Source organism: Sciurus carolinensis, chromosome 13 (assembly GCF_902686445.1).
Source record: "Sciurus carolinensis chromosome 13, mSciCar1.2, whole genome shotgun sequence".
In the NCBI taxonomy this organism is placed as follows: Eukaryota; Metazoa; Chordata; class Mammalia; order Rodentia; family Sciuridae; genus Sciurus; species Sciurus carolinensis.
In genome coordinates this window covers 9475108-9763465 of record NC_062225.1, presented here as the reverse complement: position 1 = coordinate 9763465, position 288358 = coordinate 9475108, and the positions used below count along the sequence as shown (strand labels likewise).

At 44.4% G+C, this 288358-nt stretch overlaps 1 protein-coding gene across 2 annotated transcripts; it reads left to right on the top strand.

The window, feature by feature from the left end:
- Positions 1-120583: 120583 nt before the first annotated feature.
- Nck2 (NCK adaptor protein 2) lies at positions 120584-260956 on the top strand. Of its 2 annotated transcripts, none has more exons than XM_047523318.1 (5): positions 120584-120851; positions 189983-190171; positions 217491-217729; positions 242577-243298; positions 259770-260956. In XM_047523318.1, exons 3-5 carry the CDS (start codon positions 217504-217506, stop codon positions 259962-259964), a joined length of 1143 nt encoding a protein of 380 aa, XP_047379274.1. In that variant the 5' UTR covers positions 120584-120851; positions 189983-190171; positions 217491-217503; the 3' UTR covers positions 259965-260956. The 2 variants fall into 2 exon arrangements, with proteins under 2 accessions (XP_047379274.1, XP_047379273.1); XM_047523317.1 differs by having other exon boundaries at positions 120585-120851; positions 217488-217729.
- Positions 260957-288358: the final 27402 nt, after the last annotated feature.

The following is a 288358-nucleotide window of genomic DNA, read 5'->3' as shown; positions in this document are numbered from 1 at the left end:
AATTATCCTCGTGACTAGAAGCCAGAGCCTCACCACCCTCATGGCATGCTGCGCGGCTATGCTGCTGCTCTCGACCGGCCTTCCCAGGGCTGGCCGCGTGCTTATTTAATAAAGCATGACCATTTCCTTACTGTCGTGGGCAACAGCCGGGTCTTCCCCTCACTTCATCTGCAGGCATCAAGAAGCATGCAACACCTGGTACTGGAAAAACCTTGTGTTTGTGCCCAAGATCGTTAAATCTAAAATGGGGAGGTGCAGAAGATATCACTTAGAGTTTATCAGGGGATTCCAGGGACTTCTGGAAACCCACAGTCTTTGTCAGACCAATTGCTGTAGATCACTTGTGACTCAAGTTGATAATATTCTTTTAATTGAAAGAATAAGACAAAGGAGATTTATTGAACACCATCATTTTAAATTATATGTTATGGTCACAGAAAACACTACTACGTTTCACATATAAATCTGTATGCAACTAAACACCTTGGAAGTTTGGTGAAAAGGACTAAATGAATGGGGTTGGAAATAGTTGATGAAGACATAACAAGAAATACAAAACTGCAGAGACCTTGAAAGGACTGGTGGTTATCATGACAGTTTGACCAATAATTAAGTAACTGAATTTCATCAAAAATAAATTAAGGACTGGGGATATAGCTCAGTTGGTAGAGTGCTTGCCTCACAAGTGCAAGGCCCTGGGTTCAAATCCCCAGCACTGCCAAAAAATAAATAAATTAATTAATTAAGAGTTGTGGCTCAATGGCAGAGCACTTGCCTGGCATGCGTGCGGCCCTGGGTTCAATACTCAGCACCACATAAAAATGAATAAATAAAATAAAGCTATTGTGTCCATCTACAACTAAAAAAAAATTTTATTTATTTGTTTGTTTGTTCTATTCAGCTATACATGACAGCAGGATTTTCCTTTAAAAATAATATGATTAATTAAGGAAGGAATAAAAGAAAAATGAAAAACAAAGAAAAGGTACACTGAAAGAATCATGTTAGAAGGAGAAAAAACACTTGTTAATAAAATATTAAAGTGAGAAGAATGAGTACTGAGTCCAAATTTTACATTCATAATTTCAAGCAAAGAGACTTTCTGTTTTGGTCCCTACCATTTCGTCTGCCCTGGATGGATAGTGAAGAAGATCCAGATGACAGAATTATGATCCTGACTGTTTGTGGGTACATGTTGTAGACCTCTAGTCAATTTCTGTACTGGAGCTGTATACATTAAGGTCTCACTGGACTTGCATTTGATTTCTAATAAGCAGGCTAGAGTGCCTCAGTCTCTGCTCTCTCATTTGTACCTCCTCAGCAGCTGTCTCTCACATAGCAGTGTTTATAACATAGGAATACCTACATACTAAAACTAAGAGGAGACTCACAGAATTAACCAGCTCACGGTAATAGTGAGCACTGACCAAAAATTATTCCATGGAAGTAATTCAAGTTGAAAATATTCTCCATGTGAGGACTTTATTCTAGATCAGTGGTTCTCCTCCTTGAGTTCCCCTGAGAAATACCTAGAGTTCTTTTAACACTATGCTTTAGCCCGGTCACTTCTTTTTCCATGCTGAGGACTGAACCCAGGACCTCACACTTGTCAGATGAGAGCGCTACTACTAAGCCGTACCCCACCCCCCCTAGCCTGACACTGCCAGGGAACTTGTCAGAATGCAAACTCCCGGGCCCCACCCCACAGGCACCGATTTAGAAACTCAGGTGGCAATCTGCTTTAACAAACTTTTTAGGTGATTCTAATGTCCACCCAAATTTCCAGAATGTTCCCCTACCTCAGAACAATTAATTCAGAATGCCTGGGGTGGGGAGTTGGGTGGAGACAGCATTTGCTAAAAGTGCCCCTGGTGATTCCCATGTGCAAGGACGTTTGAGCTAGCAAGCGTTTAATAAATGAGAGTTATAAAAAAGTGAACAACAAAACAATGAACTTGGAACCCGAATTGAGATAAGAGGCAGTGAGTCAAATATGACTTAAGTTTTCAAGCTTCAGAAAATCTTAAAGCCACCAACAGAAAAGTAGTAGGTGAGCAGACTGGAAGAGCAGGTTACCCTGAGAGAGAAAATTGGTTGGAGCAGTGAAGGTCACACCTGAGGCTGGGTTGGTTGGTGGAGGGAGAAAGAGATGTTAGTGACAGGGAGACCAGCAAGGTCTAGAGATGGCATTTGGATCAAACAGCTTATAAAGACCGTAAAAAGACGGACCTTCTGGAAAACAAATAGTAAATTCTCTGGAGAAGTCAAGGAGATCAAAACCCTTAGCTAAGCAGGTATATCACTTTGTTCTGTGATCACCTGAACAAAAATAACCCCTCCTCTTTTCCACACACCTGGCAGATCTGCTGGAGGTGGAGACCATCTCTTGCACATCTCCACTTTCACGGGACTGTCGTGATGTATAAGGCAATAACTCATTTTTCCACCGAAGCATTGTATGGGTACATCTATAGGGAGGTATTACCACCCCAGAGAAAGAATCCCAGGATTACCCACCTGTGTGTTTTCATCTCATTTCTTCATGGTCTGTGATGCCCGCTGAGGTTGTCAGTACAATGAAATCAAACTGAGGGGATGGGAGCAGATTATTCTGCCAATTTTTCTAAATGGTTGAGTTCTAGATATCAAACCTGGGCCTGATCATTCCATTCCTGTTTTACCTGTGTTTTGAGGCTCCCAACAATATTCCCAGCTCTGTGATCATCAGAGATCTCAAACTCACCGTGCTTCAGCATCAAAGTCAGAAACCGACAAAGACTTTGGAGCACAGCCCAGTAAAATCCTGGCCCTTGCCTCTCTTTTTGGCATGGTAGATGCTCTTAAGAGTGTCAGCCAGGACTTTCATGCCCACCATTATGGCAGTATGGAAAGTTGGCGAGAAGAGCTCAATAAAGATCAGACATTCCCAATTGAATGACATTGAAACGCAGGGGTAATTAGGGCACCTTTCAGTGCAGAAAAGTGATTTAACTTTGGGGAACAGTATTCAGATTTTTTTCTCCTTCACCTGTGGTGTGTGTGTCTGAGTGTGTAGTGTGTGGAGGAGGGTGTTACAGCAAGAGCAACCCGCACGCAACAGCAGGCAGAACAAAACACACAAGGCAGAAGGCACTGAGCCCGTCCTTCCTGAAGGACAGCCTGGCAGAGCCACAGGCCCAGCCTCTGGAATTAGTATGGCATCTAATTGACCATGTGACCTGGAGCATGCTCCCTCATCTATCTTGATGTTGCTATCTTCTCAGAGACACTATGATGGTACTGCTTGAGCTTATGATTAAGAATTGAGATCGTCTGGAGCCATAGCTATTTCTAAAAAAAAAAAAAAAAATTTGTTGAATGAATTTATATCTCATTCTAGAAGAATATATTCCTTTCTCATTCATACTGTAACAAATTACCACAAGCACAGTGGCTTAAAACAGCACAAATTCACACACTTACAATTCTAGAGGTCGGATGTCGGACATGAGTCTTAGCTCGCTAGGATCAAGTGCTGGCCGTCCCTTCTGGAGGCTCTGGGGGAGAACGGCTTTCCTACTTTCCCAGTTTCCAGAGACTGCCTGCTTTCCGTGGATCACAGCTCCTTCCCCATCTTCAAAGTCTGCAATAGCCAGTCAATTTCCCAGGCTGCCGTTTCTCTGCTTCTGCACTTCCCTTATCTCATCCCTCTCTCTGACTCCGACCTCCTGCCTCCTTCCTTACCTTATAAGGACTCTTGGGATTGCATTAGGCCTAAGCAGAATCATCTTCCCATCTCAGTGTCACTCAATCCCAACTACAAAGTCCCTTCTGTAGGGTATGTATCCATTGTTCTGGGAATCAGAACGTGGGCATCTTTGAGGGTGGAGGTGGGGAGGGCATGGCCCTGCCTCATGTCACCATGAGCAAGGCATGAAGACACACACAGGCCAGGCTTATCTTAAGGTATGCAGAGACATGCAAAGATGGTGTCTATCCTTAGGAGTCCTGCCTGATATCATGGAAATGTGGGGACAACTGCCTTTTTACTGGTGACTCACTCTCGTTTCCTAGTGGGTGAGTGAGTATTGATGGTCAGTGACAATCGGTGTGATAAAAATGTGGTAATTTTGGTTTGCATTTCTGCCAACAGGGAAAGAAACATTTACCTGAGCTTGGGCAACTTTTTAATCTTCTTGTGGGTCAGGAAAAGTCATTAGCTCAAGAATGCACCTTACAGAATGCTCAATCTTCAGATACAGTCTAGAGACCATAGATCAAACAGCCCTGTAACCTAAGACAGATTGTAAGCCTCAGGCTCACAGCCTCACTTGTGAAAACTGAGACTGAAACAGGAGAGAGAAACTCCCCAGAGCTGGGAAATGACTGTTCTGAGCATGTTTGACTTAAGTCTGGAGGGTGGGGCTTTGTGTCAAGAGTGGTGGTAGAGAATAATTGTTTTAGTTAGAAGCATCTAGGCAGAATGAGAAGAAATGAAATTCCATTTTCAGTTTTCATTCTGTTTACAATATGCCACTTCCCTAGTGCATTAGTTTGTTTGTATTAGTATAATGAAATACCAGAGGAAGGCTACTGTATTAAGAAAAGAAGTTTAGTTTGACTGATAGTTCTGGAAGTCTAAGGTTGAGGGCCTGCCTCTGGTGATGGCCTTCTTGCTAGCAGAATTCCAAGGCAGTGCCAGGCATCTCATGGTGAGAGACAGTAAGTGTGCACACACACGTGTATTTTCTGGTCTCTCACCCTCTTCTGGTAAAGCCACCAGTATTCAGTTATGGAGACTCCACTCTGATGGCCTTATCTAATCCTAATGACCTCCCAAAGGCCCCACCTCTAAACACTACAGTCAGATTGTTTCCACTCTCTAAATACTTCACCCTGGGGTTTAATTTCCAGCACATGAACTTTTGGGGGACTACCTTAAAACACATTCAAATCAGAGCACCCAGGAAGATGATGTTATCGGGAATCCAGAGGACGTGTGCATGTTCCTCCTGAGGGAATGCTCGATTCACAATAAAAACTTGTTCAGCCCCCTTTGATCTCTGCCCAACAAGCTATGAATATGCATCTTCTCTAGGTGTTGCTAAATGAGCCACCAATGGAGGGAGTAAGAACCCACCCAGTGTTGTCCTCCAAACTGTGTCTCTGCTCCTCTGACCCAGGGTCCTCTGCACCCAAAGCTCTACCACTGCAATACTTTCCTTTGGGTTAAGCATTGCCCCCCCGCCCCCCGCAGGTGCACAGTGAAGGCTCACATTCTCTGGGTAGGAAAGATCAGAACCAACTCCTATCTTCATTTGCAGTCCTACCAGGTGAGCTGGTAACAGAAAAGAAATGCTGAAACCTAAACTTGGAAGATCCCGGAAACTCCTTTATTCAAGATCTTGGATCCACTTGGTCCTTTGCTTAGCACTCATTTAGTCCTTTTGACAAACCCTATATTCTCAGGTATTGTTGTCCCCATTTTAGAGACAAGACAACTGAGGCTCATGAGTCCCCCCAGCCCTTGATTACTGGCCTACCTATGTGGAGAGTGGACCTGAGATCTGGGTCTTCTCAGAAAGGTCTGTAATTCATGAATCCAAAATATTTGTCAGGTCTCCCTCTGCGTCTGGGGACCTAGTGCTTCTGAGCAGAGGTCAGTAGACTCCTAGGGCTCCTTAGATCTCAGGAAACAGTTTGACTTGCTTTTGAAATGCTGAAAAATCCCTTTGATAGAAAATGCAAAATGAACCTGATTCACATACACACCGTGTGGTGTAAGCTCCTTCTGCTATTTGAATGTTATTCAAATAAAGGATTATAAGCCAGCCCAACAGTTTATGTTACCATTTTCAAATGCAAAAACAAAAACAAAAAATCCAGTGTTGGGAACAAAGGATTTGTTATTTGACCATAAGAAAGGCATCTTTCTGCTTTAATTCAAAGTAATGGAAACCCAGGTTGGGAAAGCACAGAAGAGAACATTCTAGACAAATCCATTCTCTTTGCCCCACCTCCCACCCATACAGAAGCAGGATCTCTTCCTGAATCCCTGACAAGTGACCTTGATCTCCTCCAGGGATAGGAATCGCCTCTCTCCCGAGGCAGTCAGCTCCTCTTGGATTGATGATAGGATAAGCCTATGATGAATATTTTAACAATACAGTGAGAAGCAGAGCTGGTAAGTTGGTGCCCTAGTTCTTCTGCTCTGCCCCTCCCCAAGAAAACAGACCTCTATTCAGCTCCTATTACTGATATAACAAGTTCAATGGCTTAAAACAACCGAAACTCACTATCTTATGGATCCAGAGGTCGGGAGTCTGCAATGAGTCCCACTTGGCTGAAATGCGGGTGTCACAGGGCTCTGTATCCCTTCCATAGGCTCCAGGGGATAATATTTCCTGGCCTTTTCAGCTTCTAGAGACCACCTCCTTCCTTGACTCATGACAGCAACATAGCATCTTCAGACTTCTCACTATTTCATCCGTAAGGACCCCTGTGACTTCATGTGGCCTGCCCAGAAAATTCAGGATCATATTATTATCTCAAAATCCTTAATCACTTTTGCAAAGTCCCTTTTATCATATAAAGTACATACTCAAAGGATCCAGGGCTTAGGATGTGAATACCTTTGGGGACCATTCTTCAATACCACAGAAGCCTCACCTTGGTTTTAAAAGCAGGCAGAGGAAATCCAGGTGGAACCCTCCCGGGGGGAAGGAGATAGTGACAGGCCTGGAGGGGTAGAAGAGGAAGCTCATGTGGCACCTCAGTACCCTGGGAAGAGGGGGGCCTCGGTGGGAGATACTGGTTGTGATTTCTTCCCTCCAGGTAGAAAGGAACCTCAGGCCAGCAGCTCTCCATGGGATCCAAACAGTCCTAATGCCTAACTTGACTTGGAAGCAACAGAGACGCCTTTCAAAGGATTCTAGAACTTAGGTGCTGAAGTTGTCCACAGAGAGAGAAAATCTGCCATCAGATCCCCTCTTTCACTGAAAGAGTTTTGTTTCTTGTTTCTATTCATCAATAAATCCTACTCTTACACTCACTGAAAAAAAAAAAAAAAAAAAAAAAAAAAAAGCTATCCACAGGGAACAACTCACACTGGAGGAAAGTTCCAGGGCCCTGGCGTGGCTGAGAACGGTGAAGCAGGAGCCTCCTTCATGGCTAGGCCTGGATTTTTCTGCACTCTGGCAACTGAGACTTGAGCATGATTTTACTCTGAATAAGAAAAATCAAGTACTGTGACATTTCTCCACTCGAGTGCACACATCCCTCATCTATAAATGTGTCCCACTGATGGCTCTGCACCAAGAATCACTTCACAGTGGGCAGCTAAGACTCAATCAGCCAGAGCATTTCCTTCTGCTGGCAGAAGTGGAGAGACCACTCAAGACCCACCTCCAGCACCACCTCCTCTAAAACTCCTTCCCGACCACTCCAGCTAGAGGGACACGTCCCTCCTCCCACAGCCCTCGCTCAACCTGGCTTTTATTGGGCATGTGGCACATAGGCCCTGGCATTATCATCACATCTTAGAGCACACAATTTTACCACTTTTACAGTGCAATTGGAGACAACCAGAAGGGCAAATCTTCAGGTTTTCACTCTTGAGCTCCCTTGAGAGCCTGGTGCCACAGCTAGCATGGAAGGTTCTAGAAAAGTATTTGTATGTAAATATTAATGAAAATTCCAGAGAAGCCCAAGAGGATCCCATCCGGGAAGTACAGGTCCATGCTATGAAACAGGAAGGCCACAGGAAACTCGGGGTTAATGGCACTGGTCTCCATACCTTTTGTTTAGTTTGCAGCTTTCCGGTTACCCTGGATCTCTCCACTGCAGTCCATCTTTGGTCCAGCTCCTGGCCTGGGCTAGTGTGACCCATACTTTGAATCACCCCTGTTTTTTTCCCATCTTCTTCCTACTCCACTTGGCCAGAGTTCCTTCTTCCCTGGTAACCACACACCTTTTAAAATGCCCACATGTTTTCATTCATCATTTTTCTTAGCAAACTTCTCATTCAAGAAGCCCCTCTTAAAGCTAGTTACCTGTCCTACCCAGTGCTTCTCAGGTCTCAGAGTATGCAAATCCCCAAGGGCATCTTGCTAAAATGCAGATTCTGATCCAGGAGGTTCAGGAACCAGGCAGACTCTGCATCTTCTTAAAATATTTATTTGTTCCTTTTAGATACACAACAGATGAATGGATTCAGAAAATGTGGTATATATATACACAATGGAGACTCTGCACAAGTGACTGGGCACCAAGTTCAAAGCACACTCTGAGGAATCAGGGTCTGTAGAACAAACAAGACCTTCCTGCGTTTTACTATCATTTGTTTATATGTAAACCTTTTCTACAGAATGAAAGAGGCCTGAGGCAGAAACCTGAGCTAACTGAAGCATCAACTAATATTTGTAAATGAAAGAATGAATCTCTGGGTTTATCTAATGTTTAGCTCAGTGCCTGAAACACAGCAGGTGCTCATGAGATGTTTATTAAGCGGATGAATAAATGGACTTCACAGGTTTTTAACAACAGCTGCCTTTAAAATCCTTGGGTTAATTCCATCATCACTTTTCAAATAAGAATATCTGAGAGGATACATGTATGTCATAATATAAAGCAACTTTCCATTGCAACAACAATAAAAAGTCAATTATTTAACAGAAGAAACTTAGGATACGCTGAGTTTTGCCATTCATTTGAATAAGAAGTAAAAGCGAGGTCTTGCCTCATTCACTGAGGTCAGGACATTAGGAAGGAAGAAGACAGTGGTCCTTGCTTTCTGGACCTTCTATTCTTTTCCAGTATCATCTGATGCTGTTAGCGTTGCTCGTAGAAAAGTGAGGTCTCTGGCTGTTGATGTTTCCCAGTCAATAAATGAAGCTGGAGAAGGTCAACTGATTTATGTATTTCCATATCTATTTCTATCAGTGAATAGATTATGATTCTAAAACCTCCCTGTGCTAAACATGCGCACTAAAACATGCATGACAATTTTTTCATAGTTTTATTTGAAAGTCGCATTCTTTCACTCTAAAACGTGTGGAAGATCCTGTTGTTGGTTAAATCTACTCCAAAACATAAGCAGAACATGCCACAACTGGGAAGAAGGCACCCAAATGCAACTGCTGTGGGGTAGATCTGGAGTGTCCCCAAAAGACCCACGTGGTAAAGTTGTGGTCCCCAGAGTGGGGTTATTAGGAAGTGGTGGTATCTTTAAGAGGCAGAGCCTAGTGAAAGGTCTTTAGGTTATTGGGGTTGATGTAAACCCCACCCCCAGTCCCTTCTTCTCCCTGTCTTTCACTTCCTGGCCATGAGCTAAACATTTTTCCTCTGTCACAAGCTCCTGCTATATATGATATGTTGCCTCACCCAAAGCAACAGAGCCAACCTATCATGAATTGAAATGTCTGAGACTGTGAGCTGAAATAAACCTTCTCACTTTATAAGTTGATTATCTCAGGATTTTTTTATAGTAATGGAAAGTTAACAGAGACACTCACTAAAGAACAGGTATATGCCCATGCCCCTCAGTAGGATGTGTTAGTCAAGATAGTTTGGTCAAAATTCATAAAAACTCATTCTGGCTCACTCAATCAGAAAGGATATTTGAATGGAAGATTGGGAAGTAACTGATAATCTGAGAACAGGTTGAAAGGACATGACCCCAAGCAGATGTGGGATGTAGGGTGTGGGAATCAAAGGATCACCTGCTCCAGGTGTGCTGTTTGGATAACTCAGCTATATTCCTTCCTTTCATCTCTCAAGAGTTGCATTCCCCGGGAGAAAATCCAAGAGATCCAGCTGATGTCACATATGCATCCTTTATCCTTAATGGAAATGCCATCAACCATGCCCATTGTGTTGGAGGGGTGGTGGATTTCTCAAGAAAAACCAGGCAGTGACATCAGAAGGAGGAATGAAGGCTGAAACAATACAAACCTCCCACCACGGACAAAACTTGGCTTCACCCCTAGTGCTCGGAAAAATGCAATTCCAAAATGGCGGCATTTAAAATATAATCAGTCCTCTTTATTTGTAGATTCTGTATTTGTGACTCCTCCTACTCACTAAGTTTTGTTTGCAACCCCAACTCAATAGTCTTTCAAGATCAAAAATCAAGATGCTCTCGAAGTCTGCCACAGACGTCTACATGCAGAGTAGTGAAAAACATGAGCTGCCCGAAATGCATGTCCCCAGCTGAGATAGAACCAGGAGAAGCTCTGTCTTCTTGTGGCTCTCATGCTGGAAAAAGCCTCTTCTTCCAAGTGTATTTGCAGCCACTAAACTCATCACATTTTGTGCTTTCGAGTGGTGATTTCACTGTCTAAAATGGCCCCCCCAGTATAGTCCTGAAGTGCTGTCTAGTGTCTGTAAGTTCAAGTTTGTGATTATGAAGAAAAGACACAGTTAGAGAAGCTTCACACAGGCAAGAGTTAGGATGCTCTCGTCTGTCCGTCCAATATTAGTGAATCAACAATTTGTATGAAATTAGGTGTCTTCAAGCAGGAACATGCATTAAAGGTTTCAGTTGACAGAAATGTGACCGGAAGCACACAGGAACCTAACCCTGTGTTTCTAGGAGCAATAGTTCAGTGTTTGCTAATTCAGTGCTCAGGGTGTCTTGGCAGACTGTAATATAAGTACTGCACATAATGAAAATCGATGCAGGATTATGTTTAGGTTCTTGGTCTTTGGTCTTTTGATGTCTAAGCTACATTCTTCTCAACATTGTGGTTATTTCATTGCATTTCAAACCAGCTATTTCTCACAACTTTTACATATTTATGAATTTATTGCCTTTTAATTTAATGCCGAGTTAGTAACCGGAGCCTACTCACCCCAGTGCAGGGAGGGGAAGCATTGATCAGAGAGACAGGCATCAGGCTTGGCCTTCTCATCAGGTTTAGAAGACAGCAATCTTTTTCCCATTTAAGGAAAGCAATCAGCTCAGCTTGCAGAAATGCTGTATTTCCCTTGCAAATGAGCTCCATTACCAGCTTGTATTATGACTCTTCTCTTAGCTAGAGTGAGCTTCTTATGGCTCTGTATCATAGAAAATTGTCCCAACCCTGAATTATGTTCATCTATACCTACATTTAATTGTGAACTTCACTGTGAGGGTGTAACTTCACTGTGAACGCTTCTGTGTAAGAGTCCTTTGGAAGAAGCTCTCCCGTCCAGAGGGATTCCTCTCAACTAAATACTTACCCGGGGCTTACAGGAAATATTCATTTTACATGTATTATTTATCTTCAACATTAAATTGATTAATGCCAGAGTTAGCATTATTCAGAAACATTATCAAGTGACTGCTCGAGCTAAAACCAAAACCAAAGACTGTCCAAAAGTTTGGATTTATGCTATTCCCTAATGGTACTACAGGACTTGATTGCTAGTTTTCTACTCTGGGCATAGAGCATTATATAAATAGCTTGTCTGCTAGGGGGAAATTTTCTTGCCATTGTACTCATACAAGTTTTATTTTAAATAGCAGTGTTTTCAAATTCAATCTATCTTAGTCTATGGATACTCACACTAAAAACCTGCAATGAGAATGAGTTATAATGTACAGAATAAGAAATGCAAATGATCAACAAACACGAAACATGAATGAGTTCACCAATAAGGACATAATACGAGAAATTAGACAATCATAATTGTTCACATGTTTGATAAATGCTGTTTATTAAAAATATAAAACCAGTGTGTATGTGAGTACATACCAGTAGACTCATCCAGAAGTTGCTAGGTAGTGGGTATGGGCACCTGAGGGACATGAAACAACATGTCTCGGCACTTCGAGTAATGTGTGCCTTCATAAGTTTATCTCAAGGAATGGTCGTCCATCATTTGGTTAAAAATTTTTGTTTGAGGATATTTAATGAAGCATTATTTATGTAGTAAAAATTTAGAAATACTATATGTACAATATTAGAGTCAATAAATTGTGATCTTTTGTTATCATAGAATATTATTATGCATTTATTAAAATTTGTTTTTTATGAAATGGGTAAGTGCTAATTAAAAGCACAGACATGTACTATTTTACAGCCATAAGACTGGTAGGTACGAGTCTGGTGATCTTGTTACTCTAAGTGTTATGGTTTGAATATACCGGGCCTCCAAAAGCTCATGTGTGAGAAAATGTAAGAACATTCAGAGGTGAAATGATTGGGTTATGAGGGGCTTAACCTCACCAGTGGATTAATGAACTATAGGCAGGCAGTGTGTAGCCAGGGGAATTAGGTCACTGGAGGTGTGCCTTTGGGTTTGTATTTTGTTCCTGGTGTAGAGTTTCTCTCTCTCTCTCTCTCTCTCTCTCTCTCTCGCTCTCGCTCTCGCTCTCGCTCTCGCTCTCGCTCTCGCTCTGATTCCTGGTGGCTGAGTTGCTTTCCATCTCCATCTCCATGCCCTTCCACCATGATGTTCTGCCTCCCTCAGACCCACAGCAAAGGAGCCAACCATCTATGAACTGAGACCTCTAAAGCCATGAGTGCCAAATATACTTCCCCCTTCTCAAATCATTTTCTTCAGGTCTTTTGCTCACAGCAGTGAAAAAAGTGACTAAAACACTAAACAGTGTGAATTTTATGCACTGGTTGTCAGAATAAAACTGTTACGAACACTTGGAGATCAATTTACCAATACCTAGTGAGATGGAACATGTATGTGCCCAGTGATTCCATCCCGGGTGTATTCCTCAGAGAATCTCTCACATATGTGAGAAAAGAAATCTTGTCCAAGGATGCCAGGAACAGTGGTATTTGTAACAGAAAAAAAAAAGCTCTTGGAAACAATAAGAATATTCATTATGCGATTGAGGAGTGGATACATATAAGGGAAAAGTATAAAGAAATATTTAGGACAATATCAAAATCCAAAAGGAAGTGGAGAACTGGGAGGGACAGACAGGGGTCTTTAGCTACATTGGGATTTTTTTTTTTTTTTCTTTTCTGGGGGTTGGGGAGCATGAGAACGTTCTTCCTATCTTTTTGGAATATTAAAAAGCACAATATTTTTTAAAAGAATATAGGATGTTATGAGAAGATATAATATTAACTAAAAAAGGAAAGATGTGAAAGTGCATTCCATATAATTTCATATATATGTGCAGAAATGTGCAAATATATTTATAATTTATATATAATATATATACACCCCACATATCAAATGCCCATAGTTATTATCTTTAGGTATTGGAATTATGAGTGATATTCATGTTCTTCTCACGTTGTTTTAGTCAGCTAGATCTGTTACTGTAACAAAGGCCTGAGGTAAATCAACTTAAAAATAGCAAAGGTTTATTTTGGCTTAGGTTTTCAGTGCATGATTGCTTGGACCTGTTGTTTAAGGCCTAGGCCTCACCTCCTTACATTTCACCACCTTCTAATAGCACCAAGCTGAGGATAAAGCCTCAGTACACGGGCCTCAGGGAGATATTCCAGGCCCAAAGTTCAGCACACATTCATAGATTTCTATTAAATATTTCATTTCTGTCACCAGTAAAGATAACTTTTATTTGAATTTCCTAAATTTGGAACTTGTGTCCTCTTGGGCCTCTGATTGGTCTTTGTCCTAATCAATTTCAGTTGCCAATTTCCTAGGAACACTCAGCAACTCTCACTCAGAGTAAAACTCTGATCCCATGGAAATACCCGGGGAAGCTCTTAATTACAAGGTAGTAGTCACAGTGGTCGGAATTGAGGAAAGACACTTAGCAGTCTTGGAAAGCCACTTCTTAGAGAGGGACCCAGTGCCTCAGGGTAGAGGAGGGAGCTCTGGTCTCAGTTGCTCTGAACCCCTGTCCACTCCTACGGAAAGCCGAGGGGAGACAGCATCTAGGAACGGGCAGGGATTACTTCCATCTGGCACCTCACTAGCGGAAGGAAAAGAGGCTTATCTCCTGGCTCCTGTTTTTCTGTAGGACCTCTTCACAAAGCTTTCATACCGATGGAGGATTTGAGAAGAGGAAGCAGGGTTTGATTGATGGGAGGTCTTGAACTCCAGCTCCCCAGCGTCGTTAGAATTGAGGAGTTTGGGGGAGTTTTACTCAGATAGATGTAGTGATTCTCACGTCTCCTTATTCAACATGCACTCTTTTTTTCAGAATTGTTTCAGAATATGTAGGTCACACAAACGAGCAGAATAATAGCATCAGTTAGCTTTGCTTATAGGCTGAGAAATATTTTCAGCAGGCTAGAAACGTTTCCTGCATCCTTGAATGAGCACTACTTTGTATCCAGTGCCTGTGTGGCAATATCACGAGGCTCAGTGTTGGAGAACTGATGGGATTTTCCCTGCGTTCATCTGGGGCCACCCCTCCTCTTTAATCTGAGGCATGCTTTCAGCCAGGGGCACCGGGTTGTGTCTGTTAGGAACATGGCAAACCAGCTCTCTGGACTCACTGGTGCTGTGATAGCCTGTATGAACCCAAGAGCATCAGTCTGACCTTCAAGGGAGGAGCAAAGCAGCCATCTTGCCCCGTCCAGAAAGCCTCAAGATTCCAGTTAAAGACCAACACAGGGAAAGAAAAAAGATTTTCATGAAAGCTGCTGATCTCTGATTTGTATAATAAGACCCTTATCTATTTTTATCATTTTACTGCAATATAACAATTGCAAAAACGTTAGTATATATCCCAATTTGCACAAGATGGCCCTAGGTTTTAAATGGTCGTACTCATCTTTCCTTTCGTCCTCCAGTGAATATGCACACTTGTTAAAATCATCGCCGCCGAGCCTGAGCCATGGCTGAAGGCAAAGCAAACCCGAGGCCACTGCCTTCCATCCCAGCAGGCCACCGGGCCCACCCAAAGGATACCTGTGAAATTGTAAAGTCTCAGCACCAAAACCAAAGCAGCTGAAGCAGCCACTGCCCCTGGGAAGTCCCCACAGCCCTGGTGGGCCAGCACCTGTCCAGACCCATGTCTCTGCCCAGCTCCCACTTCTTTGTTTTAATTTGTTCTAATTAGTTACACATCACAACTGAATGCATTTCAACTCATTGTACACAAATGGAGCACAACTTCTCATTTCTCTGGTTGTACAAGATGCAAAGTCACCCCATTCGTGCAATCATGCATGTAATAGGGTAATAAAGTCCATCTCATTCCACCATCCTTCCCACCTCACACACCCCTCCCTCCCCTCTGCCCAATCTAAAGTTCCTCCGTTCTTCCCTTGCCACTCTGATTATGGATCAACATCCACATGTCAGAGAAAACATGTGACCTTTGGTTTTGAGGGATTGGCTTATTTCACTTAGCATGAGAGTCCCCATCTGTTTACCTGCAAATACCATCATTTCGTTCTTCTTTAAGGCTGAGTAATATTCCATTGTGTTTATATACCACCACTTCTTTGTCCATTCATCTGTTGAAGGGCATCTAGGATGGTTCCACAGTTTAGCTGTTGTGAATCGAGCTGCTATAAACATCGATGTGGCTGGGTCAGTGTAGTGTGCTGATTTTAAGCTCTCATTTCACCCTCCTTTGTTCCCCCTGGCTTGGAAACCTATTGCAGAGATCAATGTGGTGAGTGAGGCCACCGGATTGGCATCCAGCCCCAGACCAGGGGAGGCGGAGGCGTTGGGGGTAGGAGGACGGTCTGCTCACTCCTGCCCTCACAGGAGTCTCCGCAAGGTATCTCTGGCTACCCCTTCCCTCCCTGCTGCCCTGACGCTAGGTTCTTCCTCCTCCTTCCCTGGTGGCCTGGGTGAGGAGCACCAATGACAGGGCTTTCGTGTCTGTCATGACGATCTTGCGGGGAGATATGGAAAGTGGCCTCTATTTCACTGCTTTTTAATTCCCTAACTCGGGCTCTGGGTGAATAGAAGTGATACGAAGTAAGGAAGGCAACAGGAGGCTAGAGCCATCATGAGTGAAGGAAGGAAGGCAGGAAGGAAGGAAAGAAGGAAGGAAAGAAGGCAGGAACGAAGGAAGGTAGGAAGGAAAGAAAGAAGGAAGGAAGGAAGGAAGGCAAGAAGGTAGTAGGAAGGAAGGAAGGAAGGAAGGAAGGAAGGCAGGAACGAAGGAAGGTAGGAAGGAAAGAAAGAAGGAAGGAAGGAAGGAAGGCAAGAAGGTAGTAGGAAGGAAGGAAGGAAGGAAGGAAGGCAGGAACGAAGGAAGGTAGGAAGGAAAGAAAGAAGGAAGGAAGGAAGGAAGGCAAGAAGGTAGTAGGAAGGAAGGAAGGCAGGCAGGCAGGCAGGCAGGCAGGAAGGAAGGAAGGAAGGAAGGCAGGAAGGAAGGAAGGTAGGAAGGCAGCACCCAGCATGTCGGCCTCCGAAGGGCGCAGAGAATGTCATCTGAGATGCGATTCTGCCAAACCTCACGGTGCCATCTGGCAGATACTGAGGATGCTTCATGCTTATCCCCTCCACCCTGGTCCCCAAAGACCTTCAGTAGCCTCTGCTGGCAGGGCCTCCGTGAGGTGCCTGCTATGAACCATGGCTGGCAGCCCTCAGAGTAAGACTACTGGAGCATTCCTACCTTCTCATCAGGGCGCTTCTAAGGTGTGAGCCTCGCTTTCCAGAGCTTCCTGTGGGACGGAGGGACTTCGCCTCCCGAGGGCCTTTGCTTGATCCTGAGACTTTGCTTGGCCTTCTTCCCTCCCCATGCCCCAACTGCAGGGTTTTGCTGGGATTGCTAAGACACTCCTCTGACATCTTGTTTCAGGGTCTGCTTCTGGAGAATCCAAACCAAGAGTATTTGGACTCAAAAATATATATATATTTTTTACTTTTTATGGAACTCAGAAAATTAATCTTAAACCACTTTCCATTATTGCTGGGTGGCACAGGCTTGCCAGCCACAGTTAAATCTGAGGACATCTGTGAGTTTTACTGGCTTAATGATTTTCATGGAAATCCTGCTCTGAGACAAAATTTCAAAGATGTCTGATGTTTAAAAGGATATTATCTTCTGCCTATAAAATCATAACCAAATTCCCTTCTGATGTGTGACTCAGGGTCCATCAAAATTTAAGACAGAATTTGCGTTCTCTGGAATTTCCATTAGCTCGCCAGGGATGAATCTTTGAAGGATAAGTTGTGCCAGACCCTGCCTCCCAAGCCCCACAACAGTCTAGGGTAGCCACTCTCCCACCTTCCCTTCCATGTGGGACACACTTGACCTTTTCACCAGATAGAAAGGTGAAGATGCAGGGGATAGGACCAGGCCCTTCCCCTAGCCCTGCTCTTCTCTGCACTCTTTGATTTCATCCCCTGTGCCACCTGGGAGCTCAAAGAGAGCCGGAAGCAGTTCATCTTCATAGACCGGTAGTGTTTTGCTACAATGCTCCACTCCACCTATGAAATTCATGATTTTTTAAAAGGAGGGCCCATGGATAAGATATATTCTATCTAAACGTCTAGTTCTGAAAGGGCATTTTGTTGTTGTTGCCAGGGAAGCGTTTGACTGAGGCTTTGTGGGGATCTTATGGAGATGGGAGGATTGGCTCAGAGCTCTCTCGCTGCTGACCCAAGCAGAACCACTGCTCAGAAGAGAGAGCAGCTCAGCCAGAGCCATCCGATTTTAGAATAAGTAGGAAATCTTTTACAGTCTCCTCAAGTTGGATGTTTTGTACAAAAGAACATGAAAGCAAAGAGGGCAGCATAATCACGAATGCGCCCCTCCTTCCCCTGGGCCAGGGACTGATGGGAAAGAATAGACTGCGTCCTCACTCCTTTGTCTCCTTCTGTTTAGCTAAATCACTTGGGAGGTCAGAAGGCAAGCAGGAGTCGGGGTCCCCTAAACATTTAGAATCAAGTTACTACAGGGCAGTCCCTGCTGCCTGGTTATGCCCTACATGCTGTGCTAGGTGACAATACTCATTGCTTAATTACTGGCATTTGGGGACCTACTTATTCTATTGGCTATGGCCGGCTTCCCCCCAAATCAAATGATGTCAAAGGTGGAAACATTCATGCTGAAGAACAAACACAACAGATCATGACACTAAGGATGCAGGAAAGGAGCAGAGTTCGCTGGTGAATGGGGACAGTCAGGACTCCCCTCCCACTGGGCTGAGCTCTGCTGGGAAGTGGTTGTCCACCCCTATTTCCTTTATATCAGGAGAGGCTGTGGGACTATTGCTTGCCAAGGGAGTTAGCAGAAGCAAGTATGTCACCTCTAAGTCAACCAATGTGGCTGTCCTGGGCTCTTTCTGCCCAGCTGCCAACCAGTTGTCAAGGCTCAGGGTTAATTGAAAAGTTGTGTTGAAGGCAGCAGAGATTTCATCAGCCTGAGTCCCTGAGTGACTAAGTGGATCTAAGCCCCACAGCACTGCTGATTGGACTAGCTGATAAGGAGACTTCCATTTTGCTAAGCCAGTGAGCCTTGGGATTCACCTGTTAGAGCAGCCAGATTTACTTTAATACTTAAACTTTTTTTGCCTTCTTAGATTTTAGCTTCCATGTATTATAGCCATCTCAGCAAGAGATATGCCCCTGGACTTCCTTTCTGAATCCAGGTCCACAGCCTTACTCTGTGAAGAGGGATAAAGAGACATCCCTAGAGACTTGCGCTCAACGTGTGGTCCACAGATCAGCAGTGTCAGCATCACCTGACCTAGAAAAGCTGAGTACCAAGAACTATTGAATCAGAACCTGCCTTTTTGTAAGACCTCCAGGTGATTGACATGCACTTTACAGCTAGCAAAGAGCAGTGACCCACACTGAGGTTGTCCTCTTTACCAGCTGGAACATCTTCCAGTTATTCAAACCTTTCTCAGCCTATCAAGTGGCCCCCCAGTATCTGGAGGAATAGGTTCTAGCACCCCCACAGATGCCAAAATCCCCAGATGCTTAAGGCCCTAACAAATAATGGTGTAGTATTTGTGTGAAACCTATGCACATCCCCCTACATACTTTAAATCATCTCTAAATGACTTATAATTCCTAAAACCATGCAAATGCTTTGTAAATAGTTGTATGATTATATTATTTAGGATGACAACAAAATATTCTATGTATGTGCAGCACAGATGCAATTCATTTTTTCTAAAATAGTTTCAATCTGCTATTGGTAGGATGCATGGATGCAGAATGTTCCAGCATGGAACCTGTGTAGAGAGAGAGCTGATTGCATCCTGAAATGAGCTGATGAATGACCTCCAGGAGCTGCAGAAGTTGGTGGCAAGTGCCTCTGAGGATAAAGAGGTCTGGTGGGCTTTGGGCCTTACTAGGATCCTAGAGAGAAGTGGCAAGTTGGCTGGTAGGGAAAGTAGGATTTCATAGGTCAGTAAGTCATGTCTGATCAACCAATGAGACATGCCATTATGGCTTTGGGCTTGTAAACTTTCTGTTGGATTTTTATATCTAGGTTTTATGGTATAACTACCTGTGGCAAATCCCCTGTTTTCCTTGGGAGTATGTGACACTCCTGACACCTGCTAAAAGTAGATTTTTCAGAGTAAAACATTTTGGAAGGTAGTGTGGAACACTGTGTAAATGGCACCCTAGACACACAGTGCTTTGAAGTGTGGGTTCTAGCTGATTGCCAAAGTGGCCTGGGACTTTATTTTAGAAAACTGATGACATATTACGCCTGGGAGGTATTTGCTTTGTTTTTTAATGTCTCCCTGGTTTATAAGGCAAAAACCAATTTCTTCTAGTACTGCCACTAAATGTCCTGAACATTTGAGGACGAGCAAGGCACTTGTCCCTAACATCACATAACGTGCTTACGCATTATCTCAATCAATGAAATAGAAGTTTAAAGGGAAAGAGAATGGTTGTTTGAATGGAAAGCAGGTCACATGCTTTGGAGAGAACTTCTCCAAAACCTTGAGTCTCCATAACCCACAATTAACTTACATTTACAAGTACAACACATGACAATCACACACAGATTTTTTTTAAAAGTTCAATTGTTAAAATCTTTCAAAGGGGGGTTAGAGTAACGGTTAGTAAAGTCACCTCATAGGCAAATGATGCAAAGGGCTAATTTACAAAAGAAGCTTCTCTATATAACACACAGAAAAGGTAACCCCAAGGATTAATCAGAGAGGCAAATCAAAACTAGAATTTACTGTTTCATGTAGAATTTACTGGAGAACAAGTAAGACCAAGACTCAGTGCTACAAAGGAAAAAAGGTGTAATTCTACTCTTGAAATGACTCTGTTCTCACAAGTTTTTTGGAAAGAAATTGATCCACATTTATCAAGAGTGCTAAGCATCATTAATTCCTTTAAGTCCAATGATCCCACTTTGAGTAATTCGTTCTAAATAAATCATCAAGTATTTGGTCAAAGAGGTATGCAAAGACATTTGTCACAGCATCTTGCCAGCAAAAGATCTGAAGTTACCCAAACATACTAAATAAGGATAAATATACATGTATAAATATGTATACATAAGAAATATATGTATCTGTACACATGCACACACACAAGCAGTCTAGTCTAAAATACAGTTCTGGTAGTTAAAAATGGCAGGTGTCAGAGAAAAGGCTCGTTCCATGCTGGGAAGAATACTGGGTAGCTCTAAAGTCAGTGAATACATGATCTCACAATATATCCAAATGTCTTTTTCCAGATTAATTTCACTTACTATAAAGAAAAACACCTAGTACTGGGTTTACAGAATGACACAGTTAAAGCCAAGTATTAGATGGTCGAATAATTTATGCTACCTTGTCTTGGGCTCTGCAGGCTTAAATTCCATCCAATTTTCCTGGTTGGACCCTCTAAGTGTCTCCCTGGTGAGAACCCTCTAAGCATCTCCCTGATAAAGACCACCCACCTCTGGTTCTAATGATTTTAGCAAATGAAAACTAAAAGGTCTCAGAGTGCTGCTCAAAATTAAATTCAGTCTTGAGTTAACAATATAGTGCTGACTTGTTTCTACTTAAAACCAACAATTCCCCAAACAAGAAATTTACCAAAAAGTACAGATGGATTTCAAAATGTCTACAAATTCAGTAACTTCAAAACTTCATCTGTGAGTTTCATAATTAATTTTGTTGCCAATTAAGCAACCCAGAAAGCAGCTGAGTGCTCCTTCCTATCAACATCACTTAATTACCAATCATTCTTTGTTCACTTATCCTGGTTTTTCCAAACATGACAGGCTGCTAGAGTTGGAAAGATCCGCACACTAGAGTAGGAGAAATGAGTGACAGAATATAGGTTCACGTTAAATTCAGAGTTCCAAAGATCACAACTTCCATTTATTCATGTAGAAGAAACATGAGTTTAGAAATGGAAGTACTCAAAATTGTTCTTTTTTAATAAAGTTAAAGTATTATTTAACTAACATAATATTCAAAAATATTTTTTTAATTTTATGCAATTTTCCATTACAAAATAATCACCATTTTAGTTCAAATAATCAGTAAAAGCTGGTAAATTTTATTTAATAAAAAAATTAAATTAGAAAAAATAATGCCTGTTGATGGAACCGAGGAGACAACTTGTCTTTTCTTCTAAAAAAAGGCCTTCAGGCTTTAGTTAACCATATGCTTATTTGGAGGAAAAAATGGGTCATGGCTGCCAAAGAAAGCCTGGATGATTTTAGGCTGTATTAATGAGTCCAGTGTCCATTACAAGGGGGACAATAGGCCCATTGTCCTGTGTACTTGTTGGAGTGCAGCCCATCTGGGGTTTGTGGCCAGCTCTGACAAATGAAGCCTGCCAGGGCAGAGGACCTGGCGTCCCAGGCGACCTGGAAGGACTTCAAATGATGAGCAGATGCAAGGGATGGGAGAGGTGGGTGGCAGAAGACATCCACAGTCTAACATGTGACAACTTGTCAAGACAGAGGCAGAGACCACTGGATGTGTGCTTTGAAAGACAGAGCTAACGGCCGGGTGCGGTGGCACACGCCTGTAACCCCAGCAGCTGGGGAGGCTGAGGCAGGAGGATTGCAAAGTTCAGAACTGGCCTCAGCAATTTATCGAGGCCCTAAGCAACTCAGTAAAACCCTGTCTCTAAATGAAATACAAAATAAGGGTTGGGGATGTGGCTCAGTGGTTGAGGGTCCCTGAATTCAATCCCAGGTAACCCCCAAAATAAAGATAGAGCTAAGAACCAAAGGATGGAACTAACCAGTGAGTGATTTGGGGGATCAGCGACATAGAGAATGTAAAGAGAGCTAACAGTACAGGGGTGCCTTCGTGAGGAGAAATAACTCTCCAAATTCTCTAGCGCAGTATGGGAACCCTAATTGACAGCAATTAACCTCATATCTCAAAATAGCCAGTAGAGAGGATTGGGGTGATCCTAACACAAAGGAATGATAACTGTCTGCCAGTTATACATTGTAACATGTATTGAAATGTCACACGTACCTTATAAATATGCACAATTACTAAGCGTTGATTAAAATTTTCTTTAATTTTTAAAGGGGAGAAGCTCAGCTCTACATAACCAGGCCTTCCACACAGTAGAGTAATGGAAGAGCAGAGCACCCCACTGGTAACAGAGTGGGCCATGGTTGGGCAACCACAACAACTTTGAGGCATTTTGATTCTATAGTTCCTTCTTTTTTTACAAGAAAGAGTATCCTCGATATCTTCAGAGGATTGGATCCAGGACCCCCGACAGATACCAAGGTCTGGGGATGCTTAAGTCCCTTTATATAAAGTGAAACAATTTGCATAGACCCTACACATCCTCTTGTATACTTTATCTCGTGATTACTCGTAATCCCCAATGTAATGTAAATGCTATGTAAGCAGGCGTTCTGCTGTATTGTTTAGGGATTAGCAATGAAGAAAGTCTGTGCTTGTTGACAACAGGTGCAATTCTTTTCCAATATTTTTCAATCTGCAGGTGGTTCAATCTGCAGATTCAAAACTGCAGGTGAGGAGATCCATTCGCACCAGTGTTTATTAGTAGAAGTTTAGTATTAGAAGAGACCTCTGAAGGTCTTCTGAGATGATCCCCTCACCTTGCAAGTGAGAACAACTTGAACTGGACAAGGTGAGAGCAGTTAGACAAAATGGCACCTAGGGCACTCCTGGAGTGGAGTGGACACCGGGACACACCTCTGCAGAGGCAGAGGCAGGGCCCTTACGAAAGCTTTATGGCACCTCTGAACCTTGCTGTATTGGGGGAACTCATTTTTGAAATATGAGCTTTTCAGGGACATTAAAAGTTCAAACCATAACAAGAGGATTTTGTTGTATAATGCATTCTTTCCCAAAACTAGATGGTGTAGCCTACTACACAACTAAACGATGTGGTGTAGCCTATTGCTCCTACACTACCAATCTACAACGCAATACTCTATTGGACACTATAGGCAATTGCAACCCAGTGGTATTTGTGTATAGTAAAAACACTAGGTGATAGGAATTTCTGCAGCTCCACCTTAGTTTTGGTTTTATGGGATCACTATCATGCTTCTGGCCCCGAATTGATGAAAACATCATGGTGGGTCGTGATCATATTCACTTCACCCAAACCCAAGCAGGCTGCAGGTAAGGATTTGGGCTCATCTTAAAAAGCACCTCCAAAGGACTTTTGTGGGACTTCAGAAACTCAAACTGACAACTTTGACTACCCTAGCAAAAATGTGGAGCCTATCAAGACATGGTGTCCAATTACCAGGCACAGCCAAAGAAAGGCAAGCTGTCCACCTCATTTAGTTAGAAAGAGATTGTTCTTACTGTCAAGCCAAGTCAAGAATAAATGACACACTCTGAAAGTCAAGGCAGATGGAATGACTGACAGCAGCTATTAGATTCCCTCGTGGCTGGAGTTCTTCTCTTTCTCCAAATAATTAGAATGAAAACAGGACGGTAAGTATGAATTTTACAAGCTGCATCTCTTACATGTAGCATCTTTTTTTTTCCAAACTGAGGGAACAGTGATCACCCACACCCCTTGGTCATGAAGCAATCGCTCTGTGCGAACGTTCCAGTCGATTTTCAGAGCAGACCATCGGGGTGTCGATGAAATAGCTTCAAGCAAGAAAGAAATTCTTGAGATGAATTAAACAGCTCCAGGTTCAAATGAAGAACATTCCCTTGGATGCTACTGCCCAGAAGCACTTGGATGTTTCTGCAGGAGAAGATGGTATTTTTAGCTCAGGGAACAATTTTTTTTTTTTTTTTTTTTTTATTGAAAGTCTTGTTTATCTGCTTGGTTTTTCTCTAGTTCCTGGAAATAGTGAACCGTGGAGACTGCACTTTTAGGCATCCTTGAAATGACACTTTTCTTCCTGTTTCAAAGCACTTGTTTGTATTTATCCCTAAACAACACAGTGGCGGTTTATTCAGTGACAATCAAATTGCAGTTTCTAAAGAGTCCTGATTCCAGGGAGAGAGAGAGCTCTATTGTAGTCCCCTGTCCACATGCCTGCCTGGTGGAGAGGAAATTAATGACTTTGGAGACTGACATTTCTGCAACCCTTGGGAATGGGGCAAGTCCCTGTTTTTCTGTTTTTGTTTATGTTTGGTTGGTTTTATTTTTTGTTTGTTTGTTGATTGGAAAACTTTTTTTTTTTTTTTTTTTTTTTTTTTTTTTTGCTGATCCTGTTTTTTGCCAATCAGAAAACTTTGACGTGAGATTTTTGTAATGCTTATTTAACTGTTCTGCCTCGGGGATGCTATTTTACCAAGCATGGGAGAGTGGATAAACCAGGAGGAGGGAAACTTCTCCCCACCTAATTTTTTGTTGAAATGATGACCCATCCCTGGTATGATTCCTTAAGTTCCAGAAGACACATGTCACCAGCTCGTGCTTGAGGACCTCGAGCAGACTCCACATCCTTTATCGCCTAGACTGTGCGACAGCACGCACAATTGGAGGGAGAGGTACGAGCCAGGCAGGGGGTTAAGGCAGCTGTGCCTAAATGGAAAATTCACTAGACTTGGCGCCTGAGAACTTGAGTGTGAAACTGAGCCTTGCACACAGCGGATGTTTAATTCAAACAAAATAATGTCAACAATGAAGGCTTGAAACCCACATTTAGAGAAAAACAAACAAAATAGCAAACAGGATGGCTGTAAGGTTCAGCATCCTTCCTAATGTATGATTCCTTCTCAGTTTTGAAATCCACGGCAGCTCTCCCTCTTCCAGCGGGTGCTTCTGTGGCTGCCGACCGTTCTCGGTTGGGTCGCATTAGAAATAAACCTGTATTCAAAACTGGGCTCTGTCGCCTTCCAGCTGTGCCACTCAGGATGGCTCACTTTGCTGAAATGTGGATAACAGATGCCTCCAGGCAGGTTGGAGAGCCACCGTAGTACCATGGGAAGGGGTGCTTTCTAACAGTGACGGGCTGTGCACATGAAAGGAATTCTTCTATAAAATTATGCAACGTGGGACTAGAAGGAGGGGACAAAGGACTCCTCTGGACTGTTGAGCAGAAGAGAAGGGGCACATTTAACTCCTGCCTGGTGGGAGACCACAGCTGTTCAGACAGCAAGAGCATCAGCCCCCGGTCCAGATCTCCCCGTGGCTTTATTCTGCAGATATCTATTTGTAGTGGCTCATCATTCAAGCCCAATTTGCTGGCAGGATCTGGTGGATGCATTTTGTATTGCCAAAGAGGCCGTGGCAAAGAGAGAGCCTTCCTAGATGCTCCGAAACCTGCATCCAGGAGGATCCCAGAGCATCGGAGCTAGGCTCCTGGCTCCCGCCGCTCCCTCCCCTCCCGGGTTCTCAGGAACATTCACTCCCTACTCCTCTTTGCATGCCCCTCTGCTCTGGTGGTGGCCCTGACATTAATGCTGAGTCCCGACAGCTGTTAGCACGCTTACTGGAACACACTTGACACCAGTCAGCATTTTCAGGGACCTACTCTTTAGTAGGTGGCTCTGGGGAAGAGGGCACAGAATTTGTTCAGAATAGCAAAATTGTCACAGCCTGTGAAAGCTGCTGGAGAAGTGTTAGAGAAGTTGTCTTCCAATCGGGAATCTTCCATCTTTCCTCATATTTCAAATCCACATCGCCGCCTCGCCTGCCTGCCTGCCTGCCTGCTTCCCAAGATGTCATCTGTATCAAGTGAGAAATGGGAACGCGCTCGGAGCCTGCCAGGCGCTAGGCAGATGGCCCCTGTTACTCTCCTTGCCCCACGGTGCCAGCCTTCCTGGCTGGCCTCCATCTCCACATGATCACTTCCTGGAAGGCAAGGGGATCATGGAGGATTCTTATGCCTCTTTTGGTTTCTGTTTTCTAGCACACGCCTGCTTTACAGGAATAAATAATAAATGAATAAGTACTGAAATACATGAATGAATAGGACTGTTACAAAGAGAGGAGCCAAACAGTTAGCAAGCCGAAGTCCGTGTCAATCAAAATAACAGGAGGCATTACAGCATTCAATGCACCTATTTAATTGTGCACCTACTATGTGCAGAAAATTCAGTGAAAAGAAAAAGGCCTTCACGAGACTCCCCTCACATAGTTCAGACACGTCGTTCCTTTTTATTGATACATATTACAGAATAGTGGGTTTCATCGTGGCATATATCACCATTTGATCAATGTCGCTCCTCAATATCTCCCCTTATTCCTCTCCTTCCCCCTCCCCAGACCCCACCTTCACCCTAATGACCTTCCTTTTTCTTTCATCAGATACAGGTTTTCCAAAAATAGGTATTCTACGGCATTTCTCTCATGTGGGTTTCTCTCTGTGGCCCCGGAGAGAGGCAAGAAGAAAAGGAAAAACTGGAATTTACTCATCTCATGAAGAATTTATTTTAAGACTCTCTTGGACTAAATGAGGCTGCCTCTCATCCAATTCCTGACACACCTGTTTATTATGTGAAATGAGCACTGCCTGCTCCTTTGCTCTAGTCTCCAGGGTGTTAGGACTGTTCTGCAAGGAGTTGCAGCCCCTGAACTGTGGGGTCAGCACCAGGTGTGTAAGATCAATGCATGACAAATGTCCCAATAGGTTTTTATGTCTTCAAGCCAGGCTACTCAGGGCAATGGTAAACTCTAACATCTCTCCACACAGGAGATCATTTATTTCTAGTGCCCAGATGTTGGATAAGAACTAGACTGTTAAAGATGGGGCAGAGAAGATTCCACAGCTTTGCTAAAATAAGTACTGGCAGGGATCTGTTCCCAGCCGGCTGGGAAGGTCCACGCCGGAGTGCAGAACATTATTGATCTATCTGGAGAGAGTGTGGCTCTCATTTATTTTAAGACCTTGGCAATTAATCTTCAGATCTGGCCCAGGAGAGACTAGGTGCCCAATAAGAAGAAAGAATTGCTTGCAGTGAAGGCTTCTGGGGTCAGCCCTGGCTCAGTCTCTCCATGTTCTACTTGCATGTTGGAAAGTCTCCCAAGGGTTTATCACTGTACAATAGAAAGAGTAAAGTGCTTTTCACACCATGGAGATGTATTCAACTGATTCAGTGCAATGATTCTAGGGGCATCAAGCACCCCAGAAGAGACAGTCACATAGTCATGCACTGTGGCTCTCGGGCTTTAGTAGGCATAGGAGTCACAGGGGGAGGGAGCTTAGAGACCCACAGTGTGCAAGCCCCTAAAGCAAGCCCCCTCCAGTTTCTGATTCAGTAGATCTGGAGTAGGCTGACAATCTGCATTTCTAATAATTCCCAGGTGTTACTGCTGGGTGAGGCTGCTGGTCTAGGACAGTGCTTTAGGGTTGGAGATGGAGCTTGGTGATAGAGTACTTGCCTAGTAGGCACAAGGCTTGATCCCTAGCACTCTGCATGTGTGTGCAGAATAAGGAGAGGGAGGAGAGAAAGAGGCAAGGAGACATGAAGGGAAGGGGAAAAAAAATAAAAGAAAAGAGAGAAGTAGTTCCTCAAGTCTAGAAGGTTTCACAGCCCTAGAGCTGATTGTCAGGGCTCGAAGTCCTGGTTCCTCTTTGTCCCGGAAGTATCTTGGGCAACTTCCATATCCTCTTTAAGGTTCAACTTCATCTGTCAAACAAGGACAACTACCCACCTGCTTCACAGGATGGTTGTGAGAATTAAATGAGAAATTTTGAGTAAGGTGCAGCAACCAGCACGTATTCAGAGCTCAATGTGGTTCTTGACACCTGACTATCATTCTGATGAATAGAGAGGAAGAGATGAATAGATATGAATAGATAGGAAGATTAAATATGAATAGATCAGGAAGGTGGGGGATTCCATAGCCTTCCTGCCCACAGGAGAGTTCAAGTACTGCTCCATAATTTTGTGCTTGAGAAGTGAATGAAAGGAAACAAAGTCAGAATTTCTGACTGCTGAGGCTTAGGAGAGCAGAGAATCAGATGTCAGGCAGGGTGACCAAAAAGGGAAGATGGAATTCCCCAGGATAGGAGGACAGAATCTCATGTTGGCCAAGGTCATGGCCTCAAGGGTCAGGAGGTTGGCGTCTGGCCCCAGTCTCAGAGCTGACCAGCTTTGTGAACTTGTCTTCCCTTAATGTCTCTCTAGGACTCAATTTGCTCATTTGCTAAATGAGGAGGTTCAAGAGGATGACCTCTTTAACCTGTAAAGTTCCAAGCATCAGACACTGAGTGAGAGGGGTGATGAGCAATTCCTGAGAGAAGGTTAGGGTCCTGGGGATGTGTGGGGGGAAGTGACACAGAAAGAGATGACAGGAAAGGGAAGTTCCTTCATAATTTGTCAGATCTCCCTTGATAAATTCCATGGGGGAAGGTGCAGAGTGTCTTGTCTCCAATCTAAATTGGGCTGAATCCACAAATGGCTCCTAAGTCTGATGGAACATGAGAGGGGCCATGGGAAACAGGAATCAGGGCAAATGTCAGAGAGAAATTTAGTTTTGTGCCAAGAGAACGAGATAGTCCTCAGGGACCTAGGTTCTCCACAGAGCCCACACCTTGTCAGGAGTCCCTGAGGACCTGGTTAATGTGGGTCCAGAGGCCATAACGATTGAAATATCACTAGACTTGAAAGAAAAATTGTGACTTCTTTAAAAATATTCCTGTTATGTTTCAATCTCGCCTTTTCTTCTTGGAGAGAGAGGGCAAGCTACGTGGGGTGCCGCTCCACACGGGGCCAGTTTTCCATGGCTTGAATTCCAGCGGGCTCTAATTTTGAGGTCCACAACTCTTTGCCCTTCGTCATATGAAGTAATTCATGGGTAGATGATAATAAGGGGTCTTTGAGGGTGGAAAGGGCTAAAGAAAGGTCTCCTTCCATTTCAAGTGGAAACCAGTCTTAGGTTGGGAGGAGTGTGAGGGGCTTCCCGATGGACGGTCTTAGCTGGAGGGGGAGAAAGGGGAAGGGGACAGGAAAGCAGCTGATGCTGCTTCCAAGGAGGCCACTGATGGACATAGGATCAGAAGATGAGGAACCAGAGCTTCAGGTAAAAGGCAATACCTGGGCAGGATGGAGGACAGGTTGCCCTAACCCTTGGCCATCCCAGCTCACCCCAGGCTGAGCCTCCTTGGAGTCAACAGCTCCGCTATGACGTTGTCTGCATGTCATTAGCTCATTAGAGCCTCAGAATGGCCCCATCTTTATTGTCCCTTCTTCACAGAAGAGGAGATGGAGGAACAGGAACAAATGAGCTTGGAGACTCGTCTTAGACGCACAGCTGGGGAAGAGCAACGCTGCTGTAGGACCTCTGCCTTGAGCCACCAAGTGGCCCTCTGAAGTGGAACGTGATGAGCTGGTCACTAGAGGAGTTGGTGGTCAGAGAAGAGAGAAGTGCTTGTAGCTGAGATGGGGAAGCCCCCTACAAGGGCCTGCTTGAGAAGCTGGAGAACATGCAGTCAGGATTATCCAGAGAGGAAGCTTTGGATACCCATCCATTTGCTCGCAGACATTTTCTCAAGTCCTAAACCGTTATCCCAGGTCCGCGTCTGTCTGCTTGGGAGATGAAGCAGGGAGGCTTTCTCCCCGGGACCCTTCCGATAGCCCTGACTTCTCAGGGTTCCCTATCACATTCTCCCATCCCCACATGAACAACTGGTGGACCAACCTCAGTGAGCGAGTTGTACTTGCAGGGAGATGCGGTGGTACCATCAGAGAGAGAAGGGAAGTGATGGGATGGGAGAGGGCGGGGAGGCCCAGACTGAGACGTCAAACCGAAGCAGGCTTTCCCTTGGCTTCATTTGCAGCTTTGTCTTTTCCCTTGGCTGGTGCTCATGGTAATGGGAGCCATGCTCAGACCATGGCGTAGGCGGAGGAGGACTCGTGGTCCCCTGGGTTAGCCTTCACCAGAGCTTGGAGGCAGGGAGGGTGAGCATCCGCCGGGTAAGGAGATGACAAGAGGCGAGGCCATGTGCTGCAGCCCCGCCCCTTCCTGGGACTCCTTGCACTTTCTTCTGAGCCTGCAAATAGGCAAAGCTCGTGTTGGGCTTCAACATCAGCCTTCCTTCTCTTCTGGAAGGATGGGGTGGCCATGTATTATGGATAAATGTGTGTGTGTGTGTGTGTGTGTGTGTGTGTGTGCGCGCGTGTGTAACTATCTAGTTGGCCATCGTTTTCATCATCCATTTGTCTATTCTCATTTATATCTGTTTTATCTATCACCTCTATCTCTCTCTGTCATCTGTCACCTCTGTATCTCTCTTTTTTTTTTGTACCAGGGATTGATATCCCAAGGGCACTTAACCACTGAGCCACATTCCTGGCCCTTTTTATTTGTGTATTTATTCTTGAGACAGGGTTTCCATTAAATCGCTTAGGGTCTCCCTAAATTGCTGAGGCTGACTTTGCACTTGCGATTCTCCTGCCTCAGCCTCCCAAGTCACTGGGATTACAGCTGTGTGCCATGGGACCAGAACCTCTGTTTCTCTTTATCTATCTATCTATCTATCTATCTATCTATCTATCTATCTATCTGCAGTAGGGAATCTTCCATCTTTCACCTCCAATCCCATTTCTTCTACAGCACTAATTCCTATATTTCTAAATACTTCAGACCAATTGTCATCAGCAATTCCACCTCAAAGTGTCTGACACCAAATTTCAATCCCTCTTTTCTAAAATGCCCTTTAAACTCTTTCTGCCTCATTCCCCTTTATAGCACTCTGGAACAGAGGTTTCCCACCTCCCTTTTGGGAATGACTTCCAACCTCTTCTGGCCTCAGGGACTTTCCGCTGCCCCTGAAGACTGGATCCCAACTTCTGCTTCCTCCACGCCAGCATGACATTCCCACTCTCCCCTTGCCCACCGTCGTCTCTTCCTTCAGGAAGAAGGTCTAGATGAGACGACATAGGTCTCTGTCTACTGTGTAGGAAGCCCATCTCCAGCCTCAGCTCTCTCATTGCCTATGTCCTCTCCTCCTCCCTACAGTCCACTTCTCTGTCCCCACCTGCCTGTTTCCCTTCTCCTCTCCTCTGCCCACCTCTGTCTACCTTGCTACCTGGGACCCAGCAGCCAGTCCCACCTGGCCTTCCTATCCATGTATTCTCCATAACAAACATCAGCTCCTCGCCATGTCTGGTCCCAGTCTCTCTGTTCCGCCCAGGGCTGATGGCATGCACAGTGGCACCAGGGCAGACATATGGCTTACCATCTTCTGTCAGTATTTCCTGCATGTTTATGTGTTACCTAACCAGCTGGCTTACCAGTTCCTCCAGGGCAATACTTTCCAAGAGCTAGTACAAAGTGAAAAATAATCATAATAATAAAAGTAATACAGTAGCTGAGTAAAGAAACTGCCACGCACACCAGACAATGGAATATTATTTGATGCTAGAAAGAAATGAGCTATGAAAAAGAAACAGAGGAAATTTAAATGTATATTACTAAATTAAAAAAAAAAAAGCAACCTGAGAAGGCTACACACTATTATTCCAACTCTGTGACGCCCTGGAGAAGGCCAAACTATGGAGACAGTGCAGAGATCAGCGGTCGTGAGGGGAAAGACTGAAGGAAGGAGGAACAGGAGGAGCAGAGGATTTCCAGGGCCATGAGACTCTCTGTAGGAACAGCGATGGTGGATACAGTTATCCAAACCAAGATGGTACCCCAACTCGAGTGGACCCTGGTGTGGACAGTGGACTCCGGGTGGTAATGATGTGTTAGTGCAGGTTCCTCAGTGGTAGCAAATGCTCCATTCTGATAGAACGGGTAGACATTGATAACAGGGGAGGCTGGAGATTTGTGGGCAATCTGTGCCTCCTGTTCAGTTTTGCTGTGAAACAAAACTGCTCTAAAAAGTAACATCTACTTAAAAATGTGTATTTATGTAGTAGCTATATTAAGGACTCTCCTGTGTCCTCCTATAAAGCACTCTGATATCTCATTTAATCCTAACACTCTTTGAGGAGAATATCATTGTTAGTCCTATTTTACATAGGGAAAATGAGGATCAGAGAGGTTTAGAAAGTTGTTCATGGGTACACAGAAAGCACTGGCTTCATGGGTTAGAAAAAGTGGCTTTCTTTTCAAACCTGGGCCAAGCTTGAGTTTTCAGAAGGTTCTAGAAGGGTCAGATGCTTTACTTGTGTGATAAATGGCTGACTGCATCTCTGTGTGGATGCAACTGAGGTTTATTACAGAAAACTGGAAGTCTCCACTTCTTATCATCAATCAAGACACTGTCAGTCAGCAACTGGGCAAGATGGAAATAAGATCACCAGGCACTTTGTAAGTAAGCACTCTCCCCTCCCCATGCCCATGAGTCATGTCAAGCAGAGAGCTAGAATTTCTATTCCCACCAGACCTACCCTGTATTTTTGTGCTGTCTGTCTGCTTCTCCTCTGTTGTTTAGGATAAACAAATTCTTAGGTAATTTAGTCTACTCCTATTTTTGATATGTGTTTTTTTGTGGTACCTCGGATTTTCTTTCCAATTTTTTCTGGAAAGTTCTTTCCCAGCTTCTCAATGATTAAAGAGTGGTCTGTAAACTTTATTGTCCTCATTCACTCTCATTTTCAGTCAACTGGTAGTGTACAGCTGGGCCAGGTCTAAAGAAGGCCCAGGTGGGAGTGTCAGGTGGAGGTTCAGAGGCCTCCCAAGCCCAGGTTGGACGGGCTTTGAGGCCTGACTGGTGTGAGTGTCTCATTCCCCAGTGGGGACCCAGGGACTTAGGGAGATTTTCTGATTGCCTGAGCCTCCTCGGTCAGGGATAGAGACAGAATTAAACCCAGGGCTTCTTATTCTCAGTCTGTGGTCTTTCCCTTAAATTATGCCCTGAATTTCTCTCACCTTTTCTCACTCTGAGCCTCACAACCACCCTTAAACATACCTCCTGGTCCAGCCCAGGGTGTGCCCCTCCCTGCCTTAAGCTGTTTGGTTTGCAAGTGAACATTTCAAACTCCTCTGCACAGAGAACTGAGGTCTCATCAAAAGTAGCTCACCTAAAAGGAACCTAAGTTCTTTGTGGACAAACAGATTGAGCAGTGGAAAGGGTCTTAGCTGTCTGTGCAGAATATCTGCTCCTGGTCTTCCTTTCTACCACAAACCCAAGGGCAAGGAAGTTGGGAGGGAAAAAAAAAAAAAAAGACACTTGTAGAAATTTTCAGCAGAAGATGCTTGCCTTAAATAGTGCATTCACTTGATTGAAAGATACAGTTTTCCTTTGAAAAATAAAGCAACATCAGTGAGAAAACATTTAATGATGTGGGCTGAGCCTGCTGCCAACTCAGAGAACTGATAACAGCTAATGGAGCCTCTTTGAAGTATTAGCTAAGCAGACAGGTGTTGACCGGATGAGGAGAATTGGGAGTGATTCTCTATTAGTCCATTTTGTGTTACTATGACAAAAAACCTGAGGCTGGGAACTTTATGAGTAATGAGGTTTATTTGGCTCACAATTCTGATAGTTGGTCCTTACAGCACAGACCCATGGCTGCATCACAGTGGAGAAACAGAAAAGGAAATTGTCACATGCAGGAAGGGCCAAATGTGTGGGGTGGCCTTGCTTTTTAACAACCTGCACTCACAAGAAATAATCCACTCTTTCAAGATACAGCCCAGTCCACACGATCAGCATTAATCCATTCACTAGGGTGGAATCCCCATCACCTAATTACCTTCTAATAAGTTCACACATTTTTTTCTTTCTTCCTTTTCAAACCTTTTTAGTTCATTATTTTATTTATTTATTTGCAGTTCTGGGGTCAAATCCAGGTCGTCTAGCACATGCTGGGCAAGCGCTATATGACTGAGCTGCATCCCCAGCCCCTAGCGCCCAACTCTTAAAGGTCCCAGCATCTCAACAACGGGGTCCAAGCTTGCCATACATAAAACTTTGGGAGACAAACCAAACCCAAATCAAGGCAGATCTCTGACTCCCAGGAGAGCTTGTTCTCAGATGAATCTAAAGGAAGTTTCCGCTCCCTACAGGAAGCCTGAGCTCTCCCTTAGGACTGGTGGAAGATTCTGTTCATTTACTTGAAGGGACTTGGTTTGGCTTGGATTCTCCAGCTGGCTCCTTTCCCAGCTCCTCGAGTGTGGGATCCCCACTGATCCTCCATGGCAGAAGCATACACCCTTAAAGTCTCCTCCTGCCCATGTCCCTGCTTCTTTATCACCAAAAGCTTACCCTTCGATGCCATGGCCACCTCCCACCCTCTGTGGACACCAGTGTGGATTCCCCCAGGGCTCTCCCACCTCCTGCTCTACCCTCTGTGCCCAGGTTTCCACGTCTAGGAGATGCACATGGTAGAACTCAGTACCACAGGAAGTCTCGTGGCTAACTGAATCAGGCACTTCAAAGTCACGATCCACATCTACTCTGAGTTACCGCTACACACTATTTTTATTAAAAGGGGTACAGATGTGGAATTCTAAATCACATCCCAGGGGTGACTTGAGGATTATATTGTGACTGTAGAACTTCAGAAGAGTCTTACAGATGGATCTTGGTTTTCTATGACACAGCAGTGTGTGTATGTTATGGTTTTGATCTTAAATATCCCCCAAAGGCTCGTGTGCTAAAGATCTGGTTGCCATCCTGTGGCACTATTGGGAGGTGTGGAACCTTTAGGAGGTGGGGCCCTGTGGAAGGAAGTTAGGTCGTTGGGGGCGGGCCTTTATGTTGGGGGCGGGCCCTGAAGGGAAGAGTGGGAACCTGGCCCTTACTGTTTCTCTCTTTGTTTCTGGGTCAACACATGGTGAGTGCTTCTTGCACCATGCACTCCCTATAAGGATGGTCTGCTCACCTTAGTCTAACTTCTATATTCTCTTTTGTTTTGAAGTTGTATTGCATTTTAGCTAAATATTCAGTACATATTATTCTCTCTAGCACATCCCATTTATTATCTGAAAAGTTCAGCATTTGCTCTTCACTGTTGCTCCAAAGGCAACAGTGCCAAGTAACTATGAACTGAAACCTCTGAACATTAACTTAACTTTTTTTTAGGTACATAGTCACAGTAACAGAAATCTGACAAGAGTACAGTGTGCATACACATGTGTAGTGCCTACGGTTGCAGAATAGGTAATTGCCTAAGGAGTAAAAGATTAATATACAGCCTCCTGGGAACTGACTCTTATGACCAGGGCAGATTCCATGCAGGAACTTGAGACTTTTGTCTGCCGGAAAGTTGCAATGACCTAAGGCCTAGAAAGATAAGATACTCATATTGAATATACTCTTGGGCTAGCCAGTTGTATGGCAGCAGATATGGTTTCTCTGAATAAAGGAAACCAGACTCTGACAAGATGACCCCCTTAAGATAATCTGCAGAGAGGGAAAAATCAATCTTTTTTTTTAAAAGAAGCAAATATGTTTTGAGTTTTCAACTCCCTGCCAAACAATGATACACTATTAAGATCTTTTCTTTTTCTTTTTTCCAAAGTCAATTTTTAGGTGGAACTCTCATTATCCAAAAATATGACCTTTTCAAAAACAAGATTCCAGAGTTAAGTTGCAAGAAACGCCCTATAATGATATAAAACCACATGATATTTAGTTTACAACTGTTTACTTGGTTATTGTTTTCTTTTGTGAAATATATATTCATAGAGATTCCACTGGATTTCCAAATTGAAGGTCCATAAATGCCACATATGTTCTTAGTAACTAATATCAGAAAAATCTGGCTACTGAAACTAGTTCATGCATTATGGGGTTGGAGAACAAACTTTGAGTGAGACCCTGTAAAACTTCATTTTCTTGACACAACTCCAACTGGTTTTTGAGATAATTTTATGATATTATAACCACAAGCTGCAAACTCAATCTTTGAGATATTTCCTTTTGTACAAATCTTAGAGTCCAGAAAAAGTTTTTATATGATCAAAGAAGAGAATCCCTTTATTTTTATTATAACTAAGAAGAGAATCTTGACATAAAAATTTCCATTGCCTTCTAGGGTGGTTTTAAGGGAGAAGGAGGGGGAATCACCTTAGTCTAACTTCTATATTCTCTGACTTAATAAAGTTAGCTTTTGTTTTGAAGTTGTATTGCATTTTAGCTAAATATTCAGTACATATTATTCTCTCTAGCATGCCCCATTTATTATCTGAAAATTTCAGCATTTGCTCTTTAAAAACCAATTAAATATTTTTGTATAAACATATAATTAAATATTTGGAAATATGCGTACCTCATAAAAATATCCAAAAATAATTGCCTTCATAAATTTTCTTCCACATTTTCCACAAAGAAGACTTCAAAAAGTAGTACCATGTTTTAATTCAACTAGGGAATAAATACAGAATGCATTTTAATAAAATAAATATCTGATCCATAATTTAATGTGTTTTTAAATGCAAGCTTCTCAAATCTATTTTACATGAATTTCATGCTAGAAACACATTTTAATGACATGGTTATTCTGGTACTTTCTCCTTATTTAAAAAAATTACCTTAACATTTGTAATTAAAACTCCAGGAGGCATAAACCTTGTAATTATAGCAAATCATTATCATAGAAAGAATAATTCACACTTTTAAGGACAAAAATTTGAGTGAATCAACAAATTGCATAAAACATTATATTCTAATTTCACATTTTTCATGTCATGCACTCAGTGGTGAATGGTGAGTACTAGTGTGTTTGTTGGGTTGGGAGAGGAGAGAAAGTCCAAGACCATGCTCTTTGGAGTTGTTTGTTTAAGAGAGCTTCGTATTTTCGAAAAAGGTTGGGGAATTACCTTGTGCAGAATGGCATCACATGGCATTAGCCCCCTCTCTCCCTTCCTGGATGGATGAGCCAGGGTTTTCTGTAGTGGGATGGAGAAACACAACGATCACAAGGCCTTGCCTGCATATGTCATTGACCTAGAGTTAGGCAGAGCATGTAGATAAAATGTGGGTTTTCTATTCCCAGGCTCCACCAATATAGAGGGTGGGGAGAAGCCACTGAGAGCTGATTCAACTAGGATCTCAAGTCTCTGCAAATCCATAGAGGTCTTAGCCAGCTTCTTCTGCAGAAGGTAGAAGGTGATCCTGCACCAACACTACCTATGGAAGGTAGCCAACTGAAAGTGGAAATTCAGTAAGAGTCTGGAGACCTGATTTCTCGTTCCTTTTCCAGCATTTATATATCCAGGTGACTTAGGGTAAGAAATTACTCTGGGAATCTTCGTGTTTTTCAGTCTGTAAAAATGAGGGTTCTTCATGGTAGCAAATTCTATTCTACTTTAAAATAATCAGTATCTGAAATTATGCAACAAATGGAGTGGACTTAGTTGCAGGCCCATCTCTGGGTGATAATTCTGAGAATTTATGTCTGTTAAACTTGTTCAACATTAACTTTCCTAAACTCAAGTGAAAATTGGAAGACTTGGAGTCAATGCAAGGAAGCATGAGTTGTACAAAGGAAGCTAAAGGAGACAGCCATACCAGATGTTAGGTCTGGCTACACTGCAGTTCATAGTTTTCGATAGAGTATGTATTTTCATTGTATAAGCCATTGTAGCCTTTTAGTTAGAAGGAAAATTAATTTTTTTCTCATTGTTTTCGAGTCTGTTTTTTCAGTAACCACAATCTTCAAGAAATAATTTCTCTCTTTTAAAAAAAATGCAACTTTAAAAGAATTATACACCATGACTAAGTGGAATTTATTCCTGGAATACAGATAGGGTTTGACGTACAAAAACTGATCAATGTAATACACTCATTAACGGAATGAAGGAAAAACCCACATGATCGTCTCAGTTGGTGGATAAAAAGAACTGGACCAAATTCAACATCCTTTCATCATTAACAAAAAGCAATCCATAGACTACCTCAGTACAATAAAGGCCATATATGAAAAGCCCACAGTTAACATCATACTGAAAGTTGAAAACTGAAAACTTTTCCTCTAAGAACAGGAATAAGGCAAGGATGCCCTCTCTCCACTCTTCTTCTTGTCCTAGTACTCAAAGTCCTATCCTGAGCAATTAAGCAAGAAAAAGAAAAAAAAGAAGGTGAAAGAAAGCATTCATGGCTTTGAACATCTTTCCTCCACACCCTGTGCTAGGGTCAACTTCCCTCGCACAGGGTCCTAACCATTGTACGTTTTAATTTTAGTATTATTAACTCTGGGAAAATACTCTTAATGTATCAATTACATAATTCAGCTGATATTTTATCTCCACAAGGCAACATAAATGTGCAAAAATTACTGCAGAAACACCAGAACCAAAGGAACTTTGAGGCGTGGGGCAGCTTGGGGCTGTGGTAGGCTTAAGTGGGGGTTGTGGAGGGTTCAGAACACCCAGGGGTTACTGAGAGGGGGAAGAACACAAGATCAAACAGGAGAGGATGTTCCATCCCTTTCATTTGTCTGTTCTTCTGTGGAAATGCACCCCCCAGTATTCAAACAACCAGCTCAGTCATTCTCTGATTCAGTGAATCATACATTCAGTAGAGTTCTTGTAATTTACTGTATCCCCTTCCTCTAAATCTTAAACTATGAAGAAAGAAAGTAGAACTGTCACTGGCAATTTATAGATTTGATTTTCCTGTCCTAGAGTTTCATATGGATGGAAGCCTGCCATATATAAATTTCACATCTAGCTTCTTTTCATCAAAATCATTATTTTGAGATTCATCCTTCTTTTTGTGTGAATCAGTAATTTATGGCATAATATTTCTGAGCATGAACACACCACAATTTTCTTAGCCATTCATGTGTCAATGGATATTTGTGTCTTCACCAGTTTTTTAGCTGCCGTGAATGAATCTGTACACTATGTAAACATTTTTATACACATATTCTGTGGAAATTTGTTTCCATTTGTCTTAGTTGTTAAGTCATGTAGTAAGAGCATTTTTTACTTTATCAGAAACGGCCAAAAGCTTTTCCAAAATGGTCATGCCATTTTACACTGACACCAACAAAGTATGGAGGTTACATATTTTCTTTGATATTTGGTATTACCAGTCTTTTCAACTGTAGCCATCCTAATGGATATGAACTGGTAATATTTTACCTTTCATGGACTGTCTGTTTACATGTCTTCTCTTGTGAAATGTGTGTTCAGATCTTCTGCTTGGTATTTTTGTTTTTGAGTTGTTGGTCTTTTATTTGTAATCTGAAGGCATTCTTCATATATTCTAGCTATGAATTCTTTGTCAAATGTATGTATAGTGAATATTCTCTACTGGTCTGTGTTTGCATTTATATTTTCTTAATGGTTTTGTAAATAATAGGTCTTTAATTCTATGAAGTTCAATTTATCAATTCTTTTCTTTTGGATTTAGGGCTTTCAGTGCCCTCTCTAAGAAACTTTTGACTACTCAAGGTCATGAAGATATTTTCCTGTTTTCTTCCAGGAGCTTTAGAGCTTCACATGTTATGTTCAGACTTATTCTTGCTCTCAAAATAACCTGACTGCCGTGTGAGGTAGGGGTCTGCTCTCCTCTGCCCACATGCATACATAACACATGCACATCTGTCTAGTTGCTCCCTCATTATTTTAAAAACCCTTTTATTTTTCTCCTATTAAATTGTTTTGGCACACTTGTTAAAATTCAATTGACTACATGAGTGTGTCTAATTGTGTCCCACTGATCTATTTGTTCATCATGATGTTAATATCACACTGACTTAATCTATGTAGCTTTACAGAAAGTTTTGAAATCAGTATGAGTCCTCCAATGTTACTCATTTTTTAAGAATTTGACTATTCTAATCCCTTTATCTAGAATCAATTTATAAATTCTAGAGTGAAGTTTAAGGGATTTTGATTGAGATTGAGTTAAATTTATAGACTTAAAATGCAGAGAATAGACGTTTATCCATAATGAATTTTCCAAATTCATGAGCATGAACTATTTCTCCATTAAAGTAATAATTTACTTACAAAATTAGAGTGTTTTAGCAAGATTTCTGTGTAGAGGTCTTATATGTCTTCTGTTAAATTGTCTAAAGTACTTTCTATTTTTTGGTGGAACTTAGTAGAGAAATAAAATGGAACATATGAAGAAAATAAAATTGTATAAAAATTTTTACTAAAATTGGTTTTTGTATGGTAGCCTTATATGTTATGATCTTGTTAAATTTATTGGTTACTTCTAGTCATTGTTTTGTGATTCTCAAGGGATTTTCCTACGTGAGCAGTCACATCATCTGTGATTCACATTGGTTTCATAGTTCCTTTTCAGTCTTGGTTTCTCATTTCTTTTTTCTCACCCCCCTACACATGAGCGAGGTCTTATAGCACATGGTAGCTTGTTTCTGAGCATTCAATATTTCACTTCTAAATAAAATAAATAGCTATAGGATTTTTCTAGATCACATTTATAAATTTAAGGAAGTTCTTTTCTGTTTTAGTTTGCTGAGAATTTTTATAATGAATTGTGTTGGACATTGTTAGCTGCTTTTCTTTTTTTCTTTTTTCTTTTTTTTTTTTTTTTTTTTTGGTCTCTATTAGGATGACTATTGGATTGCTCTCTACTTCCTTGTAATATGATAAATTTATGCTGATTGACTTTCTTGTGTTAATTACAAATATCCATTTAAGCATGTTAATTTTCTTTTTATGTATTACTAAATTTGATTCTCTTGTTGATGAATTTTGCATCTATATTCATAAGGAATATTGGTCTGAAAGTTTCTTTTCATGTAATCATATGTCAGATTTTCTTATTGGTGTTATAATAGCCCATAAAAGAGTTGGGAAGTCTTTCTTCTTCCATATTCTAAAACATTTTGTAAGATAAACAACATTTTTCATTAATGGTGTGATAGAATTCCTAAGTAAAATTATCTGAGACTGGAGAGGATTTTTCAGGGGAACGTTTGTTTGTTTTGTCTTTTGTTTTTGTGAGCAAGTGTTTTTCATTTTGTTTGTTTGTTGTTTTTTTGGGGTACTAGAGATTGCACTCAGGGGCACTTGACCACTGAGCCACATCCCCAGCCCTATTTTGTATTTTATTTAGAGACAGGGTCCCACTGAGTTGCTTAGCACCTCACTTTTGCTGAGGCTGGCTTTGAACTCACAATCCTCCTGCCTCAGCCTCCAGAGCCACTGGGATTACAGGCATGTGCCACCGCATCTGGGTGCTAGTTTTTGATTATGAGTTCAAGTACTTGACTTATTAAATTAATAGTTATAGCAACATTCAGAGTTTTATATATCAGTTAAGTTCCATTTTTCAAGGAATTTGACCATTTCATACAAGTTATCAAGTTTATTGGCATAGTCATTTATAATATTCCCTTATTGTCCTTGCAATGCACACAGTCTGTGAGGATAGAATGCCTGCTATTCATAATTGTGCTTTGTATCATTTTCTTATGGTTAGTGTTGCTAGGGGATGACCAATATTACTAAATTTTTAAAGGAACTAATTCATGACTTACTCTCACTATCATATTAATCTTTTCTGCTTCATTGATTTCTGCTTCCATCTTTGTCATTTCCTTCCTTACCCTGACTCTGACTTTAATCTGCTCTCCTTGTTCTGCTTTGTTAAGTGCAAGCTTAGAGAGTTGATATTGGGTCTCTCTTCTTTTCTAATGCTATCGACATCTAGGCTATGCATTTCCCTTTAAGCACTGCATTAGCTGCTTCCCCATAACTCACTCTCTCATAATTTCATCATTATTTAGTTTAAAGCATTTTCTAATTCCCCTTGTGATTTCTTTGACACATGGGTTATATAGAAATGTGTCATCTAATTTCCAAGTACTTGGGACTTTTCATCTTCATATTTCTAATTTAATTCTGCTGTGAAAATAATTTTGACCTTGAGAAATTTCAGTGGCCTTGATTTATAGCACAGCATATTTCATGAGAATTCTGTGTGCAACTAAAAGAGAATGTATGCTCTGTGGTTGTCAATTTAATCAATGCTGACCGGGCTCAAATTTGCTACCTTTGTACTGATTTTGCCTAGTTTTATTAGTTTCCGAAAGGAGGTTAAAATCTCCAAATAGAGTCAAACATTTCCTATTTCCCCTTTCTCCATATATATTTTGGCAGTACGTTATCAAATGTATAAATAGGTATAAAATACACCCTTTCATCTCTGGTAGTACTCCATGTTGAGGTCTTCCTCTACTATTGTTTTTTCTGGTACCAGGGATTGAACCCAGAGGCACTTAACCAACAAGCCACATCCTCAGCCCTTTTTAATATTTTATTTAGAGACAGGGTGGTGCTGAGTTGCTCAGCACCTAACTAAATTGTTGAGGCTGGCTTTGAACTTGAAATCTTCCCACCTCAGGCTCCAGAGCCGCTGGGATTTCACCTGCTATTTTTAGAGCTACACAGCTGCCTTCTGCCTGTCACTTGCGTGGCATATCTTCTTCCAGATTGTTCTTTCATCTTATTGATTCCTGTAGTGTATACCATAGAGCCACACCTTGCTTTTATCCAGGCTGACCATCTCTGGTGTTTAGAGTGTTGGTTTAATTAGATTAAATTTAATCAGTTACATGGTAGTATTTAAATTTTTCATTTTGCTCTTTATGTTTCTTTATCCCATGTGATCTTTTGTTTCTCCATCCTTGTCCCCTCCCCCTGCCATTTCTTTTTCTTTTTTTTTTTGTTTAATAAAATTTTATCATCCTAGTTTTTAATTTCTCTGTCAGTTTTTAAATTATGTCTCCCTCTATTGGGTTTTAGTATTTCCTTTAGAAAACTCAATATACATCCTTAGCTTATCATATTCTGCGTAGATTTTCTTAAAAAGCCATAGTGTAATTCCACGTGCCCCTCCTCTGTGCCTGTGCTCTCATGTATTCTGCATCAACATGCAATAAAGACCTCACAACACAGTGCTATGAATTTTGTTTTATACAGTTTTCTTTTAAAGAAGTCAAGAGGGGCCGGGTTCAGTGGTGCACATCTATAAAACCAGCAGCTCCAGACGCTGAGGCAGGAGGACTGTGAGTTCAAAGCCAGCCTCAGTAACTTAGTGAGGCCCTAAGCCACTCAGAAGACCCTGACTCTAAACAAATTATAAAAAAGGGTGGGGACGTGGCTCAGTGGTCAAGTGCCCTTGGGATCAACTCCCAGTACCAAAAAAAAAAAAAAACCAAAAAAAAAAGTTAAGAAGGAAAAATGTAGTGTTTGTTGTTGTTGTTGTTGTTTTTTAACATACCAACACATTTGCATTTTGTGCTCCTCTTTCCTTCCTGTAGAAGTAATACCAATTTCATCTGGAATCATCTCCCTCTACACCAAAGGGCTTCTTTTGACTTTTCTTGTAGCAACAAATTCTCTCAGCTTTCATTTATCTGGAAATATTGCTTATGTCATTCTAATGTGTAAAAGATATTCTCTCTGGATTTCGAATATAGAGTTCCCGGTTACCATTTTCTTTTGGCTTTTGAAAGATATTGTTCTGTGGTCTTCTGGCCATTGCTATTTCTGATGAAAAATCACCTGTATGTAAGGCATCTTCGTAGCTGGCTGCTTCCAAGGTTTTCTCTCTGTTTTCGGCTTTCTGTGGTTTGACTACAATGTACCTACCTATGGTTTGTTTGGTTTTTATTATAGTCTGTTTGTTTGTTTAAGTGTTTATTCTGCTCAGTTTTCAACCAGATTCTTGGAACTCTAAGTGGATGTTTTTAATCAAAATTGAGATATTTTCTTCAATAATTTCTTGAAATATTTTTCTGCACCATTTTCTTTCTTCTCTCTCTTTGGAACTCCAATTATGTACGTGTTAGTTGGCTCAATTATGTCCCCCTGTTCACTGCAATTCTGTACATTTCTTTCACCTTTCTTCTTTCTGTTATTTAGATTGGATACTTGCTTTTTATCTGTTTTTTGTTTGACACCAAGTGTATCCATTGGATTTTTCAATTTAGATACTATACTTCTCAGTTCCAGAACTTCCTTTTTGTTTCTTTTTAATTTCCTTTTTCTGCTGAGATTCTCCACCTATTCATTCATGAAGTGCATCTCCCTTAAGTTCCTTGATTATCTTTAGACTGACACCTTCAAAATTCTTTACTGCTAACTTCAGTGTCAGGTTCATCTTGGGCTCACTTCTCATTGACAATTTTTATTCTTGACTATGGTTCACATTTTTCTGTTTCTTCATACACCTAGGATTTTTAAAAGATTTCTTACTAAACACTGTGGATGATGCATTATAGAAAACCTGCATTCTTTACCTTGCTGTTTCATTCTAACAGGCAATTAAATTACTGGTTGATCACCTCGAACTTGCTGAGTCTTGGCTTATGCTGTGTTAGGGTAAGTCTGTTATGGTTTTGCTGTCAGTACTGGAGTGAATCCTTTAGTCCTGGAGCACAATATTTACTAAGGTATGACCTTCCTCAGGGTTCAGTGGAAAGCTCAAGGTCTTTACCAAACCTTTCCAACTTTTCAGGACTCAGAGTCCAAACTCTGTCTCCCTTGAGGAGGTTACCAGCTAACATGGGGTGATTCTTTCAGCCTTCCAGCTGTTGCTTTCTGCCACACTTTGAGATCCTCCTATAAACATGAACAGCTCAGTGGTCAGTTAAGGAGTTGAGGGACATGTATGTGTAAAATTAAGGCTCACCCTCTTGTGGGCCTTTCCTTTCAATTACAGCATAGGGAGACTTGATACCTTAAGCTAATATGCAGCCTGCAAATCCAGCTCTTGGACTGGGAATACTCTTGGGAAGAATCCTTATAAACATGGATCTCTTGGTCTCCCTTTTTGAAACCCAAATCCCTTCCTGTTTCTCCCTGATATTGATTGTTCTCTAATGCCTTCAAATAATTATTTTCTTCAATACCTTATTCAGATTTTAGAGTTGCCATCTGCAGCAATGTTAGTCCACTATGAGTTACTCTACCATTTACCAGATCACTGAAGTTTTACAGCACATCACCATGCCAATGTTCACGGAAGCAATCCTCAAAATACAAAATCACATGTAAAGTATAAAAACAAATCCATCTGAGTACACATTTCAAACACAATTATATAGTTCCAAAATTTAGATTTATATCTTATCATTTTAAAATTAATTCGGATTTTTTAAATAAAATTATCTGAGCATGGAGTCAAAGGTAGACAGATAAAAAGCTAAAGAAAAATGGCTTGAAAGTAGAACAGTAATCACTAGAGATTGGGAAAAGGGTGAGGCGGTGGGGAGAGGGTTGGGTCTGATGGGTGCACACTCTATGCATGTATGGAAATACCCAATGGAGTCCTATTAACATGCATAATTAATGTGTGTTAATTAAAAAGGATACATGAGGATGTTTGCATTTATTTTCTATTACTGCATGATAATTTACCACCAATTGAGTGACTTAATATAATATCCATTTGTTGCTTCACAGATTCTGTAATGGCAAGAATCTGAGTTCAATTCAACCAGGCTCCTTGCTCAGGGTCTCCAAGGCAGGCATCAACGTGTTGGCCAGGCAAGGATTCTCACTGGAGCTCAGGAGCACCTCCTAAGCTGATGTGGACCACTGAAAAAATTTAGTTCCTCAAGGTATAGAACTAATGGCAGCTTTCTTCTTTGGGGCTAGCAATAAAATGTCCCTCTGATGCTTCATATTCTTTTAAAGGACTGATCTGATTAGGTCCAACTCACCCCAGATAATTTCCTTATGATTAACTCAAAGTCAGCTGATTAGTAGCCCCATCAGAGCTCCTGTTCACATTCAGTGTTGGTGGTGGTGGTAGTGGGGGTTACATGCAATTTTATGACCAGGGATGGGAAGCTTGGAAAGCAACAGAACTCTGCTCCACCACAACATTCACTGCGCCGTTGCCTGTGGTAGCAAAACATGAGGAACTACCAAAGTATTAATCACTGGGAGATGATCAAACAAATTATAACAATTTTATACTAAGGATACAAAGTGAAAAGGGTGTTTAGGATATTTTAAGTGAAAAAAAATACACTCACAGATGATTGTGGTTTGTATAATTACATTTGTGTAAAAAAATACATATATGCATGAGATGTGATATACGTCTTGTGCTGTTGTTCACTCTGTGGAGCCCAGAATGATATCTTACATTTCTCCATGACTGAACCAAATTTGGCTCACAAATGCTTAGGTCTGCTAGCAGCAGAAGGCAAACCTGCTTATTTTAAATGTGGGAAATGCACATTTAAATTTAAGTCAAGTCATGAGTCTCCCTCTGCCCTGTTTTCTCCTTTGTTCTCCCTGGTTAACTGCCAACGCTGGAGGCTATATACGCCTAGGTAGCAGAAGCACTGCTCTGCCCTGGCCATCTTTGCTGTTCTGGCCATCACTCCTGGACTTGGTATTGTCCACATTGGTGTCTCTGTCCCCCACGGCCCACCCTACGGCCTCCTTGGGCCCACAGGAAGTGTCCTCCACCCTTCCATTGCTCCCACCAGAGGAAAGAGGCTTCCTAAAGAACTCATGCCCAGACTGAACCTTAGCAGGCGCCATATTGGATATGAACGTCACTCTGAAACTCACAGCCTCCCAAGATACACCAGACAGTAGTCCCCAAGCTTCCCTGGCATTTTCATGGCACCTCCCAACAGTTTTGCCTCAGGACAGGCAGAGTGAGGGGCTTCACAGAGACCCCACTGCCTGCTGCCTAAGAACTTCACCCATCCTGCTCTTATGGCCCTATGGCAAGTCTTAATTTTCTTTTCAGAGCTAAAATGCCCCAATTCTTTCCTGCTCCATGGATTTGGCCATAAATGTAATGGTTTCAGCAATGGAAACAAAGACCACTCTAATGAGAACAAGCAAAAGCTGTTTATTCAGAGCTTGCAGAGCAAAGGAGTCTGCCACCATCTCTTGCATTTTGGCAGAGGCTGAAAAGTAGGAAGAGGAACTTGAGAACTTATAGCAGAGGAAAGGGAAGGAAGTGGATCTGCCTGATTGCAGGCTGTTGGTATGGGGGAGCTGCAGTTAGGCTGACTCCGTTTAGGGGAGCATATCAGAGTTTTTTCCAGCTAGCCCTGAGGTGAAGTGGGAGGGAAAAAATAAGGAAGGCAGCAGGTGTTAACCGATCTTTCTGAGGACTATAGTCTGGCTCTCTGGATTGTTGCCGAGGTAGTGGTCTGAATTTCTATCAGTGGGATCTATAGATAGCAGGGAGATTCCTGGACTGGTTACTGTAGAAGTAAGTTGGCTTCCTCAGCTGATTGGGCAGGTGGTGGGTCAAAGTCCATTTTTATATATGCCCTGGCCATTGTCTGCTTATATATTCAGTCTTTCACGGTCTTTAGCTCTTTATGTCTGAAGGCTTATCTCTCAGAATAAAGGCTGACTGGTGAAAAATCGATCAGCATCAGTCAGAACCCACTTAGGAAAATGGAAACAAACCTAGATCATTTAAACTCAAGGACTGTAATACGGGGGAGTCAGTCATGTGAGTGACAGAAGGATGGAGGCACAAACAGAAGATGCCGAGGTAACAGAATACTAACCTAAGAAACATGGGGGAAGAGGTGGTGTTACCAGGAGATAGAGACAGGGCTCTGGAAGGAGCAACTTTAGTCCCCTGAGGACTCTGAGGCAGGGATGTGACCCAGGACATGAGGGAACATGTCACAGCTTGTCTTGGCATATCTGGGGGACTCAGGAGGTTGTTCCTGGCAGTCAGGTTACTGGCAGTGTTGAGAGAAGCCCACCTCCAGATGTATCTGCGACCGCTGGGAAGGCTGGCATCAAAAAGAAAACGGACGTCTTCTCTCCCTCCTTTCATTTGCCTGCTTCTTCTAGGGCCCTTCCACTGGCAGAAACCAAGTGGAAACCTCATGGAAAGAGGTTCTGGAAAATAGAGATTTTTAAAGTCCCAGCCTCTGAACTACAGAACAGAGGCTGGGCTTGAACTAAGGGGCTTGTGGTAAAGGAAACAGCAATGATGGCCAAGAGGGCAGCTCAGATTGGGGCTGCTGTGACTATATGTGCAAGGAGAGAGGACAAGTCTTCTTTAAATAGCACCAAAACCATCCCGTCACATTAGCATATGCAGATTCACATGATCACACATGATGTGTATAGTGCACATTAACATATGCATGAGTTGGCTGCGCAGGCACAGATTTCCATATTACATAGGAAACGACCAGAAGGAGATGCACATCATGCTAATAGTTTCCTCCTAGGGATGACAGCAAAGGAGACAAGACAGGGATGTGACCCAGTTAATATCAAGCTAAAGCACTTGGGTTTTGGAAGAGTATATTAATACTACAACTTTCAAAAATCCCTGTCCTGAGTAGTGCCTGTTGACGCTCCCTCTGAGATGTGCTGGCACTCACTGTCACAGGTGGCTGCAGGGAGGCATGTGGCAGAAATCCTGGCTTCTGTGATTCAGAGCCAGCCTCTGCCCACGTTCCCCACTGTACCCATCTCAGTGGCAAGAAGGGAGCAAGGAAGATCTCAGGTAGATGTTCTGCACAATGTGCCTGCAGGGATCCTAAGCAGAACCTTCCAGAACATCTGCAGGAACTATGCATCTGCTGATGGTCAGGTGAAACACTGTGAAAAGGGTATATATATATTCTAATTTTGTTTTAAGGAAATGTGGTGTGCATATGAATGTGTAGCAATGAATCCCACTCTTCTGTATAATTATTATTCTCAAATAAAAAGGAAAAAAAAGAAAATGTTGTGGGAATTATGATTTTTTTTCTTTTGGTTTCCCTCATTTTCCAACTTTTCCCATTCCTATCCTCTTTCTTCTAGCCATCATAACCTCCCCCAGTATTTTTATTTTGTGCCTCTGAGTGAACTTAAGATCCATGAAATATACAGCTGGAGAAGTGAGACTCCTTTTTTTATAAATGCATATTTATTTATAAGTGCTTATTCCTGGGTGTCAACCAGACTCCATAAAGGAAGGGTAACCTGCGCTGCAAATGTCCCGAGCGAATACAAGGACGATGCCCTGTCCAATGACCAGTCTTTGTAAAAACTACTTCAGAGAGAAAAAAAAATCTAATTCAGGGGGTTACCATGATCTATTCCAACACATGGCCAGCACCAATTTAAGAGGGACTACACTATGTTGGTTCCACTGCTATGGGGCACTTTTATTAAAAAAAAAAAAAGAAAGAGGATATTTAATGTATTTTTGCCCCCAAATTTATGTCTTGGTCCATCTATTTGTGCTCCCTAAAGACATTACTGGGTTGGAGGCGTAGCTCAGTGATGGAGTGCTCGCCTAGCATGTGTAAGGCCCTGGGTTCAACTGTAGCACTGCACAACATAAAACAAAATAAATAATATATAATATAATATAATATTATTTTTAAAAAGAAATTGCCCAGCTGGTTTATGGTAGCTAGTGTTCCCTTGGTCATATGGACCTTTCCAGGACGGGTTCACGGTCTCCACAGGTCAGGTAGGGCAGCGGATCTAGAGACGGGCAGCGAGGAGGGGAAACTGCACATAACAAAGCCTTCACAAGATGTCATCACCTGTCAGCTGCACTCCCGTGCTGCTTCCCCTCTCCTTGGGTTCACAGGAGTCGATCTTCTAAATTAGAGCTTTTTATTCTGCAGCTGATTCTCTCCTTTCACCCCAGATGGAAGTCATATCCCTGGATTGCATTGCTGAATTATGACTGCTTTCATCTCTGCTCTCCATGATGGCAGATGCGCAGATCTGTAATTTTCCTTGAAGGTGACGTGGAGGTACCATCGTCCATCCCCATGGAAGCATGAAGCACTATTGTTTAGCACGGTCTGTATGCATGTGGCCTGCTGGGCCGTAAGGAGACCTAGCAGGACCACATTGTAGCTCAAGGCAGTTTCCATTCGTAGTGGCTCTAGTGAGAGGCAACAAAGATTTTAGCAGAGGGGCTGTGTGGGTGAAGTCTAACACGGTCGGGCATGACTTAATGGCAGGGATACATTTCAATAAATGCATGATTCATCATCGTCTGAATGAGACAGAGTGCACTTACATGAACTGAGATGGGAGGGGTCAATCATTTGGCACGGCCCCTTAATGCAATCAGGAGATACCATAAGAATAAGAATGAGGCTGCCGCTTAAGGTAACACAGCAAACCCATTTCCCAGTAAACACTTTTTATAAGGAAACGAGTACATGCTAAAATAGCCTTATCATTATCAATTATTACGAGCTCCGCATAATTGTATTGCTCTACTTTCATATGGCAGGTGGCAGAGTTTGGTTACCCGAGTGTCACTATAAACATGAGGAATGCATTGTGCCAGGACACTAGACGGCTGTGACGTCACCAGGCAATAAGCATCTTTCAGCCCCATTGTATTTTAGGGATCACAGAACATCGTTAACTGAAATGTCCTTATGTGGCACATGAGTGATCTGTCTGCCCTTGGTTTCAATTCTGATCATTTTGCTGATCAGTTGCTAATGAGGAAGCCCCATGCCAAGAGTTTCATGGCAACTTTTCATTGATAAGACTGCACAATTGGCCAGGGAGCATCACAGAGGGCCTACTATGTGCCTAGCTCCATGTGAAACCTTCACTCAAGGATACAGGACTTAGAAACTCCAAGTCTGCCAGGCAGGGCTCCGTGGGAGGCCTCTGGATGTTGCAGCCTTCTGGCTCTGTACTTATGCGATGGGGGGAAGCCCCGTAAGCTGATCTGGCCATCCAGCATCAGGCACCAGGCTGCACGGACGTCTAGCCACCGCTGGAATGAAGGAAGGCTTGGTTACCAGTATGGACCCTACTTTTTTCTTCTCTTTTCTTCTTTTTGAGAACTCTTGTTTTTTATAGATTCCATTTAAAAGTTCTAGTCTGCTCCATCCTATCTCTAATCACTGAAGAACTAACATGCCACCATGTTTTGTTATAATGGCTGCCTTGGTTTCCTGCAAACTACAATATATCACTGTCGATTTTCCAACCAGTGGGAAAATACCCGTGTATTGATTGGAAAAGACTCTGGTTTCATATGAAAGAAGTGGAGCAGGAACAAGGAGCTGAGTCCGGTAGATACTGTTTTCAGGGTTGCCGTCACTCTGAGAAGGGCAGGTTCTGGAAGCTCTGAAAACGGAACCTGCCAGTCCCTCCATTCTTGGGATATCGGGCTGGTGCGTATCCTTTCTAACAGCAGATGTATTTTCTGAGCCCATGTGTCGCTCCCCAGCTGTTGGTCAGGTTCCTGGCCACTGTGGATGGAGGAGCCCTGAGCACAGAGCAGGGAGTCAATGCTGTCTCGGGGACTTGCAGCCCCTCAGACCCACAGCCGCTTCTGTGGTACAACCTCTCCCTGGACAGATAATCCAGGCACTGCCTGGCACTTCCTTTGTAAAGATTCTCCACTCGCTGTCCTGCAGATTTGGTTAGCTCAAAGGTAATGGGTGTCCTGCCATTCATTCTTTTGAAATCTTGATTCCTTGCTAAGGAAGAGAAAAGCGTTGAGCCAAATGTGGCCTGTGACTCTTGAACACTTTTCTAGGATCCTTGATTTCATGACTTAGAAACCTGAAGCCAGTCTTGCTTCTCTTTTGGAGTGGGGGGTTTCCTAGCAAGACCCTCAGAAAGTAGTCTAGGGCCAGTAATTTTTCTGAAAGGAAAGGAGAGATGTCCCCAAAGAGAAGGGAAGGATAGGACAGAGAAGGAACTAACTAAGGGTAAGCACTAGGAAGTGAATGTGTGACCCCCGAGCTTCAAATGTGGGAGCCCTGACCCTCCAGGTTTGGCATTAGGAGATGGGGTCTTTGGGAGGTGAGGAGGTGTTTGGGTGGAGCCCCTAGAGTAAGATTAGTGCCCATATTATACAGACATGACACAACAGTGCTTGCTTCTCTCTGTTCCAGATAAGAACAGAGCAGCAAGGTGCCAACTTTAAACCAAAAAAATGGGCTGTCTCCAGGAACCAACTCAGCCAGCACCACGGACTTTCCAGCATCCATAACTGGTGAGAAATGAATATGTGCTATTTAAGACTGCCAGTCTATGGTATTTCGTTATAACAGTCCCAGCTGACTAAGGGAATGCTATTAAGAACTTTCCCTTGAAGGCAACTGGTGCTCAATCCATCTGGGGAAGCCCTGAGAGACCTTCTGGAATACGTGCCTTCCATGGAGAGAAGGAGCTGTAGCATATATTTATCAACTCAGTCACTGGAGATGGGCAAGGTGTTCATTTTCTGGCCCTTCCAGCTTGACAGGGCTCTGGAGTTCAGAGAAATGTCCTCAGGCTAAGTGCCATAGTTTGCCTCGTGAGTACCCACCAAAGGCCCGTTGTTCAAGGCTTGGTCTCCAGGGTGGTACAGCCGGGGCAGGATGGAACCTTTCAGATGTGAAGCCTAGTGGGAAGGCTTTAGGTCACTGGAGATGTGCTCTTGGAGAAGACCAGGGGACTCTGGCTCCATTTTCTTTTCTATGATAGAAGATAGCCAAGAGTGATGAGAGAGGGCACAGAAAATTTAAAGGCACAAAGGAGAAAACACCAGCAGGATGAAATGACTTCATTCAACTGATTAAGGCAGTGGTTTGTGCAATAACAAATAAGTCCTTCACAACACGATGCCACATCACGGCACTCAGGTGACCACGTTACAATAGTTATCTGGGAAGTTATACTGCATACACCGTAAGCTGCTTACGTGATAAAGGCAACAGACAAATAGGTAAATACACGGAAGAATACAACCCCCAGTCATTCCCCTGTTGTTCTATACCATGCTTATCACTAGCTTCTTCTATCAAATACCAATAAAGGGGAACCACCATTTGACCCAGTTATCCCACTCCTAGGTTTATACCAAAGGACTTAAAATCAGCATATTATAGTGACGCAGCCACATCAATGTTTATAGAGCTCAACTGACAATAACTAAACTATGGAACCAACCTAGGTGCCCTTCAACAAATGAATGGATAAAGAAAACATGATATATATATATATATATATATACACACACAATGGAATATTACTCATCCTTAAATAAGAATGAAATTATGGCATGTACTGGGAAATTGGAGTTGGAGAATATCATGCTAAGTGAAATAACCAAACCCAAAGAATCAAAGACCAGATGTTTTCTCTGATATGTAAATGCTGATTCACAATAAGGGTGGGAGTGCTAGGGAAGAATGGAGTTACTTATATTAGGTAGAGGGGAGTGAATGGAGGGCCAGGGATATGGGGGTAGGAAGGACAGTAGAGTAAAACAGATAGTATTACCTCATGTACATGTATGACTGCATAATTGACATGATCCCACAATATGTATAATCAGAAAAATGAGAAATTATACTCCATTCATGTATGGTTTATCAAAATGTCTAAATGCATTCTAGGGTCATGTACAACTAATTAGAATAAATTAAAAATTTCAAAAAAAAACAATAAAGGAAAGTTAAAAATAAAAAGTCTACCTGTCTCCAGACACGAAGGGTTATCTGTGTTGCAACCATTTAAAAAACACAAAAATAAAACTCAAAATTCCAATAAGTAATGCAAAGTCTAGATATATGGTATCATCCGAGCATATATTAGCAGGAATGAGCCCAGCCAGGGAGGTTAGGCAAGACTTCCCAAAGGAAGTGAGGATGCAGCTAAGATTAGAAGGAAGAGTAGGAGGAACCTGGGTAAAAATGGAGGGAGGGGCCTCTAGGAAGAGTGAACATTCCAGACAAAAGGCCATGAGATGATATTTGCCTGACTTGTGTTGTATAATCACTGCATGTGTAATAAAGATAACAGACATATGTTGCACACACATATAGACACACACCCCCACCAGCCAGGCTCAGCTGGGAGGTGGTTTTGCAGAATGAGAATGAGGCATTGGCAAAGTTTTCCTTCTAAATATCTTGCAAATATTTAGAGAGGGAAATCAACTAGACTCAATGATGAACTGGTTCAGGAGGACTAGGGCACTTATGGCAGCTGACCTGCTGCATCGTCTCAGGCCTGACCCTGTAGCTAGAGCCACAGACAGCAAACTTTGACATCAGCATCTCTCAGTGTTAGTCAGCTGTCTGTAACTATAACAAAATACCTGAGACAATCAACTTACAAAGTTTTGATGTTAAAAACTATGACAGATTAGAAAACTTGCTTTTCTTTTGTAATCAAATAAACGCACTTCCAGAGCACCAAGCTTCCTATCCCCCTGTGGAGAAGAAGGGCAGCAGATGGTGCCCACTCAATACCTCACGTCACTCCCCACTCTTTTGTACCCTGGTGACAAGTTCCTGCACATTTTATCCAAGGGCTCCTCCAGCTGCAAGAATCCATGCCACCTACCCACAAACAGGCCAGATGCTCCTGAGAGTTGATCCCACCTGGGAGCAGCCCCTGGCCAGTGCCTAATGGGGCAGGGTGAATTGACTCCCTTGTCCCTGCACTCTGAAGGGTCACAGCGCGGAGCCCACAAGGTCACTTGCTTCAGGGAGTGCCTTAAGTTGGCACCATCCTAGCTCTTTCTCTCCTTCAAACCCCTGCCAGTGTTCCCAGGGAATCCCCTTCCAAATATGGCTACACCTAAATCGTTGCTTCTGGAAAAAACCCAGAAAGGGGAAAGCAGTCTGGTAAGTTTAATATTACCTAGCACCCGTTATTCAGTGAATACGGCACAATCTCAAAAACTAGGGCTGTCCTGGCTCCCGTTCATATCCCACTCACTACTCTACAGTTATTACTGTTCTCCTGGGCACAGATTGATTTAAAAAGTGTCCTGAACTCATGGACAGAAACTGCCTCTCCCCTAAAAGGAGTTAAAATCAGGCTTTCTACTTGAGACATCCCAGACCCACCTCTGTCCCCCGAGATGCCATTTCTGATTGAGGATTTCCCCCCTCTCATTCTGGTGGCCTTGCCCCTGGCTTCTAGGAAACAGTGTCTCTCTTAGTCACTCTGGTCCTGTCCGGAATCCTCCAATGCCCAGCAGAATGCCCAGGAGTGGACCAACAGGACTGGACTCTGCAGAGGCTGGCCCTTGGCGGGTGATACTGACCTGTGCCTCCTTGACCCTTTGCTCCCTTCACGCACACGATTGCCCTCCGGGTCCTCAGGATCCACATCTGTGCGTTCAACCAACGGCAAATTGAAAGTATTTCTGAAAAAAAAAATTGCTTCTACACTGAACACGTGAATTTTGTCTGTCTTTATCCATTACACAATGCCACAGTAGAACAACAACTTACATAACACTTGCAATGTTTTAGGTAGTATAAGCAATCTACCCAATGAGATGATCTTTTTTTACTAATCAAAATTTACACTTACTTAGACAGCATTCAGAATGTCTACAGAACAGCTTCAATTTCTTTTGGCAATCACAGAATTGTATTTGGTTAGCAGAACAATTATTTTGTATAAGTGGCATTAGAGACAACTGAACATGAAAAAACTCAGCACCCCTATAGAGAACTAATTTGTGCTGTGCACCAACAAGACCGCACTTCAAGTTTCCGTGCCAATTTACAGCCCCCAGGCTGCACCAGGCAAGGTTAGTGGCTATTGAAAATACCAGCAAAGCTGGGCACAGTGGCGCACACCTGTAATCCCAGTGGCTCAGGAGGCTGAGGCAGGAGGATCCAAAGTTCAAAGCCAGGCTCAGCAACTCAGCAGGCCCTAAACAACTTAGTGAGGCCCTGTCTCTAAATAAAATATAAAAAGGGTTGGAGATGTGGCTCAGTGGTTAAGAGCCCTAGGTTCAATCCCTGGTACCAAAATAAAAAAGAAAGAAAAATACCTCCAGGACAAGGCTACCTAGAGACACATTTGGCCATGTGTTAACGAGATTTAGAGAAAAAAAAATTAAAGACAAATTTTACACAGCCTTACATTTCAATTTTTCTTTAAAAGAAGTGAATTGTAGCCGGGCATAAGGCAGCTTGTCCCCTGCAGTAGAGTTATTCCACGTCTCTCCCAGTTTCTTTGCAGCATCCCTGTTGCGGGGGGTCAGGATATATGCCTCTGATTTGGGGGTGGTTTTCAGAACAGAAGGAGAAATGGGCCCAAGAAGCCCTCTTGGATGCATGGGATTCTGGACCTTCTCGTGTGTGTGTGTGTGTGTGTGTGTGTGTGTCCTTTGGCAGGGATAGAGGGTTACCGTTCTCTCTCCTGACAGCCTCGCCCACTGAGCCGTGTCTTCCAAGTTCCCCGTCTCCTTTGCAGACATGGTCTCCCCCTTCCCTGAACACTTGTTAGAAACCCTGAGAAGCTGACTGAAGCATCTGTCTGAAAACCTGGCCAGTTTTCACTGTGAGCCTGCGAGGACATTTCCCCCTCTCAGTTTCTCAGGGTCTCCTTTGCCTATGTTTGGTTGTTTGTCCTCAGTGGGACCCAGAGTCACCCAGTGCCTGTCCGGTTCCCACTTGCCCTGGTGCTCTCTCTCAGGAGTACAATGTACAGCCTGGGGGTGATTTAAAGTCTGGATGCTCTTTGACTTACAAAGGGGTTATACCCTGATAAACCCATTGTAAGCCGAAAATGTTGCAAATCAAAAAATGCATTTAATATACCTCACCTTCTTCACATCCTGGCTTGGCCCAGCTTACCTTAAATCTGCTCAGAACACTTACTTTAGCTAACAGTTGGGCAAAGACATCTAACACAAAACCTAATTTATAAAGCAGTGTTGAACATTTCATGTAACTTATTGGATGCTGTGCTGAAAGTGAAAATCAGAATGGTTATATGGGATCTCTTTGGTACCATCATAAATCCTAAACTGAACCATTGTAAGTTGGTAACTGTATACGGAAAGGGATGTATGTAGGTTCTATGGAAATACTTCACCATTTTTATATAAGATGCTTGAGCAGCTGCAGATTTTGGTATCAATGACAGGTTCTGGGACCAACCCCGTTGGATGCCAAGGGATAACTGTATTTAATGGGAACCACTCTTTCAAGCACTCTTCTAGGTGCTGAGATTGAGCTGTGAGCAAAAGCTCCAAAACCCTCTAGCAGCCCAAAGGAGAAGCAAACAAGGAGAGTAGGGACTGTGGGCTGGTGCAATGCTAAATAAGATGACAGCAAAGTCTCATCAAGAACATAACTCTGAAGAGTTCTGCAGGTAGTGAGAGCCTACAGGTATCTGAGGGTAGAGCATCACAAACAGGGGTTTCAGCAAGTGCAAAGGCCCTGGGCAAAGGTGCCTGGTATATCCTGGTCCCTCAAGGACATCAGTGCAGGTGGAGTCATCCAAGAGTCCAGGAAACAAGGTCGTGTGAAAATGAAAGGTTAGATTATTAGGGCCATGCCGTGCAGGGGTCCTTTCTGCCACGTCCCATGTGGATGAGAAAAGGGTTAACTGCCAGAGGAGGATGTTGGCTGTATGTCACTCAATTACCCAAAAGCTTATCTACTCAATAAACACACAAGAGCCAATACTCTTTTTAAATGACACAGGGCGTGACGGGTCTGGCCATACCAGCTCTGGCCTCTTACGACAATCACTCACCCAACTCTCCTTTATTTATAACATACAGGTAAAGGGGGCCAGGACCAGGTGGAGTTAGGGGAGTCATTATCTTAGGGGGAAAATTCCAGAAGGAGACAGGGAACCACTCCCATGAAGCACCACATGCTTCCCAGCAGTTCCTGGAAGCCAGGCCTCTGCATCCCATGGCTCAACTTAGTTCGATTCTGCTAAATAAGGACAGTTTTCCACAATGCAGGGCACAGGAATGACTATAAGCTTCATGGAGAGAAGCTGTGGTAGGACTTGAGCAGAGTCATGATGCTTGGTATAAAGAGCCCACCCACACTGAAACCATACCATAGGAGGAAGGGTGGAAGAAGCAAGGAGACCTCCCTCCTAGGAAGCTACTGCAGGGTGATTCTGGACTGAGGGTATTACCAGAAGGGTCTTCCAAAGTGTCCCCATTTCTTCTTGGGAATATTTAAAGGACAATTGTTTGCAGAATATGCCTGATAAGTTTACCAGCTAAATAAGACCTGTTTCTACTGCAGAGAAGGGGAAAGATGAGACTGGAGTTTATTACAACTGACTTTCAGGAGACACGAGATCCAGCCCCAGCTTGGCTATTACCAAATGCCTTGGTTATGCAACTTGGGGATAAATCAACTGATCGCTTTCAATTTCAGTCTTCTCATCTGCAAAATGAAAGAGATCCATTTGACTTCAAAAAACCCCAGGTTCTGTTTCATTGATATCCTCACTGATAATGGAATTTGTCACTACTGCTGGGATTACCCACAGGGCAGAATCCTGCTGTCCCTGCACCCCTACATCATGATCCCTGGTTCTCCTACATCCTGTACACTTACTGATGTCTCGTTCTCTTTCTGATGCAGTGACAGTTAAAAATTAGGTTTGTACTGCCTGGTTGAGAGGTAAAGCAGGAGGTAGTCCCGCACTGCCCACATCGAGCCCTAGCTAATTCTTAATGCTTTTATTAGTGTGTTATATATAAGAGTTGGAAGCCTTAGCTAATTTTAAAGACCCCAGATTTGGGGGAGGAAAAAATCTGGAGAAGTAGTAATGAGAACATAGAAGTAAGGCACCAAAATACCATGTTTTACAAAGTGGGTTCTATGAATGATTTGAATGTGCCCCCTCCAAAATGCAGGTGTTAAAACTTAATGGCCAACGCGATGGTAACATGAGGTGGAATTTTAAGAGGTGATTTGTACATGAGGGCTCCTCCCCTTATGAACAGGATTAAAACCACTCATGTAGCCTGAACACTCTATCCAATGGTGGGCTCTCCTGTCATGTGAGAACTCAGTGTTCCTTCCCTCCAGAGGAGGCAACAGGCCGCCATATTGGATGCAGACAGCAGCCCTCCTCAGACAACCAGACTTGCTGGTTCCTTGAACCTGGTTTTCCAACCTTCAGGTTGAGAAATGAATTTATGTCCTTTAGTAATTACCCAGTCTCAGGTATTTTGTGATAATAGCCCAAGTGGACTCAGACAGTAGGAGTCAAACAATGGTGTCTAATTGTTTTAGTCATCTATTTCACTTCTGTGACTAAAAGATCTGACCAGAACAATTTTAAAGGAGAAAAAGTTTATTTGAGGGTTCACAGTTTCAGAGGTCTTAGTCCATAGAAGGCTGGCTCCATTCCTCAGGGCTTGAGGTGAGGTAGAACATCATGGTAGAAGAGTATGGCAGAGGGAAGCAGCTCACAGGAAGCAGAAAGAGAGAGAGAGAGACTGCACTCTCCAGATACAAAATATATACCCCATAGCCAGACCCCCAGTGAACTATGTCCTCCAGCAACACCCCACCTGCCTCCAGTTACATCTCAGTTAATCCCATCAGGGATTAATTCACTGATTAGTTTAAGATTCTCACAACCCAATCATTTCTCCTCTGAACCTTCTTGCATTGTCTCACACATGAGCTTTTGGGGGACGCCTCACAACCAAACCATAACACTGGTGGGTAAAACAAGAAATAGAGATTTTAAGTTACAAGGCTTACCAAGGATGGAAAGAACTAGAACAGAACCCTCCTTCGCAGAGAGGGGAGGAAGACAGGTGCAAAGTAAGGAAGCAAAATCCTTGTCCAATAATTAAGTCTAAGGTGCTGAAGAAAGAAATCTTGGTTGAAGTCTATGATGAGCTGTGTATTAGGGTTACATAATCCCAAACAGAAGAGTTCAAAGTTATTTCCTCGGGGGGGGGGGGTGGCATGGAGGGAAGCAGGAGAAGACGTGTTGGACTCTGGGATTCTGGGAACCTGCACAAAGCTCTGAGACCTGGGAGCAATGTTAACAAGATCCTCCTGGCAACCATCCCTGAACTCTTGCTTGGTGCTAGGAACACACCAGCACTGTGGGTGCTCACTTCCTTCCCCTCTTCTGGACCATGATGGAGGAATCACAGAGTTATTGGAAACTCTTTCAGGCAAACAAGTCTCAGAATTCAGAATTTTTCTGAGTGTAGAATGGAAATGGGATATAAGTACTATCTATTTCCCAAGCCCCCTGTGGAGGCTGGTGCAGTCTCTCACCTCCACCTAATAGGAAATATAGAATATATTCACCAGGATAAATAAATAAAGATAATAAATAGCCCCAGTCTAATACATAGCCAGGTTCTGCCTGCACTTTTTTCAAACTTTCCAGATTTCAAAATTGAAGATGAGGGACTAAGAATAATGGTAGCTGCCTCTTAAAGATTATGAAAATGGAACAGCAGAGAATGTCGACAAACTGCCCAAGGTCACAACCACAGGGGGAACAGGAATGGGGATTCTGGCTCAGGATGTCCTTCACTATGATTTCTAACAAAACGAAGCAAACATTAAAAGGCAACCACATTAACATTCATAAACATTTTATTAAATGTCTACAAAATGTAGCATGACGTCACCTTCATGAGTTATTGAATTCAGTAGGCACAAAAACTTGAATTCACTTGAAAAGAACTTATAGATGTTTTACTTGGCAAAAGTCCCCTAAAAGTTACCAGGTTTGCTGAGTCACTTGAAGAGAAATAATTTGGAAAGTTGAATTATAAAAATTATGTTACTTTTTTAGAATCAAAAAATACATTTAATAGTGAGGTAACTAGCTTTTAATATTTTTCAAAAATAATATTTTATGTCTAAAATATTTAATATTAAATATCTTACAACATCTTGTGGGAGAAGTGGAAAAATATTTCCTTGTATAATACATTTCTTTTTTTTTTTTTTTTTTTTTTTTTTTTTTTTGTTACCAGGGATTGAACTCAGGGGCACTTAGAGACAGGATCTCACTGAGTTGCTTAGCGCCTCACTATTTTTTTTTTTTTTTTTTTAGCGCCTCACTTTGATGAGGCTGACTTTGAACTCGCAATCCTCCTGCCTTAGCCTCCTGGGCCGCTGGGATTTCAGGCATGCACCCCCTTGCCTGGAGATGCACTCTTTATTCTACTTTATTCTGACACTATGTCTGATATTGAGGGTTTTCTTAAACATAAGAGAACTTTCAAGCAGAGTAGAAAGCTGGTGGCCAGTGACTGGGGAAGTGGGGGGAATTAGGAAGTCCTGGCCAAGGGTACAAAGTCACAGTTATGCAGGATCAATATGCAGCCTGGTGACTATAGTTATCAATACTATTTTGAATGCTTGATATTTGGTAAGAGGGTAGATCTTAACTGTTCTCACCATACACACACAAAAATAGGAACTTTGGGTTTTAATCAGCCTTTTCATTGCTGTGCCCAAAAGACCTGACAAGAACAACTTCGAGGAGGACAATTTTATTTTGACCTACAGTTTCAGAGGTTCAGTCCATGGCTGGCTGACTCCACAGCTTGGTGAAGCAGCATATCATGGCAGAAAGGCATGGCGGAGGAAAGCAACTCAGGACATGGCAACCAGGAAGCAGAGAGAGCTCTGCTCAACATGACAGAACATAAGCCCCAGAGTCTCACCCCACTGAATCCCTTCCTCCAGACACCCCTTATCTACCTACTCACCTCCCACAGCCCAATCATTTCACTTCTGAAAATTCTTGCATTGTCTCACTGAGTTTTTGGGGGACACCTCATACCTACATCACACACTGTATGTGAGGTAATGGATATGCTAAGACTCTCAACTGTGGGGATCATTTCACAATGTTTACACATATCAAATCATCACCATGTCGTACATCTTAAATTTATGCAATTTCCTTCAGTCATACCTCAATATAGCTGGGAGGAAAGATATTAAAGGAGTTACAAACTTAGAAAATTAGAAATGTCTAACTTTCCTAGATTCCAGGATGACTTATAAATACAAAACTATGTAATTAGAATATGTTATATTTTTGATAAAAATGTACTTTAACAAGTCTTATTGAATTACTCACATTGAATCTTAATGAAATGATTTAACAGCTGATCTGTGCTGTCATTGGAAAAATGATTTAGGTTTTTACTTTTTTTTCAGAACCGTCCTAGACACAGCACTAACAGTATGACTTCTATCATCACTCATGTCTCTAATCAGCTTTTAACTTGAGACCTGCAATAGATGGAATGTATTATAACATCGAATGATAAACCAGTACATCACTATTAAATTAACTCTATAAATTACTGAAAAATTAAATGCCTGTTGCCTGGCAGAACACACGGACTGGTTCCTTTACAGTAGAACTTGACTATTCTTACCATAGTGTGAACAGGACACTAATGAGCTCAGAGTATTTGCAGTAATTTAAAGTGCATGCACAAAAGCAATTCAATCTGTGACAACGTAGATACCACTCAAGTATTTACTTAGGACAGAAATTTGGAGGTCTTCCTTGGCATTTCCCCCAACATTCAGTCCATCTCATGATCCAGATGTTCCTTCCCACCTTTAGCCACGTCATCCCCTGCTCCAAACCTCGTGCATCCCACAGTGCCTGGAAGAAAGCTGACTCACTGCGAGGTTCACAGAAACCTTAGCCTTGACCTGGGCCTTCCCCCTGTGCCCACGGCATGCAGCCACCTTGCCTCCCCCTACTTGCACCTCCACATGCAGACCTCAGGTTACCAATGCTGCCGCTCGGAGGCTGGCCCTCCCCGACCTCCGTCTAGGTCAAGTTGCACCCTACTCTCCCGTCAAAGCCTGCCCTGCCCCTCTGCCGAGCCACATACTGGAGAGACTGTACTTCCTGCAGTGTGAATATCTCCTTTAGAAATGCATTTCTAATAAAATATGACTGTTCCCACTTAACAAAAAAAAAGTGTATCAAAATCTAAATTCACAGTGATTCAAACGACTGTGTGCAATCTGGTGCCACATGACAACGTTCTGGTCAATGACAGATTGCATGTAGTCTCCGGTCCATAAGATTATGAAGGAGCGGGAAAATCTCCTGGCCCCCAGTGACATCCTAGTGCAATGGGTGCTCATGTATTTGTGGAGTTGCTGGTGAAACAACCCTACCGCTGTGCCAGTCCGATAAAAGCACAGCACAGACAAGTATGTATGGTACATCGGAGTTGATGAGGACAATAGGTGACCCTGTTACTGGTTTATGTGTCTACTGTATGAGGGTTTTTATGGTTGGTTTAGCGTATACGCCTTCTACCTACAAAAGCATACTTGCTATAAAACAGGATGCCACGTTACACCAGCAGCAGCTTCAGGCATCTCTGGTTATGGTGCTTCTCGACTGTGTCACACTGAGTGCCCTATACCGTCTAGGTTTGTCTAAGGACACTGAGTGGTGCACATACGTGGAGAAAACCACCTAAGGGCGCGTTTCTCAGGATGCGTCAGCAGCTCAGTGATGCACGACTGTTCCAGCAGTCCTTGTGACACTTACATGCAATCGGATTCGATTTCCGAGTTTCGTTTTTGCAGAGAAGTATACTCAACATACCAATGGCAGACTCTAAGCATAAAATACATCATGATACTATCGGTGGGAAAAATTCTCTGGTTATTTGAGGCCAGAAGGGACAGGCATCGAATTTCTGTGCATTAAGAGCTTGAATGTATTGTGGCTTGTAATTGATGAAGCAGATATCAGATCTCAGTGCTTTTAGATTCCAGTTGGTACGTCTGAGAGAGTGAAGCAACAGATCACTTTAAAAGTCAATATTTACAAATGTCGTAAAATTTTTCAACACGATAAAAAAATGAAACGGGGAGATGGAAGAGTGAAAGTACATCAGAGGCCACTGGGGTGCGAGGCGTCCCTTAGGGGTGGTTTCCAGCTTCATCAGAGCTCTCTGCTGGTGGGAACCCTCTCAGGCTGGCTGGGACTGCCCTGAGCTTGCTCAGGTACCCCCGCCCCTGGGCTGCTCTGAGATGGGCACTCCCTCTCTTGACTCCGTCAGCCACCACAGCACTGTCCCCCTCCCCAGGCCTCCCTGTTCCTTCCTCTGGAGCTGTGGGAACCTCCGAGTCCTCTCCCACCTCCTGCACCCCACACAGGCAGTCATGGAACAACACACAGCTGGTGGCATCCTTGCATGACATGGTTGTCCACATGGTCTTCCTAGGCACACCGTGACCACAGGGGACACACGCCAGGTTGTCCTGAGTAGCTGGACCTCTGACTCTGCTGTGTTGCAAACACCCTACCTGAAGACCAGACGCCAGGGCCCTCCTTCCTCACAGATGATTTTCTAGAAGCTCACCTCTACAGGGAGACGAAGGAAAATTTCTCATGGCACACCAGCCTCCCAAAAGGCTAGAGTGTGTGTGTGTGTTTTTATGTCTGGGTTGTGTGTGTGTTGTGTGTTGAGCTTTGTGTATGCATGCTTGTGGGTGTCTTGTATGTGTTTTTATATGATTGACACGGGTTGACTATAGATACTTTTGTATGTGTGTGCTCCAGGTGTGAATGTTTGTGTGTTGTGTGTGTACGTGTGTATGCCTATGTCTGTGTGTGTCGTGTTTGTGCTTTGTGTGTTTGTGTGTGTGCCTCCCATTATGCTTTCAGCTCTAGGTGCTAGTTTCTAACTCCGACTCAGGCAGCCCACATCCCTGAAGCACCTCGGCTCTCTATCATAACTGGAAATAGAGTGTAATTTATTTACATGTCAGTCTATTTAGCTCATTTCCCCCAATTGCTGTAAGAGTCAAGGACAGCAGGCACTTTGTTCTCCCCTGCACGGTCCCTGCCCCACCTAAAGCGCCCAACCTGGACAGATGGGGTGGATGGGTGGGCAACTAAAGTGAAGTCTGCATGGGTCTTTGTATGTGGACGCCATGTTTTTATGCTTGTTTATTTTTTAAATCAGTCATTGTTGAAAAAATTTTAAGGTCATTCTTACTCTTAACAAATATTAATGATACTCCTTCAAGGAGACTTTTCTAACATTGAAAATGATGACTTTCACTTCAATGTCTCTGGTGTGGAAAAGGAATTGAAAAGAGCCAGTTATTCTCATTTCAAAAGGAAGCTTTAAAGTGATAAAGCCAAAATGAACACATTGCTGTATAGTAAGAGAGAACTGTGCATAGTTTTCTATAAGGCTTCTTATTTCTTCTATTTGTCTTTTTTACCCTGCATGTGCAAAATAAATTTAGTTCCATTTTTCTCAGACTACATACGCCCTCCTATTGTGAGTGGTCTCCAAAATTGCAAATAAGAGAAAAATCAGGGAAAATTATTTTATAGATTTTTTTTCCCCTCCTATCAAGAAGGTACGGGGGACTGGGGATACAGCTCAGTGATAGAGTGCATTGCCAAAAAAGGGAAAGAAAGAAAGAAAGGAAAGAAAAGAAAAGAAAGAGAGAAAGAGAGAAAGGAAGGAAGGAAGGAAGGAAGGAAGGAAGGAAGGAAGGAAGGAAGGAAGGAGGGAGGGAGGGAGGGAGGGAAGGAAGGAAGGAGGGAGGGAAGGAAGGAAGGAAAAGAAAAGAAAGCACCCCGTTTATTGCTTCTTTTCTTTTAGTTGTGGGGGGGGTGTTTACCAAGGATTGAACTTGGGAGCACTCAATCACTGAACCACATCTCCAGTCATATTTTATATTTTATTTAGAGACAGGGTCTCACTGAGTTGCTTAGTGCCTCACTAAGTTGTTGAGGCTGCCATTCAACTCACAATCCTCCTTCCTCATCCTCCCAAGTTGCTGGATTACAGGTGTGTGCCACCACGCCTCGCCCCATTTATTCATTCTTGATTTTACTTCTTGTACTCGATATGTGGATGCCAACACACAATAAAGGGTGGAGGCGGAAGAGAATTTCACTGGATTAGACAAAGGGGAATGAAGGGAAGGGAGAGGAGATAGGGATAGGAAAGATAGTAACATGAATCAGACAGAACTTTCCTATGTTCATGCATGAATACCCGACCAATGTAACTCCACATCATGTTCAACCACAAGAATGGGATCCTAATTAGGATAAGTTATACTCCATGTATGCATAATATGTCAAGATACACTCTACTGTCAGGTATATCTAAAAAAAACAAATAAAATAATAATAATAAAGGAAGCAAAATAAAAAGGACAAAACCTACCAGGATAGATTGGCCTATTCAAGGGATCTAAGTAAATAAAAATCATCATTTGTATTGTTGATTTATTTCATGCCCCCAAAACAAACAGAAAAGGCAGATATCAAGCAAGCAACTCTAACTGTGGGAATTGTACACATCTTGTACAATGGATACTTCCACACTAAGACAACTATGTCTTCAATGGAAGAGAGGGAAGTGACTAGCCTTGAGACACACGTTGGATTCAATTTTGCTTGTAGCAAAACAGACTTAAAATGATGTGATTGGCATTCGGAACTAGGCCAACCCACAGTGTGCTCACTGAGAAGAGAACACATGCGCACTGGTTTTCCAGATCAGATTTCATAGGGAACCACACTCCGCTCTATTCCCACTGAAGAGCTGCAGAGTTCGTGCCTCTCTGCGTTGATTCATCTAGCATTCGGTTTGGCGGATGCGACCACGTTCTAGACATTTGGAATCTGTCAGAGCAGACAGAAAATCCCTGCTATTCATGCAGCTTTCATTTTAGCAGGGAGAGGATGACAAACAGCCTCTCCAACAGAATAAATAGAAAATGCACTTGAGGTGCTGTGTGAGAAGGAAGCAAGTGTATTGAGAATGTTTTTGAGAAGTGTGTCAGAGAGGAGCGCAGGCATGGGGGAATGGATGTAGCTATAATTGCTATTAATTTATTTTGAGACAGATCTTGCCATATTGCACAGACTAGTTGCAAACTCCTGTGCTCAAACCATCCTCCAGCCTCAGCCTCCCAAGTAGCTGGAACTACAAGGTGTACACTGTCACTACAGGCTGGTTATAATTATTTAAAGCAGGTAAGGATGGGCTTCAAGGCGACATTTGAACAGTGGCTGTAATGTGGTAAGCCACGGGGGATCCTAGAGAAGAACCATCTAGGCAGAAGGATCAGCCAGGACAAAAGCCCTAAAATTGGAGGTGAGGGATATCACAGGACGGGGGATAAAGAGAGGGTGTGGGAATCAGCAGATTGCAGGTCCTGATGGGGTCAAGGGATTTCTGGAATGTTTGAGGAAGTTTGTGCACCTGACTTCCATGTGGGAGGAAAGTCAGCCTCTGCTCAGGATGTGACTCCATGCAACTCACTCCTGAGCCTGGTCAGGGGAGACCAGTACAGGTCCCTGCAGGTCACCTTACTGCTGCTTGTGCCAGAGCCCACAGGAATGGCTCTCCCTTCTTCTGTTGGGAGAGCACAGTGCTTTCCTGCTGCCCCAGACACAGGACTCTCCTGTCTCTGGGCATCTCAGTGAAAGTTCTGCAGGCTCTGAGGACCAGCTCACCCTGACACAAGGACCCTGTGCTTCATTCACAGAAACAAGCGCGTGTGTTAAACAGGAATTAATGCCTGGGAACTTGGAGTCTTGGAATTGCCCTCAGCTGTTTCTTTGCTTGCTGATCAAAACAAAATAAATCCTTAGTGTGAGCCGCAGAAAGGTGAAACCAATACAGTAGCCTCCTGTTTCAAGTTTTGCTTTCCGTGGTCGGCTGAGGTTCAAAACTACTGAATGGAAAATTCCAGAAATAAACAATGCATAAGTTTTTAAAAGCTTTTACCACCGTCTATTGTTCTAGTTGTTCCGTTTTATTATTAGTTATCATTGTTAATCTCTTATTGTGCCTAATTTATAAATTCAGCTTTATCATAGGTGTGTGTAGAAAAATAAAAAAAAGATGTAGGGTTCAGCACTATCTGGGGCTTTGAGCTGTCACTGGAGGGTCTTAGAACATATGTCCTATGAGTACAGGAGGACCCCTGTATCTGCTTTATTTATCAGTACACTTCTGAATGAATGCATGACTTTCTGGAATATATTTTACTTGTATTTCCAGATCCTGGGTGTGGATGTAGAGGGTACCAGCCACTCCTTGCTTTTAGGCAAGCTATCTCACCAAAAATGCTGTCGGCCCTACTTCATGTGGGGGAAAAAAAAATACTTGTAATTATTACAAATGATTACATTGTCATATTTTTTCAATGTACTTTAATCAGGAATCTCTTAAAAGTTTTGTTATAGATTTAGTCTTAGCTGCTCATTTAAAATTATGACACAAGGCTGCTCCATTGGATACGGGAAACCCCCAAACTCCACATCTCAGAAGTCCCATGTCAGTTTTGCAAGTTTCTGATGTTCTTTAAACTCCTCTACCAGGCTGACAAAATGTCATTTTGTCTTAAAGTGATCAGAAAAGAGAGCCAGCCACAATCTCAATATCTAAGTTTCAAGGATGTTTTTCCCCTTACCAGATTCTGCAGATTTTGGAGATAATTTTTAATCTCATTTAAAATTCTCCAAGCTATGGACCTTTCACTATCTGCTTGGAGTTTTAATGCTATTTTAGGAAGAAATTTCCAAATTTCCTAATTTGGTCTCTAATTTGGGTGCTGACATCCTCAAATCAAGAACTTTGTCCCCATTTCTCCTGCTAAATTGGCCCTCTTTTTAAGGGGGTACTTAGTCCTTGATAAAGATGTAAGTTCATGGGCCAACATAGCTCCTTGGTTAACGCTCGGTCAGGCTAACCTTGGAAATATTCCTCTGAGGACACATGTGAAATGGCCTGTACCTTTCTGATAATCCCACCTGATAATTTTTAACCTTCAAAGAGGGTGTCCAGCTCGGAGGATTCTGAGTGAATTTTGACCTTCAAAATTTTAGATCAAATCAGCATAACATAGAGGGGGGACTTTTCCATCATCTGTGGAATTGCTGAAGAGTAGAAGGTAATCCTTCTAGCTTATCTGGATTGAAATGCCATCCAGTAAGATCTGATTTATATACAAAAAGCCACTCAAAGCTACATATTAGGTTTGGCTCAAAAAGAAGTTTCAACATTGAAAGTAGTGGTATATGAGAATCAGTCATCTATGTCTTCATTTTCTATTTTAAAAATGAAAGAAAAGAAAAATTATTTAGTATGTTAAGAAATCCATTAATTTTTTCTGTGCAATTTGTTCAAAGAGAAGAATCAGTGCTTCATGGGTGAGTGGACATAAAATGGTGGAGCCCTGGTATTGGAAGAGATGATAAATGCCCACAGCCCAAGACCCCGGCTCCAATGAAGGAAGAAAAGCCCAGTGGGGGGCAGCTAGTTCACCCTTCCTAAAGCCCCTCAACTGTGGGCTTATCCATCCTTCCACTCTCAGAGCCAACATGGAATCCTTGCACAGAGAATCAGTATTCACAAAGAGACTCCCACCCTGCTTCCACATTCAAATTTGCTTGCAAAATTTAACCCTTTCCGTGTCAAAGACATCTTACTGTGTTTTTCCTTCTGGAAGGTTCTGCCAGGGAGATTGCACCATTAGCCTCCTACTCTGGTTCAGTGGCCACCTGTGTGGGACTCTCACGAGTTTTTCTGAGGCCCACACCCATGCTCTTTCCAAACCACCATTGTGTTGAGAAAAAATAACAGGCAGACCTGGAGTCATGGAGTGGGAAGACCTTGCACAACTGAAGGCCATCTTCCCACAGCAGCTCCGGGCTCACCGAACGGGATGCTGCCTCTGAACTCAAAAGGCGTGGTGGGATCTGCTGCTGCCGCAAAGGCATGACCCCTCCCTGAACCTCCACAGTTCACTAGTCTTGTTGTCTTGCAGAACAGAAGCATTTTTTCCTAGAAACCAGAAACTTAATTTTGAACAATGCAATGCCAAATACTCTAAAACACTTGACGCTGTCCCCAGATTGTTTTCAGAGTATTTTGGTCTTGCCCACACCTTTGACATTGACTTTTACGATTCATTTTCACATCTGATTTCCTTAGTCAGAACAACTGATGAACCTCAGGGGCCATCTGTTATGCTTTACAGAGCACCTTTTTTTCCCATATATTATACTATAAATTTAGAGTTTGGCTCTGTGTCTGATTTTGACTCTTGCATCCTGAGTACCTGAATACAGTTGACCCACATTGAGAGGAAGACAGTTTTTGATCTTCATCATTTGGTCCATACCAAAGATTTCAAGGGTACATTCTCACCAAAGTATCTCTCTTTGGAGATACAGAGTTTGGATCTCAGACTTTAGAGACATAGGGAGAACATATTTCATGGCAGACTTTTTTTTTTTTTTTTCCTGCAACTTTCCAAAATTTTTAAAATTTTTTGATTTAATTTTATTTTTTCCACATTTTTTGTTGGTTCATTATAGTCATGCATATTGATGGGATTTTTTGTTACGTATTTCTACATGTACACAATATAACAATATAATTTGACTATGGGCTTGTGAGACATGTCAGTGTAGGGTTTATCTTTTGGTAGCTTTATGAAGACGTGGGTTGACATTGGCTCCCCTGCTCTCCCCACCCTTCTTTGTCACCCTCTCTTGGCCCTAAGCAAAACAAAAACAAGTGAAGTTTTGGCCAAGATCCAGCTAATTTTATTCATAGGACAGGTTACCTGAATAATTTAAACTGCAAAGTGGATTTTTTTTAAGGCACTAACTCCTTCCACCTTGCTAGTAGTGTACGTTTATCAAATTAAGTGGAACAGTGCCAAAGATCCACTTCATGGCAAAGCTATAAAGTTACAGCCCAAGGCACTGACCAGGTGGCCCTGAGTTACTTGAGGTCTGCGATAAAGACTGAATGAGACTTTCAGTTTTTCGTCCCATTATTAAAATTAGGGCTTATTTTTCTTTTTGCCAAAGATTTCAAACTGAGTCTTGGTTGTGACCTTCTTTTATGAATGGAACGTTAGGGAGAAGTCCAAGAGGTAAATGGAGATGCTCTAACTGATCACACAAGAAGAACCCCACTCACCTTACAGAGCACTCTGAAATGTACTGATTTCCAGAAAAATATCATTGACCAAATCCAGTGAGGTAATTTGTGTGGACTGGGGGAAAAAAGATAGGAATAGGTGACACATTCAACTGGGGATACACATAGGAAGTTTTATTTACAAATAGAGCCTTGGTTAAGATGTGGCACGGTATAGGAGAGCCACCCGGGCAGTGCGGGGATTGTGGCTGGCAGCAGTGGGATTGTACCCCCGTACCTAGAGGAAGCTGGGAAGAGGTTATCAGAGCCTGGGAGGGGAGCCATACAAAGCGGGCCTCTTTGAGAGGATCAGTGTGATTTTTTGAGGTGTAAAGGGGAAGTGATGGAGAATCAGGTAATAAGTACCCTGATCCCACTCCTTCCAGTCTCCCCACTGACTAAAACAACCCAGGTGCCGAAGGCCTGGCAGCCATTGATGGAGTCCACATAGATCAGCCTGGCAGGGAAGCCAGCAGGTTGGCTGTGTACAGGGACCCAGCAGCCCGCTTGTCTTCACTGCCTGGCTCTTCCTTCCCACCCCCTGACACAGTCCGACCAAGACCCACAGCCTCTTGGTGCTAGATTATTCCAATGTCATCCTGACGTCGCTTCCCACGTTCATCTTCTGCCATGCAAAGGTGAAATTAATTGTCCTTCAATATCGTGGAAGGACAAGATTGGAAAGCTGCTTAAGATGTCCTTGTTTGTCTCATTTATGTCACTTGGAACGTGCCAGAGCAGTCTGACTAGTAATGATAAGCCACTGCTTGTATATGTCTTCAGTCCTCACAGGAGACCATTTCAGTTTTCTGACTTTGAGAATTTGATAGGTCCCCTCGTGTTGAACTAAGATCCACTTCTCAAAAACTTGTGCTCACTGGTTTATTTACAGGTGATGCAGAGGAGAGTCTCTTTCACACAGAGCCATTCCCCTCTATCCAGTGGCCACCGACTTGGATGCTCCTGCCTGCCCCTTCTGTTGGGTGACCCCCTGTCACCTCCCTGCAGTTGCCCTACATTCTGCAAACCGGCCAGTTAACTGCCTGTGACTTTGATGTGAAGCTCCTGTCACACAGAAATCCCATAACAGGTGTCACTAATGAAGGAATGCTAGTAATTTCTTCTCAGCAGTTTGCTACTATTTAAATGATTTAAGGAATTAAGTTATACACAACTGCAGCCTGAGACTCCTGCTGTGTTGTTAAATGCTATAACTTGTTATCTTCAGTGTTATTCTGGACTCCAACAAGTAAGCTTTGGTTTTTTTTTTTTTTTATGTTTAAATTGAATAATAGAATCTTAGAAAGTTGTGAGTGTATTAGGCAGACTGCGTGGCTTAAACAACAGAAATGTATTGTGTCACAGTTCTGGAGACTTATTAGCCTTCAGTTCCAGACACCAACAAGGTTGGTTTCTTCTAGGGGCCTCTCCTTAGCATGTAGGTGGCCATCTCCTCCCTGCGTCCTTACATGGTCTTCCCTCTGTGCCTGCCTTTGTCCTAATTTCCTCTTGGTACAAGGATACCAATCTTGTTGCACTGGGACTCACCCTAAAGACCATGTTATCACTTAATTACCTCTTTAAAGATGTTATCTCCAGGGTTGGAGGGAAGAATAGAAGCTCATTGAATTAGACAAAGGGGAATAAAGGAAAGGGAAGGGGGATAGGAATAAGAAAGACAGTCTATTGAATCAGACAGAACTTTCCTGTGTTCATACATGAATACATGACCAGTGTAATTCCACATCAAGTACAACCACAAAAATGGGAGGTGATACTCTATGTATATGTGATATGTCAAAATACATTCTACTGTCGTGTATACCTAGAAAGAACAAATTAAAAGAAGAAGAAAAAATGCTATCTCCAAAGAAGGTCACATTCTGAGCTACGAGGTGTTCCCAAGGCTTCAACCTATGAATTGTAGGGGAGGGGACATATTAGCATACAACAGAGGGTCACCTATTCTACCCATTTGCTCTGTTCCCTTTGCTGGAATGGGTTCCTGGGAGTTCCCCATGTCACAAGATAGCCCACTCCTTTGTTGGACAGATTTGAATATTAGAGTTTTGCACTTGTTGAACTAAAAGATGCATCTCTATAATATTCCCGTTTGGCTTTGGTTTTTGCGCCGGGAATAGCAAGGGGTCTCTTTTCTCTTCCTTGTGTCAGCTCTTTATGAATGGATGGGCTCAGTAGTGACGCAAAGGCCATGCCTGGATTATATCCTCCACTGAGATCTGCATTCTGACAACTTTACTCCCGAATTCACAACTGCTTAGCAGGGAGAAGTCCAAGAGGTCTCTTTTCTCATGCAAAAGTGGAAAATCAAGTTACTGAACCAGGATTCTCTTCCTACCCCTGAATTTTCCCAGGGGTCACAGTTAGAAATAGCCCACTTCCCTCCCATACATCTAACAAAGATTGGTCCATCCCTGAGTGCCATGCAGGAATCCAGAATCTGTAGATCCCCGTAAGTTCACCTACATTTTTGTAGGGCTTTGATGGAGACACAGTGAGCCAATCCTATAAACTTTGGTTTGTTTCCTTGGCGACTTCGCGAATAATTAAGACTGGACAGTTTTCCACACAGGACTACTGTAGCTAGCTAATACTGTACAGGCAGGGCAAGGTCAGGACAAGGTCAGGGCAGTTGGGGGCAGATCACCCACTGCTCTGTATGTCATGGTCAGAGGAGGCAGTGCCTCAGCTCTAGCAGCCAAGACCAAAGGGCGTGCAGAAATTCTGCTTTCTTCTGGCTTTAATCAACTACATATCAATATTTTCCTCCACTTAAATTAATTTTTAATATGTGACAGCTTAAGAGTTTTCAAAGTGTGGCTCTAAACCTTGACTTTCCTGCTTAAAAAACCACCAGTGGTTCATCATCGCCTCCGGAATTTAGACGAAACTTCCCACGAAACCTTCGCACTCCCTGACGACGCAGCTGACCCTCTGCGTCTGTGGTTCTGCGTCCATGGGTGGAAAACAAATCTCCTCTGAGCTGCACATGTGCAGAACCTTTTCCGATCGTTATTTCCTAAACACACAAGGCAATCTGATAATTTCTAACTTGGCGTTTACATTGTATGAGCTATGATAAGTAATCTAGAGATGATTTAAAGTATATAGGAGAATCCCGAGGTTGATGCAAATACTATGCCACCTTCTATAGGGGACTCAAACGTCTGCGCATTTTGGTATCTGTGGCGCTCCTGGGACTACTCCTGATCATCCCTGTGACAGCGTTCTATCTGCCATCCCTCCCGCCATCTCTGAGGCCCCCTCCTTCACCCCTTGCCTACCTGTGCTCTTTGGGAGGCTGACCGCATGGACAACATTGCCCGGACTTTCTCATTCTGTGGCCTCTAAGTGGATTTAACCAACTGAAAGAAGCAGACAGAGACTGACAGATGGGAAGGGACAGAGGTCCTGTTTTATTTCCCCACTCCCTCCCTGCTCAGGACCAGGCTTGGCCACGGCTTTGTTCTTTCCAGGCTACAACCCAACCGCCCGGCTCCTCTTCCTGGATCCTGCATTTTCTGGGTTCTCATATTTCTTTCATTCCCTTTCCTCTTTCTTCTCCAGATCCAGGGACAAGGGGCTTCCCTCTGTCTACCCTCTCTGGATGCCTTAGTGTCTCTTGTTGAATCCTCTCATGCTGCCCACAGCCCCCTGTAAGTGATCAGGGGCTCTTGAGCTGGCGGACTGGGACTCTGTTTCCTTCCAGGACATATAGATACAAATGCTTCTGGAATATGATGCTGATCTTTTTTTCCATTCTTCTCTCTGACCCTCCTGACTCCCACCCTGAACTTCAGCAACACCCTTGTACCTGCTGCCTGAAGTCAGAGGTCTTCAGCTCCACTTGGAATTACTTGGGGGAAAAAAGAAATATCACCCTGTGGGCCCCACCCTTGGAGATTGGGAGGCTGACCTCGGTGGCCCCAGGGCAGGGCGGAGGTGGGGAAGAACAGTGTACATTTGCACCAGCAGAGTGTCTGTCTGGGGGCTTCTTCCAAGTTTTCCAGGTGATTCTGATATGTAGCCAGGACTACTTTACTGCCCTAAACCTTCCTTTCCCTTAGTGCACAGTAGTCCCCCTGAATGGAATATGTCCCTCTGTCCCTCCTGCCATCACATCATGAAATCCCACTTTCGAGAATATTTCAAATGGGCTTCTCCATGGAGCTTTTCAGATCTCCCTCTTCCCAACCAGGTCTGAAATTCCAGTCCACTGAAGATGCTTGGTATTTATTATTCCCTTGGGACATTTCCCTCCATTTTCCTCATGTGATAATAGCAGGCCAGGTGGCTTCATTGCACAAGGACCATGTGAGACGCTGTGGCGCGTTTTTGGAAAGAATCTCAGCCTGCTGGCCTCCAACTACTCCCTCACTGCAGGAAGCTCAGACTCCGGCAGTCGCCGGTCTAAGGTCTCCCGTATCACAGGCCTGTGCTCTGTCACTGCTTTTCCAAATTAGAAAGCCTGGCATTGATTCCAGTTCAAATTCTAAACCTGCTCCCGTTACGTCTTCCTAGCTGTGTAACTGCACATCTCTGTGAAAGGTGTTTGTAGAAAATCAATTCTATAATCATGTTGTAGGACAGAGGTGTTTTGTTTAGTTGTTACATGTGAGTATTTATTAATTGAAACAAATCACAATCAATAGATACAAATACTGTGTTCAGAACAATTCAATATTTTCTATAAAACCCTGATTTACATGGATTTCCGGCTCTAAGCACACACACAGGAATGCACGTATTTCCTACACTGCTTCGTTGATTCTGGGAGGTGAAGGACTGTGAGAGTTTCCCACGCTGGTCTAGAGCGATAGCTCTCCCCATTTATCGATGAACAAGGCAGCCCTATCTTCCTTTTCGCGCTTCCTTCTCCCACACGTTGATATTCATTTAACCTTGTCTAGAGACCTGTATGTTGGGCTCTCATGCTTCTGTGATGGGGATCTGACAGTCGTGAGTGAATGACAGCCACCTACTCTTCCATAATGGTCACCATGTTCTGCTCACTCATAAGAACTCACCCTTCCATTGGATCTAGGACACCAGCAGTTGAAACACGCACCATTATAGAAGGAAAAAGTCTCCAATAAATGAACTGTGGCAAGTTGTCCACAGGTGCCGTTGATTCCAACACACATCGCAGTGCCAGAGGTGTTAATATATGAAACGATGTGTCTTAAAATCTGTGAGCTCTATTGTTTTAGGACACCACTGCCGCAAGTTGATACCATTGCTACCTCCAGTGATGTCCAGGGTGGACTCTGGGTACCAGAGTGATGGTCCTTAATCATGGCTGTCCACTCTCTTCTTTTTTTGAGGGGGTGGGGGTTACTGGGGATTGAACTCAGGGGCACTCAACCACTGAGCCACATCTGCCCCCCTATTTTGTATTTTATTTAGAGACAGGGTCTCACTGAGTTGCTTAGTGCCTCACTTTTGTTGAGGCTGGCTTTGAACTCTAGACCCTCCTGCCTCAGCCTCCCAAGCCTCTGAGATTATAGGTGTGTGCCACCGTGCCCGCTGCCAATCTCTTCTTGTTCTTTTATCTATTATATCCGATTAGGTCACATTGCACCCAAGGAGGCATTTCATTGCACAAGAAGCTTTTATCCTCTATGGTATAGCATGGAAAAGAGACCAGAAGACGTTGTCTTTGAAATAGTCAAGTTCATTGGCAACATCCATCAGTTCCTCTGGGAGTCTTCTCTGACACACTTGATTACTTCAGTTATGGGAGCTAAAGCTGTTTGCTGTGTCGGAAAAGTTCACATGGTCGATAGCATTTTGAAATGCCACATTGTTTCTCAGTTGAAAAAGAGTAGTAAATAATAATGCATATTTATGCTCATGTTGCCCACAAACTCAAATCTCTTTTTAGTTTCAACCGTTCTCAACTAAACTTTTTTTTTAACTAAACTACAGAATACAATAAAAAAAAATCTATTTTGTCAAAGTCCCATTTTTTTCTTATAAGAGTTCCCACCAGTTCTAAAATGTTCGGAGACATTAAAACAAATACGGAGTACATTGGAATGTGTTTTCTGCCCTTTGACATAGAGGGGCTGTCCCCTAAAAATAGAGTTTGATGCCTATTCTAGGCAACATGTTGCCTTAGATGCTGAGAGCAGTGTTTAATGCTGAGCCCCTGCACAGCAGCCCATCTAGATTTTTCTTTTCTAACTTTGGTCATGCTTTCTTTTGATGTTATATCTTTTGAAAATCAGTTTAATTTGATCTTATTCTAAAAGGCTAATTTCAGGTCAAAGAAAAATTTGAGAACTTGCAAGGGAGGACCTCCACACATACGGCTTTTTTTTTTTTCCTTGCAGAATATACCAGAGAGACGGTACAGATCCTAGCTATGAGCCAGAGATCTCATGCAGAGATCATCCAGTTACTAGCTGTGTGCCACTGAGATTCACAGTTTCCTTATCTATGAAATAGTGACCATAATAGTTCGCTGGGTTGTTGCAAGCGTAAGATGGGATATATACAATTAGTAACAGCTATCAACCTTTCAATGCACCAACTCTTTGACCCAGTAATTCCTCTGCTGGGAATTTGCATTACAGATGTAGTTCAATGTCATACACATGACAGTGGAAAGATTGGATATACTTCTGTATGTGAAACACAGCACCAGAAAGAAAATTAAAAGGCCAACTATAACGTGAAGAAAATCTGGAAAAGGATAAATGCTCTTCATGTATGACAGCTCAAAGTAAAAAATAATCTTATTAGGAAAATGGGCAAAAAATATAAGTGTTTGGATAATTGAAGAAATTTAGATAACTGCTAAATATGTGAAATATGTTAACATTCACCAGGAATTAAAACATACACACACACAGGCAAGTGTGATATAAAATAAATTAATGACATCAGATGTTTTCCAGTTTGCGTCTACCTCCAGAGTATACACTCTTGGAGGTCAGACAGAAACAGGCTCTGATTTCTTCTTGGGACAGCCCGGTGTCCACAGCCATGCAGGCCTAGAGAAGGGGAACTTTGACATGATTCATTTGGAGCAGGAAAAAATGTATCTAACAAGATAATACTTTGAAATAGTAATCTACGTACTTTTCTTTCCCAGAGTTCTTTATGTGGACGTTTGTTCACAATCAATTGCAGATATCCCAATTGCTAAGAGGAAAATTAGAATTTAATTTAAGGCTGTAGCAGGAATGGAAAGAAACAAATGGCCAGTGTGTTTTTTTTTTTTTTTTTTTTTTTTTTTCCTATCTCCAAAATAGGTTCTGGAAGCCCACATTGGAAGCCAGCCTTTTGAAAGTAAGCCCCAGAGACAACGTTTTGGTTCACTTTATGGCACTAGAGCGATACCTGACACTGAGTCCTTTATAAAGAACAGAGAGTTAGTTCTTTTGATTTGTGAGTACTGGGATTTAAGAAAATATTCTTGAGGATCAAAAGGGATGGCCAAGGAAGAATAAGCCCTTGAGATTGCTGTTCCTATAAACTGGTTGAAAACCAGAAGAAGATTCTGAGAGGGATCACCTGGGGAACATGTGTAGAAAAGACCTGGAAGGGGACAGTGGGATCTTAGCTTGGGTGGCCATGGAGAGATGACCCAATGTTGCTGGTCACCAGCACTGGATAATGACCCTACGATCCCCAACTGCCACCGGGTGAGTGCTTCATGACACCCATGCCAAGGAGCCCAGAGACACTGTCTTGGTCATTTTATGGCACTATAGCCATACCAGACACAGGGCCACTTAAAAAGAGTTATTTCTTAGAGTGCTGGAGGCTAGGAAGTCCAAGATCAAAGGTCCTGTGCCTAGCAAGGGACATCTCGCTGCTCCATCATCCCTTAGCGGAGGGCGAAAGGTCAAGAGAGCAAACTTGGCTCAAGCTCTTTGGGAGTTAGAACTGCATTCCTAAGGCTGACCTGCACCCTTCCCATCAGGTCCCACCTGGAGCACTGTGGCATTGGGGACCATTTATTTCCAACCCGTGCTTTTGGCAGGGGGCACATTCAAACCATAGCTATTATTTTCTCTGCTCTTGTGTGGGGGTAACTTTGCCAAGTCTACATTTTCTCGAATATAAAATGTGGTAAAAGGGCCTAATCTTCCAGGGCCAGTGTGAAGAGGTCATTTTTGATGTGCATTTGACCAAGTAGATAATTGACCCTAGTTGTTATCCTTGGTGTCCTTTCAACGTTTAATTTTTGTTGGTTTTATGTTCTATGTGTGGCTTCCTAATTTATAATATTTACGTAAAAATGAGAGTTGATTACAAGTTCACTCCCTGAAAGTTAAGATCCTTTTTTCTCTCAGTAATCACTAGATCTTTGGTGCCATTAAACTGCATAGAGCAAGTAATTGACTTTTATTCCTTCCCTTCTGGGAAAAATCTAAAAGACCTCAAGTCTATATTTTCCATTATATCTCAACTTTTAATTTTGTTTAGGAAATCATTTTTCCATATCTTCCTATGCATTTTTCTAAAATATTGCTAATCCACATTTTGGTCTTCAATCCATTAGAAATTGGTTTCTGTGTGTAATGTGGAAAAGGAATTCAAATTTATCTCTTTCCAAATTGATAACCTATTAATAATCATCATTTTTTCAGTAGCCCAGGGCCCACTGCCTGTGTTTATAAATAGAATTGTCCTGAAATGCAATCTCATCTATCTTTCATGTATTATTTAGGGTTGCTTTTCCACTACGGTAACAGAGTTGAAGAGTTGCAACTGAGACTATGTGACCTACCAAGTCTAAAATATTTATTATCTGACCCTTTACATAAAGCTTTACCATCCCTGGAATGTTCTATTTTTCCTCCATTAACCTGTAACACTGCATCTGCCATCTATCAAGTAATTCATATTTATTTTCTAGTTTTTTGCTGATCTTTCTATTCTGTTTGGTTAATCTAATTATCTATACTTGCACAGATTTTATCACTCAATTTAGCATTATTTTAAGTATTGACATCTAGAATGTAGTTCTTCAAAAATGAATTTGAGTTGTGTGTGTGAGTGTGTGTGTGTGTATGTGTGCGTGTGTGTGTAAATCAACTAGTCAGTTCTGTGGGAAGTATTTTGGGATTTTTATTGGAATTTCATAAAATTTATTGAATAATTTGTAGGTAATTCATATGTTTACAAGATTAATTCTTCCTACCCATATGCATGGTGTATTTATACATTTTATTTAAGTTTTTCATAAAGCCTTTCAATAAAAATTTGATTTTTTTCTGTAGAGTTGTTTCACGTTTCTTATTTGATTTGTTCCTAGGGATGTTAATTTTTTTTTTGTTTTTGCCATTTTATCTTTCTTAAATTATGTTTTCTGCTTTTTGTTATATAGCAATGGAATATTTTCAAAATATAGCAATTATGATGCACCTTTTTTTCTATTTGGATTCCCATATTACATATGAATAATGATCTTTTCTTTCACATGCTGATACTTGGTCCATATTCTTTCACATCAGCTAGGACTTTTAGTACAATGTAGATTAGAAAAGGTGATAATGAACATTCTTGATCCTTCCTGATTGTAAAGACAAATTCATGATTTCTACAACAAATATGATGTTTATTACAGGTTTTTGATAGCAACCCTTTTCACTGGCCAGGAATTTATATGATAAACAGCTTTTGATTTATAAAGTACCCCTTTGTACTCACATATTAAAATATTCACCTTTTCTTCTTAATCTGTTAATGCAGTAAAATAATAACATCCATTTAATAAAATGAGTTTGACCTACAGTTCTCCTGTCTTACAAAATTCTTATCAAATTTTATTATCTATCTTATGACCTCAAAAATGATTTGGGTTTTTTTTTTCACTTTTCTTGCATAAGATTAGAATTCCTTGAATATATGGTAGAGCCTGCCTGTAGAACCATATGGATTAGTGGGGAGATTCATAATACTGATTCAACTTCTTTTATCATAGTATATTCCAGCTTTCTTCTTGAGTCAGTTTTTTGTGATTTTATATTTTTACTACCTTTCTTTCTTTCTTTTTTATTTTATGAATTATTTGCAGATTACTGTGGGATAGAGAGCATGAAGTTCCAAAGTAGCAGAACTTGTAATCACAATGAAGGTCTTAGTAGGGCACAGCTACGTGTGTACACATGTGTATATGTTTGTAAGAGAGAAAGTAATCTCTTTAATCTCTACTTTTCAGCCACAGAAATCAGCAGCTACAGCAACTTGGTCAGCTGCAATTCAGACTCTCTTCTTTACCCTGCCTCACTAACAGACCGCTTCTTACAAAGATGGCATATTTACCCTGCCTCACTAACAGATTGTTTCCTACAAAGATGGCATGTTTATGTGCTTTCTCTGTCACTGCTTCCATCTGGGGAAAAGGAATTCCTTGTGAAGGGTTGTAAGTTTCTTTTCCCCCACTTACACCACTTTGAAGAATTATGTACCACTGACTTTGTCTAAGTTCAGAACATCGGGCATCATATCTCTATGTCTTATCCCATATGTTCGTAGTTCTTTTTTAAAACAATATGTTTCAGATGTTGATAGATCTTTATTTTACTCATTTATTTATATGTGATGCTGAGAATTGAACCCAGTGACTCCCACAGGCTAGGCAAATGCTCTACCACTGAGCTACAACCCCAACCCTGTTTGTAGCTCTTGATCATAAATTTTAAGTGGGATTCACTGATTTCTATACTTTATTTTTAGAAATATCTTAATACCTGTTCGTCATTATTTTTTTTTTTAATTTGTGGACATTTCCAAAGGAAGAATGTAGATATCTTCGGAACACCATCTGAAAATTGGATGTCTACTCTGACTTGAATATGATTGTTCCCCCAAACTCATGCAAGAGTTTAATCTCAAAGTCTTAGATTAGTGATATTGAAAGGATGAAAAAATTCCACTATGGTGTCTAAAGTTCAGACCTTTATTAGGGTGCATCCCCCAAGATTGAATCTTCATGATTTTACAAGGAGAGAGAAAAAGACCAAGTACATGGACACAGAAATATACACACACTCCTGCCATGATATAATGCAGTCTGGGACACCCTCACCAGAGTTTACAAAATGCTGTTTGGACTTTCAGCCTCTGAAACTGTGAGCTAGAAAAAGCAACTTTTCTTTATAAAGTAGACTGCCTTGGGTATTTTGTCAGAGTAACAAAAACCGGCAAATTCAGCATCATTCTGTGTCCTTAAAAGAAAAATAGATCTAAAAAGCATGTCTTCATCCTTATATCACTTTCCTACATTCTCTCTTCTAATATTTGTTACCATTTCTCCTTTTACACTATGTAGTCATTATATGTTTGTAAAGATGCCTTGGTTCCCATTGGCTCTTTCACATTTGCCTATTCTGAGATATCATAAATTATACCATAAATTCATTCAACAGTTCTTACTTGCCTTGTTATACTTAATAACAAACACTGCGGTGCCTTCTGTGATGATGAATCTATTCTTTTCAGGTGCTCAAAGATCATGGAAGATGATAAAGGGAAACAGAAGACCAGTGGTTTTTCCCATTGGCTATAATGAGAAATGCAAAGGATTTGCATAAAGATTTTGGTCTCAAATTCTACTTCTTCCACTCACTAGCCCTGAGAACATATTTAGTTGTTTGCTTTTGTTTTGTTTTGTTGTTTTTTGTTTTTTAACTTTCTGAGCCTTATTTGACTCCATTGTCAAATAAGGATAACGATGACACACAGATGTTGTGAGGATTAAATGTTAAACGTCTCCACATAGTACCTAGCACACAGGGCTCATAAATGCTCCCTTTCTTGCTCATCATCACCCCTCTGCAATTCTTCAAGTGCCGATGCCAACTTTTTCTTAGTCATGCGATTTAGAGCCTCCCTGTGCTTTCTTGGGCACCTAGATCTGTATAAGTTAGAAAGAACACACATGAAAGAGAGTGTGCAGATGGGATATGCCAAAGGCAAGCCAAGGCTGGGGTGTGTAGGAGGGATTCTGAAGTCCCCACTGCCTCTGCCCGAGAGCTCATTCTGCCTGAAGGGCCCCAGGAGAAGGCAGGCAGCAGACCTTTCCTCTGCAGCTCTTGCAAAATGAATTTGTCAGTAAAAGTCATTTTATAGAACAGCCAAAGACTCCCCATAGATTCAATTATATGGAACAGAATCTGCTGGTGAATGCAAGAAAAGTGTTGCTGAATCGAATAGGGGAAATCAGTGATTAGATTCTCACCACCCCTCAACAGCTGCCTTCTGTTTTGGAGACACTGGAAGAAACTTCTGGGGCTCTTGACGCATCCATATTATATTACATGCCTATTGGTTTCATCAGAACAATATGCTTCCCTTGTTCTAGTTATTTTCCTCTGCTATTTTATTACGGTATGGATTTAAAGGGGCACCTGGGCAGGCTCCAGACACTGAGATGCATAATTCACAGATCAGGCAGTAACTTAGAAGGGGAAAGAACTAGCCTCCCTTCATTCTCTGACTTTATCAAGAAATCCCCTTGGATTGAATTTGAGTTTCGCTTTGTCTTTTTTTCTTGTAGAAAACACATTTTTTAAAAAACTTACCTTCCTAACCACTTGGAAGTGTGCAGGTCAGTGGCACTAAGGACAGTCACCCTGGTGTGTGACATCACCACCATCCACCTCAGAACTCTTTTATTTTCCATATTCAATCTTGTGCCCATTAAACACTAACTTCCTGTTTCTTTCCCGCCAGCCCCTGGCAACCACCATTCAACTTCCTGTCTCTATGGCTTTAACTATCCTAGGGACCTCCCGTAAGTGGAGCCAGGGTTGTCCTTTCCCAACTGGCTTATTTCACTTAGCATCATGTCTTCAAGGTCCACCCATGTTGTAAACGATGCCAGCCTCTCCTTTCTTTTTGTTTATCCATTTATCCATCAAAGGACATTGGGATCGCTTCCACTATTTGGCTATTGAGAATAGAGCTTTTAAGAAATGTCATCTAACTTTTGAGAGAAGATGGGTAAGAATGTAATAACATTTTAAAAGCTCATTGGGGACATAACTGAGTGGTAGAGCACTTGCCTAGCGAGCACAAGGTCCTGGTTTGATCTCCAGCACCATAAAAAAAAAAAAAAAAACTTATTGGGGTGACTCGTTGTTCATCTAATGCAACAAATGACAGTGCTCACAGGACTGCTGGAGGACACAGTTGCGCCTCTGGTCTCTGCTCTTAGTCACTGCATTGACTCATGGTTGGCCTGGTCCCAGCTTTCTCCCAGAAATTACAGGAGGGAATGATCTAGGGGAGGCTTGATGGCAACTCTGCTCACCAGGCTCCCACACAGCTTTGTGTGACACTAGCAAATACCAGGATCATCAGGAAACATCACAAAGGCATTGATACATCTGTCGCCATGGGACACCAAGAACGTTCAGACACAGCTTTCATAGGTGACATGTTTAATGTGGGATTCTCAGTGTCTATGCCTTGATTTCGGCCCTTTGCCATTGTGCTTTGTATAGACATTCTCTTTTAAAAGGCACAATCAATATTGAACTGTAGCTTTTCATGCTATGGACTGGTGAAGTAGTAACCAAAGCCAAAATGCAGCATTAATATAAACCAGAAGGTTGGCATTTTGGAAGACTTAGTTAATATTGTGTGAGATAATAATATTGTATTATTATGGCAATATTATGCAGACCCAGGTCTGGTGTAGCAGAGATCCTATTAACTAACATCTGTAGAGTCTATACAGCCTTCATAGTCCTGGGACAATGCTACCGGGTAGGTTGTATCACCCATATCTTGCAGGTAAGGAAACTGAAGCTTTTGGAATTAATTTCTCCAAGTTAACAGCTGGTAATTGGCAGAGCTGGAGGTAGCCTAGGTTTGTCTTACTCTAAAGCCAATTCTTTCCCCACCATATTCCAGCTCAGTTGGGTTTATAAAAAGTAGGAGAGATTCACAGTCCATGATCAGTGGTTCTCAAAGGGTGGTCCATGAATCAGCAGCATCAGATTGCCTGGAAATGTCATGAATGTAAATCCTTGGGACCCAGGCTTTTGACTTCTAAGCTGTGAGGGGAACTGAGCATCTGTCTTTAGTAAGTCTCCCTAAGGAGTCGAACGTCCACTCAAAGTGAGAGCCCTGGATAGGTGATTCCCTCCTGCTGTGAGCAGAGACTCATTTGTTGTTGCACTGTGATCAGGTAAAAGAACAGAGAGTGCATGGGAATCATGAGAATTGGAGCGTGAACACGTAAGGCAAATGCAGGCCAGGCAGGAATTCGATCCTCAAAAGATTTTAAGTTATTTAAGATTGCACTGTGAGTTTCCCATGGGGGGGAGGCTTGACTCTGATCTCAAGTTTAACATAGCCAATTATCCTCCTCCTCCTTCCCTGCCCCCGCTGCCACTTCCTGTAGTGAGTGACCTCAGGCATCTGGCATTTATTGAATAGAGACTACCTTCCGTTTTTGAGGAATGTAATTCTCATCAGCCAGCACTCCACTGTGGTCTTTTTCTGTGCTCACACGTGCTGGAATTTCGGGACAACAGTTTTGGTTCTGTCTGTGTATGGAGGTGGGGAAGATTCTGAGCAGAGGAGATGAGGCACAGGAATTGCTGATATAGCCCCGCTGACATCCTCTTGAGCACCAGAAACAATAAGACAGAGGAGTTCAAATGTTTGAACGAGATTCAAAGGCAGTGTTGAGTGGGTCAGATGTCAACAGGGCTAAAAGAGATGAAGCTGGGGACTTAGCATTTCAAAGCCTTACAGATCCTAGGGAAGTCCTTCCAGAAATGCTCTGAAATTTAACACCTTCCAGCATGAGGTAGCTGTGACCTATGTATGCTGGCATAAGGACTCTGACACCTGACATGCCTCTGTGGAATGACTGAAGGCACTGATTTGCTCTGAGTGCTGGAGCCACTGAGCAGGATGTGAACTGACAGGATGGTTGGCAGAGTGTAAGTGATGGAACCGAAGGAAGGCGTTCCTTAGAGTCCCTCCTGTGGGGCTGTGACACAATAGGACAAGAAGAAAGGACCTTTGGATACAATGTTTGTCCAGATAGTCCTGCTGCAAATCTAGCTTCCAGGAAGGCTTTGCCTCTACATGCCACTTGTTTGCCAATGTCACTGTCAGTATAATCATCACACCGGAAGGGTGAAAATAGATGTGTCAGAGTCACTGTGAATTAAGGTCTCTGCATGTGCCTAGTCCATAGGGCTGACTCAGCAGGTGCTACTTGTGCACTTGGGATGTGAGTGTCCTTTGATAGGGTCGTCCACGTTCCCAAGGAGGGAGTGTTCTTAGTAGATAAGCAGTCACAGAAAGGCAGGGTCGTGCAATGGGGAGACCCAACCTGTGAGTGAAAACCCTGATATTTTTTTGATCCAATGCTCAAAACTTACCATGTTGGTCAGATTTCCATCACTGGAACAAAATACCAGAGAAAAACGACCTAAAAGAGGAAAAGTTGATTTTGGCTCATGGTTTCAGAGATCTCCGTCCATGGTCGGTTGGCTCCACTTCTTTGGGCCTGAGGTGAGGCAGAACATCACAGCAAAAGGGCTTGGTGGAGGAAAGCTGCTCAGCTCGTGGCAGGGAGCAGAGAGAGGAAGGGGACAAAATATAGTCCCAGGGGCATGTGCTCAAGAAGCCACTCCCTTCCACTAAGTCTCACTTCCTACAGCTTCCACCACCTCCCAAGAGTCCATCTGAATTATAAAGCCATCAATGGATTAATCCACTAAAGAGGTTAGATCCCTCATGATCCAATCATATCCTAAAGACCCCACCTCTGAACCTCACTGCACTGGGGACCAAGCCTTCAACCCATGAGCCTTTGGGGATCATTCCAGACTTAACCATAACACCTTGCCTCTCCCCGTTCCTGACTGGTCCGTCACAGAGGCATTAACTTCCTTCCCTGTGACTGCCGTTTCTCACTGTAGGAGGGCAGTGATTCTCTGTTCCCACCTCCCAAGCCTGTTGTGTAAATATACATCAAGCCTCTGCTGGTACTACGGAACTGTCAACTGTTGTCACATAGCTATTCAGCCCAGTTATCTGAGAACCAGGATGAGAGTTAAGGCACATTTGATGTCAACAAAACCTTTTGCCAACCACTTCCATGTGGGGATTTATTGTATCAGTAACAACTCCAATGTTATAATATCTGAAGAGGGAAATTAATATTTACTGAGAACATAATGTATCACACACACACACGTTCCAAACTTTCAAAGTCCTTATGTCACACACAACACACGCACACACACACACACGCACACACACTTGAACCCTGTAGGGAGGGTTCCCCAGTTCATAAACGAAGACTCAGAGATGTCAAACATTAGGAAATTTGTTTTGTGTCACAAAGGGCAAGGACTTGAAGCCAGGATGGCTCATGCCAGACCCCCCTGGGTTCGGTCACCCTCTCGTTGATGTGTTCTCATTCCCAACATTCCTCAGACCTGCTTCTACCTCCCTTGTCCCCACAGCCACAGGAGGTAAAGATGCTGGGCTCAGACTTCTCTTTCCATCTCCTGCCCACACATCCATCACCATCTCCTGAGCTCCACTTGAAGGAACTGAGCTTCTTGTCTGAGAGCTAAGGGATTCGGATGGCAAGAAACACACGACAGGTGTTTCTGACTTATTTGTGACCTGGCTCATCTTAGTGGAGGAGAGAATCCAGCAGTACTGTGTGAAGCACCACTAGCGATTGTAGGTAAACCAAAAACTCATGTGTGAGACAATGCAAGACGGTTTAGAGGTGAATGGTTGGCTTATGAGAGCCTTAACCTAATCAGTGCATTTACAGGGATTAAGTGGGAGGTAACGAGGCAGATGGGTTGTAGCTGAACTGAAGGAGGTGGGTCATTGGGGACATGCCTTTGGGGTGTATATTTTGTCCTTGTTGAGTGAGGCTCTCTCTCTGCTTCCTTGGACCGTGTTCCCAGCTGCTTTCCCCTGTCACAACCTTCCACCATGATGTTCTGCCTCACCTCAGGTCCCAGGGAATGGACTTGGTCATCTATGGACTGAGAGCTCTGAAACCAAACCCCAAAATAAAATTTTCCTCCTCTAAAGTTGTTCTTATCAAGTCTTTTGGTCACAGCAACAAAAAATGCTGACTAAAATACAGTCCCAGGTCAGACTCTTCCAATCAATGTATCTGCAGTTAATTTTGAAGGTAAGAAAAATAATGGACTTCTGAAATTTAAGAGGTGTTCAGACAATGTAACTCAACCGCAGACTTTTCTTAAAAATGTAGAGGAGGACTATCAGAAGTACCTCACATCTTCTGCCATTTGGGTATATTTGCCTTCCCAGGTCTTTAGAAATTTCACCAGTAAATATGTAATAAGAAGATGGGGGTGGGATGCAGCATTTGGTGGACCCTGAACAATCCGAACAAGTTACCAAATTGTGGAATACCATGGCTGTTTAGCAGAACTACAGGGAGATGGGTCTGTGCTGTGGTTTGCATGTGTTCCCCCCAAAATCCATGTGTTGGAAACTTAATTTCTCCATGCAGCACAGTTGAGAGGCAGGTTATGGAGACCCATCCTTGTGAATGTAATAATGCTTTATTTTTCCCTTTTACTTTTACAGTGTTGGGGATGGAACTCAGGGCCTTGCATACACCAAGAATATGCTATGTCACTGAGCTACAGCCTCAGGCTAATGTCTTTCTTTCATGAGTGAGTTCACATGCTTCAGGGGCTAGATTAGTTACCGCAAGATCAGGTTGTTATAAACATAAGACCACCTCTTATGTTCTCTCTCTTCTGCACATACCTGCTTACCCTCTTGCTTTCCCCATGAGTTGATATAGTATGAGTTCCTCATCAGAAGCCAGCAATTAATGGCTCCATGTTCTTGCATTTCCCAACCTCCAAATCATAAGCAAAATAAACCTTTTTTCTTTATAAATTATCCAGTCTCAAGGATTTTGTTATAGTAACAGAATAATAGGTAAAGACAATCTGGATGAGTTGCAAAGGGTAAGAAAGGGACAATGGCAGAGATTGGGCTGGAAAGGTAGCCCAGGCCTCGGAGTAGTGGTGTTGCCCCCTCTTCCAGTCCACTGGCTCTACCACAGACACAGCACCCAGGGTCAACAGACTCTTCAAGGATTTTGAGACCTGAAAGCCAATGACTGACTTTAAAACACGGAGAAAACTGCAATGGAAGTGGAGAACATCACACAGCACTAACTAGTCAGTAAGAAGGGAGCCCTTCGAAGGCTAAGAATCCATATTAACTTCTATTTAAAATGCAGCATGGTGTATCTTCCATGCTGCAGAGTCCCCCAGGACCCATCTACACCGTATCACCACACAGGGGCCTAGCAGGCATCTCAAACTCCGTGAGTTCACCGCAAATCTTGACAACTACATCCTTTATTTGCTGAAGCCATAAAGCTGAAAGTTATCCTAGCTTTCTCCTCTTCACTCGCACATCTCATCAGGACACTCTGAAGCTCTGCTTCAAGAGTCAGAATCCACTCATTTCATTCCACCCCAATCCGAGTCACTGTCTCTCACCTAGACCGCCAGAGGAGTCCTCGCTCAGCCTCCAAACTTGAACTCTGCCCGCTTCACTCCCTGAGCTACCAGCTCCATCTTATGGACTGCAATCTATTGACTCGTGTGGGCTGTTCATCTCCCCAAATGTGACATCAGCCCTGTGAGATCAGAGATCTTGGTTTCACACAGTGAAGTAGACCACACCTCTGGAACTCTTCCTGGCAAATGATTAGGACTCATTAAATAATTGTTGAATAAGCAGTGGATGCATTAATTTGGAAGATTCACTGGAAAAGGGTAAGATGTGTCCAGGTAGAAATAGCCATCTGAAATCCAGGAATACGCCGCAAAGGCAGGATGGGGCTGAAGATTAAGGAGGGACAAGGGAGGCACAGACAGTGACAGCAAAATGAATGTGCACATGCTTTTTCCACCTAAAAAACACATCAATCTTCTTGTCATTTGTTGCAGTTTGGAGAAGAATCACTTTAAACAATTGCTCCATATTCCATTGGATAGATACATAATTACCATTTCTCTTTCCTTAGACCTCTTGATTCTAACTTTTCACTATAAGCAAGGGTATGGGTGTGGGTATCTTCAGGCATATAAACCTTTTCTGAATTTTGGACCATTTCATTATAATAATTGACAAAGACTAGTAAAAAAGGATTTCATGGTTCTCCAAAAGAGTGGCACTGAGTTTCGTTTCGACACCTGTTCTCCACCAAATATTGGCAACATGGTAATGCTGGCACAATTTTTTCAGTATGTTTTTCCTTTTCTCTGATTTCTGTGTCTTTTTCTCGTTTACTTTCTTGAAACTTACTGTTTCTGTGTTATCGGTTTGTATTATTTGCCAATCCGAGAGGTGAAAAAAATTGTCATTTTAATTTGTTTTCTTCTTATTAAGGGTGAATTAGCATTCTTGAATATGTTCAAGAGCTATTCAGATTTTTCTTTTCTATTAACTGTTGATGTCTTTTGTCTGTGGCCTCTGTTTTTTATTTTCAACTATTCATTAGAACTCCATAATCACATTCTTCTGTGACATCTAGCATTTCAGGGAACGATGGCAGGTCAGGAGAGGCTCTGCTCCAAAGGATCACCCAGGAATCCAAGCTCCTTCCCTCCAATGGCTCTGCCATCTCCTGAGTGGGTCCTCGTATTCCTGGACACGGCTGACTCACCACTAGAAAGTCTGAATTCTAGACTATCAGAAGCCAGAAAGGATAAGAAGCACACAGTTTCCTTTTGTTAAAAAGCCCAGGAAGTTGCACGATTTACCTATCGGACAGGAGGCTGGAGAAATGCAACTGGACATCAAGGTTCCCCACTAAAACCCCAAGGATCTATTGTTAAAGAAGAATGCAAGATCAAATCTGGGAAAATCTATCAGTTTTTACTATAAGGTCAAGTGGATCCAACTCCTCCAATTGCCAAACATTCATCCCAATATCTTTTATTAAATAAAACATGATTTTTCCCATTATTCATGGATAACTCTCTCAATATAATATGGATTCCCATAAAGATGTTGTTTTCTTTGACAATATTTTTATTACACTGGTCTAATTAGTTGTTAATATTTATCAAGGGGACATACAGTTTTCCAACTTATCAAAGTTTGTATAAGCATATTACCATTACATCATTTAATTTAAATTATTTAGGTTTTCTAAGAGAGAGCATTTACTTCTCTTTACAGATGCATCAACAAAGGTAAAACCTGATTTAATTTCAATGGATAATAACACAGACTCAAAAGACATCTTAAAATTTCAAACTTGTCTTATCAAGGAAAAAGCATGCTTAAAGAAAGCCTTGTTTAGGGCAGGTGTTAGATCCTCCACGCAAGTCCTGATAGAAACTTAATTTATTGGAATCTAAACAAAGGCCTGATATAAGTAGGCTAATTTAGATTTTTGTGATGGGAAAGAATAGAAGAGTCATTTCCCTCTACACTGAAAATGGTACCAAAGGATCCATTTTGGTGAATGGTGAAGGATAGATAGGATTTAAAATTTGCATAGTGAGGGTGGTAAGGGATAATTTTTAAAAATTAATACAAAACGAACTTGGGAGAGAGGATGTTTAATGGACACAGGGGTGAGAGACTAGCTTCTCATGTTCTACAGCACATTAGGGTAACTATGGTTGAAAACAATTGATTGTATATTTCAAAATAGAGAGAAGATTTTTAATGTTTCCAACACAGAGAAATAATAAATGCTGAGGTGTTGGATATGCCAGTTACCCTGATCTGACTAGTACACAATGCACACAAGTATTGAAATACTACATTGTAACCCACAAATTTATACAATTACTATATGTTAGTTAAAAACAAAGACATAGGGCTGGGGAGATAGCTCAGTTGGTAGAGTGCTTGCAAGGCACAAGGCCCTGGGTTCAATCCCCGGCACCACAAAAATAAATAGATAAATAAATACAGATAAATATTTTAAAAAACGAAGTCATGTTTCTCCTGAGTTCCCTAGGGTTCAGATCTGTCACTCGTGGTAGCTCTTTTCACACTGCATGGAAACCTTCATCCTGGCCAATTCTTGTTATCTTGGTCCTGGGAGGAAGGAAGAGGGTAGATACATCATTGCTGGGAATTCATTAAGTATTCACACATAGGCTGGCAATGCCAGGGGACTAAGATGGAACATTTTCAGAAATTTAAGGAGAAATATTTTTGAGAAATAATTACCTAAAGGGAGTAAAATTTTTGAAAAGTGTAGCTTTGTGGATTTTTCTCAATAGTTAGTCAATTAGGACTTTTCCTCCTTACCTCAAGTGTGGACGAGTGACTTGACATCCGACAGTCACTCTCTCAGAAAGCCTTCGAGAGATGTCATCCAATTCATCTGGCTGCCGTGGGGCAGGATAGTAATTAGATTCTCTCATGGAAATGGGACTCTATATTCTTTTTCAAACTCTTTGGAGAAGAATCATTTGTGAGACTTTTATCAACTGGCAGAGGTTGATAAAACCTCTCACTTGGGGAAGCGTGAAGTTCCAGGCAGCTAGAATGAGACACAGAGATGGCAAAGAGTGCTAAGGAGCAAGTTCTGAGGACCCAAAGGCCTGCAGGAAGTTTTACGATCGTATCTTTCCCTCAAGCAGAGGGAACATTCCAGTATCAGAGCTGTGGGCCACACAGGGAGACTCCCACAGCAGAGGGAATGATTTTCACAACACCAAGTCAGGATGCAATTTCCAGGCTTGACATACCACAGCTGCTGCAGCTGCCAGCACCTGTCCCTTCCTGAATTAGAGAGGTGCCCAGCATTGTCCCACGGGCAATGGATGACGGAGCCAGAAAGTTCTGGGGGTTCCTGGCAAAGGTAGGCCAAGGTGAGCAATTCTTTGAGAGAACACAAAACAGGCCACAGGACAGGGTAGTCAACCCACAAGCCCTCTTCTTCCTTCGCCTGTCCCAGGATTAACCTGGTCTCTGCCCACAGAATCAGATGGGACATAGAGTCACTTGGTTGACAGAGGCCCAACAGGCAGGGCAAAGAAGGGAAACAGCCCCAAAATGAGTTTAGAGTCAGAGAAAGGATGGTGTTTTCATTTACTTTTTATCTTATCTGAAATTCTAGAAAATGTCACAGCTAAACACAGGAGAACCTTAAACAAATGAATGTAATACTCATCAAGATCCCAAGGGAGGAATAAGTTCCTAAGCACAGAGGTAATGCAGTGTATCATAAAAGAATAAACATTTAGCACTCTTTCTGGAAAACCCAATACAAGAAAGTAAATGATAGATTAGAACAAACTTGATAGCATAATGCTTAATATGTTTATTAAATAATGTGGTCACAGGAGTGAGTAATAGCCAAATGCAAAAGAACACAAGTAGACCATTCATGGACAGTGTGATAGTCAGTCTTTTATGACAAATACCTGAGTAAATCAACTTATAGGAGGAAAAGTTTATTCTGACTGATGGTTTTAGAGGTTTTTGTCTGAGGTCACTTGGCCCATTGCTTGGGCCTGTATAGCACAGTGCATTGTGATGAGAGCACATGGTGTGGGAGATGCTGCTCATGTCAACAGGAAGTAGAAGAGAAAGAGAGGAAGGGGATGGTTTTCAATGCCCATTCAAGGACACACCCCCAATGACCTAACTTCCTTCCACTAGGCCCCTCCTCTTAAAGGTTCCACCCTCTCCCAATAGCACCATGGGCTAGGGACCAAGCCTTTTGAGTTTTGGGGACCATTTCAGGTCCAAGTCACAAAAGACAGGGAAAATAGGATTCGTAATCAAAATTTGAGGGAAAACTCAGTGATTCTAACTTAAAATCAAAGTCAGGTAACAAATTGGCAAAGTCATATTTTTCACTTTTTATATTGAATTAAGATATTTATGTATTACTCAGTTCTTAATCAGAGTGTAGTAAGATCTTTAAATTCATTGTTACTATATTGTAATTTATAAAAGGAATTTGGAAATGTGTATAAAGAAGAGTAAAAAACTTCATATCCTCGTTCTAATAATCTCATTTATAAAATTTTAGTTTGAGAAATATTTCCAAATATGGAAAAACATAGACAATTAACTAAAAATTTATATATGTTATTGTTTGGATATGAGATGTCCCCCCAAAAGTTCAAGTGGCAGGAATGTTCAGAGGAAAATGATTAGATTATAGAAGTTGAAACCTCCATTTGATAGATTAATAGTCTGAATGGATCATTACTCTGTGGTACCTGTAGGCAGTTGGGGCAAGACTGGAGGAGGAAGTCACTGCACGTGTGACTTTGGGGATTGTATTTTTTCCCTGGCTCCTCACTCACTCTCTCTGCTTCCCCAACTACTACAAGCTGAGCCACTTTCTCCCCACAACCTTCTATCATGATGTTCTTCCCACCTGGGGCAGACAGCAATGGAGTCAGCCAGTCACGGACTGAACCTCTGAAACCATGAACCCAAAATAAACTTTTCCTTCTCTAAGTTGTTCCAGTCAGGCATTTCAGTCACAGCAACAAAAAGTTGACTAACACAATATGCAAAAATCAGCTGGAATCTGACTTGTGCATTTAATGGCACAATGTAGGGAGCAAGTAGTAATAAAAATATTGATATAATTATAAAAATTATAATGCAACATGGGGGAAATATGTCAAGTAAAATTATAAGGCATTGTATGGACAAAAAAAGCACAATGTTTTTGTCCTTTTGGAGTGCTATAACATAAATACCATAAACTGGCAGGCTTCTAAGCCACACATTCATTTTTTATGGTTTTGGTGGCCTTGGCAAATTCTGTGTATGATAAAGTCCCATTCCTCACAGGATAGAAGGGAGAATGAGACTCCCTTGCAACTCTTCTTTTCAAAAAAATTTTTTTAGTCATAGATGGACACATACCTTTATTTTATGTATTTATTTATTTTATGTGGTGCTGAGACTCGAACCTAGTGCCTCACACATGCTAGGCAAGTGCTCTACCCCTGAGCCACAACCTGAGCCCTCCCTTGCACCTACCTCTCTCATAAGAACATTACAGTGGTTTGGATATGATTTGATTGTGTCCCCCAAAGTTTCACTTGCTGGAAGCTTGGTCCCCAGTGTAAAAAGGTTGATGTAGTGAAAATGTGAAAAGGTGGGACCTCATGGGAGGGGACTAGGGACACCACCTTCATGAATGGACTTCTGTTTCTGTGCCATGTTGTCACATAACTGGGAGGCAGGGGGGATCACCAGAGCTGGCCCCATATTGCTTGAACTTCAGCCTCCAAAACTTACCCAGCCCAAAGCATTTTGTTACAGCAATACAAAGTAAACTGATGCATACACAGATCTTGCCCAAGAGGGCTCTACCTTCATGACCTAACCACCTGCCAAAGGTCCCACCTCTTTATGACATCGCTTTGAGGGATAGGTTTCAACATAAGAATTTTAGGAGTACCCATTCAGTCCATAGCATAAATCAACTGTAAAAATAATATCCATTTGAAGAATCACAGCATATAATGAATTATGAAAGTAATATCCAGTTAAAAAAAAGAAAAAAGAGAACACCCAGGAGAAAAATAAGCCAGAAAGGTAATACGACTGGGTTTACTTTACTTTCAAAATTTTGGTGTGAATCTTATAAAACATTAAGTTTAAAAAAGATTTACATAGCAGACTTCTTAAAAGGTAGAAATTAGGGGATGCTGGTTCTTTCAATTCTGAGAGCATGCTGGACTGACAGGGACCATCCCTATCTGATTGAACTTCTTGAGTGACCATAAATCCATGTCTTTGGTCCATTCTGTCTTTGAACCCAATATATTTGCTATAAAATTATTATTTCGAATTAGTCAAAAGATACCTGTATTAATTTCCCATGGCTATTATAACCAATTGCTGTAAATTTGATAGTTTAAAACAACAGGAAGGCTGGGGCTATAGCTCAACAGCAAAGTGCTTGCCTAGCATGTGTGAGACCCTGGAATTGACCCTTAGCACCACATTAAAACAAACAAATGAAGGCATTCTGTCCACCTACAACTACAAAAACATTTTTTAAAATAAAGTCAAAAATTAAAAAAAAAAACAAAAAACAAATACCTACTCTCACTGTTCTGTAGGTCAAAAGTTCGAAGTGAGTCCCATGGGGCTTAAAACCCTGGATTCAGCAGGGTTGAGATCCCTCTGGAAGCCCCAGGGAAAAATCTGTTTCCTTATTCTTTCCAAAGCTTAGAACATCGCTGCCTGTATTTCTTGGTTCCTGGTTCCTTCTTCCATCTTCAAAATCAGCACGTAGCACCCTCTCTGACTCTGCTTTCCTCTGCCTCCAAGGTCACATGGCCTTTTCTTCCGTCTGTGGTCAAATCTCCCTGTGGTTCCCTCTTTTAAAGGCATTTGTGATTGCATTTAGGGTCCCAAATCCAAGATAATCTCCCATCTCAAAATTCTTAACTTAATCACAAGTGCAAAGACCCTTTCTCCATGTGTGGGGAACAGTCACAGGCTCCGGGGATTAGGACTACACTGTCCCTGGGGGCTTTTTCTCACCCTAGCTTCCTAGATCTTGTTGACTAAAGGTGTTCTGTGCATGATAGATATGTTCATTTCTGTTGATGACAGTTTCTTGGGTGTATAAATACGCCAAAACTATCAAATTGCATAGTTGAAAAAGGTGCAATTTGCTGGGCACAGTGGCACACACCTGTAATCCCAGCCACTTGGGGCTGAGGCAGGAGGATGGTGAGTTCAAAGCCAGTCTTAGCAACTTAGCGAGACCCTGCCTCTAATGGGGATGTGGCTCAGTGGTTATGTGCCCTGAGTTTAATCCCAGTACCAAAAGAAGTGCAATTTTTGAAATGTCAATTATATATGAACAAAACTTATAATATAGAATAGTTTTATGTTACCTGGTAAACATTCTCTGAGTCAACATGGTAATGTTCCCCTGGAATCAGTTTTGTATGATTTTAGGGAGTTGGGAACTTGTCACACAGGGGTCTGCATGACAGCCAATGAAACCTGAAACCCAGGCAAGACTAAATTAGTCTGTAACTGATCTGAGTTCTCTTTGGAGGGTACAGTCTCCCAGGGGACAGAAACGTAAACTTGGTGGCTTTAGGGTGCCCACACACACATGCAAACACATTTATAAACATAAAGCCACACTCACACACACATGTATATGCAATCACTGATGTATGCACACATACTTCACACACATGCACACATTTGTGCACATGGTTGCACTGGTGCGAGCTCGTGTGTGTACACTCACACATCCACATGTGCACATTTCCTGAGGCTGATCATCACGTGCAGGTCAGGGGATGGCAAAATGGACTGTCTGGGCAGTGACACCTATCCAGGCTGGCCCTGTGGGATGTCCACCCTCCTTAGGTGAAACAGGTCACTGTGGAGTCCCACTGGAGCTTTCCAAATCTCACAGGGGCATCTGTTAAAAGCACCCATGTCACCACCCTCCACCAAATACGCAAATCTGGTCTTACACAGGGAGATTTCAGATATAGTGGAAGGGTTTTGCTCTACCTCAAGTGGTGAGCTCCAGAGCCTTCTACACTGAACCTTCAAACTTCTACCGGATTTTCTTCTTCCTTCTGGGCCAAGCTTAGGAGAACTTTGGCATAAGGCACTCCTTGCTCATTCATTTCTTACATTGCTCCAGCTTGCTGGGAACAGGAAACTACCCTAGAAACTTCCAGATCTGTTGGGTTTGTCTGGAGTGGCTGAGATTTTTGCAATTTACCCTATGTTCAGCTACAAAATCCTTCCCACAGACCATAAGGGTGGGGTTTACTACATCACAGAATGGGACACAAGTTTATGTGGGGAAGTCAGGAAGGAATGTGAGCTTAGGTTGGCACCTGTCATCATGCAGCCTGCTTGTCCATTACTCTCCTCTTACGCTAGGGAACAGATCGATTTCACCTCAATTGCTTCTCCAGCACACACGCATCAAAGGCAAACTCTCTATCCACTGGTTTCCTTTGCGAAGTTTTTCATGGGACGATGATTTTCAGAATGCTGAGTAGAAGACATTGATGAGAAAAGTGACATTAAATATAAATACATCATAGACTACACCCTGGAAACTATTTCATTTACAAAAGAGAAAAAAAACCCAAAACTAATTCCCTATTTTGTCAATCCTGAAAATTTGAAATTTATCCTATCTTATAAGGATTTAAAAAGGAACAGTTATATTAAATGAAAAAGTATTGAATGCTATAAATATCTTGCAATCTGGAAACAAAATGGAGATGCTGAAGAAGCGTTAGAGGCACACAAGGTACGTTCCATCTGAAGTCTGCTGTTTACCTCCAGAATGGCTGGCCTCACTTGTCATGTTCTGCCTTTTAGTTCTCACTTTGGTTTTAATTTCAATCTCTTTATTTGGATCTGTGGTCACCAGACTTCATTTGAAGTAGAATGGTATATCCCTGGCATTTATGGCAAGAGATTAGGAGTGTTGGGTGCCTCCTAGGTTCCGACAAACTTGAAAAGTCAAAAATAATGCAAGTTGAGCCAGGCGCAGTGGCACATGCCTGTGATCCCAGTGGCTCAGGAGGCTGAGGCAGGAGGATTGTGCGTTCAAAGCCAGCCTCAGCAAAAGCGAGGTACTAAGCAACTCAGTGAGACCTGTCTCTAAATAAAATACAAAATAGGACTGAGGATGTGGCTCAGGGGTTGAGTACCCCTGGGTTCAATACCCGATACCCAATAATAATAATAATAATAATAATAATGCAAGTTGGAGGAGCTGGTGGGAGAACTCTAATAGCTCCATGGTTCCAGAGTGAGGATCTGACATGCTGCCAACTGTTGGCATTATGAACAGCTAATTATCATTTTCCAGAATTCATCTCCTACTTGCTCAAGAAGGTTTTCTAAAGACTTGAAAAGAATGGACAACAAGGACTCATCTGTTCTCCCTGATCTTCAGTCTTAGGTTGAAGATAAAGGTTTATACATTTGGGCTAAGAATAGTTACGCCTCTCTAGTTAATGCACGTAACCTTAAAATAGCTCTCAACAGAACTCTTCCTCCCCTGCAATCTGTGCTGAGGAGAGGCGGGGGAGCTCACATCTCACTCAGGGAGTCAAATTGCTCGCCACGGCAATCCCTGCACGGCTACAGCTCTCCGACTTCTGGCAGGTAGGCCTCAAAGGCTAGTGAAGTCTGAAATTGCAAATTAGCTTTCAGGAAGGGAAAATGATCTTCACTCAGAATGAGTCTGGAACCACATACACATTTTGAGTTATAATGCTGCTGGATGAAATCCAAAGTTTTTCCTTGTTCAGTGATGCTATGCTCCCCTCCTTGGGGGGTTCGTAACAGAGTGACACTCCATCTCGTCCGCAGATTGAGGCTCTCCTCTCCTCTCTGACGACTCTGCACGTCAGGATCTGAGTCAACACATGATACTGGCATTTCCATGTAAATATACATTTTTTTCATGCATATATTCAGTACTCTGCCTGACTCCATCACACAGATGCTATTTTTCTTAGCAGTGGTCGCTGTCAAGCAATCAGGCTTTGCCCAGGTGGCTCTTTGTGCCGCTGCTGTTTAAGGGGAGGCAGGGACTTGGGCCATCCAGAGATCTTGGCTCTTTCAGGTGCTGCTTTCAGTAGCAGTTGAAGCAAGCATTGACTGAAACCTGGGTGCACATCAATTAATAAGCTCCAAAAACTAGCAAGGCAGCTCTGCAGCTTAGAAAGGTTTGGCTGCTGTGTACCTGCTGTCTGTCGACCTCAATTTGGGGAAAGAATTATTTTAACCTTAAAAAGTCATCTTACATGCAGTGAGGCCTGGTAACAATCTGACAGCTGGGGACAGGATAAGATGACAGAGGAAAAGAGAAACTCTGGACCTCTTTCAGCATGCCCTGCAAATTTCACTGAGTGGCTCATCACTTTCAGTTTGGCGTGAGTTTGACTTTTCATTTCTGGTTATGGTGAGACACACTATAGGACTGTTGGGTGTCTGGTGACAGAAGCACTGGGCCCTTGATCACCACCACACCCATCCCCATGTTTGACTTCGATGGTTACAAAATGCTGGCAAGAAAAGGATAGGGAAGCCATGGTTTCCGTGTCATTACGGGAACAGATTGATGTTAGCCACTGGTACCTATGTCTTCGTCTGTTTTCTGTTACTATGACTGAATGCCACAGACTGGGTAACTTATAAAGGCTAGAGGTTTACTTAAGATCATGGTTCTGGAGGTTAGGAAGTCCAAGAGCATGGTGCCAGATGCTTGGTATATGGTAAGGGTCTTCCTGCTGAGTCACAGGAAGGGTATCACATGGCAAGACAGCAAGCCTGCCAGAGAGAGTTTGTTACCATTTGAATGTCCAAAGTCCAGGTCCTTGGTGTCAAGAACAGAGACTTGAGGGAGATACACAGAAATAGCAGATAGAGAATACAGATTTATTGAAGGTGAAGATAGCACTCCATTAGGTAGAATGGAGTAGGCCTAGTGGGAGAGAGAGGCTCAACATCTCAGTTGTCTAGAAATTGGTGTCTTATATCATGAATTATGGGGCATTCTCTTCCGTATATGGACCTGATTGAAGACTTTACCCCATTTTCTCCCCCGGTTATCTTTTGATATCTGATTAGAATATTTTCCAATTTTCTCCTCATTTGTTACTTCAGAAAACCTAATGAGAATACTGCCCACTTTACTTCCATTTGTCATTAAAATTAGAATCTGTGGCGGGAGTTGCCATGGTGATAAGTCCTCAGTGGCAGGAGCTGTCATGGTGATGGGATTTATTATAAACAGGGTCAGGATTCCTTTCCTCATCTTGTCCTCCAGTGGCTTCTTTCTAATACCCTGTCTCTGCCATTTTGGTGTCCCCAAACTCCTACCTAACTAGTTCACTTTATAACAAAGTCAGTCCCAAGATAAACCATTAATCCACTAATCCATTAATCCACAAATGGAGTCATTCATTCATTACAGCAGAATCCTCATGGCCCAATCACTTACCAAAGGTCCCACTTGCTACCCCTCACCCCCACTCTTCTTTTTCTGCACTGGGGATTGAACCCAGGGGAGTTTTAACACTGAGCTACATCTCCAGTTCTTTTCATTTTTTTGTTGTGGGACAGTCTCACTAAGTTTTCCACTAAGGCTCCAATTTGTAATCTTCCTGCCTCAGTCCCCTGAGAAGCTGGGATTACAGGTATGTGCTAACATACCCAGCTGGTCCCACTTCTTAATACCATCCACAGGGCTTAAATTTCAACACAAGTTTGGGAGGGGATGTCCAAACCATAGCAACCTACTTGGGACTTCCTTAGGTTGCTACCTACTAGGTAGGAAGCTGGATTGTCTGGGAGAGTAGGACTGTGGGAGAGGCATGAAAGTTCTCCAGAACACTCTGTGGTAAGCGGTCTCTGAGGTGATCTCCAGTGAGCCACGGCTCCTGCCTTTGTGTAATGCCTTCCTCCAGAGTGTGGTTTGGACCTCATGACTTGCTTCTAACAGGTGATAGATGTCACCTCTGCTATTAGATTACAAAATGTCTCTGACAAGCCACGTGTGATGGCTCACGCCTATAATCCCAGTGGCTCAGGAGGCTGAGGATTTCAAGTTCAAAGCCAGCCCCAGCAACTTAGTGAGATCCTAAGCAATTCAGCAAGACCCCGTCTCTAAATAAAATATAAAAAAGGACTGAGGATGTGGTGCAGTGGTTAAGCGCCACTGGGTTCAATCCCCAGTGCCAAAAAAAATAAAAATTTCTGTGACTTCTGTCTCAGAAACCCTCCCTTGGTCTTCCTCTTATTCTACCTGAGGGATGTCAGACGCCATCTTGTGATCTGATCTATGGAGAGGAACTGAGGAAGCCCCCTAAAGAACACCTACTAAAGAGCTGATGTGGTCAGTTCAACAGTCTATTGAATCCGGCCAACATTCCCAAGGGTCAGCAAAGAATCAGGTCCCACCCCCAGGAGAGCCTTCAGGTGAGACCACAACCATAGCCAAGAACATCACCAACCCTCCTGGAGATCAGACTCAGAGGTCCCTGATCAAGGTATATGAGGAATTTTGACCCACAAAAACCGAAATAATGCAGGTGTATTGCTTTAAACACTAAATTCTGGAGCACTTTGTTACATATCAAGAGATAATTCATATTAGAGGGACATGATACAGGATCAACTATGTGAAATAAGCTTTTTTCAGAATCTTTTTATCTAGCAGACATTTTTATATTACTACAGGATATATTAAAATATCATCCCAGTCAATAATTCTAAACATTTGCTCCACTAAAAACTTTTTGTTAGAATTAACAAAATACCAAATTACCCAATTTCCATCTTTGTTATTGTTGTTACATATAAATTATTGCATTCATCTTTTAGCAAAAGTATGGATGAAGAGTGAATCCAGACCAGACAACTGGCTGGAGGGAAGAGAGAAGAATAATTACAAACTGGATCATCAGAAAAGTTGGTGCCTCGAATTTAGACAGTGACTCAAGAATGCAATTGGATTGCATCAGGGAAGGTAAAGCTGAGACAACAAGACAAAAACACTTGTGTGTGTGTGTGTGTGTGTGTGTGTGTGTGTGTGTGCGTGTGTGTGTATGTGGAATGTAGAAATTGAGTATCCCTAATTTCAAATACTTGTGATAGAAGTGTTTCAGATTTTGGATTTGGGAGATTTGGGAATATTTGCGCTTACTTAATATCTTGGGAATGGAACCCAAGACTAGACATAAAATGAGTTTATAGTTCATATACACCTTATCCACACAGCCTGGAGGCAAAGTTATACAATCTACAGTCCTTGTTGTTTGGGCTGTGTGTCACCACACAGACCTGTGTTTGGGCTGTGTGTCGCCACAAGAGGTTCAGTGTGGAATTTTCCATTTTTGGTGTCATCATGTCAATGCTCAGAAAGTTTTAGATTTTGGAGAATCTTGGATTTTGGATTTGTGGGTTAAGGATGTTCGACTTGTACATCTAATTTGAATAACATCTCAGACTTTGGGAATATATCTATATATTTGGTTCAAATTCTAATTAGAGGAACCTAGTCTTTAGAAATGAGAGAACCTTAAAAGTCAACTAGTTCATGGGGGTAGGAAAGATGTGAATGAGATGAACATCATTACCCTCGGTACATATGTGATTACGTAAATCGTGTGACTCTACATCATGTACAACCAGAGAAATGAAAAGTAGTGTTCCACTCGTGTACAACGAACTAAAAACTCATTCTGCTGTCATCTACAACTAATTAGAACAAATTTTAAAAAATCAACTAGTTCAGAGATTTTCAAAATATTCTTTACCCACAGAAGCTTTTTACTACAATGAAATCTTAGGTTGAACTTCACTATGCATAATAGAAAATATGATATTTTGTCAGCACAAATGTATTTTACATGTTAAAACTCACAGCATTTACTCATAATGCAATTCCCTCAGAACACTAATATGAATACAAAATTTAGGAACTTGGTACTTAAGGATATCAGGCAGAGACTTACCACCTTTTTCAGTGTAATTGGAATGATTATAATTCACCAGCAGAAGTACTTCTAAATGGTTAAGAGGTTTAAAAACAGCTCATCTTGTAATCTAGGATGCATATCAATTAAACTAATCCAGAAACTCGATAGAGAAAGAGTAAGGCAAATAGTATTTAACAATATCATATAAAATGTTATTCTTCCTTCATTGGTAGCTGTTAAGTTTAAAGTAAAATACCGTAGTGAATTTCAATTATCTTTGGGCAGAAAATACTTTTTAAGTGTATCTTTGAATGATATAAAATATAAAACCATGTTCATTTTTCCAAAATCAGTTACAGTAATACAGTGTGTGGTCAGATCATAATTTGGGGTTTCTAAGCCGTCTAATTTCCTTCGTTTTGCATGTTATGTTGAGTCCAAACTTTATCTTTCAGTTTCATTGCTGACATTTTAGCTGTCATGGCAGCCCTGATAACATAGGGCCTTACACTGCCAAATTTAGTTCTTTAAAAATATCACCAAGATATGCAAAACAACATAGTCATGCTATATTTGAGAGTTTTCACTAAAAGGGTTTCTATTACACAACAGTCATATTCGGTCTCATTTGAAGTAGCCATGGCTCAGTAGAAGCAGAGAACTTCAATACCAAAAGTAAATTCTAGAATTCACCACATTTATCTTTGTAAATAGCTGAAAAGTCTGCAAAGTGAAGACAGTCCTTTAATAAAGTTGTCAACTTGTATGACATTACCCAATGCTTAAAAATCAAAGTTGGCTTTTTTTGTATTTTGCAGCTAGAACTTGTTATGCAAATGTACTGCTTGTGCACATACTGGTAATGATTTTTATGTGAATGTTTTTTTTTTTTTTAACCACTGCTCTCACTCATTATGTAGACCTTGTTACATTTTAATACAATTATTCATGGTGTCTCGTTTGTGCCGTAAGCATTTGAAATTTTCATCTCTTAATAGGTCTGGGATGATCGTTTTTCTACAGTGATAAATTTCCCGTTTTCTTCAAGAACATATACAAAAACAATCAAAATGAGAAAATTGTCAACATCCACACATTTGCCTATTTGGAATGTAAAGATTTTATTACTCTCAAATTTCAAGCCAATTATATAAGAACCTTGGACCGGGCATGGTGGCACACACCTGTAATCCCAGGGGCTCAGGAGGCTAAGGGAGGAGGATAAGAACTTCAAAATCAGCCTCAGCAGCTAATTGAGATTCTAAGCAACTTGGCTAAATCCTGTCTCAAACAAAAAATAAAAAGGACTGGGATATGGCTCAGTGGTTAAGTGCTCTGATTTCAATTCCTGGTGTACACACACACACACACATACACACACACACACACACAAACCCACCTTGGATCTGCACTCACATTCTAATTTAAACCATCTTGATGGACAATAATGATCATCCTGTGATAGAAACCTCCTCTCAGCCTACATTTTATTGGCAATACCAATGGCAGGATTCCTTGTACAGCCTAAAAGAATTCAGTAATATTTTCTGAACATGAAGTAGTAAGAAAATCTTGATTTCAGAGTAGCTTCTCATCGTGTCATGAATGTTGGATACAAGACACGAGATTCCTGAGTCAGGGACAAAGAGCTTTAGTACCCATGGTGCAGCAAATAGTGTGAGCTGCACATCCTCTTTGGTTCTCCCTGCCTCCTGAGTCCCAAGGGGGTAACAGAGAGTGACCCTGGTAGATGTCTGTACACCCAGAGGTTTATATCACCACTAAGGGACCCAGGGCTCAGGGAAGATGAATTATCTTATAATAGACTCCAAGGAAATAAACCTGGTCAACCATTGCACTGGAAAGAAACATTATCACATTGTACAGTACACAAATCTACCTGTGGCCCTTTGGGAGACACTACCTCTATTTTCCAAGGCTCTTTACTATACAACATTTTTGGAAAAGACAGTAGGGAGAAAAGGTTGTCCTGTTAATAAGACGTGCAGAAACACGAGAGATCTATGGAGAATTTCCTCTTATCACCCAATGGAGTATTCTTTCCCTTTATCTGCAATTTTGTGATTTAATTTGAATAATTTTATAAATGACTTTCATTTTCACATTTCACTTTTGTCTAGAGAATTCTTCAAGAATATGACAGGAAATCTACATTTTGAAAATCACTACTCTAGTACAAACTTTTATTTTTTAATAAGGAAACTGAGGCATAAAATGGCCTTTCCAAGTCACAGCTATTTAACTATCAACTCCAAGTAACGGAATTTAAACCCGAGCAGCGCTAGGCAACTGCCAAAATACATTCTCCTTTAATCTAGAAATAAATTGTTTAAAGTGCACAAGGGCAGAGAACTTTCCAGGGCATCTTAATGGGTTTTTTTTTTTCCCTTCAGCAATTTCTGAGAAGAAGCCTAAGTTCAACAGGGTCATTTGGGAAGGGATCCCGGGAAACATCATTAGTGGAGAAGTGAGGGAGAAGGGAGACAATTGAAGGTTCATCATGAAGCAGATGAGTTAACCCCTGATGTTAAGCTCTGGGGAACACCGAGTGACCTCGGTAGATGCCTGTGCACCCAGAGGGTTTATATCACCACTGAGGGATCTCTGGGGCCACTTAGCTGGAATCCGCATCTCAGAGTTACCTGAAGGAGGAGAGGGCTGGGGTGTCTTTCACACATCAGTTCCCATCAGCCTTTGGTGGAGGTGACACTGGAGGTTAAACGTCCTGTACTTCTGCCCTGCACTCAGGTAGATGAGACTACATTGGCCAGAGAGCGGTTCAGGTGGGGACAATTGGAAGATGTGCAGGAAATGGCACATGGGGAAGGATGTGGTAGCACCAAAGGTACCTGTCACGCTGGGACAGCTGCCCATTAAGAATCACTATATCTGCTGGGTGCCATGGCGCATGCCTGTAGACTTGGGAGGCTGAGGCAGGAGGATGGCGAGTTCAAAGCCAGCCTCAGCAACTTAGCGAGGCCCTAAGCAACTCAATGAGACCCTGTCTCTAAATAAAATACAAAGTAGGGCTGGGGATGTGGCTCAGTGGTCAAGTGCCCCTGAGTTCAATCCCCAGTACCCAGAAAGAAAGAAAGAAAGAAAAAGAATCCATCTACATTCGAGTGACCCTTTCCTCATCTCATTCTTCATCTCTGCATTTAAGTGAAGGTCTTCAAGCCTGACAGGGACACACGTGGATGGAGTTCAGACAGCTTTTTAATGAAATGGAGATTCAGGGAAGGGGTCAAGAATACAGAGAGTGTTGATCAAGGGGAGGAGGGGAAACGTACCTGAATGGAATGGAAACTCTTGTCTGGAGAATGTAGCAAGGCAGAGAAGCGTAAGTCGGGGACAAAGAAGGCTAGAACAGAGGAGCCATGGGCTCAGGCAAATTCCAAGGGAGGAAACTGTTCTGGAGGGGCTGTAACAGGAAGCAGGTTACAGATTCTGGTCCTAGTTCCTGTCCAAGGAGACTCAGAAAATTGGACCCATCTCTTGGTCACAGAGAACAATGATTCCAAAATTTTGTCGGAGGATCTCTTTTTACATAAACAATTTTTGGAGATCTTCATGTGTTAGTGATTGTAGTTTAAATATATTCTGATTTAAAAAAAAAAATCCTGAGTAAAAGCTACCATGAATTCAGTAAGCCTGAAGAATGAAATTTGTGTTTTATTCATCACTGTGGCATTGCATATATTTCTAGATAGTAGCTTACACAGGTACAAGGGGCCCGTGTAGCTTGTACGTGTGCCAGGGGTGAGGTATGTTTGGAACCCAGGCTGGGAGATGCACGGATTCTGGTATGACCACAGTGACACCTGGGGAAAGATGAGACCTGGTTGAAGGTGGTCACGTCGGGAGGAACCTGAAAGATCTAACCCTGAACTGGTTTAGACAATGTGTCAGCAAAGCATCACAGAAAGCCTCCTGAGAGGAAGACCGCTGGGTAATCTATCTCCCGAATCTCTTCCCATGGGTCAAACTTGGTCGCACACACAACTACTTTTGTGTAGAATGGTGGCCACAGGGAGACAGAAAGGAACTGAGTGCAGAGAAGGCAGAACCTTTGCATCCACACTTGCCTTCTTTTAAGGAGAAAGCCTCTCCCTCCCACCCCTCCCCTGCTTTTATCCTTAGGGGATGCAATTTGAATCTGCAGAAACTGGCTTGGGATATCAGATGCGAAGAATTACATCTTTGTCAAGCCTTTGTACGTGCGTGTGTGTATCCTTTATGACAACTTTGGATTGCTGCATGACTATAAGAATTTGTGTTTCAACCCTGAAATAAGAATTTGGCGAAAGCAATTCATTTGGAACTAAATTTAAACTAAATACAATTCACTGCTATGATCTGGATAAATGTTCCCCAAAGACCCATGTGCCTGGTCCCCAGCCATGACACTACTGGGGACTTGGAGGTAGAGCCTAGTGAGAGGTCTTCTGGTTACTGGGGGCATGTTCTCTAAGTGGGTATTGGGAAACGCCTGTACCTTTCACCTCTCTCTTTCACCTGCTTGTCATGCTGTGAACCATTTTTCCATGTGATTTTGACATTATGCGCAGGCCCCACAGCAATGGTAGTCAAAATACCATGAACTGAAATTTCCAGAACTGTGAGCCAAAATATACATTTCCTATTTTTAGATTGATTGCCTCAGGTATTTTGTTACAATAGTAGAAAATTGACTAATATGCCTACCCAAATGCATATGTTAAAGCCCCTAATCTCTAATCTGACTATATTTGGAGATAGATCCTTTAAATAAGTAATTGAAGTTAAATGAAAGACTGGCATCCTTATAAGAAGAGGAAGAGACATCAGGGATGTGTGTGCACAGAGGAAAGGTTATGGGGGGCACAGCAAGATGTCCATCTGCAAATCAAGGAGAAAGACCTCAGAAGGAACCAACCCTGCCAACACCTAGATCTTGGACTTGCAACCTCCAGAACCACAAGATAAGAAATGTAAGCAATGTCTGTTTTCTGAGCCACCCAGTCTGTGGTACTTGGTCTTGACATCCAAATATATTAATACAGCAGGTGTCCCAGGAAGCACAGAGGGGAATGAGAAGAGAGATGGGGATAGAAGGAAGGTGACCAGGAGGTATCAGCTGTGGGGAGCTGGGTTTCAGACCTGCCAGAGAGCCTCAGAATTGCCACACTTAAGGGGGAAGAAGCTGGGTTACCCATCAACGGATGCGTACCCCATTGGTTGGATTGCTCATGGGGCTTAACTGCCTGGCCCTTCTGCCCTGGCACCCTTCCATCTCGCAGAAAGTTCCAGCAAGAGCAACCAAGGCTAGAGTAGGAAGTCATGGGCGTGTAAGGACGTGGGAGGCTTGTCTAATAGCACTGCTGTGACCCTTAGGGAGGATGTGGGACTGGTGCTGACTGCCTCTGCTAAAATAATCTGAGTTAAACAATAAAATCTACTTTTAGATCACTTAGGCGTTTATTCGATCTGCATAGGTTTTAGACCAGTTTCTTCAACAGCAGTATTTTTCCTTCATGCTGTTCATACTAACCGGATAGGAAAGGCAATTTGTTAGAGTGCCACCTGCTAGGTTCTGTTTTATTTTGGGAATGCATCTATAAACAACATGGGAATTCAGGGGTTTCAGGGTGTAAGGCAAAGCATCCTGGGGATATGTGCTTATTGTGGACAGCAGGCTTAAATGACATCTAGGAGTAGCTTGGAAGAGAAGGGCAGCCTCACAGAGACAAGTGGAGTAGGGTCTGGTGGCCCTGGCAGGGCAGAGGGCTGGGCAGGACCCCTGAGCTTCAATATGGGAGCTTCAGCTGGCCGTTGATTTCCAGAACATCTCACTGTTCAGCCTCAGCGGCATGAGGCACACAGACATGGTATGAGCACCTCAAATAAGCAATCCCCAGGCAGCCTCTGCAGGACTCCCACAAGAGGTGGGGCGACCAATTCCATCCTCCTTTCTTCGATAACTCTGAGCAGTTACTAAAGGTTCACCTGCAGATTTGTTAGCCACAGGGATTATTTCCCCTAGTCGATTGATGAAGGTGCAATTTCTCTTCATCTCCAACCTGAAGCTCAGATTGTTGCTGAACCTCATGTCCTAATGAGAACAACTAGAAAAACCAAACAAAAATACTGGCACCTCTTTCAGAGGGCTTTAGGAACAATGGTGTCAGTGAGAAGCCGTGGGACCAATGACTGGAGAGAAGGTTCTCAAAGTGTCTTTTCATCCTGGCACGTCGTGTCCCTCCCGGCCTTCGTTTCTCTCTGGGCATCACCCCTCACATAAACTGCTCTCACATAAACCTCTTGTCTCGGCTCTCCAGTTTTGGGGAACCCTGGTCAGGCTGCCTGAGAAAGCTGCTGACGAGCTACTATGGAGACAGAGGGAGACCTGGGCGGCAAAGCAAGGGGCTGGGTCTCAGCAGGTGAGAGCAGGTCTTCACGTTGGATGCTTCCTCCAGGCAAGTGGAACAACAGAACTCATGTCCCCCTGGTTTGTCCCCAGCATGTAGCCAAGTCACTTCCTCCTGTCAAGTGTTATCTACACAAGACACATCCCTCTTCTGTCAGTTTCTACTGTGACAGGATCACTGTTCATCTGTCACATCTGACCCCAACACCATGACCTCCAGGGCTTCTTTGTGTCCCCCCGTCTGCCTGCATTCCACCATCTCACCATCTGATCAATTCTCCCAAGACATATTAACGTTTAATGTTTTCATTGATGAATATAGCATACCTACAGAAAACCACATACAATAAATGTATGTGTTAATGAACGCATACGGCAAACACCCTGCTGTGGCTTGGATGTGGTTTGAGGGTGAGCCCCAAGGTTCATATGTTGAAATTAATCCACAGTAAGAGATATTAAGAGGGTGGAAACTTAATCTGAGTATGGTGTTTAGAGGCGATTGGGAGAAATAAAGTAATTAGGGTAGAGTCCCCATGATTGAGTACTTGGTGACTTATAAGAAGGAGAGAGACCAGATGGCACACATGCATGCTCCTTGTCTTTTGCCATGTGGTACTTGGGCCATCTTGGAACTCTGACCGAAAGAAGTCCATCACCAGTGTGGCCCCTCATCCTTGGATCAGAACCATGAACCAAAATAAAACTCCTCTTTTTAAATACTCAGCCTCCAGAATTTCAACAATAATGAAAAATGGACTAATACATACACTTATAGCCACAGCCTTTGTCCAGTGTCTGAAGTCACCTCCCACACTCTCTCTTCTCCCCATCAAGACAACTCTCTCTTTTTCTTTTGTCAAAACTTATGAGCACACAGCCTGTGTTATTCAACTTTCCCATCACTATGACAAAATACCTGAGAAAATCAACTTAAAGGAGGAAAGAGTTACTTTGGTTCATGATGTCAGAAGTTTCAGTCCACGGTCAGCTGACTCCATTTTTTCTGGGCCTGAGGTGAGACAGTATATCACAAAGGAAGGGTATAGTATGGTGAAGCTGCTCATCCCGTGGCAGCTGGGAAGGAGAGAGAGGCAGGTGGGGAAGAAGCAAGGATAAGATATACCCTTCCAGGGCAGGCTGCCAGTGACCTGCTTCCTCTAACTAGGCCCTACCCGTCTTCTATGGTTTCCACCACTTCCCAATAATGCCATCAGCTATGAACCCATCAAAGGCCTGATCCAGTGAAGAGTGCAGAGCCCTCATGATCCAATCACTTGCCAAGAGCCCCACCTCTGGACATTGCTGCACTGGGGACCAAGCCTGTAACACCTGAGCCCCTGGGGGACATTCCAGATCCAAACCGTAACACATCCCTAGTTACACTGTTTACCTTGGCCTGTGTTTTTTAAAAATGCATTGTGGGTCTCTTACTTTTCCCAACTATAGCTGATAGAAGTGTTCACGTCTTTTAACCTACAGATTCCACGTGCATCTCTTCTTTAGATTGGTTAGCAATACTGCTGGCAGGAGTCAAATCTTTGGTCCTTCAGGGTCCTCACAGTCTGGATTTTGCTAATTACATTCTTAATATAGTTGGGTATGTACTCTGTCCTATGTATTTCCTGTAATTTTGTGGTTGAATCCAAAATATCTTTTTAATTGTGTCACTTCCTTGCTCAAGAAACCAAGAGCTTCCCGAACGCGTCTGAGTGGTTCTTAAGTGGGGTAAGTCCTGAATGGAGGTGGGCTTTGCCCAAGAGGGCAAAGAAAGTGTCCTCAGATCTCCTAACCCACAACGCTCATTTGGGGCAAGGAGCTGCAGAAAGTCCTCATTTCCACACACACAGCACACTCATTCCCTGCCCCATGCCCCTGAGGCCAGCAGATTTCCTCTTCTCTCTAGCCTCAGCATGTGACATTCTGGTTCTGCCCCAAATCCTCCTCAAAATCCCTCCAGGATTTAGAGCCTGTTCCATGAGTAATGTCCCAGAATCACGGTCCCTCAAAGGTGCTCCCACCCTAGACCCCAGACTCTATGTCGCCGTGCACAGCACAGGGCATTGGTAGTGGTAAGCTCAGGTATGAGGCTTGAAACAGGGGGATGGTTCTGCACCCTCCAGGTGGGCCCACTGTGACCACATGAGTCCTAAAGGGAGGAAACCTTTCCCAATTGGAGGGAGAGACTGCAAAGTGGAAGCAGAGTCACACCGTGGGCTTTGAAGATGGGGAAAAGGCTTTCAGAACAGAAAGTCAGTGGCCTCTAAAGGCTGGAAAAGGCAAAGAAGTGGATCATCCGCTATGGCCTCTGAAAGGTCACGCAGCCCTGCTGACCCCTTGGCTCTAGTCCTGGGAATCCATGTTGATTTCTAACCTACAGAACTGAAGAAGCCGGCTCTGTGCTGTTCAGGCCCCTCATTTTGAGTTCTTCTGCTAAGCTGCAGTAGGAGACTAACATTCTATCCAAGCAGTGTGTTTTACTACGGTCACAGTCTGTGTAAGTGAAGGCACCTGCCACATCTGTCACCTCCCTCCTCCTACCAACTCTGGTCCAGTGCCAGCATCAGATGCATTTAGAAATGGGGGAGAATCAGTAGCTTTGTTAATAATCCAACATAAAAGTGATTAAATAGGATAGGAAAATAGGTGCCATTTATTTTTCTTGGCTGTAGTGCTCAGACATCTTGTAAACTAAATGTTACATATGAGAGATCATGAAAAAAAAAATCAAATTCACTTGCAAACTTTGTGACCTTAGGCAAGTTTGAAGGTTTTAACCTGTTTCCTTACCTATAAAATGGGAATTATTATGCATCCTTCACTGGGCTATAATAATTTGACAATGTGCTTGGTAAATAAAGAACATAATGAGTGATGGCTATTAATAACCAGAGTGTTAATTCCAACTTACGACGCAGGTTGAACATCCCTTATCAAAATGCTTGGGAAGGTTGAGCATCTCTTATCCAGAATGCTTGGGACCAGAGTGTTTAGGAATTTGGATTTTCAGATTTGGGAATATTTGCATGTATATAATGAGATATGTTAGGGATGGGATCTAAGTCAAAACACAAAATTCATTCGTGCTTCATATACATCTTATACACAGATAATTTTATATTATATTTTTAGTGCACCTGAATTTTGATGATGACTCATCACATGAGGTCAGGGGTGGAATTTTCTAGCTGTAGCACCAGGTTGGTGCTGAAGAAGTTTGGGATGTGGGGGCATTTTAGATGGGGGATTTTCAGATTCAAGATGCTCAACTTGTAGTACTAAACATGTTTGTCTTTAAACTTGATGTTTCTAACTAGTTACTATTACTCCACACCTTTCCTTCAAAAATAATGATTAGCTTCTAGCTTCATATGAGATGTCAGCAAGATACTCTGAGGGATTCAAAGAAATCAATCATCCTTACCCTGAATCAGTGTATCATCTTGGAAGTTCACCGGGACATAAATTACTAGAAAACAGGGCACTTTTGGTTATATGCCCCAGGGATGTTCAGAGAATAAGAGGAACTTTGAGGAAAGAGGTTGGGGACATGTACCTGGGGAAAGCTGTCTGGCAGGGAGGGACTAGACCACCGGGTGGTAAACTACACAGCATTAGAACTCCAACCAGCTGACGGCTAGTTTGACATTCTCCAAATTCACAGAAGCTGCTCTGAGCAGGGCACCCCCCACGCAGAGTGGAACGGGGTCAGGACACGGATCTCCAAAGCGTGCATTCCTATTATTTGTTCTTCAGTGACAAATACACCATCCTATTCACTAGTGTTCTAGTGGGGAACTGCTTTATATTTTGGAAGTTCTTCATTTAAAACATGCATGTAAGCCTGGATAACTAGGATTCTTTAGAAAACTCGTTCAATGGAAATAACACTTTGCTTTTTTAAGAGTGTGTGTTGTGGGGACGGGGAGTGGTAAATATAGAGAAACAAGAGGTTTCTGTTCTTTTTAAAAAAAGTAGTCTGAGGTGTGGTGGTGCTCGCCTGTAATCCCAGTGGCTCAGGAGGCTGAGGCAGGAGGATCGCAAGTTCAAAGTCAGTCTCAGCAACTTAGTGAGGCCCAAAGCAACTTAGGGAGACCCTGTCTCAAAATAATAAATAAATAAATAAATAAATAAATAAATAGGACTGAAGATGTATCTCAGTGGTAAAGTACTCCTGGGTTCAATCCCTGGTATGTATGTATAGATAGATAGATAGATAGATAGATCAATCTTCTTAGCATATGGCTCTGGCTTCATGTAAATTCCACATTTTGGTAAGATGAGTATGCATGTTCAGCATGATGATTCTGAGGCATTATAAGACCCCGACATCATAAAAAGACTCATACTATACTGCGCTTTATAATTGTCAGTTTGCAATATACATATTTTTAAATTTTCGATTTACATTCCATTTGAAGGGACTTTCTGGTTAATCCTTAACTAACAAGAAAATGTCGTTTAGCAGAACAGCTCCTTCCTGAGGCCTTCTGATTAATCAAGAGCTCATTGCAGCTAACAGAAATGTCTCACACATGATGAAGACCTAAAGGGATTTCAAAATGGAAATTTGAGTAAAATCCTCTTAGCTTTTCTAAAGTTATAGAGCTCTCTTAAAGTTGCTTTTATCTGAAATAAATTATTCCCTGCTGCCAACAATCAAAAACAATTTAAGTTTTGATCATTTTTATTTTTCAGAGAAAGCGAGCCTTCAAGTTTTAAAATCGTGATATATAATATCTACCACTATCAGAAATACTTTGACAAAAACCTACTGAAAGATCAATTAGTGTCCGAGTACCCTTACATTCCTTTGCTCCTTTTTATTTTCAATTTTTTAACACAACTTTGTCTTTTTTCCCCTTTATTTAGACAAATAGATAGCATATAATTATTTCCTGAAGGTCAGATCATAATTCAGAGCTGGAAGCAGGAGAATTATATCAATCATTTTCAGAAGACATTTCACTTTTGGAGGCAGGGATTGCGTGAATTCAACACTTTGCAATTGTGATTTTTTTTTTTTTTTTTGCCAAGGCCTCAGGCATGCTAGGCAAGCACTCTAACATTGAGCTACACACCCAATCCTACAATGTGATTTTAAAAAATGTTTATCCTGTCAGCCACTGAGAGATGGATGTTAGGGTTTGAATCTGGAATGTTCCCCAAAGTCTCCATGAGTTCAGAGGTGGGGTTTAGGAGGTGATTGGATCATGAGCTCTCTGACCTCATCAGTGGATTAATCAACTGACAGCTGAATGGATGACTGGCAGATGGGACCTAGTTGGCGGAAGTAGGTCACTGAGGGTGTAACTCCTTCCCCTCTTTCCCTCTCCCTCTTCTTCTCCCTCTCTCTCTCTCCCTCTCCCTCTCCCTCTCCCTCTCTCTTCCTCTCCCTCTCCCTCTTCTTCTCCCTCCCTCTCCCTCTCTCTTCCTCTCTCCTTCTCCCTCTCCCTCTCTCCTTCTCTCTCTCCCTCTCCATCTCCCTCTCTCTTCCTCTCTCTTTCCCTCTCCCTCTTCTTCTCCCTCTCTCCTTCTCTCTCTCCCTCTCCCTTTCCCTCTCCCTCTCTCTTTCTCTCCCTCTCCCTCTCCTGGCTAACATGAATTGAACAGCTATCCTCCTTCATGCCCTTCTGCCATGATGTTCTGCCTCTCCTCAGACCTGGATTGATGGAGATTCCCTACCATAGACTGGAAGCTCTGAAACTATGAGCCCAAAGATATCTTTCCTCCTCTAAGTTGTCAGATATTTTGATTATGGAGATGAAAAACTAACACAATGGGTTTCATAGCTATTGAACCCTCTCCCTCTTGAGTCTGAGAAGGTAATAAGAAGGTCCAAAATAGTTTGGGTAAGAAATCACTGTGCCACCTTAACATTCTTGTGACTGTCCCATCCCCTTTTGCTAATGTAGATAAAAGGAAATACCAACATCTGTAAGTCTACCAATATTTGTTTTGAAAATCTTTTAGTGAGTTCCCAAAGGCCTCTCTTTAGGTCTCTCCACTAATGCTCACAAGCCTCTGTCCCTACTGGCAAACTTTTAAAAGAGTGGAATTTTCATCTACCAGGAAAGATTTATAGTCTCTCTGCTCTGTACTGGGTAGACAAGAAAGGGATGTGGGGTTGTACATGAAAATCAGATGTGGTCCCTGCCCTCAGGCTGTTTATATTGATGCAAAGATGGATGAGACAATTAAAGAGCAAGAAGGCTCATTACTCCAATAGAATATTTACAACAGTAACAGCTAATTTTCTTGCAAAAAGTCACCTGAGGGCAGGAGCTATGGCTTGCTCATTTGTGTACCTCCTGTAGAGTTCTTTCTGCATAATGAGTTGGTAACAAATAGTAAATTCAGCACAATATTCAACAGCAAAAATGCTCATCCTTCACAAACTAATTTCCCAAACTTTTCTGATATTGGCACCATTATCTTCACAGTTACCCACATCCAAAGTCTCAGGTTATATTTAACTCCCCATCCTTGTTCTCTTCAGTCCCCCACATCCAATCTGCTGTTAAATCCTTTTGAATCCTTCCTCTCCGTTTCTCCTAAACCATTTTCCCCTCCATTCCCTCTGCCCTAGTGTGGCTTATTCTCTCACTAAGCATTGCAAACTTTGGCCTGTTCTTCCTACTTCCTACATTCTCAGGTGCATGCACCAGAGTTTTCCTGACTGCCAGCTGAGCCGGGAATATGTGCACACTTGGCTGCTTCTCCACAGGATCCTTTCCCAAAAACCCCTGCTTCATGAAGGCAAAGGGCCATTCATTCCCCCTCCCATGAAATCCTCACTTATTTCCTCCCTTTGCAGAGTTCTAGGGTCCCTCCACTTGGAATTTCCCTCCTGCCAACACCTTTCAAAATCCTATAGTCTGTATCATTCTGGGGTTTACAGAAAATGCCCCTGAGCAGAACAGAAGGGTTTAGGGGAAGGATATCAAGTAGCTCCAATGAAGTGGAAGAGACTAGAACCAAGCGGGTTAATTGCTGCTCTAGAGAAGTGCTGGGACCATTTCAGCCACAGCAAATTGAAACCAACCCTCCCTTGTCCTTGTCACCCTCTTCAGTTTCAAAGACTGAGTAGGAGGGTCCTATTGGCCAATCCCAGGTCATTTTCTCTCACAGGGCTCCTGGGAATGGAGAGACCAGGAGCCCCTGACTCCTTCTGGGGTTCATACAGGGGTTTCTCTACAATAAAGAGGAAGCTGGATGTGAGAGTCAAATTATGACACCTTCCATGGTGTGGCCTCTGGAGGCCCGTTTCCAATGCCACCCCCTTTCACAGAGCCTCTCTCAGTTCTCAGGATATGTCTTGCTTGGTCCTTTGCCTATTTAGCTTTATATGATAGTTATTTGTGTGCTGGTTTTATCCTTTCTGAGTCTTCCCGCTAGATTTCTCCTAAAACATTTTCACACTCATTCCCTTTACCTCCGCTTGGGTTACTTCTTCTCTGGGGAAGGCAAACGGATATCTGCTCTTTCTTTCAGGTGTTCTTCGGTGTGTGCGCCCAATGAGTGAATCCTGGATTGTATCTTCTAATGCCTTACGATCGGGAATATAGATATGCTTAACTGAGTTCAGGGTTAAGACAGAGATTGTGGGGACTGAGTGGGGCACTGTGGGGAGAGAAGAGTGACCAAACAAATGGTTTACATTGTGTACAGTTAAAAAGGAGATCCTTACGGAGGACTAAGTTCTAGAGGTCTTTGAACAATAAATCGTATGCTATGATGTTAATTGATTTTAGGCAAAAGGTCTACACTTTTTGCTCTTTCCATATTGCTACTGAAGACATTTGGATAGTAACACAATGACACATTAATGAAGGAGGATGCAGAAACAGATGCTGCGGACACCATTAGATGACATGTAGACTTCAAAGAAATGTCTCTCATCTTGGGCCCTGTAGTGGGTTGAATGGTGGCCCCAAAGACATATTCACTGGGAAACTGTGACCTGATTTAGATAAAGGGTCTTTGTAGATACGTAAGGTAAGGATACTGGGATGAGGTCATCCTGGCTAAGTGCGGGCCTTACATCCACTGTGTCTTTGTGGGAAGAAAAGGGAGAGGACACAGGGGACCAGGGTTGTGAAGACAGAGGCAGCAATTGGAGTGACAGTGCCATAAGCCAAGGAATATCTGGGGCCACCAGGAGTTGAAAGTGGCAGGCAGGATTCTCCAGCATTTTGGAGAGTCTGGTACCTTGATTTCAACTCTTGCCTCCAGAACTTTGAGAGAATAAATGTTTTAAATCGCCTAGTTTAAGGCTGCCCCAGGACACGGATGCAGGCCTCTGGGGGCTAAATTCCTCAGCCTTCCTGGGAACACGTGCTCCACACTTCTTCCATGAAAGGACTTTTGAGGAGACTGTAGTGGGCCATGGGGAGTCCTGGGACGTTCTTGAGCAAGTGTGTGTGAGGGACAAGATAGAAGTCACTTTTAGGAAGGTTAGGATGACACTGGCCTCCAGTATAAGTTGGGGTATGGAAGAAGTGAGCAATGGGAGACCAGTGGGTGCAAGGAAAAGGTGAAGGCAGGGGCAAACTGTTGTACCCCAGCCCTTTCATTTACTGTTTTGTTTTTCTTCATCTGTAAAATGGGGATAATACTATTGTGAGTGGATTAGAGTTGACAGGTGCCAAGAATTCACAAAGCTTCATCATGAGTATTGCTAGGAATGAGGTATATGTTAGGATGTCGTATAAGAAAGGTGCCGTGAAAAATGATTCGGAATCACAGGGAATCACAATCATGGAATTAGACTGAAAGGGGTTCTGCAATTATCTAGGGTACTTTCCTCGCTTCACTTGGGTAGAACTTGGAGAGAGGAAAAGAAGAGGTCTGATGGCCATGAGATCTCTCCTGGGAGCAGAAGTGGACTCTGGGTCAAGTCGGAGACCGCAGGATGAAGAATGGGATTGGGAAGGAGATCAGTTCTGTTTTGATGTGGAGACCCAGAAGAGATGACCTGCAGGGAGTGTAGGTAACCTGGGGACTTGCTAAGTCAACAACACTAGGGGTTTCAAGGGAAGTCCAGACTGGGAGCACATAAAAGATGACAAAGTCTAAAAAAAAAAGTGCCTATCAGAATAAAAGTGAAGGGTCACAACTTATTCCTTATGAGGAGAGAGAGACAGGCAAGTGAACATGTAAGAGAATCAGAGCCCAGTATGGTGGCACAAGCTTATAATCCTAGCTACTCAGGGAGGCCCTAAATTCAATCCCTTGCAACACACACACACACACACACACACACACACACACACGAGCATCAGAATGAAATGTCAGTGTAGGACAGACATTGAGAAAGGACCAGAGTTTAGACAGAGGATGACATTGGTAACTTTACAAAGAATCAAAGAAGGAAGAGGATTTCAAGAACCTTGACTCCATGAAAGTTTACAAAGTAAACAAGTTAACAACTGGGTCAGTGTTGTTCTGCCAATATTGAGCAAACTAATTTAAAACCTGGTTAGATAGTGGATTAGAATCCTGTTTTCCTTATTGAAAAGCAAGATAGTAAGCTGAGGTTTGTACAAAAGGATGAACAGAGGTAGCCCCTGCCAAGGTCAAAACAGAGAAAGAGGCTGTCAGATTTCCTGATCTAGTACCTTATCCTCCCAAAGTCCTGTATCTCCTTCCACCTACTGAGCCATGGAGGGTGACCAACTGACAGGCAGCATGCCAGGTACTTTACATTGGAGGTAGGCAAATATTATGTCCTCTTTGATACATTTTAGAAAGGTTAAGAAACACCTGTGCGAGCTTACACAGTTCAGGAAGCCCATAATCAAACCTTTCACGGTCTGACTACAAAGACACACTAACTCTGGTTACCCACTCTCGGGTACTTCCTTTTGGAAGGTGGCAGGCAGTGAGTCAATCAAATAACACTGCTTGGTCACCTTGGGTGAATTATTACTGCCTTAAGAAGCAGCAGCTAGGAGCCCAAGGAAGATTCTCACTACCATGGGCTTATCCCACCAGGAAATCAGAATCATTTGAATATTAGGATTTCCTTTTGGAATCCACAAGGGAAGTAGATTGCAGAAAAAACATCTGGGTTCGGGTGCTTGTGAAAGGGAGACGTGTCTTTCCCCTTCCTCCTCCTGTGTTTTAATCTTCCAAGTTTATTTTCAGGTTAGCCACCACTCGAGGCAGACGGTCCCACTTTAAGAGAGGACTCCCAAACGCCTTCCCACCCCGCCTTGGGTAGGCTACAAGAATCAAGAATCCCACTGGCTGGAGGAGGCGGTGGAGGCCGGGTTTCCTCTCCTCCCCTTAGGAAGTGCCCCACCAGGGAGGATGAGGTAAAAACGTGTCTGGTTGGGAAAGTAAATAGATGCAAGGCAGATAAATAAAAATGCCCACAAGCAATTAGAGAGAGGAAGTGACATTTTTATGTAAGCCACTTTTCTGATGGACAACAGGCCTGCTTTGCTCAGAGTGCCGTGGGAATGCTTCCGGGAGGGGGACCGTGGCCAAACAACTAGCGCGTCGTGATAAGAAAATCAAACAAACAAAAAAGAGGATGCAAAGACCACCCGGTAGTCACCGCAGGCTGGAAGTTGCTGCCTGCATTTTCCCTCTTGTCCCCATCACCCTGCCCCCACTCCCCGCGCGGGCAGCTTCAGGCGTGGGGACCGTTTTCTCCCTGGGCGCGCGGGTCGCGCTGCGCAGCCGGAGCCCAGCGTTCCGGGGCCGGTGCTGTTGGGCGCGCGTTCCGGGGCCCGGCCGCCGGGCTCGGCGGCGCCGGGTGCGCCCCCAGGTGGGTCCAGCCCCCGCCCCGCGCGCTGCGCCTGGCCCGGCCCCTGGGCGGCGTCACGGCGCGGCCGGGGAGGAGCGCGGGAGGAGGAGGAAGAGCGCGGAGGGGGCGGGCGCTGCGCCGGGGGAGGGTCGCCGCCGCCGCCGCCGCCGCCGCCGGGATCGTCAGGCCGGAGCCGCGCGGCCAAGCGAGCGGCGGGCGGCAGGCGGCGGGGAGGGCTCGGCGGCGGGGAGGCTCGCGGCGCCCGGGCCGACGGGGTCCGCCCGGGCCGGCAGCGTCCGCCGGGCGGCGGGGAGGAGGGAGCCGCGCAGACAAAGAGCGGCGCCTGGGCGGGCGCAGCGCGGCCGCCGCCCCGGGACCCGCGCCGCTGCCCTCCGGCCTCCGCGGGCGGCCCACTGCGAGGTAAGCGTGGTCCGGAAGGCGCGGGGCGGGGGCCGCAAACTTGGGGCGGTTCGGCGGAGTTGGGAGCGCGGCGGGGCTCGCGGGCCGGGGCGCGCCCGGGAAGGGGCTCGGGGAGCCGGTCCTCCCGTGCCCCACCGGTGCCCTCGGCCCCGTCGCGGCCTGGGCGTCCCCAGCCGCAGATTGCCTGGTTTCTCCGGCTGCACACCTTCCTGCCCGCCCTTCCAGGCTCCCCACTCTCCCAGATGGCACGGGGGCGGGGGCGCCCGCCAAGGGCGCGGGCGGGGACCTGGGCAGGGGTGCGCGCCGCGGGGCCCGGGGACTGGAGATCCCCGGGAGCGCAGGCTACGTCTGGCCTGAGGCAAAGCGGGGAACCCCGAGCCCGGGGTGGGCGTGGGACCGTGTGGTGGCCGGGGTCGTCCGGGCGCGTGTGCTTGGGAAGAATAGCTGAGGATCGCCGGGCCCGGCGCCGGCACTCGGGGGGCTGGTGTGGGCCGGGAGAACTTACTGTGTTTATTAGAACTGTTTATGATCCCGCACGAAGCTGCCGTCACATCGCATAAAGGAGGTCCTTGCCTTGGCGGGCCAAGGGCGCTTTTGTGCCGGGTTTCAGTCTCTGCGCCCTGCCTCAGATTTCCAAGACTCTTAAGTCACCTGAACCAAAGTTTCTCCCAATCGCTCTATCCTCTTGGTTTATTCAGGGCGATTTAACCACCAAGTGTTTCTGTAAGCATTTGTTGTGTGATTTTTAACTCCCTTTTGAGCGCGGTTAGCTTGGCGTGGTGTGGAGGGGTTTAATTTGCAAAACGCTTTAATTTGTAGACAATAACAGTTCGCCTGGAAGGTCTGCTCGGGATGTTGGGGGTCAATGGTTAATGGACACCAGGCACCTGACTTAAAACTGGTATTATAAATAGCTTCAGGGACAAAGCAGGACCCTGTTTGGAGTTGGCTCCAGTCTCTTCAGACCATTGAGGCTGGCACTTTCTCCTCTGTTTGGTTTTGTTTATTTTGCCAACAGGTTTAAAGCTGATTCTGCCAAATTTGTGTTTAGTGGGATGAGCAGGCCCCTGTGTTGGAGTGGCCTCATACATCACAGGCCAGGTCCTGCATTGACCTAAAAAGAAACCAAACCCAAAGACCAGAGGGTGTGGATTGCCAGGGCCCCACAGGTAGGGGAGTCCCTTCCTGTCTCCGTTCAGCACACGCTTCTGGAAGGGATTTTGTATAGAAATGAAAGTAATTCTGGGTGTGTTTCATGCCCCTGCTTTTGATCTACTTATCTACAGTGGTTTTCAACTCTTAGAAGTGACTGGGGAAAAAAAAAGAAAAAAAAAACCTGGGCTACTTTAACTTATCAAAACAGATCTAAACTGTGCTTCTGAGCACACCCTTAGTTCACTTGTAAAATGCTCAGATAAAACCAGTAAATTAATAACAGGATTTTGAAGCATGTGTGATGTTGTAGAAGGAGATTGGCAGTCGTGGACACAGGGTATTTAACCCAGTCTGGGCTTTGGGTGTAGTTTTAGAATTTGGCAACAGGAATTTCCTAAGAAGCAGGTGTTATCCCTGTTTGTGAGCTGGGTACTGCAAGGGAAAATCCTTTCTTTAGATTTCTCTCCTCGAAGTTAGTTTGATGTAGTTTTGATTAAAGAAAGTGGCCGGATCTGTGGCCACCTGAGACTGAAATTGAGACCTTTAAGCAGTGGGAAGCCGGTGGAGATGCTCACTCACTTCCTCTCCCTGGCGCCTAGTCTCTTAGCTCTCCCCGTCTGTCAACATTGGGGCTGATCATGACACACAGGATGAAACTGGGCCACAAATTGCCACCTGGAAAATTGGCTCCTCTGTGACTCCCTCTGCCCACTTGTGGAGAAACTGACCCCTTTTAAATGGGTGGGGCTTTCGAAACGTGCATTTGAAGCAGCTGTGGTCAGGTTTAAGGCTTTGAATTTTGCATTATTACATGCTACATCCTTACATTTTCTTCATCTCTGCTCCATTTGACCTTGTCATAGTTTTATCCTCTGTCATTTACATTGAGGGGTTACTGCACTTTTCCAACAAACAGCAGATCTTGTGTACACAGTATTTGAGAAATGTGCTATCTGTCATCCATAGTAAATGCACTGGAAATCATCTTGCGTGTGCACACAAGGGATAACCTTTCAGAATGCCCTAAGACTCCCTGATTGCACAGAATGACCGGAGTCCTTTCCTTGACTACTTGCATTAGAGGAGTTTGCCCTGGCTAGACCAGACTGTGAGACTCTGTGGGACCCAAATGCTTCTAAAGGCTCAGACTGCCTTGCAGTGTGCCCTGGGGAAGACAGGACTTGTGAAAGTGGCTGTCAGACGCTGAAAATGAAGCCTCATGACTGAAGGACTCCAGATTGCTCTCCAGAATGGCAGGAGAGGGTGGTGAGTGATGTTTGGGAAAAACTAGTAAGCTAACTTTTTCCCTCAAATGAAGTAGAAACTCCCTGATAACTACCCCAGAGGCTTAGAAACTCCCTGACAGTCCCATCCAGAGGGACTGCAAATGGCATTTCCAAATTCTTTCTCATTCCTGAAATGAGTGATGGAAACACTTCAAAGGGACTAAGCTAAAAATAAGGTGTGTGTTAAGTGCCTGGGTTAAGGCAACTCAGAGGGAGGTCGAGGCAGCTTTTCAACAGGTTATCAACGCTTTGCAGCTACAGTAAAAATCATCTGTCATTTCCTTGGGCTGTTTTAGTAGTGCAATTTAAAAGTTTAGTCGTTTTATTTTACTACCTTTCACCTTGAACTTATCCCAAAGTATGCTTTTTTCCTGAAGATGCCACATTAGCAAGTTACCTCCTGCCTGATCACACACCGACACACGGACTGGCACAACCATTTCTACCAGCAGTTTCTCGGTGTTCAGAGCCAAAGAAATGAGAGGGTTCTGATCAGCACAGCAGTCTCAAGTGGCTTTTCAGTGGTGACCCTGTCCCAGACCAGCCTTTGTGTTCCCTGTGGGTTCCTTTGCTCAGCCCCCTGGGTGTCTCCAGTTCTTGTCCTTCCAGTGGTCATTCTTCCCCACATCTTACCAAATCCTCCCCGGCTAGAGATGATGACTTTGCCCTTGAACCTCCCCAGCACTCTGTATCTGATTTGACATTCGTGACTTTCTTCTATGGGTCGTTTGTATTTTCTTTAATAGATTCCAAGTCCTCTGAGAGCTACAGGTGTTGCCACTTAGTGCAGTAGCTTATGCACCTTTTATGTGCAAATGTACTTACTGAATCTGAGCTTGGGTTGCTGGAGTGCTATGTTCCCAGCATCCCAATAGTTTTTGTAATAACAGATCTCCAGAATCCTGTCACACTGCAGATAGCTTGGTCTCCAGGATGTCCAGACACTGGGACAATTTGGTCCGATGACTTCTCTGTTTGGCAAATTCTCTTGTCAAATGAGTTGTTTGTAGACTTGAAGCTAAACTTACACAAGCAAGACAGACCCTGAAATTCATTAATTTTTCATGTACACCTTAAACACGAAGCCTGAGGAGATATATACACACACGCATACATACGTACATACCTTTTTTTTTTTTTTTTTTTTGGTACTGGGGATTGAACTTGGGGCACTTGACCTCTGAGCCACATCCCCAACCCTAGTTTGTATTCTTTTAAGAGACAGGGTCTCACTGAGTTGCTTGGCATCTCGTTTTTGCTGAGGCTGGCTTTGAACTCACCATCCTCCTGCCTCAGCCTCCCCAGCTGCTGGGATTTTGTCTACAACAAACCAAACAAACCCAACTATGTAACTAACTGGTGGGCTGGTAGAGAGTTCAACTTTTCCATAGATCAGTCTGTGCATGTCCACCTGGACTGGATACTGAGCAAAGCATTGCTAGTTGCTGTCACCTTCCTTCTTTTACTATTTGTAATATTTTGAAGTATTTGTAATGCTTTTAAGAAATTTTACCCTTAAAATTTCAGTAGAGGTTGAATATCACTAGTTCGAAAGTCTGAAATCCAAAATGCTCCCCAATCCAGAGCTTTCTGAAATGCCTGAATGTGGACAGGATGCCACAAGTGGAAAATTCCACATCTGACCTCATGTGATAGGTCATGATCAAAATGCAGGAACACTAAAAATGCTGTATAAAATTACCTTCAGGCTGTATGTGTAAGGTGTATGTGAAACAAGTGAATTTCATGTTTAGACTTGGGTTGCGTCCCCAAGGTATGTATTCTAAAATTAGGAATTAAAAAAAAAAAAAAAAATCAAACACTACTTCTTGTCCCAGGCATTTTGGATAAGGGATGCTCAACCTGTTTTGAAATGTCTACTTTGGAAACAGTTTTGGAAAAAGGATGCTTTTTCTGGTCAGTTTGTTAATGAAGACCTAATATGCCATAATGAGATAAAAATAATGTATACTAATGCTTGCATGATAATTTGTAGTTTACAAAATACTCTGCACATACACCACCATATTTAATATTCTAAATAACATGGCAAAATTGACTCCACTCTGTATTTCTATGTGAGGAGACTGGGGCTCAGGGACAATATCAGGGATTACAGGACTTAAATTTAGGTTTAAGCCCTTCCCTTTGGAGCCCTGTCACTGCTGAGCAGGTAGTAGATGAGGCTGTTGGACTGTAGCTGGGTAGAGTTGTTTTCTTAGTAGGCAATAGACGGAGCAGGGTGTCATAGCCCTTGGGTGTGTGCCTTAGCCCTGTTGCCAACATGTGCAGATATTGACGGAACAGATTTTAGGTGTGAGTTGACTCATCTGAAGATGAACCATTTGAGGGGAGGCAGACAGAAGCACTTACAGTGAACTTGTGTCCTTGCTTCGTTGTTGGAAGCCGGAGTTACCCTGCAAAGCCTCCTCCAGTTGGAGAGTGCTTATTCCCGCTTAGTGTGTGTGTGTTCTCCATAATAGAATGCCACAGACTAGGGAGCTGCAGAGTTTATTTTCTTACAGTGCTGGAGGCTAGAAGTCCAAGATCAAGGTGCCAGCAGGGTTGGTGTCTGATGAGGGCTCACATCCTAGCTACCCTTCTTGCTTTGTCCTTATGAGGCTTTTCTTTGTGTGTGTGTGTGTGTGTGTGTGTGTGTGTGTGTGTGTGTGCATGCACATACACATGCCCACACACGTCTCTGGTTTATCCTCCTCTTCTATTCTCAGTCCCATTGGATCAGGGCCCGACCCTTATGACCTCATTTAACCTTAATTAACTTTATTTTTTGGTATTGGGAATTGAACCCAGGGGCACTTAACCACTGAGCCACATCCCATCCCTTTTTATGTTTTATTTTAAGACAGGGTCTCACTAAGTTGCTGAAGCTGACTTTGAACTTGTAATCCTTCTGCCTCAGCCTCCCGAGCTACTGGCATTATAGGCGCATGCCACTGTGCTTGGCCTTAATCACCTTCTTAAGTGTTCTGACCCCAAATATGGTTGTATCTGTGGGTCCTGTGTCTGAGGATTAACCATCTGCAGAACAAAATTGCAGATTGTTTGGAAAATTGTGCTGAATGTGTACAGGTTTTTTTTTTAATTGTCATTATTCCCTAAGCAATACAACATAATAACTATTTATATAACATTTACATGAATTATATGTTATAAGTAATCTAGAGATGATTAGAGTATGTGGGAGGGTGAGTGTAAGTGACTTATAAATACTGTATGCCATTTTATATTAGGGACTTGAGCACCTGAAGATTTTGGTACCCTCAGGGTACCATGAAACGGAGGACCTTTACATAGTTTTCTGGGCGCAAGGGCTTCAGCATTTTTATTTGGAGGGAAAACGTCCAGCCCCTAACAGTGTGTAACTCTGCATTCTTAAACCTGGCTGATTTTAGGATCTGCTGTTGCTTTCATCACCCAGCTGTGGAATCTGTGCATCTGACACCTGCCAGGAATGATCTCAGCATAGTCAGAAGGAGGAGCCCCTGTCCACTCTTTTTTATTTTTTGTGGGGGTATCAGGGATTGAACTCAGGGGCACTCCACCATTGAGCCACATCCCCAGCCCTGTTTTATATTTGATTTAGAGACAGGGTCTCATTGAATTGCCTAGCGCCTCACTTTTGCTGAGGCTGGCTTTGAACTTGCCATCCTCCTGCCTCAGCCTCTGCATACACCTCCGCACCTGGTTTACACCACCGCGCCTGAATTCCACTCTTTAAGAGTCAGGCATGGAACCCCACAACAGGGAAGGAGCCTTGGTGCTCCAGGTTTTTAGCAGAATGATCAGAGAGAGAAAAAGTCTTGACTTCATTCCACTTACAGATGCGTCTTCCAACACATGTAGGTTCACCTGCAGACGCTCATTTTGTTTGTTTTCTTCTTCATAAGTACCATGATAAAATATCAGAGCTATCAGAGAATGTTTTGGGTTTTCTGTGAAAGGAAGGCCTTCCCTGGCCCCTGGGGGAAGGGCATAGAGAGAGGGTGGAGCCTGGTGCTAAGTGGCCGCCCGCCCTGGCCTGCCCCTGCTGTGATGAGCAACCTTTGTCACCAGCGTATCCCGTCCTGGAGTGTGCGTGATGGTGTTTGAGGAGATGCACCCGAGTTCTGAGTTCTGTGCGGCCTTTCTAACCTAGGCCGGTTTGCTCCGGGCAGCAGGGGGTGCCTCCCGACTGCCCTCTCTCCAGCTCTAATTCGTCTGTGCATCTGTGGTTTGTTATCCGTTGATTGATTAATTAATTAATTAATTAATTAATTCAGTCATGAATGAGCCAGCTTCCCACTGATCCGTTGGTTCCACTTGAAACTTCTGAGTGTCCCAAACTGTACCATTTCCTGGCTGCCTGTTCTCTTCGTTATTTTTTCCCATCATTGATTGACTCATTCATCCTTGAATTCCCCCTTATCTCCAGATCCGGTTATCATCCCCTATTGATTCTACCTCTGAAATATCTCTTCTGTCCGAGCCTGGCTCTGCTTTCTCCTCTCTGACTTGGACATCAAAACCGCTCCCTAATCACTCCTGCCAATCTGTCTGTTCACTGCACCTCACATTCTAGCCCGACCACCACTCGCACTCGGTGGCTTTCTGTCGTCCTCCTCTCACTATCCCCAGTCCCCAGAAGGGCAGTGTGGGCCTGTGGACTGGCTTCTCTCGCTGGTTCCTAGTCTTTAAATACACCCCACCCCCTGCCTTTTAGCTCTACCAAGTTATCTGTGGTCAGTGTTGCTAACAATGGTTACAAAGCAACAAAGTTTATGATCAGTTTACTTTTAGGGACTTCTGTCTGTTGGCACTCGTTCAGGGTTATCCCGTGTAACAAGGACTTGTCTGCAAAGGGACCCAGCATAAGCCTGGCTTTCCATAAGGGCAGGAGAGATCATGTGCAGAAAATGGGGTGTGTGCATCTTTCAGTGCAGAGCGACTCCCTGCAAGTACCCCTGGAAGTGATTGTCAGGAGCAGGGCGGTCCCACTGAAGTATCCTGTGAGCCTCCCAGGTGAGCCCTAGGTATAATTTTAAATGTTCTCATGAACCACATTAAAAATGTAAAAAGAAACTTGATATTGTCATTACGTACTTTTCTTTTACCCAACACAGCTATAATATTTTTATTTCTGCAGATAATCAATATAGAACATAATTAGTGCACTAATTCACATACTTTTAGTCGTGTGAAGCCTCCAAAATCCGGCGCTGTACTTCTTGCCATATTTTGGGTGGTCAGTGATCACGCTGACTAGGGCTGTCACGTCCGCAGAGTTCAAGGACTGTGTGCTTTTCATGGCTTAGGCTTCATTTATTCTGAATTTTCCAAAGTTGAGATGGCTCAAAGGACAGATTGAAAACCCTTTGGAATAATAATTGTGGTAATCATGATTGTATTTTATTGAGAAAGGCATAAACTGTGTAGTTATAAGGAATAATGTAATATTTCATATACTCAAACTGTTTTAGAGTTCTAAAATCAAATTTGGTTAAAAGTGAATGCCTATAACCAGAATACTTTGTGCACCTTGCACGTATTTTCAAATGTGTTTTGAATTCTAGAGGTTAAATTGCCGATGTAAAGTAGCATTTTGGGGGGAATCAGCGTTCAACATGTTTCTGACACATGTTAAATTTTTAATTTATAAGTACAGAAGCCAAAAATGAAGCCTCTTTTTGTGATTGTTAGTTCCCCCTCCCCACACCATACATCAGGCATCGTAATGACTGTTCTGAACATTTTACCCATAACAACTCATTGATTCCTCACCAGAATTGAGTACGGTGCTTTCTGGTTTTAACTCCATGGAAAGGAAGGGGAAGAACTACAGGTTGCCTGGCCGTAGGCCCTGGGATGAGGAAAGACCAAGTCTGGTGTTCACATTCTAGCTGCCACATCCTCCACACCTGGCTACCGTAGGTCCCTTCATTCGGCTGTGTCTGTAAATGCGTAAAACGACCATAAACTTTTATGATGGCATGAGCTTTGAGAAACATTGTTGGAAAATCGGTGATAGTGAAGTGTGGGTACAGGCTCTTTCAGGAACCCCTTATCAGCCACATGGTGGAGGAGGCCCTGGACTTTGGAAGGATGTAGTGAATAATTGGTAACCGTATAAGTGCCCGTGGAGGGGTAGCTGTGAAGGGTCACAGAAGAGCATTATTGGACACTGTGTTGGCCTGGCTGTTCCTCTTCCCCGGCCAGCGCTGTGTTCTGTGGGCCTGTGGTCCTCAAACTGCCCAACTCTGCAGTGAGCGTCAGCGTCCAGTGGAGGGATGGTCCCACCTGGAGTGTCTGAGGCAGAGGTTTGGGGTGGGGCCTGGGAATTTGCTGTTCGAACACATTCTCGGGTGATCCCTATTGGAACAATTGAAAACTACTGCTGCGGGGACTTGCGGTACATACAGGTTGAGCATCCCTTGCCCAAACTGCTTGGGACTAGAAGTGTTTCAGATTTTGGAACTTTTGCATTTGGATAATGAGATGTCTTGGGGCTGGGATTCAGGGTCTAACCGTGAAATTCATTTGCTTCGTGTTCACCTGATACACATTTTTAGTGCCCCTGTCTTTTGACTGTGACCCATCTCATGAAGTCAGGGGTGGGATTTCCACTTGTGGAATTACATGGGCACTCAGAAAGTTTCTGATCTTGGTGCCTTTTGGATTTTTTATTTTCAGATTAGAGGTGCTCACCCCCTAACTGCATCTTAATTCCAGCATGGCCTGCCGTGTGGGTACCATCACGTGGGCCTGTGCGATGTGCCTCTTCATAAATAGCTGTGAGCTGGGTTCAACCCCATCCTCACTGCAGTGGTGACAGAGGAAGCAGCAGCATTTTTTCATTCTTCCAGTTGGTCTCAAGCTGTGGTATTGGAATACCTGTCAGCTGTTCTCGGCTGCTACTATTTTTTCTTGAGTTACCATTATCAAGGTGGATAGGTAGGTACATATTGCAAATGTTGGAGCTGAACCTACCAAATCCGTCCCTTTGTGTCCCTGTGACACCCGTGAAGGTTTTTAAGAATCCCAGGATGGCTTCGACACCTCCTCCTCAGGGCACGAAAGTTCAGGCCAGGTCTCAGTTTGGATTCTTGGAAGTGACTACAAAAGGTCCCTGTGGGGCCTACAACATTGGCTGCCATTCCAAGCTAGTTATGTATGACAGGTCGTGCCAGACCTACTTCCCACACTTGGAGGACGCTTGGGGCCATCAGAGAGTTGGGTAGTCTTCTCCCAGAACCCAAGACTCCTGAGATACAGCCAGGAGTCTGGTGTCCCTGTTGGGAGATGCTCCCTCTTGCCCCAGGTTTAAGAAGGGCTATAACTTGGATGGGCTTTTCACTTTCTCAGGCCTAGATTTGCAATCACACCACCTCCCATGGGGCCAGCTCTGCACAGAGCATGCTGCAGGGTGGGTAACAGCAAGGATTCATTTACTTAAATGGGCATCATGGTCCCGGCAGCCACTGTGGGTGTGGCCAGCCAGTGAGAAGTAAGTTGAAGGCAGCAGACCACAGTGAGATGTCTAGAAAGGTGCCTGTGGCCATATTAGAGGACGGACTGCCCATATTTCCATTGATTTTCCTTTAAGGATGTGCCTAAGAATCGCAGCGAATGAATTTTGGCCATGTATTTAAGGACGTCTGCAAGTCAACAAATATTTTAATTATGTCACTTAGCAGCGTGGCTGTAAAAGAGAAGAGCAACCGATGTTTGTTTTTCCATTTCCCTCTTTCCAGCTGTGTCCATTTTAAGGATAATTACTTAAAAATCTTGTAACCCCATTTTCAAGTCTGTGAGTGTATAAGGAGGGGTGGTCAGATTTGGCAGTAAACTGTTTTTTCTACTGCTGGAGAGATAAGCTATCTTGGGGACATCAGCATAAAAAACACAAGCTCCTTGAGGGTTTTTTTTTTTTTAATTAATTAAAGTTTTAAAGAGATAGAAAAATAGCAAGGGACTTTAGTTGTTTCAAAGACAGTTTTTGGAAATTTGCAAAGGATGAATAGTGAATTTTCATCAAATGCCTTTTTTTTTTTCACTTTAGGAAACAGACTCAGCAGAATCTACCAAGATAAAGAAAACCAGACTTTTCTTTTCATTCATTTCTGCTCTTTCTTTCCATGCCTTTGGTTTCCCCTTCAATTTTTCTGGTTTGTATGCATCTCAAGGGGTGTCCATGCCCTTATCTTAAAGCTGGTCTGTTTTCCCCTGGCCTGTGTACCTACATTCCTGGGTTTTCCTTACGTATTTCAGTTGCTGTCTTTTTAGGACCTGCCTGGGGTGGATTTAGAAGATGCTTTTCTCTTCAGCAGAGTCTTCTGTCTTGCTTCAGTTCCCTTTTCACAGTGAACTGCCTTGCTGGTTTTTTTGTGTAAGATTCAGTAGGTAAGACCCAGTGGACTATGAAGAAATGATGATCTTATGGTCTAAGACAGGACGGGAGTGCCAATCGTAATCTCTCATCATGATCTTAATTTTGAAGCTTTCCTGGAGCTAAAGCTCAGCTGATTGACCATCTATAGATGAAGAGTCTAGTGTTTTAATATTTTGCCTCTTAAACGTGACCATGCCGTGGACCCCGATGTATCTCAGCCATCCTGGACAGAGAGGCTGAGTCTTTTTCCTATAGAAGTAGATTCTCTCTCTTCATGAATATCTCTGTGGGTCAGGGTTCCATGTCTAAGAAAGAAAATAAGTTTTCAACATACTACATACATTATTACATGTAGCTTCTCATTCATTCTTGGATCTAATTAACTATTAGATTTGAATTGGGGAAGTAGAAGCAACTCACTTTGGCAAATCCACAAATAGGTATTTTAAGATTAGTATTTTTAAAAGCTTAGCTGAGACCTGAACCTCCCACTCATGTATATAAACAGGTGCAGTTTTGCCCATATGGACGTTTGGCAGTATCTAGGCATTGTGACTCTCGGTTCTAATGGATGCTACTGGCATTTAGTGACCACAGACTAGGGATGCTGCTCGGCATCCTTGAGCACACAGGGCAGTCCCCACGACCAAGAACTAAGTGGCTGAAAGGTAGGTGAACTTGCTCTTTTTGCTTAAATGTTCATGTCAGTGATGTGGATTCTTTTATACATCTCCTTTTGGAGATCAATTTCTTTCTTCCATTTGAGTCAACATAGTGAAAAATTTTAGATCTTTATAGATCGAAACACTATACTTCTGTGCACTAATATTTGTAAAGAAGGAACTTTCTTTAGTCTGATTGACTTAAATGTGACTTTTCTTCATCTGTAATGATGTTCAAGTCTAGCACAGACTGCTTTTTAAATTACCATATTCATGATTTATACCAATGAAAAGCTGACTTTTACAGGAAGCATCTTGATATAGCTGAGATAAATAAAGCACATTCTGCTTAGGAGGCCCCCCAACCTGCAAGTAATGGAGGAGACCTTTATCAGTTACTTTTAATAAGTGGTGAATTTGCAGAGTTTGGTCTAATCAAAGACATCTGTTTTCTTAACTTGTCGCACATTGCCGATGATCTCTAGAAAAAATTGTGTTTTATTATTTCCAAAGTTTATAGGATTCTGGGTTCAGCCTGATAAATTTTGAACTGGTCACCTACCTTAGCTTTTGGATGTTTTATTTCCTTCTTTGTGTAGTTCTAAAACTCTGGGGGAGAGAGAACAAAAATACCACAAATTAGACCTTATGAAGGGAAAGGAAAGGGAAGATTCCAATTTGGATGTTAGTTGCTGACTCGCAGCGTCTAAGGAGCTACCTCCGAGCCGGCTAGAATATGATGTTACTGTCTGAACATTTTTTTTTTTTTTTCTTTTTCCTTATAATTAGATTCTTACTTGATCAAGTAAGGAAAACCTAGAAGTGCAGAGACCTGCCAGCTGGGAGTTTCCTTGGCTTTATTGTGATCTGTTTTGTGTAAATTGTTTCCTGTTCTGTTGCTCTTCTTTGGACTTTGTTGTTTCTTATCTCTTCTCTTCCTGTTCTGTTGCTAGGATAAACACAAAGTCAGCACTTCGTAAATTTTTGAACTTTCCTTGGTGGAGATGATTAGAAGTGCAGTCCATATTTATTTTCTTCCATCACCCATCTCGTGGACTGAGAACGGACCTCTGAAAATGTAATAGTGATTCTTGGGACAGACTGGAAAACTCTCGGTTACTACAGAACCATGTATGTATTTCTTTGTTACATGCACGCGTATCGTTTTCTTTTTCAGCAAGGATGGAAGGAGGCCTGTGTTGTGAATCCAGCAGTTTTGTAGATGAGAAGAACGTGGGTCATGGGGACCGAGCTCCATAGAGGTCCTGTTGTGAGTGGTTTTAGGAGACCTCAGCCGTAGGTCCAGGATGGAATGCGGGCAACTCGAGTGGAAAACTGCAGACCCTGGACTTTGTTATGGCTTTGTATGGACTTTATTGTCGTCTTCTCCTTCCAAGAAATCATCTGTCTTTATGCAGTGACTTCTTGACTTTTCTTTATTATGGAAGCTGAATTGAAACTATTTCATTCTGAACTTGAATAATTGCTGCTCTAAACTTGAACTTCAAAAGGGAGTGACTTGGACTTCAAAATGGAGTGGGGATGTGGACTCGGAGGAGGAGTAGAGATGTAGATTCTCCTTTTCCTCCACTCCTGATTCAGCTAGTTGTACCCTCTCTTGACCCGTCCTGCCTTCTGTGTGATGAGGGGTTGCTGCTAATGCTCTCTAAAGCCACTTAGAGCCCTTGCCTCGTTTAAAATGGAATCGTACAGTTTCATAGGTGGTAGAACTTTTTTTTTTTTCCCCCCTTGAAAGCACAAAACAAGCCAATTTAAGTGGCAGATGTGATCCTCTGTTACTTTCGAGTGCAGTTAGGACAGGAGGAGGATGAATGTGGCTACGTAGACAGAGTTGCCTTCATCTCGGTCCCTCCCACAGATTGACCTGCTGTCCAGATGGTATTTCAAATAAATTGTGTTCATAAAATGGATACATGGCGATAGCAACTCTGTGCTGGGGCGTGGGAGTACAGCCCAGAATCAAAGACCTGCCCTCAGGGAGCCTGTAAACCAGTGCAGAGATTTTACAAGTTCAGCGTCAACTTTAATCTTCATTAACAAGTATATAGCACGACTGTTCATTACCCTTACGTGGGGGAGGACACCATGGAAAGCCCCCACTCACCCAGCCAAGGCCAGGTAGAATTCATTTAAGCATTTTGGAAAAGACTAATGTTTTCTTCAAGTTCCTCAGAAATTTAGACACACAGGCAGCCCCTGGAGACTAGTTAATGTCACCTGAGCAGAGACATTCCTGTGCCAGGTGTATACCCTGGTCATCGGCACAGCTGGGGCATCCATCCTTACTTCCCTTACTGCAGAACTGCCCCTGCTCCTCTAGGTACCGACTCTGGGCATACAATGAGCGCTGGATTTTAGGGCCAACTCGTCTGTACTTCTTGGGTAATGTAAACTCCATGTATATATTTCTTCTTTGCTTAAGACCTTTAATCCTTAAAAATTACTAAAACTACTTGTTACTGCTTCTGATGGAAGGCTGGCATCAGGTGGCACAGGATACTCCCTTATCAGTAGTGGTATAAATACATTATGCCATCACATTTTCATCCAAAAAAAGACTTATTTAATCAGATGACTTCTCCTGGAGAAGTCATAGGACTGTACAAACCAGTCCTATGTGAACATTTTCAAAGTTTGTTTTGTAGTCTACTGATGATCTAATTTGGAGTGTGTTTTCTTTGAAATTTAAAACTATTTCTCACTGTATTATGTTTTTTTTTTTGATTCAGAGGATGGAACCCTGTGCCTGTGCGTGTCTTTTTTGTATTTTTTAAATGCTGTGTTTCTGATTATTGACTTCTCTTCCGTCTAATACTTTGGTCACAGAGTTGTTTTGACAACAAGTCATTATAAAACAGTTTTTCAAGGTGGACAGATTTCAGTGTTTATGCTTCAGCTCTATTTAGCATCTGAAAATAAGTTAATGCTACCTTTCAAAATAGAATTATAACTAGCGACTCCCCCTCTGATTCACACTGAATCATTGGCATTGCCTTTAGTATTGATGATGTGGATTAGCATAAAGTGGTTTTTGTGAAGTACTATATTAACAATAGACTAGAATCAGTGCTTGGTATTTCTCATGAAACTTAGTTTGAGAATAACACAAGTGAAATTTGGTTCTTGGGCTTTTAGAAAGGAGAAAATTTAATATGTGTTAAATAAGTCCTTGTTCAGTCGTATTCAAGGGGGCAATTTTTTTTTAAATTTATGAACTTGAACTGTATTTTATGCATTTATTTTACATATTCAAGTATATATAATATGCTCTTTGTTTAAAGAACAGCAAAGAATTGTATTGTTTCAACCTCAGTAAGGAATCTCTCCTTACTGATCAGTAAGGAACATCTCCTTTTGCTTTGCTTTTCTGTTTTCCTGGGGATGGAACCTAGGGCCTGTGCTCTACCACTGAACCACACTGCCAAACCTCTCCTTTTCTTGAGTTCACTGGTGTACTAACTTTTCCAAGGTACAGTTTGTTGTGGTAACAAGTCAGTCATGGCACACTATGCAAATGTGTATTTTTTATGATTATGTTACATGGATATATGTATTTTAAAATAAGCCTTTAATTTTAGAATGAATTTTAGTTTTATAGAAAAGTTCCAAAGATAACCCAGAGAATTTCCACGTACCCAGTGTCTACTTTCCCTGATTTTGTTATCTAACATTACTGTGGTGCATGTGTGACAACTCACGAATCGATACTGGTGCATTATTGTTAGCTAAGCCTGTACTTTATTTGGATGTCCTTAATTTTTACCTAATGTCATTTTTCTGTCTCAAGATCCCATCCGGGAGCCCAGGCTTCACTTAGTATTCACGTCGTCTTAGCTGCTCTGGTCTCTGACAGTTTCTCAGACTTCCCTGGTTTTTAGTGGCTCTGTCAGGTGTGTGGTGGAGTCTCTGAATTGCGAGTTGTCAGGTGTTTTTCTCATGATTAGTGTGGGGTTTTGGCAACAGGGAAATTGCCATTCTTACCACATCACGTCACATCATGTCAAGTCAACATGACTTGTCACTGCTGATTTTCACCTTGACAGCCTGGCAGAGGTAGTAAAAGTTACTTTGTTCCTCTTTCCACCCTGTGACCTTTACAAGAAGTCACAAATGTATCACTCTGCAGTCCTGGGGTGCATACCTGTTCTCTGCTGGTGGCATTCAGTCTTGATACTCCTCTGTGGTTTCCACCACCTTGTGGAGAGTTCGAGTGAGCAGTTCTCTGCATGAACCTGAGGTCTTCTTTTGCTTTCTGGGTAACTGCATCCTTGGTTTCATGTTCTCAGAGTTCCAGATAGAAGCAAGGGATGTAGCTCGGTGGTAGAGTGTGTGGGCCCTGGGTTCTGTCACTGAGAACCCTGCCATGGAAAGATTACTTTTGGCCAGGCTTGTCTGAAAGTGGTTGTGTTGCGTGTGATGTGAGAGACAGAGACAGACAGACAGATGGGTACCCAGACACCATGTGGACTGTGTTCAAGTTCGAGCAAGTCCAAAACCACCAGCAAATCTTCAGTTTCCAAAAGCATCTGACGCCTTGTGCAACTGTGCAGCTCTTAGGCAAACCCACTGGTCAAAGCAGGAGGGCAGCGGCCTGAAGTGGCTTCTGCAGTCTTGGGGCATGGGTGGCTCTTGCCTTGGGCACCATTGGGAGCCCGGTGTGACAGTGGGGATAGAACTGTGATCCTTCCAGCCTAGGGCCCAGGGGCCTGGCTCTTGGTACACAGCTCTCGTATCCGTAGGTATGCGCCAGTCTGTTCTGAGCCTGTTCTGGTGACCCTCCCTTCCAGCCTGCTGAGCCGGGATCACCCCCTGCCTGGGTGCTGTGAAATTCTTCAAGTTGGCGTGGGGAGAGGCTTGAAGGACCCTTTTCTTTCCATTGACCAACTCACCAAAGATTCTGGAGAAATCTGTTTTGGTAGGGGTGAGAGTGGTTGACCATTCTCTTGGATACATCCAAGGATAAGTTACGACTGGTAGCCTGTTTCCACTTCCTACCGTCCTGCTGCCCTCAATAATGATATCCTTTGGGGATGGGGGTGCTTACTGCCGTATCCCCCTGAAAACTACCTAGGTCAGAGAGACTCACTTGCATTCGTTCACATGAATATAATTTATAGCAATGCATTAGGTTTATTAAAAATGACTGAATGCAAATGTGCAGTGACTTTTCTGAGCACTATTTCCCTTTCAGTTCGTGCTGTTGTTTGTGATTTCTATTTTGACCTGCAGATTTCTGATATATATATATTTGTGTGTATATATATGTATGTATTTATGTGTATGCATATATGTATATATGCATTATATACATATGTGTGTTGTGTATATATATGTATGTATACTTTTTTTTTTTTTTTGACCAGTTTGAGGTTGTAAATGTGAGTTTGGGTGACTTGGTGTGGAAGAGTCACTTGACCCAAGGACATCCTCTTGGCTGGAAACTATCCAAGGACAGCGTTTCTGGAATCGGCTCTGTTGGGCTTTTCTGTGTTACCAGACTGCTGAGAGCGTGGTCTTCATATGTCAGAGTGGGGTTGAACCTGGCGCTCTGACGATTTCCTCCAGCTCTCAGTTGAGAGAGGCCTGTCCGGAGAAAACAGGCAGCTCCGGCGGTCAGAGCCTCAGACGGGGCCTGTGTGCAGACTGGCCCTTCTGTGCTCAGTTGTGTCCTCACGTTCAGAGCCATTCCTGACACTCACAGCACCGGGAGAACCCTCCACTTGGAAGGGGCTCAGCCTCTCCTGCTGGAGCCTAAGGATTTGTGGAATCATGGCCCGGGTCTTCAGGTTCCAATGATTCCATAGGCCAGGGGTCTTCAACCCCCTGCCGTGGTGGTAAGTGGATGGACTTCACAGGCGTCCATGAACTTGGGCTGGGAAAAAACTGACATTGAACTTTCTCCACCTTTTAGCCCAGCTTCAGTGTTTGCTTCCAGTGTGACTGTAGCACAGTCCACGGCCTTCTCAGTCACCAGAGACAGGGCAGTGATTTTCCTATCGTGTCACAGTGCTGCTCCATTAAAATGCAGGCCACTCTGATCGTCCCTTTGACCTTATGGTAGTTTAGACCTGCTGCTGCACCCTGTTGTGTAGTGTGTCAATGAAGAAGCACGGAGATTACTGGATCCCAAATTTATTTTTTTAAACAATATACAATAACTGTGTTTTAGTATTTAAATTGTCTAAATGAAAACCATTTAAAAGTACCCCAAGAAGTTCCCACTCCTCACCATTTTTCCCTGGGAGGAGGGACACATGGCGCCCAAGGGCGGACCTGACCAGGCACCAAACATCATGCTGTCCTCTGAGGACAGGGCTGCTAAGACTTGGCTATTGGCTGGAGATGCCCTCAGAGGCCCTGTGGACAAGTAATTCAATTTTGTTGCCCAACAGAACTCTTTCCAGCCCTGCAGTAAGGACAAAATATCCTCCAAGTAGATGAAACCTGCTCTCTAAAGGAAAATCCCAAAAGAATTTCATTTAAATTGGATAAAAAAGCCTAGCTATTATTTTTGTAAATTTTAATTCATTATTTAAGTTGTCATAGTGGGAAAATACATATTCATTTTGTAAGCTAAAAGAAATGCTAATGTAAAATTTGTGTTCTGGGATCTGTGGTTATTTAATGTTATAGCAGTTGGGTTGGGTTGTGGTTGGGGACTTAGGGACGTGTAATGACTTCCAGGATCAGGCAAATGTCAGTAGCTTTTAAAAAAATCTCACGCCTAAAAGAGTTTGGCTTTTTAGTTCTCATGGGTGTGGCGGCAAAGTGTCCCTTGGAGTTTTTGATCCCCTGTTTAAAGAAATATGCTATAAAACAAAAATAATTGAGAAACAGAGTGGCCTTGTGAATTGTGCCTCTCTGCGTGTGCATGCTGCTGGGAATTCCCTGGAAATGATGGACTTTTGAAGGTGCATTCTTAAAGTATTAACGTGGCAGTAGTAATAGCTGGTATTTATTGAGCACTTGAACATTTCATGGGTGTTGTCTAATTCAGTTCTCTCTGCAACCCTGCGAGGCTGCCCTTAGCCACATTTAACAGATGAAGTGGCCAACCTGGAGAAGCTCAGCCATCTCTCCAAGTGCTGGTCCTGGCAGCTTTGCTTTGGAGGGTTTTCAGGTGGGTGTGTGACATTTGCATGCCCGAGTAGTGATGCTCTGTGTCAGACACAGCCCGACCCTTGGACTGGCTTTGCATCTGCACTCTGCAGGCTAACGGGAGCGTCTGGGTAGACAGCCCCTCCTGAGTTATTTTAGCGATGCCGCTGGAATGAATATGGCTCTTTCTCTGTGACTCTCTGAGCTCCCCACCTCCACCAGTGGCCACCTCCCTGTACAGCACTTCCCCAGCATCCTGCAGCTTGCTCTTTGGGGTTTTCAGTGCTAGCGGTTAAAATCTTGAAGTGCAAACTGAGCACCCTAGTACTTTATCATAGAGACTTTAATTTTTGAGACATACTTCTGGAGCTTTTTAATTTTTTTTAGTGGGGGAGTGAATTTTCTTTTAATTATAAGGACAACATACTAACTCTTGAAGATAGTGTTTGAAAAGGGAGGAACCTTTTTTAATCTCACCATCCTAAAAGAGACCTTTCATAACTGCAGTGTCCATGTATTTGTAACCGTTTTGTATAATTTCATATCCTTTTCTCTTCGACTTGAACATTTTTCACTTTCTTGGTAATTTTTATGATTTTTGTTCCTGCTCTTGTATCATGTCCCATAGGGATGAAAGTTCCTTCTCTTGTCTAAGCTGACTACCAAATGGGACATTTAAATTTTTTCTCCAGCAGATAAGGCGTTTGTACATCTTTGTGTTTCTCTTCTCCAACAGAATGATTTCCTTGCTGTAAATTCCTTAGAGAGGGTTCCAGAATTATATTGTGTGGACATCTTGATGGCTCTCGATTCATCTGGCCATAAAGTTCCTCCAAAAGATGGCAACAATTTTCAGGAGTGCACATGTTTCAATTTCACCCAAACGGTGCTGCCTTTGAACGTCAGAGTGCAAAGGTCCCCCCTCATCAAGGCCTTTTGAGTTCATCTGTTGTAGAGGATCCTGTCTCAGAGTGATGATAAAACAGCGTTACTGTTGTCTTAAAAACAGATCCACTAGACTTTGTACACACCACGACCACTGTGTGCTTTAAAATCAGCTGCCTCTAAAATAGCCCCTGAGTTTTTACGGCTCACTAACTTAGCACTGCCACATGGTCACCCTGAGCCTGGCCCTCCTGCCAACTCTTGGCATTTACTTTTTGAGCAGGTGGCCCATTCTTTGAAGGGACTCCCTGACAGCAGATGGAATGTCCTTAGACATGGCATGTGTTCTCCCTTGAAGGATGACTTTCGTTCTTATTAGCAGAATGTTCTTTAGAGCCTTGTTTGGGGCATAAAGTTGACAGTGGAATTGTATTGTCATGTTTTTAGCCACTCGCCACATGAGACAGAGGGACACACTGTTTTTTAAATCCATAATCTGTTCTCTAAAGACACTGTTAGACTTGTACCACATAATGGAAATACGTTGTGAGAAATTCGTTATTAGGCAGTTTTGTTGGAACATCATAGTGTGTACTTTCACAGACTTAAGGATGTATAGCCATCTACGTGTGCCAGATAGCCACAACACACAGATAGACTGTGTGTGATATATACGCAGGTGGCCTGGTACTCCTGGGGCCACGTAGACAGAATAACCCAAGATTTAATTAAGCACCAGAGAAAATGAGGCAATCAAGAGACTCAGTTAAAAATGAGGTGGATGAGGCATCTGCTGCTGGTGTAACAACTAACATCCTGCTTTATAATTAGCTTTTTCTTTAAGTAAGTAGCAGCATACTAAAATAATGCTAAAAGTATAATCTGTACACCACAGTAGTTTATTTTTGTCTAGTGTCATTTACTGTACTTAATTGTATATGTTCTGCTCTCATACAACTGGTGGCTCAGTGGGTTTGTATTTGTTTCCACCAGTGTCACCACAGGCATGTGGGCAGCGAATCATGCAGTGACATTGTGATGGATGTGACGTCTCTGGGTGACAGGGCATTTTCAGCTCCGTTATCATCTTTCGAGACCACCATTGCATTATGTGATCTGTCACTGACTGATACTTGGTTTTGTGGCACCTGACTATTTTTAGTCAATTTGTTATGCCTGTGACAGGCAGGTATCCTTCCAAAGGTGCTCTGTGGGTGTGTGTCAGTCTCTGTGCAGGCACATTGATTAGCTGTTTCTTACACAATGAATTAAGAACTCAGGTGAGCCATGCTCACCCTCCAGATTCACAGAGAGAGATTAAAAAAAAAAAAAAAAAATCACCTGTAACTTTGAGCTGCTGAATTTGTGATGATTTGTTACTCAGCAGGAGGTGACTAATACATTACATGGGAGAACCCTGTTTCGATTACCCCTGGGTCCGGTTTTGCTTGCTGCTGAGCAGGACTTCTGAAATGCTACTCTACTTCTTCATGTTTTGTTTTGTTTTGTTTTTGCAGTGCTGGGGATGGAACCCAGGGTCTTGCCAGGCAAGTGCTGTCTCTTAGGTCTTCATGACATTTCTCCTAATTGGCCCAAGAAATAGTAGAAATCACTTTGAAGTGTACCATTTACAGTATTTTCAGGGGAGATGAGAGAATGAAGAGGGCAGGGCATCCTTCGGAGCCAGTGAGGAAAGGCAGGTGTGAAAAGCCCCAGCACGTCACGAGGCCCGTGGAAGGTGGGCGCTCCTTCTCAACCGGGAGACGTCTGGGTTGTGGATGGTCCTGGGTATGGTGGAAAAATGGGAGGAAGCACTTGATGTATTTCTTTCTCCTTCTCTGATCTGATGTGGATTTTCTTTTTCTTTACCATTACATGCCCCTTTGTCCACTAGAGAAGACCAGGAAGCGGCTCCGGGTGACCAGTCTGACCAGCCTCACTCCATCCTCAGGCCTTTCTCTCCTCAGAGGGCGCGAGCGGGTTGGCTGCCTTCCACGCTGTTTCCATCAGGCAGTTAGATTTAGGAACTCGTGCTTTGTAAGGCCTTCAAGTGAGTTAATAAGAATGCTCCCTTTGCCTGCTGCCCGGAGTGTTGGTCGAACTCAGGTGTGGAAAGAAGAGCAGAGAGAGGGAAGTTGGTCTTAGAACCTTGACACACTTGAGTGTAACTCTGGCCACCTGAGAGACACCTGCTCAGGTGTGTGACACCCACACAGTGTGGTCAACCAGGTGGGGTGTGCACATGCACACCTATACACACGCACACACACCCATGCTGGCCTGTGGCACTTACCCCTTCACTCTGTGGTGACCCTGCTGGCTCTGGCCTGGAAGCCTCAGCTCTTTTCTATGTTTGATCATGGATGGATTCTACTCTGTATTCCCTTGGTACACATTTGTAATTTTATTTATGTCACATACATCACTGAACCAAATATAATTTGCTATTCACTGAATACCTCTAGTGACAATACCTAAGTGGCCAACGTGCGAGGTTCAATTAAAAAAAAAAAACTTAGAAGCTGAACGGTAAGTAAATTTACAGAATTTCACTTTCCTTGTTCAGCAAGAATAACCTAATGAGGATTGTGTGGAAGGTGCCTTCGGTGGATGTTCTGTCTGGGTGCACAGATGATGGAATCTTTTACTTAGGAATACCTGTTTCTCTTCATGGCATTTCAGAGTAGGTTGGCCAACCATGGCCCCTGGGCCACATCCAGCTAACTGCCTGCTTTGTGAATTCAGTTGTATTAAAACACGGCCAGACTCATTCACTTACGAATTATCTGTGGCTGTCGCGTGGCACAGTTGTGGAGCTGAGTAATTGCAGTGATGTGGCCCACAAAGCCTAAAATGCTGTATTAATCAGGCCCTTTCTGAAGGGGTCTGTTGACCCTGGTGTGCAGGAAGGAACAGGAGTGAAGTCAGAAGCTGCTACTCTTGAATCCCAGCTCTGTCCCATTGGGTCCCCAATCCCTTTTCTGGGACAGGATGGGGAGGAGGATGCCCTCAGCAGAGGGAGTTGGTAGGCGAAGCGCTGGCTGGTTCCTGGCATGGAATAAACACTGGATAATTCTTTTCCCTCTATTCATATCCCTCGCCGCCTTCCCCAGGTTTGATTTTTTTCTAAATGCGAAAATTCTAGATAAAAAATGGTCTCAATGCCTAAATTTTCAGAAACGAAAGCATTTCAAAACATTTTCCGGTAGAAATTGAGTGCAAAGCTACAGATGTGAACTAGACGTGTAACTCTCAATTTCCTAGTAACTGCATTTTTAAAATAAAAAAAAAAAAAGATTGACTTTAATAACGTCTTGGCCCAATAAAACCGCAATACTGCGCCAACATATATTCAGCATAAGAAATTACTGTACAGATGCGCGTCCCCTCCCCAGGAGTCCACAGAGTCCAGTGTTTTTTTTCCTTGTAGCACAGCACAGTGTAACTGGCCACCTCTCTGGTCCTGGGTAGCGACGTGTGAGCGGTGGCCGCGAGGGTGGACAGTCTGATTCTCTGACACCAGCCAGGTGTCCTGTACACGCTGACACTAACTACCCAGAGCTCGTGGAGACCTCACAGGATGAAAGACTCAGCCCCCCCAGGACGAGTCCCACTTCAGATGCCAGTCGCAGGGTGTGGGAGCCCCCTGTATTTTTGACTGGTAGCTGTAAATTGAGGGTTCCCAGGACTTCCTCTTTATGTTCGATAATTCGCTGCAACAACTCTTAGAACTCAGGAGAGCGCTTCGTTACCTGTTGCTGGTTTGTTTTAAAGGATACAACTTAGAAATAACCCAAAGGAACAGAGAGATGCCTAGGGCAAGGTCTGAGGGGCGGTGGCCAAGCCTCCGCTCCCTGCAGGGCTCCACCTGCCAGTGGGTGACCCCACTGGGCTCACTGACACAGAGACTCCCTGCGTCCCATGGTCCAAGAGTTTTTGGAACCCTGTCTTCGTCCCTCCTTCCCCTCCCAGAAGAGAGGGTGGGGTGCAGTTCTCACCTCCCAATCACATGTTTCGACTTTGTGGGGACTCGCTCCCTTTCTAAGGCCATCTAAGCTTTGTGTCCCCTTATGAGCAGAAATCAGTGGCGGTGCACTGGCGGGGGCTCGTTATGAACAGCAAAGGACACTCCTGTCATACAGGAAATTCCAAGAGATTTAGGAGCTCAGTGTCAGAAACCAGGAACAAAGTCCAGAGATACTTTGTATTACACTGCCCAGGGTAGCCTTAGTGTGCCACCCCTTCCTAGTCCCCAGCTGGCTCTGTGCTATTTGAAACTCCTCTCCTGGAAGCAGCTGATGCAGTCTTATTTTACATTCTTTCCCTGCTCTGACTAATCATGACTCTCAGGGTGCTGATAGCTCCCCCAGTTCTTGGTTCTCAGGAAGCAAATGTAGGAAAAATATAGTAACATTTCTAGGGAAGCTTAGAGCCACAAAGTGTTTAGATGAAGCAGACACACGGTGACTCTGCTTGGAAAAGCTTGGAGAAGAATAACTGAGCTGTAGAAGATAAGTCTCTCTTGCTGTGGGTTTTCTAAGAAATGGGGACTATGGATGAACCCAGTCCTGCCACCTGGAACCCCCGTCCAGGCGCAGCCAGGCGTGGGCTCTGGAGGGGCACCAAGGGATGGAATGTGTGCCTTGAACATCGTTCATAGAATTACCTAGGAGGAAAATCAGAGAAAAACTAAGATTTTTAATCCCCAAAGTAGTCTTTGGCCTCTTTTCCTTCTCCACATCACGTGTCTGCATTTTCTTCTTCTTCAGTTCCTGGGGATCAAATCCAAAGACTTGCACATGCTAGACAGCGCTCTGCCACTGAGCTCCACACACCCTCAGCCCTTGGAATTTTAATGTTTACTCTTTTCTCGGATTTCATATTCTGGATTTTGGAGCTGGAGCTCTCGGGTTGAGGTCTTGGCTTGACCCTTTGGTCTGCGACTTGGTTTGGTTACTGTACCTCTTGGTGCCTCAGTTGCCTTCACTGGAAAGTGAGCCATTATGTAAATGAAAGTGAGTTAAAACACAGGAAGAGCTGGAGGTGTAGCCCAGTGATCGAACCCTTGCCTAGCATGGGCAAGGACCTGGGTTCAATCCCCAGCACCACGAAAACCAAACAAGATGAAAAGTATGTGGCATTATTTAAGCATTTTTGCCTGTGTTTAGTTTTATAATGCAAAGCATTGGTATATAAAGAAAAGGAATATTCCAAGAATAAGATGATGAAAGAGAATCTTCCTGGAGCTGTTTAAGTAGAACATGGTTGCATGAGGAATTTCTGATTCTGAGTTTTAAAAAAAATTATTCATCTGTACATGACTTTGTGCAAAATGCTTTCAAGTTGAAGGAGAGGATGACATTTTTGTTATAGTATGATTTCAGTTAGAGGTGCTTAGTGACTTTATCTAATGCAAAGATCTTTTTAAAGGATGTTTTTTGCATCTGGCTTTTATCTGAGCGGTAAGATACATGTCTACGATAAGGGAGCATTTCTGTGTAATGGAGATTCTTAGGGCATTGTTTGCACAAATGATCATTTAACATCATTTCCTTGGCAGGGGGAGGTGCAAAGTCTTGAGTTTTACAATGTGTAGACTTGCTCTAGGAGGATCATCGCTCTATAGAATGACCATGACAGGATTCATAATTTCATCTACGTGTGGTATCATAGCAGGCAATAGTGCCTGTGATGTCATGGATAGTGGTTCAAAATAATTTTCCTTATTTTTAATTTAGAGAACTTTTAACAGGTTGAGAAAAATAACATTTTTGAAAATGTGCTTTTAGCCTTTTTTTTTTTTTTTTTTTTTAACTCTTTCTGATATCCCAAGAAGTCATTTTGTGTAGTAAACTATGCAGCATTCAATATTTGGTACTTAGGTCGTTTGTCCTTCAAGTTTTCAGCCTTGCGATTCTGGTTCTGGGCTCAAAGCCTTCTTTCCTTTGTCAGACCCGCCTGCCATTCATTCAGTGCTATATTTTCCCCTACAGCTGTTCCCAGAGGCTGCCAGGCCCAGGGACAGGCTTCTGCCTTAGCCAAGTCTGATGGTCTCAAGGAGCTGGGAAGGGTGCTGTTTGGAGATCAGTGAGAGGGTGGGTCAGCGATGTTTTCTGTTACCTTTCCGCAGCCTCTCATTGCTTGGTAGGAACTCTCGATCGCTTTGGTACTGAGTTTGAGAATCACAGATTGATTTAGACTGTTGCATTTGACTTTCTCAAGGCTCAGCTCAGACACTTAATTCAGTCAGTAGCCCAAAGATCCAGCCAACCTCAGATTGGAAACATAAGAGCGTAGCCATCATCTACTACCATTATTCCCAACACAATGTAGTAAATGACTGTTTACGTATCATTTAAATCTACCTATTTAATGCATTACATTGTATTAGGTATAATAAATAATGTAGACATTTTAGGTTATATGCAAATATCGCACTGTTTTATATAAGGGAGTTGAGTGTCCTTGGATTTTGGTATGTTGGGGGGCCCCTGGAACCAATCTCCTATGGATGTTGAGGGGCCACTGTATGTATAGGCTGTGAAGCTTTCTTCCTTTCTTTTTTTAATTTTTTGAGTGGTGTGTTTAGCTAAAGAAATAGGACCTAAGAAGTCTCACAGTAGAGTACAGTTGGAAAAATGCTTTCTAAAATCCTTACCAGGTGGAGTTACTTAGAAATCACGTCATGTCATGTTGTCTAAGTACCTTGTCACCTGATGGTAACTTAACTTGGTTTCATAAAAAGTGATAACTAAGGACAGTCGTGAGGGGCGGTATTGACATGCCCGTTCTGTGCTGGGTAATCTGCACTCTGGGGCATGGGGAGGCTTTGATGAGAGTTTGCCTGTTTCTTTGTGGATCTCACATTTTTCATAATGGGATATTTCAGAAACTCAGTTATCTGAGGTCTGGCGTGACCCTCACTGAGCTCACCAGTTCTGTGGCCTTCGCCTCCCTCCCTGCCCCATCTCTGGGTTCCCTGCAGGGTTAGTTAAAGCACATTCCAGATTTATATGGTACATAATTTCTTGATTTTATTTCTAACCAGAATGTACTTTCTTTTATTTTCTTCTTCTTTTTTTTTTTTTAATTTTATTTTTTGTACAGGGGATTGAACTCAGGCCCTTGACCACTGAGCCACATCCCCAGCCCTATTTTGTATTTTATTGAGAGATAGGGTCTCACTGAGTTGCTTAGCGCCTTGCTTTTGCTGAGGCTGGCTTCGAACTTCTGTCTCAGCCTCCGAAGCTGCTGGGATTATAGGCAGGCACCCTTTGTGCCTGGCCACCAGAATGTACTTTTTAAAACTAATTTTCATATTGGTCTTGTTTACATGTAATTATATTGCCTCTTGTTTATTTTTCTCAATTGTCATTGTAGCACCTCTGATAAGTTCTTTAAAAATTTTTTAAAAATTTTATTTAAAAATTGTAAATGTTTTAATTGGTGCATTATAGTCATCCCTAATAGTTGGGTTCATTTTGACATAACCGTACATGCATGGAATTTACTTTGCTCCATTTCAGTGCGTCCTCTTTCCCTCCCCCTATTTCCTCCTCTTCTACTCTGCTAGTCTCCTTTCTATTTGTTTATTGTTTTTAATTGGTGCTTAAAGTGTACATAAAGGCGGAATTCACTGTGGTGTATTCATACGTGCACACAGCGTGATTCTGTCCAACTTGTTCTGCATATCCTCCCCTTTCCTCTCCCTCTGCCCCCCAATCTCCTTCTACTCCACTGATCTTCCCTCTGTCCTTTGGAGAGCCAACTGCTAGGTTCTTTCTTGTCTCCTTTTGTGTTTTAAACATTATTTATGATTCCATGGCCTGACTGAAGCAGCTTCTGCTATAGACAGAGGAGCTGCCTGCCTCAGGCTCCTTTCAAGTGAAGAAGCATCAGCTAATTAGAACTGCTGGAAAATCAACTCCATCCTTTTCTTTCCTCCTCCTCACTCTCAGCCTGGCTTTCGTAACTAGGAGTATCTTGTGCCTCCCAGGGCACAGGTGTTCAGGGCTTGCCTGAGTCACTTGGGTTCTTCTAATGTGAGTTTCGTTTTCTTTGTACATGAGTCATGTTCATTGTCTCCTCATCTGTAAATGAGAGGGCTGGACCCGCCAGTTGTCAAAATTCCTTTTTGGTTATCACCCCCCGCCCCCCACAAATACCCAGTAGAAGTCATATTGTTGACTCTTGGTTGCTTGTGAAGACTTTCACCTAGGAAGTGACTTGGAAAAGTGTACCCATGGTGTTTTGGTGTGGCCTGTTTGGGGGAGGCACTGCATGTGTCCCGAATTGCAGGGAGACATGCCTAGGCCTGGGCCCCTCCCTGGGTCAGCTCCCGCTTCCTGTGTCCTGCTCAGTGCCGGGGTGGGGAACCCCAACTTCCGTTCATGCTTTGGCAACCACACATCCTGGATTTTCTTCAATGCTCGGCTTCCTGCCTTTTGACCTTTGTTTCCGTAAGCACTTTAGATATCTTGAAATTTCAGGGTCTTCTGGAAGCAGCCAAAGAAGGTTTGGGGAAGTGTCTGGACACATGGTCACTGCACCTTTGATGGGGCAGGGTAGCTGCCCTCCAGGGTCTGTGCCAGGCCACATGTCTGTGGAAGGTTGCTGCACTCTGTCCTGGGTTGTCCCCTGGCCCACCTGGGGACCACTGTGATGTTTTATATATGACCAGAAAAAGGAACGTGTGAATGTCGTCAGGCTGGCTGGCTGCCATCCTCCTCCACCTGACCTGGCTGGTTGTAGCTCAGCCACCCAGCAGGGCTGATAACCCGCCCAGGCTCCGGGGTCTCTCGCAGTCGTGCCACAGGTGACTGGGAGGGAGACACAGCCCTCAGGTCTGCTTCTGTTCCGACTGAGCTGTGAGTCATCGCTCTGGCTGTGTTGTTCAGATGATCTCTCCTTACTCTGCTGCCCACCCCCACCCCACCGCTGGGAGCCCGTGTTAGTGAATGGAAACTTCTCGTGTGTGTCACACAGGCAGAGTCTAGTGCAGGGAGTGGCCGTGAACGCGTGTGAAGGGATGGAGGAGCAAAGATCAGAAACTAGGAAAGCTACCACTGTTCCTAGGCTGGAGGTCAGATCAAGGACAAGGGGGTTTCCCAGAGCCCAGGAGCCCACTACCCCCCACGGCTGCTGCCTTAAGGAGCCTGCTGTCCCTGGAGCCATGAGCTATGTGGGGGTGCGAGGGGAAGGTCTTGGCCCTCCTCCTGCCTTTTAATGTTGCACGGGGTCCTCTCCGGCAGACCCTGACCACAGTCCAGCTGGTAGGGGCCTAGAGTTGTAGCTCTGAGGTTCCCAGCCCTGGGCTGGCGGAGAAGGACCTGGGTGTCCTGACGCTAGCAAGGCACGTCTGGCACACGGACTCCCGGGAGTGTGGGCAGGATTGATGGACCAGTGTTTGGCCACCTGGCCTGGCTTGGGTAGATGGTGATAGCCGCCGTTCATCTTCCCTGCACGTCAGAATATGCTAACGATGCAGAGCTTCTCACCCTCCAAGACTGGAAAATGCCGAAGTTGAAATGACCCACTCTGACCTGCGGGACTGTCTACAAATGATTCAGTTGCAGCCGACTCCGGGGACTAGTTAGCGCGCACCTACGTGTGCCTCTTCCACCCACTGATCATGTGTGTGCCTCAAGGTAAGCGTCACCAACAGAGAGCTCTAAGAATGTGCTCTAAGGATATATTCTTTCCAGCTCAAATTCAGTTTCCTTAAAATATTGACATTGAGTGTGATCTGAGAATCACTTTTTATTAAGAATCAGTAGTAAAGCGTGTTTCTTAGAATCACTCCTGAAGAAAACAAAAGACACCAACTCTGGGCATTTCATCTTTCTGTATATAGTTAATTAAAGGGTGTAACTTTCTGCTGCTAATAACAGGGTAAGTTACAAAGAACGGAGGTTTATTTTGGCTGGTGGTTCTGGGGGTCCAAGGTCAAGGGGCTTGCATCTGGTGATGGCTTTTTGCTGATGGAGTGCTAGGACGGAGCAGGGTATGGCATGGTGAGGGGGAGAGAGAGAGAGAGAGAGAGAGAGAGAGAGAGAGAGAGAGAGAGTGTGTGTGTGTGTGTGTGTGTGTGTGTGTGTGTGTTTTCTGCTCTTTCTCCCTATTGGAAAGTCACCAGTATTCAGTCAGAGGGCTCCACCAGGTGACCTTATCCAGTCCTGATCACCTCCTGAAGGTCCTCCTTTAAATGTCACATTTCCCACCCTCTCAGTACCTCACGATGGTGATCGAATTTTAACTCATGTCCAAATCATAACGAAGGGGATGCTTTTACTTGATTGCCATTTGGTTGTCACGTAGAACTTTAGAATACAGCAGCATCCCCCTCCACCCCCTACCAAACAATGTACATTGCAGGATTCTTTTTTTTTTTTTTTTTTTAATTTTATTTAGTTGTAGTGGACACATTACCTTTCTCTATTTATTGACCTGTGACGCTGAGGATCGAACCCAGTGCTCACATGTGCTAGGCAAGTGCTCTACCACTGAGCCAGAACCAGCCCCACTGCAAGATTCTTGCAGAACTAGGCTTCCATTCAGGACAGTGTGGCCCCCGGTTTATTGTGGACTCTGAAGGGTGTTGCCCATAGGGGTATGCAGATGAAAGAGCGATCCTGCTCTTCACACCTGAGAGTGACCTGAGAGTGGCGTAGGCGGAGGAGGGGAGCGAGGAACTGTGATTTTATTCCCTAAGCATGCAGCTTTTGAACAGGGCATCTTTCAGCCCGTGGTTGGAGACACACATTCACGCACATATATACAGCAGTTCCCTGGCAGATTCTGCTGCATGGGGTCCTGTGTTCTGTATGATGGGATTTATTCCCTTAGCTGTAGAGAAGGAGCCAGCCTGGGAAAAATGGTGTGAGGCCACCACTGGCTACAGGTGCTGATGCGTGGCCAGCCCCGCTGCCTCCCTTGCAGAAGGGTGTCACCTACAAATCCGTGCCCTTCACAGCAGAGTGAATTGCTGAAGCTCATATGCTCGCATTTCCTCGACTCAGCCCTACTGTTCATAAACCACCTCTGTTCCTGTGTGTTCAGGTCTGCCTTTTCCTTATGGGATGGCATTATCTTAACCTATTTTGGATGTGTTAGAGACAAAACATACTTATAAATTTCTGGTTGCAAGATTAATCAATAATAATTGTTTATTGTAGAATATTTGAACAGTTTTTGAAGGGAAATTTTCAGTATTAAAACCCTTGCTTTTCAGCCTCTAGATTAAGTTGGAGCCTGAGAGTTATAAATATTTAGGTATCTCTCACATTTATTTCCATAATGCCATTTTCTCATATCTAAATTTATCCAGAGGAGACAGACGGACACATACACCATTTTTTTCATTTAACCCAGAGTCTGGGTTTAAATTCTAATGTTCCTCCTTCAATTCTTTCTCACCTTCATGGCCTATATCATGTCTAAATGGGCATCGAATACGGAGAGGGCTATAGTTTTGTCATCTAGGCCAGGACACCATTTATGGTGGAGAATAACAGTGGTAAATCAGAGCATACGGTCACTGCCTGGTCTGAGTGCTTGTGTCCCTCTGAACTTCAGATGTTGTGATTCTACTGCAGGTGATGGTGTTTGGAGGTGGGGCCTGGGGAGGTGTTGGGCCTGTGTGTAGAGCCCTGATGACAGAGCCCAAGTGAGGTCACCGGTAGCAGGCACTGTCTGTGCACCACCAAGTGGGTCCTCACCAGGCACAGGGTCTCCCTGCACCTTGATCTTGGACGTGAGCCTTCAGAGCTGTGAGGGATTACTTGTTACCCTAAGTCCCCTGGTCGATGAAGTTTTGTTGTAGCAGCCCAGTTGGGCTACGGCACTGGTGCCCCTGCATTTTACAAGTGGCCCTTGATGCAGGTGTCACCATGTTGCCTACAGGGATGTGGTTGTGGAACCAGGTAGATGGGGAGCTCCCTTCTGGGGCTTGTGAGCAAGTGCCAGTTAAAGAAGGTCAGAGCCCTTAATGGTGGTTTCCGGTCCCCTCCAGTTCTGCTTGCTTTCACCAAGAGCATCTGGGCAAGCAGAATGAGCCTGCGTGTTAGCTGCTCTCCGATTAGCACTCAACAGGTGACAAGTCCTAAATCTGGGTATTCTTTAAAATCATGTCTGTCTACCTATCTCTGTCCACATATTTTATCAACGTTGATGTTTGTTGACTGAATACATATACCTCTGTATTGTTGTTGTTGTTGTTGTTGTTGATGCACTGGGGATTGATCCCAGGGGGTGCTTTACCAATGAACTACACCCCTAGTCCTTTTTATTTTGAGCTAGTCTCACTAAATTGCCGAGGCTGATCTTGAACTTGTGATCCCTCTGCCTCAGCCTCCTGGTGAGCTGGGATTACAGGTGTGCTCCATCATACCCAGCAATGTGTAACAATTTAAAAATGGAAAGCAATGTCCATGAAATTGTTCTGAATGCCAATTTTAGCCCAGCCTGAGCTTGGGCCGTTCCCCTTCACCCTGGGAAGGCTCTTAGCTTGTCACTGGAGGAGATTGCCTGGGCTTCCTTCTTGCTGCTGTGTGGGTCTGTGTGTGTATATATTTTGAAGGACCAGGTTATCCAAAATCTAGGAAGATGGGTGGCATCTCCCACAGACCTGCAGTCTTGCTCCACATGGAATGTGCTCAGAAATGCTGACTGCAACTTCAGGGGTTATCTGGTGGGGCTTCTTAGTCCATTTTCTCTTACCATAATGACAAACCTGAGGGTAGGACTTTGTAAAAATGCAAGCTTATTTATCTTTCAGTTCTGAAAACTGAAAGTCTTAACACCTGATGGTTCCTTTGTTTAGCCTGTGTTCAGGACATCATGGTGGACAGCATCATGGCAGGTGAGGGCATGTGCAAAAGGGATTGAGCACATGGTGAGACAGGAAGCCAGAGACTGGACGGAAGACTGGCTCTCTCTTTGATGACAGCTCACTCTCACAGAACAAATCAGGACTGCAGAGAGTTATCTCATTCCTCCTGAGGGTGACACCTCCCACGACCCAGTTACCTCTCACTCAGCCCCTCCCCTTAAAGGTCCTCCCACCTTCCAGGATAGACACACTGAGTACCGAGCTTCCAACAGCAAAGCCCAGGGGCTCCACTCACACCATATCCAGGCCACAGCGAGGACTGCCATAGATCCTTTTGAAACCAAGATCCCTGTTCTGTGCCTTACTGAATACCACAGTTTTATGTGCCGGTGTGTGCTAGGTACTTTTCTACCTACTGAGGATTCGGGTGGAGGGTAAATATTAAAATGAAGATGTGGATCCTCCCAGGACATCAGCCACCCCACGGTGGACCCCTCTCCCCACAGGTGGAAAGGGTAGCCTGGGATAGAGTGCAGGGCAGAATCTAACAGGAAGCTCTCGTTGGCAACTCTTTGCTACCCGTATTCCCTAGTGAGAATGTAGGACCTTTAGGGTGTATTGAATTGGCCTGGATCCCTAACCATTTCTGAACAGTTCCCATGTACTAAAGGCTTGCTCCCCAGTGTGACTCTCTTGAGAGGTGGTGGAAATGTGAGAGGTGGGGCCAAGTGGGAGCTCTTGAGGCCTCGGGGGTACATCCTAAGGACACAGTGGGACCCCAGCCCTTCTCCTCCTCTTGTGTCCATGTCCTGGCTGTGAGGTGAGTGGTTTTGGTCTGCCAGGTGCTTCCACCTTGACAGTCTGCCAGAGGCCAGAGCAATGGAATCAGCCAGTCACGCACCGGAACCACAAAAGCAAACCTTTCCTCTTTCACCTTCCTAGGTCGTCGGTGTTTGTCACGGTGATGGGAAGCTTGACACAGCTTCTCGTGTTGTCTTCAGTGCACGTTTCCCAGCGAAGCAGCCACTGATGTTTACGTTTTATACGTGCCCATGGGGTGATCATCTGTCGATTTCCCGCTTTGAAAGCTTTTAATTTTATGTACTTGATAGAGTCGTTCCTTTTGGTGTTTCTTAGGCGCTTCCGCGGCTCCGCAGAGCATTGTTTTGTGGTCAGTGCGTCTGGTGTAGATTGATGGCAGTATCTTCCTTTCCCCGGAGATGGAAGAGCTCTCGTCTGGTCATGGGTGTTTTCACTGCGTTGAGCTTACTCTAAAAGTAGACGTCTTCCTGCTTCATGTATGACCGTGGGGTCATTTTTGAAGCCCAGTTGTGAGTCGAAGAGCAAATTGATGGGTTCTGTGGCCCTCATTGGACTTCTGGATGCCTTTTGGACCCTCTGAAAAGCTGCTGGAGTGAAGAGGTGCTGACGCTTGGGCAGGAGGCTTTTGCACTGTGGTCACAGTCTCTTGCTTTGGAAGTGGCCCTTGTGTTCCTGGAGACCACTCCAGCAGCACCCCCACCTGGGGCTTCAGCCCACGACTGGATTGTCTCACCATCCTGGCCTGGAAGGCGATGCCAAGGTGTGGGAGGTCTCCCTGCCTCTTCCGCCTTCTGGTGTTGGGAAGGTCTCTGCTGTTCCTTGGCTCGTAGCTGTTCACTCCATCTCTGCCTTGGTCCTCCTCTGGTGTCCTCCCGTGTGTCCGAGTCTTCCTGTGAGACTCCATGTGAGGACTCCAGGCTTACTGGAAGAAGGGCCCCTGCTCCAGCATGAGGACATCTTAACCAGGTTCATCTACAGCTCCGTTTCCCGGTAAGGTCACATGCTGGGGCACTATGACTTCACCGTATCTTTTTTGGGGGGACACAGTTCAACCCATAATAGTCTGCCCTGTCTCCCCCAGATTCGTTTCCTCCCCACATTGCACAATATTCTTAACCCTATTCCACAAAGAAACCCATTCTGGCAGCGGCTCTCAAATCCAAGATCTCGTCTAAAGCAGGCTGGGTGAGACTGGGAGGATGGAGCATCCCGGAACACAGTCCCCTCCGTCTGTGAACAGGGTGGGGTGCCTGAAGTGAGTACAGCTGAGGTTCCTCTGAAACCTGTAGGGAGAATCCTTTCTTGTCTCTTCCTCGCCCGTGGAAGTTTGCTGGCCATCCGCGGCCACCTTCGGCTTGTGTCTGCTCACGTGGTCCTCGTCTTAGAAGAAGAGCAGCCCCGGGGTCAGGGCCCTGTGTCGTGTTCTGGCTGTGATGGGTGGGATTAGAATATGAAAAAAGAACATTTATTGAATCTCTTTCTCAGTTTGGCCTGACCTTGGCTTACCCATTAGGTGTTACTTATCCCTCCACTGGGCAGCTTCGACTTTCTAAGGCAGATAGGTGACTTTGAAGGAGTCCATCGCTGTGCTGGACCACTTCAGGTCTACGTACCAGCCTCCTGTCGGTTAGAAGAGAAAACGCTTGAGAAATGCAGAAATCTGTTGCAGTGTTGCTGTAGATAAAAATAGCATAGGTAGCAAAAGGCAGCATCTGATTGTTTCACTTTTTTGGTTTAAGAGTAAATAGATGTCCTTTTACTCCCAGCCTTGGGAGGTGTGACCTGTGGTCCTGATCTTTGGTTCCCGTGTTTTATGTAGACCTTACAGGTCACATGCTCAACATATCAGCTACGTTGCATCTTTAGCAAGTAACGGAAATTTATGTTCTTGTCCGTGCATGAAGAGAGCTGAAGACGTGCTTGTTACTTACAGGTTGTGAAAAGAGCAATTACGTGTGAACTAGTGCTTTGGTAATTGATGGGTTGGAAAGGGTCGAGACTGGTTTAAGAAAAACACATCTTTTCTCAGATTCCTTGTGTGATGTCAGAACTTCCTGCCCAGAGGCCTGGATCTATTGTGCTAAAGGCATATTTAGGAGCTAAAGGAGACCCTGGGGATCATTTAATTGGTCGGTTGTTTTTCCATTTTCAATTAGTGAGGGTTATGTTTTCATCGCAAAAGTCACCCAGGGCACGGGGCTGTGATGTGGCAGTGCCAGGCCAGGATCTGCTCAGTGTTCCCACATGCCTTGCCTCTGGCTTCCGGCCGCCTCTGCCTTCTCACTCTGCAGCCCTTCCTCGCTTCCTGCTGGCCTTTCCTGGTGCAGCTGATGTGGGCAGCCCCTTCCTCCCTCTGACTGTGTGTGCCCCATCCACCATGCTGGGACCCAAGAGGGACACCTGTGTTTGCCAAGGTTCCTGCCCGGGACCCTGGGCTTGTGCAGACCCATCCTCTTCTCTGGGCCCCTCCGATGCTCCATTCTGGCGGGGCAGCTGCCCTGGTGCGAGTTGTGTGCGGTTAGCCTGGAATCAGCCAGAGTTTGGCTTCTGCTTTTGTCTCTTCTCTCAGGGGCTGTGGCTCCTCTCGCCCCCTTTGGTTTCGGAGGTCGAGCCCATAGATACTGGGGTTTATCTGCCTTTATATCTTGAGCCCTACAGTCTGGTGATAATGATAAGACGGCTGGTCACACCGTACTTTATGTGAATGGTCACATGTACTTCTCAGGACGCCTTCCTGAGAGGGCCTGCCGCTCAGCCAGGAGCATGAGGCGCAGCTGGGAAGCTCTGGTTTGTCGAGTCCTCAGTTCTTCACGGCGACCTTCTCACAAGTGTGAGGTGGGGTTTTGGAGCATTCTCGTTAAGGAACGGTTCAGCCACCAAGGTTTGTTTGCTGTGTGGACCGCACGGTCGTCTGGATCACAGGCTGGCCTATCTGTCACCGCTGCCACCACTGCTGCTCAGATGCTGCTGGGTCTGGCAGAAGGGAAGCCATGGTGAGAGGAGGGGCGTCAAAGCCACCTCCAGGGTCAGCGGGCAAAGCTGGTTCCTCTGAGATGGAAGGAATGAGGTGCAGGCCATTGGAGGGTGTCCTTGGAGGCGCCATGACAGCTCTGCTGGGGTCTCCCGGGAAGGTGCTACCGCATCCCAGGCCCTGCTGGCTTCGGGGGACTGGATTCGGTCTACCTGAATCAGAAGTAAGAGGAAAGGATGTATGTAGGAAGAAGGAGTTCAGTCACAGTTTGGTCAGAACTGGGAAGGCAGCTGATCTGCCTCAGTTAGTCCTACGGACATATCACAGCTTAGAACAAAAGCCAGGAAGTAAGTGTCTGTAGATTTGGCCAGGCCCAGCTAGCCAGAGAACTGTTAAAATTCCAGTGTCATTGACGCCCTCCGGCCAGGGGGACAGCTTCTCAGTGTCCGTTCTCAGCATTGGAAAGCAGGGATGGAGAAATACAGGTTACCTGGAAATGAAGGGATTTAAAAACAAACAAAAAACAGTCCAGGGTTTTAATCCAAAGGGACCCTGTTAAGAACCCCTGGGCCCTGTGGGTGTTCCTGGCAGTGCACAGTCAGTCTGTCACCTAGAGTTGGCCTTCCATAGCCTCAGGTTCCAAGTGAGTGGATGGGAAATACTCAGAAAAAAAAATTAAAGTCTGTTATGGTTTGGATGTGAGGTAGCCCCCAAAAGCTCACACGTGAGACAGTGCAGGAAGGTTCAGAGGAGAAATGATAGGGTTGTGTCTTAACCTAATCAGTGAATTAATCCCTGATGGGATTTATTGACGTGGTAGGGTGTGGCTGGTGGAGATTGGAATTGGGGCGTGGCTTTGAGGTATATGTTTTTTACCTGGAGAGTGGAGTCTCTCTCTCTGCTTCCTGATGAGCGAGCTGCTTCCCTCTGCCACACTCTTCTGCCATGATGTTCTGCCTCACCTCGAGCCCTGAGGTTCAGAGCCGACCTTCTGTGGACTAAGACCTCTGAAATCGTGAGCCCTCAAATAAACCTTTTCTCCTCTTTAATTGTGCTGGTTAGATCATTTAGTCACAGCAGCGAAATAGCAGACTAAAACAACATCTGTGTTGAACATGGATAGTTTTTTCTTGTCATTATTCCCTAAGCAACAATATATTATGACTAAATATATAACAAGAATAGTATAACAACTGTTTACAGAGATTTGCAGTGCATCAGGTGTTACAAGTAATCTAGAGATGGTTTGAAGCGCTACGGGAGCCTGCAGCACTGCATGCTAACTGATTGCGCTGCTGGGTGTCCTGTGGTCAGTTCTGTGCAAAAACACCACTTCATATAATGGACACGAGCAGCTGCTGATTTTAGAGCTCCAGTGGGGGAGTCCTGGAACCCACCCCCGGGAATATTGAGGGGCGACTGTACTGCACGATGCCCTCCTGGTCTGGTTGCTCAGTGCGTGGACACATTTGTCTTTTCTCAGTGTCTGTCTACTCAGAACACTTACGTGAGCAGTCCGTAACGTAGGGCCCCGTCAGGGCAGGTGGCTGAGTCAGCAGAGGGTTCTGGGGAGCAGAGGGCTGCATCCAGCCTGGGTGTTGGCGGTGGGGTTGGGGAGCAGAGGAGGAGCTGGCGGGCTGGGTTGAGTTGCTGGGCGCCTACAGGCCTTGACTTGGTGGATGCCGGTCTGAGTAGGGATTGAGTTCAGGTGGCTTTACGCTGAGGATGCTGGACCGCCTGCCCGGCCACCCTCACTTGGTACCCTGTGCCTCCATTCAGACCCGGTTTCTTGTCAAGATATTGGGTGAGCGGCAGTCACGGGGAAATGTGGCGTGTGCTGTGCCATTCTAGGGGTCTGGGCTCAGCTTCTGGGGGAGTTTTGTCCATGAGGTTGACAGCAGGAATAGCAGGAAGGGCAAATCACCCAGAGGTACTTTGAAAGAGGGACTAAGATGGCCTGGATAGGCTAGGTGGGCTAAGGAAGAAGGATGTGCCTTTCCCTCCGTGCATACTTCTTCCGTATGTTTTATTGGCGTGTCATGTAGAATAGTGGGATTTGTGGTTTCACTGTTGTACGTGCACCCAGGGTGACAATGTAATTTTCCCTACCCCTGGGCTCTTTCCTCTATTGGTCTCCCTTAGATTTTCATGAGTCTCACCCCTGACCCCCCTTTATTTCCCCTTTTCCTCTAACTTCCACATCTAAGGGGAAAAAAAAATGACCCTTGGCTTTCTGATTATGGCTTATTTTACTTAACATTATTCTCTCGAGTTCCACCCATTTTCCTGCAAAAGGCATAATTTCATTTTTCTTTGTGGCCAAATAAAGCTCCATTGTGTACATATACCATGTTTCTTTATCCATTTGTCCATTGACAGACACATAGGCTGGTTCCATGATTTGCCTGTGGTGCTGCTATAGAGATATGAATATGCATGTGTCACTATATGTGCTGACTTTAATTCTATAGGATGAATATTGAGGAGGGGTGTAGCTGTTCATTTGGTGGTTCCATTCTTAGTCTTGAGGAACCTCCACACTGATTTTCACAGTGATTTTACTAATTTACAATCCCAATAGCGCAAAAGTATTCCTTTTCCCCCACGTCCTCGCCAGCATTTATTGCTGTTTGTGTTCTTGATGACTGCCGTTCTACCTGGAAAGGGGTGAAATCTCAACGTAGCTTTGATTGGCTTTTCCCTAATCGCTAAAGTGGGTTTTTTTTTTTTTTTTTTTTTCTTCTGAGAAGTGTCTGTTTAATTCATTTGTTTGGCCATTTATTAATTGGGTTAGTTTTTTGTGTTCTTTATATATTTTTGTTTTTTGAGTTATTTATATATTCTGGTTATTAATCCTCTTTCAGAAGAAAAGTTAGCAAGGACTTCTTTCCCCATTCTGTAGGTTCTCTCCACATTTTTGTTTCCTTTGCTGTATAGGATTATTTTAATCTGACGCCATCCCATTTGTTTCCTGAGCTCAGTGAGTTCTATTGAGGAAGTCGTAGACTGTTTGCTGGAGTGGACCCTACGCTTTCCTCTAGGAGTTGCATAGTTTCTGGTCTAATTCCTAGGTCTTTGATCCATTCGAGTTGACTTTTGTACAGGGTGAGACGTAAGGATCTAGTCTCATTCTTCTGCATATGGATAACCAGATTTCTCAGCATCATTTGTTTAAAATGGCTGTTTTCTCCAGGGTCAAGGATCAGATGACTGTATCTCCATGGATTTGTCTCTGTCTTCCATTCTGTACTGTTGGTCTATGTGTTTGTTTTTATGCCGATACCAAGCTGTTTTTTTTTTTTTTTTTTTTTTTTTTACTAAAGCTCTGTAGTATTGAAAGTCAGGTATTGTGATGCCTCCAGCATTGCTTTTTTTTTTGGCTTAGAATTGCTTTGGCTATTCTGGGTCTTTTATTCTTCAAATGAATTTTAGGACTCTTTTTTTTTTTATAGCTCTGTAAAGAATGTCTTTGGTAATTTGATGGGAATTGCGTTGAATCTGTACATTGCTTTTAGTAGTGTGGCCATTTTGACTGTATTAATTCTGCCTATCCATGAACATGGGAGGTCTTTCCATCTTCTGAGGTCTTAAGACCTTCAGCTTCTTTCTTCCGTGTTCTATAGTTTTCGTTGTAGAGTTCTTTGTCTTGGATAGATTTAGTCCTAGCCTATTTTTTTTTTTTTTTTTTTTTTTTTTGTGACTATTGTGAATGGAATTGTTTTCCTGGTTTCTTATCAGATCCATTACTGGTGTATAGCAAAACTATTGATTTTTGTATGTTGATTTTGTGTCCTGAGAAGAGTAGATTTTAAATGAACTTCTCTTATAGTCTAGGAGATGGAAAGAACCAGAGGCGGGTTGGGAGAGCTTGGGGTTATTTGTTCCCCGTGAGATGTCCTCACTGGCAGTTGTGCAGGTAGGTTTGAGTGGTCTTTGATACACTTCAGTGTGCTTAGGGAGCTGAGGCGGAACATTTATTTATCTATTTGTCCATATTCACATACTGGTTTATTCACTAATTGTGCCCCTCTGTGGCTCGTGATAATTTATATTAGTTGGTCCAGTTACTAGAGAAGTAGCTATTGGTAGAGAAAAATGGTGGATTTTATCCAACTTGTTCCTTCGAAGATTATAAAATATGTTAGTGTGAAGAAACCCAGTAAATATGCCGGGTAGTAGCCCTACATAAATGTGTTCAGATTAGTTGTCTTTTTTTCCACCAGGAAAAGATTAAAACTGAAGACCTCCACACCTTCAAGAGGAAATAGGAGGGTAGTCTGTTCCCAAGCGGACCCACTCGGGATCCTCCTCTGGGAAGTCCTGTGAGGTGGAGTCCTGTCTCTTATCCCTTTTTGTTATGGCCCTGTAATGGAAACGATGGTATATTTGGAATTTGCAGGACACAGTGAAACACCTCTCCCTCTGCAGAAGGTAGTGCACCATCATCTCTGGGTTACCTCGTTGTTTTCTGGGGACATTTCCCTTTCGTGATCTGTGATGTGGCACCAGCAACTGTGCCACAACTCGGAGTATGGCGTTTGGCAGTGACGCATTTCACTGTCAGTCAAGGAACTGTCCGATTTGTGCTGTTTTTGGTGGAAATGTGCCATCCCTGGTCTCAACCCCAGTGGTGTCCTCCTGGGGCAGTGCTTCTGCTTGTTGAGTGGACAGACTTGAGCTTGGGGTGACCCTGGAGGCGAGGGATTAGTTACATACATACCATGCTGTACAGCAAGCTTCTCAGGCCTACAAATGTTGGTGCTGGTTTTATCGAAGCAAAGGGACATGTTAAATTCAAGAAGCATTTGTGTTTCTACTGTGGGCCAGAAACCATGCTCAGATACACAAAGGTGACACGCCATCCCTGCCGTCCCGTCCCACTGGGAAAGGGTTGAGGGGTGCACAGCCTAGAGAGGGCTTGGGATTTTTACAATGTCGGTGAGCTTAATTGGATTCGTTCTCATTATCATAACGATCGATGTCCTTTAAATCAAGCGTGCCCGTGGGTCTTGCTGTTAGGAGCCTGTGAGTGAGGATCCCTTGTCTCCCTGTGCGGGGCCTGTTGTCTAGCTGCTGTTCAGACCCGGGAGTGATCCCAGGTCACCATGTTCTTGACATTTCCCATTTCAACATTCTTACAATATTCAGAAACCATGCAGCCATGAATCCTGAAATGCTGATCCTATAGGAGATGCAGGGGAAGGTAGGACCTTGTGACATTAGGGAGCCTCACAGCTCAGAAGGTTTTCTGGAACAGGCAGCTGGTTATGTGCAGCGTCACGTGGGGCCCCAAGTAGCTGTGAGTTTGGGAAAAGACCCAGATGATGGTCTCTCTCCCACCTGCCGAGGAGCCTAGTCAAAAGGTGTCTTCCTCTGGGGTGTCTGTGGATGCAGAAGGAAATAGTCCTGATACTGTCACGTGGGGAGACCTGTTACTCAAAATAAAATGAAGTTGAAATGGAGTCCCAAGTAATTTGACCAAGAGGCAGACCATAGGAAATCACAGTCACTCCTCCTGGACCTTTCTCCAGGCGCGTCCCCAGACGGGCTCTGGACCATGAGCCAGTGGGGAGGGTCAGTCTCAGCATCGATGAGCGGAGGCGCTTGGGTGTCCTGGGTCTGCCCAGCAGGGGGTCTGGGGTGGTTCTGCGTGTGGTCATGTTTGCTTTTGTGCTTGTAAGCTAAAGCCTGGGAGAACTGGGTTGTACGCAGAATGTCACTCTAGGGGTTAGCAAGAGTCTGGGCGCAGGATGCATGATTCCTAGTAAGTACTATGTCTGTTTATTTATCTGTTCTTATCTGGTGTACTGAAGAAAATAAATGTTGGAGCTGGCAGTGGTGCGGGGCTTGGTCTAGGTGACGCCTTGGGGAGACACAAACTACTTAACCTTGGACATCCCTTTCCTTTCACTTACTACATTTTTTTTTTTTTTTTTTTTTGTATCTCTTTGTAGATGGGGGTATGTGTCTACTCTGGACCCATCTGTCGATTTTCTCATTTCCCTTCTGCCTTATTTACCTTATTCTCACATCCCTTCCACTGCACGTCTACCAGTTAATTAATCCGTTCATCAGCCAGCGTTTTATTGATCATCTGTTCTGTCGAAGCACCATGATTGGTGTTGTGGACAGAGTGGTCAGTTACAAACAGTCTCAGGACTGCGTGAAGGGAAGAAAGCAGTGTGTGTCCAGATGGCTCTGAGAACGGAGCTGTCAGTGTGTGCCACGGTGGTCACCATTACCTGAGCCCTTGCTCTGTACCCAGCTCTGAGAACTGGCTCATTTCATCAGCCCAGAAAGCAGCCATGGGCCAGTTGGGTGCAGGACAGGGGTTCGGGGACCCTGGGCTGATGTGGAAAGGTCTCTGCGTTGAAGACTCAGCCCCCAGCCTTGGAACTGGCCCTGGCCTCTACTTGCTAAGCATGAGACACTAGGTGTGCTCTTCAGCTCACAGCATGGTCCATACATTTAGGCAAAGGAGGGGAAGCCAGCCTCAAGGGCTCAGGTGCTGACTCCGGGAGGCTTGGTGCCTCGTCTGCAGGTGGTGGTCGTGGCTTGGGCCTGGCCTCTTCTTCCTCCCTTGCCTTCCTGGGTTCCTTCCCTTCCCTCCTCTGGTGGCCCTGTTGCCTCCTGCCACTCTGCCCCAGTCCTTGGGGCTGCTGGCCTGGGCAGGTCCCTAACCTGTACTGCATAGCTCCTCGTCTCGGGCGATGCCAGCACAGTGCCTGTAGGGCTGACATTACACTCGCAGGAGGTGACATGACCAGCCTCGGTGTCCTGGTGCCACCGCTCTCCTGGTCCTGGAGTCTGTTTCCCGCTTCTCTTGTCTCTGTCTGGACGCCTCCTGGGCCTGCTGTGGCAGGGCCACCAGGCATCCCTCTCACTCCTCTCTCCTCGCCTCCGCCCTCATTCCCCAGCCCCTGGCTTTGTCCTTTTGGCTGGTCCTCCTCACCCCCTGTGAAGGAACCTCAGCTTACTGCGGTGGAGGATTAGACCTGACCTCAACTCCGACGCGGTTGCACCTGGAGCCTCGCTGTCTCCTCCGCCCATGAACTGCACGTCTGTCCCTTGCTGTTCATGTGGCAAAAAGGTGTGGGTGTATCTGGAGATGGGCCTCCAAGGAAGAAGTCTCGGCCCCTGTACTGCGTGCTCCTGTTACAGGTCATTTAAAACGCTTCTGTTGGTTCATGCAGGATTTACCAACCTCAGGTGCTTCCTCCTAGGATTTTCTGGGGACTTTTTTTGTTTGTTTGTTTGTTTTGTTTTGTTTGCTTTTTTTACAGTCTCCATTAAGACAAATTCATCTGCACCAATTCTATTGTGGTTTTGAAAGAGGCAGAACATAGGCAGGGCCGTGCATCTCTCTCTTTGCTGGTTTGAGTTCTTAAACATTTATTCCAGTTGTATGTCTCTTTTAGAATTCTAAACTGCTATACAACTTGTGATTTAAAGTATGTTGTGACTGTGGTAGCTATTCAGTGCACGCTTTTCTGCCTGGGTCCCCAGCCTCACCTGCGCAGACTGCCCCAGGCACAGAACACTCCCCACCCTCCTTCGCGGATGGTCCAGGACTCCTGGCTCTTGGTGAGCAGCTGCAGTTGGAGTTATAGGTGGCTCTTGAACCCACGTGTTTAACAGCTTCTATTAAATGGAGGAAGTTTCCCAGCGGCTTCTGATGAAGAGGATTGCCCTGTAGATAACATCTTCATAGGGGCAGTAAAAGCTGCCAGGGGCAAGTTGTGAAGTGTTTATTGTTCCTCACATCTGCCTGTGAGGACCTGCCCTCTGGTTTGAGGCTCAGGCCTGGGTTTGCTCCAGATTAACTGGAGGACTTTTAAAGGCCCTGGCTGCTGCCCCACTGGTCTCCTCCACTTTCTCGTCAGTAGCCTGGAGTGGGCCCCAGTAATTTGCATTTCTGAAATGTCCCCAGGTGGTGATCAGAAGACACAGGACTCCCTACCGCCTTCTCCCGTCAGAGAAGCAAGAGCAGATTGGATCTGAGCAGTCCTTAACTAACTCAGTTGCCTAAAAAGGATCTTGAATTTTGCCTTCGCTAACTCCACAGAGGAGGAGGAAGAGTCGTAGTATGTTCACATATTGAATGCAAAGGAGCAGAGCTGGCTCATCTTCAGAACATCTTGATTTTTATTGCTCTACTACGTGGAATGTTGTTTTTTTATTTGTAGAACGGGAGGAATTAGAAGTTGATTTGTGAGCTAAAAATACAGTCAACGATTTCTTCTTCCTCACAGTCCATAAATAGACCTGAACACGTCGACATAAAAGTAAACCATTAAGACATAGAGCTCCTGTCATTAGAATTTGTTGATCGGTTGAAAATGACAGACCCTCATTTCTTGACTTCCTGCAGCGTGGGTAATTGCTCACCGCCTATTTTCAGTCCATCTTGCCTGGCTGAGTCAAAGGGGGGACAGTAGTGAGCTCTGGGCTTTTCGGAGCTGCAGGCTGGCAGGTGGCACGGTTCACGTGCTACCCCCTGGCCCTAAGAGGTGGGGCGTGCGTGTGCGGGCCAACTTGGCCGCCTCCGCTCTCCCTAGAGGAGCCGTAGCTGGAGTCCCCGTTTTCCCAACCCTGGAGGAACGCGGCAGACGGAGCTGCCTCGAGAGAGCCATCAATCCAGGGGGTATCTTAGTGCACATCCTACCTGCCCTCATTTCAGGTGTAGGGAGGAATGTTGGAGGCCCTGGCCTCTGGCCTCCATTCTGGCACACCTGGGGGAGAGGTGTGCATAGGCGGAGCTTGTCTTTCCCCAGCTCCTCCTCCTCCTCTAAAGCTGCTGGCTAGGTGAGTCTCTTGCCTGCAGCTGGTGCATATGAGGAGCACAGGACTGGAATATTTGACCTCTGAGCCGTGCCAGAGGAAGGTCTGGCTAGTCATCTCCCGTCCCCTATGTGGTGACCAGGAGTGCCCTCGCCCTCAGGGCTTCGGGGAGAGCCAGCCAGAACCCGGCTGCTTTTCTGTCACCCGTGATGGAAACCGGTAGGATTGCGCTCTTGACATTCAACTTGGTAAGGATCGGACAGCAGCACATGGAGGTTGTCAGCCTCAACCTAGGAGACTCCGGGGCTCTGGAAATGTTCTTGAGCGATGTCACGGAAAGAGTGACCAAGGCATGAGGGAGCCACCCTGACCCCCGGTGCCTGACCTCCACCATTTCTGTGCCCACATCTTCTCATTTGTTAAATCAAGGGGTGGAAGCTGAAGATTTGTGATCCTTCCCTCTGGGAGTTAAATTGTAATAATTTCTCGGAGAAGGTTGATTTCATCTAGAGAAGTGATGTAAATTACAGCTGGACTGATAAGACACTAGTCATTTTTTTAATTTTAATTTCTCCCGTGTGACCTTGGGAGCCTTCACTTCTGTCTCCTTGCCTGGGCAGAAGAGGACCTGGTGTGAAGGAAAGTTCCCGAACGTCAGGAGGGCTGCTGTGTGGGGCGGGCAGGAGCAGCAGGGTGTGGTGCGCGCTGGCTCACAGCTGCCTGAGCAGAGAATTCGCCTTGTCCCCTTTACTTCTCAGAGTCTGGTTGCCAGTTTTATATTTGCTTCCTTTTCTTGGGCAGGCCTTATTCTTTCTGGGGATCTCAGCATAGAGAAGTCCATCGTGTGTTCACGCAGCACTCCGATGCGTTGATTTGTTGATTGGTACACTTCTGTGGCCTAAGGAGCGTTTCCCATTGCCTCATTTACAATAGCTCGCTGACCTCTGTAAGGAAGAACCTGACGCAGGCTTTAATTTTTCAACTTGGATTAGTTTAGGCAAATCAGGGGTGCACATTTTGCTTCCATCCTGTGAGTCACATTTGTAGTTTGATCCATGTGAAAATGACCCAAATGCTGCTGGTAGTTGTGTTTTGATAGGCCACGCTGTGTTTATGTATGTATTACATATTTAACAGCTGAATAATCTCAAGATTTTGTGGAATGAACTGACCCCCACCACCTCCCGGGTGACTGGAGTTGAGACTTCCAGAAAAACCTGTATTTTATGTTTGGAAGTAAGGAAGAGCCCTAATATTGCCTTAACAAGTTGATTCTAGAAAGTGAGCTGATGAGTTCCCAGTGTGTGACAGGCTCTGTCACAGCTCTTTCTGAAACCTTCTCCAACCTCTTGCTCTGCTCAGTTGTGCCTTGGTGATTGGAGGCGGGTGAGATCGTGGTCACTGGGTTCCCTTCTGGGTCTCACCACTCACTGGCCCTGTGCCCTGGGTGGGGCATTGCTTTGCTGGTCATCCGGTTACACGAGGTGGTTTGCACCCCAGAGGCTTCTAAAGATCCTTCAAGCAGCCACATTGTGCAGTGACCTTGACTTCCACCATAAGATGTGATTTCTTGGCAGGGTAATCACATTCAGCGTTGGTACCTTGAGAAAATCGTAGAATGAATCTCCCAGCGTCAGCAGTTAATTGATAATGGCTGTTCTTGTTCCACCTAAGCTTCGGTATGATCATTTTTTAAGCAAATCCCAGACATTGATTCATGTCATCTGTAAATATGATGGTATTTCAGTAACAATAATTTCTTAATATTACCAAATATGCAGTCGGTGTTCAGATTATCCCAGCTGTCTTTCAAAAGTGTTTATTTTTAGCTTAGTGCAAGTGAAAATCCGGGTGAGGTCTGTACATTGCAGTAGGATGATCTGTTGATTGGTTCACGCTCCTTTTTTACCTTTTCTTTTGTTGAACGATTTTTTTTTGGAGGAATCAGGTCTTTTTTCCTTCTAACTTCCCATAGTCTGGAGTTTGCTCACGGTAGCCCTGTGCTTCCTATAAACTGTGGGTCGGATCTAGACCCAATTTTCTGGCAAGACTGCTCCTTGGATGGTGTGTGTGCTTCTCTCAGGAGGAGGCACACACTAGCAGCCTGGATGGGTGTCGCTTCAGTTGTCACTCAGGAGAGTTGAGAAGCGGTGACTGTCAGATCCCACTCTTGCCTCTGCCCTTTCTAGGCCTACGAGGAGAGCACTCATCAGCCCTCACCCTAAAGCACACTCTATTTAGGAAGGTCTTTCCATTTATCTGGAAGTTTCCAGATAAGTAATTCTGGTTCTCCAGCATTTTTTTTTTTTTTTGTACCAGGGATGGAACTCAGGGGCACTCAACCACTGAGCCACACCCCCAGCCCTGTTTTGTATTTTATTTAGGCACAGGGTCTCACTGAGTTGCTTAGCAGCTGACTTTGAACTCACGATCCTCCTACCTCAGGCTCCTGAGCCTCCAGCATTTATTTATTTATTTATTTTAGTGGTCAATGAGACCTTTATGTTATTTATTTATTTTTATGTGGGACTGAGAATTGAACCCAGCGCCTCACACGTGCTAGGCAGGCGCACTGCCACTGAGCTACAGCCCCAGTCCCACCTCCAGCATTTCTTGAGAGCGACAGACGAGTTTGTTTTTAAGCACATAGATGGTCCCCCGACTTAGGACAGTTCGATTTAATGATTTTTTTTTTTTTTTTTTTTTTTTTTTTTTTATGCGCGGATGGTGAGAAAGTGATATGCATTCAGTGGAAACCGTGCTTTGAAGTTTGAGTTTGTGTCTTTCTGGGGCAAGCGCTGTGTGGTCCAGTCCTCTCGGGATGCTGGGTGACCACAGTGGCTCCCGGTCAGCCCCTGCTTGTGGGCCACAGGTGCTCTGCAGCGTGAGGTGTTGCTGAGTGAGGATGTGCAGGTAGGTTAGGAGTAGTGAGCGTACTTCTAGCTCACAGTACTCTGAACTTGGGCGGGTTTGTTGCCATGTAACCCCATCACAAATCAAGAAGAATCTGTAATTACGAATTTGTGATTTAAGTTATGTCTAAAGAATTTTCATCCACTGCCGTTGACACCTGTATTGCTGCTCAGGTCGCCCCAGCTTTGGCCAGTGAATTACCTCCGTGCCCTTCGGTGTTCTTCTGCCACACGTCCCCGTCTCTGACATTATACCAGAGACGGAGGAATCTACGGATTCCTTCAGACAAAGCCCACCATGGGCTGGGGTCTGCATTTCTTCAGGGGCTCATAGTTCATTTATGTATTTTTTGATTTTTTAAAAAATTTGTTCTAATTTGTTGTGAAGATAGAATTTGGGGACCACAGTTTGGGGTGAAGGATGCTTATTGCTCCTGGGTTGATTACTATTTCTAGGCCTTTTCAGAAGGTGTGGTTGTTGTTGCTTGTTTAACACAATTTATTATAAATTCCCACTGATATTTCTAATTCAGAATTAAGACCATAGAATTCTTAGTTCTTTTATTTTCTATTCGTTTTTTTTTTTCCTCTTCTGAAAAATCTTTGTCCCTAGGTATGTCTATGTATACGTACCTACTCCTTTGCTTGATTTTTCTGTTTTTATGTATATACAGCACACATTAAGGTTTAAAATAGCTACCGGTATTACTGCTGACAACCAGTACAGAAAATGTTTTGTCCTTTGGGTTCATCCCACTAGGGAAAACAGTCAAGTTATTATTTCAGGTCCTGTCTTGTTTTTGCCATCAACTCAGTATATAATTTAATTTGTTTGATTCTGCTTTTAATATCTTGAATGTTAAAAAAAGTTAATTTTAGGTTATAATTATGTAAACTCTGATTCCAGAGCCAAAAAAGGTGTTTTCAGCTTCCATTTGTGTTCTAGTCGGCCTTCCAAATCCACAGGTCAGAATCCACCCATGCCCTAGCCTCGGACAAGGAGGTTGCACCGTTGCTTTTGCGTGCTGTGTGGCTAGGCCTGTGACCCTTGCCTCTGTACTCGGCATGCACAGACTTTTCCTTGTCTTTACTCCTAAACAGTGCAATAGAATAATAGTTGACACCGTATTGATGTCATGTTAGCTACTGTAAGTCATCTAGAGATGATTTAAAGTAAATGGGGGGGTGTGCATAGGTGATTGAAGGGGAGCATGTGCCATCGTGTGTAGTGGGCTGGGGCACTGTCCCCACACGGCCAGCCTCCCCTGCCACCCCATCACAGTGGCGCCCACGCTGACCAGTCACACCCAGAGTGCAGAATTTACCTTGGAGTTCACTCTTAGTGCTATACATTTCCATGGGTTTGGAAAAACTTGTGATAATTTCTAATTATAATTTCAAATGCAAGCAAATACATACCCTACGTAGACTTTTTTTTTTTTTTTTTTTCTTCTCATTTTTAACAATAAACAATAGCATACTATACACACTTTTCCCAAGCTGGAGTTCTAAGGTTGTCTCCTAATTATATGGCTTATTATAACTTGCTTAATCATGACGTTGGGTCAAACCGAATGTGCCTATTTATTCTGTTATTTTGGAAGAGGTAATTATAGCTACTGCTGCCTAAATATTTAAATCATATGCCAAGATAGTTAGAAAAATACATGAATATTCCTGTCTCATTTTTGCTGTTGGTGTAGTTTATATGCATTCTGGTTCAGTGGTTCTCAGCCACGGTGCTTTTATCCCTCAGGGATGTTTGGCGTGTCTGGAGACATATTTTGCTTGCCCTACCTTGAGGTAGGGTGGAGGTAGCTGCTGAAAATCTTGCAGTGCTTGAACAGCCTCAGAACAAAGAGTTGCCCGTCCCCAGTTGACAGCATGCCACCCAGCTCAAGATCAGCCAGACATTTGAGAGGTTGGGTTCCTCCCTTCCTGCCTCCTTCCCTGCCGGTCTCCCTTCCTCTTCCACTTCTTTTTTAGTAAAACTAGATATTTACATCTAGGACTTGAGGAAAACATCAATCATTTAAAATGACAAGTCACAAGCACATCAATGGTGTGTTCTTTACCAGGCTTGCACAAAGAAAGAAGTTTAGCATCCACAAGCTCTGCTGTCGTTTACCCTGGTGTAAATCTTACGTGCAACCCACCATTTTTTTGAAAGCCGATTCTGCTTTATTACAGGTCTTGGGAAAACAGGCTTCCGTGTTAGGTGTGTGCACGTGAAGTACCAGCCACAGGGTTCGTAGTGACTCAGGTCGGTTGTTTCATGAGCTGGTAGCACTCTAGGCACTGTGGCTTCAGGGTTGACCTCGACACATTTTCTCTCCCTTATGAAATACGGTCATTTGAAAGCACATGTAAGTGTTGGTGGTGGCTTTGCTGCTGCTCTTGTGAAGTTGCTTTGTCATTAATGGCATAAGGGATAACTCTGGGCGTACGTGCACATTTTTCTTATCTCTATTCTTCCTGTACCTTCCTCTCCCTCTACTGTCTTGGTGAAATACAGCCACACGCTACGGAAAGACATTCCAGTCAACAAGGGACCGTGTATGTGATGAGGGACCCTTATGATTAATCAGAGTGACATTGTAGCCATCTTAGATGGTGTAAGGATACTGTGATGTTGACACAATGATGGAATCACCTAAGGACACATTTCTTGGATCCTATCCCCTTTGTTAAGAGGCATGTGACTGTATTCAGTTTCAGCTAAACTGAGATGTGAATAATTCAAACTCTGCCTTTCTCAGGGCCATGTAACATGAATATGAAGGTGCGCATGTTCCTTTTTCTTGTGGGGAGTCCAAGGGGCTACTGGCTATGTGCTTGGCTGCAGAGGGAGAGCCTGGGAATGGGGGCACTTGGCACAGAATGCAGGGGTTGGGGGTGTGCATCTGGTCTCTGGGGGTTTGCCCTTTGCATTTGTTAATGAGGAAAATATCCAGGAGTTCAGCGTTATCCCAGAAGTTGTCAGTCTCTCTTCTCTTTTGACCCCCGTTACTGTCCCGCCCTTGAATCCAGCGCAGTAAATGAACTGGGGGGAAGGAACACTGGTCAGCATTTCTCTTTGGCACAATCAATGCCATGCAGATTTGCGTCCATGGAAGGCCAGTGTGGATAATCACAGTGGTTACAGACATGAATGGTGACCGTTCTCAGGTTTGTCCATTCTCAGAATTTGGTTTTATAGGGTGTATTTTATGAAGCATTTGACTTGGAATCTTTAGCACTTCTGGCCAGTTCAGTGCCCCTGGTCAGGGTGACTGTGCTATGATGGTGGCCACCAGGGCAGTCTTTTGGAAGTGGACTTAGTCATCAAAATCCCTCTTTGATGTCTTAGAGACATAAAGTTAACATTAAACATTTATTACCCCTTTTAGGCCTTTGACTCGCAGCTTGTATCCATGACCTTTTCTGTCAGCATCTCCCCTCAAGCCCCAAGAAAAAGATTGATATTGATTTCTAAGTCTTCCTCTCGGGTCAAAGTCAGGATCTTGGAAAAGATTTATTTTGGACTCTATTTGAGGTTTTTTATGAAATGTTTAAACGTTGACTGGATTATGAGGCTTCGACTGATTTTTCTTATCTAGATGGTGGGGAAAGTCATTTTCTGCATTTTCTGGGCGATGAGTGTCCAGGTCCTTGTTCTAGACAGGAAAGGACTGCCAGCCGTGGAGTCCACACCGTGCAGCACGAGGGCAAAAGTGGTCTCCAGCCCTGCGAAGGAAAAAGAGTTGGCACGTGCTCTCGCCCCTGGCAAATCTTAGGGTCAGGATGGATGAGAAGGAGCCTGACCCCTCCTATTGTGCTTCCTGTGTGGCTCCTGGGAGAAGAGTGTGCTGCCGTTGAGGTGAGAAGTCATTGGGTCTGCAGGATCCCCACCACAGCCCGTCAAACACAGCACTGCCTGGTGGCCCCTTGCCTGCCCGTGGACAGGAGGCGCTCCTGGGAAAGGAAAGCAGCTGGTACTTGATTGGCACTCGAAGACTCCTTCTGTAATTTGGGGTGGACTCTGCTACTTCATGACCTTTTTAAGCTCCTGGCACCACCTGCGGATCTTTAGGATGGTGCATCTTCCTGAGTAAGCTCTGATGTTGGAGGAAGGGGTATATTAATCGGATCCAGTTCATTGCCCAGGAGAAAAAAATTATAACTGTTTTCATTCATTTACGGCTTCAATCCATCTATTTCAGAACCAATATTAAATGATCTCCTACCTTCAGAATGTGTGTTTTTTGAACATATGTGTCTAGGATTTAATATTCTGTGCAAGGAGTAGCAACTAATGTTATCTTGTTGTAATAATTGTTTTCTTCTATCCATTATGATTATTTTGTTGAAACTTCTGTATTTGGAAGTTTTTTTAATCATTATTTAAATTTTTTTTTTTGTTTTTTAGTCAACAAATCATTTATAAAGGACTAATCCATAGACTGTGAAAAGACATTTGCAATACACATACTTGTTTACAAAATATACAAAGACTGGAAAACTCAACAATCAGCAAATAATGCAATTAAAAATTAGCAAAACACATAAAGAGGTACTTCATTGAAGAGGATAATCAAATGGCAAATGAGCATATGAAAAGATACCCAGCATTATTTGTTGTTAGAGAATTTCACATTAAAGCCATAATGGGATACCCAAGAGGTTATATATATATACATATATATATGTATATATATATACACACACATATATATATACATATACATGCATATATGTACGTATTATTTTTTATTTGAGAAATAAAAAGTGTTAACAAACAGTAAAATAATCCTGTTGCTGTGTGCCATATGATAAACGAGAGAATGAACAATTGCAGCATAAGCATTCCAACAGTCTTCTCTCTGAACCTGACAGCAGGACTATTCAGCCAAAATTTTTTCTCAAATATTGCATCATCAAACCTATCATTTACTCAGTTTCCACTGACCTTCACGTCAGGTGTTTTTTTTTTTTTTCCCAACAATATCAATAATTAGTTTAAATATAAATGATCTAGATATTGTAACTAAAAGGTATAAATGTTCAACATGAGTAGAAAGCAAACACTAATTATATGCTCTATACATCTGTCACACTTTAAATATCAATACAGCAATAGGTTAAAAGCAAAAGAAGGGGGAAAATAAGTGTGGGAAATCTGAAGTAGAACTATTAATATGAGATAAATTTCAAGACAAAGTATTTTCAGAGATCAAGGGAACATTTCCTAACCATAATAGGTTAACTTCTTCAAGAAAGTATAACAATCCTGAATGTGTATGTCCCTAATAACAAAATTTCAAAATACACGAAGTAAAAATTAAGAAAACTAGAAAGACAAATCCACAATCATATTTGGAGATTTTAAACCCCCTCACTTTGTGGAAGGAGTAATGATATAGAAGGCTTAATGTTATCAGCTACCTTGACCTATTTGTTATTTATAGAGAACTACACAAAAATAACAAGTAGAATGTTAGTTAATAAGGATGGACTATAGTCTGTCATAAAATAAGCTTTGAGAAATTTAAAAAATTTGAAATGATGCAGACTGTTTCCTGTATGTTTCTTTTGAAATTAATCACTTTAAGATTAATAGAATCGCACCCCCATGTCTCAGCTACTTCAAAATTATAGAAATCTCACAGATCAAAGAAGAAAGCACAAGAAAGGTAAATAAAAAGTGCCTTGAGATAAGTGATAATAAAAGCTTAAAATGTCAGAATCCCTGGGACAAAATAGTGCTCAGATGCACACTTATAACTTAAAAGTATTTGTATCAGAAAGAAACTAGCTTAACAATCAAATTATTTTCAATCTAGGTAGCAGAAAGGAAAAAACAAGAGTAGGGGCAGAAGTGTGTGAAGTAGAAAAGGAATAACAGCTAAAAGTTGATAAAAATCTAACAAGTCTTATCAAGAAAAAAAGCAAGAAAAAATATCAATGGATGCTAATAATGTATCGAGGTAATATGACAATTGTATAATTAGAGTCATGTAACTTACATAACTTGGTCTATTTTAGAGGATAGAAACCCCTGCTTGTTTAGGTGATCCATATGAGTGACATGTTCTTTCCCACACTTTCTTCTTCAGTCCATGGATGTCTTTGCCTATGAGGTGAGACTCTGGGAGACAGCATATTGTTGGATCTTGGTTTTTGATCCAGTCTGCTAGTCTGTGTCTTTTGATTGATGAGTTTAGGCTGCTAGCGTTCGGGGTTATTATTGAGATATGATTTGTGTTCCCAGACGTTTTGGTTTATTTCTAGCTTTTAATTTGAATTAGTTTCTCTTTGATTGACTATTCCTATAGCAGTAGTTCCTCCCTTCACTGGTTTTCTTTTTTTTTTTTTTTCATTTCATCTTCATGGAATATTTTGATGAAAATATTCTGAAATGCATGCTTTCTGATTGCGAATTCTTTTAATTTTTGTTTATTATGGAAGGTTTTTATTTCATCTTCACATCTGAAGCTTAACTTTGCTGGATATAGGATTCTTGGTTGGAATCCATTTTCTTTCAGAGCTTGGTATATGTTGTTCCAGAACCTCCTAGCTTTGATGACCTGGGTTGAGAAATCAGCTGAGGACTGAATTGGTTTCTCCCTATATGTAATCTAATATTTTTCTCTTGCAGTATTTAAAATTTTATCCTTACTCTGCAAACTAGGCATTTTCATTATAATGTGCCTTAATGTGGGTCTGTTGTAAGTTTGCACATTTGGGGTCCTGTAAGCCCCTTGTATTTGGTTTTTCCATTTCATTCTTTAGCTTTGGGAGATTTTCTGATATCATTTCATTGAAAACATTGTGTATTCCTTTGATATTTCCACACCTTCATTTGTCCCGATAAATCTTAAATTTGGTCTTTTCATGTTATCCCATAATTCTAGGAAGTTCTGTTCATGGTTTCTTAATATCTTCTCTGTGGTCAGCTCTTATTTTCAAGATTATATATTTTGTCTTATTGCCTGAGGGTCTGTCTCCAAGTGGTCTAATCTGTTGGTGATGCTTTCTATTGAATTTTTATTTTGGATTATTTGTTTGCTTCATTTTAAGGATTTCTTTTTTTTTTTTTCCCTCAGAATCTGTCTCTTAATTGAAGTGATCTGCTACCTGTATTTGCTCTCTTACATCACCCTTTACTTCACAGATCAGTTTAACTATGCACATTCTAAACTGCTTCTCTTGCAGTTCTTCTACTATGGTGTCAGTGGATTCTGTTATTGGAGTATCTTGGTTTGCTTGGGGTGATTTGTTATTTGAAAGATGAACACATAGTTTTGTTTAAAGAAAAATAGAAGAGATTATTCTTCAAGGGAAGCCTTCATCCTATCTGTGGCATTCAGATGGACTCATGAGAGACAATCATCATGGTTTCTTTTGTGTATGCCCAGAATGTTCTGGAAACATCTAAATACTAGGTTACTGGAGACATTGTCCCTTTTCCCAAGGCTCCTCCCTTTTCTTTTTATAAAATAATCTACTCACCAAAATCTAGCTTTTGAAAATGGTAAAATTACTGAATTGTACACTTTTCCAAATGATAAATTTTCAGTGTGTGAATTATACTTCAATTTAATAAAAAGCAGTCTTAGAGTTTGGAGACTGTTTTAGAGAGAAGAGAGAAACCTGGGGATCATCTCCTCTCATCTCAGTCAGGTGTCACTCTGAGAACTTCCCCCTCCAGCCTTACATCTGTTGACCTCTCTGGACTCCCCTCCCCTCCCCTCCCCCCACATCGTCCCATTGTCTGAGGGACACACAGTTGACTGAGGGACATACTCTTCCTTTTAAAACTTGCATTATTTATATAAAAGCAGTGGTAAGACAGTAAGAGAAAAAGAGCAAGGGACAAAATATGGAGGAGACCCTCCCCAGGGCTGCTATAGCAGAGTGGATGGAGGGAGGGTAACCATGACCCAAAGGAAAGATAGGGCGATCCGGTGCCACAGGATTTGCCCACCACCACAGCCCACGTGTCTCTCAGTGACAGCAGCCTCAGTGATTAGTCCCTTGGAAACCCAACTTAAGGGCTTGATGTTTGGAGGCAGGGTGGCCCTCAGCTAAGTGCCCCATTATAGTGGGAAGCATTTCTGCTTCCATTCAGGAGAGAGAACAAGGAAATCTTTTCCTTGGGCACCTACTGTGTTGGTAGCACTTTCCTAGGTGCTTTATAATGTCATTTACCTTACCCCAAACATGCAAGGTAGTCTGTTCTCTTTATCCTCCATTTGACAGGTCAGAAAACTCATTTGTAATCTGAGTTTAGATAGTAACTCACCCATACCCAGAAGCCTGCAGCTGGCACTTAACCCCAAGGCCAGCGTTCATTCACTGTTTCAGCTAACAGGCCCGTCCCCCTGCGGACAGGACTGTCATGTGCATTGGTAGTGGTGGTAGAGGAAGGTCTCAAAGAGGTCTCAAAGAGGCAGCAGCTTGGGAGAAGACCTGTTCAGCAGATGTGCGGGTGGTGAATGAGTGGAACAGCTGGGGTCATCCAGGAGCAAGTCAGACCCCGGGACTCGAGGAGCTGAGTGCTGGGCTGAACCAGCATGATGAAGGAGTGAGAAGGTGGAATAGCACTCACCGCCCACCCCTGCTCAGAGGTGGCTTCCCCAGTGCCACCGAGAGGTCGGACCTGCTGGGGGCACAGGGCTGCCTGCCCCACGCTGTGACATCAGGCATCCTTAACTTGCCATTAGCAGCAGCACGTTCCTGTTCCCTTATAGGCAGCCCTGTGGGACTCCATGTGCCACACACGGAGGCCTTGTCCGCTGGCTGACAACCTCTGGGGTTCCCTGTTAGGCACTTACCACCTCATTGTCTGCCTCGTCTGCTTGGTGGCGATGAGGCAGGTCAGTCCTGCTTCCTGCTGCTGGGAGTTCTGCCGGTACTGGCTGGATGAAGTTAGGTGGAGGCCGCCCAGAAGAGCAGTGTTGGGCACAAAGGTTTTACTTTAAGGAGTCTTAGAGTTGTCATAGTCTCTTGCTTTGGGAGTAAGCCATGGCAAAGCAGGAAGAGACTTCCTTTCTCACTCTGTTGTAAGTTAGTTTTTACTTTAAAAGAGTCTGTGAACGTAAACTGTCGTGTTCGCCTGTCTGCCTGCAGTGTGTTGTTCTGGGGCAGGTCCTGTGGCTAGCACACGTGTGTTTTCCTAGTTACCTAGAAAGTTTAGCTGCTAGTTTTTAAAACAGGCATGTTTTCTCACAGTGAGTAGAATAAAGCAGCCCTGCAGTGTGGAGTCTTCCTTGACTTTGGCCTCCTCTTGCCCGAGCAGCTTAAGGGGGCAGAGTCTGTGCCGTGCCTTCCTTATGTACAGTGTTTACACAGAGCAGATGTGCAGCAGTTGTTTGTGGAATGAGTCTGAGTTTCATTTAATTTACCAACAAGGTGACCGATGTTGGCTGCAAGGGAAGCTGGTCTCTGAAGTCAAGTTGCAGCCTTGATCATATAGCTAGGAAGATGAAGAATCAGATTTGCAGCAAGTTTCAAATGCAGACTGTGTCCGCGGCATCCCACGCAAAAGCATTGTCACTTCGTCACCTGGCATCATGACCATCTAAACTACAGACCTAATTTGGTGTAGGTCTCAAGAAGGTTCTGCTTGGGATAAATAGGCCATGACCCTTTCTGTTTCTGGGCTGCCTGGTTAGGTTCCTGCTTCGCCTTGTAGCCTGCAGATGCTGTTTTGTGAGTGGTAAATTTGTGAGGATTGCAAGGTAGAGGAGTATTTTAACTCATGACGGGGCCTGTCTCATCCGTCCCTCTGCCTCTCCATGAGATTTGGCTTTGCTCACACATTTTATAGGATGAACTGTGTACATAAAGGCAGTGGTGGATATTAACATTTACTGATTTTAAGGATGCACTTAAAAGAAGGCCCTGATAGAATAAAATTATGAATTCAGAGGAAGCTTGAGTTCTCTCCTTGATCCTGTTTCTTCAGGACACAAAATCACATTCTGGAGCTGAAGAAAGTCATTTCAAAACGTGTGTTAGTGAACGGACCAAAGCTGTTTTTGACACTTAACGCGGGTTGAGGATTATTGGAGAAGACCCGGTTGGACAATGAATGGGTTTGACGTTCTGCCAGATGGTCACTTGACTGTCTTTCTTTCCTTGTGCCCACTTAAAAGGCTGCGCATGTAGATTTTCATGCCCTTGTCTGGTTTCAGCTTTGTAAGTGCTTACACAGCTAATCTGGCATTTATGATTATTTCCACTTCGAGCTCAGCGGCTGGCTCTTTGGGGAAATTCAGACAGAAATGGCTTAATTGGATTTCAGCCCAGACACAGTATTTGAATGGATTTATGGATGGCATTAATTGGGCAACTGCCATAGGAAGTCGTGTATATGTTTTTGAACTTTAGAATTTAGAGGTACTTTTTGATTTGGTCCCTCTCATTGGCTCATTGCTAATTCATTTAATGAGTAAAATACTTAAGAAAAATAAATATGTAGTCCTGAAATTAATAAATATGGTTTGTAAGTGGACCTGTCATTTGGATTAGGCATGGTTGCATTATTGTCTGTCTTTAAGGCTGCATATTGATATTCATGTTCTGCTGCAAAGACACAGTCATATAAAGGATTTGGGTCTCTTGGATTGAAATTTGAGAGATGATTTGGGACCTAACATGGCACTAACTGCTGAAGGATGTTGGGCAATTATTCCAGATCTTATAGTTGTAATTAAGGAAGTGAAAGGTATTGACTGGTAATGTGTGATTAGGGGCACTTTATCCAGAGCCCGCCGTGTGCCTCCCCATATGGACACCAGCATTGGAAAAGGTGAAATCCTTTCACAAAGGCTCTTTCTGTCTGGATGGTTGTGGAAAATGATAGTTTATCTTATAAAATGTGATCTCTGTGGGAGTAGAGGTCACATGTTTGAATTTGCTTCTGAACCATGAGTTGGCTGGACTTGGTGGTGCACACCTGTAATCCCAGCTGCTCGGGAGGCTGCGGCAGGAGGATCGTGAGTTCCAAGCCAGCCTTGGCAACTTAGCAAGATTTGAGCAACTCAGCTACTCCGTGAGATCCTGTCTCTAAAATGGGGGCGGGGAAGGCTAGGGATGTGGCTCCGTAGTTTAATGCCCCTGGGTTCAATTCCCAGTACCTAAAAAGAGAGAAGAAAGAAAGGCCATGAACTATCAGTCACATTTGCTGGACAATGTCATTGGACACTGGAGGGGCAAAGATGTTTCCAGAAGGGAAGAGATTGATACGGAGGCACATGATTGTGAATGGGGCTAGCGTCTGGGGAGAATGTGGGCATCCATACTTGGACAATTTTAGGAATTAATTAATTTATTATTTTTTTTGTGGAACTGGGAATTGAACTTAGGCAACTCAGCGGTGCTATACTCCCAAGCTATGTCCCTAGCTCTTCTCTCTTTTTTTTTTTTTGAATTTATTTTGAGATAGGATCATGCTAAATTGCAGAAGCCGGCTTTGAACTGGTGATCCTCCTGCCTCAGCCTCCCAAGTCACTGGGATTACAAGCGTGCACTACCACACCTGGCATTTTAAGGAATATTTTTTTCAACCATAAAAGCACAATAGTATTAAATCTTGTATTCAATTGGAATAATCTACTGTGTGCATATATCTCTCACTTTTCACTCACTTATTCATTAGCGGACACGTGATTGTTCCCATATCCTTATTAACCTTTCCTTAAATGGGAAAATTTCAATTTCCTCTCATTCCACCTTTTGTGAAACTTCATGGAATATATTTGTAGGGTAGTATGCCGAGACTCGCCCCTACCCCAGAATGAGAAAACAAAGTGAGTTGATTCAGTACTTATCAGAGGTGGGAGAATATAATGTGCAGTGAGGTTGTTTTTCAAAGTCCATTCCGAAGGAGTCTTCTCGATGACCAGTAATTTTTAAAAGTGGAAAAAACACAAACAGACCTTCTGACAAAATCTTTCCCAACCTTTTGCTCCAAAGTTGGAGTGTTTTCTGCATTCTCAGAGGCTTATTAGATGCTGGAGAGGAGAGTGATTTCAGTCTTTTTTAACCCACCCATTTGTCTAATTGCTGTAAAGATCATACCCCCATCCTCACATTCAAATTCCACTTCTCATTTCTTAGAAGACAGTGTATTAGTCAGCTTTCTGTTACTATAACAAATTCCTGCATGAATCACATTACGAAGCAAAAAGCTCATTTTGGCTCCTAGTCTTCGAGCTTGCTTGGGTTGATGGACCTCCTTGCTTTGGGTCTGAGGTGACACAGCATGGTGCTACAGAGTGAAACTGCTGACCTCATGGCCAGGACATGAGAGGAAGTGGAAAGGGTTGGGGTCCCATAGTCCCCTTCAAGGGCACACCCCTGGTGACCTCAGGACCTCTCGTTAGGCCCCGCCACCTCCCAGTAGCACGAACCTGGGATCCACGCCTTTAACACATGGGCCTTTGGAGATTGTGAAAATATAAATGATGGCGACCAGTGACATAATCTGGAATTAGAGTCTGAGCAACGCTTCAAATCTAGAGAGAACAGACTGCACCTCAGCCCCATGGTCCACTCACCTGGGGACGGAGCGGCTTAATCCCGCGTCAGTGAGGATCCCGGCCTCCACCAACACCTCCTCGGGATGTTTCCTATTCATGTGTGTGAATGGCAGCCTTCATAAATTTAAATATTTTCTCTCTAAAAGAACACCCAGGGACTGTTCTCCTTGAAAGGCAGAGAGAGGAAATAAAAGTTCTGAGGTTTCTCATTTGATTAACTCTGGGCTATAGGGAAACCTTCCTATTTTTATAAGACAGTAAAAATGTTCTTTGTTGGGTGAAATAAGCACAACTTCCTTGCATAGAAAAAAACAAAAGTGTTGAATGGCATACTGCTATGTTGGCATATATATTGACTTAAGTATAAAATGGTACTGTGTTTCTCCATGGGGTCATCTGTGGGCATGAAATGCCACCTTCCAGGGTAATAGGAAACTGCCCTTCAGTGACACTCTCCAGTGTCTCTTCAGTGACACTGTCTTGGTGCAGTGGCAGCTGCAGCCCTCAAGCTCCCGAGTAGATTTTTACACCCCATGGGATGATATTTTGTTAAACAATTTCGTTAAAAACAAGAGGAACATCATTTGACATTTAAGATGACTTTGTAACTTTTGTCTTTAAATTTCATGTACATTTTCCCTGTAGGAAAAAATAGAGTGAGCTTTTCCTCCCACTCCTAAAGACTCCCAAAGCTAGGGACAGAGCACTGTGCCCCTGACCCCAGTGGGAAATCCCATTTCAGGGTGGGCGCTGGGGCAAGGGCAGAGCAGTGGGCTGGACTTCTGACACCTCAGCACCTGATTCATTCTTGGGGTAGCCGCCATTTCCTGGAAATGTCAGGGATGGAGAACATCAGTGAGATGGACCCCACAGATCACTCAGACTCAACATGCTGTCATTAAAATAAGTGACTTAAGAGATATGCAAGGAGCCAGATGCAGTGGCGGATGCCTGTAATCACAGTGGCTCAGGAGGCTGAGGCAGGAGGATCACAAGTTTAAACAATCAGCAACAGCGAGGCACTAAGTAACTCAGTGAGACTCTGTCTAAATAAAATACAAAATAGGACTGGGGGATGTGGCTCAGTGGTTGAGTGCCCCTGAGTTCAATCCCTGGTACCAAAAAAAAAAAAAAAAAAAAAAAAAAGAGAGAGAGACATATAAGGAATTACAGTTTGTGCACATGATTTGAATCCTGAGTCAAGCAAATCAGTTATAAAAAGACATCTGAGGGGCTGGAGAGATAGCTCAGTTGGTAGAGTGCTTGCCTTGCAAGCTCAAGACCCTGGGTTTGATCCCCAGTGCCCCCCCCCCCCCCCCAAGACATCTGAGATGGGAAAATTAGAACTCAGACTAGAGATGAGATTTATATAAAGGAATTAATGGCTTTTGATGTCATAGAATCATACTTAAACGTCGGGATCTGCCCTGCGGGCTTACTGATTTTGATTGCTGTTGGCTTTAAGGTCCTGCAGGGGGCTTGTAATTGCTGAGGTTGGGTGATGATACCTTTGTGGATATGACATATTTTGTGTCCACTGTGGCATGTAAATATCGCCATTAAAACACCATGAATGTGGTGTGAGGAGATGGGTGCCCCCCACCCCCAGGCTTTGCACGCGGGAGGGAAGGTCAGACTTCCCACATGGGAGGATCCAGGCAGCATCCTTGAAGCCGCCATGCTTCATCTGGGTTTTGGAAGCTGAATACAGTTGAAAACTGGAAAATCTGTTCATTTCGTGCCCAGCAAGGAGTGGGGTACACCCCTGCAGGGGACTCTTCGGTGGTTTCGACACTGGATCCTCCCCGGTTGCTGAGTCTTGCCTGGAGTTGCCTGGTGGATTTGACTCAGTGTGCCCCCCACCCCCATTTGTTCTTTCTTGCTTTTGCTCAGGAGAGGTTTTAGAGTTCCTTGTTCTTTGTTTCCTGTGTTGTGAAACTGCGTGCTTGACAGTCACGAAACACTTGGCCGTCATAGCAAGTGCCACGTGGGGTTGAGGTGGGGCTTAAATAACAGACCTTTGTTCTCCCACAGTTTGGAGGCTGGAGGTCCAAGGGCAGGGTGTCCGGGTTCTTCCTTCCAGGACTTCTGTCCTTGGCCCACAGATGGTGTCCTTGCTGTGCTCACTCTTAGTGCCTCTTCTGCTTGTAAAGACACTGTCCTGTTGAATGCAGTTCCACCCTAACTGCATCACCTCTTAAAAGACCTTAGGCCCAAATACTGTCCTCTTTTGAGGTGCCAGGAGTGGGGGGGTTTTGACATCAATGTGAATTTTGGAGGGGACACAGTTCAGCCTATGGCAGACGGGACCCGCGGGCCTTTGCTGTGTGGTAAGTGCTCTCTTGTGCTCAGGGAACCCAGAATAAAAATAGGTTCGCTGACCCTGAAGCCATGTGGGATGCCCTCCCAGAGTGTGGCCCAAGGGGTTCTTGGAAGAGGCTGAATTTCACCTGGTCCCCTAGCACTGTCCTCAGCTGAGGTGGAGAGGACCAGGCACGGGGGTGCTGGGCTTTCCAGACAGGGCGGTAACTGCTCTGTTAGGAGTGGACATCTGACACAGCGATAGCAAAAGGGACCAGGAGGGGCCGATGTCAGCGGGACTCCCTTGGTGATGGCCGGGAGGTGCTGAGAGGGAGGGATAAAGAGCACCCTCACCCCCACCTTCACACCCAGGCTTCTGCCAGGAAGGTGATGCAAGAGGAAACGTGGGGAAGACTTGGACTTTTACCCCACAGCCGTCCTCCTGCATTACCAAAGGAAAGCTCTGTCCACGTTCAAGTGCGACAGGAATGAATGAAGTTGAGAAGTAAAACAATGCTTCCCGCGCCCGATTCCTCGCCCTGAGTGTGTTGTAGCTCATGCCTGACTCCTGTCTTGCTTTTGAAGATTCTGTTAAAACAAAACAAACAGTGTGTGTGTGTGCGCACACGAGCGTTGCAGGGGATGGTGGTGGTGGAGAGCCGGTGCAGGCAGGGAGTTTGCAGGCGCAGGAGACAGGACCTGCTCCCTGACCTTCCTCGCCGCGGTTGACCTTGGCCTCCTTCAGCTTCTCACATTCCTTCGACCCTTCACCTTCAAGGTGAGGGGCGTGGAGTGATCCGAACAGTGCTGGTTACGCATTCATAGTTGGAAGAAGCACTTGGATCACCTCATACACTTAAATTATCTTGAATCAGTGTCCCTTTCCGGCCTCCCTCTCTTCCTTCTTCAGAAAAAGGGGTTTGCACAATTTTTCGTCAGTGGTGTTTAAGGTTTATTTTTTTCAGTGTGCTTTTTATGGGTGGTGTGACTACCTGGCCAGTGACTGAATCCTGTGACTGCTAATAAAGAGTGCTAGTGAGCCTTTCAGAAATGCCGCGTGGGATTAGGTCGTCTCCTTAGGCCGCTGAGAGCCGCAGCGAGACTCGTGCTTACTGTGGAAGGTAGGGCTTGGGCTGAAGGAGGATCTTAAGAAACGTCTTAGCTGAGCTTCTGGACTAGGGAGTGCTCTTGCGTTTAAGAGGCTCACGTTAAGTAAGTAGACCTAGATCTTTACAAACGGCTGGACAAAGTATGAACATTCCTGTAAGAGTTTTCAGGCAGCGGATTCTGAAATTTATGTTCACAGTAGGATTTGCATATGAAGTTCTTGTTACTTTAGGTAAGCTTTGATATATTCTCAACACCGCGGGATCCCGTGTTGGTCATTCTATGATCCATTCTCCTGCGCCTCAAAGCTACAGAACTGGAGTTGAGCTACAGAGCCTGAGTTGAGGCTCAGGGTTGGAGAGTGCATGCCTGCAGCCTGGTTGTCCCAGCCCTTGGCCTTGCTTCCTCGCCACTTTTTTCCCTGTCCCGGGGGATGGAATCTAAGGCCTCAGCCATGCTAGGCAAGCCCTGCCCCATTGAGCTACTTCAGTCCCTCACCCTAGCTGCCACTTTTCTGGTCCATATTGCTTTTCATTATGTGTCGTTGACCTGCCGGCTATAGTTTTGAAGGGAGAAGTCATGATTCACGTATGTAGAATTGTCAGAGCTTAAAATATGACCTTCCTACCCAGACACTCCGCTCAGCCACATGTGATGTGTGTGTGGCCACTTAGAGAGCTAGAATCAGAACCAGCTTTTCCCTACCACTGTCCTGAGCAACTTCTGCTCAACCTGATAACTACCATTGCTTCTTGGAATTGATATAATTCCAGCCCAGGGTAGAAAAATCATTACTTTTCCTTTTCAGGACAGCTTTGTCCAGAGTAAAAATCCTGATTTCAGTGGGACTCTTTGAATTTTAGTTGATGGGCCTGAGTCCTCTCTGGGCCCCGCCTGGTAACCTCAGTGCATGGGACGATGAAAGAGCTGCGGTCACCTCCTGGAAGCCTGTGAGTTTCACGTTGATAAAGCATCTAAGCCGCTCAGTATCGGTCCACGGGGTTGAACTTCAGCCAGCCCAATCAAGGAGACTGGTATGGCTTTGTTCAGCGTTGAACCAGCAGCTTCTGCTCGAATAAAGTTTTAATCCAAGTGGTTCCAGAGGAATGAATTAGAGCCATTTCTGCCGTCAGTCACCCAGACAGCCCTGCTGGCCCCGGTGTCATAGTCAGGCACTGACACTGGAGTTCGTTCTGAACTGTAGACCTTGCAGACCACTGCTGGGGATTGTGCTCAGGACAGGCCTTGTGTTGCGGAAGCGGGGAAGGGAGAGAGGAGGCCTTTGAGAGCTTGGAGGCCAATGCCAATCACGTGCTTTTAGCTCTGTCTACTGACCAGGCACCTGGGGCAGTTTTCTGGGTGTGTGTTCTATAGGTTAAGTATCCTTAATCTGGAAAAGCCTGCAATCAGAAATGACCGAAAATCTGAAACACTTTGAGGTTGGTGCTCACAATTTTTGGATTTTGGAGCAACTTTGCATTTCAGATTTTTGAATTAGGGATGCTAAATTGGTAAAGTCTGTGTAAATCTTCCAAAATCCAGAAAACCCAAGCATTTTGGACAAGGGATGCGGAATCTGTTTCAGGATTAGCTACGACACACACCTGATTCTCTAGGCAGTGGGCACTACTTAAACCTGCCAGATGATGTATTCAGTGTTTTTTTTTTCTTTCTTTCTTTCTTTCTTTCTGCACTGACATCTAAACTGACAGTACCTTTGAAAACGAAGGCCGTGTGTGTGTTCTTGGCTTGCTCTTTGATGCAGCCTGACACTGCCCCTGCTTGATTTGCGAGGTTGAAGCGGCCTTCCAGGGTGGCTGATATTTCAGACAGATGGCAGCAACAGATGCTATTTGCTGGCCCTTTCATGGCAGTCTCTGCAAGGAGAAAGAGCACGGCTAGCTTTCAGACTGGACAAGCACGCGTTCACATTGTGGCAGTGAGCTTCTATTGGGCTGGTTCCTGAGCTGGAGGGTGAGAGTCGCCTCCCAGGGTTGCTGTGAAACTTGGTGAGGCTGGAGTTCTAGGGAAGCCACAGCAAGTGTGGCATTGGGGTCGGTGCGCATTACTTCCCTCTCTGCCTCTTACTGTATTTCTGTCGGTCAGGGAGAAGGAGAGGTGGGTCCCCTGAGTTTTCCGAAGGGTGGCTGGGCTGACTCTGAGGCAGGTAGAGTCATAGTGTCCCGCAGCATCATGCCCACAGGGCATACAGCTTTGGCTGTCATCAGAACAAGGTGCACAAGGTGTTTATCCACCCGAGGGACTGAGCTGGAATGAAGCATGTTAGTTATGGATGCCAGCATTGGACATCCAAGTCAGACTCCAAAGTCACAAGGAAACAGCCTGGGGCCACCTAGAAGACACTGTCAGTGGCATCAGGAATTTAGAATGAACAGGAAAGCTTGCACAGGGGCTTCTTGATGCCCAGCCCTGCACCTCAGACAGGTAGCACAGGGAGGGTTTGCAGACTTTGGGACCCATGCATGTAGCATGGAGCGTATTCTTCAAGCCAAAGAGGTGCTCAACTCCACCTCCTAAGAGTCTGGAAAAAAGTTTCTAGGTGTTAGAGAACTCAGACAATCCTTAGTTTTTGCGATGGTAAAATTTTGCAGTATTCAGTATCTACATTAAAGTGAAGAAAGAGATACATATGGTGTAGGTGTTAATCCCTCTTTTTTATCATTTCGAGGAAGCTGCACATGATGCTGGAGGAGTTTTTTTTTTTTTAAAGGAATGCATATTTCATTATATTCCCATCTGTCTGAGTCTGGCTGTGCAGAAAATCCTTGAATAAATTCTTTTGTGAAGGCCCTCTACAGTGCAGGTGACCTTGTACCTGATAGTGTTTAGCTTGCATTCTGATGGTTTTTGCATAAAGGTGTCTGCTTTCCTGATGGGTAGAGGTCACATTTTGTAATTAAGACCTGATTTGAAGTGTTCTTCCTGACTAGACGTTTTGAATCAGCTGATAGCCCCACTCTCCTCAGAGGCAAAGGCAAACTTCATTTAGGCACAGGGAGGTTTTTGCCACTATGTTTATTTCTGTTTCAGGTGCATGCTTAGTATGCTGATTGCCAGTACCATGCTTTTATCAAGGAAAACACAGCACCCTTCATTTATCGCACTTGAATCCACGGTGGCCACTGGCATCGTGGAATGGATTTCAGGCAATTTCACTCCCATCTCAGCTGCTCCGTTATATTAGTTCAAGTCTTGCTTCATTCCTTCTGCTTCTTCCTTTAGTGATTGTGCTCAGAAGCACTGTGTTCTGACTTGTCCAGATATCAAAGGACTCAGGTTCCCAGCCAATTCATTGTTACTTTGCTTAGGGCTAGCCCCTAAGTTGTTCACATTTGGTTCTCTGTTGGCATGACGAGGGTTTCTTCTACAGACCATCAGAAGGAACGAGTGTGCAAAACCCACTGGCTTTGGAATTTAATGACCTAAGTGAGTTTCTAACTCGGAGCCTATTAAGGAAAACCTTTGATGTCTCTGTTATGGTTTGAACCTTAAATACACCCTACAGGCCATGTGCTAAAGGCTCATTGCCAGTCCATGGTGCTATTGGGAGATGGTGAGCCTTCAGGAGGTGGAGCCTTTTGGGAGGAAGTTAGGTCATTGGGGGACCCTGGCCCCTTCCTTTTGCTCCACGATCTTCTGCCTGCTATGATGTTCTCCTCTCTGCAGGCCCCCAGGAAAGGAACCAACCAACCATGGACTGAATCCTTTAAAACAATGAGCATTCTTATTGATCATCTCAATATTTTGATATAGCAACAGATGACTGACTAACACAGCCCCTGAGAAAGTTAACACCTCTGTAAATTTAGGTATTTAGGTATTTGTATCTACCCTGGAAGGTTATTAGGAAGATTAAATAATCTCACTCATCCAAGTGCGGTGCACTTAAGGGAGGCCCTGGATTTGGACGCCTCAAATGACTGCACAAATTCTCCCTGGCATTGACATAGGGAAACCTGACTAGGCAAATTCACTTCTCAATTATTATTTTAAAAATGTAGCTTCTTTCTGGAATAGTACCTGGAATTACAAATACAGAAATGATTTGGGGTCATGGCTGCCATGTGTTGATTACTTTCCTCAGTAAGTGGCATAAAGAACAAGGCCATTAATACCAGCATAAGCCATAAGAACTCGGGCTGGGGATATAGCTCAGTTGGTAAAGTGCTTGCCTTGCAAGCACAAGGCCCTGGGTTCAATCCCCAGCATCGCAAAAAATAAATAAATAAATAAATAAATAAAGAACCCTGGCTTCAGACCTGAGTCCAGATACAATACTTGCATTTCCAGAAGACCTGTCATTGTAAACCCCTGACAGAGAGAAGGGTGTAATCGTTCAGGTATGCATTTAAATCTTGCCCAAATCTGGTATTTCCATTGTGCTTGGTTATCAGCTTTTCCTCATGTTGAGCCACACATTTAAAAAAAACTCATGCAGCTTTTAAGATAATTCTAGAGAATGCGTAAAGAGAGGTTAATTTTTAAATCAAAATTTATGGACTTGCCTTCTAACATTTTTATGATAGCCCTGCTTGAATTATCTTTTTCTATTTGACTAAAATAGAATTCGATTTTTCTGTGGGGTATTTAACATTTTGGGTCATAATCATGCTAGGAATGAATTAATGGATCTTCTCCAAGTGAACTGTCAAGACAGAGCCCCTCTGGGTTTGAAATGTAATTAAAAATGCCAGTGAACTCACTCAGAAGTCCACAGAGTACCTCAGGGTTCCCTGGAAAATGTTGGTCAAGGACTGGAAATATTTACCCAAGTGTAGAGCGTGTGCGACAACAGCAAACTCCCCAGCTGGGAGGGATCCGCGGTCACCTTTGCTAGGTTCCTGTCCTTTTAACTTCCATGTGGTTTTGGAGTGTTGCTCTCAGATTTCCTGGGGTAGATTGGAGGGGGTGTCTTCAGCCCAGGGAGAGAGATTGGGTTGGTGGCCTCTCCCAATAAATGGCCGGCGCAGAACTTCCAAGAGAGGAATGTGCCCAAAGAGGACCCAGGCCTTCTATGGTCCTTGTCCCCGACCAGGTTCCCAATGTGCCCTCTTTGCATGTGGCATCCATCTTGCTATTTTTGGCATGCTTTGAGGGGTATAAGTGGTGGGTGTTGAGAGGCGGCCTGGAGGGCATGGGGAGCTCAGGTCCCCTCTCCCTGCCGCTCTCCTCCTGCGGAGGGTGAAGGCAGGTGGAGAGTGGCGAGGGCGTTTGTGTCTGGGTAGAGGTCTTGGGACCCAGCAGCTCTCCTGCAGAGCATATTGCGGATGTTAGTTTTGGCAAATCAATAACCAGTCTTTTTTTTTTCCTAAGTGACTAAAATCAAACAAGCATACCTAATACACGTTCCTTTCTGTTGCTTTATAGATTTTCATAGGTTCGTTTTATACGAGCGATGTCCCAGGCCATCAATCTCTGCTGAGCTTTTGCGCTGGATTTGAGAGTTTGGAGAATCCCAGCGGCCTTGTCACTTCAGAGGTGTGTTCAGCTGAACAATTGCATCTTTCTGGAGAGTTCTGCATTTCGCCAGTCACCTCTTGTAACTGTGTGCCAAAGGTAAGGGTGCGACTTTCTGCACGAGATGGGCAGAAGTTTCTGCTTTTACCTCGGGTGCTTAAATTTACATGGCAGGTTTCTAACCAGCATTATGCAAGTGAACATAACCGTAATTTGTTGGATCATATTAAATTTAAGTTTTCAGGGGACCTGGTTCAAATATTGGGTGAACCCCCTGCTGTGGGACGGCCTTGGGTGTGGGAGTAGGTAGCATCGTGCCTCCCACCCCCAAGTTGGTGCCAGAGCCTCTGCTCATCACCTCCTCACGAGGTTCTGATGGGGGCCTCCTGTGTCTGTACCGGCCCGGAGTGCAAAGAGAAATAGCAGTTGCTCTTAAGTGCTTTCAGCATAGTGAATCCTTGATTCCAGCTTTGATACTAAGAAGCTAAGTCTATATTAAAAGTACGAACAAATAAAGGATTTCAAGGAAGGATTACCTATTGAATGAAAGATCTGATCTTCTTGTGTGTATTATAGTAAAATTGCAACTGTAATACAGATGTGGATTTGGGGACCCAGGGGTCCTTTAATAACAGAAATTGCGAGACAAATCATGTGGCTCTGTAATAAAAGTTCTTTTTTATTTTATTTTTTTATTTTGGCAATGCTGGGGGTTGTTCCCAGGGCCTCACACCTGGTTAGCAAGCGCTGTACCACTGAACTACACCCCCAGCCCACAAAAATATATCTTAGCTTTAACAAATTGGTTGGGGCATTTGACTCGGGGTGTGAGTTAGTGTTTGGTGGTCTCGTTAATCTTGTGTTTCTTCTCAGCCTGGGCAGAAGGAAGTGCTTTATCACCAAGTAAAATTTCACCTCCAGAGCATTGTCTCAGAACTGCCAGGATAAAACCCAATATGCCAGCTTTCCTTGCCAGATTCCTTTGTATCTGTTATTTCCAGATTGTTTTAGACTCTGAAATCTTTTTGTATAGTGGTTTCCATAAATTTACTACCTATAGTGTAAGTTAGAATTTCCTTTTACTTGGTCTAGAAGGACTACTAAAATTGAGAATGTGCTCCTTTTCCTCGACCACTTATTTTTTGTTTGTATGTTTGTGTTTTATCTTCTGGAACCTGCTGAGTTTTTATGTCCATCTGGCATTCAGAACACCACGAGATCAGTATGAAGTATTTCTAAGGCTAGGATTTTGTCCATTGTTTTCTCTTTGGTACCCTTCATGATTTCCTTTAGCCATAACGACACATTGTCCATTTATTTAGGGTGTCGTTCACCATGATTCCAGAGCTAGGGTGTGGTTTGGAATTGAGCACTGGGCACCCAGTTAGGGACCTGATTCCCAGGCCTGCCGCTGCCCTTGGCCACACTGTTATTCCCCACCCTTGCCACAGAGGGCGCTGTGAGCTTCAGACCCTTCCTGCTTCCGTGGGACTTTCCAGGGTCTCCCTTCCAAACCTTTCAGAAGAGGACCACCCCTGGGGTGTTCTAAGCGTAGACTTTTGTACGTAAAGAAACTCTTCTCAAACCCCTGGTGATTTTTACAAAAACAAAACAAAACAAAAAACCAAAAACCCAAAAAGCAAAAAAACAAGTCATTGCCAGGGAAACTTTTCAGACTTGGGCATTTGTCACTGTGGTCAGCCCCATGTCAATCTGATTGTCAGGGTTCGAGGGAACATAAGCTGAAATGACAGATCCTTAGATCTCTTCAGCAGAATTCATTAATAATTCACCAGAACTGTCCCTGGCACCCGCTCCTTGAGGAAGTTCTTAATCACCAGTGACATTCACAGACTTGGAGTTCGCACTCCTGTTTCGGGAAGCTGGGAGGTGGGGAAGCAGTGTTCACGGGCACAGCGGCACGTTCAGCATCAGCACCAAGCACAGGCAGGTCACATGGGCGGGGCGGTGCTGTGGTATACCCACGCGTGGGTCAGGGATCACCACGCGGGCATGCTCATAAAAATATCCTTATTCGTATAAATTTGAAGGCCACTTTTATTTCTTAAGTTTGTAAGGTTTACCCCAAACTTCTGGTTTATGTATTAGAATTTACCTTTGTGGTTGAGAAAAATGTTCACTTAAGAAAATCATGAGTGGTGCCCAGCTGTTTCTGGTGAGGACCGGTGCTACTTCAGTGCTGTGTTTGAGCAGCCTCAGAAATGGATAAAATGCAGCTCCAGACCCTTTCTCATACCCTGCCCATGCCTGGACCTGGCCAGGTCTGGGGCTGTTCGTTGATCCTTGGTGCCCGAGGTAGGGGTGAATGGACCCTGTGGGAAGAAGTCTGGAAATCCAGAGGGTGTTACATTTGGAACAAGTTTTAGGGGACGAGGAGACGAGTGTGCAGAGACATCGTGGGTCCAGTTGGCACAGGCCATGCGGGGTGGGTCCTAGGGACCTCAAGGCATTTCAGCGGTGTGGAGCTGGGCCAGGCTCCTGCTGTGAGGTTTATAGTCTTTGAAGTGCCTGCAAGGAAAGTGCCACTTGGTCAGCCGTATCGCTTGGTGGGCCAGAAAGAAATGAGAGTGGTTCTGGCTTGGAACAGGGCACTGTTTCCCAGTTCCTGGGGACCCAGAGTGTGGCTGGACCCACATCTGGGGCTGGGCTAAGGGGGCAGTTAGAGGAGGTGGGGTCCAGGTTGTGTCAGGGAGGGAACTGGCGGGGTCTCCGAGCCCGTTTTGTGGGGTGCATTCTCTGCCCTGTGTTCTGTCTCCCCACTGAGGTAAAGGCAGAGTCTTGGGCGCCTCCCCGTCTCTGGCCCGCCTACCTTGAGGGGTGGAGACTGTGGGAAGAGATGGAGATGCAGGTCTCCTTTTCATACCTTTGTACTGGAATTGGGTTTTTCGTTTGTTCGGTTTTGGGTTTGGTACTGGGGTTTGAACCCAGGGGTGTTTTGCTACTGAGCTATCTGCCTGGCCCTTTTAACTTTTTTTATTTTGAGACAGGGTCTCTGAGTTGCTGAGGTATTGTAACTGCCGAAGTGACAGGCTGACTTCCAACTGCGATCCTCCTGCCTCAGCCTCCCAAGTTGCTGGGATTACAGGTGTGCGCCATTGCGCTCTGCCAGAAGTACAACCTACCTTTAGTTCCTCCAATCTGTTCTTGAAAATTCACTATAATTCCCTGTTGTTGGAGGCTGGCTATTGGTTGCTGGGGACTGAGGATGTGAAAGGCTTTACACACTGGACTGAGAGTGTTTTCTCCTTTGAAAAACTATTAGATATTAGAGACTTTTTCAGAGGAATGGAGACCCAAAGACAGAAGGATGTTGGTGTTACAGGGAAAGGTGATGGCTTAGGTGATGAGACTCGAGGACTGAGAGGAGTAAACAAGATGTGAATTTCATAAGCTTGTCAGTCGGTGACAGAATATCCAGAATGTGAATGTCATCCACTATCCTATACACATCCCATTCTACATAGAAGCAGCAGTGACTTTGTTTAACCGAGAAGGAAAAATTGAAGTTATGCCTTTCTGTCATTCTTACATTCATAAGAATGCTATCCAGTAATAACTTTTAGTGAAGTAAAGTTTTACTACTTATATTAGCCTTAATTTACATAAGAGCAAAGTTTGTACATATTTAGTCTGTTTTGTGTTACTATAACAAAATGCCTGAGTCTGAGTAGCTTTCTAAAGAGAAGAGGTTCTAGAGGTTCTTGCACTCTGTGGCTAGACTCTTGCTGGCAGAGTTCTGAGGTGGCAAAGAGCATTATAAGAGATGGCGTGTGGGTACGCCTGTGTTGGTGTTGTTGACTCTTTCCCTCGTCTTATAAAGCCACTAGAATTCAATCATGGGACTCCACCCTGATGAGCCTGTCTGATCCCAGTCGATCCCATATCCTCACCTCCAAATGTCATCATCAAATTAATTTTCCACCCTCTCAGTTCCTCACAAAGGGGATTAAGTTTTCACCTGTGGACCCCTGGGAGACACTAAGACCACATCCTAACCAGAGCAGTATGCTTGGGAAAATTGTCTTAAATTTGCTCCCGCCATTTCTCACCTTGCAGCTTTGTGGCGTTCTGGGGTGTACAGCTGTCCTTGCCCACCCTGCAGGGACCGTCCGGAAAGACTCCTCATACCTGGTCAGTCCTACCGTTTTTAGGGCTACAGCTACAGTCGTGTGCATGGAGCTGGACGTCCTCTGGTGCTTGGAGGTGACACGTTGAGTTTCTGTTGCAATGGAGGTGGCCAGCCCCCTTCCTGCCACACAGCGGGGCCCCTGGAGCTGCAGGGGAAAGGCCTGCAGCTTGGACCAGTCACTGCCTCCTGACAGGGTACTACTGAGTGTCGAGGGAGGGTCACAGCCTTTGAGTCTCCAGGTTTTGCAGCAGACAGATTTGGGATAACTGACCCAGTAAGTGTTGACAACTGCTTTAAAAAGAAAAGAAAATGAAAAAGAACATGGCTTCCAGCACAGTGACCTGGGCTGCAGCTGGTGGAGGCAGCCGCGCTCTGGAGGCAGGTGCCTTGCACGGGGCCTGCCACCTCGGGCACCTGCAGACGCACTAGCCCCATGTCCTGGGTGGAGACAGAGCAGAACAAGCGTTTTGACCAAGGTCTGCTGCTCCTAAGCCCAGGTTCTGTCTGCTCCCCATGCTGCTGTCTCTGCCACACCTGAGCAATGGCATGGTGAGCCCCGTTCTTGTGTGTTCACCTTGAACCAGGACTTGAGCTCCGAGAGGATGAGCAACCGGTCAGAGCCCAGTGCTGGCAGGAGAGCAGGCGGACGTCCTACCCGACGCCTTGCCTTCCTGCAGCGTGGCTGCCATTTCAGTTCTTTCCCTCCTAGAAAAATCTCCAGCATGTGAGTGTGATTTGGAAAGGTGTCCCCGTGCACAGCCGGAGGACGCCTGAGGGAGGCGTGGCAGGGCGGGGCGGGAGCTCCGGCCGCGGTTCGGGTGAGCCGAGGTGAGGACACAGGCCTGCTGGCTGCACGCTGCTGGTCCCGGGCTGGGTCAGCACTAGCTTCGGGATCCCCAGTTAGCTGCAGGCCTGCTGAAAGAGAACTGATGGAGGGAGGGGAGATGGCGCTGGGAGCCACGTCCTGCCTGCTGGGCCACTCTGGTCCTTCACGCTTCCCACGGCACCTCCACACGCAGCAGAGCGGCCGGAAATGGCGATTTAACATTTCTACCGTGACCAGTGAAAGAGTCATTTTCTCACAGCTGAGGTGCTCATCAAAGTGAGGCCCTGCTTTTTTTCCTCCCCATCTTAGCCAACATGCCCTGGCAGTGTGGCTTCCTAGAAAGCTGGAGAAGAAATACAAACCAAAGAGCAGATCTCTGTCTGCTGCCCCCACACCCCCTTCTTTTCCCCAGGACAGTTTGCAGAGACTGAATACAGAACATTCTGGTACTTTCTAGCTACAGTAGTCCCCATCCCCCATCTGAGGTTTTGTTTCATTTACCCACAGTAAACAACTGTCAGTACATACTACATGGAAAATTCCAGAAATAATCTGTTGTTTTAAGTTGCCTGCAGTTCTGAGTAGTGTGAGGGATTCTTGCTCCATTCCACCCAGGATGGGAAATCATGTCTTTGTCAACCTCTCCGTGCTCTGGAAACCATCTGCCTGTTGGTCATTTAGAAGCCACCCTGGTTATCAGTCACCGTCACCATGTGGCCACGCTTGTGTTCACATATCTCATATTTTACTTAATAATGGCCCCAAAGCACTGAGCGGTGATGCAGGCAAGTTGGTCACTTTATACTTTATTAATTTATGCTGTTATAATTATCCTATTTTTTATTAGTTATCATCAGTCTCTTTCTATACCTACTTTGTGAATTAAACTTTGTCATAGGTGTGTATGTATCGGGAAAAACAGACCAGTGGATGTGACTATCCCCCACAGCCTGTCACATGGAAGAAAATGAGCCCAGAGAGGATACAGTCTGGATGGCGACCTGTGACTCACGCCTGAATGTTGGTTCATGGATGTCCGGGCTTAGTGCTCTGTGTTGCTTTAGGAACGTAGGCAATGGGACAGAAGAAAACTGCAGTAAAGAAACAGGCTACATAGAGCTTCCAGCAAGAGGGTGACTGCTGTTGAGCCTCCACTGTTTCTTCTTGACATTCCGCCTCCAGAAAGACAAGAACGTATACCCCCGCCGCGTGTGTCTCGGGCACGGGGTGTAGGCTTTTTTTGCAAACTAGACCTAGAATAGGTAATTAAGAACAGATTGCTCTGTTGGTATGAGAATCCTCTGGGATGCCACAGAACGCGGATCCAGAGGGTGTGTAGGGAAATGGTAGCGGCGCCTGCCCTCTCATTCCATGTCTGGCGGTCCTGAAGTACTGGGACTGGTTCGTGGGGGTCCTGGGGGTGTCCGTCATGCCTCCACCTCCACCTGCCACTGAGAGCCAGAGCAGCCTGAATCTTAGATTTCTGCTTATCATAATCAGTTTTTCCTTCCAGCTTTTATCATGTCATTATCAGTGTTTTATTTGGAAACGTTATTGGCTCCAAGATGTTAAAATGTCTACAAAAACATTATGAATAAGTCAGACCATGAGATCGCAATTTAAGGGGGCCGATTTGGGGGACTGTGTGAACAAGCAAAATATGAATGAAATGCTTGATTCAGATGGAAACAAACAATCCTCAGTGCTTGCTGGGGCGTAAAGGTGTGGCCGTGTCCTTCTGCCAGCTCTGCGATGGTGGAGCTGGCCCTGCATCTCCCTGTGCAGTGACATGCACCCTCTGGACCTCCCAGAGCTACACCTGACCAACGTGACGCTGGTGAGCTCACGGGGAGCTTTGAGCGTGACTTCTGTCTGCGGGAAGTAAGGACGGTCCTAATTTTAAATGGCTGTGCCTGTTTCCTGGCCACAGCTCTTGCTGTGTGACCTTGTCTGAAGGCCTACGCAGGCCACAGGGTGTACAAGCCACAGTCAGAAGAGGCCCATAACCAGCATGGACTTCAAGTCAGAGGCTTAGACAGCGAGCTCATCCCCTCCAGGGACATGGGGGGAGGGTGGTGTCTTTAGAATTGGCGTTTTTGGTAGTTTTTCTAAATAGCTTGTCACTTCTTCTGCCAACATGCCATTTCGGGTTTGTGATTGCTCTTTATTCCCTGAGTGGCAGAGCCACCACTGCTCCTGTTGGCCTTGTGGGGGAATGCTCAGTCTGTGCTCGCTACATGTTCCAAGACCCCCAGTGGATACCTGAGACCATGGGTAGTGCTGAACCCTGCCTACACTGTGCTTCCTGCTGTACATACAGGCCCATGGTGAAATTTAATGGATAAATTAGGCACAGAGAGATTCACAGTAATAACTAATAATGGAACAATTTTAACAATTCACTGTAATAAAAGCCATGTAAATATAGTGCTCGCTCTCTCTCTCTCTCTCTCTCTCTCTCTCTCTCTGTTTCTCTCTCTCTCTGTTTCTCTCTCTCTCTCTCTCTCAAGATACCTTAATTCTTCACAATAGGAATATTTTGGAGCTGAGCTTGACCACGGGTAACAGAAACCTCTGGTGCACTCCTGGGGAGTGATTGGGCCATGGGCCCCACCCATGCCCTCGGTCAGGCTTGTTTCCTTTAGAGGGTCTGGGGACAGGCAGCTTTTGATTCTACCCAGAGGTTTTTTCGTAGATTTGTTGTTGTCCTCACAAAGTCTTAAGATTGGCGGGGCCAGGGAGTCATCAGTTCCAGAGGATGGAATCAGGACCATCTTCCTGCCCTCAGCCTGGATCCCGGTGGAGGCCTCTTTTGGGAGAAAAGCTAAATGCAGACTGTCTCCAAGTGCCTGTATCTCATAACCTGAGAACTGATTTTTTAAACTTCATGAAGTGTTGGCCATACTTCCCATTGGTTAGATAGATATCACGCCCCTTCAGCTTGTGCTCAGAACAGAGGTCTGTCCAAAGCACTGGGTGTGTGTCTATGTGGGCGAATGTGTGTCTGCACATGTGTGTTAGTGGGCATTGTGTTTTCATGGCTTTCTCTGGCCTTGCTTTATGTGCCATTGGCTTAGAGGGAAAAAGTTCAATGAATTTGGGATTCTAAGAATTCTGTGGGCGACACACTCCCTCACTTTTCTACAGTGAAATCAGGAGCTCATCAACCTCCTTAGCCTCAATTTCTGGAAAGAGAACTGGAAGCGCCCTGAGCTGCAAGCAGATGCTGCTAGTTTTGGTTAGCTGAGTGGGGCCAGCACGGACTGTGGCAGATGAGCTGGACGTGACTGGGTGTTTGGGAGTGGAGTGAGGTAGACGTGTTCTGGTCTCCGTCCCTCCTGTCTTTCTCTGTACGTCAGTGCCCCTACTGCACCCTAGGATGGGCAAATGGGGCCCGACATCGGTATCATTGCATCAGCCTTCCTTCAAGGGACCTCAGTGTGGTTTAGATGTGGGGTGTGCCCCACAGGCTCACGTGTGAGACATTGCAAGAATGTCTAGAGGTGGAATGATTGCGTTGAGCCTTAACCCAGTGTATTAATCCCGCTATAGGGATTAACGTGGTGGCAAATGTAGGCGGGTGGGGTGTGGCTGGAGGAGGTGGGTCCCTGGGGGCGTGCCTTCGGGTTTATATTTTGTCCATGTTGAGCTGAGCGCTCTCTCTGCTTCCTGGGTGCCTTGTTCCCAACTACCTCCCTCCACCACACTCTTCCGCCATGATGTCCTGCCTCCTCTCACCCAAGGAATGGAACCAGCTGTCTGTGGACTGAGACCTCTGAAACTGTGAGCCTCGAGATAAACTTTTCTTCTAATTGTTCTTGTCACGTGTTTTGGTCACAGCAGTGAAAAAAACTGACTTAAACAGACCTTCTCCTGAGAAGGTATCCATTGGAGTGTCTTCCTGTATTCACACGTTAGATGAGCCAGTAGACTTTTAACAGTCCCATTCCATGACTAGTGCTTATCGGCCATTGCAGTCTTTGATCCTGACAGGGTGCTCAGGATCCTCAGTGGAGACTTATGCAGAGAAATTGTAACAAAATATAATGGAGAAACAGGGAGCAGCCCTGGGCACTGTCGTGCTAGAAGGTACCTGAAATGGGACCTCTTTCCATTCTTGGTACTTCCCACTTTGGAGACTCTGGCTTGGGGGATGGTGGGTTCCTGGGAAAGGGACAGCAGAGAAATCACATAGTCTAGTCCGTGTTATTGTAGACAGACTGGTAATCCCTCTTCTTTCAGGATTTTTTATGGGTCCCTACTTTTGCCCAGTGGGGCCATGATCCAGTTTACCTGCGGAACACTGAGAGATGGGAAGTATTTATAACTCTACAGAAGGCAGCGTGTCCACACTGTTAGTCATGTTCAACCCCCCAAGAGACATTTGTCATGTGCTCTGCTACCCAGCCAAACCCTTTGGTGGTCAGGGTTGGATCCCTTACATCCTAGTGTCCTAGTGATTGGGATCTCAGCCACTGGCTCCAAAAGATCTCAGTGGAGCGTCTGATGAACCACGTGATTGCTGCCCGTGCCCGCTAGAAGCCCGACCCCCTGCCCAGTCCTGGCTTCCCAGGTAGTTTGCTTGAGGCGTGCAGGGTACGTTTATGGGAAGGCCTGTCATTGTGTCTATGTCGGGAGTGGGAAACTTAAAGAGGATGATATAGAATACCTGATCGCTGTTTTTGTTTTTTTCCCTGCAAAAGTATAACTGAGAAACCATGAAATGTCTTCATCCAAATTAGCATCAATTTTCAAATAGATGGTAAGTGGTAAAGGGCCTTGAACTTCTTTGTGCAGCCCTGGGCCTGACGACACCCCACAGTTCTCCTCCCTCCCAACACTAGTGGCTGGCCACCTACAGGTCCTTCCCTCTGAGAAGTGTTCCTCTCCCGTCTCATCGTGGCACACTTTATAGACATTTTACGTAGGTTGAAAATAAAAAGGTAAAAAGTGATGTCAATCAAAATAAAGGAGGAATGGTTATATTGATATCAGATAAAGCCACTTAATAGAGACAGTTACCAGGGACAGAAAGGGTCACGGTCCGCAGAGGAGCCAGCCTTCCTGAGTGCGCCTGCTGCAGCAGCACAGCTGTGAGGAGGCAGAGGGAGAAGCCGAGGAGTCTGCAGCTGCCCTGGAGGTGCCTCAGCTCTCTCGCTGGCTCTTAGAACCGCACAGAACCTCGAGCTCAACACTAGCGTCAGTAAACAAGAGCCAGCCGACGTGACCCCTACCTGGTGGCAGCACAACACCGGCCGTGATGAAGCATGATCTCCACCGGAAAAACACAGTGTTCTCTGAACTCCCAGTAAAATAAAATTTCTTTTTCTTTAAAACAGCAAAAAAAAAAAAAAAAGTCAATTTCAAAAGGTCACATGTGATTCCATTTACATAAAATTCTCAAAATGACATAGTTACAGAGAGGGGGATCAGTGTTTATCGAGGGGTGGGGTAGGGCGTGGGGAAGGAGATGGGGTGACCACACAGGGCCAGCAGGAGGGAGCGCTCTGCCTGCGGGATGGTCCTGTGTCTTGGTCGCAGTGGCGGCTGCCGGGTCTCCACGTGGTGGGATGACGGGACCACACAGGCAGTGTGCCTCAGTGTCCTGGTTGGTTACTGGGCTCTGGTTGTATAAGACGTCACCCTCGAGGGAAACCGGGCCAAGGACACACCTCTCGCACTGCTTTTGGAATTTCCAGTGAATCCGCACTTACTTCAAAGTCTTCAACATTCTTGAAAGGGAAAAAAAATTTAAAAGGTCAACTCATTTCCTCTTCTTAGAATAGGCTGTAGTCGGTGATCTAAGAAATTTCCAAGTTTACGTAGCACTTGTGAGTTAAGCTTAAGAGGAAGATGGAAATGGGATGGGGGTGGGCTGTTGGGCTCATTTCAAGGTTGCTGTGGGGTGTTTTCCTTTTCAACAAATTTCCCTGTTCTCTTGTTGGGGACTGTTTTGTTTTCATATACGGTTTTAATATAATTTACCTTGTAGTTAATGTTGATTGAAAATAAAAGCCGTGTGCACAGACCATAAGAATACACAGTGTACCCTCATGTACATACACACGTGTGTTTGTGTGCACACACGTCAAACTAATGTGGCATGAAGTATTTAAACCTTTTTTTTTTTTTTTTGGTACCAGGGAGTGAACCCAGGGGTGCCTTAACCACTGAGCCACATCCCCAGCCCTGTTTTTTTATTTTATTTAGACAGGGTCTCACTGTCTCTAAATAAAATACAATGAGTTGCATTAAAGCCACGCTTTTGCTGAGGCTGGCTTTGAATTCATAATCCTCCTTCCTCAGCCTCCTGAGCCATGGGATGACAGGAGTAGGCCACCATGCCCAGCTGGTGTGATGTTTAATTCTAAGAAAGAAGGCTGAATAAATAGAAGGCTCTGTAAATCATGCTGGCTATTGGAAATGAAGTGCCTACTTCCATGGCTCTGTACACAGGTGCACTGATTCTGGGGTCAGGAGACCCTGGCTGGAGGCTCAGCTTGTCCTTGATTGACTGTGGCATCTTGAGCAGGTCACCAGCGTGCACAGCCTGGGTCCCTTGTTCTCATGCTTGCCCTTGGCTGTTGGGGAATGCAGTAAGGTCCTGCCTGGGTAAGCTCCTGAGAAACAGCCTGCTGTGCGCAGGAGGGCCATCGTTCGCCCACCTTTTCAGCTGCACCCTCAGAAAAATAGGAGTCACTCTCTGAAATGTCATCTTTCGATACAAATTGTAACTCCGTGTGGGAGTTGATGCACTCATCTCTCTGGGACTTAGACCTTTCCAAAAATAGGTAATGTTCTTACCGACACCAGATGAACTGCTGCCTTCACTGGGGCCCCAGCCCTTGGTGGCGGTCAGATGGCAGTGGAGCCCAGCCACAGTGGCCCATGGCCCGGGAAACTCCAACAGTGACTAACCAAAACGGTCGCTCTGAATGCCCCCTTCTCTTTGGCCTCTGTGCTTTCTGAAATTCCCGTTTGTGATATTTGGTAGCTAAAAAAACACTCAGATGTCATTTATAAACTTTTGGGACACAATAAAACAAGTCCCCACAGACCTACCTCCTGACTTAACAGGCCTAGAGGGTGGTCAGTCCTGGGATGCTCCAGAGCTCTCCTCCCTCTCCTCGCCCATGGCCTCCCTGCGGAGGTCTTTCCAGACTTCAGAAGCATCGTGGAGGCAGTGCAGAGCTCTCCTCTCCCCAGCATGAGCTGCCCCCGATTTAGCAGCTTACATGATTGCATGACGTCGGTCACAGCTAGTGAACCAGTGTCGGCACATTGTGATTCACTGAAGGCCAGGCCTGATTTGGGTTTTTAATTTTTTACCGACTGTCCCTTTCCCGTCCTGGGGCGCCATCCTGGACCTCCCGGTAGGTTTGGTCCTCATGTCTCCGTAGGCCCCCCTTGGCTGTGACGCTTTGACGGCCTTTGCTTGTTTTGACAGCCTTGGCTGCTTTGAGAGTCCAGCATTTGGTAGAAGTTCCTTTATCCTGAGCCTTTCTCATCACGTCTCGAGAAGGATCGCATTGTCAGCCTGACTGTGGTGTTGACCTTGGCCACCCTGGGGTTTCTCCTGAGGAGTGGTTCTTGTCCCACTTGCCGGCTGCGTTCAGGTCTCCAGGCATCACCCAAGCCCAGGGCTGGGGAGTGGTGCTCTGCCCCTGAGTGTGTAAGTCATTTAAAATCCTTCTGAAGGTGTCTCTCCCCACCCCCCACCCCCGTTTACTTATGTTCATTCCCTTGCTTTTTAAAATTAATTTCACCACGTACATCTATAAGTGTGAGTAGCACTGTTTCATTTTGCTTGTTTTAGGGCTTTGTAAAGATGGAACCAGGTCACGCGTAGTCCCCTGGACATGTCCCCTCCATTCCTTATCATTTCTGGAGTCACCCGTGTGCTTGTGGGAAGCTGCGTGGCTTCATTTTTATGACCGTGTGATACTGAATGTCTGCCTGCTCCCCCGGTCTGTCCCCTCTACTGTCGATCGGTTGTTTATTGCTGTCCTTAAAGCGTCATAAACAGTGCCCTGTGGCCACCGTGGTGCAGGTTCCCGGATGCTCCGAGGGTGACTCTGGAACATGAGTAGGAGGGGAATCGCCACCTGCGCTCCGCCTTGCGGGGTGATTCTCAATTGTTCTCAGATCACTTATTCCACTTACTCTCCCGCTGAACGCGTGCACCGCCCTCGCTTCCTAACTGCCCAGTACTGACCTCCTTGACTCTGACTGTGCTCAGCTGGTGCTCCTGGGGCGTCTTGCTGGGGTTCAGAGGTGAATGAGTTCGCTAGTTTTTTATGTTTATCCACCCTTCCCGCTGCTGGTCTGGGCGCTGATGTACCGTTGGCCTGCTTTTCACCGGCTGGGGGGTCTTTCCTTGTGGAATGGTAGATATTCTTCTTTGTTCCAAATGCAGGTCTTTTTCCATTATGCAGGTTCCAGGCAACGGTTTTTAAAACAAGTATATTAAATCATATTACCATGTCTGAAACCCCGTAAGTCCTACATACAAATCCACTGCGAACCCAGACTTGCCGTTTACCTAGCACATGGTCTTGTCCTATACTGTGCCAACAGTGGGCGCCATTGTTTGTAAACTTCAAAATGTTCACAAGAAGAGGACCTTGTGTCCCCGTAGTTCTGCTGATCGGGCCACGTGCATTTTGTGTGGTCTCTGTGTGCAGCAGCCTGTTCCACTTAGTCTTTGATAAAGACAAATACAAGTTTTTTAATGCTGGCATTTTATTTAAAGTATTTAAATTATTTTTCACCAGGTAAGTCATCGAGTCTGTGACTGTTTCTTCTGAGTAACTTACTGTGTTTAGCTAAACTATAATCTTCCATTATCTGTTGCTGAATGAATCAGTTGCTGAAAAGACCTGGAGATTTGCCCTTTGTTATTGATCTATAATTTCATGAACATTAATGTGTGTTTCATGTACTTTCACCTTTTTATTCAAAGAAGCTGAGTAATGTCGAATTTGAATTTTTTATGGAATTCTTTTATGGCAGAAGATCTCTTGATATATAGAATAACAATGGAGACCCCAAGAGGTGGGATTGTTTCAAGTGAAGCATTTTAATCGAACTGTAAAACAGCTCAGTAGTGTCGGATACACAGTCCTGCAGGTGCCCTAAGTCCCTGTGTTGCCTGTGGTGACAGAGGCCACAGCCTCCCTGGTAGAAGACGTCCCTGGGCCACTCACCCATTCACTCCTTCAGATGGTTGCTGAGCATGTGCACATACCTGACACCTGCCATCTGCTTGGTTTATCAGGAGGCCCAACTCCTTGCCTTCTAGGAATTATGCTCAGCACGGGAAATAGATGATTTGTAACTAAAAATATGTGTGAAGTACTGAAGTGCCAAAGAGGAAACGGGCTTGGGTCTAGAGGGTCATGTGGCAGCTGTTTTAGGTGAGAGGCAGTGTGGCTAGGCAGAGAGTTGGATTTAATCAGGGATGGATCTCGGAGAGGGAGGAAGGAAGGAGCTAGGGAGGTGACATTTGTAGAGAGGCCCCAAAGACAGGGAACAAAGACACTTGCCCAGATCTGGGGAGGACCCTTCCAGGACATAGGACCATATACAGAAATCTAAGGCAAGATGAGTTTGGGGAAACAGCCCAAAGTCAAGGATGTTTTTTGGCCTTGGGTTTGTGCCTGTGTGGTGGGAGGTGAGTGGGTTGGGCAGAGGAGGGCCACAGATGACCTTCAGTTTTAAAAGAATCCCAGGACTGCTTCCAGGGAGCTGGGCTTGGAATGGTGGGAAGGGGAGGACACGGTCAGGCAGAGGAGAGAAGGTGCCAGGCCCGAGAGGAGCTGCTGGCTTGCAGCAGGCCAGGCAGTGGAGGGGCAGGGAAATGGTTGGATTGGGGGCACATTTTGAAGGCCAGCCTGTGGGGATTGCTGGTGCAGTGGATGGGGAGTGGGAGAGAAGGGTCTGAGCCATGGGTCTGGATATTTGGCCTGAGCATCTGGGTGCGTGTTCGTCTGATATGTCACTTACTGTGAAAGGAATCCCGCAGGCAGCTCGGGAGGGGCATGCCATTCCCTGCTGATTACTCTGCCTTTCTTCGGTTTGGGGCGGGGAGGATCATGAGTTCTGTTTGGACACATGAGGTTTGAAGTGCACACTGGATGCTTATGGAGATGTGCTGTGGGCAGCTGGAGGTAGCAGTCTAGCAGATGGAGCTGGGCTGGAGCTCTGCGAGTGGGGACAGCATACCGATGGTTCACAGGGCCAGGAGGTTGGGGGCAGCCTGGCTGTCCCTCTGTCTCTAGGTCAGAAACACAGAGTCAATAGCAGGGGAGGAAGGAGAAGCCACAGGGCAGCCCAGGGAAGCATGCTGGACAGGAGGTTCAGCTGTCACTGAGCATGCAGTGGAGATGAAGACCCCTGGCTGTGCAGCAGGGTAAGAACTGCCCATTAACGGGAATCAAAGAGCAGATGTGGGGGGGTGGAGGCTGCAGTGTGGACGGGTCTGGAGGACTGCTCTGTTGCCCTAGAGGGGAGGGATGAGAGCCAGTGCTTTGGGGTGGAGGATACTGCTGCATTTCTATGGAATGATCCAGAAAGACACAGCAACTGGGGAGCTGAGACAGGGTGGGATTCAGTGCAGGGGAGGACTGGCTTCACGGGCAGCCCAGAAACTCACCCCAGTGACACAGAGTCTGAGGAGTGTTGTAGGCACAGCAGGGGAGGCACCTTCTTCTGAGAGCTTCCTCAGGCATCAGCTGAGAAGGCGGGAGGGGAGCAGCCATTGTGGGTGGAGGAGAGAGGCCCCTGATGGGGAGGGAGCACCCAGGGATTAGAGGTTAGAGGGACTGACTGTCCCGGGCAGGTGCAGAGAAGGTGAGAGGTGGACTTAACTGGAGCTGGGATGTGGGGAAGGGGAAGTAGTGCTTGTGAGGGTCGTTTTTATTTTTTTACATCTGATTATAAATGTAATAGAAATCCGAAACACTGAAGAAGTCCTTCGCATTGGGTTCTGCATACTCCCAATACTTTTGGAATGAAAAATGACACCGTTTAAAAATCAAAGCCTGGAACGCTCCCTGCATGTCATTTATGGCCCGCTGTCCCCACACCTTGGGCACGCCGTCTACACTGCAGCGCAGGGTTCATACATGCCTGCTTGCTGCTTGCGTGCTGTCGGGCAGTCCCTCTGTAGAGGCTGAAATCTCGGTAAGTGCCCCTGACACATGCCGAGTGTCCTCTCACCCAGGTCAAAGGTAGACACAGCGCTCGTAGTTGCAGGGAGTCTCACAGCCAGGCTGGAGCAGGGTGCAGGGCAGCCTGGGTGCGGACGGTGTGCTTGGTGGACAGGGGAGAGGTTAGTGGGCTGGGTAAGTGGGGGTGGGAGGGGGCCAACTGAAGCTTACCGTGTTTTCGGAGGGGATGAGTTTTCAGGGGGACGAGTCCCGAGAAGTATGTTAGGCAGCCAGGAAAGGTTTTATTTAAAATCATTGCTTGGCAAGAGGGGCAGCCTCATGGAAATGAGATATCACCAGGCTTGAGCAGAGGTTTTTTTACATCCTTCAGTGACATATGACCCAGAAGCCAGGCCAGAAATCTACATTATGGTCACCATAAAAAAAAAAAAAAAAAGTATCCCTACCTCTTTACTTTGTAGGGGATTTGTGTGTAAAGTGTAGAAAAAGTGGGTATAGACACTGCTGTAAAATCAGCCACACTGATTGTGCAACTACGGGGAATATACAGAATGAGTCTGGAAGATCTTGTGCCAGAAAGAAACGTAGTGCTCAGGAAACAAAAGAAATGAGCGAATAGACCCCCAGCGATGGTGACCTATCGGGAGGACCCAGGAGCCCACTGAAAGACCTCCGAGTGGCCAGTCGGAACAATTTGAGCAGCACAGTGAAGTAGGTTGTACTTAATTATAGCCCAAAGTATAAAATAGATAGCTGTAAGTTCTTATTGATATAAATAAGTGATCAAATAAATTAATAAGTGTGGGAAGAGGAATCTCCCATGCAGAAGAATTTCAAGTGACTTCCGAAGCTGCCTGTCCCCCAGGGGGTGACGTGTCACTCCCTGCCCCTGAGTGTGGGCCCTGCTTAGAGACGCTGGCAGAGTGCAGCCTGGAGAGAGGAAGAGTGTCTTTACACAGGAGAAACCTGGCTGGTGGCCAGCGTCAGCGTCACCTGTCGATGGCATGCGTCCTTGATAGGATCTCCCTCCAGGGTCTTCTTCCCCACAGCCCAACCCCAGGCTAATAGGGAGAGAAATTTCAGAAAAATCCCAATTGAAGGACATCCTACAAATTGAAGGACATCCTACAAAATACCTAACCAGTATTCTTTAAAACCGTCACAGCCAAGATGCATCTAAGGAGACGTGATGACCAAATATGACCAAATATATGACCAATGGGATCCTAGAACCAAAAAGAGAGATTGGGGGACAACTAAGGGTCTCTGAATAAAGTATGAACTTCAGCTAATAATGGAATTAATTGTAATAATTATACCATACGGAGGCAGATTTTCATGAGAAAAATTCAAACGATTTCAAAAGTAGCATCTAAAAAGAATCAAGGATAAATGCTAGAAATCTCGTTTTCTCAGTCTGATTTCTTGAATGATAGGATTTACTGAAAAAAAAATTTACATTTGGAATAAATAAATATCAGCGTTTATCTTTTCACAATCGCTTGTGGAAGGTCTTGTTAAAGCCATAGTAGCCAGATCCTCTCCTCTGTGCTGGGACCCCACCGTGGACGTGGCTATGGTCTAAGCATATGGGTGAGGGTTCCTATCCCCACGGGCTGGGTACAGAGTGGCTTTCTACAGTTTTCTATTAAATAGGAGGTTCTAAAACAGACATAGTGCTTAGGATCATGGGCATAAGCCAGGTAAATTGGAAGAATTAAAATGATTGCAGACATTGGAAGACCCAGATAATATGTTATGTGCTTTTAAAGCACAACGTTTCCTGTTTCATTCAGCCTTGCATATTTCAAGATTAGACAGGGAATCATGAATAGTAAGATGGGGAAGGAAAAAGGTCAGGTATTAATGAATGTAGCTGAACTCATTTGTAAGAACTGAGGAAGCTCGTGACATTTACACTTGCTAAGTTTGTGAGTTGGATGTTGAAGTTGTAGAAATCACAACTCCTTTGATGGTTGTCGGGGAGGGGAGATGGGAAGGCCTAATAAACCACTAAAAATTTGTCCACTGTGGGAGCCGTGGATGTGCACTATCTGAAAATTCTTCACACATTCTAGTATTCTAAAGGAGAGCACATCTCACCAAAGGCACTGATGTTCCTCTTCATTAATGACTGTTTTTCCATTGCTGATATTTTTCTCTTTGCCCCTGGAACATACTTCGAAATGTTCCAGGTTAGCAGAAAACAGTGGCCATGCTAATAAGCCAGTGCAATTTAGACTTTTGTTTTTGTTTTGTTTTGTTTTGTTTTTTGGTGGTACCGGGAATTGAACTCAGGGGTGTGTTTCTTATTTTTTATTTTTTGTTTTGTTTTTAATATTTTATTTATCGATTTTTATGTGGTGCTAAGGATCAAACCCAGGGCTTCACATGTGCTAGGCAAGCACTCTACCCCTGAACTACAACCCCAGCCCCTATTGTTTGTTTTGAACAGGGTCTCACCAAGTTGCCCAGGCTGACCTTGAACTTGGCAGTCCTTCCTGAGCCTTCCCAGTCGCTAGGATCACAGGCTGGAGCCTCTGCAATTTGGACTCCCTTGCTCATAGGTACATTGTGTATCAGAATTGGTTCGTCAGATTGACAGCAAATCTCTAGAATGAAAGCACTCGGGCGTCTCTTTGCTTTCCCAACTTTCCAATGCACTCAGTGTCTTGAGATGCTCACGGGGAAGCTTAGAAAATGTGCACTTCCAGGTTACTCTTCAGAATGCTGATTTGCCTGGACATTTTGCACAGTAAAATGAGTCGATCCATGCCGAGACCCTGAAAACTGGTGGATAAGCTCACGTTTTCAGGTGCTTTCTTACTGAGTGTTTAATTTAGACCGATCCAGGCTGTTTAAAAAAAAAAAAAAAAAAAGTACACCTCATGCCCAATAGGATGGTTGCTGTCAAAAGACCAAAAATCAGAAAAAGGGCAGGTGGTGGCAAGGACATGGAGAAATTGGAGCCCTGAGCACTGTTGGTGGGATTGTAAAATGACACAGATCCTATGGGAAACAGTATGGCAGTTCCTTAACAAAATATAAAGTTGTCATGGGATCCCACAATTCCACCTTGGGTAATGCCCAGAAAATCAAAAGCAGGGACTCAGAGAGGTTTGTATCCCCACGTTGAGAATGCTTTCACAATAGCCAGAAAATGGAAGCAATTCAAAAGTTCATTGACAGATGAATGGATAAATAAACTGTGAATAAACATACACGGGAATATTATTCAAGTTTTTTTAAAAAGGAAGGAAATTCTGACAGCAGCCCCAACATGATGAACCTGAAGGACATCATGCTAAGTGAAAAGAAGCCGTTCACAGAAAGGCAGGCGTTCTGTGTTTCTGCTACATGAGGCATCCAAGTGGTCAGATTGACAGACACAGAGAGCAGAGTGGTGGTTTTCAGGGCCGGGGAAAGGAAATGGGGAGTATTTTGTTCTGTGAGCACAGAGTTTCCATTTGAGAAGTTGAGGAGGGTCTGGAGATGGATGGTAGCATAACGGGCTCAATGTACTTAATACCACTGAACCGTGCACTTAAAAATGGTTAAGATGATAAACTTCATGCTATGTGCATTTTACCACAATTGAAAACATTCTATGGCATACTGTGCCTTTGAAGATCTGCTGAGTACTCTGATCACTGTTTTAAAAAGTGGGCAGTGATGCTCTGGGGCCACGGTATGTCCAGTGGCAGGGGTGATGCCATCGTGCTGTGGATCCTGCCCCTCTGTAAATGGAGACCTGGGAACAAGAGCCCGGCCACCAGTGGGAAGTGCACGCGCTCACAGGGGGTGTGGAGGACCAGGGACACTGTGGGAGGAGGAGCAGCAGCCAGTTGAGCACCCATCCCACCTACTTCAAGTGTCTTCCCGTTGGTTGGTTGTGTGGAACCAGCATCAACAGGTTTTTAAAATTCATATTTTAATAATGACTGGGCTGCACTTTGTTGTCTGTGAAATGAGTTCTAGTAAGTGGTTTGGACACATTTAACTCTCCCCCCACCCCCAGAACAAGCGGATGTCTTTCATAATAGCCACAGCAGGAGCATTAGAGAAGGGAACTAGCATGTCCCCAAGACCAGCTGAGCCCTCTAAAACTCCCCAGATAGGATTCACAGCACTGTGGCATCCCAATTTTAGAGCTCTACCTTTGAGCCTTGGCTTGTCTTTTAAAGCCTCCTCTTTCTTTTAAAATGAAACACGTAATCTACTGCAAATATATTTTCGGTCCCTGTGAACTTTACACTCAAATCCAGTAAGCCCCCTGACTTTGGCATTCGGGGATGCAGATAGAGCAGTACTGACTGGTAGTCGTGCACAGGGTCCTGGCTACTTCCTGTGGTCTTCCTCATTTGATCCTTGCAGAGGCTCTGACCTCCTCTGCAAACACAGAAATGGCGAGTGTTCAGGCACCTCCCCGCAAGGTCACCCAGCTGAGTGGTACAGAGGCTGGCTTTCAAACCATGGCCTCTTCCAGCAAGAAGGAACATTCTTAGATGTGGTCACACTGGTGGCTGCAGAAACTGTCACAGTTTCAAAGAGCATAGAGACATCACAGGCCACACAATCTTGAACCATTATCCAACAAACCCAGAAAACAAATCATTGAAAGACCCTCTCCAAGGTAGCGCGTTGAGCAGAGCTGAGGTCTTGCTGATTCGAAGGTTCTGTCCTGCAATATTCAGCCAGGCTTAGGAATAGGCGCAGCTTTGCTCCTGACAGTAGCGGTGCGGAGGGGCCTGCTCCCGACTCCTGCAGCGGAGAGGATGCCAGGGGAGCTGAGCCCTTCGCCCTGTCCTCTGGAGTCAGCCATCTTTACCGTTCCACTCATGTAGTCTCCCTTTCCCCTCCCCAATAAAATATTTAAAAACAAGTAAATGCCTTCCCAAATCATTCCTGGGAGCTCGGCATACTGCCGTTTCTCCCTTAGTCATTTTACTCACCCTTTGTCAAAAGGAAACTCCGGTTATGTTTATCAGCATCCATTGTCACTTTGGAATTTATTTTTTTAAGCAATGCAGCTTAAAAATTCTGCTATCAAGTAACACTAGCAGGCAGTCTGAATAATAGATAAAACCCAAGCTTTGTGATAAGACACTTGTAGTGAGTTTGAATCCCATCTTGGACAACTCTCTAGCCTGGCGGCTCGGGGTAAGTTACTTAGTATCCTCAAGCCCTAGTTTCATCATTTATAAAATATATTTATAGGCATGTCTCTTTCAGAGGGTTACTGTGGACCTCTGGCGGGCTCGTCCATGTTATTTTCTTCTGCTGTCGCCACACACCCCTGAACCCTCTGGTGGCACTGGGTTCTGGCACCTCTCCATCTGTACAGGGAAAGGTCTGTTGTTTATTTTCTCTTTTACATGTAGTGTATTTTTATGTCTTTAGGAGGTAGTAAGACCTTGACTCTTGTCACAGCTTAATTAACTTATTGAGAGTTGGAACAGCCACTAGGTTCCATATTGCGTCCTAGTTAGAGTTGAAGTGTATTAGCTGTAATTAGCGATACTGCATGTAAAAAGCCACCAACTGGCCTTTCTGTTCCCCCACAGGAGACCACAGGTTCCTGCCAACTCCTGTCAATTTACTTGGCATCTGGCAAGTCTTATCTGCCACACAACTTGAAATTTTAATCAGGAGTTTTAGTATTTTTGTTGCTTCTGAGTCACTTTCATGAGCCAGTCTCCTTAATGCAATATGCACAATTTTTAAATATTTGCAAATACATACTCACGGAGGAAAATATTGTAATAAAGGATGGGAAAACATAGGAAGTATTCCTTTCTTCTCGCCGACCTTAGCATAATTACCCACACACCAGTTCCATAGTGCTGCTGGAGGAAACTGCCACAAGCTCAGTGGCTTGAAACAATACCAGTTTCTTCTTGTAACAGTTCTGTAGGTCACAAGGCCAGCACAGGTCGCACTAGTTTAAAATCAAGGTGTCACCAGGGCTGTGTTCCTTCTGGAGGCTCCTGGGAAAAATCCGTTTCCTTGTTTTTTTTTTTTTCTAGCTCCAGAGACTGTCCTCATCCCTTGGCAGCCAGGTAGCATTTTTAAGTCTCTCTGACTTCCCTGCCTCCCTTTTCCACTGACAATACCTCTGTGGTTCTGTGGAGCCCTCCTGGATAATCCAGGATCATCCACACCTCTAGGGGAATTGATTAGCAACCATAATTCCTGTTGGCTTTAGATCTAACACGCTCAGGTGCTGAGTATTAGGATGTAGACATCTCCGAGAGGCACTTATTCTGCCTACTACATCTAGTAAAAGCCTATATTTGAGTATGTTTCCGTAATTAGGTTAATTGCATTCCCCACACCCGGACATGAGTGTTACAAAAAGTTCTAAAGATCCTTAGTGAAAAAGATAATATTTGAATAATTCAAACTGTGTTGAAAAATCGAGGGATGACTTTTTAAAAACATGGTTCTAATTTCTTCTGCCTACTTACTCTCTATATAAATGATTTTCCCACATATATAGACCAGTATATTTTGGGGTGTCTGTATACATAAACACATATAATGCATTTTCCTGAAATTTTTAGTGAGTATCCTGGGAGTAAAATGTTGGACTTGTTTTGTCTACCTGTGCATGCCTTTTGAATCATATGCGTCTCCCTAAGGTTTATATTATAAAATGGAACCGGCAGCTTTTAAAAGCTGTAGGACTCTGGTCTTCTCTGTGGAAGGCATAGTGATTAGGAGGTGAAAGATGCAGATGAAAGTTAACTTTGAATCATTAGTTTGCCTTTTCCTTGAACTTCCATTAAACCAGGTAGCTAAAGCCTCGGTAGCCATTGTCGACACATGAGGAGGCCTCCCAGGCCTATAAGTGAACAGGTCATCTCCTGTGGCACTAGAGGCTCCTTAGGAAGTAACTCAGAGGCCAGAACAGGACAAATACTGATTTCTATGGAGCGGTCAGGAGAGGTGTTTCTTTCTCTTTTTTTCTTTTTTTGTTGTTGTTGTGCTGGGGATTGAATTCAGGGGCAGCCTACCATTGAGCTGCCGCCCAGCTCTTTATGTTTTGGGAGAGGATCTCACTAAGCTGTGCAGGCTGGCTTCAAACTTAGAGCCTCTTGCTTCAGCTCTTGAGTCACTGGGATTACAGGTGTGCACCACTGCATCCAGCCTCCAGGGAAGGTATTTCTGAGTAGATGTCACTTACTCTCAGGCTTAGATAACAAGACAGCAGATAACAGGTCCGTCTTGTCCCCACAGAGAAACTTGGTGCCCAGAAGGCACTCAGCAAATCCTTGTCGAATGATAGAAGAATTGGGCAGAAGTGGCCCCCACCTTATATGTAGGAAATGCCCTACATATAAGTGATCTTAGTTGCCATTTTTGAGTCTCTTCTGTGCCGAACAGCAAGCTGGGGGCTTTCTTTAGACGCTCCTGAGTGAGTCATTGTTAAGCCACCTGGTAGGAGAGGCGGCTGGGCTAAGCAGAACACCAGCCCACACCTGCTTAACATTTAGTCCCACTGTCGCACAATCACCTTGCCATGTTCCCTCAGCAGCAGATGTACCTTCTGGGGCGAGTATTGCTGTTCCCTCTTACGGAATAAACTCCAGTCCAGGGTGGAATAACAATGCAGTTAAGTTTAAAATCCCAGACCCTTGACTCATCTTCTGTTTGCCTTTATGACCAAGCAGTTCAGCTTGAACCCTTGATATTGTTGAAAGTATCCGTGACCACTTAGGGACATTGTGCCAATACTGGCTCTTAGGAGAAGTACATAATTCAATAAGATACAACTTATGCTTTTGGAAAGAAAATAGGGTCCTGAAATAGGATAAATGTTATTTTAGGGGGTAATGGAAACTGTTGAGTCAAAAATGCTATAGCTGTTTTATTCTGTTTGTTTTAAAATCTTCTCGCATTGAAGACTTAAAAAAGCAGCCTCGTTTGTGAGGTTTTTCTAAGAGCTGCTTTTTTAAGCATAACTTGGGTTTTTTGCCAAATCTCTGTTCTAGCACAGTCACCTGACATAAAAGATGTGATCTAGCTATAGCATATCAGATTTGTTGACTCCTTTCTATGGGAGCTAGACCCCAGTGGTAAACTAGTTGTAGTAAATGGAGGCAAATATTAAATTGCCTTGAACTGCCAAAGTTGGAAAGAGAACGGTACTTTATGCTTTGATCCTATGCTCTATGATTCTATCCTTAGAGTCAATCAGAATACTGTCTCCAATTTAAACGTTAAGTAGTCGTTAGAATGTACTACGTTAGACCTCTATTTTTCCCCTGTTGGGACTTATCCATATTGGAAACCTATGTCAGTTTGCATGTCTGTTTTATTGTGGTCTAGTGATTCATATCCAGTTGCTTCCTGTTCTAGTGTAGCCTACCTTATGCCATAGCAATTTATTCTTGACTGAAATTACCATGTTTTTCCTGTTGGACTCCTAAGAAGTACCTACCTGAGGTCTCAGGGGGATGTCAACTTTTTATCCAGCATGCAAGACCCTCCAGAATGGGCTTCCAACCTGCTTTTCCCAGATGTGTTGGTAAAGGGCAGTCATCGAAGGGAGTACAGAATGATTGATTTTATTTTTATTTTATCTGCGCATGGCTACAACTCGGAATCAGAACGAGGAACCAGATGGATTGGTTCCACTAGTTCACTGCAGAAAGGAGGACTACTGAGTCAGCCTCATAGGCAGAGAGCTGAATTTGTCCTGGATTTGGAGAAGCAGTGACTTTCAGTTGACCTTAGCATGGCCAAGCGGAAGTGTTTAATGATTGGTTGATCTTAAACTGCAGGTGGGCCGTTATGCTAATGGAGCTGTCTTCCATTGGCTGGTTGGAGTAAAGCACTTGTTGATTGGCTCACTCTCTGAAGCACACCCACTGGTGTAAGGTCAGCACTGATTGGAGAACTTCTCTAGAGTGTGGCGGTTGTTGATTGGCTGGTTAAAAACTGTTTTAGAAATTGTATGATTTTTTTAAAAAATTATATCATCAAGAAGCAGACCTGGTATTCAAATGGAATGTTCTCTGGGTCCCTTGTTCTGTTACTGTATTTCCCTTCTCCTTTATATAAAAAAGAAAACCTGTTCTTATGGCTTAATAATTAATCTGCCTTAGTAAGTGGGTGAGCTGCATGATATGGACTGGAGATTTTCTGAACGTAGATAAGGCTCTGGTTTAGACACAAGCTTTGTATAAACTGCCCTCTTGGATGTTTGTCTACATTATGCATCAGGTTTACCTTTCTCCTTCCCAAAAGGTTTGCCATCTCTAAATTTGGAAGTCGACTTATGAAAGAGATTTATGTGTTATTTTAAATATCTTTAGCGGACAGTGTCATTTCATTTAAAAATGGTAGTCGTGCTTCCCTGTGGTCTGTGTCATAAGTTCCCTCCATAATCCTGAGCTCAGCCCTATAAGATAATAAGAACTCATTGTGGGGGGAGGAAACAGGTTTTAGTTGAGCATCTTTTCTTCATTCCTTCCTTCCTAAATTTTGGGAACTGTCTAGCCAGTGGAAGGACTGACTATTGAATTTTTCCACTGAAAGAATACATCTTATACCTAAGAAGTATGGGGTTGCTGAAATTATACTCATTTAATTTATTCCAGTATATTTTTGGTATTTATTATTTCCCAAATTGACTTTACTAGATAGATAGTATGGGTTTATTATTTTAATTTTGGAGTTTATGTTACATTCACTTTTGATGTTATGTATCTTATGTCTTGACAAATATATAGTGACATATGTCCACTCTTATAGTATTAAATAGAGTAGTTTCACTGCCCTAAGAATTCTGTCTCTGCCTACTCATCCCCTCCCCCAGTCCTGGTAACCACCTATCTTTCTACTGTCTCCATAGATTTGCCTCTTCCAGAATGTCATATAGTTGGAATTGCTTTTCATGACACTTTTTAAAGGACAGTAAGGCAGACTTTATTCATAATGACTACTATAGTGGAATTTTGCAGTAGGGCAAAGAGATTGGGTTCAACTCCTAATAAACACCAGGAAAAGTTGGGAATGGATAGCTAAAGGGGCAAGAAAATTAACTAAGAGGAAACTTTGTGGGAAGGGTAGGGTTCTAGCTTAACAAACCTAATAGAATTCTTGCTGAAACAGGCCAGGGTGATCAGACATCATGTGGAGGAAGGAGGAAGATGAAGATCCTGATCAGAGAGTGAAGGTGGAGGATTCTGTCCACATCAGCTTGGCAGGATTCTTGCTAACAGTGGGTGATACAAATATAGATATAAATACACGTAAGTCAAGGCCTAATTGTGAAGAGGAGTCAGAGGAGTCTGACCAAAGTGTGATCAGTGAGAGCCTATAGGAATTATCCAGTACCCAGGCTTCTCAGATGGGCATCCTTCACCTAGTGAAATGCATTTACAGTAATTCCTGTCTTTTTGTGGCTCTAGAGCTTGTTCCTCTTTAGTGCTGAATAGTGTTCTATTGTCAGTACATACCTCAGTTTTCTTTATCTATACACATAATGAAGGATCTTCACTGCTTCTAAATTTTGGCAATTATGGGTAAAGCTGCCATAAACACCTATGTGCAGGATTTCATGTGAGCATCGCTTTTCAAGAAAAATTTACAGGGAAGTTGTAAAAATGACATAGAGAGTTCCTGTATACACTTTATTTAGTTTCCACTAATGTTAACTGGCGTTAACATATTCACTTTTCCACTTAGGTTGCATTGTCAAAACCAAGAAATTAACATTGGTATATTTGTATTTCCTAGACCTTTACTCAGATTTCACCAATGTTGACACTACTTTTCCTTTTTCTGTTTCATGATCCAATTTGGGATACCACATTTAACACTGCATTTTCAATTTAATTTCTAACTAGTGTGGGCGGGTTATACTTAGTAAGTGCATTGGTAACCTCAGCATGTACCAAGACAGTGAGTAAGAACCTGTCAGCCATGAGGAAGTAATGTGGTTTCATTGAGTGAGCACATTTCATGATAACATTGCCACCTCGAATGATTGGGCAAGCTTGTATCCGGTTTTGGTGGATTGTGCAGGATTCCCAGTGTACAACAAGCAGTAATGCAGGATTTGTTCAGGGTTGCCGTTGCTAAGCAAAACATGAATGCTTGTGGACAGAAGGTCATTTCAAGGTTGAGGTCTTCGATATCCTGGAGACAGCGGGTAGCAGGGCTGCAATGAGCTCTGTCACCGTCGGATGCTGCAAGCTGGTCAGAGGGTGAGGTGTTCAGGTGGTCCTCTAATGAGTGTCTCACGTGTTTTGCTGGCAGAAGGACTCCATGAAAGATGACAGAGGAAGTCATTGTCATAGCCAAGTGGGACTACACGGCCCAGCAGGACCAGGAGCTCGACATCAAAAAGAACGAGCGCCTGTGGCTGCTGGATGACTCCAAGACGTGGTGGCGGGTGCGGAATGCGGCCAACAGGACGGGGTACGTGCCGTCCAACTACGTGGAACGCAAGAACAGCCTGAAGAAGGGCTCGCTGGTGAAGAACCTCAAGGACACCCTAGGTGAGTGCGCCCGGGTGGAGAGCAGGAGCCGCCTGCGTCTCACGGGGAAACGTTGCATCTTCCTGTTTGCTCCCGTTGTTGTTCTCTTAAAAAGGTCCATCTGAAATGTTGACGTCTTCCTCGTTGCCTTTTCTAAAATCTATTAAATCAAGGGATGAAGATGGAGAAATATGTTGTGTGTCATTTCACGGAGATGTTTAGAGTTTGGAGTTTTATGTAAATTGACACTTCTGTGCTTTTGGACCCCCGGCACAGGTATCTGTCTCCCCGCATCGAAATTCCGAAGGATACGGAAGGGGAATGGCCACCTCCAAAACTGTCCACAGTGCTGACTCTGTCATTCATTCCGTCACATCTTCCCTGTCCTGCAAAATCCCATCCATTTGACTCTTACGCATAGAGAAGGAGGTGGCGGAACTGCCCCACCCGCAGGTGGATGATGTTTCCCAGCACAGTCCCAGGCTCTTGCCGAGGGCAGGTACCTGTGTGATGTCAGTGGACACCTCGGGCTACTCAGGTGGACGCCTCCGGGAGCTCTGTTCCGTCCTCCCTTGCCTGGTTCTCTGCCTTCGTGCTTCCTTTTCCCCCTGCTGTGTTAGTCTGTGTTATGTCACTATAACTAAATAACCTGAGGCTAGGTAACTTCTGTTTTTTTTTTAAAGATTTAATCTGGCTCACAATTTGTTGTGCAAGTTTGAAAGGCTGGGTCTGGTACATGGCGTCATGTGGCAAGAGACAAGAAACGTGTGCATGCACTTTTTATGTGTGTCCTAATCTCTCTCTTTAAAACCACCAGGATTCAATCATGGCGCTCCAGCCTAATGAATCTACCTTCCTCATCCTCCCAAAGGCCCCGCCTCCTAAACACCATAGCAGGATTCAGTTTCCACCCTCCTGATACCACACTGTGCAGGTTGAATTTCAGAAGACAGGTCCTTGTTGGACACACTCAGACCACATCTAAATCCCGTCACTGGGTTTCAGGACATGGGAACTGCCACTTCCCATCATGTGAACATGAATGACATCTAGCCTTACCTTCCTATGCACATGGGACTTGCTCGCAGTAGTTCCTGCTTCAGATGATCAGAGAAAATAATTACGAGGGTTCTTTGGAAGAGTGACTGATCTGAGCTGACATTTTTAAAGCCATCATTACCACTGTGAGTACAGAGATGTTTACAGCCAATACTGCTAGGTTATCACTTAGAGGCTGACAGTTGAAATAGTCAGTATTATCACCTGGACAGCATTTACTTAGTTATTTCTTTTGATGTCTAACAAAAGGATTTACTTCATTTTGAGGGGGATGGTAAGGAATCTGTGGGAAAACTCAAAAGGAAATTATACACCAAACGTTGTGAGTGTTGCGAATGTTCATCTTTCATTTTCTGCAGTCTTGGAAGGTATAAACTCTCTGTTGAAAATCATGTAAAGTCTTCGTTTATTGGGTCGGGTTTTTGTGTTACAGTTTTTCTCATGCCTTGGAGAGAGAAATGATATGCAGAACTTTGAGTCACCAGGTTAGTGACCATCAGATTGTGAGCCTGATGCAGAAATTCCATTTTTTATTAGGAGTCTGGTTTTTTCCACTGAACTGTCTGCCCTTTGTCTTTTTTTTTTTTTTCCTTTTTTCTCTTTTGTCCTAAGCATGGCACATGAAAGAAGTACTCTTTTCCTACACTTGTGATTCTTTTTTTTTGTGGGGGGGGGGGTACCAGGGATTGAACTCAGGGGCACTTGACCACTGAGCCACATCCCCAGCCCTATTTTGTATTTTACTTAGAGACAGGGCCTCACTGAGCTGCTTAGCACCTCACTGTTGCTGAGGCTGACTTTGAACTCGCCATCCTCCTGCCTTAGCCTCCAGAGCCCCTGGGATTACAGGTGCGTGCCCCTGTGCCTGACTCACTTGTGACTCTTAATTAACTCTGTGGTAAAGAAGTGATGGCAGTTAGGGTACATAAATACTGTAAGATTGTCTGGCACTTAATTTTATTTATTTTTTCCAATTTCAGCCTTTTACAAGGTACCTTCCTTTTGGTGATGCTAGACATTGTTAACTTGTTTTGTCTCCTTTTATTTTCCTTTTTTTTTTGTTTTCTTTCTTTTTAAAAATATTATCAGGATTCTAGTAAAGCATGAAATGCCCAGAAATTGGCAAGTGGTGAATAAGGCAAGGCATGCCCTCTGGGTTATCTCGAAGTGCTTTTTTGAGTAACCCATCATTCCCCTTGCTTGGTTTCTTAGGAGAAAAGATGAAGTTACAAGTGGAAGCTGTGATCCGTACCCTCTCCCCCAGGGAGTTTAATTTCCCCGAGATGTGATCAGTTCAACACGTCCGTGAACACCCAGGCTCTCAGACTGGATCCAGGAGCTCGGCCTCAGACCTGGTGCTGGCCCGCTCCGCTGTCCCTGACAGATGGCCGCCCAGCTCTGCTGGAACGCTTAGGCTTCTAGAGTCAGCCAGTTCCATTTTTGGAGAACACAGATTGTTAGAAAGCTCTTCCTTAAATAGAATCAAATTTTTGCATTTCTTTAACTTCCTCCCTTGGCTCCCATTGTGCCCTCTAGGGCTGAGCCGAGCAAGTGACTTGGAGAGTGACCGCACTCCTGTGGCTTCAGTCTCAAGTCAGGCCACACCGTTCTTTGGAAATATTTATGTTAAGCATTATATGTTGTAAAAATATAGACAAAACTATGTTTTGACCATCCAGATTTTTTAGTATCCATTGATATTCATAGCCTCAAGTCCTTTGGGGTCAGTACTCCATCACCAGGGAGAGGTGGTCCCATATTTAGGGTGTTTTGTTTTGATGTGTTTATTATGCTCACTGAGAGTTTGCTATTTGTTGATGACAAGGGATCTTGTTATTGCTGTGTGTGATCCCCCCCGCCCCCACTGGTCCTGTTTGAAGCGGGATCAAGTGGCAAGGGAGGCCCCCTGACCAGAAGTTCTCATATGGAGTGACTTCTTCCTACCCTGACTTCCACACAAAGCTTATAGACAAGAAGGAAGGTAGGCACCTTTCTGTAGCCCCACTTGCCTCCCAGTAATCTCTTTTCTTTTTGTAAAGATTGAAGCCAAAGTATTCATAGATTCCTATTTAATTATTGTCATCAGTGTGGCTTCAGAGTGAGTGTGATTTTTATAGACCACTTGTGCAGAGAGCAGAAATGATCTCCGCTGTACATTGGGAATACGAGCAGTGTTGAAAACTATACTGCGTGCTTCAAGGTTCTATTATCTACTGGTGGTATCATCCACATTGGTAATTTTTACTGCTGTGGGAATCCACCTGATACCAAAATCCAAGGTTTGGAATCAGATGGCTCTGGACTCCCCCACAAAGTCTCAGCATTATGTTACAGTTGTAGATAATGGCAGCTCTCTACAGCTCCCTCCTGCTCTCTTGTACCCAGCTACTGAGCTGAAGTTGGTAGTGAACTTCATTTGTTACTTAGAATACTTTGTTAGAGCAACTTGATGAAAGCAGTACCTTTAACAAAAAGATCTCTCTCTCTCTCTCTGACAAAACCATTAACATTCTTTTCCTTTAATAATTTATCATTGAATAAAACAATATAAGCTCTTATTTTCACACAGGCAAAACATTTACACACTGAATCTCTTCTCATATTCAGCTTATGATCATGAATAGTCAAGAGAACTTTTCCACAGATAACAAGGAGCAATTGTCAAGAACAATTTCTGCGGGCAGAATCCACTTGATATCTTGAAAGGCGCAGACTGCACAGTGCTGAGCTCAGCAGTGGGCGGTCTCGGGCTACCAGCTGGCCTTGACAGTGCAGCTTAACTTACAAAACCCTGTGAGCTGTGTTTTAAAAGCACCGTGCCATATCTTCTGAGGTGGAAAGATGCTCCCAGAGAGGTATTTTTTAAAGACTTCCTTGCAAGTTACTGAAGAGCAGTTTTTATTATCAGTCTGATACTAACTGGAGTCCACCACAGTCCCAAAGGCTAATTCTCTTCTCAGTGGCTCACTCAAGTTCTGGGGACTGACCATAACCAGGAAGTTACAGGCCATTTATAATCCAAAGGGTATCTTCCTTGGGAGGGTTTGTTCATTGGGATGCATGCCTGTTGCTCACTACCTCTTTTAATGTCTCTAACCAGAAAGTGACCTTCCCTGGTGGTTGCTGTTCTAGCTTTTACTCCAGTGTGACCGTACATAAGGCCAGTTAGAAACCCATCAGAACTCCCACCCCAGTGATTCCCAACCAGACCTGTGGAGCACAGGGAGGCTGCTGAGACAGGCTCCCCAGTGGTTGCCCACCTGTAAATTAGCCTTTCCCTGGTTTTGGCTTTGCCTTTGGGCCCAGAGTGGGGCATCTCCTGTGGGAGAAGTTGACACAGTTATCAGAGGTTGGGTTTGACTTTGGCATTAAACTGATCAAAAAATACAAGAGTAGTACAGCGGTTTGATTCCATTATATAAAGTCAAAAAAACAGTTCAAGCAAATCCTTGGTGTTAGAGTCAAGGTAGCTCTGCTCTGAGGGGAGGAGGGTTGTGCCTGACAGGGCACGAGGGCCTCACAGTGATGGTGGTGCTCTACCTCGGATCCACCTAGCAGGTTCCTGGACACACCTACTGCCTGAATACACAAGCCAGACACTTATTTCTGTAGCTGCTAAACTAATGTGTTTTTAAGAAATTTGCTTTAGGAAAGTATCAATTCCAAACACCCACCATGAGTAAAGGCAGAACTTGAAAAGAAGCTGCAAACTTAGACCTTGCCTGAAGTTGCCTTTCCGTTTGGAAGAGGAAGGGAATGAACAGGCCATCAAATTCCTATTGCACAGTAGGATGATTGCTAGGATGAAGTCTAATGGAGGCAGAGGAGGGACAGAACCCACAACTGCAGGGAAATCCTACAGGGAGGGAAGTTTCCAAATGCAGACTCTAGAAGGGCTCAGAGACTGCCGAGCAGGGAAGAGGGCTTTCAGGAAACAAACCTTTATTAAACGTGCCTGCCTAGTGCCAACCTCTGTCCCAGAGGTCAGATGGATAGGGACCCTGCTCTTGGGGAGCTTAAATGTTTTGTTCAAACTCAGGAATCTGTGAGGCCCTGTGTGTGTCGGCATGTGGAGTAGCATCATCTTGCTGGGGCATGAAGTTCCCAGCGGGGAGGTAGGTAGATGATCAGGCCTATTTGGTAGGCAAGACCGTGCATGCAGGCCCTGGGGGCCGTGTACCGGAGTTGAGCCTCTTAGCTGGGCGTTGATGAACAAGCTGAAGATTCGTGCAGAGGCATTCATGATTCTCTACAGGGCTGAGGAGGAACCAGGAATGGAAAAAGGGGAGGCCCAGGAGACAAGCCTCCACTGGGCCAGATGGGAGACCAAGGTGTAAAGCAGGCAGGCAGAGGAGCGAGCTGGGAACTTGGCAGGAGGGGTGGGCACCATGTGAGGCACCATTAGGAGAGGAGGAGTGTAGATTGACCCCTGCTGCCTGCTTGTGCACTGGGGCAAGGTGACATTGCCACCTGTGTGACCATTCTCTGCCCTCTGACTTGTAAGACATGCTCAGAGCTTCGTTGCTGCCCTTGAGAAGAATGAGGGATTGTGGGCCAAGTAGTCAAGGAGGGTCTGTCCTGGTGCAGGAAGCGTGTAGGCAGAGGCAGGGACAGTGTACACAGAAAACCACGGAACACTTTAAATGAGTTTTCAGTGAAAACTAAGGAGATGCATGCCTCTGTAAGGGAGAAGAGAGCATTAGAATGGCATTCATTAGTGACTTTTTATACCTTTATCAAGTCTGATTTTAGATTGTGGGAAGGCTAATAAACAAATTCCACATATATCCCTGCCTGTGTGTGTGTCGTGCATCTGAAGATGAGACACGGGGTATCTTGGATGGTGCACGTGCTCCACCACTGAGCTATAGCCCAGCCCAAACCTGCCTGGTTTTAACACCAGTCGTCCTTAGAGCATTTTTTAAGCATTAGGATCGCCAGTCTTGAATGGCGTCGTATACAGGCTTCATGTGTTTGTCAAAGGAAGTGTGACTGGTAAGCCTGGTCCTGAGTACCCCTCTGGGGTAGAATGCCCACCATGGGACTGTGCTGGACCCAAGAGAAAAGTCCTTTCTGTTCTCATGTGTCTGCTGACTTAAAGCTCTATAGCTGTTAGTGCCATTTAGTTTTCTCTCATTTTAAAGCACGCCTGTTTGTCACAAAAGACACCACAAGTGCTTTAGTCACACTCATTAATTTTATTAAGATCAGACTGTCCTAAAATTTTCTGATTCAGGATTCTGGCTATAGAAAGTAGTAGGCAGGAACCAGAGCGGCCATAGAATGCAACAGAAGACGGGCTGTGCCCAGGCTCACTAGCTGCCTGCAGCCCGAGCTTGCTAAATAAACATAATAAGAGCGACAACTTGGAGTTATGCGGGACTTTACCCTTCACCAAGCAGTTTACCCTTAAATGCATTTTTCATATCAATAATAAAGACTCCAGAATTTCGTCTAGGAAGGATTTGGGCAGTGAGAAGGAACTCTTGAGCCTGCGTTTCATACTAAGCATACCATTGTGACTTAGTTCAAAAGGAAAAATGCTTTTCATCATGTTGTATGTGAATTTATGAAAACATGAATTGCTCATATAAAGGTAGGTGATACCACTCAAGGTTTGCCTTGATAGCATGGCTAATTACAGATGGGAAAATTCGGCCTGAGAGTGGCTGTGTGCCCACTGTAGGAACTCATCGGTTGTAGTTAGGAGGCCCAGCGGGAACGTCAGCTCCAATCTGAATTTTTTTCTTACTCCAAGTTGACCATCTAGGTTAGGGGTGGGCCTCTCCGTGCATTTGAGGGGAGACTGTTCCAGAGGCAGCACTTGCAGAACACCGCGATGCCAAGTTCTCGATTTAGAGGAAAAGCGAGGGTCTGATTTGCAAAACTTGAGTGAGGACAGAGGATTGGGTGGTAATAATGTATCATTGTAAAGTTCCTGGGTCCCGTGAATGTCCTTGTTCAATGAGTGTCCTGCCCAGTATGATTCTGGGCAGAATACTGGGGTGATAAGAGTGGTCACCAGCTTCGTCTTTAGTGGGTCAAGGAAAGTCACATTCTTTGCACTGTTCTTATACCCCTTAAAATATGTGGATGCACCAAGGAGTGACTTAGAGATCACTCCAGGCCATAGAGAGAGCTCATGGCCCCAGGTGTTGTGACCTGGCCTTCCAGCTCTGTTGGGCATTTATGGTGCTTACAGTGACTTTGGTTTGGCATGAGCTTTCCAGAGACCAGAGCGTATCATCGAGTTTCTGCTGCTATTGGATCTAAAATGTGAGGAAAACACCAAATGTCAAAGTGTCCAGCTGATTCTTCATCGGAATGGTTCCCCGACTCCTGACTCAGGATTTCCTCTTCATTATTGAACAGCCTGTCCAGGATGCAAGTGAGGAAATCCTTGCTTCTTGCTGGACCCACTCGGACCCTTCTGATCCAGCTCCATCTGTGCATTTGGTTTTAACAGAGGTAGAGTAGGGGTCACTGGGGAGCTCCTGGGCTCCCAGCCTTCCCTGGTTGCAGGGAGAGGTCAGGGAGTTCTCGTCTCGGCAGTCGAGGACTGGATCTGTCACTGGGTTCATAAATGTTCTCACGGGTCTGAACAAGGGCAGAACTGTTGAGGTCGGAACTGAAATGTGGGTAGGAATGCCACAGCCTGGTTGTCGTGGAAGCCAAGTCTGAGTTCGGCTTGATAATTCTTCTCTCTGTCCTTTGAAAATCCCTCCTAAGTCCCTGCCTTCCCTGCGGGGTGACCTTTGAAAACAATAACCAAAGGCTTTGAAATAGGCTGCAGGCATTGTGTAGGGGTCACCAGTGTAACAGGTTGTGTTCGGATCAGACTTGAGGGCCTGGTCTGGTGTTATTTCATCGGGTTGGGATATGAAAGGAGATTAAGGTCTAGTCCCTGACTATCTGAACTTGTAAAATAACTGGGGAAATAGTACTGGCACAAAGTACTCCTCATTCAAACTGTAGCACAGTCGCCCTGTCCCGTTGGATACTAGAACTGAATCGTGTAGTCTGGCACCTGTGCATCAGAAAGCAGCATGACAGTGGTTAGGAAGGAGGGCTCCTGGAGTCTAGAATACCTCCATTCAGCTAGCAGGTTTGTCACCTGCTGGTTGAGTGACTGGGTAAGGTGTTGAACTCTAAGCCTCATTTGCATGATCTCTGTAATGGGCAAAGCGACTGCTTGTCTCTGCTTTGAAGGTTAAAGGGAGGTCATTCACGTAAAGCATGACTCTGGTCAGGATCAGACTCACAGAGAGCTGGGATTGGCTGACAAGGGGAGCCTCAGCCTGCGCGCGCGCCAGCTACCCACGGGGCAGAGAAGTGTGGAAGGTACTCAGTGAGCCCATGGACTCGATCAGCGGGAGCCCTCGGTGTTTGGGGCTCCCACACCGCACGGACTTGATTCCATTTGAAAAGAGAACCCCCAAGGGGTTCCACTTGGCTAATGGAGATGACCCTGGAATTGTGTGGTAGGCATCCTGAGCCTGGTCTTCAGTCTGGGACTGAACCTGTCAGCAGAGGCTGGGGATGAGTCCTCAGAGTCACCCAGGGATGACATCTTCAGCCCTGAGCTTAGCAGTGAGAGTGGAGGGTGACAGAGAAGAGGGAGTCTTTGAATTAAAGCCCCTGGGACACTGTGTTGATTGGGTATGGGACACTTAGAAAGATCAGTCTCAGATGATTCAAGGGTTTTGAGCCTGAACAAACAGCAGAAAGACTCAGAGAATTAGGGAAGCAGGAAGAGAAACTAGCCAGGAGGACAGTTCCCATGTGGGTTTGAGCTGAGGGCAGATACCAGCGGACTCGCCGAGCAGGAAGCTGCAGGTCTGGATCTCCAGCTCAGGGGACACAAAATCCCCACTATTGTTCTGTCATCCTGCCTTAGTATACCACAGACTGGGTAATTTGTAAAAAAGAAAAAGAGACACTTGCTTCTCACAGCTCTGGAGCTGGAGAACTCCTGGAGGGTGCGCCCTCCTGTGCCTTGTCCCATGGTGGAAGGCAGATGGGCAGGAGAGCGAGAGCCAGAGAGTCGAGAGAGCAGGAGCAGCGCACTCTCGTGGTAACCAGCCCACTTTCGAGTTAGCACATGCATCCGCGGATGAGGGCAGCGCCCCGTGGCCTGGTCACCTGGAGGTCCCACCTCGCCACACTGTTACATTGGGATTAAGTTTCCAACACGTGAGTTTGGGGGACACATTCAAACCATGGTACATACTTCCATTGGTTCAGTAAATTTTATTTTTGGACTCATGGAAATGATGTCATGTAGCATCATTCTGAGGCATTTCTGAGGCAGCTCCTGAGGTACCTCAGCCAAACTGTCAGTCTTTCCCTTGTCTTGAGGACTGACCTCAGGCCTCCTGTCTACTTCTGGCTATTTTCCTGTCCCCTTTGGACATGACTTTGGCCCACCAAACCCAGAACTCATGAACTTTCAGGAAGGATCTGTGACTTCTGCCCACAATCCCACCCCTCCCCTTTTCTTTGTGAATGGATGACTTTGGACACAGTTGACATCCATAGAAGAGTAACTAGAGAGCTGAAGAGAAAACAGGAGAAAAGAACTGGTGAGTTGAAAGCCATCACTGCAGCCTGCCCTGCGGAAGGCCACGGAGACCCGGTGATAGCATCTGTGCCCTCGCTGAGGAGCGGGTGGCCCCACACTGCAGTGAGGCCAAAAGCTCATCAGCAGAAGAGCCCCGGCCAGATCCCCCAACTGAGTTTGCATGCATTTCCCCCATAAGTGGACAGCACTGGTTAATTCCTTTTAAGCGCCTATTTCGTGCCAGATACTACTACAGTGCCCACCCACAACTTTATTTCATCTTCACTGTAACCCTAGAGGCACATAAGAATAACCTTGCTTTCATGTAATAAAACTGAGACTCAGAAATTCAGTGATGTACCCAATGTGAGGGGATTGAAGCTTGAACCCAGGTTGGGCTGACTTGAACCTCTTGTTATCGTTCAGTCTCAGGACTCAGATTAGGGGAGGAGGGAGAGAGGAACCTGCTTGGTTGTTGGTTCCTGCACGGCACTGAAATCAGTGAACTCTGCAGTCACTCCCTGGCCCCCACCTGCATAGGTGATTATTTGTTGCCCCTCCACAGCCTGGAAAATGCTAGAGAACAGCTCCTTCAGTGAGCGTCCATCCTGGCCCAAGGGATCGATGACCCCTTATTAGTAACGATGCCCTGGTTCTTTATTGCTGAGGTAAGCAAGAGCCATTCATTCAAATGCCTCAGGAGCTGGAGTCCCAGGACACACCTCCTTTTTCACGAATGGATTCGTGTCCTGGCAGCAGTACTGTCCAGGGCACGTGTGTACGATGGTGCACACCTAGTGTCTCAGCCATCTTTGTCCTGGGTGACTTCTTTCCACGACATGTGTTTCTGCAAACAGGCATTCCCCGGGATTATAGCCTCTGAAATGCCTGTGTTTTACAAAACTATTAATCAGCTGTCCCTTGTCTTAAAGATAGTCATACTTGCAAAAAAAAAATTAGAATATATGGAAAAGAATAAAGAAGAAAGTGAATCTCTTGTGATCTCATCACTCAGAAATAAATGCAGTTGGCCGGGCGCGGTGAGGCATGCCTGTAATCCCAGTGGCTCGAGAGGCTGAAACAGGAGGAGCACAAGTTCAAAACCAGCCTCATCAACAGTGAGGTGCCAAGCAACCCTGCAAGACCCTGTCTCTAAATAAAATACAAAATAGAGCGGGGGATGTATCTCAGCGGTCGAGTGCCCCTGAATTCAGTCCCCAGTCCCCTAAAAAAAAGAAGGAGATGAAGTTAACATTTGTGTCGTTCTCCCAGTGTATATACACGTATATTTGCAGGAACACGTTACAGATGACTCCTGGCTGTTACGAGTAGTGACTGTCACTGTAGTTAGTCCAGTGTCCTACAGGGTGCCTGTCCTGACACTTACTGAAACTAACTCTTCCTCTTGAAAATTTTGTATGTAATGGAAGGAAAAAATTCCAATATCTTAATTCTGTTTCAGATGTTCAACTTCTGCAGCGGGATTGTTTTATCATCTCTTCACCAGCTGAAGACAGGGACTCTGGCTTCTCAGAGTTGCACTTCAGCACCTCAGGTTTACTTTTTCCCTCTCTGTTGTATAATCTCCCATTGTGTGAACATGAATTAAATGTAATGCATCATAATTTAGAATTCATTGCATTTCTGCCTTGTGAGAGTGGTCACAGTAGAAACAGGCTGTCACGTGTACCGCAGAGTACTATGGAAACTTCAACAGTGGCTCTGTGCCAGCCACCCAAAATAAACCCGAATTTGTTTCTTGTATATAATAAGCTTTCAAGTATTTAGAACCAAAAATGTAAAACAACTCACAACAGATTAGTGGGTGGGTAATTAGAGAGAAAATAGAGACAGATTGTTTTGAAAGAAATTACTAATGGGGCAAAAAAGCCAGAAGAGCCCATCAGAAGTGGGGGCGGGGGGCCCGTACCTTAGAAAACCATGGAGAAGCAGGCGTGGAGTTGATCGTGGGGTACATGAAACCCAGACTGCCGTGTCCAGTAGTGCCAGTGGGCCCTAGGCTGGGCGATATCCCTGTGTCCTGACGAGGGGCAGAATGTCAAATCAAGGACAGCAGGCCCACGTGCCAGCAGATGCACACCTGTGGGTTCCACCAGCTGCAAGAAGACTGAAAATAGTCTGGAAAAATGCTTCTGTACTGAACGTGTCCAGTCATGGTTTTTTTTTTTTTTTTTTCATGTCATGATTCCCTAAAACAACAGAGTATGACAGTGATTGACACAGCACTTGATACTGTATTTGGTATCAGAAGTCATCTTTGCAAGTGCTGGGTCCTATTCTGTAGGGCCTTGAGCATCCTGGATTTGGTGTTCATGGGGGATTCCCAGAACCATCCTCTGAGGGTACCGAGAGATGACTGTATTTTGTGGTGACTGGCATCTTGATTGCTTCTTATCATCTCAGCCTTCTCAGCTTTCTAAAGAACAAAAGATCGCCCTTCCTCACTAAGGAGTTACTCAGGTTTTGGAATACAGGATCATAAACTAAAAATTCAGCCTGGGAGTGAGAGTAAAATCTCTCACTTCTGAGAGGTGTTACTTCTGAGGGGTGTTACTGACCGGCACAGTGCTCACTGCCAACTACTGAGACCCTTGCATTGGCGCTAGTCTGCACCCAACTACTTCTGGTGGCTCCTTGTCCTGGTCAGTCCCCTGCCTTGTGCTCACGCTGCTCTCTGCAGTGGAGGGCAGGGGGCATCCGAGGGCTCCTGCTTGGCCCACATGGGGAGAGGCTGAATGGACTTCAGCCTGAGCAGGTGGAGCTGGGAGGTTTTCTCCATGTCACCCATTATGTTCTCAGGTGTCACGTTTTGTCCAGAAGTCTCTTTCTCCAGGATGCTTTTGCTTTCCTTCTCTGTTTTTGAATTCTTGGACTGTGTGAATGCACCCAGGTTGTCCTCTGTTTTCACTGCCTTAGAAGCCTCCTGGAGGGCAACTCCTTGTGAGGTTTTGAGGTTTGAAGCCACTGCATTTTCTTCAAGGAAGCAAGCAGGCTGTTTGCAAGAATCTTGCTTTTGTGTTTTTTTTTTTTTTTTTCCTCTTTCCACGTGTTTTATGGGTACATTATAGTCATACATAATGGTGGGATTTGTTGTTCCGTGTTTGTCCATGTACACAGTATGATAATGTAACTTGGCAACGCCACTCCCAACACCTCCCCCTCCCGCCCCCCTCCATCCCATCCCTTCCACCACTGACCTCCCTTTGATTTTCCTGAGATCCCACCACCCCCTCCCTTTCGTTTCCTTTTTCCTCTCTAGCTTCCACACATGAGAGAAAACACATGACCCTTGACTTTATGAGTTTGAGATATTTCTCTTAACATAATGGTCTCTAGTTCCATCCATTTTAAGGGACATAGATAGCAGTTGATTGGCCAACTTGTAAAATTTACAAGTGGGTGTTTGTAATTAGAGCACAGATTTGTTGTAAGCATACACTCATTGTCTATTAAATTCGTCATTAGTTAATTTAAGTTGCCCAAATCTGCAATGTTTAACCTGGTGTACTAATAAGAAAACGCAGCAATGACAAAAGTTGGCTACATGGTGCCTGAAGGACCACTTGATCCCCTTGTGGGTTTTTTTGGTTTTTTTGTTTTTTTTTTTTTAATTTCAAGTATACACAGTTATTTTGTAAAAGTGAAATCTATTCGGTGGTTTGCACAGTCTGTTGAAGTCTGGAGCAGACCCAGCTGATCATCTGCTCCAGTGCTTTCCTGTGAAAGTCAGGCAGTTGGGCTAGGCCAGGGCTGCAGTCTTTCAGAGCAAAGCCAGGAGCAGGCCCTTCATGCCCCAGGCTGGACACTGTCCCCTGCAGGACACCAGGGGACCAGAGCTCGGAGGCAGGAGCCCAGGTGCATCCAAGACCTTCTCCAGGATGGCAGCAGGTCGGAAGCACCCAGGAGCTCCAGAGGACTGAGCATCTGTCACCTTTGTCCATCTTGAACAAAGCAGTGAGTGAGCCACTGAGCCCTTCTGCCCACCCTTGACTGGGAAATTGGCTTGTTTTATTTCCTACACTAAGACTAGTTTTGTGTTGACTGCATTCTCTCTGTGACATTCATAGGGAGCCTTGTATCTTAGCTGCCCCTGACTCCAAGATCAGGAGGAAGGTGATACCCGCCCCCAAGGAGCATTCTTGGGACAAAACAAATACATACACACCTCTGTTGAGAAAACCTACCTTGCCAAGCATGATGGCACCTGCCTATAATCCCAACAGCTCTGGAGGCTGAGGCAGGAGGATCGAAAGTGCAAAGCCAGCCTCAGCAACTTAGCAAGTCACTGAAAAACTCAGTGAGCTCCTGCCTTGAAATAAAATATGAAAAAGGGCTAGGGATGTGACTCAGCGGTTAATAAGCACCCCGGGTTCAATCCCCAGTACCTACACCACCCCCAAAAAAGAGAAAGCCCACCTCTCCTTTCTAACACTGGATCCTTCTCTGTCCCCTACCCTAACAGTAGCTGATCTGCTGTTGACGGGGGCAGATGTCACTTGGCCCCCTGCTACGTGCCACTCACTGTGCTAAGCACCTCCCTCAGCTGTTCCTCTCTCCTGACAACTCCCCACTGCTGCCCACACCCTCTGGCACAGAGGAGACAGCTGTGTACAGAGATGCTGTAGAATTCCAGAGGTCAAGAGCGGTGGGGCGTGGAAGCTGGGTTCCAAGTGGGGTCTGAGAAAGTCAGCTGAAGTGCGACTCAGTTGAGTTTTGCCAGCCATTGCCACCTGTGTATTCCCCTGTGAGCATGCTGTCCATGTACTTGATTTTATTAGTTTGTCACATTTCATTTTACATAGCAGGTGTGGTCTTGAAAAATTACGTGCACGCTGAACTTTTGCTGGTGGGTTGGCACTTAAGTCATGCTTCAGAGTGTCACATCTAATCCGTGTCATGTCTTGTACACCCTTTTTTTGCATATTCAGAAATGCTCATGCTCCTGGATCCGGTATATGTGTTGAAAGGTACTAAATATGTATTTTTAATTAAAAATTATAATGCAAAAAACTTTAAAATTATTTTCCTTGGCATCTGTTACCATTTGACTTTCATATTTGTGAGAAAAATCTTACATTTCTAAACCATATTTTATTGTTTGTTTTCAAGCTTAAATATTCGGTCATATTATTTGCCTGCCTGCTCACAAAGGAATGAGATTCCTTATCAGGGATGGAAATTCAGATTCTGAGACCTGAACCTGGGGACCATATCATGGTGGTGAGGGCAGGGCCCCAGTGTCTCTGTCCCTTGGCTGGCTTCTGGTATGTCTACCTGCTGGAAGAGGCACCTTGCTTGCGGGAAGAGAGACGTACCGTGAGGCGAGGTGGCTGCGGCAAGGGCCTGTGGGGTCTCCTTCACCTCTCCTGGCCTTCGGCACCCTTCGCCCTGAACCTGGGGGTTTTGTATGGCACTCCGTAGCATGTTTCACTGTAGGGTGCACACACCCTAGAATAACAAAAGTGATCTCCTAGCTGAAGTGGAGAAAGGAGAAGGTGGCAGTGGATCAGGAGGTAGGGTACGGTGACGCCACCAGACAGCCCAGCGGTCCCGCCCTCACCAGCAGGCAGAACGGTCTCCAGGCTTTGCCGAAGGTCTTGAAGAAATAGTCACAGGGTGAGGTCGGTGTGGTACGTGCGGGTGGTTCGCTCCTGACTGTCACCTACTAATGCTCTGGCTGCTATTGTCCCAGACGTCAGTGTGGAAGGACTGACAAGTGTGCGTGAGGTCACAGTGATGAGACAGGACGTGGACTTCACTGACTGAGCAAGCGCTTACTGAGTGCCTGTTCCCCGCTGGGCCCTGAGGCCACAGCAATGACCACGCGTGATCTTGCTGGAGGAGAGACATAGGGGGAGGCGAGGTGGCTGCTGCAAGGGCCTGTGGGGGAAAGGCCTCTGAGGCCAGTCCCTCATGCGGCACCCTGTAACTCAGCTTAGTGCTGCTTACAGGTCCGGGTGCTTAGCAGGTCTGGGGGCGAGCGCTCCCTCACTGTGGAGGAAGGACCCGCGCCGACCTCACGACCCTGTCTTCCTGCTCAGGCACCCAGGACGCTTCCCCACAGCTCTCACCTGCCTTCTGCTCCGGGAGATGGGGGTCCATTAGGCCTTCGGAAAACACTGGTTTTCATTTGTAAAAGCTGGAATTAACCTACTGGGGGCGAAGGTTACTGGACCAAGTTCCGACTCAACTCTTAATCTCCTTTGTTTCTAGCACATTCTGACTGTCAAGGATATATTCTCCCCTCTTGTTATTAAGACCTAAGAAAGTATGGATGAGGCTGTGTGGTCCTTAGCAACAGCAAGCTGAGGATTGGAGGATAGTCGGATTTTGTGTGACATCAGTGCCCAAAAGAGACATGCGCTTAGTGCTATCTGACTGCAGTGGTTTGGAGTTGACAGAGTTTCTTCTTTAAGCATGTCTAGTCCTAATGGTGAGTCCACAGTGCCAGGTAAAGAGGAGCTCCTGCTAGCAGGACACTTGGAAGAGAAGGTTCGATGGACAAGCTTTCATTGTGTCTGACATGGTTTTACCAGCCTCCTCTGATCTTCCTTGCTCCTGCCATGCTTGGTCCCCTCTCTGCAGTTTCTAAGCTGCCTCTGGAGCCTCTGCCCTTGCCAGCCCTGTCTGTGTCCTCTGCTCTCAATCTCCATACGACACCCTGGGGCCTCCCTTATATTTCGGAGCATCTCCAAGTCCTCCTCCTGCTCACAGCTGCACAGCTACCTTCTCTGCCATGTGCATTTCCTGTCCTCCTCGGGCTCCTCTGCATTCTGCAGACTCAAAAGTCACATGCTCAGAGGACCTGCCAGACCTCTTTCCTTTATTATCCTTGCTACAGTTGGTCACCTGGAACTTGGGTGTGTGTAAAGGACTCTTCTCGCACTAGTGCATGAGGTTCATGGGGCCGGGGGCCATTTTCTTCATGATTTACCTCAGACTAAGTGCAATAAATGGGCAAAGAGGTCTTTCTTGAGAACACAGAGAAGACAGGAAGAAAGAAAAGCATAGCTCAGAGGTCTCCATGAATTCTTGACTGCACCCAGCACAGTGCTTCAGGAACATGGGAGGTCAACTACTCTGGCAGTTTTTGCCCCTTAAGTGCCACTCACTGTCAAAGAAGACTCTTACAGTTTGAGAAAACCCCAGAAAAAGTAACCTTGTTCCCTCGTCAGTTGCCTAAGCCCATACTGGTTGGGCAGTGAATACAGTCATAATACTCTTTTGGGGATATAAACACTGCATCTCTGTGTCCTCTGTTCACCCCCAGTGAGCCAGACCAGATGCACCTGGTACCCTGGCCTGGATGCCAGGAAAGCATCCTTTTCCTTCCAGATCTTTCTTCCCCCCTGCCCCATAAGTAAGCACTTTGCCTTTCTGTGACAGAAGAAATGGACAACTTTTGTTTGTGAGTCCTTTTTGACCTGAATTTGACTTTGTCTCAGATCAGTTTGTATCAAAGAGCCTATCCCACTCTCTTGAGCCCCTCTTGGCATTTCTCAGCCAGCTGGTACCGAGGGTGGGGCCACAGTGAATGCACTTGGGCCCCTCTGCAGCCAAACCTGAGAATCCCAGGAAACCGGAGTTGGCCTGCATTGGTGCGTGAGGCCTGGTGACTGCGACTGCTCAGTATCACAGATTTCTCATGATGGCCCTCGCAGCACATCCACCCAAGAGCCTCTGAGCCCAGAGACACATGCCCCATCCATGCCAGCGGCTCGCCGTGACTGCGAATGTGGACATCATTCCATCCTCCGGCACTCGCCCTCACTCCCACACCCAAACCTGGGTGGCCCCAAACTGTCACCATGCTCTTTTCTACTTACCCATAGATAACCACTTTCCAAGTAGGAATCAAAAGTTTGGAGTGTTCAGAAGGTGGGAGGAAAGAAACTGAGGATGTGGAAGGGATAGTTTTATTTTGCAAGGGCTCTTAACTGAGGTGGCCAAATGCACCAAATGCATTTGAGGTTAACTCAAATGCACCTAAAGAAAAACAAAAGAAAATTTAAAGTTAGCTCACATTCTGGGAAGTTTTTTGAGTCCAGGGGATCTATTCATGTGGTGGGGTTCTGTCTGTCTTGGGGCCTTTTCTGCTCACATCTGCCCCTTCATTCTTTACGTGGACCTCTACAAAAGCCAGGTCTGCTGGCCATGGCCTCCAAGGGACAGTATTTTCCCCTAGTCTGTAACTTGGTCCCAAGGAGTGCTGGATCCTCACAGGAGTCACAGGTATCTCCAGAGCTAGCAGTGGTGGGAAAGGCACAGGTGGGAGGTGGCCCTGCTGAAGCCAGGTAGCACAAGACCCTCAGAAGAGAAGCGGTGAAGGGTGTTGGCGAAAGTCAAGCGACAGAGAATCACTGCAGTAATCTGACAATAGTCCTTAAATGTTTAGTAAGTTCGATTTTTGCCTTTTGGGCAGTTCTCATATTTTGATGATAAATTTTTACACTGGACACTCTCTAAATAAGTAGAAACTCATCTTGCCAGCATACCTGAAAAACTATGCAAATCACCATGAAAAGCTATCAGAGGCCAAACATTAAATACATCCTAACACTTAGTTGAAAATTTGCTTTGGTCACTTTGTATCTTAATCAAATCGTGTCAGATCTCCTTGGCATTGGATAATAAGGGCTTTTCATAATTTTTGGTTGTCTTTACAAGTAAGTCCTTACTCTGAAGGGAGAAAATCCCCGCAAATTGACCTCTACTCATAACTTAATATAAATGGTATTTTAAGAACAAGGAGGTTTCTAGTTAAATCTGGTTGACATTCCAGCTCTGATTAGTAGCGGAAGTTAAATGATTTTGCTATAGAGCTCCTAAAATCTGAGTGCACTCCGTCTAAATGAATTGGCTTGAATATATTTCCGGACTATCAAATTTGTTTGACGTTCTATCTTAAATCTGCAGAACTCCAGCTGGAAGATGAGAGTCAGAGCAGGTTTTACAGGCGTCTGTTATAACATCCCTTCATCTTAGGAGGAGTATATAAAAGATTTTGACTTTAAAATTGCTAACATTAATAATGTATGACATGTTCAAGCTTTTATTGGAACTCAATCTTTAATGTATGTAATTTTATTCGGGAAAGTTAAAATGTGCTTATTATTGTCAATAAAAAATGTAACTCAGGATCAAAGAGCTAATAGTCCGATGCCAGAAAAATCATCACAAAAGCAGCGCAGTGTGGTTTACCTTGCAATGCAGCTCAGCTACTCACCACTTAAAATGCTGCCACCTGTCTGCTCGCAGAGCAAGAAGTATCGTTCCCATGGCGCACCATGTTTTATTACTAGTAATAGTATTAAATGTGGATAAAGTCATCGCACACACTGTGGCTGATCTTTTATGTGATGGCTACAGTGGTGGATGTGTCAGGCAGCTTGGTCACACCCTTCTGTGGCCACAAACCCCACTCATCTTGGTCAGCTCTTTGCTCAGGAGGGCTGTGACTGCTGTCCAGGCTGGCCCTCCCAAGACTTTGTCACCTGCCTCGTCTGAAGAGCACTGGTTGGTCACCTTTCTACCTAGGGACCTGGATGTCAACACCGCCGCAGGTGCTGGAGTAAGGGTCTCCTGCCCTGCCCTGTCTCCTGGCTATACACATCTGAGACCCCAGTGCCCAGTCTCCACAGCAGCCACCTGGAAAGCCCTAGCCATGCTGCTCTGGTTTGGATGTTTATGTGTCCCCCAGATTCACACGTTGAAATCTGAACCCCACAAAGTGGTGGTGTTAGGAGGCAAGGCCTTTGGGAGACCATTAGTCATTTAGAGTGGAACCCTCACAAAGGGGCTCCAGAAAGACCCTCTCCCCTTCCACCAGGTGAGGTGACAGGGAGGGGGCCCTCACCAGACACCAAATCTGCCAGGACCTTGATCTTAGACCCCCAACCTCCAGAACTCAGGAAAAAGTTCCTGTTGTTCATAAGTCACCTACTCTGATGTGTTCTGTTACAGCAGCTTGAACGTATCCACTCACAGTGGATCTCTGAAGTTTCTTCTCCATCTTAAACACTACAGATTTTAAAAATTTTTCGGTGCTGATGGTTGAACCCCCGGCCTCATGCATGCTGTGAAGCTGTCCTACCACTGAGCTACACTCCTGGCCCGACGCTGTAATTTTATGATGATCAGTTTAAGGAGATTGAGGTTGTCTCTGAGCCCTAATCTCTAATGAAGGCATTAAAATCCTGCTCCCTCTAGAGCATATGTCCCCGGAGACAGAATCTTGCTATTTTCTGTTTTGTTTTTTCACAGTGATATCCATTCTTTCTTCATGCAGAGGTGTTGTTGCTTATACATTATGGAGCAAGCCATAGATAAAGTCATTACTTCGAAAAAAAAAATTGTTACTTCTCCTGACCTACACACAGCTTGCCAGCAATTAGGAAGATCGTATAATGGTCACATTTTAGACATTCCCATCCATAATATGACTTACTAAAGCATGTTGCAGGACACCCCCGACAAAATGTTCACATGCCAGGTGAATTCTGTGCAGTGGGATTTTCTGGCTAACACGAGAATTGAAAGAAGAACACATCCTTTGAATTCTCGCCCAATGTCTGGCTAGAACATTAGTGTACCCTGCGCCTGGGTGAGTACAAGATGGCAGGCATCGGGCCTTCTGGGTGTTCTCATGGGCAAGGGCTCACATATGGTGACAATAGAGACAGTGGATCTCCCTGAAGCACTGAGCCGGGCATGTGCGTGTTTGTGTGCCATCCGTCCTGGCCAAGGCTGCACCAGGAGTTCATTATTGGGCCCAAAGTGAGCAGTTGACTAGAGACCGTTCTCCCCAGGTGTAGTATGTACATAAAGAGGGTTTAGGGGCTCTGGTCAGCCAGGCTTCCGGTCTGCCTCGTTTGGTTACTTTTGGTTTGTTTATGGTAGGTCAGCGTGGACTGAGTGAGAAATGGGTTCGAGGGCTTGCCTGTCTTGTTGAGAACGTGTCCAGTTATAGGAGGGGAAAAAAAAATCATGATACCTTGTTAAAATGAAAAAACACTGGAGTTCAAACTGTGGTTCCATTACCGCTAGAAGAACTAGGTGATAGGACTTTAATGAAAGAAGATGAGATGAAGCAAACATGTCGGAAAACACACACACACACACACACACACACACACACACACACACACGAGAAAGGTGAGGGAACCGTGGAATTCCAGTGCCCCCTCTTTACCTTCAAGGTCACAGGTCTGCCTTCAAATTAGAGAGAGCCATTCACTTGGAGCCTGGGCCACTGTGCAGGCTGGCCTGCCATTCACGTGGTAGTTGTCCTCATGCTAAAGGAAGACCACTCTCAGCGTTGGAGCATTTGCCTGTCCTCTTTCTCCTCCTTGTCCCTGGACACCATGCTTCCCCAGGAAGCTGCTTTTTGTGTGTCCCTCTAGCATCCTCAGCAGTGGGGAGGGTGGAGCAAACTACCTCTTGCTTTGCCAGCGTGAAGGGTCTGGTCCCTTCTGTTCCAGGTGACTCTGGCTCTGGCCATTGGGCAGGATCAGGGTAAGGAGAAGACTGGAAGAAGGAAGGGGAGAAAGGGATTCTTTTCCTCGGTCGCCTGAGAGACTTCGTCCCATTCGTGCACTGCCCACCCAGCAACCCTCTAGCCCATCCCACGAGCCTACCTGCTTTCCAGGGCTCCCGCCTGTAACTTGTACACATCTCTTGTTCAGATACTGGATCTCAGCCCACTCCCACCTGGAGACACAGGGACTCTTTTGTTCCCCAGAATCAGACATCTCTGCTTGGCTCACGAGTGGATAGGGAGGGGGATAGGTTCTTGACACCCCGATTCAGAGTCTTGGGAGCATTTTCTATAGAGAACATGCTATACGCCAGCTCTGAGAGCAGTGCGTCTTGACCGTTAAGGATTAAATAGGCTCGTTATTGGGTACACAGGTCTGTATCTCTTTACTGACTGTGTTGAACTGGTTCCCCAACCTCTTTCAGCCTCGGTTTTCTCATCTACAGAAAGCAACCTCATCACAGGACTGTAGTGAGGGCTCAGATAATGACAGTGTCTATCCCCAGACAGCTGCTGCCTCTTGAATTTCACTGCACCAATAGCTACATATGGCATCCTGCCACGGGAGAATGTCCGATTCCATGTGCCAGAGCGCCTGACAGGAGTGCCTTCTGTCTTGTGGCCATCTGGCACCACTGTGAACGTGGCCTCGTGTCTTTGAAGAGAACTTTGGCTCTCTTTTGGTAAAATATTGTTCCAAGAAAAAAGAAATTCAAAGTCCCAACTCCACTAATACAGATAATAGTACTTCTTCCTAGAACAGTTCCTGTGTTCTGTGTATATCCTCAGCTTAGATACCTGTGATGAGCTGAATTGTAAACCCCCGTCCCCAACTTCACATGTTGAAGTCCTAACCGCCGGCACTTTGGAATGTGGCTGTATTTAGAGACAAGGCCTCTAAAAGCAATAAATAAAGTAAAACAAGATCACTAAGGTAGGCAGGCTCCAGTTGACTGTGACTGGCATGTAAGAAGAGATAAGGACTCAGTTTCACACACAAGGTCAACCATGTGAGGTCACAGGGAGAAAATGTCGTCTATCAGCCAAGGAGAGAGGGCTCTCCCTTCCAGCACCTTGACCTTGGATGTTCAGCTTCCAGAACTGCGAGGAAGTGGACATCCAGTGTTTGAACTGCCCAGGGTGTGGCACTTGGTCATGGTGGCCCAAGCAGACTAAAACAGGACCATCCTTGTCCTCGTTTTAGAGGTAAGGAAACCAAGGCAGAGGTTCAGTAAGTAATCTGACAAGAGCTCACAGCTGCTAACTCTTGGACCCAGGAGCCTCCCGAGGCTGTGCTGGTTGTCATTCTGTTTCCCTTAAAATTGCCTCAAAGTCTCTTTAGGTCACATTAGAGCCAGACAGGTGTTTGCTTCACACGTCTGGTCCGTCGAACGTGCTAGTCTTCAGGAAAAGGATGAACTCAGGAGGGCAGGAAGCATAACTGTCTTCATCCGAAGTCTCCAGTGGTACCTGGTGTGTTAGAGGAACCCAGTGGCCAAATTAAATTATTTTGATTTTGAAAAAAAGCAGTGAAGTAGCTTAAGCACACATCGGTTGTGAAGCGTCTGTGACGTACTGCCGTGGCCGAGGTCGCGCGTTGTCTTCTTCTCCCTGTCCACTGAGCTGCACCCCCAGCCCTTCTTATTTTATTTTGAGACAGGGTCTGGCTAAGTTGCTGAGGCTGGACTTGAACTTGCAACTTTTCTGCCTCAGGCCACCCCCCACCCTCGCCCAAGTAGCTGGGATTAGAGGGATGGCCCCACTGTTCCTGCTGTAAATACTATTTCCTGACGTTTTTGTTCTCTGTAGAGGTTGTATTCTGCTGTTTGGTCATGCTCTCTCAGCCCCGCTCTTTATTCCCTCCTCCACGAGCTTCTGGCAGTGCGATCTTGGGGACAGAAGTTCAAGTAGTCCATATATGAAATTCTTGGGACCATAAGTGCTTTGGATTTTGGAGTATTTGCAACTACATAATGAGATATCTTGGAGATAGGACCCAAGTCTGACAAAATACACAATTTATTTATGTTTAATATACACTGTATACCATGGCTTGGAGATATTTTGATACAGTATTTTTCAGTATGTGCATTTTGACTGACCCATCACATGAGATCAGGTGTGGAACTTTCTGCTCATGGCATCTTGTTGTTTGAAAAGTTTCAGAATTTGGAGCACTTTGGATTTCAGATTTTTGCATTAGGGATGTTCACCCTTTACCATCTGTAAAGCAACAAATACCATTAGTTCAAATCTATTGGTGCATTTACTTTAAATTCCACAAGAGTGACCATGTCTTCTCTCATGCCTCCTGGCTCTGAGTTGGGCTGGTGTCCAGGGTGGTGGGATCCCAGGCCTGGGCGACCCCTTCTAACCAGCCCAGCCCACACAGCTGAGGATGGTCACTAGACAACTCGTAACTTTTTTGACTTCCTGCCCACTGCAAGATGGTAGAAGCAAAACTGGTCTTCAGGAACAGCTTGTCTTTACTCCAGGCTAAGGAATCAAAGGGGAGAGAGAGAGAGCTACCCATTAAAGTCCTTTGGTATCATTTTGGAGGGAAAAATAAACCTGAAATGGCTGTAGTTTCCATACCTTCAAAACCTACACCTTCACCAAGGGTTCAACACAACTGGTGGGCCTGCAGCCCTATCAGGAAAAGCTGGGGCACACCGCCAGCCCTCCCAGGGTTTGAGATTTGTCCCCAGCTCCAGGGACTGCAGGGCTCTCCTTCCCTCGAATATTTTGGAGTTCTGTGCATTTTGATTGGGTTAAAGCATTTTTACCTTAGGGCTTTTCTCACCTTTTTCCTTAAATAGTGAAAGGAGTATGTTTCCCATTGCACGTGGTGTTGTTTCACACGTAGCTGCGAAAGCCATCCTGGTCCTATTTTTGATGCACTCGGAGATTTTCCGTTTTATTCCCTTAAACCCAGTATATACCTGGAAGCTGGTTGCAACCCATTCAGTTAATTGAGTGACCCACTGGTGGGTTTTGAGCTGCAATATGAAAAAATGCTGCTTCTGATTTAACACATCAGTTAATGTCTCTAATTCAACTCAATACCGTTGTGGGAAATTAGGCCACTGTTTTGAAAGAAGCCAAAGCTCAGACGGGGAATAAAGGCGGTCTCTGGGTGTCTGCTCAGGAGGGAAGGGTCAGCATGCTGCTGGGCAGCCTGAGAGGACGGAGAGGCCCAGGAGTGGAGAGGAGGGGATGCCGGCTAGGGCTGCAAGCTCTGCTGGCTGAGACTTGACCCATGGTGGAGTAGAATGGGTCTCTGAATTTAGATCATTCAGTCCACTTCCTGCCTGGCCAGAATGCAGAAGACACTTCATCTCTGCCTACATTTATACCCATTTTTCCCTGCGAAGGGCCCAGGGTTTCCGTAAAACTGAATGGTTCCTTTCAGAATGAAAGGTGGCTTTCTACCCCGCTCCTTATCTTGTTATAGGCGCTCCAGTGTTTCCAACGTGTAAAGGGTAGATCAGTTTTAGTTAAGAAAACTTTAATGACTTCGCTACATCACCCGGCCTTCAGCGTTTGATTTTGCAGATGCTCTTGGTCGCTTGCAACAGTCCGTAGACGGCCTCCTAATGTACCGTCGGGGACAGTGCACCTGAGTGCTGTAGAGTAGGAGTTGGCCTCTCCAGTCCCCAGGTGCCCACTGAGCCCTTGCTGTGTCTCCACAGGCCTGGGCAAGACCCGCAGGAAGCCGAGCGCCAGGGACGCATCGCCGACGCCCAGCACGGACGCCGAGTACCCCTCCAATGGCAGTGGCGCTGACCGCATCTACGACCTCAACATCCCAGCCTTTGTCAAGTTCGCCTACGTGGCCGAGAGGGAAGACGAGCTCTCTCTGGTGAAGGGCTCGCGCGTCACCGTCATGGAGAAGTGCAGCGACGGCTGGTGGCGGGGCAGCTTCAACGGGCAGATCGGCTGGTTCCCGTCCAACTACGTGCTGGAGGAGGCGGACGAGGCCGCCGCGGAGTCCCCGAGCTTCCTGAGCCTGCGGAAGGGCGCCTCCCTGAGCAACGGCCAGGGGGCCCGGGTGCTGCACGTGGTGCAGACGCTGTACCCCTTCAGCTCCGTCACCGAGGAGGAGCTCAACTTCGAGAAGGGAGAGACCATGGAGGTGATCGAGAAGCCCGAGAACGACCCAGAGTGGTGGAAATGCAAAAACGCCCGGGGTCAGGTCGGCCTGGTCCCCAAAAACTACGTGGTGGTCCTCAGTGACGGGCCGGCCCTGCACCCTTCGCACGCCCCGCAGATCAGCTACACCGGCCCCTCGACGAGCGGGCGCTTCGCGGGCCGGGAGTGGTACTACGGCAACGTGACGCGCCACCAGGCCGAGTGCGCGCTCAACGAGCGGGGCGTGGAGGGCGACTTCCTCATTAGGGACAGCGAGTCCTCGGTAAGTGCCCTCGGCGGCAGGCTCTGCCCGGCCTGGGCGGCTCCGGGAGAAGACAGTAAAGGTACCCTGGTCCCCCTTATCCGTGGTTTCAGTTACCCACTGTCCACGGAGGTCAGAAAATACTGCACAAAAAATTCTGGAAATAAATTATTCATAAATCTTAAGTTACTTTTATTATAGTGCACTGTTAGAGTTGTTCTATATTATTACTGGTTGTTGACCTCTTACCATGCCTCATGTAGAAGTTCAACTTTATCATAGGTGTGTTCATACAGGAAAAAAACAGGTAGATGCCTCGGTACCTGCAAGATTCCATGCATCCGTGGTTTTCGGAAGGTGGCCCCACCAAGAAGGGTTCTGCTCTGCGCAGGTTGCACAGTTTACCTCCTGTGAGCCATTCCCTTTTCAAAGCCTGTGAATGCATTTGGAATACAAAAGGGTGTTTGGGGCTGGGGTTGTAGCTCCGTGGTAGAGCACTTGCCTAGCGCAAGTGAGGCGCTGGGTTCGATCCTCAGCATCACATAAAAATAAACAAATAAAATAAAGGTATTGTGTCCATCTAGAACTAAAAAAAATATATATCAGGAAAGAGAAGAGGGTATTCAGGGCTTCATATTAAGCCAGATGGATAAACTCGCTGCTGAGTTTCCACAAACCTCTGTTTCCTGTACTCTGCTCCCCGTTCCACTTACTCTCCTGGAGATGGAAGGGTCAGTAAAGTGGGTTTTAGTTGGTGAAGGTTGTTTCCCTCTTTACTAAGTCTCCCTTTTTCTATTCTAGAGACTCAGACATCCTTTTCTCTACCAGTTTTCCATTCTGCTCATGAAAAAGGCCCCGGTGATTGACTTGGTTAGGCACTGTCTGTGTCCAAAGCACTCAAGAGCTTTCTCTGCATGACAGGCGCCTGGTTTCTGGAGAAGCCTTTTGTTGGTTGATTTGTTTTTCTTTGTAAAGCATAATAATCCCAAGGTCATCTCTGCTGCAGGCAGTGCCACTGAGCTCATCTCTGAAAAGCTTTTAGGACACTTACAAGCCGAATCAAAAAGAAAACCGCAGTGTTTGAGTGAGATGAGTTTTGTGGATGTGAAGAGAATCTCATGGATGAAGGCACCTGCCTCGTGGCAGCAGATCCACGTCCAACAGGCAGCAGATTGGGGGTTTTTGTTTGGGGTGGGCCTGTCTGGAAGCACCAGATCAGTTTCACCATGCAACGCAGCCTGCTTGTGTGCATCTTGTGGAAAGACTTAACTGGTTTCATAGAAGTCTTTCTAGATACACCTTATATATAATAAGACCCACCAAACAAGAACTTTGAGCATAGAGTCCAATGTACTTAAGTTTTACTGGTTCTAGCAGACTTTGGTTTCATCTTTTATGTGCAGGCCATAAGGTGTGTGTGTGTGTGTGTGTGTGTGTGTGTGTGTGTGCGCGCGCGCGCGCGCACGCACTCCGCCATAACTATCCTCTAAATAGGTTAACACCATAATGTGTGCACCTCCAAGACTCCTGGGACTGATCTGAGAGCAGTTCACAGTCCTTCACAGAGTGAGGCAACTGTGATCTGTCCTTTGAAGCAGAAGGGGCATCGTGGTGGTGGAAACCAGACCCCTTTGTGGTGTCAGCAACTCTGCAGGGTCAGCCGTGGCCTTGGAAGTGCTTGGACAGGCAGGCTGAAAGTTAACTACATCTGAAATCTGAACTCCGAGATTTGCTTATCAAGCTGTCGTGGTTTATCATCTCTGGCAAGACATCACATGAAATTGTCCTCACGCGACGTGATCTCTGTGCATGGCCCCCTTCAGATCATGTTCAAGGCCTTCAGGAAATTAAGGACAGCAGTGCTCTAACTCTGGAGCAAAAACTTAGAGAAGAAAATTCTGGAAAACCAATTCCAAATGTAAAGTGCTCCATCCAGAGTGCTTATCAGAGTCAGAATATAAATTCCTGAGCTGAAATTTGTAAGTTTGAAGAGGCTTCTTAGAAGGGAGAGGAGCAGAAGAAAACACAGTGAGGAAACCCTGGTCCCCCTCCTTGTTCCTTGTGCGTAGGGAAGTCCTGAGAAAGAGGGTAAGTGAGAAAAGCATCCTCCAGGTCCTCTGGCCCTGGAAGAGACTTTTGCTGTTCTGTGGGACATGTACAGGTGGCCATTGCCCTGTGAACTTCAGGACCAAATCTTTTTAGATAAGGAGGGACGTGTATTATTCGGGTTACTTCTCAGAACTTGAATACACCCCACTGCCTCATCTATCTTCCATTATTAGAGAACAGGCTACCTTTATCTAAATAATGGAAATATGAATCGTTCACGTCGTGTTTTAACTGTTTTTATGGACACCTTTCCAGATTTTTTACGTTCTGCCTTGGGAAACTGAGGTAGCACATGTTGATTGTGTGTGGCTTTTGACTCCCAGGGTGTGGGGGCAGGAGGCTTTGCTGGGACTTGAATCGGCTCCACACAGGAGCAGCACTGTCCTGGCCTGCACCCCTTGTGCCCTGATGATTCTTGCCATGACACGTCCCGCTTTCGGCTGTTAGCGTGCATGCCTTGTGCCAAGGGGATGCTGCAGGAGCTCTAAGGCATGTTGCTTCTTTTCTGCTGACAGAATTGGCCAGTTTTGCTGCATTTCTTGTGCATAACTGGGTCTGTTCTCAGCTGTCATCTGCAGCTGCTAAGGACCTGTCCTGGGGGACAAGTGAACAAATCCCTGCTTGTTCTTTTTCTGCCTTCCACTGCTGCCTCGCACTTCCACCTCATCCCTTTTCTCTTTTTTTTCTGTCATTTCATCTCTTCTCAGGTGTAGCCTAGGCTTTGCAGCCACCACCAGGCCACTGGTTCATGATGTGACATAATTGCCTGTCAAGTATGTGGGGGCAACAGGGTGTCCTAAGGGGCTCAGACTTCCTGTAGAACTCATAGGCAAATATCTTCATTTCATTTCCTGTTTCTTTCTTACAATCTTTGACCAGGGACTTCCTTTCAAGGGTGTTTCCTGACCCCTGAAAAGCACGATTTGGGAGAGCCCATCTTCAAGATGTGTATCATTTGCAAACATTTCCTGAATGATTGCACATATGCAGGGAGCTAGACTCTTGATTGGAGACATTTTGCATTTAAAAGTGGTTACTATTTTTTTTCTTTGAAGAACAAAAATATAGCCATCTCTGAGCACTAGGCAGTCTGTGCTTTTTGAGGAGAGAGGTTCCTATTTCAGTAAAAACAAGTGACAAGTTTGCCACACCTGTGCTCTCTAGCCAGTTCAGGGAGGTGCAGGATGTTCAGAAGTTTGCTGGATTCATCAAGGAATGAAGGACCGGGCAGACCCATTAGACTCTTTCCCATCCTGAACCTCCACACCTACCAGCTACTGTTCGTTTTGGCCTCTTTTCCTCTGATTTTTCTCGCCCATCTCCAGCTCCTATTTCTCCTTAGCAGCTAAACGGGTTGCAATATTGTTTGTTCCTCATTCATTTAATTATCTGAGTTACACCTGTGAACTAAACCTCTCAAATCTAGAAAATTCAGGAATCCTGCCTGTCCTCTGTATACTCAAATCCTTATATACATGTCCATGAGGATTCTTTGAATACCAGTAGGAAGCTGTACTTACAATTAACTTGATTTCTGGTAAGCTGTGCCAGTTGTCAGTACTTAGTTTTCTCAGTTGCTACATCCCTCATCCTTGCAAATGTTGAGAAGGTGACAGGTTACATATAAGATGAGGTCTGAAAAGGTACAGAGTGACTAGGGTGATGTGCTAAATAGCTTCAGCCAAAGGTTTAGGGTGCCCTGTCCCTGTGTAAGGACGCTGGACATCCTGAGCAAGGCGGGTTTTCCCTCACATGCTTTATGTCCCACAGTAGTATTTAGATACTTTATTTTTGTCTTGCACACAGCACATTTGTTTCAGAAAAGAAAAACTGTGTTGCTTAGGAAGATTTAACATACATATTGGCCACGCGAAAAGTAGATGGGTGTTTTGTTCCTCTTGTTATTTAAACCCATTAATATTACTTGGCCAGCAAATAAAAGAATTAGAAGAGTTCCTTGCTCTGTTTTTAAGATTATAAGATTTCTTATGGAAATCATTTGCAAACACAGTTTCATAATCCATCTACGGACAGTGATCCACACCCTGGTGTGTGTCTGAGTCCCACCGGGGCTTGTTAAAACAGATTTTCAGGACCACTCGCAGCACTTCTGATTCAGGAAGTCCGGGCCCTGAGAATCTGCATTTTGGACACAATTCCTTGGTGACACTGCTGCTGGTCTGGGCCACACTTATATTCTCATGGCTTACACATTTTTATAGTGGTTGTTAAGATCTGGGGACCACATTTTGAAAACCTTTTGTTGCTATTATGCATTCTTATTAGTTTTATACATGTTTATGCTAGTTATAAAAGACAAATTCTGCACAATACTACATTTGTAAGAATTGTTAAAAAAAAAAAAAAGACTTAAAGGTGAAAATTATAACTCTGTCCTAAGGTTTAATTTTAGGTAGAAATATTCTTTTAAATTTGAAAACAAACTAGCTATATTTTCTTTCAGAGAATTGGAAAGAGCTCAGTGGTCAGAGCAAAGTGTGGGCTGCTCCCAGGTCAGCTCAGAAGGTAAAATGCAATTGGATGAAGCCTTTTAGTGACCTACTGCCCAGTCCCCCAGCCTGGGTATTGGCACAGGGACCCCTAGGTATTTCCTCATGCCAGAGTTCATGTTCAGAAGAGCAAGTTACTGTGCCTATCGTATCTTGCATCTTTCTTGTTTGAAAGATAACAAGTTATTTGTAATTGTCAGGCTTTTTGCCCAGTACCAAAGATGAATTTTAAGCCTGAATTTTTCTACTATTTCTAACCTTTAACCCATTCAATCTTAAAAGTGGAAGGCTCTGTGATCATTTAGTTTGGACTCTTTTGCAGGAATTCACTGCTCATTCTCCGTTCCTTCACCTGACGCAGGTGAGGCAGACCCTTAGAGACAGACCCCTGCCTCTCAGCCCCACTAGCTCTTCAGTGCTCACTACTGATACACAAATTGCCCACCACCTGCTGAAGAAGCAAGAGTCTTACTAAAAGCTAGTTCTTAGGATAAAATCAGTGGCAAGCCTGATGAGTCGGTTATTTGTGGTTTCTTCTCGGCCGATGGTCCTGGGTGGAATTGCATGTTATCTTCACACACCGAGACTAAAATCTCACATGATAGGCAGGCAGAGAAGAACTGGCCTAACTGTGCACAATGCACCTGAGAATCTTAGAATTTGGCCTTGAAACCATCCTTTACTATGAAAATTTTGGGATTGAGTTTTATTTGTGCTCTACTATATATAAAAGAAATAAACAGATTGAACATCTCTATCTAAAATCGGAAATTCTTTGAGCAGTGGCATGGTGACAAGTGGAGAAGTTCCTTGCCCTGTCTCACATGACTACTTACTTGCAGTCTCAAAGGAGGTACCAAAAAAAAAAAAAAGGTAACTAAAATTATGTTCCGATTTGTGTCCAGGGTGTATGTGCCACAGAAATGAACTGGTTCTCAGATTTGGGTTCCATCTCCAAGATTGTTCTTAGGTATGTGCAAATATCCCTACATCTGAAATTTCTGGTCCCAGGTATTTCAGGTAAAGCGCGTTCAGCCCGTAGGACTCCCTGCGCCTTTCCTCTTCTTGAGGGCGGAATGCAGTAAACATAGAAAACCGCAGAGCGCCGTGTGCTACCCGAAACTCAGAACTCAGCTCCATGGGGTGAGTGTGGGTGAGTCGGCTCCCCAGATGGTTGTGGTGCAGCTCTGGGGCATCGCCCGTGTCACTGTCACACACATGGCTGGTGGCAGGGCAGGTGGCACCTTTGCAGGCAGCAGCCCTCCATCTGGGCTCCTGCCCATCATCATCCTCATTCGTTCACGGGTGTTCGTTCGCGCGTCTCTGGGAAGCACTAAAACGCAGCCCTTCCTCCTGCTCTACCCCATTCCCACCAGCCTAGCTCACTCACATCCTTCCAGCCACCTTTGCTCCCGAGAGGCCTTGGCCGACCTGCAGGCCTGGGCCACGTGCTCCCCACTCACCAGGGTGCTGGCCCAAGGGTGCAGCCTCCTTCCTGGACTGTACTGCCCCAGCAAGGGCCAGGTCAGCACCAAGAGCACACACCTTCCTGTCTTTTTATTCCTCCCCTGGTGCTGGACAGGGAACTCCTGCCTTTGCTCGTGTACTGAGCTACGTCCCCAGCCCATGTGTCTGTCTTGTTTGCCATTGAATTCCAAGAAATATTCTTCCTCTCAACGAATGCGTTAACTCTACAGGGTGCGCACGCAGAGTCAACGTGAGTGGCGACCAGCAGGGCTAGGGATGCCCCGTTCATCCCTCTCTGGGGCTGTGCTAATACTGTGGTGAGCTTGGATCAGACTCGGGGCCTCTGGCATCTCCTTGTAGCCACTGCTGCTGCAGGAATCCAGGTGCTGGCCTGAGAGAGAAGAGGTCTAGCCATACTCACCGGCAACTGCAGAACAACTTTGCAAATTGAAAAGGAAGCTATGTCAAAGCAAATAGTTTACCCATTACGCCATTCGGAAATATTTTCATTAAAATCTCTAAAATCACATAGCTACCTTTTATCTAAATGTTTATGTGGAGTTCATATAAAATCACTAGTTTACATTGGGAATCTCCCCTCCCCCACAAAATAATGAAAGGTGACATGGAAAAGAAAAACTAACTCCTAGGTCAAAAGTATCTATCAGAAAGACTATGAGGCTGCATGTATAGCACCAGGGTAAACTTCCACGGGTTTTGGTAGTTTGTTTTGAGTTCTTAACTGTGGCTGCAGAAAACACTGTGTGTTTGTCTTACAGATTAAAATCTTTCTTTGGTTTGCAGAGGAGGTAAAAGGCTTAGCTGCCTAGCAATCTCATGATCACTCTGCTTAGACTGGCAGTGAGACAAAACCATAGAGATGGTTAGGGTTTCTTTGAACTGCATCTTTTTTTTTTTTTTTTTTTTTTTTTTTTTTAACGAAACACACATGCAGAGAAGTACAGAATGGAGATGAGCAAAGCCGTAGGGCCCAGCAGGTGTACCTGGAGGTTCCTTGTGGTTTTCCTGCTGTGGGTGTGGTTGGAATGAGTGAGTGGGTTTGTCCGATGGTTCTGGGAAGCATCTTCACCACTGTGGTCTCCATGTTGGTCTCCAGCGAAGCAACACGTGACTTTGGTCCTGGTTGGAGGGAGCGTTTCTTCCTTGCACACAGCTGGCGTCTGGGGGCCACGTGCACATGGCTTCTCCAAAGAGCATTGGTGCCCTGTGCTTTACCAGGTGTCCTTTGGAAACAGTTGCTTTGCCATCCATAGAAGCAGTTTCACAATAAACGTTTATGTTTTGATCTCAAGATGTGTGGTAGGAAAATGCTTGGCCCACGGAGGTGGCCTCCAAAGTATCTTAATACCGCTGACTCCAGACGGCACACTAGGTTCACCAGCCAGACCAGCCAGTCTCACTGTGACATTTTTGAAAGGCAGAGAAGAGTGGCTCAGGGAAGAACATGCAGACACATCAGACAGCGGTCGCTTTAATCCTCAAAGTTCAGGAAGCATTGCCTGTGGCCAGTTTTCCTACGGCCCCCTAGTCCCCAGGAGAAGCAGAAACGAGTCACCATAGGTGGTCTGAAGACCAGTGCGTGGCACGGAGTCTGTGCTGCCTCCCTGCTTTCTTCAGCATCTCCTTCGGTCACGGACTTCCCACCAGCCACTGCCACTGGTGGCTTCTGTGGTAGGAAGCACACAGCCTCTCCACCCATCAAGGGACTTTGGTTTCCTGATGTTTCCAGCAGAATTTTGCAAATCTTTATAAATCAGCACTTAGTCTTTATCAATAATTCTTTTATGGTAACAGAACACACTTGAAATTTTTTTCACAATTTCTCCCAGGCACCGTGTTGCACGCCTATAATCCCAGCAGCTCAGGAGGCTGAGGCAGGAGGATCACAAGTTCAAAGCCAGCCTCAGCAACTTAGTGAGGCCCTAAACAACTCGACAATACCCTGTCTTTAAATAAAATACAAAAAAGGGCTGGGATGTGGCTCAGTGGTAAAAAGTACCTCTGGGTTCAATCCCGGGTACCAAAAAAAAAAAAAAATCGGTCTCTGTGTAGTTCAGGGGCATTAAGTACATTCACATTGTTGTACCACCATCACAACCATCCATCTCCAGGGTGCTCGCCTTCCCCAGCCGAAGCTCTGTCCCCTTTAAACACCAGCCCCCTTTCGTCCCTTTCCCCAAGGAGAGCACCGTGCTGCTCTTGGTCTCTGGACTTGGCCGCTCCAGCAACCTCCCGTAAGTGAAGTCCTCCAGCGTTTTCTCCTTGTGTCTGGCTTAGTTCTCGAAGCATAATCTCAGAGCTCACCCCTTTGTGGCCTGTGTCAGAGGCCCCTCCTCTTAGGGCTCAATAGCCACGTTTGGACGCGTGTTAGCTTCTGCCTGCCGGCAACTGTGCGTGATGAACATGGCTTCAGACTCCTCCTTTCAGTCTTCACCACCCATATGCCCCAGAGTGGAGTTGGAGCAGGTGGTACTTCTGGTTTGTAGGGTTTCGAGGAGCTGCCGGACTGTTTCCCACAGAGGCCGCACCAGGGTACATTCCCAGCAGCGTTCCGGTGTCTCTGCATCCTTGCCAACCTCAGTTCTGCTGTCTTACGTTCCATTCTAACAGTAATTCTAGGGCGCGCGGCGGCTTTGATGTGCCTCAGCACGGAACCTGAAACCCTTAACTGAGCTTCATCCTCTCCTGCCTTCATCCTGCGTTTCGCCTTTTGTTTGGAGTCCATCGAGTAGGCCATGTTACCTGGGAAGCGTCTCAGGGCCCTGTCACTAAGCATCTCCTTACCGTGGCCTCCGTGGTCTAGAGAGCAGCACAGGTAGTGAGATGAGTTTCACATCCCTGCCCCCTTGGAGTGTGTAACGCAGAAAGCCCTTCACTGTACAGCAGGTTCCGAGCGTAAGAACGGTTCCAATGGTCTGCTGACCTGTCTTCCCTTCTGTATTCTATTTCACTGCTTCAAAAACATCCCAACTAGAGTACAGATGCTGGATGTATGGAATCAGGGAGAGACACTTCCTCAGGCAGATGGGAGAACGTTCTCTTCAGTTTCATGGAGGTGAGCCCCACGCCGGCCGCATCCGCGTCACCAGTGAACCTGCCAGAAGCACAGATTACCCTGGGCTGGGGCCTCTGAGTGATTCTGATTCTGTTTTGAGAGCCACAAACTTGGTTCAAGCCCTTTTTTTTTTTAACTGTTGGGTCATACAGTAAAATTCTAGCTTAAATTATCATTTAGTTCCACCAAGTATGACATTGTGAGAATAAAAGGAATGAAAAGGACAATATTCTAAGGTCTGTCCACTGAGGTATTTGCGTTTAACTTTAGGAAATGCGTTGCAGGGGTCAGGGAGAGACAAACACGTACACACCCTCACTTGGAAATGGACAAAGCTCCATTTGTTTGAAGGTGAGATAAATGGGACTCTAAAGGTTATTTTCTATTGATGATTGCCTTTTCTTTATTTATTAAAATGATATTTCCCAATAATGAGATGAATATTTCATCATATCACATGTGGAGTAAATATTTCAGAGACATGTGTATTGGAGACTAGAAAATAACAGTGAGGCCGGTCACGCTTGGGGATGAGGAAAAGATAATCTGATGCAGAAACAAAGAGAGTAGTATCAGTTGACAGCTGGTGGCACTGATATAGACAATGAGTCCCTTTTGACTAAAAGAAGGCTATGTTATACAACTAGGGAGGGTGACCTGGTAGAACGATAAACCTGAAAGGTGGCTTTACTGCACTGAGAACAGAGAGCAGGTTAATGAATGGAACACGGTTTACCTCTCACTTCTGGTTCTTCATTTTGGGAAGGGGGTCAGTGAACCACTTCTGGACAAAAGAGTGTCTTCCTCAAGGAAAAAGAGAAAAACATCCACTTATTGAACTGGAAGAAAGAATGATGTTGCTTTTGATAAGACACCAACAGGTTGACCTCTCTTTGGAGATGAAGGGAGTGCTAGACATGGCTGACACTCGATGCTCAGAGACAGAGGTTGGCCCAGAGTCCACATAGGAGGCCTGGACAATCACACAAAGGGCATGTCTACACTAGTCCAAAGTAAATGATAAGGAGAAGTCTTAAGGTTATTGAAAAACCAGGAGTGCCTGGGAGCAAGGCCCCTCCCTCCCCCCTTATTTCCTCCCAGCGACACGCTTAGAAGGAAACCACATTAACACTTAAGCTCCCAGGTTTGAAGAATGAAATAGAGGATATTAAAATCTGTTCTTGGCATTCATTTTTTTTCCCCTCAAAGAGAAAAATAAATTTTGAGTGAGAGAGAAAAGTATCTGACTAGGTTATCTGCTTTGTAAAAACAAGAAGATGCTTTTGAGCAAGTATGGAGGCCTGGCTGTGAAACTGTAGGAACTAGTTGATCCTGTAGAGGGCATCACTGAGCATGGTCTCGGATCTTGTCTAAAAAACTTGTGAGCTGAAGTTGCAGAGAGAGAAGGTGTAAGAATTATTACTTCAAGGACTGAATAGCGAAGGAGGTCCAAATTGAAACTCCTAAGTCACTGTATTTAATCTGAACCCAATGTAAAGGTGTGGGGTTAAATCAGATTCTTGAACAGGGAGGGATTATCTTTGAACAGGGGACCTAAAACCTGAACAAAAACACTACTAACCAGGGCCTGGGAGAGTTTGGTTTTCTATCAGCCTCTTAGTCATTTGGAAAATGACTCCACTTGGAAAATGACTCCCTAAAAAGAAGAGAGGAATGAATGTGTTATACCAGTTGTTAACTCTCCAGAACATCTGATTTGGAGTATGAGAACAGAAAAATCATTCCATGACAATTCCAACTCATACAAGAAGATAACAAGAAGTGCTCTAATTGTAGAAAATGTGAAGAACGAACCCAATAATCGGCAAAGAGAAATGGTACCAAGTAAGTCTAGCGTTGGGAGAAGGAAGGGTGGGAACATTTCAAGGAAGTGCAGGAGGAAGCACAGAGGGGCAGTTGAAAACCAGGAGGAGAAGGCAGACGTTTCAAAAGAGAAAAGAAGGCACAGGACTGAGTCTCGTTAGATGTTCGTCCAGCCGTAGAAAGGCTTGACGAGTGTGACATCTGAAGTGGCTTTGGATTTTGAAGCCTGATCCTCTTCCTGGGGCAGGGGCTGTACTTTGCCTCTGGCTTCCAATGAACAGAACGTGGCAGAAGTGTGGAGGGTATCTTCCAGGCCTGGGACGTAAGAGGCATCATGGTTTCCTCTTTGTTCCCTCTGGGATCACTCCACCTGGGGCAAGCCAGCCACCATGTTGTACAGACATTTAACTAGCCCCACAGGAAGACCCAGGGGTAGCTCCCGTGAGCATCCCCGTCCAACCCGACGGTAGCCTCCGCTGCGTCTTGTCTGCGTGCTTCAGAAACGTGCTTCCACTTGGAGTTCTCCAGCCTACTCTCAGCACTCTACAGCTTTTTGAGCAGGTGTGGCAGGGTCCTTTTTCCTCTCGTTTCCCCATGTCTGATTCAGAAAGCCGGGAGCGGAAGGACTGGGATAACGGGACAGGGACCCATCCCCTGCCTTGCCCTCTGGGAGCGGAGTCGTTTGGTGTCTAGAGCAGCTCCGTCTCCAGCAGATCCAGGACTGGCTCCTTTTGAAGGGCAGAGACTTCAGTGTTCTGCAGTCTGTTCCAGCTGTCCCATCAGGGGAGCTTCCCCACGAGCAATGTCTGACAGAATCAGAAAGGCAAGGCAGACTGGGGTGACACAGGACACCGTCTCTCTTTGGACTTCTTTGCCCATTAATAATTCACAAATTTTATTTTGGTTCTCAAACTGTATCAAGATTCATAGCAATACAGATGACCCAGGGTCACCCACAGATGGCCGGGCCCCACCCAATAAATTTCTGCTTTAGCAGGTCTGGGGCAGGGCCTGGGAATCTGCCTTTCTGCAAATTCCTGGGTGGTGCTGGCGGTGCTGGTCTCGGGGACATGCCTGAAGAGGACCTCAGGTTTCATTTAAGGATGTCTTAGTGGTACAGGTGAAGCATCCCTAACCCAGATTGGAAATGCTTTGGAATCTACTGCAGAGTGCCGACAGGAAGCCACGAGTGAAAGATTCCACTGTAAAACTGGTTCATGGACACAATTATTAAAATACCATATAAAATTATTTGCCTGTGTGTATGAGATATATATGAAACATAAATGAATTTGGTGCTTAGACTTGGGTCCCATCCCCAAGAGATCTCATGATGGGTTATGTTTAGATGTGAGATGTCTTGTGAGACAGTGCAAGAATTTCCATACGTGGAATGATTAAGACTATGAGGTGTGGATTAACCCACTGGTATGGATTAACTGGGTAGTAATTAAGCAGGTGGGGTGTAGCTGGAGTAAGTAGGTCATTAAGAGTGTGACTTTGGGGTTCATACATTATCCCTGGTGACCAGAAGTCAGTCTCTCTCTTTCTCTCTCCCTCCCCTTCCTACCTCTCCCTCCCCTCCCCACCTCTCTCTCCCCTCCCCCCCTCTCCCCACCTCTCTTTCCCTCCCTCCCCCTCCCTCCCTCCCACCCTCCCTCCCTCTCCCTCTCCTTTTCCCTCTCCCTCTCCCTCTCCCCCCACCTCCCCTTCCTTATTGTCATGTCCTGAGCTACTTTCCTCAACCACATTTCCACCATGATGTTCTGCCTCACCTTGGGCTCGGAGCTGTGGGAGTCAGCCATCTATGAACTGAGACCTCTGAAACCATGAACCCCAATTAACTTTTCTTCTCTATTGTTTTTGTCAGATCTTTTGGTCACAATGATGAAAAAGCTGACAAAAATATTATGCATGTGCATATATACCAAAATTTTTTAAAATTTCAAAACATTTCTGGTCCCAAGCATTTTGAATAAGGAAGACAACCTGTAACGTGTATGCTAATACGGATTATTCATTCTCGGATTTCCTGAGGAATGTCTGCTTCATTGAAATTAAGAACACTCCTAAGCTTTCAGCACTCCTGTTTGACATAAGTTGGTTTTGTGTCTTTAACTCTAAGGTTTCTGCTCAGGAGCCCATGAAATTAAAAATTGCCTTTTCTGCTACATCAATTTTACTGCCGTAACGCACATGTGCATCCAAGAGCACGTGTTCACACATACCATGAGGTTAAATTGAGGAGCTCAGATTAAACAAATCTCTCCACTCAGAAAGTCATCTGTTGATCATTTAGCTTAATTAACATCAGGTGTATCATATATTTACCGTGACTCACTCCTGTTCTACCTCCACTGAAAACTAGACTGCTTTGCATGTGGGTTGATTAAAGTATCTATCAAAGGAGCCCAAGGCCTGGCTCCTGGTAAACCTCAAAGTGAGATCGCCTGTGTCTTGAAGGCTCAACTCCTAGCAAACACACACACTGACAGAACATCAATAGCAAGGGACCTGAAGTGCAGTCAAACTTAGGAAAACCTGAAGCCCTCGGGAGGGTTGAGCATTTCACAGCTGGTATATGCTGTTGTGCCAGTGTTGTAGCTGGCCATGGTGTTTCTCCTGTTCCACTAGGGCAGGTGACAGGATCACAGTGATGATGTTCATGCCCAGGCTTTGGGAGTAGGTGACATTATACCTTTTGCACAGTATCTGTTTTAGTTTGTTTTATTTTCAGAATCATACATGGCAATTAACTTGGATGGTAACACAGAATACTGAGGCTACCTTATGCACATCTTGTTCAGTCCTATGAAAATAGTCGTGATTTGAGGATTGTGCTGTCACGTGACTAGTTAGACTATTGACTTGGGCTATTGAGAATACAGTAGTTTCTTTTTATCCTCACTTTTGCTTTCTTTGGATTCAATTACCCAGTCAACAGTGATCCAAAAATAGTAAGTGGAAAATTCCAGAAATAAACAATTCCTAAGTTTTAAATTGCCCACTGTTCTAAGTAACATGATGACATTTTACACCATCCCATCCTGCTTCACCTAGTGCAAGACTTGTCACCTCTGTCCAGTGCATCCACGCTGTGTACACTATCCACCAGTTAGTCTCTTAGTAACTGTCTCAGTTATCAGATTGACTATCGGGGTATCACATGCTTTTGTTGGAGTAACACTTGTTTAATTAAGAGTGGCTCCAAAGGCAAGAGTAGTGATGCTGGCGGTTTGGATATGCCAAGGAGAAACAGGGAAGTGCCTATTTGAAGTGAAAAGGCAAAAGAAAGTACAGTAGGTATTTTGAGTAAAGGGAGTCTACATTCACTTAACTTTCATTACAGTATATTGATATAATGGTTCTATCTTACCATTATTGTTGATAATCTTTACTGCGCCTCATTTCTAAATGAAATGTTATCACAGGCATGGCTGTAGAGGAGAAAAAGAAGAACATACATAGGGTTCGGTACTAACTATAGTTTCAGGCATCCACTGGGGGTCTTGGAACATCTGCCTGCAGGTAAGGGGGACCTGATATATTATGTGTTGATAGGACTGGTTGGCACGCTCACCTGTGACAGCAGAGTTCTGTGATCCTTTGAAGTCAGGTTGTCAGGTTCTGAGTGACCCTCCACCCTCCCACCCCCCACCACCTTTTGTGGCTATGATTCTCAACGTCTGTAGCCCAAGGTCTAATCTGAGAACCTTCCAGTCTCTTCCTGAAGCTTCTTCCAAGAGCACTTGTGTTGCTGGCGTTCTTCCAAGGCATGAAGCCCTGGGTTTTGCCTTCTGAGGTTGGTTCTTATTTGGTCTGTTTTGGGCAAAGGGATACATAAATATCAAGTATTATCATTGTCCCTGTCATTCCTTCTTGCTAACAGCTGTGGCTGGTGGGTGAACCCCCTGTCCTGCTCAGAACTGCCCCAGGTCCCCTTTCCCCTGAGTTGCCATCGGCGTAAATGGAGTTATTCCTTGCTTTTCAGGATTTGCACAGCCCTTCTTAGATGTTTGGGTTTGGGGCTTTCGTCAACTTTGGAGGTCCTGCTGGGAGGGACATAGACTGGGGCAGGCTGCTGGAGCCCAGGTGGCAGCAGTCCCTGGGTACTGGCAGAGCAGAGTGGGACTAGGGACACAGTTAGGAACCGTGTGAGGCTGAGGTCCTGGCGCTGATGGGTGTGGACTGGGTGCCTCTCAGTCAGCCAGGGAGAAGTGGGGCTGGCCAGAGACTTCTGAAGGGTGGCGTGCCATTTGAGCTGAGCCTTAAGTGAGTGACTGACCGGGGGGTGGGTAGGGGATGGCCACAATGACCTTGGAAACAGGAGGAATGCAGAGGGCACAGGGATGGGCCGTGCTTTAGATTTGTGGGCTAGAACTGAAGGTGGGGACCGTAGGTGGAGGGGGGCAGGTGCATTTTATTCTGAGGCCACTGGAGAAGGTTGGGTCCCTCCACCTCCCACACAGCCACACTGTCCCTCAGTGCCACGAAGGGAATGCCCTTCTTCCCTTTCCTGACAACCAGTCCCCACACACCACTACCCATCCTGTGGCCTCCTATTGCCCCATCTGAGCTCCAGTTTCTTCAGAGACCTGACTCCACCACACACACACACACACACTCACACTCACACTCAGGCTCAGTGCGCACAGTGCACTCACACATTCACACAGATGGTGTAATCTCGCATGCCTGCTCACAGACACACACACACACACACACAGCTAGCTCATGGTTCCCTCTCACCTGTTTCCACACTGGAGTGCCACTCGGCACAGCTTACATCCCAGGCACACGTGCACGTCTACACACGCATGCACTGTGGGCCTGGAGTGTCGCCGGAGTTCAGAAAATAATTGTTAAACTGACCAATATTTTTTTGTTTTTTTACAAAGAGTATTTCTTAGTATCCTGTATGTTTTTCAGTAAATGAAATAAAAGGCCATTCTTAACAGAAATAATGACATTTCTAAAACATCCTTTAATATACTAATATAATACAGAATTTAAACATTCCTCAATAAAATTTGTGCTCAAACCCTGGTGCAGCCCCCTCTGGGATATATGAAGTATAATTAAAATGCAACCAGAATTTTTCACTGGCCTTTAAGTATTGATTGTTAAGAGCTTAGAATTAGAAATCTTTAATGGCATAATTTCTAATAGAAGTGAAATTTCTAGCTGTGGTTTGCAGGCAGACTACTTTGAATAATTCCCAGTTTGTCACAAATAGTCTGGGAAGTGACCACGTCAGGTTCCTGGGGCCGGCTGGGAAGCACAGTTGGCCTTACTTTCTCCAGCCAGCATGCATTTAGCCCTGCAGTGGTGCTAAGCCAAATCCCATTTCTTTGACTCAGTGAGATCTCGGTGGCCTCTGGGTCACCTGGCCATCAGGTGTGGAGTTGCATAGTGCTCAGAGACCGGCTTTGTGAGCTGGACGGTGACCTGGATTTAGCAGTGGCCCCCTGTGCCGGGTAGTAACGGTGTCCTGCTTCCTCCGCAGCCCAGTGACTTCTCCGTGTCTCTCAAAGCGTCAGGGAAGAACAAGCACTTCAAGGTGCAGCTCGTGGACAACGTCTACTGCATCGGGCAGCGGCGGTTCCACAGCATGGACGAGTTGGTGGAGCACTACAAGAAGGCGCCCATCTTCACCAGCGAGCACGGGGAGAAGCTCTACCTCGTCAGGGCCCTGCAGTGACGGCGGCGCGGCGGCCTCCGCGCCCTGGCTGCCCTCCGGAGCCCTGCGGTCGCCCTCGCGGCGGTCCTGCCGCAGCTCCTGAGCCCGCCGCCCGTTCCATCGCCACCCCAGGCCCTCGCAGCCACGCCCGGCCAGCTTTAGAGGGCAGGCGGACGGGGCGTGCCTGCCCACCTGAGCCCTGTCCAGTTGGAACAGCGGTTGTCCGTGCAGATCGCCCCACAGAACTCCCCCACCAAGCGACATCGGTGCGGCGGAGGGCACGGGAGCGCCCAGCGTGCGAGTGAACACAGCGCTCCCCGGTGTGGCGGCCTGAGCCCCGGCTCCCTCGATCCGGATCCTGGCCCAGACGCGGCTCCCACGCTGCAGGGCGCAGTTGCGTTTGAGGATAGCAATACTGGAACGCCGGGTTGGTGGCAGGGAGGAACTGTCCAGTGCCTTCGAGGCTGTGCTTGCAATAAAGAGAATTCCCATGAGAGTCAGTCTGCAGAAGAGGGACCCTGTCGCAGAAAGACAGGTTTTGGTAATTGACCCCCAGATGTGCCATCGCCTAGTGCTGCTTCCTCTCGCCCTTCGGCTTGTTTGAATTTCACAATTATGTATTTAATTCTCAAAGTAAGATGTATCTGTAGCCGTTTGTTGACACTAATAACAGATGATTAAGGAAAACAGCTGATCTTTGGGGAAGGGGAGATAGGAATACTTTATACACACACACTATATATATATAATACGTGTATATTATATATATATATATATAATTTGCTTTACAGGGAAATTTTTCAGGGTTTACAAAAGAATATGTGATTGGTAGTAAAAGACACAGAATGTTTATGAAAAAATTGCATTTTCTTTTTTTCTTTACATTTGAACTTCTTTATAGTTGAAATATACAGTCTTGAGATGGCACATTCCTACAATTGAAGAAGGGGTCTTGAGATCCCCTAAACTTGCATACCCAGTTTTTTGGATATTGTAATAAAAAAGAAGTATTATGACAAGACTCTGTGTATTTCTCTTGGGGGGAAATTGACTCAATTATGGGAGCATAATGTTGCAGCATTTATTAAACCTTCATCTCCATAAGGGCATCGTTTTGAGAAAGGAATTTAGTACATTTAACTCTCACACATTCTCTTTTTTTGCTGCTGTGTTTTCGTATGTTGATATAATAAGCTCTAATTAGGGGAACTCCAACGAGAGCCCAAAACATCAAACTTGGTCTTTACTCTTTGGAAATGATTGGCTAAAACATACGTTTCACTGGACCGTGGTCAGTCCGAGTTCTCACACTTGGTGACCCTGTCCACTGACATCTCACTTGGCTCTCAGTCTGTTTATTGTTCAGTAAACGACAATGTGCCAGGCACTGGGAAGTGCTCACGTAACGTGGGCCAGGCATAGGCTGCATGCAGAGAGTGCTCGCTCTCTGCCAGGTAGAGCGTCACTGTGGACTTAGCACAGTCCTGTGAGGTGAGTCCTGCTGTCGTCCCCATTTCACAGATGGAGACAGGCACAAAGTGTGCAGGGGCACGCGGCCGCTGCAGGGACAAGTACAGATGCCAACTCAGGGTTCCACTTCAGGGCCCCTCCCTTTCCAACCCCAGCCTAGGCAGGGATTCTAGAGAAAGAGGTATTTCCTGAGAGTTTGCGCTTACTCAGCCGTTCCTGCTTCCTGTGAGTTTGTTATCTCTTTTTGCTTTTAATCAATTAGAAGTTGGGTGTCTGGTGCCTGAAGTTGGCAACACCAGTTACAGCAAACAGACTTTCAGGTAAACGAGGCCAGTTACCACCTCAGATAGGTCCATCCTCTACCTTATCCATGGAGAAGCAATTCCTGTGCACCTCCAGGTCGCACTGCTGTCTATTACGTTTTGACCTTCTAGGATCCCTCTAAATACTGGGGGCTGGGACAGCACGAAGGCATTGGTTTATAGGTAATTCAGAAGAAACGAGCAACTCACGGACAAAAGATAGATACACATTTTGGCTTCAGGAACTTCAAGGCTCATGTTGTAACTGACAGCAGTGTCCGCTTTTGTCACCAACTGCTTTGTGAGAGTCCTCCAGCTACGAGGCAGATCATGACCAGAACGTTTTTTATGAAGGAACTGGAACCCTGGGACATCCTGGCAGCAGGATGTCAGAAATGGGGTTCACATGTGGTTTGGAATGTGGGTCACTGATGGTTCAGTGAGGTGGCAATATCGCCATCAGTCTTCCTGGATGTCCAGAGTTTTCCTGGACGAATCTTTTCCTGTCCTGTTGCCTCTTTGCAGGAACAGCACAGAACTAGACAGGTCAGTCACTCTGGAGTTGGGTGACTTTGGTCACTTGTTTACATTCCAGTGTGCCTCTATGTCACACAAACATGCTGTGTGGCACCCTGCTGAATTAAAGTAGCCACGTGCCTCTCGTGTGATTTATGGTCAAATGCCATTAGGCGATGTTGTGGCCAGCCTCTGTGGCACCCCCAAAGTGCATCACAAGTTAAAATCTTAAATTGTCTTTATAATCTTTATGACAACCATTCTGACAGTTCCAAACAATCATTTCCAGTGTCAATACAATAATAACTTATGTTTTGGTTTCTGTATGTGATTGTCAACTGGTTTGTAATTTTTTTTAGACTTTTTAAATATACATGACAATAGGGAGTGTATTTTGACATATTATACATACATGGAGTATAAATTAGGATCCTTTTTTTTTGGTCCCAGGGATTGAACCCAGGGGTGCTTAACCACTTAGCCACATCCCCATCTCCTTTTTCTATTTTAGAGACAAGGTCTCACTGAGTTGTTTAGTGCCACACTAAGTTGCAGAAGCTGGCTTTGAACTCACAATTCTTCTGTCTCAGCCTCCCGAGCCGCTGGGATTACAGGCATGTGCCACTACGCCCAGCCCAAGTTCCCATTCTTGTGGTTATACATGACGCAGCGTTTCACTAGTCATGTATTCATACATGAATCATGCCTGTCTGCTGCCTAATGCCTGCATGCCAAAATAATCTCTTAAGACCAAAGTGCAGAATTGGAGAATAGAAAAGAATCAAAGTATTATTTTAAAATACACTCTGTCACTTAATGACCAGGATACTTTCTGGGAAATGTTAGCTGATGTCATCATTGCACGAGTGTCCTGGAGTGTAGTACACAAACCAAGACAGCTATGAGTCACTAGATGGAATAATCTTACGGGACCATGGTCCACTATGTCATGTGGTATGTTACCGTATTATTTTTCAATAACCATGGGTCTAGTCTGGGTCTTTTCGCTGGAATCAGCCTTCATTATTGTTAGTCTGTGAACCAGGCCTGGTTTACCCAGCTTTGGTACACTGAAATGATGAGTTTTTCAAGAGAAAGATTATTCACCATTGGGCCAAGCATGTGGAAAAGAGAGAGCTAGTCCCAAACCCTGTCCCCCAGGAGAGGGTTTGGGGACATGGGCTGAGGTGTAGGGAAGGTGGTAGGATCAAACTTGATTAGCTGTACTCTTCATGGCCTATGCTCAGAGGTGTCCCCAAAGGCTCCTGAGTAAAGGTCTGTTTCCCAGCCAATAGCACTAATGGAAAATGGTGGAACCTTCAGGAGGTATGGCCTAGTGGAAGAAAGTTAGGTCATTAGAAGTTAGGGTATTAGGACCTCAGCCTCTGCACACACGCTTGGCTTCCTAGCCACTGTGCACTCTTCCTCACCACAGGACCAAGTGACCATCAACTGGAACTTGGAAGCCATGAGCCAAAATAAACCTTTCCTCCTTCCTAAGTTATCTCCGGTCTGTTTTGTCACAGTATTGGAAAGCTAACTCATGCTTCGTTCAGGTTTCCCTCTGTTTCACTCACCTGGGTCTTCCAGTTCTAACATCCATGGGACGCTAGCTGCTCTCCTGCAATGTCACGCCTGGTTTGTCTGTAGACATGGGGGCACCTGCTGAAAGCCACCATGGTGGAGAGCCAACTTGTCCTTACCAGCCCTGTAACTGCAAGCAAGCTGTGCAGCTTCTCTCAATAGGTTTGCTCATGAATAAAATGGGACTGTTCTCCATCTCTGAAATTCACAGGGCCACGAGAGGGTTAGCAGGGTAGCCCAGGTGAAAGTGTTTTGCATGAAGCACTACATAACAATAACTGCTCCCGTCAGCTCTACACACGTGATATTATCTGCTTGCCTTCTCCCTCACTGAAACTCTTCTGTCCCTCAGTTGCCACAAGCCTCCTCAGAGGTCCCCACTGAAGCATGGGCTCCATCAGCCTGCCACGTGGTCCTCACCTGCAGCCTCAGAGCCCGTGTGCCCTGCTCGTAGAGCTTAGACTCTTCAGGGATATGAAGAGGGATGCACCAACAAACTCCCATGGCCCATTCTGTCCAAGCCCAGGACCACAAACCATACTCGGCCACACACCACTCACCTTCTTACCAGAGGTGGCTGACAGATTCACATCCCTGAAAATGGTCCTCTTAGGGGCATTTTTGTTCTCTCACTGTGGGGAGAGACTGGAATATTCTCAACCTGAGTCTGACAATACAATGGTCTATTGAGGCAAATTTTGAGTCAGGCTACCAGGGACCAGAAGCACTGTCCTCCTCAGCAGTTGGAAATCCCGCTGCTCCAAGGAAGTTGGCTGTTGCCATTTAAGTGCAGTTCACTCAGGCCCAGAAGGGTGACAGTTTCAGTGCTAGAAAGTGGTTCCTCAACGACTCAGATTTCAATTCAGAGCAGGGCCGGAGGCAGTCATTTGCATTGTTTTTGTTTGGGGGCTCAAACCTAAGACCTTGCAGCTGCTACTCACCGCACTCTACCGCTGAGCCAAGACTGGCAACCCCAGCCCCGAGATTTGTCTTTTTCTTCCCTAAACATTCCTCACCTACCCCAGCCTCCACTGGGACTTCCCACAGTACAGCTACTGGCCTTGCAAGTCAACAGGAAAGAATCTTTGTTTTTCGCTTGGAGGTTGCTGCTACTTGATGCTGACTCCTGAAGATGGATGAGCCTGGCAGCTCATCTAGAAGCTCATCTTTAACAACTTTTAGAAGATCCTTGACCTTCTGTCCAGGAAGCGGGCATTTGGTCAACTCCTTGGCTTAGTTGACCAAAATCTACAGCCTAAGGCAGAAGCCGTAGCACCATGTCCCCGGCTTCAGTTGTTGCTGGTAGGTGAGGACACATGGCCTTCCAAGATTAGGTCATGGCCTCAGAATCCCCAAGTCCAAAAAGTGGTGGGTTCATATGAAGCAGACTACCTGGGCCCGGGCTCATGGCGGCACAACCTGCGCCCATCTCTGGCCTCTACATTTAAAGACAGGCTCTACCCCTCACCTATGGCTTGAATTCCAGCAAGTTCTAAAACTTAATGGCCTCAGAGTCACCACTGCGGAGCTGCCATTTAAAGATGGTATTACAATTGTTAGACCTCATTATGTATTTAGATGAGGTAAACTGATTTATATACCAACTTTACATAATAACATAAAGTGCCTAGAGCCAGTGTTACAACTTGTTAAATGAGCTTCATGAAAAGGGAAAAATAAGTTAATGTGCTTACCTGGTATCTAAATGAAGCCAGTAGTGAGTAATCTGACCCTGGAGGTCACATCTGCTTATAGCACCATAAAGACACTGATCACCCCCAGAGCTCCGTCTAGTCACATGTGGAATCTGGATACCAGCAGGATTCATTTCTGCAAATGCAAAGGAGTTTCCATAAAAAAGCAGAGGATCGCACAGCAGGAAGGCATGACACTGAAGTAGTAAAACCAACTAAAACGCTGGCCCAATCAGAACACAGATATTCAAATGGCACTCAAAGCTCACTACCGGTACCACAATGGTGGCTTTAGGGGTTGGAGGTTAGCTGTGTCATTTTTGCTAAAAGTGCTTTTGGAACTTGTCTTTGGGACCCTTACTGCAGTGTAGCCTTTAGTTACAGAGTGGTACAAAATCTCTAGGATTCTGGGGGGGGGGGGGGTTGTTTTTAAGGCAGGAATGGTAGTTTTGATTACAAAATTATCTGGGGGGGAGATCCAAGATGGCGGCCTAGAGGGAGACTGCACCCCCAGTCGCTCCACAACCCAGGAGTTAAGAAGGGGAGGCATTGAGAGACTCGGACTGAAGTGGAGCCACGGGTGAGTCTGCCCACTGGGTAAAGCTCGGCCCGGGTGGCAGGCCCAGATAGAGGTGGCTTATCGGAGCCGGGCAGGGCAGCTAGAGTCATCCACAGACAGCCCTGCGCACTCCGGCGGTGGGCCCCGCCCACACAGCCAGCTTCTCCAGGTTCTCGGAACGGAACTGGCCCGCTAGTGAGAGCCTGTCTGAACAGAGCACGCTCCGAGTCCCGGAGCTGCTGCAGTGCAGTGTACTCCTGCAAAGAACCAGCAGAGAGCCTCGATCTGCAATCAGCCTCAGGGATAAGGGCAGGGCAGCCGGAGACCTCTTCAGGCGGCTCTGCCCACTCCGGCTGCGGGCTCTCTTCACGGGGAGATCCAAGATGGCGGCCTAGAGGGAGACTGCACCCCCGGTCGCTCCAGAACCCAGGAGCTAAGAGGGGGAGGCATAGAGAGACTCGGACTAAAATAGAGCCACGGGTGAGTCTGCCCACTGGGTAAAGCTCAGCCCGGGTGGCAGGCCCAGATAGAGGTGGCTTAGCAGAGCCGGGCAGGGCAGCTTGAGTCTTCCCAAGGTAGTCTTCCACACTCCGGCAGTGGGCTCTTCCCACACGGCCAGCTGCACGGTGCAGGCCCACAGTGAGAGCATTTCCGCACAGAGCCAGTTCCAAAACGTGGAACCAGTAGGGGGCTAGGGGCAGTATTCTTCGAATGAGCTGCTTTATCAGATTCCTCCAAGACATCAGGCTACTGAAGGCTGGGAGGTGATACACTGGAAATCTACTGGGACACTATAAGCCAATAGTGGAAAACTGCAATATCTCAGGGCCCCACTGACAACTGACCATTATGAGAAAACAAGGGAAGAAAATGTCCCAAACAAACCTAGATACTACATCAATAAAACCCAATGACAGCACAGCAGAAGAAATGTCAGAAAGGGAGTTCAGAATGTACGTAATTAAAACGATCAGGGAAGCTAATGAGGAGATGAAAGAGCAAATGCAGGCATTGAAGGAGGAGATGAAAGAGCAAATGCAGGCATTAAATGATCGCACCAATCAACAGTTAAAAGACCAAATACGGGAAGCAAGAGATCATTTCAATAAAGAGTTAGAGATACTGAAAAAAAACCAAACCGAAATCCTTGAAATGAAGGAAACAATAAACCAAGTTAAAAACTCCATAGAAAGCATAACCAATAGGATAGAACACCTGGAAGACAGAACCTCAGACATTGAAGACAAAATATTTAACCTTGAAAACAAAGTTGAACAAACAGAGAAGATGGTAAGAAATCATGAACAGAATCTCCAAGAACTATGGGATATCATGAAAAGGCCAAATTTGAGAATTATTGGGATTGAGGAAGGCTTAGAGAAACAAACCAAAGGAATGAACAATCTATTCAATGAAATAATAACAGAAAATTTCCCAAATCTGAAGAACGAAATGGAAAACCAAGTACAAGAGGCTTATAGAACTCCAAACATACAAAATTACAACAGACCCACACCAAGGCACATTATTATGAAAATACCTAACATACAAAATAAAGACAGAATTTTAAAGGCCGCGAGAGAAAAGAATCAAATTACATTCAGAGGGAAACCAATAAGAATATCAGCAGATTTTTCAATCCAGACCCTAAAAGCTAGAAGGGCCTGGAACAACATATACCAAGCCCTGAAAGAAAATGGATGCCAACCAAGAATCTTATACCCAGCAAAACTTACCTTCAAATTTGACGATGAAATAAGATCCTTCCATGATAAACAAAAGCTAAAGGAATTTACAAAAAGAAAGCCAGCATTACAGAACATTCTCAGCAAAATATTCCATGAGGAAGAGATGAAAAACAACGATGCAAATCAGCAACAGGAGGCGCTAGCCTAAAGGAATAGCCAAATAAAGGAGAAACCAAATCATGTCAAAAACAAATATGAGTCAATTGACTGGGAATACAAATCATATCACAATAATAACCCTGAATGTTAATGGCCTGAATTCATCAATCAAAAGACACAGACTGGCAGATTGGATTAAAAAGAAAAATCCAACAATATGCTGCCTGCAAGAGACTCATCTCATAGAAAGAGACACCCATAGACTAAAGGTGAAAGGATGGGGAAAAACATACCATGCACACGGACACAGCAAAAAAGCTGGAGTATCCATCCTCATCTCAGATAATGTGGACTTCAAACCAAAACTAGTCAGAAGGGATAAAGAAGGACATTACATGCTGCTCAAGGGAAGCATAAATCAGCAAGACATAACAATCAGAAATATCTATGCCCCGAACATTGGCTCATCCACGTACGTCAAACAAATCCTTCTCAATTCCAGAAATCAAATAGACCACAACACAATAATACTAGGTGATTTTAACACACCTCTCTCACCACTGGATAGATCGTCCAAATAAAAATTGAATAAAGAAACTATAGATCTCAACAACACAATCAGCAATTTAGACTTAACGGACATATATAGAATATACCATCCAACAAAGAATGAATACACTTTCTTCTCAGCAGCACATGGATCCTTCTCTAAAATAGACCATATTTTATGCCACAAAGCTACTGTTAGTAAATACAAGAAGATAGAGATACTACCTTGTACTCTATCAGATCATAATGGATTGAAATTAGAAATAAATGACAGAATAAAAAACAGAAACTTCTCCAATACCTGGAGACTAAATAATACACTATTATATGATGAATGGATAACAGAAGACATCAGGAGGGAAATAAAAAAATTCTTAGAAGTAAACGAAAACAAAGACACATCATATCAAAATCTCTGGGACACTATGAAAGCAGTACTTAGAGGAAGATTTATTTCATGGGGTGCATTCAAAAAAAGAAGTAGAAATCAACAAATAAACGAGTTAACACTACAGCTCAAAGCACTAGAAAAAGAAGAGCAGACCAATACCAAAAGTAGTAGAAGACAGGAAATAGTTAAAATCAGAGCCGAAATCAACGAAATCGAAACAAAAGAAACAATCGGAAAAATTAATAAAATAAATAGTTGGTTCTTTGAAAAAATAAATAAAATTGATAAACCCTTAGCCACACTAACAAAGAGAAAGAGGGAGAAAACTCAAATTACTAAAATTCGGAATGAACAAGGAAACATCACAACAGACACGACTGAAATACAAAACATAATTAGAAGCTATTTCGAAAATCTATACTCCAACAAAACAGAAAACCTTGAAGACATCAACAAATTTCTAGAGACATATGAACTACCTAAACTGAACGAGGAGGACATACACAACTTAAATAAACCAATTTCAAGCAATGAAATAGAAGAGGTCATCAAAAGCCTACCAACAAAGAAAAGTCCAGGACCAGATGGGTTCTCAGCCGAGTTCTACAAAACCTTTAAAGAAGAGCTCATTCCAATACTCCTCAAACTATTCCATGAAATAGAAGAGGAGGGAACCCTACCAAACTCGTTCTATGAAGACAATATCACCCTGATACCTAAACCAGACAGAGACACATCAAGGAAAGAAAATTTCAGACCAATATCCTTAATGAACATCGATGCAAAAATTCTCAACAAAATTTTAGCAAATCGCATACAAATATATATTAAAAAGATAGTGCACCACGATCAAGTGGGTTTTATCCCAGGGATGCAAGGTTGGTTCAACATTCGGAAATCAATAAATGTCATTCACCATATCAACAGACTTAAAGTTAAGAATCACATGATTATTTCAATAGATGCAGAAAAAGCATTTGATAAAATACAGCATCCCTTCATGCTCAAAACACTAGAAAAAATTGGGGTAATGGGAACATTCCTAAACATTATAAAGGCCATCTACGCTAAGCCCATGGCTAATATCATTCTAAATGGTGAAAAACTGAAAGCGTTCCCCCTAAAAACTGGAACAAGGCAGGGATGCCCTCTTTCACCGCTTCTATTCAACATCGTCCTTGAGACTCTAGCCAGAGCAATCAGACAAACCAAAGAAATTAAAGGGATACGAATAGGAAAAGAAGAACTCAAACTATCCCTGTTCGCTGATGACATGATTATATATTTAGAGGAACCTGGAAATTCCACCAGAAAACTTTAAGAACTCATAAGTGAATTCAGTAAAGTAGCAGGTTACAAGATCAATGCTCATAAATCCAATGCATTTTTATACATAAGTGATGAATCTTCAGAAAGAGAAATTAGGAAAACTACCCCATTCACAATAGCATCGAAAAAAATAAAATACTTGGGAATCAATCTCACAAAAGAGGTGAAAGACCTCTACAATGAGAACTACAGAACACTAAAGAAAGAAATTCAAGAAAACCTTAGAAGATGGAAAGATCTCCCATGTTCCTGGATAGGCAGAATTAATATCGTCAAAATGGCTATACTACCTAAAGTTCTATACAGATTCAATGCAATTCCAATTAAAATCCCAATGATGTACCTCGCAGAAATAGAGCAAGCAATCATGAAATTCATCTGGAAGAATAAAAAGCCCAGAATAGCTAAAGCAATCCTCAGTAGCAAGAGCGAAGCAGGGGGTATTGCAATACCAGATCTTCAACTCTACTACAAAGCAATAGTAACAAAAACGGCATGGTATTGGTACCAAAATAGACAGGTAGATCAATGGTACAGAATAGAGGACATGGACACAAACCCAAATAAATACAATTTTCTCATACTAGACAAAGGTTCCAACAATATGCAATGGAGAAAAGATAGCCTCTTCAACAAATGGTGCTGGGAAAACTGGAAAACTATATGCAATAGAATGAAACTAAACCCCTATCTCTCACCCTACACAAAACTCAACTCAAAATGGATCAAGGACCTCGGAATCAGACCAGAGACCCTGCATCTTATAGAAGAAAAAGTAGGTCCAAATCTTCAACTTGTTGGCTCAGGATCAGATTTCCTTAACAGGACTCCCATAGCACAAGAAATAAAAGCAAGAATAAACAACTGGGATAGATTCAAACTAAAAAGCTTTCTCTCAGCAAAGGAAACTATCAGAAATGTGAAGAGAGAGCCTACAGAGTGGGAGAATATCTTTGCCAACCATACCTCAGATAGAGCGCTAATTTCCAGAATCTATAAAGAACTCAAAAAACTCTACACGAAGAATACAAATAATCCAATCAACAAATGGGCTAAGGAAATGAACAGACACTTCAAGAAGAAGATGTACAAGTAATCACCAGATATATGAAAAAATGTTCAATATCCCTAGTAATAAGGGAAATGCAAATCAAAACTACCCTAAGATTTCATCTCACCCCAATTAGAATGGCGATTATCAAGAATACAAGCAACAATAGGTGTTGGCGAGGATGTGGTGAAAAAGGAACACTCATACATTGCTGGTGGGGTTGCAAATTAGTGCAACCACTCTGGAAAGCAGTGTGGAGATTCCTCAGAAAGCTTGGAATGGAAACACCATTTGACCCAGCTATCCCACTCCTTGGCCTATACCCAAAGGACTTAAAATCAGCATACTACAGAGATACAGCCACATCAATGTTCATTGCTGCTCAATTCACCATAGCCAGATTGTGGAACCAACCTAGATGCCCTTCAGTTGATGAATGGATAAAGAAACTGTGGCATATTTATACAATGGAATATTACTCCGCAATGAAGAATGATAAAATTATGGCATTTGTAGGCAAATGGTCGAAATTGGAGAATATCATGCTAAGTGAGATAAGCCAATCTCAAAAAACTAAAGGACGAATGATCTCGCTGATAAGCGGATGAGGACATATAATGGGGGGTGGGACGGGCTAGCATTAGGTTTAGGGTTAGGTTTAGAGTTAGGCTAAGGAGAGCAGTAAGAATGAAGGAAAGAAGGACTGTGTAGAGGGAAAAGAGGGGTGGGAGGGGTGGGAGGGGTGGGGGGGAGGGGAAAAATATAATAAACATCATTACCCTATGTAAACGTAAAAAAAAAAAAAAATTATCTGGGAATCATTTGGAAGAAATTCTTCACACTTCCTAATATACCCCAGATTCCCTATAATGGTTGTGAATTACCTCAATGAACAATACACAGGAAAAATTTTCATATATTTTAACTTACACGAAACCAAACTGACTGAATAAAGATGCTCAAATCAGTTATACTGATTATAGGAAAATGTTTAGGAGAAAGATTCCTACTCTGGACTTAGCTTGTTTTCCTGGCATTTTTAGAAAATAATTTCATCTTTTAGGCAATATTTTCAACACAACACCTGTTAACATGATTGCTAAATTTGAAGATGAAACGTCATCAATTAGCAGCAGATTGGATGTTGTGGAATACCGAAATCATCTTCTAGGTAATCCAGAAACATTTCTCAAGAAACTTGGTTGAGCCTCCCCAACACCAACTCTCCTGTTAATATGGGAAGTTGCCGCCCTTCTTCTGCTCTTATTCCTCCCATAGTACATATCAACTGCTAACAGATTGGAAAATTTACTGATTTTCTATGTGTATTGTGTGTATTATTTACTCTGTCGACACAGCTAGAGTGAAGTTGCACATGCACCCAGGTATTCGTGTTGTCAACTGACGTAACCTAAGTAGAAGATGTTTGGCACTCAGTCCATATTTGTTAATATCAGCATGTGAATCAACCTGTAAGAAAAGAACAGTGTGTTTTCAGTCCTTCTGTGTCTGAAAAGGCCTTTATATTGTCCTTGAAGAAGAATCTTTACTTGGCTGGTTATGATTCATACATGTCACCATGTTCTCTTCTTGCAATTTTCTAGATAGTTTGTTATGGCTTGGGTGTGAGGTGTCCCCCAAAAGTTCATGTGTGAGACAATGCAAGCAAGTTAAGAGGGGAAATGATGGGGTTTTGAGAGCCTCAACCTAATCAGCACATTAATTCCCTCACAGGGATTTTTTTTTCTTTTTTTTTCTTTTTTTTTTTTATTATTGTATACAAATGGGATACACGTTGTTTCTCTATTTGTACATAGAGTCAAGGCATACCATTTGTGTAATCATATGTTTACATAGGGCAATGATGTTTGATTCATTATTTTTTTCCCTTCCTCCCCACCCCTCCCACCCCTCTTTTCCCTCTATACAGTCCTTCTTTCCTCCATTCTTGCCACCCTCCTTATCCCTAACCCTAAACCTAACCCTAACCCTAACGCTAACCCCTCCCACCCCCCATTATATGTCCTCATCCGCTTATCAGCAAGATCATTCGTCCTTTAGTTTTTTGAGATTGGCTTATCTCACTTAGCATGATATTCTCCAATTTCATCCATTTGCCTGCAAATGCCATAATTTTATCATTCTTCATTGCGGAGTAATATTCCATTGTATATATATGCCACAGTTTATTTATCCATTCATCAACTGAAGGGCATCTAGGTTGGTTCCACAATCTGGCTATGGTGAATTGAGCAGCAATGAACATTGATGTGGCTGTATTTCTGTAGTATGCTGATTTTAAGTCCTTTGGGTATAGGCCAAGGAGTGGGATAGCTGGGTCAAATGATGGTTCCATTCCAAGCTTTCTGAGGAATCTCCACACTGCTTTCCAGAGTGGCTGCACTAATTTGCAACCCCACCAGCAATGTATGAGTGTACCTTTTTCCCCACATCCTCGCCAACACCTATTGTTGCTTGTGTTCTTGATAATCGCCATTCTAATTGGGGTGAGATGAAATCTTAGGGTAGTTTTGATTTGTATTTCTCTTATTCCTAGAGATGTTGAACATTTTTTCATATATCTGTTGATTGCTTGTAGATCTTCTGTGAAGTGTCTGTTCATTTCCTTAGCCCACTTGTTGATTGGATTATTTGCATTCTTGGTGTAGAGTTTTTTGAGTTCTTTATAGATTCTGGAAATTAGCGCTCTATCTGAAGTACGAGTGGCGAAGATATTCTCCCACTCTGTAGGCTCTCTCTTCACATTACTGAGAGTTTCCTTTGCTGAGAGAAAGCTTTTTAGTTTGAATCTATCCCAGTTGTTGATTCTTGCTTTTATTTCTTGTGCTATGGGAGTCCTGTTAAGGAAGTCTGATCCTAAGCCAACAAGTTGAAGCTCTGGACCTACTTTTTCTTCTATAAGATGCAGGGTCTCTGGTCTGATTCCGAGGTCCTTGATCCATTTTGAATTGAGTTTTCTGTAGGGTGAGAGATAGGGGTTTAATTTCATTCTGTTGCATATGGTTTTTCAGTTTTCCCAGCACCATTTGTTGAAGAGACTATCTTTTCTCCATTGCATATTTTTGGCCCCTTTGTCTAGTATGAGAAAATTGTATTTATTTGGGTTTGTGTCCCTGTCCTCTATTCTGTACCATTGATCTACCTGTCTATTTTGGTACCAATACCATGCCGTTTTTGTTACTATTGCTTTGTAATAGAGTTGAAGATCTGATATTGCGATACCCCTGCTTCGCTCTTTCTACTGAGGATTGCTTTAGCTATTCTGGGTTTTTTATTCTTCCAGATGAATTTCATAATTGCTTGCTCTATTTCTGTAAGGTACATCATTGGGATTTTAATTGGAATTGCATTGAATCTGTATAGCACTTTTGGTAGTATGGCCATTTTGACAACATTAATTCTGCCCATCCAAGAACATGGGAGATCTTTCCATCTTCTAAGGTTTTCTTTAATTTCTTTCTTTAGTGTTCTGTAGTTCTCATTGTAGAGGTCTTTCACCTCTTTTGTGAGATTGATTCCCAAGTATTTTATTTTTTTCGAGGCTATTGTGAATGGGGTACTTTTCCTAATTTCTCTTTCTGAAAATTCATCACTTATGTATAAAAATGTATTGGATTTATGAGCATTGATCTTGTAACCTGCTACTTTACTGAATTCACTTATGAGTTCTTAAAGTTTTCTGGTGGAATTTCCAGGTTCCTCTAAATATATAATCATGTCATCAGCGAACAGGGATAGTTTGAGTTCTTCTTTTCCTATTCGTATCCCTTTAATTTCTTTGGTTTGTCTAATTGCTCTGGCTAGAGTCTCAAGGACGATGTTGAATAGAAGTGGTGAAAGAGGGCATCCCTGCCTTGTTCCAGTTTTTAGGGGGAACACTTTCAGTTTTTCACCATTTAGAATGATATTGGCCATGGGCTTAGCGTAGATGGCCTTTATAATGTTAAGGAAAGTTCCCACTACCCCAATTTTTTCTAGTGTTTTGAGCATGAAGGGATGCTGTATTTTATCGAATGCTTTCTCTGCATCTATTGAAATAATCATGTGATTCTTAACTTTAAGTTTGTTGATATGGTGAATGACATTTATTGATTTCCGAATGTTGAACCAACCTTGCATCCCTGGGATAAAACCCACTTGATCGTGGTGCACTATCTTTTTAATATATATTTGTATGCGATTTGCTAAAATTTTGTTGAGAATTTTTGCATCGATGTTCATTAAGGATATTGGTCTGAAATTTTCTTTCCTCGATGTGTCTCTGTCTGGTTTAGGTATCAGGGTGATATTGTCTTCATAGAACGAGTTTGGGAGGGTTCCCTCCTCTTCTATTTCATGGAATACTTTGAGGAGTATTGGAATGAGCTCTTCTTTAAAAGTTTTGTAGAACTCGGCTGAGAACCCATCTGGTCCTGGACTTTTCTTTGTTGGTAGGCTTTTGATGACCTCTTCTACTTCATTGCTTGAAATTGATTTATTTAAGTTGTGTATGTCCTCCTCGTTCAATTTAGGTAATTCATATGTCTCTAGAAACTTGTTGATGTCTTCAAGGTTTTCTGTTTTGTTGGAGTATAGATTTTCAAAATAGCTTCTAATTATGTTTTGTATTTCAGTCGTGTCTGTTGTGATATTTCCTTGTTCATTCCGAATTTTAGTAATTTGAGTTTTCTCCCTCTTTCTCTTTGTTAGTGTGGCTAAAGGTTTATCAATTTTGTTTATTTTTTCAAAGAACCAACTATTTATTGTGTTAATTTTTCCGATTGTTTCTTTTGTTTCAATTTCGTTGATTTTGGCTCTGATTTTAGCCATTTCCTGTCTTCTACTACTTTTGGTATTGATCTGCTCTTCTTTTTCTAGGGCTTTGAGCTGTAGTGTTAAGTCGTTTATTTGTTGATTTCTACTTCTTTTGTTGAATGTGCCCCATGAAATATATCTTACTCTAAGTACTGCTTTCATAGTGTCCCAGAGATTTAGATATGATGTGTCTTTGTTTTTGTTTACTTCTAAGAATTTTTTTATTTCTCTCCTGATGTCTTCTGTTATCCATTCATCATATAATAGTGTATTATTTAATCTCCAGGTATTGGAGAAGTTTCTGTTTTTTATTCTGTCATTTATTTCTAATTTTAATCCATTATGATCTGATAGAGTACAAGGTAGTATCTCTATCTTCTTGTATTTGCTAACAGTAGCTTTGTGGCATAAAATGTGGTCTATTTTAGAGAAGGATCCATGTGCTGCTGAGAAGAAAGTGTATTCATTCTTTGTTGGATGGTATATTCTATATATGTTGGTTAAGTCTAAATTGTTGATTGTGTTATTGAGATCTAAGATTTCTTTATTCAATTTTTGTTTGGAAGATCTATCCAGTGGTGAGAGAAGTGTGTTAAAATCGCCTAGTATTATTGTGTTGTGGTCTATTTGATTTCTGGAATTGAGAAGGATTTGTTTGATGTATGTGAATGAGCCAATGTTCTGGGCATAGATATTTATGATTGTTATGTCTTGCTGATTTATGCTTCCCTTAAGCAGCATGTAATGTCCTTCTTTATCCCTTCTGACTAGTTTTGGCTTGAAGTCCACATTATCTGAAATGAGGATGGATACTCCAGCTTTTTTGCTATGTCCGTGTGCATGATATGTTTTTTCCCATCCTTTCACCTTTAGTCTATGTGTATCTCTTTCTATGAGATGAGTCTCTTGTAGGCAGCATATTGTTGGATTTTTCTTTTTAATCCAATCTGCCAGTCTGTGTCTTTTGATTGATGAATTCAGGCCATTAACATTCAGGGTTATTATTGTGATATGATTTGTATTCCCAGTCATTTGACTCATTTTTGTTTTTTGACATGATTTGGTTTCTCCTTTATTTGGCTATTCCTTTAGGCTAGCTCCTCCCATTGCTGATTTGCATTGTTGTTTTTCGTCTCTTCCTCATGGAATATTTTGCTGAGAATGTTCTATAATGCCAGCTTTCTTTTTGTAAATCCCTTTAGCTTTTGTTTATCATGGAAGGATCTTATTTCATCGTCAAATCTGAAAGTAAGTTTTGCTGGGTATAAGATTCTTGGTTGGCATCCGTTTTCTTTCAGGGCTTGGTAAATGTTGTTCCAGGCCCTTCTAGCTTTTAGGGTCTGGATTGAAAAATCTGCTGATATTCTTATTGGTTTCCCCCTGAATGTAATTTGATTCTTTTCTCTCGCAGCCTTTAAAATTCTGTCTTTATTTTGTATGTTAGGTATTTTCATAATAATGTGACTTGGTGTGGGTCTGTTGTAATTTTGTATATTTGGAGTCCTATAAGCCTCTTGTGCTTGGTTTTCCATTTCGTTCTTCAGATTTGGGAAATTTTCTGATATTATTTCATTGAATAGATTGTTCATTCCTTTGGTTTGTTTCTCTAAGCCTTCCTCAATCCCAATAATTCTCAAATTTGGCCTTTTCATGATATCCCATAATTCTTGGAGATTCTGTTCATGATTTCTTACCATCTTCTCTGTTTGTTCAACTTTGTTTTCAAGATTAAATATTTTGTCTTCAGTGTCTGAGGTTCTGTCTTCCAGGTGTTCTATCCTATTGGTTATGCTTTCTATGGAGTTTTTAACTTGGTTTATTGTTTCCTTCATTTCAAGGATTTCTGTTTGTTTGTTTTTTCAGTATCTCTAACTCATTATTGAAATGATCTCTTGCTTCCCATATTTGGTCTTTTAACTGTTGATTGGTGTGATCATTTAATCCCTGCATTTGCTCTTTCATCTCCTCATTTGCTTCCCTGATTGTTTTAATTATGTACATTCTGAACTCCCTTTCTGACATTTCTTCTGCTGTGCTATCATTGGGTTTTATTGATGTAGTATCTAGGTTTGTTTGGGACATTTTCTTCCCTTGTTTTCTCATATTGGTCAGCTGTCAGTGGAACCCTGAGATATTGCAGATTTTCTCTATTGGCTTATAGTGTCCCGGTAGATTTCCAGTGTATCACCTCCCAGCCTTCAGTAGCCTGATGTCTTGGAGGAACTTGATAATGCAGTGCTTCCGAAGAAAGCTGCCCCTAGCCCGCTACTGGTTCCAGGGCTTGGAGCTGGCTCTGTGCGGAAAGGCTCTCACTGGGGGGCCTGCTCCGAGAAGCTGGAGAAGCTGGCCATGTGGGAGGGGCCCACCGCCGGGGTGCACAGGGCTGCCTGGGGAAGACTCTAGCTGCCCTGCCCTGCTCCGATAAGCCACCTCTCTCCGGGCCTGCTGCCCAGACCGAACTTTACCCGGTGGGGGAGACTTACCCGTGGCTCTATTTTAGTCCGAGTCTCTCAATGCCTCCCCTTCTTGAATCCTGGGTTCTGGAGCAACTGGAGATGCAGTCACCCTCTAGTCCGCCATCTTGGATCGCCCCTCACAGGGATTAACTGGATGGTAACCATAGACATAGGGTGTGACTAGAGGAGGTGGGTCAGCGAGCCTGACTTTGGGACATATATATTTTGGCCTTGGTGAAAGAGATCTCTCTCTCTCTCTCACTCTCTCTCTCTCTCTCTCCCTCCTCCCTCCTCCCCTTCTCTCTCTCCCTTCCCTCCCCCTTCTCCCCGCCCTCTCTCTCTCTCTCTTTCCTGGTGTGAGGTCCTCTTTCCTCTGTCATGCCCTTCTTCCATGATGTTCTCTCTCACCTCTGGCCCAGAGCAATGGACTTGTCTGTCTATGCACTGAGACCCCTGAAACTATGAGCGCCAAATAAGCTCCTTCTCTAAAATTGTTCTTGCCAGGTCTTTGGGTCACAGCTGTGAAAAAGCTGACTAAAATAGGGTTCTATCATCTTTCAGCATGTTGTCCATTTTGTCAAGCTGCCCATAATTGCATGTGGCAGCTTAAACTTCAGTTGCCATGTAGCCTCAAGCCCCCACACTTTGGCACTAAAAAGTGCATCCTCTTACACGGTGCTGTCTTGGTAGGTTGTTAGCCCATAAGTGGCAAGCACAGAGGACAGATTGCTGCTTCTTAGAAAAGCTGAAATTGGACAGAAAACAAGTAATTGGAGATTAGTTCTGAAAGTAAGTTCATGGTTAGAAAACAACAGTCAAAATAAGTAATAAAGAGAGCAAGCTCATCACACTTCCCCTCACCTGGGACTTTAGTGGATTTTGTCTGTTAAGATCAAGACAGACAGCCCCACTTCACTGGAACAGTGTACCTCCAAGTGGTTTTGTCTTGTCCCTGTACACTTCCGACACCCTCGTTCCTTCATGCATATATATAGCTCTTGGTTCAAGGTTTAGATGCTGGTCCCTGTGCTAGGTCATGGTTTGCAGTAGCGAAAAAAATAAAAATAAAGTAAACGTACAGATCTCTGCCCTCAAAGAGCTTGCAATTTAAGGGAATAGTGGTAGCCGGTATGTAAGAAAACAATAATAAATAATATATTTAAACAAATAAATAATTGTGCAAATTTTGGATTGATGGAAGAACTCTGAAGATAAATAGAAAAGATTTGTATGAAAATGTGGAATTGACTAGTGTTTTAGTCAGCTTTTTCACGGCTGTGACTAAAGGATCCAACCAGAACAACTGTAAAGGAGGAAAGATTTATTTGAGGGCTCATGTTTTCTGAAGTCTTAGTCCCTAGAAGGCCGGCTCCATTTTGGGGTCTCCAGGTGAGGAAGGACAGCATGGCAGAAGAATGAGGCGGAGGGAAGCAGTCACATCATGATCAGAAACAGAACGAGTCTGCTGGCCAGATACAAACATATACTCAGGCCCCAATTCCCACCTCCTCCAGTCACACCCGCCACTTCAGTTACCACTCAGTTAATCCCTGGGAGGGGACTAATTCACTGAAGGGGCTAGGACTCTCACAACCCAATCATTTCTCCTCTGAACCTTCTTGCACTGTCTCATATGTGAGCTTTTGGGGGACACCTCACAACCAAACCATAACAACTAATTTAATCTGGGTAAATGGAAGAAGAAAAACAGAATTCTTTGAAGAGCTGGTATTTAAGCAGAGACGATCTATCAGTCAGATAGAGAGGGGGGCAGCTGATGATGGAAAGGGATATCCAGAGACGGAGGGAAATAGAGCTAGAGCTTAGCCCAGGACTAAGGCTCTTGCTACCTGGAAGGAGGAAGGAGTGGGGAGTACAATGGGCCTGTAGATTTGGTAACCAGGTGAGCATGGAGCACCTGTCTGACGCTTCTGTCCCCCCAGGCAGGAAAAACAGAGATGCAATTACCAAACCCTGCTTCCTCCTTAAGCTTTAAAATTCAGCAGAGCAACCTACTTACTCTATCTATAAAATTAGCATTTAGCAATTTCTTTTAATTACTTTGATCGATGTCTAGTTTCACTCACAAATGGGATTAAATAAACTTTAACTGCACTTATATGTTTATTAATTTCCTGTATCTAACCAACAAACCTTTCCAAGGATTTTAGAAATCCTTGGAAATCCAATAAACTAAACTTACGATGAATCTTCAATTTTTCTAATGTTGTGGTGCTATTTAGAGATTTTGTAAGATTCCAACCTAAATTCAAAAGTAGGAGCTTATATTTTGAATCCAACAGGTCAAATTTTCTTAAATTTTGTAAGCACATAAACTACCAAATATGTATTGATCCTCTTTAAAATATTAATGTCATCAGTTGGATTCTCTTAAACATTTATATATTTAATTCAAAATCTTCCTGGAATTAAGAAATATTTATTTATAAAAGAAATTGCTGTCATCCCCAATGAGGTTAGCATGATTTCCCAATGTTTAGGGGTTTTTCCTTCCCAGTTCCTGGACTTTCTATTTAAAAAATCAGAAAGGTTACAGACCAGAGGCTGATCAGGTTCTTTTTTTAATAAAATATTTTTAAAAAATTTTTTAGATGTTCATAGACCTTTATTCTTATTCTTTTATTTATATGCAGTGCTGAGAATCAAACCCAGTGCCTCACACATGCTAGGCAAGTGCCCTTCCACTGAGCCACGACCCCAGTCCTGGTCTAGTTCTTCCCCTCACCTCCCAGAGCACTCATCTGAGCTGAAGTGCGCTCCTCCCGCAATCCTGTTGAACCTCTCACTACTCGAGGAAGTCTGCAATCACTTGTGTTTTATCTGACACGAGTCTTCTTTAAAATGAAGTAAATGGAGAATGACACTTAAGAGCTGATCAGATTGTCATTCTCCATTTACTTCATTTTAAAGAAAATCAAACTGGAAGTGGATTTAAAATCAAACTGGAGTCTCTATAGTGACTTATGCAAGAAAAACAACACAAAATTCCAATCAGCATTCTCAATGAAAGGCATAGTTCTAACTGAAAACATTGGTAAGTTAATGCCCACCTGCACATAAGCTAGAACAAGATGTTCCAAAGTGGATGCATCACTTTTCAGAACAACCAACTTAATTAATTTGTTTTTTACTTTTTGTTTTTAAACTTAAAACGCCAGACCCAATCACATTGAATGAAATGCCTTGGTTACAGTTATGCAGATAAACCATAGACTCTACATTGGACAAAAAGGAAATTGTGTGGCAAAAACTAACTGCCCGTTTTTCTCCTGCTCTCACACCACAATCGACACAGAAAACTTCTGAGACCTCAAGAAGCTTGGGTATTTCTCCCCACCAGCAAGCAAGCCAAACAAGTCGTTCTGTAGCAGGTGCCAGCCTGGGTGTCCCTCTCTGGAGAGAACGTCAGAGCCCACAGGTGGAGAGCTCCGTTCCCAGGACTGTCCCTCCCCCCATTTCAGATGTCATTGGGAGTCCCAGGTTGTTTTTACCTGAGCTTCTAACCAACCAGTTATAAATTGGGTTCCCATGACTGCCTCCTTCTGGGTTTGATTAATTAGCTTGAGTGGCTCACAGAATTTAGGGTGATACTTAGACCTACTGGTTTATTATAAAGAATATTACAAAGGATATAAATAAAAGGACGCCTCAGGCAAGGCACGGGAAAAGGCTGCAGAACTCCCAGCTGACTGGGTGCCACCCTCCAGGAACCTCCATGTGTTCGGCTATCCAAAAGCTTCCTGAACCCTGTACTTTCATGGAGACGTCCCTGCATAGGCATGGCTGCTAATAGATGGGATGGGGAAACCCAGCGAGGCATGTCCAGGTGGGTCCTTCTAGGTCTTTCCATGCAGCATTCCTTCCTCCAGGGCACGGGGCAGGACTTCTCTGGAATGAGGAAGATTTAATGACCCAATATCAGACAAGGTAGGTCAGAATATTTCTTTGTGGCCAGATAAAGGCAGAAGAAGACTGGGGACTTTAATCCACTATGGGGAGGGAGTTGTAAGCCAGAACTGTGGCTGAAACCCCAAAAATATATCTGTCGCAGGAAAATAAAGAGGAATCGATGAAGAAAGATAAAATGCCAGGGATCAATAAATTAGGAGGTCGTCAGTGAGAACAAAAGGCAAATAGATGAACTGCAAGGATGATTAGTTGTGGCTGGAAAACAGGATGATGTTTGTGCTACAAATTTGGAGGTGGTATACGTGGTGACCAAGAAGGAGAGAGGAAAATGTCATTGAAAAGAAACTGAATTAATTTGGATGAGCTTGGCCAGTTCTTGTTCTTTAAAAATGTACTTCAAAGCTTTTTAAATCATTGATGATGAAAGTCCATTGCTTTGTGCTGTGGTTAATTTGCGTTCACTAAACTGGGCTAAGGGATGCCCAGATAGCTGGTAAAACATTATTCCCTGTGGCTGTGAGAGTGTTTCTGCAAGAGACAAACATTTGAATAAGGAGAATGAGCAACAAAAAGGTAGAGGAAGGTTGCATTTTCTGTCAATTTTTTTAAGATGGGACAGCCATCTTCTCCTGTCCTCAGAGATTAGACCTCCTGAATTTCAGGCCTTTGACCTCCAGGACTTGTACCATCAACCTCTTCAGTTCTCAGGCCATTGAACTCAGACTGAATCACTTGCCTTCTTTCCTGGTCTTCAGTCTACAGATGACACTTAGTGGGACTTCATAGTCTTCATGATCACATGGACCAATTCTCCTAATTTCTGTGTATTTAAAGAACCACGAATGTCAATATGGAAGCACACTCATGGAGCGTTCTGAGCTAGAAGGTACCTTAGAAATTTCTTGAACCCTGCTTTCCTATTATATGTAATGAAACTGAGGCTTAGAAAGATGGTAGGAGCAACGCAGGAAGAGTATTCAGACCGTGATGAGTATAAAGAACAGTCATAGATATCTTTAAACACTTTACTGGGATGGATCGTCTTTCAAATGGAATGTCACTGCAAGGGATTTTGAAGCCTCAAACAAGTTGGCACTGGGATAGGTCATATGGCAGCCTTGCTTGCCAACTTTAGAGCTGATTCCAGGCAATCTTGGGGTATATCTCACTGGTCCTCATGCACTCCCAAAGTTCTCAGAGGTGGTGGAAATCTGCTGGCTGCCCAACCATGGTTGCCTCTTCTTCCTGAAGAGCACCTTAGCAAGTGCTTGGATTCCCCCTGGTCACATGAACCATGTCTGTCTTCCAGCTGTCTTTGTCTGACTCTGCCCATAGTCTCTGAGCTTCTGTACCTCCAAGGTCATCCTCTCAGGTGGGATTCCTCTAAGATGACCCCTGGCTGCTGCCTTTCTGCTGGTTCTCCAGAACACATCGCATCTGCCTGGCCTTCCCTGGCCCTCCATGGAGGAGCACATGGCTCTCAATACAGCCTCTTCTCTCCACTGGAGCTGCTCTGGGCTTTAGGCTTAGCAGGTGGGAGTTAAAAACTCCTCTTCTTCCCAAACTCCACAGGACATGATGTTCAGGCCTCCACATGTCCCCATGAGTGCAAATCACTCTACATGAGGTGGAGGAGAGCACTTCCTCCCCCATGGCTTGTGGAACAACACTCCTTCCATACTCCTCACCCCAACCTGTTCCACCAAAACCAGCTCTGAGGTCTTCATGGGCAATGCTAGCCGAACTGGCTCCATAGTCCCTGTGCATCCAGCTGGAGGACATGCACCCCTTCTTCTGTCTCTGGATATCTCACCTACCATGTTGTTCCCAATCTTTGAGATACTCGCCCGAACTGCAAAGAAAAAGCTATAAATAAATAAAAGTAAGATCAGTAGAAAGAAAGGAAATGGGTTGGTAGGAGAAGGAGGAAAGGGGAAGTGCTGGAGACTGAACTGGAGCATGTTTTATGTCATGCTTACATAATTATGGACCCCAACAGCATAGATAACCAAAATGAACTAATAAAAAAGATTATTTAAAAAAAAAAACAACTTTCCACTGTTTTAGAATACAAAGTACTAAGAACTAAAAAACCTCTCTTGCAAGATGGCAGCCTTGAAGAGACATCACTGTTTGCTACCTTGTACAAAAGAGCTTGCTCTGCTGTTTTAGCACCCCATCTCTACCTGGGCATTATTGTAACTTCATGCTTCTCAGAAATAAGCTAGTCCCCTCTTTTTCCCTGAGTCAAACATACCACAGGATATAACTCTTGCAGTGGGTTAATAAGAGTAATAACTGATGAGAGATTTCAACACCTGGAAAAATGAATTTAAACTTTTCTCTCAGGTCAACTGAGCTGTTGACCCCATAAGACCTTTGGCTGCCCTAACCTTAATTTTTTTATTTTAAGCAGTCACAAATAAGTCTCCTTCCCTGATAACAGTAGACAGAAAAGTAAATGCAAAATGATTCATTGGGTTAAAATCCTGGCAGGATCTTGACACCTTTCCGACCTCTCTGGGACTTCAGACTCTCAGGGAGTTCTATCTGGACCCCCCAATGAAAATGCACAGCAATTTCCCACCAATTTGATGAACTTTCCTCTTGTCACTTTCTGACATCCACAGAACATCGGTCCATGCAAGTGACAGAGAGTGTCCTCTTGTGCAGTGTTGTTCTTCCTCAGCCACAGCCGCAGTGACCATGACCCCCAGGGCCCCTTCTTGCAGAGCACAAAGACTTCTCTCATAGCTATTTCTCTGTATCCCTAGAGGTCCCTGGGTTGAGTCCCTGGGTTGGAAACCAAGCCATAGATAAGTGCATTGACACAAATGGGCCATTGTGTGAGCTGTAAGTCAGCAGGAGGGTTACTGGGGTCCAGGGCTGACTCACCAGGCCCACCTGCCTGGCCCATCCCCTTGGGGATTCTGAGTGGGTGCAGCTTCCTGGATGGCCTGGGCCTCATTCCACATCTCTGGTCTCCCCCTACCACTGGGGAATCTCTTCTGCCTCCTTATGCTGACCTGGGCTGCATTTCTCCATGAGTTGCTTCCTCTCTACCTGTGCAAAGGCCCAGAGGCCAGACCCTAGACACCATGGCCTCCAAAGCCATGCTAGTTCCTGAGCCAGAGTAGGATCCCATGCCCCATCAGAGGTTTGAGGCTGATGATTAGCCAGCTACTGGCTTATCTGTGAGTCAGAGATGAGCTCCTTACAGCCCTTCATGAAAACTTCAGGCTGCAGCATTTCTATCCAGATTGACAGACCATCAGCTGGTGAGCAGTTGGCATATCAAGGTTGGGGCAGCAAAGCTAGGGGTCATAAGTGGAGCCTGAGATGATACTCACAGCACCAGGTCCTGTGGAGGGAAGGATAGGTGAGCCTGGGGAACAAATGCCTGTCCTAGATGATGTCCAAGATGGGCAGGAGGTGGAGGAGGCAAGAACTGAGCTGGGGACCCAGGAGGGAGTGAAGAACCAAATCCTGCCACCCAGGGGCAAGTTCCAGAAACAGAATCTGGGAAGATGGCAGCTGAACTGGAGAGGACGATGTTGAGGGAGTCAGGGCAGCTCCGGAATGAGCTGTAGTCCTGCAGCCCCCTTCTACCTGAGCTGTCCCACACTGTCACCATGGGTCACACCTTGCTTCTGAACCCTTGAAATGTGGCATATCCAAATGAAGATATGCTTGACCATAGAATACATGTCAAATTATGAGACATCACACCAAAAATAAAAAGAATGCAAATTATCTCACGAATAAGAGTTTATGTGATTCCATGTTTACATGATAATATATTGGGTATGTTGGATTAAACGTAGTGCTACCAAAATTAATTTAAACCTCTTTCATTGTGCTTTTTGAAATGTGTCTACAAGAAAATCTAAAATTACATAATTGAATCACATTATAATTCTATGGGACAGTGCTGCTCTGGGTTCTGCTTATTTGAATTCCTGGTGTTCCCTGATGGTTACCCATCTCTATGCAATACTGTCCTCAGAATATAGTATATCTGTAACAAGAATAGGGTGCTATCAGACAGGAGGAGAGAGAACCAAAGAAAGAAATTCAAATTATGACAGCCTCATTCAGATTCTATCATCATCAGATTGTGTAATAGTGTTGAGGAAATATATAATGGAGAGAAGAGAAAATGTGAAAAGGATATACAAGAGCTAAAAATCAAACCACTAGGAATTCTCACCTTCAAAGGGAGAGAAAATGGTGGGAAGAAGATTATCAAAAGTTTGAAGCCCCTGGGACTGAAGATGTAGTTCATTGATTGGTAAGAGCACTTGCCTGGCATGTATGAGGCCCTGGGTTGGATCCCCATTGCTGAAAAATAAATAAATTAATACTGGTCCCTGTGGGATCAAAAGCTATATTCTCATCTATTATGGTTTGGATGTGAGGTGTCCCCCAAATCTCACAGGTGAGACCATGCAAGAAGGTTCAGAGGAGAAATGATTTGGGTTGCAAGAGTCTTAACCCAATCAGAGAATCAATTCCTGATGGGATTAACCGGGTGGTAACTGGAGGCAGGTGGCGTGTGGCTGGAGGGATTGGTCCATTGGGGGTGTGGCTATAGGTATATATTTTGTATTTGGAGAGGAGTCTCTCTCTCGCTCTCTCTCTCATCATCATCATCATCATCATCATCATCATCATCAAAGTGTGTAATTTTCAGGAAATATATAATGGAGATTGCTAGATTACTCTCTCTCCCTCTCCTTTCTGATCATCATGTGAGCTGTTTCCTCTGCCACACTTTCCCCCATGACGTTCTGTCTCACTTCAAGCCCTGAGGAATGGAGCCGGCCTTCTATGGACCAAGACCTCTGAAACAGTGAGCCCCTAAATCAATCTTTCCTTCTTTACAGTTGTTCTGGTTGGGTCTTTTAGTCATAGCAGTGAGAAAGCTGACTAAAACATCACCTGTCATAGTAGGAATTCACCAGATAATGTCTAAAACTTAAAAACTGAGAATGGTCAGTATCATTGCATTGTTCACATATTTTGTCTAGGAGTCACACCAGAAGTGTTGAAAATGGGGGTCTCTGAAGGAAGAGACTGAAAATCTACAAGGAAGAAGTAGATTTATCAGTCCACGGTGTGAATCCTAGCCCTATTTCATGTTGCAGGAAACACAGTCCTGAATTAGAGACATAAATTTGAAAAGCAAAGCTTTTAGAGGATGCTGTAAAACAATATTTTTATGAATTTGACATGGATAAAGTGATAAATAAGGCACAAAACTATAACCCATGAAAGAAACATAGGTAGGAAACAGACAAATCCAACTTCATTAAAAATAAGAATTGCCATTCCTCAAAAGACACTATATGGACACAATAAAGACAGGGCATGAATCGGAAGAAAATACTTTCAACACATTGTTAACAATAACAACTTTTAAAAGGGGGAAAGGTGTGTGTAGCTGATACACAGACAAGGAAATAAATGACCATTTGGAAGAATGGACACCCAGTCAGGAAACAGAAAAACGCAGAAGAAAACTACATTTTTATTCCATTGCATACCCAGCAGAGAGTCACACTGTGCCTAAGTTGTGAGTATTTACAAACATTTGCATTATACTAGGTATTAGAAGTAATCTAGAAATGATTTAAGGTATAGGGGAAGATGTAAGTATATGCAAATATACTAATTATATGCAAATACCATTCCATTTTACATAAGGAACTTGAACATCTATGGATTTTGGTATCCATAAGGGGATCTTGGGTTCAGTTCCCTGTGAATACTGAGGGACAACTGTTTACAAATTCCATAAAAATATTGTCTTATATATATATGCATATATATATGAATTTTCCTGATATATACATGTGAGATATATATACACATACAAATATATATGTAAACATGGAGACACACAGAATAAGACATGTAAGA

Bases quoted from the DNA above. Each gene is read 5' to 3' on its own strand.
- Nck2 (XM_047523318.1), top strand. From the start codon at position 217,504: ATGACAGAGGAAGTCATTGTCATAGCCAAGTGGGACTACACGGCCCAG. The intron at 217,730-242,576 runs GTGAGTGCGCCC...GTGTCTCCACAG, and splicing joins GAACCTCAAGGACACCCTAG to GCCTGGGCAAGACCCGCAGG. The intron at 243,299-259,769 runs GTAAGTGCCCTC...CTTCCTCCGCAG, and splicing joins TTAGGGACAGCGAGTCCTCG to CCCAGTGACTTCTCCGTGTC.